Source organism: Lacerta agilis, chromosome 5 (assembly GCF_009819535.1).
Source record: "Lacerta agilis isolate rLacAgi1 chromosome 5, rLacAgi1.pri, whole genome shotgun sequence".
In the NCBI taxonomy this organism is placed as follows: domain Eukaryota; kingdom Metazoa; phylum Chordata; class Lepidosauria; order Squamata; family Lacertidae; genus Lacerta; species Lacerta agilis.
The window spans coordinates 73,028,818-73,317,175 of record NC_046316.1 but is presented as its reverse complement, the minus strand read 5'-3'; the positions used below and the strand labels follow the sequence as shown (position 1 = coordinate 73,317,175).

The 288,358-nt window shown below is 42.4% G+C and overlaps 8 protein-coding genes across 11 annotated transcripts in view; 6 read left to right on the top strand and 2 right to left on the bottom strand.

Moving 5' to 3' along the window:
- AADAC (arylacetamide deacetylase) overlaps nt 1–8,740 on the bottom strand; it is a 20,128-nt gene extending 11,388 nt beyond the window's left edge. Inside the window, exon 1 of the mRNA XM_033150452.1 lies at nt 8,407–8,740. Within this exon, the coding sequence (XP_033006343.1) occupies nt 8,407–8,544 (138 nt within the window). The 5' untranslated portion in view covers nt 8,545–8,740. The remainder of the gene's footprint in view (nt 1–8,406) is intronic.
- A 70,157-nt stretch (nt 8,741–78,897) lies between these two features.
- IGSF10 (immunoglobulin superfamily member 10) lies at nt 78,898–97,535 on the top strand. Of its 2 annotated transcripts, none has more exons than XM_033150450.1 (7): nt 78,898–78,920; nt 81,765–82,012; nt 83,674–83,803; nt 84,072–84,462; nt 86,965–91,308; nt 92,584–93,484; nt 95,406–97,535. In XM_033150450.1, exons 2-7 carry the CDS (start codon nt 81,819–81,821, stop codon nt 97,312–97,314), a joined length of 7,869 nt encoding a protein of 2,622 aa, XP_033006341.1. In that variant the 5' UTR covers nt 78,898–78,920; nt 81,765–81,818; the 3' UTR covers nt 97,315–97,535. The 2 variants fall into 2 exon arrangements, with proteins under 2 accessions (XP_033006341.1, XP_033006342.1); XM_033150451.1 differs by lacking the exon at nt 78,898–78,920 and adding an exon at nt 79,131–79,161.
- A 4,946-nt stretch (nt 97,536–102,481) lies between these two features.
- On the bottom strand, nt 102,482–279,743 carry MED12L (mediator complex subunit 12L). Its single transcript, XM_033150449.1, is given in 49 exon segments — nt 102,482–103,081; nt 104,490–104,571; nt 116,490–116,567; nt 117,660–117,816; nt 121,464–121,602; nt 121,605–121,680; nt 122,521–122,545; nt 122,547–122,608; nt 125,851–126,035; nt 126,038–126,079; nt 126,868–126,900; nt 126,903–127,023; nt 129,805–130,173; nt 131,760–131,921; nt 132,894–133,029; nt 133,433–133,542; nt 140,904–140,993; nt 143,764–143,875; nt 146,004–146,165; nt 146,739–146,929; nt 147,053–147,127; nt 148,064–148,252; nt 149,897–150,099; nt 151,162–151,275; nt 153,707–153,802; nt 156,578–156,698; nt 159,245–159,386; nt 159,818–160,045; nt 164,994–165,125; nt 166,794–166,957; nt 169,181–169,324; nt 171,171–171,289; nt 171,785–171,932; nt 234,175–234,357; nt 235,086–235,190; nt 237,496–237,710; nt 239,619–239,745; nt 240,212–240,343; nt 253,103–253,239; nt 253,675–253,774; nt 255,400–255,549; nt 257,422–257,691; nt 259,171–259,281; nt 259,944–260,113; nt 263,209–263,368; nt 264,544–264,735; nt 266,269–266,373; nt 279,620–279,710; nt 279,712–279,743. Coding segments are annotated over 49 exon segments (6,525 nt in total). The 5' UTR covers nt 279,729–279,743; the 3' UTR covers nt 102,482–103,028.
- P2RY12 (purinergic receptor P2Y12) lies at nt 158,429–179,684 on the top strand. Its single transcript, XM_033150447.1, has 3 exons — nt 158,429–158,509; nt 174,028–174,344; nt 178,029–179,684. The coding sequence occupies exon 3, from the start codon at nt 178,047–178,049 to the stop codon at nt 179,046–179,048; it is 1,002 nt and encodes a 333-aa protein (XP_033006338.1). The 5' UTR covers nt 158,429–158,509; nt 174,028–174,344; nt 178,029–178,046; the 3' UTR covers nt 179,049–179,684.
- On the top strand, nt 185,515–188,116 carry LOC117047378 (P2Y purinoceptor 13-like). The gene is made up of 2 exons (XM_033150445.1): nt 185,515–185,604; nt 187,010–188,116. Exon 2 carries the CDS (start codon nt 187,025–187,027, stop codon nt 188,033–188,035), a length of 1,011 nt encoding a protein of 336 aa, XP_033006336.1. The 5' UTR covers nt 185,515–185,604; nt 187,010–187,024; the 3' UTR covers nt 188,036–188,116.
- Nucleotides 193,049–211,264, top strand: GPR87 (G protein-coupled receptor 87). Of its 3 annotated transcripts, none has more exons than XM_033150442.1 (3): nt 193,049–193,310; nt 208,175–208,301; nt 210,156–211,264. In XM_033150442.1, the coding sequence occupies exons 2-3, from the start codon at nt 208,196–208,198 to the stop codon at nt 211,196–211,198; spliced, it is 1,149 nt and encodes a 382-aa protein (XP_033006333.1). In that variant the 5' UTR covers nt 193,049–193,310; nt 208,175–208,195; the 3' UTR covers nt 211,199–211,264. The 3 variants fall into 3 exon arrangements, with proteins under 3 accessions (XP_033006333.1, XP_033006334.1, XP_033006332.1); XM_033150443.1 differs by lacking the exon at nt 193,049–193,310 and adding an exon at nt 205,739–205,785; XM_033150441.1 differs by lacking the exon at nt 193,049–193,310 and having other exon boundaries at nt 207,881–208,301.
- P2RY14 (purinergic receptor P2Y14) lies at nt 220,291–221,406 on the top strand. The gene is given in 7 exon segments (XM_033150446.1): nt 220,291–220,534; nt 220,537–220,569; nt 220,572–220,678; nt 220,680–221,004; nt 221,007–221,125; nt 221,128–221,199; nt 221,201–221,406. Coding segments are annotated over 7 exon segments (1,002 nt in total). The 5' UTR covers nt 220,291–220,341; the 3' UTR covers nt 221,354–221,406.
- Nucleotides 232,100–233,156, top strand: GPR171 (G protein-coupled receptor 171). The gene has a single exon (XM_033150448.1). The coding sequence runs from the start codon at nt 232,151–232,153 to the stop codon at nt 233,114–233,116; it is 966 nt and encodes a 321-aa protein (XP_033006339.1). The 5' UTR covers nt 232,100–232,150; the 3' UTR covers nt 233,117–233,156.
- Nucleotides 279,744–288,358: the final 8,615 nt, after the last annotated feature.

Below are 288,358 nucleotides of genomic sequence, written 5' to 3'. Positions count from 1 at the left end.
CATTCATTCAGTGCTCTACCAGCTGCACTGGCTCCCGGTGGAGTACAGGGTCAGGTTTAAGGTGCTGGTTTTGACCTTTAAAGCCCTATGTGGCTTAGGACCCTCGTACCTAAGGGACCGCCTCTCCTGGTATGTCCCGTGTAGGACCTTAAGGTCCTCAAATAATAATCTTTTGGAGGTCCCGAGCAACAAAGATGCTAGGTTGGCCTCAACTAGGGCCAGGGCCTTCTCAGTATTGGCCCCGACTTGGTGGAACAGTCTATCACAAGAGACCAGGGCCCTGCGGGATTTGGCATCTTTCCGCAGGGCCTGCAAGACGGAGCTGCTCCACCTGGCCTTTGGGTTGGCTTCTGTTTGATATTTATGCTTCATTCTTTTATTGGTGGGTTATTTGAAAATGAGACTGCAGTTTTAATATTGAATTTTAAATTTGTATTTTAATCTGCTATTTTAAATTGATTGTGTTTATGTTTTTGCTGTGATTTTAATTAGTGTTAGCCGCCCTGAGCCCGGTTCTTGGCTGGGAAGGGTGGGGTATAAATAAAAATTTATTATTTATTATTTAAATTTCTTCTTCTTCACCAGTTTGGGTTAGCACCCCTATTCAATTCCAACTTTGGTCATGTGCAGGAACTACTGGTTCAGTGGAACATTTGAAAATGCAAATTCCCCTCACAGAGCCACAATTCCCAGAATTCCCTGGGAAGAAGGATTGATTGTTAAACCACCCTGAGAATTTTAACTCTGTGTGGTGAACCGGGGTCTCCTAACAACTCTCAGCACCCTTAACAAACCTCATTTTCCAGAATTCTGGGTAAGGAAAGCTATGACTGTTTAAAGCAGTAACATAGCACTTTAAATATGTTGTTTGAATGTGGCCCTAGTAGAAAAGAGGCTGTGGCTGCAATCCTATACCCACTTGCCTAGGTGAACACTGAATTCAACAGGGTTTATTTCTGGGTTGGCGCACATAGGATTGCGCCATAAGTATTTTATTTTCACCCATCTCCTTGAGGGAAAGAGAGGATTAACACTCCCATACCAATTGTATGACGGGTCTTTTGTAGCAAAATATATTTGCATATGTGATACCATCATTACATTAATTACGCCACTCACTTATTTCACTCACACCTGACAATGATTTATTGCCTAATGATGCTGGACATAATGCTGGATTGTTTCCAGTGATTATATGCAATCCCTGATGGCTAAGTATTTGTTCTTCTCAAGTAATTTTGGTGTGTAAGCCTTCGGGGCCCAGAGTGATTTACCAATCAATCCCATGCTTTAAAAACTACAGTTCCCACGATTTGTCCAGCAGAGGTATCCATGTCTTAAAGTGGCACAAGAGAGCTTTAAATGTACAGTACAAATGAGGCCCATGTCAACAACTTTAGGTTTCTTGCTAAGTGCAGTATTATATTTTAGATTCCAAGTTTTGCTGGAGGCCAGAGGTGGTCTGACCACACTCTTATGATTTCAGATTATGCCATCATTACCTGATCCCGAAATCCACAACAAACAATGGCCCCCACTCAGCAACAGCTGGACTACTCCAAACCACATGCAGGTTGAGAAATGTCAGCAGCCTATTCTTGTTTCCTTCCACAGCAAGTGAAGGTAGCCCACCTGGAAATGCTGACCTCCAGGCAGGTAATCAATCACTGGCATCCTTAATTCACAGTCTGCAGGAGAGGCCAGATGTGAGGAGTAAGTCATAGCAGCATAAACAAGCAACAGCAGGAGGCAATAACTGTTAAGGAGACAGGCAGTGGAGTCAAGCAGAGGCGCTGCGGGGATCGTATCTGTGCATGTTCCCAGACTAAAGCACAGATCAGAATACAGTTATCTTCAGACTACATGCTTCTCTAGGGCTGCCTTTGTAAAACAATATCATCATAATCATAGTCATAGCCGCCCCAAGTAATGCTACTACATGTTGTTTGAAAAACAACGAATAAAATCATTACTACTACTACTACTACTACTACTAATGTCTCACAAAATTGCAACAATAAGGAAGTGGGAGTCAGAGACTCCCTCTTTAAAACCTGCTGATAGCTCAGTAACATAATACCATAACTCTGTATCATGGAACAAGCTAGTACAAAATGTTTGTTCCAATATATATTCAAATAAAAATTTAGCGTTATTCGGGATTTAGCCAGTGACAAGCCCCTGTGGGCTCTGCCCCTCCGCCATCTACACTGAAGAGGGGAAACACTGTGACTCAGGCTATGGAACCCTGATCATGCCAGGTTCTAGGTAAAAGGTAAAGGACCCCTGGACGGTTAAGTCCAGTCCAAGGCGACTATGGGGTTGCGGCGCTCATCTCACTTCGGGCCAAGGGAGCCGGTGTTTGTCCACAGACAGCTTTCCGGGTCATATGGCCAACATGACTAAACTGCTTCCGGTGCAACGCAACACTGTGATGGAAACCAGAGCGCACGGAAACGCTGTTTACCTTCCCACCGCAGTGGTGCCTATTTATCTACTTGCACGTGCTCCCTCTGAAACAATGTCAAGTGCACGAAAGGGTAACACCAGAAAAGGGCTGTTGAAGTTCATTAAATGCCTCTTAATTCTTTAGTAAACTTTGGCTGAAATGACAGGATTAAGAAGAAACAAAATAAAAAAATAAAAAATCCTTCCAGTAGCACCTTAGAGACCAACTAAGTTTGTTCTTGGTATGAACTTTCGTGTACATGCACACTTCTTCAGATTTTCTTAATCCTTCTCTTTCTTTTAAACCTAGAGCAGCCTAGGGCAGGTTGCATCTGTGAAAAAAAGAACAGGGAAAGGAGGAGGCTCCTTAATCCTTTCTCTTCTGGTCCTTTGTTTGCTCAAATGTCCTCTCCTTATTTTGCTTTTTTTTCCTTCCCTACAGAGGAAGCAATACATTCCATGACCATAGTATGCCATGTCAGGCAGCATATAAATCTCACTTATAGTATCTGAAGGAAACTGCATAGCTGATATAGGTGCTATTTCAACATAGGAATGATTCCTGAATTTACTGTACTCCAGCATTTGTGGTTTTAAATGTCTCTTCCAGAACTATCTGCTGGTAAGCAGAGGAAATGTCCATGGATGAACCAATCTTATTTATTCTGAAGAATCATTGTCGTTGTCATCATCATCTAAAATTAGAATTGTTTAAGCTTACACAAAGAGCTGTTTTGCAACTCAAGATGTGGACAAACTGACCAGAAATCATTTGAGTCCAAAATCCATGGTTAGATACTGTATATGGTTAGATTTACAGTATAGTTAGACCCACACCCTCTCTGGCAACACTTCCTGATGTCAGCACTTCCTGATGTCAGATCCTTGGGTGTTAGACATGGTGCATGAAATGTTCTTGTGAAAACAGTGCAGTGCTGGGGAGGAACTGCACACAAACTGTCATAGAACACAGAAAGTTGCTTTATACCGAATCAGACTCCTTGGTCCATCTAGCTCAGTGGCTCTCCAGAGCTTCAGTTACGGTACATTCCCAGTCGTACCTGCAGATGCTTGAGACCTTTTGCTTGCAAGGCAGGTGCTCTGCCACTGCACTGTGGTCCTTCCAAGGCCGAGGTTCAAATCCCAGCATCTCCAGGTAGAACAGGGAAGGAGTCCTATGTGAAATCCTGGGAGAGCCCCTGCTAATCCATGAAGCCATACCAAGCTACCGGTAGATAGGATCAGTGATCTGACTTGGTGTATGGACGCTTCCCATGTTCCTATCTGCTTCTGGTGTTCTTTCTTACTGTATTTTGTTGTTGTTGTTGTTGTTTAGTCGTTTAGCCGTGTCCGACTCTTTGTGATCCCATGAACCAGAGCACGCCAGGCACTCCTGTCTTCCACTGCGTGCCAGATCAGTGTGCTGTCCAGCAGCTGATGGGCAACTTCAAGGTGCTTCCCCACTGTTCTCCTTCTGACCAGCTTAGACTGTACTCCTCCGTCAAACAGGGGGCTTGACCTCTGGAAAGTTGGGCACACAGCCACCTACACTGTTTTGGTTGCCATTCAAATTCATAGCCTAGTGTAGACAGTAGGGCACATTTTGCCGAAATCAATGCACTGTGGATAGAGAAATAGCTACACATGCATCCAATGTGCCCCATGATCCTTTAGGGTTGTCAGCTGAGCTCTCAGTTTAAAATATACTTTAGGGGTTGGAACTGGGCTTGGATAATGTGCATTATGTGAGGGTGCATATTCTCCAAGTACAATTTCCTGGCCAAGGCCCTGGGCAGTCTGCTTCCCTTCAGCCTAATTCTTAAAATGGGGAGGGCTTTCACCCATGCACTGGTTTCTCCCACTAATGGTAGTGTACATATGCAGGTTGTTTTGGGGTTTTTTTACATGATGGTGGTGATGATTAAATACTTTCATTAATAAATATTGTATTAATATTTATTTATATACTGCCCTTCATCTACAGATCTCAGGACGGTTTACAGTACAAAAGCACAAAATACACAACACAAAAAACCAACACAATAACCCCCACCCACCCACAGCCCAAGAAACATTTTGAAGGCCATAGATTCTTCAATATGCCAAAGGCCTGGGTTAAGAGGAATGTTTTTACCTAGCACCAAAATAGTAATAAGAATATCATCTGCAAAGGCAAATCCACATGTGAGCAGCTGAACCCACAACAAGGACCCCTGTGTGATCAGAAGTCCTGATGTGTAGGGTGCCTACATACATCCATGGGCACCCTTTTGCAGACATTGCACTGAACATGCGGGTATCAAGGAGGCAGGGTTAGCAGTGCGTGATTTGTGGGGGTGGACTAGTGGCACCTCTCCATACATTTACCATACACAGAAGAAGGTATGGATGCAGCTCAAGGCATCTGGAGTAGGAACATAAAGAAACTGCCTTATACCAAGTCAGAGAATTGGTCAATCTAGCTCAGTACTGCAGACACTAACTGGCAGTGGCTCCACAGGATTTCCCCCTGCCCTACCTGGAGATGCCAGGGGTTAAACCGGAGACCTTTTGCATGCTCTGCCTCTGAGCCACAGCCCCTCCCATTTATGTAGCAACACCACACATTGCCAAGAAAAACCCGCAGTATAACGACTAAAGTTTATCCAGGATCAATCTTTCGATCCATTAATATTGTGTTGTCCCACACACATGATACCTGAAGAACAAGCAGGACAAGCAACCTCACACTGTATGTAGATCTACCTACATATATAAAATATAAATGGGACAAGGTTTAGCGCTTGAGGTTTGTTACGAGAAACTGTCTGTTTTTTTGTTTTTCTCACCTTCATCTTGTGACTTTAAAAAGAAGCCTAGAAGTGAAGAGAGAAAGCTTGATATCTGACCGTTAAGCTGCTATTACAGGCAGAGGAGCAACATCAAAAATAAGTAAAAATAAAAGGTATGGCAACCCAACACTTGTTGGAGAGGTTTGCTATGAGCAAAGAAAACAAAAGTTGTGTTTTCTCTTATAGGCTATTACCAGCAGCTGCTGCAGCATTTGCAAGGACTTGCAATGCAATGTTGCAGTGTGCAGTGGTGGAGCTTCATGCTCCGGCATCGGGGGCGGGAAGCAGGCGGGGCTGGGGCTGGTGCGCGTTCTGGGGGCGGGGCGCGCCGAGATGGAACCCTATCCGGATCCTGCTGTCTGGGGTGCCCCACCCCCTACGCCCCGCCCTTCCTACGCCAGTGGCAGTGTGGAGCACTCCTGTTCATGAAGCCAAGCCAGCCAGCCATTCCCCCTTGCAGGATACTTCTTTCTGTTCTCACTAGTTTTTCCTTCCCTACTCGCAGCAATCAATGGCCACGATGTGTGCATAGCCTTGATCAAAGTGGCTCTTTTGGAGGGGAGGGAATTCCCACCCCCTTAGAGATTTTTTTCGTATGTCAGGGCTCCCCCTGCTCAGCCTGCTGATACCTCCCTCCTTCTGCGCAGATGGTGCCATTTTGGAGAACTCAGTTTGCTATTAGAGCTAGACATCCAATGAGGCAGTGGTTGAAGTGTCAGACTAGGACCTGTGATTTCAACAACACTGGCATGAAGCCATAATTTAGCAGGCACCACATAGATAAAGCCTCATGGGATGCAGAGCCATGATAGGAGAAGCTGAACTCATCAAAGCTCTCCCAGGCTAAAATAATAAAACTTTTCGGCCCTACTAGAACTGCATCATCTTCATCAAACTTAGAACCATGGAGAAACTTAGAACTTAGAACCATGGAGAAACTTAGAACTTCATCAAACTTAGAACCATGGAGAAACCTGGTCTGAACAAAGACATTGGATTCTTATCTCATTATACATAACAAAGCTATCTTTAGCCATCTCACCCCTTACCTTTCCCTGCAAGACTAATTGCAGCCGTTAAGAGTCGTCAACAGGTTTTCCACACCTATCAGCTGATCACCCATTCCCACCACCCTTCTGAGTAATACCCCTCCCCACTCCCTCACTATATTTAAGGATCTGGTGACTTCTGTTTCAGTGTATCTGAAGAAGTGTGCATGCACACGAAAGCTCATACCAAGAACAAACACAGTTGGTCTCTAAGGTGCTACTGAAAAGAATTTTCTATTTTGTTGCATCATCTTCTGTTCATGCTTTTTTTTTTTAACCAGAAATGGCTCTCATGTGGAATGGAAAATTCTAGCCCATGCTGCTTCTTCCATCATAGTGATGGGGAAATCACATACCAATATGCTCCCTGTAATGCAGGAACTCTCTAGTTTCATGCAGAATTCGGCAACCCTACCTGCCTCTCCCATGTTAGTCATACTGCACCTGTTTGCCTTGCCACACACCTCCCAACAATCAGATCCAGCCATGTGCTGTATGCCTCCCCCCCCCCCCTTGCTTTGCATGACACTTTTCTTCCTGGTGCTCTTTTCTGTTTGTTTTCCTTTATTTTCCTCCTTTCTAAGGCTGCGCTTTTATGACCTTTCCACCACCAGGCAATTCAAACACCCAGGGAGTGACATGAAAACTGATGCCACACCCCTAAATTCTGCACACCTCAGCAAGTGCTCAGAAAGCTACTCTTCTAGCACCATGCCAGCAATAAAACACACAAACCCTGAGCTGTGATCACAGTGTTGGCTGGAAACCAGCAGGCAAAGCCCTAGGGACCATGCCTCAGAAACAGGTCAGGTTCCCATATGTATCTGATGCCTTATAGTTGGTGAATAAACGCAGCTGTTGGGTGCTATTCGGCTTACCTTTTCCTTAAAAGTAGACTCATTGAAATTAAAGATAACGACTTACCACAGACTACATTCAGTCAATTAACTTCAGTGGGTCTACTCAAAGTAAAACTTAGTGACTACCGCCCATTGGGTCCTCTTTCTGCACATGCAAACAGATTTTTACACTTAGGGACAAAAATGTCCAGCAACTTAATAGAATCAGAGAATTGCACAATTGGAAGAGACCACAAAGGTTGTTGTTGTTCAGTCGTTCAGTCGTGTCCGACTCTTCGTGACCCCATGGACCAGAGCACGCCAGGCACGCCTATCCTTCACTGCCTCTCGAATCTATTCCAACTCCCTGTAATGCAGGATTTTTTTGCCCAATGTGGAGCTTGAACCCACAGCCACTTGCTACCCAGAAATGGGAAATAATTGTAACGAGTTCTGTAATTTTATGCGTAACTTTCTTTTTATGCAATCCACCCTGCAGCTCCTGCAGCTGACATAAGCAGGCAAGCTGGTGAAAGTCATGCATGTATGCATGTATGCAGTACAGCAAAACAGATACCTGAAAGAAAAGTAATTTCAGTCTATGCTCAATTGCTGCGGTGGCCACAATTCACCCGGAGATCATTAACAGTGCCTGGCATGGTAGATATATTAGCAGGGATGTTTCCCTCTCCCTTACACCAGATTTCAATTAGAAATTACATCAGTGGTGAGGAAAATTCTAAGAGCTTTCCCCTTGATTGATTGCTTCTAGCATTAAAACTGGTTATTTATAGCAACAGCCGTGCAGACTAAAGAGTGTGTATGAAATGTGAAGCGTGGTAATTATACCCGTTATCAAAGGGAGCTTTGCACTGCTTCTGACTCAAAAGTGGGGTGCTCATATTTCAACGGCAGCTAGAGAATAACAGAGAAAGCAGGATGCAGTGCCTTGTAAAGCTATTAAATGGTTTAAAAAGCTAACAGGTAAGCTTCCCTTCTATTTGTATTCATTTTCATATATAGGACATTTCCGTCCAGAGAGTCAAAGAAAAAAGAGACGAATGGATTCTGTTTCATGATGCCCCCACCACCTGCCAAATAATGCAACTAATAGCTGTTAGTTCTCATTTTGCACAATCCCAACCTTTTTCTATAAGCTGCCCCACCACCACCACCTTTTCGCATTCAAGCAATCTCACATGCACAAGACGCCTGGAATAAAGAAACGTCTAAGCTTACCACATGGTCTAAAGTTCTAAAGACAGCACCAATGAGCATCAGCTTCCAGCGGTCCTCGACGTTCTCTGGAAGGGGGCTGTATATGTAATAGGCAGTCAAAACTGTAGCAAGGAGAAGGCACAGTGATTTGATTCCCATCTTTTACTATCTACTTCAGTCAAGACTGATTCCCATTGACTAGTCCCGATGAGTTTTAACGGAGGCAAGTCAGCTGACAGCAACAAAGTTAGTCTGCTGTTACACAGTATGACTCACACAGACCCGGAGAGACCAGCTTTCCTTTGATCAACAGGAAACAGGTTCGGCTTCTAGAGTAAAGGCAAAACTTCACGCTAGCAAGCATTCAGCCACCTACAAAAAGGATTACTGGAGCTGTTTGTGCTGCTTGAGCCGAGGCTTCAATAACAAAAGCAACAAGGACAAGTTTGCACTTATTGGTTCTACAGATTCCACAGCTCTGGTGTTTGAAAGGCTTGAGAGGGAAAAAATTAAAGTGGAGGAAATGCAGCGTTCTCGTTATAACTAACAACGTAATCAGTCATAAGCAAGACCTCTGAGCCTCCGAGTGACTGATAAGCTAAAGACTTTGTCCCAGTAGGGAAAGACTAAGAAAAGATATGCATTTGCTCCAGTGATTCCATACTACAGCAGACCAGATTTTAGGTGCACCTAACTCTGGTCCATGGGGTCACAAAGAGTCGGACCCGACTAAACAACTAAACAACAACAAACTGAGGGTCTGTGCTCAGCTGCCACATACCAAGACTGCTCATAGAGACTGATTGGTTTTAGATTGAAATATCTAAGACATGCAAAATTTCTACACTTTTGAACTTGTACTAGAAAGACTGGAGGTGTGTTGGTTGCAAAGAGCGGGGGGGGAGGGAGAAAGAATAAAGTTTTGGATGGCTCTCACAGGAAGAACAGTTAGAAAAGTTTCATCACTCCAATTAAGTTTTATGTCCCCATTTTCGTCAGCTGCTATGTGAAAGGTGTCAAAACTTGACCTCAGGGTTAAAGCTTTGCCAACAGCTCCTCTGGCTGGGCTGATGTTGCGGTAACATACCGAACATTTTCTTCTCCCTCAGCAGTTGAGAGACTACAGAAGATGCAAGAAACAAATGCAGTCTGATATATAATGAACTGGGGAAAATGTTGAAATATAAATTTGTTTTTAAAAACCAGAAGCTTTCTTACTGGGAATTATAGGTACGGACATTAAAAAGCAAGATGCTAAACTTTTCCAATATGCAGTGACTGCGGCAAGGATTTTGTGGGCACAAAGGTGGAAACAAGAAGAAATACCGACAAAGGAAGAATGGACAGTAAAATTAATGGAATATGCAGAATTGGACAAATTGACGGGAAGAATCCGAGAACAGCGGGACCAGAAATTCATCAAAGACTGGTTTAAATTTACGAACTATTTGAGGGACAATGATTCTCAATTGAATACGTTTATAGGACTTCAAGAAGCTTTGTAGATAAATGTGGAAATATTATTGTAATTATGAATTTTATAGTGACTAATATGTATATGAATTTTAAGCAAAAGAAGTATAGAATTAAGATAGAAATTTGAAAGCCATTTGAAAGGACTGAGGGAAGTCACGGCTATGATAGCCAATGCAGATGAATGTATGTGAATTGATATTTGATTTTTTGTAGTAGCTATAGATTAAAACAATAAAAAACATTTATAAAGAGAGAGAGAGAGAGACTACAGAAGATGCAAGAAACGAATGCAGTCCGAAAGGCTTTGGGCCACCCATATCTGCAATCCTCTTGCCACTTTACATAGATCTGGTGGCCAGGCTACCAAGCCATTTCCCTTGTCTCTTAAGACGAGCCTTTTAGCCCCTCTCACCAGGTGTGAGGGGCCGAATCCCTGCAGCAGAGAGTCTGCTCTACTTGAGTGTGCTCGATTAAGAACCCTAGAAGAGCCACATCCGCACCATACGTTGAAAACACTATGACACCACTTTAAACAGCCACAACTTGCCCCAAAGAATTCTGGGAGCTGTAGGTTTCAAAGAATTGTCAGGAGACCGCTGTTTCCAGAGCTACAATCCCCAGAGTTCCCTGGGAAGAAGGACCGAATAGGAGAATAGGGGTCTCCTACCAAATCAACCTTATCAAACTACTTCTCCCATAATTATTTGGGGGAAGCTATGGCTATTTAAGAGTCCCATGGACTGCAAGAAGATCAAACATATCCATTCTCAAAGAAATCAGCCCTGAGTGCTCACTAGAAGGACAGATCCTGAAGTTGAGGCTCCAGTACTTTGGCCACCTCCTAAGAAGAGAAGACTCCCTGGAAAAGACCCTGATGTTGGGAAAGATGGAGGGCACAAGGAGAAGGGGACGACAGAGGATGAGATGGTTGGACAGTGTTCTCGAAGCTACTAACATGAGTTTGGCCAAACTGCGAGAGGCAGTGAAGGATAGGCGTGCCTGGCGTGCTCTGGTCCATGGGGTCACGAAGAGTCGAACACGACTGAACGACTGAACAACAACAACATGGCTATTTAAAGGGGTGCCATGGTGCTTTAAATATATGGTGTGCATGTGGCCTAGGGCTCTAACTTGCACAGGGAGCTTATGTACTATGTCATGGCACCGCAGCTCAACCCTGGGCCACGTACTGTAATAAGAAGGGAGATCTGGTCAAAGCTGAGTGCCCGCATCTGTTCTTGCTCTCTGCCCATGAACCTTTCACTGCCACCAGCTGAAAGGTTTTATATTTCCCAGGCTGCTTTTCACCAAACAGCACTAAACACTCCCTCTTGGCAGAGTGCTGTTGCCTCTTAAACAAGGTGTGGTTTAAAGCGAACAGAGACTACAAAAGTTTTGTTAACAAAGAGCCAAATCAGGCAGGCCTATGAAGCACCTCAGACTGAGGTGAGCCATTGATTTTGTGGTCAGTGCACACTTCTAATTTAAATGCTGTTTGCATTGGAATTTTCATGCAAAATTAAGAGAGAGAGAGAGAGAGGGAGGAGGAGGAGGAGGAGGAGGAGGAGGAGGAGGAGGAGGAGGAGGAAGAAACAGGAAGGACTACTCTGTCAATGAATACATGTGAAACTGACACAGAATAGAAATAGTCAGTACACTCAATCTCAGAAGAAATGGAGTTGCACAGGGGTACCAGGTATAATCAGTGTGTGACAGAAGCATCTTGGGGCTTGAATGAGGAAAGTGCCAGATTCTATTTATGAGCCAATGAGGGCTGGTCTGCCAAGTTGCTTTGGAATGAGAGCAGCACCCAGGCTTCATCCTTCTTCTGAAATCTCAAGGGGCAATAGTAGCACCTTTGCATAATGACATGAGACAAAGGAGAAATGCTCACCATTGCTACCAGAGAATGTCTGTCTGGCATCCTTTCTTAAAGACATGCTCTGAATAGTTTTGGAATGTGAAGATTCATCTCAAAGTAGCTTCTTTCCAGATCCTATATTTGGTACAACATTGTGGGAACCAGCATCCCCACCTTTTGTTGTTGTTGTTGTTGCCTGATCATCTCACAACTGTCACCGACAAGTCATGGAAGCAGAGGTGCAGCATTGGGGGGTGAACTGAAGAAGCAGGTGGGGCTAATCACCACAGTGGCTGCCCTCACCCACCCAAGGCTTTTTATTCCTGTACAAAATATTCTCTAATTGCATTGATAAAACCACAACACATGCACAACAGGGTTTCTCTGCCCGCTTCAAAATTTACCAAAACTCTGACGGTTGCTGGGGAAAGTGTGTTGTCTAAAACTCTAGTGCATGTGGTTGTTGTTATTGTTGTTTTCAAATCCAAGTCATTAGAGAATATTTGCTACACTACAACCAATACTGCTGTGGTAAATTTTAAAGTGAAGGAGACTACTCCTATTGCCACACTCCCAAGGGATGTTCAAAACATGCACAAAGATGTGTTGAACCAGATGATAAATGTAGATAGATGACAGATAGATAGATAGATAGATAGATAGATAGATAGATAGATAGATAGATGCAAACAGCAGCAATACATGGTACAATCGGCATACTACACAGTTTATTAGGATCAGCAGCAGTGAACTGGAAAAGGGTGGGAAAGTAGTTACCATGTTGAAATTTGGCTAAGCACCCTGTACACGGTTGTTCTGGGAACCACCCAAATCCGTGGTGTTTGCTTCTAGCTGCACAGATTAGAGCTTGTAAAACACACTGAGCTGTAACAAAGGATCTCCAGTCAGCTGAAATGCAACCTGTAGCTTTTAATCAGAAATGCAGACAGAAACGCAGTGTTATCATTGAAACTGCTACTACGAAGTTGGAATAGCATCAAAGGAAAGTTTCCAACCTCTGCTTAATTATGTTCACATTCCCCGACTTTCTCTGTGCTAATCTGTTGCAAACAGGAGTTAACACTTGAAAGTCCCATCACCATCTCATTTGCTCACCATAGCAAGGCAGTTTGGTCAGTGATTTTAGGCACTTAGGCAGATGGTGACATTGCTGGTGCTGTGGGCAGCTGCTCTGCCCTACTCCACCACTAGGAGGAACTCCTTGTGCTTCCTAAAAAGCCATTCCAGACTCGGGGAAGTCTCTAGAAAAGTGTGTGTGTAGCCTACAACATTGGAGGAATGGGCTGCAGCTGGGGGAACAGAAGCTTCCATCCCCCAACAACAATCAGATGAAACTCCAAGAGTGGTGTTTGTGTTAGTCTTTTGCAGCAAAACAAGAAGTCTTGTGGCACCTTAAAGACTTAACCCATTTCCCATGGTGTAAGCCTTTTGTGACCACAGGCCAAAACTTCCAGTAAGGGTGCAACACTTCAGCATCTGCTGAAAGATACAGTGGCCCACAAAAACTTAAGCTATAATAACATACCCTCCAACATTTCTCTGATGAAAATAGAAATAATAATAATAATAATAATAATAATAATAATAATAATAATAATAATATTTATACCCCGCTGATCTGACTGGGTTGCCCCAGCCACTCTGGGCAGCTTCCAACATATATACAGTGATACCTTAGGTTACTGACGCTTCAGGTTACAGACATTTCAGGTTACAGACTCCGCTAACCCAGAAATAGTACCTCAGGTTAAGAACCGTGCTTCAGGATGAGAACAGAAATAAAAACACAACAAAACATTAAACATTAAAAGACTTCCCTATACAGGGCTGCCTTCAGATGTCTTCTAAAGGTTTTATAGTTACTTATCTCCTTGGCTTGGTGGCCGCATGACTCCATACCCTCCAACATTGCTCTGATTAAAATAAGGATGCGGGTGGCGCTGTGGGATAAACAACAGAGCCTAGGGCTTGCCAATCAGAAGGTCGGCAGTTTGAATCCCCATCACTGGGTGAGCTCCCATTGCTCGGTCCGTGCTCCTGCCCACCTAGCAGTTCGAAAGCACGTCAAGTGCAAGTAGATAAATAGGTACCACTCCGGTGGAAAGGTAAACGGCGTTTCCGTGCGCTGCTCTGGTTTGCCAGAAGTGGCTTAGTCATGCTGGTCACATAACCCGGAAGTTGTCTGCGGACAAACGCCGGCTTCCTTAGCCTATAGAATGAGATGAGCGCCACAACCCCAGAGTCATCCACGACTGGACCTAATGGTCAGGGGTACCTTTACCTTTACCATAGCCTCCAACATTTCTCCAATGACGAAAGGGACGTCCTAAGGAAAAGCAGGACATTCCACGATCAAATCAGAAACCAGGATTGGCTTTTGTAAATCCAGAACTGTCCCTGGAAAATAGGGACAATTAGAGGGTCTGTAACAAATGAATTAGGCCACATTCACACGATACTATGATGCCACTTTAAACTGTCATGGCATCCTCCAAAGAATTCTGGGAGTTGCAGTTTGGTAAAGGTGCTGAGAGTTGTTAGGGGACCCCTGTTTCCTTCACAGAGCTACAATGTCAGAGTGGTTTAACAGCCAGTCCCTCTTCCCAGGAAAGTCTGTGAATTGCAACTCTGTTAGGAAAAAGGGGTCTCTTAACAACTCTCAGATCCCAGAATTCTTTGGGAGAAGACATCACTTTTTAAAGTACAGTACAGTGGTAACTCGGGTTAAGAACTTAATTCATTCTGGAGGTCTGTTCTTAACCTGAAACTGTTCTTAACCTGAGGTACCACTTTAGCTAATGGGGCCTCCTGTTGCCGTCGCGCCGCCACCCCACGATTTCTGTTCTCATCCTGAGGTAAAGTTCTTAACCCGAGGTACTATTTCTGGGTTAGCAGAGTCTGCAACCTGAAGCGTCTGTAAGCCGAGGTACCACTGTAGTCCTTTAAATGTATGGTGTGGATGTCTTTAAAGGTGCCACAAGACTCCTCATTATTGGTTGTTGTTGTTTTTTAAAATGCCAATACACATCTCCCTGAATATTTGCATTATTTTCATGGCTCCTGCTTCTTCACGACAGCAAAAAAGGGTGGGGGTGGGGTGGGGATACATGGCTCTGAAAAGCTACAGCAGCCACATAGAGAGAGGAATGCTGAATTTCACTTAAGCAGCATAAATATCATTCATGAGTGTTAAAAAATAATTAACCAAAGTGCTGTTTGATAGTCATGAAAACAAAATATGAAACTTGGTGAGATGCTTTGTCTCTACCCTAAAGTTGAGAAATAGTCACTCGCCGCCACCAAGAGGCAGCACAATACCAGAAATAATAGTCTCTCGTAACTGAAATAAATGCATTTTATTTTGCACCTATATAAACACCTTTAGAGTAGTGTATTTATAAAATTGTAGCACATAGTACACCCACAGCTCGTTCAGTATTTAAAGAAAATGAATATAAATGAAAACAATAGAATTAAACACTGTCTAATCATTTAAATAAAAAGGGTCACAAGTTTCTACTTGTGAAGGAATTGACAATACATCTTCCCTTAAGGCTTGAAGGTTTAAAGCATGTATAGCCAATGTGGAATTATCCAGAGGTTGTGGACAACTCCAACCAGCCCCAGCCATCATAGGGATGATGGGAGTTGTAGTCCAATTTGCCCAGAGTGGCTGGGGCAACCCAGCCAGTTGGGCAGGGGGTATAAAGAATAATAATATTATTAGTCCAAAACTTATGGAGAGCACATTGAACTTATGGAGAGCACATATATTCATTAATAGCCACATTGGCTATGGGTTTAAGGAAAAGTGATTAATTTCACTATAATGAATGATGAATTATGTAATATTTGAAGGGCATGATCCTAGGCTCCCTGGGAGGGTGCATGAGAGGACTATAGGAATATGGGTGGTGCTGTAGTCTAAACCACTGACCCTCTTGGGCTTGCCGATCGGAAGGTTGGTGGTTCGAATCCCCGGGATAGAGTGAGCTTCTGTTGCTCTGTCCCAGCTCCTACCAACCTAGCAGTTCGAAAGCATGCCAGTGCAAGTAGATAAATAGGTAGCACTGTGGCGGGAAGGTAAACGGTGTTTCTGTGCACTCTGGCTTCAGTCACGGTGTTCCATTGCGTCAGAAGCGGTTTAGTCATGCAGGACACATGACCCAGAAAGCTGTCTGTGGACAAACACCGGCTCCCTCACCTGAAAGCAAGATGAGCGCCGCAACCGCAGAGTCGCCTTTGACTGGACTGGGTCCTTTACCTTTTACCTTTTACCTTACCTAGGATGCTGCAGAACTTCTTCTCTGAGGTCAGAGCAGGGGGTGGTGGTTCACAGGTGCACAAGAAGTATAACTAAAAGGATAGCACATGGTTAATTAACTGTGTCTAAATATATAACACAGTAATCACTTTGACACACTCCACTAATGGGTTGACTGCTCATGGAATGGTTATTTTACTCTTTGTTAGTTTTGCTTAGCTATACAATTACCTTTAATCCCTACGCAAAAGGGGGTCCTTTGGAATTTCTCGCCGAATGTTCTTTGAACTGATGCTTATGAGGAGGAAGTAGTAGGGCTCTCTGTACTGCTTTATTTCTAATCAAATGAGGAGATGTGGCTTCCATGATCATTTCTGTAACAAAGCCGTTTTGGATTTCGTTTCCCCCGCATCTGCTTCTCATTACTGAATCATGAGCTATGTAAATGGAAACAAACGTCCTCCTCAATGCTGCATTCATATTCTGTCATCTGCGCAAGCAGAAATTCACTACAGTGCGAAAGAAAAACAAGCATTCATTCAGCACGTGACATTTCTGAATGTAAAGGCTATGGAGTTATGTAAGTTTTCCTGGGCATGCCAAAGTTATCCATCCCAAAGCAGTCTCCTTCGTAGGCTACATCACAGCGCCACAGAGACTTCACAGAACTAGGCTAAATAAACAAGACTGCAATGCAACCATCAAGGTTCTTTACTTATTTCACAGGGTTGCATCTTTTCTTTCTCTGTACGTTCTCTCCAATGTCCTTTAAAAAATATGAATGTTTGGGGCATTCTAGTGAGAAATTGAGGGACGCGGGTGGCGCTGTGGGTTAAACCACAGAGCCTAGGGCTTGCCGATCAGAAGGTCTGTGATTCGAATCCCTGTGACGGGATGAACTCCCATTGCACGGTCTCAGCTCCTGCCCACCTAGCAGTTCGAAAGCACGTCAAAGTGCAAGTAGATAAATTGGTACCGCTCCAGCGGGAAGGTAAACGGTGTTTCTGTGCACTGCTCTGGTTTGCCAGAAGCGGCTTAGTCATGGTGGCCACATGACCTGGAAGTTGTCTGTGGACAAACGCCGCCTTCCTTGGCCTATAGAGTGAGATGAGCGCCACAACCCCAGAGTTGTCTGCAACTGGACCTAACGGTCAGGGGTACCTTTACCTTTTAGTGAGAAATTATGGCTCTGCCATTTCCCCACTCAACTAAAACATCCGTTACATGAAACAACACTCATGCTTTCTGAACTTCACATTTCAAGATGTTTAAAGTATTACTGGCATCATCATCATCATTATTAGCGTAGCCTGGCAAAAAAGTATATAAAGCAAATTGTACAGATGCCATTCAAACATAGTGAAAGAAAATCTGGTGGCAGAAATTAGGTGCATAGTCGCACGTGATATTTTTTGGATATAAATCTGGGGGTGAGGGAGTGCATACCTGTGCACATAAACTGTGATGGCTAGTTCCAAAAAGCCATTTTGGCAGGATCTTCTAGATGTTCAGTGAGCTTGTTTTTGCACTTCATGTCTAGAAAACGTATATTCTGGCCCCAACCCATCTACTTCTAAGTCACAAGCAATTAGACTCAAGTGAATAATAACCAACTGGTTGCATTGATTTCAGTAAGATTTAAGAACAAACTACACATGACGCTAATTTTGCAAGAGCACTTAATGTGCCATTTTTAGCCTTTAAATGTTAGCTAGTATTTTGGAGGATCAGGAGGACCCTGAGATCAGAGATGGAAGGACAACCATCTCCCTGATTGTTGCCCAGATAAAGTTCCCAATCCAATCCAATTTACTGGAACGTGATTGAATCCCACTGAAAAATGTTAGCAGGCTGAAAGCACCCTGCGCCAGGGCCATTGTGTGCTCTTGCCAACTTAACATTTAGTGAAAATTTGCTACATGATAGTACCAAGAGACACAAGCATTTATCTAGATGGGGAGTAAATCAGAGTTGGTGGTGGGGTTAGAAGGTCTGAAGAGCTTCTAACATCATTTTAAAAAAATAAAATTGTAAACAATTTTTTGACAGTTTGTAGACAAGGTGGAGCTGATGCGTAGAACAGACATTACTACCATGAGATTATTTGTATAATAAGTTATGTTGTAAACCTCCCTGAGATCTATGGATGGAGGGTGGTATACAAATTGATTGATTGGTTGAATGAATGAATGAATGAATGAATGAATAAAATAGATGATTTGTGGTGAAATGTGAGGACCATGCTACCTGGTGATTTTGCATCATAATTTCAACGGTAGATGAGCTACAGTTGAACAAGGAGGTTCAACTCAAGATTTCATATTTACTTTTTTTGAAACATAGGCATTGTGGCCTACTTGGCAAATTCTGGAGCTTGTTTCCACAAGGGTGGCACACCTAGTAGAAACTTGGCAGTTTCATCTAGCAATCTCGAGGTCTAGTCAGTGTATTTTCTGTTTGTAGATCTAGCAAAAGAACAGGGTAAGGAGCAAATATGAGCTTGCAGATGACCTCCAGGCATCTCCATTAACTTCAACACTTCACCTAATGATGAAGAGAAGGTAAGAAACTGAAATAATATTATCTGCATTTTCTGAAATATAGGGTGGAGTGACATTATTGTGTGATTACAGGTGGGTAGCCGTGTTGGTCTGCCATAGTCGAAACAAAATAGGAAATTCTTTCCAGTAGCACCTTAGAGACCAACTGAGTTTGTTCTTGGTATGAGCTTTCGTGTGCATGCACACTTCTTCAGATTGTGTGATGTCCATGACACCTAGAAACCCTTCTCAAATCATTTGATTTTGATGGGATGAGTGGCTGAATTTCTCAGCACTTTCCAAAACCCAGAGTAAACCTAGAGTCCTTATGAACACCCACCCAAAACTATGGTTTGTTTCTTACTTTCAGATTACAGAGCTGCTCCTCATTGCACTTAGGCACATGACTGCATGGGGGAAAGGTCAGCACACAAATGGTCTGATAGCTGAATCACACGTTTCCTCTAAATTAAATTAGGTGCACTGCAGTCTTAGCCCTGAAAAGTTTTGCATTTGGATTATGTTAGCTGCTCTGAGCCCGGCTTTGGCTGGGGATGACGGGATACAATTATTATTATTATTATTATTATCATCATCATCATCACATAAGTGTTAAGAGCCATGAAGCCTCTCCAGGTTCCTGTGCTTCTGAGTGGATCTCTATTCTGGGCACAGCTCCACTGAGGACCAAATTATGTTAAGCTTGTGATGGGCAGCTTTACAACTGATTTTTCTTGCCTAAATATTGGCCATGGGGTGGTGGGTGGCGATCAGAATCAGAACTGTGTGGCATGATGACGGAATTTAATCCTCTGCCCCGTTTAGGGTCCCAATCAAGATATTCTTCCAGCATCTGAAATTTCTCCTGGGCTCACTTAGAACATTTTGTGCAGCCAAGGACTTCTCAGTTCATTTTACCACTGTTAATTTCTAGGGTGGGAACATCTGGATTGTCAGCCATGTAGACCAACGTATCTTGGAGACAGGTAGGTAGCCGTGTTGGTCTGCCGTAGTCAAAACAAAATAAAAAATAAAAAAATTCCTTTCAGTAGCACCTTAGAGACCAACTAAGTTTGTTCTTGGTATGATACACTGAAACAGAAGTCACCAGACCCTTATATATAGTGAAAGGGTGGGCAGGGGTATGACTCAGAAGGGTGGTGGGAATGGGTGATAGGCTGATAGCTGTGGTAAACCTGTTGATGACTGTTAACTACTGCAATTGGTCTTACAGGAAAAAGCAAGGGGTGAGAAGGTTAAAAAGTCATACCCCTCCCACCCTCTCACTATATATAAGGGTCCGGTGACTTCTGTTTCAGTGTATCTGAAAAAGTGTGCATGCACACAAAAGCTCATACCAAGAACAAACTTACCGGGTAGTTGGTCTCTAGGGTGCTACTGGAAGGATTTTTTATATATATCTTGGAGAAGCATTGGTTTTGTGTCTATCTAGGTGGTCACTCTATTCAGTGGTAGCTTGTGGTTCTTTATCTCTTTTGGTGGATATAATGGCACAGGGTATAACTTCATATATATGAAGGTAATGAAAATCAGGACAAATGTTTTGGTAGGTCTACAGTTGCTAGAACCATGTGTTTCCATTTGACTTATGGTAGAAACATCGCAATTAGCTATCAGATATCCCAAAACCATTCCAAGAACCTTGAATTTAGCTGGTTTTATTCTTAAAGAGATTTCAATGAGTAGCATGTGTTTTGAAGGAGCAGCCTGTTTATTATTAGTTGAAGCATTCTGCTGGACCACAACTTGGTTATAAACATTTAAAGAGCTATGAACTTCAAATTGCTCCATTTGAACTTTGGAATTGCCTTTCTGCATTGATTGGAAGTATGTGAGGATTTGGTAGATGGACTCTAGTCTGGCTAGAGTTAGTTGTAACTAAATCCTATTGACTGAAATTATTTGTGACCAACAGTGCACTCATATACATGACTACTCAGAAACAAGCCCCACTGATTTCAGTAACAGTGGGTTGCTGAAGTGGGTCTTATTCCCAGGTAAGAGTGTATAGAACCACAGCCCAACTTATCCCATTTCAATAGGATTCAATAACTTTAGCCGAAGTGAAGCTATTGTACTTGTGAGTATGACTCTTAATACAGACATGTTATATTTGAGATGTCAAATGTTTCCTGCCTGTGGTTTTTTTGCTGCTGCTGTTGCCCCTGGGGAAGTGGCTTTAATTAAGAACTATTTTTCCTTGTGAATAACCATGTATCTTAATAGACGCTCCTGTGTCATATTCCTATTCCAAGAAGAATCTCAGGATTCAATTTTCTTTCATACGAAGGGGATGTGAGTTGGACGTGATCAGTCAATCCAGTTACGAGTAATTAATGACTTCACTGCAAATGTGCTTGCATCAAAGCCAATAATAACAGTGAGGGCCAGAGTTTTGAAAGGAGCTCAGAGCCAGATTCACGAGAGTGCTCTCCCTCCCTCCCTCTACCCCAAAATAAATACCAGATTTTGAACAGGACTTAGCGCCTTCTTTGCACACAAAGGAAAGGGGCAGATTTTTTCAAAAGTGCCAGCCGACTAGAATCTGGGTCATGACATCAGGCTTAGCTATGTGGGTGAAGGCCTCAGACAACGGCCTTCCCACATGGATGCAAGAATCATGTGTAAAGCTTTCAAGTAGTGCCTGTATGGGTGGCTCCTCATCCATCTCCAGCTATACCAAGACTTTGCAAAATGAAGATCAGATGGGGAGGAGAGGCAGAGCAGGTTGTCACTGGCATACCAAAGATGCCTCTGATTTTATTTTATGATACGTGAGCAAAACCTGGCTTCTGGTATTCATGTGTATCACTACCGTGAAGTGGGAACTGACGGATGCATGCCTAGGTGTGTTTGTTCAGAAGTATGTCCCATTCTGCTCAATGGGACTTACTCCCAGGTAAATGTATAGAACTGCAGCCTTAGACAGGTTTCCACACAGATATGTGTATGTCGCTGATTCATAGATCCAGCATACCTCTATCCCCATAGAGTAAGATGTGGAAGTACCCCTTTCAGATATGTGTGAGTACAGGAAGTACAGGAAGTGCTATTCTGTCCAGTTTTCCATTTTGGCAGAGCAAGCAGATCAGAGGGGTCACGGACAGTGGCCCAGTTTGAAGAAGAAGAAGAAGAAGAGTTTGGATTTCATATCCCGCTTTTCACTACCCGAAGGAGTCTCAAAGCGGCTAACATTCTCCTTTCCCTTCCTCCCCCACAACAAACACTCTGTGAGGTGAGTGGAGCTGAAAGACTTCAAAGAAGTGTGACTAGCCCAAGCAGCTGCATGTGGAGGAGTGGAGATGCGAACCGTGTTCCCCAGATTACGAGACTACCGCTCTTAACCACTACACCACACTGGCTTGTGGTATTCCTGAATCACCCTTCCTTGAGCAGAACGCAGGGCAATGTACAACGAAGTATAAATGACAAAGTTACACTGATGATTAAATGAAATGCAAAATTAAAATATGAATAAAATTAGGTATGGGTAAAGCCATCAGTTTTGGTTTCTCTTTGTTTCTCATTCTTTTCATGCAGTTCTGAACATATTCACATCAGCCTGCATTTTTCTTTTTAATGTTGTCATGAAAATTCATCAGTGCGGATTTCTCCTAACATACACATTTTTAATGGGATTTTGCCTCCTATACACATCTTTCCAAAGCTGTTCCCTCTGAAATAACATATTTTTGTATGTTGTTTCACCAACATATGCATTTTTATGGGCACTTCATCTCATTCTGTGCACACATTCCCTGGCTGCAGAACTGCACCACAAAATTCAGATTCAAAGTGTGGATTTTGAAGAATGGCTGTATTTCAGTTTGCATATCATTTTAGAAAGTGCAGAAGGCTCATCTTTAAATGCAAACAGAATTGCTTGGCTTTATAGATTAGCTGGTGGGATCACATAGTAAGTCCTGCAGCCATATGGTTGGCATATAAAAAGCATTGTTGTTGTTGTTGTTGTTGTTGTTGTTGTTGTTACTCTTTCTTCTAATTTATGCGAGACAACACACCTGTGCCTTGCAGTCATTAATTTATTATTGTTGTTGTTCAGTCGTTCAGTCGTGTCCGACTCTTCGTGACCCCATGGACCAGAGCACGCCAGGCACCCCTATCTTTCACTGCCTCCCGCAGTTTGGCCAAACTCATGCTAGTCGCTTCGAGAACACTGTCCAACCATCTCATCCTCTGTCGTCCCCTTCTCCTTGTGCCCTCCATCTTTCCCAACATCAGGGTCTTTTCCAGGGAGTCTTCTCTTCTCATGAGGTGGCCAAAGTATTGGAGCCTCAACTTCAGGATCTGTCCTTCCAGTGAGCACTCAGGGCTGATTTCTTTAAGAATGGATAGGATATTATAAACTTCCACAAATGCATTTTAATTCTGCGTTTTCTTATAGGAAGATGCAGCAGCAGCTGATGGACCTTAGGAATAAAAAAATATCATGTGTGCTACTTCTTTCTTCCAAATTTGCCCATTTTACAGCTTGATTTTGACAAAGCTTGGATTCCATTGAACGAACAGACGTACATGCAAGTGCCTTGCAGGAGGAGCACCACGGAGAGCAATCACCTTTGTCCCAGTCTTAAGATCACATGTAATCATTCTTCAGAAACACTCATATTTGTGGCCAAGCCACTGGTCCAACCCGATGAATAATGCTTGCTATAATCAGTCCAGCTGGCTTATAAACTGGGTATGAATGCCAATGCCTATGCTCTCCTTCTATATATATATGGAAAAAAATCACAACAGCAGATACTGATAAAATACACTGCATGTTTTGCGATTTAACTTTGAAGGTATTGAAGAGCCTATTGGGAACTCTGGGTGGAGATGTCACCATGTAATGCTGGAACCCATTTGTTATTTTTGTTAACTGTTATGTAACTGTTTGGGGCTGTTTTATGGTATTTCGCACATTGCCTTGGGAGAGGTGATGATCATCATACTAATACACGCAAAGCTTGGCAAGGAGCTGAAAATAATCCCCCCTCCCCGTGAAAACCCATATCATAAGACCATAAGAATGGCTCTGATGAATCAGGCTGATGGCCCATCTAGTCCAGCATCCAATTCTCACAGTGGACAACCAGATGCCAAAGGGAAACCTGCAAGCCAGACATGAGTGCAACCGTACGCTGCCCACCTGTGACTCCTGGCAATTGGTATTAAGAGACATACCAGTAATAACTCTGAAAGCGGAAGCAGAACCTAGACATTGTGGCTACTAGTAGCCATTGGTAGCCTTCCTCTGCATGAATTTGTCTGTTTTTTTTAAGTCACATCACTGGGCAACGACAACAATGACCTGTGGCTGCTTAATCTTTTCCTTCGTTGGGAGATTTAAAGAAATGCAGCTGTTGGCCAGTTTGCAAGGAAGGAACCCCTACTGGTTTCGCTTAAAATGTGGTGTTCAACTTTATGGAACTTGCCGAGCTGACAGCGAGACTACGCAACCAGAGGGAGGAAACGGTGCGGGAAGATTGGAAGATATTTAAAATATATTTAAAGAAATATTGTAATGTTTGAAATTATTGAAACTCTAGGGAAGTATTTAGAGGTTTCTGGTAGAAAATAGGGTTATGAAAACAACAAAGGATTAAAGGAAATTATATTGGGTAATTAATTAATAGGTAATTAGATATGCCAAGGATTAAAGTTGAAATGATGAAACTGCATAAAGAAGAATTGCAATTAAACCCAGGAAGGGGGAAGTCCTACCAAGATGTGATAGGGAAAATGTGATGTTGATATAATATTTGTTTGTGTTTTGTTTGTATTTGTGTTTTATGCTTTATATCCTATAAAATGAATAAAAATAATTTATAAAATAAAATGTGTTGTTCAGGCCTGGCTGGCTTCAAGTGGGGGGGGGGGCAGTGCAGCCTAGTTCCCCAAGACACCAAGTGATTTACTTGGTGGTAGCATAATTACAGGACTGGTCATGTTTTGTGGATGCCAGATTATTGTCTTCCAAAGCAACTACTCTATTCTGAACTTAAAAATGGAAAGCATAATGCTGGTGGTCAACAAAAGAGGTTTAAAGACTGTCTCAAGGCAAATCTTTAAAAAATGTAGTATGAACACCGACAATTGGGAAACACTGGCCTGAGAGCGCTCCAATTGGAGAACAGCCTTTACCAAAGGTGTCATGGGCTTTGAAGACACTCGCACTCAGGACGCAAGGGAGAAACGTGCCAAGAGGAAGGCACACTTGGCAAATCCATACCGTGATCAACTCCCGCCCGGGAACCAATGTGTACCTTGGCTAAGAAGTTACAAGACAGAAGAGAGTGCGTATGCAAAGATTGCTTTGCACGATGATGATGTTTTAGAGCAATATTTCAGATTTAAAAACAAGCTCATGCAGTCGCCTTATGTACATTGAATCAGGCCATTGGTCAATCTAGCTCAGTATTGTCTTCATTCACTGACAAGCTGCTCTCCAGGTTTTCAGGCAGGGAGTCTCTCCAGCCCAACCTGGGATTGAACTTGGGACCTTCTGCAGGCAAAGAAGATGCTCTGCCACTGAACTACGGCGCTTCCCCAAATTTAAGTAATTCTCCATTTCACTGACATAGCACAGGGTTTGTCGCTGCTAGGTAATAAAGCTGCTGCCTGGAGCAGACATAAAGCAGACCAAGCAATAGCCAATATCTGTTCCCACAGATGTTGCTGCAAACTCTGTGTGAACTGGCTCCAGCCTGCCTCATAAATTATGCTAGCCAAAACCCAACCTATACTTATTTCATGTATATATATGTATGTTTGTGTGTTAAGTGTAATTGGGTAATTTATTTAGCACATCCTAGTGGATTGCAGATTTTGTATATGAACATAAGTCAGATGAAATGTGGCTTCTAAAAAATTCTGGAAATATATTTAGTATGTGAATGTGTGTGTTTAAAAGCAACATTATCTTCTAGGAGCAGAAAAATAGCTGTATATCTCCCTGACACCAAGCCCAGGTAAAGGTAAAGGGCCCCCTGACCATTAGGTCCAGTCGCGGACAACTCTGGGGTTGGGGTGCTCATCTCACTTTATTGGCTGAAGGAGCTGGCATGCAGCTTCCGGGTCATGTGGCCAGCATGACTAAGCCACTTCTGGCGAACCAGAGCAGCTCATGTAAACGCCATTTACCTTCCCGCCGGAGCGGTACCTATTTATCTACTTGCACTTTTGACGTGCTTTCAAATTGATAGGTGGGCAGGAGCTGGGACCGAACAACAGGAGCTCACCCCATCGCAGGGATTCAAACCGCTGACCTTCTGATCGGCAAGCCCTAGGCTCTGTGGTTTAACCCACAGCGCCACCCACGTCCCACCTAGGAGCAGAAAAATATTTGTTTATCTCCCTGACACCAAGCCTAGTTACAGTGAATTAACAGGATGAGGCTCACCTGCTCCACTTCTGAAGTGCACAGGTCCTGCCTGCTTCATTTATAGGATCTATTCCTACACAGAGCCCAACATATGTAGACACAATCGATGCTGCCATGGCATCTCAAAACTGGGGGTAAAGTTTGCATGGACTGGGCCCATAGACCACTGTACTATGTTACTCCCAATACATGTGACAGGATAGCAGATACAAATTCTGATTCCTCCCTCCAGAGAAACATAGAGCCACATAGTTGGAATCTATGTAATCTAATAATTGGATAGCTTTAGCATATCCCGGAATCTAAAGTTTTGTGTCTCTTTTATAGGAAGTGTATACTTTTTGTGCAATTTCCAGTTTTAATGGAATTAAATTTTGTTGCATTATTTAATGGAATGGTTCCCAAACCACCCAACTATGGACCATCTGAATTATTATTATTTTTTAAAAAATGTTTTTATTTACCGTATTTTCATGGTACAGAAGAGAAATTTTGAGAATTTTTTTGAGGATCTTAGCAAACCACAATGTTGTTGTTTTTTGCCTGTTGTAGCAATTGTAATGCCCTGTGAATGATGCTGTATCTTTTTAAATTGTGTTTTTATTGCTTCTTTTATTTCTTATAGATTGCATTTTACTGTATTACAATTTGATTACCACAGAATTAGCATGAATAAATATGAATATTTAATGCAACGGATGTGCCTGTTGTGTTCAAGTTATTAGATGTTCGGTGTAGTATCAGTCAACTTGAGTATTATGTAAGATACAGCATTAAACTTTTTAATTTCTAGCCTGCCATTAACTTTGCTGCTAATCCTCTCCACACCTTTCAAGTGCCTCCCCACCACTATAGATCTGCCCTGCTTACCATCTGTGTGGACTATGAGGTTCTATGAACAATGGAGCAGTTGCTGTGCCTTCGTTTCACAGCTGTAGCTCCCGATGTTCTTCACAAACATGTAGCAGACCACCTGGATGAAGCCTGGACCACAGTTTGAGAACTCCTGATCTAATCTAACCTGCTGCTCAGTGCAGGATCTGCCATGCAGGGTAAAGCTACAACATTCAGCCTCTGTTTAAAAGGAGAGCCTGCCGCTCTGGACATTACCAAATGGCTCTTGCTATTATAAAGTTTTATCCCAAATCTGCTTCCCTGCACTCTTCTATCAATAGGTTTTACACCTGTCTTCTGGTGCAACAGAGAACAGGTCTGCTCCATCTTCTGCCCAACAGCCATTAAGACATTTGGAGACCACTATCAGGTCTCACATTCACTTCTCCAGGCTAAACATATTGTTCCTCATAAGACTTGGGCTGGATCTAGACGCATTAAAAAAAAAGGTTTCAAGAAAACGTGTTGTAAATTCAAAGTGGGAAATCATGTTGGCGAAAGATGGGACTCCACAGCGCCATCTGGTGTCATGGCATTATAATGCATACAAAACACTTTTTCTTTACTAATGTAGCCGAGTCCTTGGTTTCCAAAATCCCACAGCAACCTGGCCACCCTCCTCTGGGCACAGTCTAGGACAGGGGAAATCATAGAATTGCAAAGTTGGAAGGGAACTCAAGGGTCATCTAGTCCAACCCCCTGCAATGCAGGAACCCTGCATGATTCAGAGGGCATTAAGGAAGCAAGGAGGGCAAAATAGGGGGCAATGGTTGTGTTCCAGGGGCACCCAGGGAGGCAGAGGAATTTGTGGTCAGTACCATACCCTCGCTTTAAGAAAGTCATTGCATAAACATCTTACCATCCAAGCTGCCCTCCTCTGGACACATTCCTTACAGCCACATGGAACTCAGTTAAGCATGGATAAGACTACAATCAACCTTATTCAAAAATCTTTGCAGAGTTCTGATGTGTGCATGGTATTATGTGCAAAAGGATGTTGCTCTGCTCTATTTAATGTCAAGGAGAGTTCCACACATGTGTTTTTCCACTGCGTCTGCAAAGCTGTTCCAGCATCAGCAAGAATGAGGCAACCCCTGGATCATGTCAAACACCCTCCTAAGTTTCCACTGGAGCGTTTTCATAGACTTCAAATCTGCGGCACTAGGAAGACTGACTGGATCCAAATGTTTAAATTTAATGCTATTTTTTAAAAACTCTGAAAGGTCACAAGAAGCTTCTACTTAACAAAGCAGCATTACATAACTCCAAAACAAACTATCTTCTGTATGCAAAAAAAAACAAAGAAAGCGACCGGAACAAAGAAAGCAACAGGAACAGGACATTGCTGGAATGATACATATGTTGGTAGAATCATATGATTTAAAAAGGACAGCTATTACATGCTGGCTCATTAAAGTTACTGCTGTTAAAATGCACCCTTCTTTATCTGGGGTAATGTGAAACTGCTGAGCTGACTAAACTGCTTGGGAAGTTTATCTAGGGAAGTGAAGCAGGCCACGGGGGGTGGGGGTGGGGGGTCAAGTAACCACTTCTCCAGAGTCAGGCACGTACTGTAGTAGCTGATGAATGTGCATTACGGAAAATGTTTTAATCAGAAACTGACTTGAATGGATGCCAGAAGGATATCTGTGCTAGTTTGTTGCAGCAAAAATAACAAAGAGTCTTTTGAGCCATTCAACAGATTTACTGTGGCATCGGCTTTCATGGTTCAGAGCCAGTTACTATCAAAAGTATCTAATGATACTTCTAGTCCATGATAGCCTACCACACAATAAATCTGTTAGTCTTTAAGGTGTCACACGACTCCTACAAAATAACTATCAAAGTAGATTTTCCACTTTCCATAGGCTATGGTGATGGAGAGGTCCCATCATGTGACCTGCTTTCCAAGGACAGCTCTCTATGCGAATGCATCAATTGTGAATGCATTTGAAGAGCTGTTCAGTTCACATCGCAATAAGAAGGGCGAGGAACAGCCTTGAGTGATCCCCTCAATGGAGGGAACTACAGCTCCCATGATTCTTTGGGGCATTCATGTGCTTTAAATGTGTGTTGGATTGCTTTAAATGTGTTCTGTGGGTCTGCCTCTAAGGAGGCAAGCGTGTCACCTAGACACAGGCTTCCCCACTGCAGGGAGATCCATTGCATTTCTTCTTACATTACAGTCATGATTTCTGCATTTGTATCTACACATGCAAAGGGACACACACAAAACCTCTGTGTCCTTTTTGGGAGCAATGCCTAAGTGGGCACTCTGATGTGGCCAATTTATTGGTGGACAGACAAATGGATCTGGGCTTCCTTTCAGGACACTGTTGTATCTTGGAAACTTCATATAAGAGAGAAGAATGGGGTAGAGAGTTCATATTGCAAGAACCTTTGTTCTTGTGGCTAGCTCTCAGGAAACGTTGAGGTTAGCTCTCAGGAAAGCAGCAGTGGAAATCTCAAAAGATCCAGGCCACAGAGGTTTGGGCAAAGAGAAAGAAACATGCAAAGCAAGACCACACATCCAAAGAAAAACCTCTGAGGTTTGTCCTTCTCTATCCATCCATATGTAAAAAAATATTATACCGTAGAAAGGATGTAACAATGCAGACCCCCATTTTCATAACGTTTTCCAAAGCCTGGCTTCTGTCCCTTCCCATCCCTGGCCAGCAATTTACCAGCTTCTGAAGGTTATTGAACAGGCCCCCAAAGTGTTCTGTAACCACTGTGTGGCCACAAGGCAAACTGATTTCATATTGGACCTTACTGCATGTTCATTCCTCTGGGGTGAGCTTGGTGTTGGGGAAAGAAAGGCTGTTTCCCAGGAGTGTGGGCTGGCGAAACTATGCAAACAAGTTTCAGTTCCGAGTGATTTGCAGTGCAGATATGCTCTTTGGGCTGATGCCAAACAACATCGTTCATAGTTCCTCCCGTGTTTTTGAAACTTACAAAAAAGTGAACGTATCCCTCCCCTTTGGGTGCCCCATTGCTGCCAGCTTGCCGGAAGGGAACAATAGGGTGGGGTTAACGAATCTCCACACACCCAGCAACTAAAATAGGCACATCATAATGCCCTCCCTAACAGAGCAACACAGAGGTTTCCCATGATCTTTATAAAGCTATACAAGGGACAGCTTGTATGTGACAGAAGATGGAAGCAGCTGGGATGCAGGCAGGAGGACTATTTGTGCTTTGAGGATGCTCTCACAGAGATGGACCCCACCCCCCAAAAAACCCATCCAGATATTGTAATTAAATCTTTGTTGCGCCATGCATTTTCACTTGAAGCAAAACTACAGTGGGCTCTAGAGCTGATGTGCCATCTATATCCTCTCCTTGCAATTTACAAACAAAAAACAAACTTAAGACTGCTAGATATGTATAATATTCAGCAGTACTGCATTCAACAGTAAGAGTAATGAAACTTCTAAATTGCTTCCAAGGTGAATGCTGATTCCCCCCCCCCCATCATCATAAATACCCCCAGGACAAGCTTTCCAGATGGATACCATTTACACACATAGTAGCATTTCATCCCTGTGGATTACCTTAACTAGTGAAGAAAGCTGTAATGAAATGTCATATGAAGTTCTGGAAAAGTTCAAGCGGGATTTACAGTAAGTAGTGAAGAACAAGTTGTGACCAAATCAAGTACTTAATGTTATGCTGCAGTGAGTATGTCAGAGCTTCAAATTAGATCTGCAGCTCTCCGAAGTGGATTAAAAAAAATGTTTCAGCAATCAGTTTGGATACTCTATTGAATCCTAAATTTAGGATTTATTTCAGCAAAACCTTCCTTAGAATTGACTCCCAGGATTTATAGTGAGCCAAACCTTTGACCAGATTGAAAAGCAATATTCTCGGGTTCTCTATTCCAAATATGTTTCTTATGAATGTGACACGCTTTTCACACTCTTTTCGTCCCAAGAAATTCAGTATGTTCACCTGCTTTCATAATATAATAAAAGGCCAATACAGATGCTTTAAAATTGCTCCCTATGGTAACTGTTCCCTGTAGCAGTGTGGATCTGGCAATTTTCTGTGCACAGCAAAAACTGCATGCATGCAAACATACCGTTGCATGCCACCCCAGTCTCTGAGCGGTGCAAGATTCAAGGGGTTCCAGGCACTTACCCAGGGTTTGCATTTCCTTTGGAATGCGGGACATCAGAGACTGTTGTGTCTTTATGATATACGGTTATTTACACATCTACGACCTGAGCCTATGTTGGAGGGGTTCACAGCCTCAACACATTAATGAGGTCTTGTTTCTCCCATAGCAACAGCCTTGGATTCCAACAGAAATCAGGTACAACTCTGTCTTCCAGCTGCCCAGTCTGCAGCCTGCCAGCTTTTAGCTTGCACACACAACTGCCAGTGCTGGCCTTTGTCTTTCTAAGTGCCAGCGAGTTGAGGGAAGTGGGGGACGGGGGACGGGGGACCATTTGCCAACTGACAAGGAGCCATTTTCTTTGTTACCTTAATGGTCTGTACTTAGAGGGCCATTACCTCACTGGGAAAATAGCCTGGCTATTCCAGGTATTGAACCTGTGCTGGAACTAAGAATTAGAAGGAACTCATAGACATACAGCCTAACACACACACACACACACACACACACACTCATAACAATATACTACCACAATCATGGCCGCTTATTCATGCACATAAGCACTGGGACCGGATTTCTTGTGTTTCATCTGGAGAAACAGGAAGAGAAATACAGCATATTTTAGTGAGAACCTTTGCCTCATCATTTTAAATAAACTGGAAGGGTCTGCCCCCCCCCCCAATATGTGATGTACAGGGCCGGTTCTACCATTAGGCAGAGTGAGGCAGATGCTTCATGTTGGGAGGCGAAAGGAACAACATTGGTGAGGTGTTGGAGGACAGAGCTTTGTGTGAGATACATCCTGTCCTGCACCTCCTAAGCTAGCTGGCTGCCCTCAGATGCATCGGAAGAAGCTGTCCAGCACTGGAAGTAAGATTCAGGAACTACCAGTCTTGTTAGCTTTCGTACAAAGGATGTGAAGTTATCTTTTCCAGGGTCAGCCCTAAGCAAAATCCATTGGGGAAAGGGATATGGCAGGTTATTTTGCTGCACTTCAAAAGGTGAAGCTCTCTCTACTTTTTCTATATGGAAGGCTGAGAAGGCTGGTCGCCGAAGAATTGATGCTTTTGAATTATGGTGCTGGAGGAGACTCTTGAGAGTCCCATGGACTGCAAGAAGATCAAACCTATCCATTCTCAAGGAAATCAGCCCTGAGTGCTCACTAGAAGGACAGATCCTGAAGTTGAGGCTCCAGTACTTTGGCCACCTCATGAGAAGAGACGACTCCCTAGAAAAGACCCTGATGTTGGGAAAGATGGAGGGCACAAGGAGAAGGGGACGACAGAGGATGAGATGGTTGGACAGTGTTCTCGAAGCTACTAACATGAGTTTGGCCAAACTGCGAGAGGCAGTGAAGGATAGGCGTGCCTGGCGTGCTCTGGTCCATGGGGTCACGAAGAGTTGGACACGACTGAATGACTGAACAACAACAATGGTTCACACACCTGCAATCTAATGCCATGCAGTCCAGAAACACTTTTACTATCTCACCTGCTGGTTTGTGTAGACCAGGCCACATAAGTTTTCATTCTTATTTTGCTCCGATATACACTTACTTGAAACCTGCTGACTGTTCTGTTCTCCAAACTGGGCAGACTACCAGCGTTTTATGATTTCCACTGCTTCCATTTCCAATGATGGAGAAAGCAGGCATCGTATTTTGAGCTCTGGGGGATGTTAAAGGCATCACTGAGAGCAGGGTAGGCACACACTCCTTCTACAATGAACTATTCTTGAGCTATTACACTACATCATGGGACCAGGAAGGCTCTGGCTTTTCTTTATAGGATGTAAGGCAGTTATTAGCTAGCCTAACTTGGTTACCATGCTAAAAACACCATACACATGTAAGAAGGCATGCAGGTGAGGAACTGGCTGAGGGCAGACTGAAGTTGCTGGGGCAGTGCCCCATTTCCCCTATGTACCAGCCTCTGTTGTGCATAATATGAGCCAAGCCACTGAGGGAGGGGTGACTCAGCTTTGTCTCAGGCACTGAGTCCTGGAATGTACCTGTGACATTATTCCTGGTGAAGCAGCACCAAGGAAAATCTATATTGCATACACCCCCGCCTAGCTTTGAGCTTATATTACGCACATTGATGACAAAGGTCATGAAAAGAGGGGGGAGGCATTTAATTTTCCTTGCTTGCTTGCTTGAGCTAAGCAAGATAAGGCTGCCTCAACAGGTGTTACTTGCAAGAAAAAGACTGCCATGTCTGCATGAGAAGGGAATACTAGTTACCCTTTAGCATTGGAAGGAATAGGGCAGGCAATCAGCAGCATCTAGCAGAATGGATGAAAATAATTAAATGAGGAGACAGAGGTGGACCAGGGTGAAGAAAGGATGGGAAGAGGGAGCAGCAGCAGTGGCTGTGGAATGACCGAGGGATGCTGTTAATGTGGGGTGAAGGAGGGTCCTACCCCTCCCCTACACACTTTTGCAAAGTGGGCCTCCAGCAAAACTATTTGCTGGCCAGGGTCTTGACATGTATTTGGAGGTGAAATGTGCTTCTTGGCAGGCACTGAATTAAAAGCACATTCAAGTAATGCACCTGCTGACACTGACCTGGTGTACAGCTTGAAAATGGCTAGCCTGGTTTCTCTCGAAGAAATGCAGTGTAACTGTAGGCCCCTGTTGGTGAATTTCAAAGTGAAAAAGTAGCATTAAGTCTTCCTAGGATGGAGCAATCAATGCCATGTCACAGACTGAAGTAGCACCATTTTAGCATTCCGGACAGAGACAGAATTGCTCCTGGCAATGTTTAGGTTTAGGCCAGGCCTAGGCAAACTCGGCCCTCCAGATGTTTTGGGACTACAATTCCCATCATCCTTGACCACTGGTCCTGTTAGCTAGGGATCATGGGAGTTGTAACCCCAAAACATCTGTAGGGCCGAGTTTGCCTATGCCTGGTTTAGGCTGTCAGGCTATGCTGAGTCACAAAAAAATCAGGACGCCAGTAGGACTGCAAAACTAGATAGGACTTTAAGCACGTGATTCAAGCCTACACTTAGAATGGCCATATTGTTTATTAAAAGCAGCCCAGGGAGGGGCTGTGATCCAGACTGGGAATACAGCACAGGGGAGGGTACTAACCTTTCCAACCACATCATTTTTCTACTGACACCCAACCCCATACACAAGCTGCTATTTGTCGCCATATAATTAAAGCCATGTCAAGTTTGACTCTTGAGGATGGCTCCAGACTAGCTTTCAAAATGGCAGAGCTAGTCATTGGGGTACAGTGCTGGACTTCAGCTCCCATCTTCCCTGACACATTCCACACCATTGTTTGCTATTGGGCAAATATGCCATGCCAAACTCAGTGATTTTCTGTATTGTGGAATCCTTTGCCAATGCCATGCAACAATGTATGCAGACATGCATAATCTATCATGCTAGCTAGCCCCAAACAAGCAGCTTTAATCTGCAATCCTATATCCAATTACCTGAAAGTAGGCCTCATTAATCTCGTTGAGAGTTGCTTCTGAGTTCATATAGCATCATGCTGCTAGTGTGTTGCGCTTATCATTCATTAAACCATCTTAACTCTGATAGCATCCAAGTATTTAATCTTAATTGATTTGTGGACTGAACTGTCAATGACTTCCACAAACCATTCCAAAAGCCACTTTTAAATGCCACCTGGGATTATGTAAGTTTATAACATCAAAGGAATGCGATGCAGTACATCCTCCAGATCATAAGCATCTGCTACCCCTGTTATTGTTGACCCCATCCAATGTAGCTCTTAATGATCAGAACAGAATGGGACATTTGTGAGTTGTAGAAAAACTATGGGCATTTATTACTACCATTCTTTCTCAAGTCAGTTTGATCTGCTCATAATTTCAGAAGGGCTCCTGCCCTTTTGCTTGGATCAGTTTGAAATAATAAACCTTTCAAGTTCGCTAACTTCCCTAATACAAGACAGATTGTGGTCAACAGGGTGGCAGTTTCATGGAAACCCAGGCCTGCAGGTGATGTGCTTATTGTGCCCTGGTCTCAGTTCAGTTTGTTGTTTTCCTGACTCCATGTGGAGTTGTGCAACTACCTATCCCAACAGCAATAGCTGTTTTCAATTGCCACATACTGAAAAAGCCAGGGTGGCTTGCAGAACAACGTGGAGCCGTGATGACTTTCATGCTGTTACGGATGAGCAGCAAGGGTTGCATTTTGAATGCTTCAGATGTTTTGTGGGAAGCAGGAGGGTTGCATGATGAGGTGCTTGGAGGAAGCCACACAAGCAGAAAACCACCATAGTATTTCCAATCTAATGAACAAACCAGACAGAAACTCAGTAAGCTTCTTGAAATAGAACCAATTTTTTAAAAACAACATGTTGAACTGATGAGTTTAGTGAATGTCTTTCAGTGGACAATGTATGTGCCTCATACCTTACCTGTGAATTCATTCATAGATCACAGAGAACAACATTGCAAATGGAAATGGAAACCAAACTGAACAGCCCTGAGAACTTGTGATGAAGGGTGGTAAATAAATTTTAATTTTAAAGAAGAAGAAGAAGAAGAAGAAGAAGAAGAAGAAGAAGAAGAAGAAGAAGAAGAAGAAGAAGAAGAAGAAGAAGACGTAGTAGTAGTTTTGTTGGTGATATGAAAAATTACTTTGGGTCCACATGCTACAGAATGCATGTGTGTTTATCCCACCTTTTCTCCAAGATGCTCAAGATGGCATGCTAAGTGTGTTTCCTCTTTACTCTCACAACAACCCTTGGGGGTAGGTTTGAACAAAACATAGTAACTGGCTAAAATCACCTGGTAAGTTAGGGATGGGGGACCTGAAGCCTGGGGCCAAATGTGTCCCTCTCTATCTGTGCCTTGAACTCTACACAGCCCATACCCGTTCCCCAGCCACATTCCTCACCAGCCTTGCTTTGTACCCTCCCTGAGTGTTTTTGGCCTGGCTGGAATGTGTACTTACACTCTGGTAATGCTTCCTGCTTGCCTGGATGAGGATAGAGTGAGTGTATAGGAGCTAACCTGCAGTACATAGGTAAATTCACATTGCTCTGCCCACTTTCACATCTGTCCTCACCCACCACTGACACATGGCACCCGGAAGGCTTCCCAAAAGGGGATATGGCCCTCAGGCTGGAAAGCAAATTTACTTATGATTGTGAATCAATAGCCATTTGAACCCAAGTCTCCTCAACTTATTTCCAACCCTCTACAGTGTCTTTCAAACTTGGGTCTCCAGCTGTTGTTGGACTACAACTCCCACCATCCCTAGCTAACAGGACGATCATCAGAGATGATGGGTGTTGTAGTCCAACAACAGTTTGAGGAAACACTGCCCTAGCCATTGGACCATGCTGGCTCTCAAAGCAGCTTTGTCTATTCTGGGGCACAAGAGTTTTTGAGTGCTGCTTTTGTGATATCAACAGGCAGAAGGGCTATATTTCAGAAGAGCAGCTTTGCTAGACCCAGTTGATGAGGCAGTTAAGAATAAAAGAGCATAAGAGTAAGTCTTCTGTGCCACCAGTGGACAACCAGATGCCTATGGAAAGCCCACAAGCAGGACATGTTCTTGTTCATGTTCTTCAGCAACTGCTATATAGAGGCACACCATCTCTGATCAGAGTAGCTATTTGCCCTATGCAAAAAGACTCTCTAGTCCAAGCCCAGCTTAAAGGTAAAGAACCATAAGAAGAGCAAATAGTTACCTGACAGAGATCTAGATCTAGAGATGTCTATTATCTAAAGTGCCTATTAGGACTGTTTTATAAGGACAGGCCTCTATTTGAATGTGTCCTTTGTTTGAAGAGCTATCCAACCCAAGTCAATTTCAAAGAACAGTAAGGAAGGGTGAGCAACAGCCTTGTAGCTGTCCTTCAACCATTAGAACCTGGATAGCAGATTACACAGACAGAGGTCACCTGAGAATCCTCCTCATTATGGATATTTCTATTTAACTAATAGCATTTCTTTCTAGATCTGCATCTATGCAATAAATTAACACATTACAGCAAATCTAAACGTTATCCAATCAGAGATCTCATGAAAATCCATGTCCACTGTTACCTTCAGTCTGGGTGATGTTCTTCCTCTGCTTTGGCGGTACCCACATAAGTGGTCCTACTGCTCAGGGGTGAAATGGTAAGGTGCCATCTCTTCAATCCCCAAAGCCTCACCAGTGGTGGTGATGGTGGTGGCTTCTGATGAGATCTTGCCAGAAGCCACAGCTGCATGGCCCTGGTGGCAGGGGCAGGCAGGGTGCCCGCAGAGATGCCACCCTACAGGATTCCACCTGAAGTGGGTCATGAGTGAGCCAGTCTTCCTACCGCTGATACTAGAGGGTATTCCCCCCCACCATTGGCAATGCAGTAACGATAAGGAACACCTGCTGGCTTGATCACACAGCTGTAAAAAAGGTACAGAGCTTCATGCCACATAAAAAAACAGTACAGCCCATTTGGGAGATGATCAGTTTTCAGGAGTACCACAGTGATGTAATGTGGTTTCCTTGCCATGTGTTGGCTTTCCTTTTACCAAAATGTGTGAACAAGTTATTGAGCCACCACAATAGCTTCCTCCACTCATAAAAGACCATCTGCCTTTATCAGCCCATCTGCAAGATATTAGCAGCACGGACAAATTAGCACGACAAGGAAGATCATCTCTGGCAATCTCTGTTTTCCTTTTATCAGTTAAATTCTTTAAACCGACCGGCTAGTACAAACTAGCTGGACTTTTGTGAAAACAGACGTACGTACAAATATATATAGCCATAATTTAAACAAAAACAATGAAATGGAAAATTGGGTTTTCTGATGATCTTTTTAAAACCCCAAATCGTATACGTACAATATTCTAACAGTTTGTACTAAGTGGAAACTAAGTTCATGAAAAATTGCATTGGTTCTGGGTGAGACTTTGTGTATGTGTGTTTCTGTTCCGCACTGTATGAAATGTCAACTGGTTTCTCCCCCGCAAAAAAGTTGGTTTTCGTTTTGGCCTGAAAAGGGGGAAAGTTTGCTGGCTTTTGTTACCCAGCAAGTTTATTTTAAAGATAATCTCGTAAAACCTAGGTCAAACGTACACACATCTATTTCTATAAAGCACAGTTTTCCAAACTGTGCGTCATGACACATTTGTGTGTCAGCTGCAGTGTGTTGGTGTGTCACACGAACGCTCCCCGGGGCTGGAAAGGGGTTAGTTTAACCTCTGGTTTGCTAGTGAAACTGAATTAGTGTGTCGCAAAATGATGCATGTCTAAAAAGTGTGTCACCAACATGAGAAGTTTGGAAAGCTCTGCTATAAAGTATTATGCTTATCAGCAAATGCATTCGGAAACAAATTAACCCCTTGACAGCCATGATCTTGTTTAAATTACCCAAGTTCCTCAAGCTAAAATGTTTCATGAAAGGAATAGGGAAGTGGGATACTAAGAAGCTGGAAGGCCCTTTGTTCTCTCTGTGTGTCTGGAAAGAGACCAGCACTAAGAAATCCAGAGGTTATGCAAGGTCCCCTGCTAGACGTGGCAGGGGAACAAAAATGGATCTAAAGGGCAGAGAGTGCTGAAAACAAGTAAAAGAAATGAGGCAGACATGCCTTGTTATAATACATTTTAACAGAAGACGCTTTATGAGGAGTGCAGTTGTTAAATGAAACCAAGTACATGGGAAATTGCACTGGTTCAAACATTACATCAGGCAACTCAATTGTTCTAATATAGCTTACACCAGGAATGAGAAACCCTTTTCACCCTGAGGGCCACATTTCCTCCAATGCAAACTTCCAGTGGCTGCTTGCCACGGGAGGGGGGGGTGCAGCACAGAGGCAACTATTAGCTTTTTACAATAGCCCTACCATTATGCAACATCACACTGCCCTGAAGCCGCATTTTACACCACAGTGACACCTGCACCCATATACAAGAACTGCACATTAAAATCTTTCATGCTATGTTCAACACAAAAGCAGTTTCAGTGAAGGAAGCTTGTAACAGGCAAAGTGTTTTCCATTGGCATACTGGTGCACAGGATTAAGTGGTCCTGAGTATGCACCATTAAGAGTAGAAACAGTGCTCTATAGCATGGGTAGGCAAACTAAGGCCCAGGGGCCAGATCCAGCCCAATCGCCTTCTAAATCCAGCCCGTGGACGGTTCAGGAATCAGCGTGTTTTTACATGAATGGAATGTGTCCTTTTATTTAAAATGCATCTCTGGGTTATTTGTGGGGCCTGCCTGGTGTTTTTACATGAGTAGAATGTGTGCTTTTACTTAAAATGCATCTCTGGATTATTTGTGGGGCACAGGAATTCGTTCATTACACCCCCCAAAAAATTTTTAGTCTGGCTCCCCACAAGGTCTGAGGGACAGTGGACTGGCCACCTGCTGAAAAAGTTTGCTGACCCCTGCTCTACAGAATCAGCATCCTCCTAGTTACCTATTCTCTTTCCAGCAATAGCTAGCCCCATGATTCCAGAGAATCTCCAAGCAGATCATGTAAGCCTCCCAGCTTCTTTCTTCTTTGGCGATCACTCGTAGCTGAGTAACATTGTCTTCCATAAACATGGTTTTAACAGTGAGTCCATAAGTGACTGTGTAGGCCAATTCTGGATCCACATGTCCTTCCACAGTGGGGACATAGGTTTCCAGGCAGGAGTTGACCATGGTGAGGTTTGCCAAATGTGCCTTCCTCTTAGCTCGTTTCTCCTTTTCGCCCTGAGTTCGTGCTTCTTCAAAGTCTTGCCTTGGTAAAGGCTGGTCTCCAACTGAAGCGCTTGCAGGCAAGTGTTTCCCAGTTATCAGTGCTTATACCACTTTTTAAAGATTTGCCTTGAGAGCGTCTTTGCTTCTTCCAGTACACTGATATTAGTTCGCCTGTCTTCCCAAGTGATGTGTAAATTTTTCCGGAGACACCATTGATAGAATCTTTTGAGGAGTTGGAGATGGCGTTTATAAGTGACCCATGTTTCACTAGCATACGGTAAATTTTGTAGTACAGTATCTTTGTACTGTAAACAAGCATTTTGGTTTCCCTGAGAATGTCCTCAAACACTCTGTGCTTCAATTGGGAGAGTGCTGCGCTCACAGAGTCGCAGAGCTCAAGCAATGCTGCATTTCAGCATCAATGTCAGCCCTTATAGAAAGATAACTGCCCAGGTAGGGAAAGTGATGGACATTTTCCAAAGTTACACCATTAAGTTGGATTTGTGGTGCTGTGGAGGAGTTGTTTTGTGCTTGTTGGTGCAGCACTTTGGTTTTTTTTTAAAAAAATTGAGCAATAAGTCAAGTTTTCCATAAGCTTCTGTGAATATATTTAGGATGGTTTGGAGGTCATCCTCTGAGTGTGCACACACTACATTGTCATCAGCATAGTTATGGTAACTGTAACCCCCCCAGCAGCTGGTATTCAGCAGCATTCTGCCATTAAACATGGAGGTTCTACTTAGCTATCATGGCTGTTGATGAATTTGTCTAACCCACATTGTCTGAAGAAATACTTTCTATTGCCTGTCCCAAATCTACTGTCAATTAGTTTTCTTAGGGGGCCCTGATCACAGGGAAGCAGGGAATTATAGGAAATGAATAAATAAATTTGGCAAATGAGTATTTAGTATTCTTTGGATATAATTGCCCCAACCTGCTATTGCTTCCCAATATTTTATTTCTGAAAGTTTACTGTTCTTTGGAGAATGTGGTATGTATAATCCGATCACACTTAATGAGCTTTAACCCAATGGTAAGTTGATTCTCACATTCTCCCTCTGCACAACGTCTGTTCAATAAATAGCAACACCTAGGGCAAATTTATTCATGTGTGTGTGTGTATGTTTAACATGGGACTATCCAGACAATTTTCCAAAGAACCTATCAACTTGGATCAGCATGGGCTCAACGCTTTCACAATGTCAGCACATTTTTCAACCAACTTTTTCTTTCTTTCTTTCCAAAAGGAGTCAGAAACAAGAACTGGATTGCACATTCTGCCATCGAAGCCAGGAAAACAATCTCTGTCTCCGGAAATGAGTTAACGTATCAGTAATGTCATTCAGCCCTCTTGGCTTGTGCGTCTAGTCCTGAAATAAATTCTGCTTAATCAGCTACAGCTGAAAACGCAACACAGACCCATTACTGTGCTTAGCTGTGCCAGGTGCCTCTAAGTAACACCAGTATAACCTGGGGATCTTCGCATGCCGTGCGATTGGTCTAACAAGAGCAGCCTAGATCCTATCTGGAAACGTGCGGCCCTTGATGTCTCTAAGGCAAATGAATGAAGGAATCAGATCTTTAAAAGTGTGCGATTATTCTGAAGAGGGGGTGGGGAAAGGAAATGAGATGGGGACCGTGTGGCTGTTCCAGGGGTGCTTCCGCCACACTAAGCATTTAGGGTAGAATTGCCACAACTGGTAGTAGCAGCTGGTGTGGTGAGGCAGAACAGCCTCTCCGCACCATTGTTGCCTGCAGCTTACCTGGATGATACTAGATGATACCTGGTTTCACATGCCTTTCTGCCCCATGCCAGTACCATCCAGGTAAGCTGCAGTGATGCTGGTGATGGAGGGCAGCTGCACCCCACCACATCAGCCACTGTGGCTAATTATTTGTTCACTCACATTTTATAGTGATCTACCGGTAGATAACTGGACGTTTGCGGTAGATCACTGGTAGATCATTGGGTCCCCCAAAGAAGCTCAACAACTGTGGCCCCCCTAAAAAAGCACATCATTATACCTCCTCCCTGGAAAAACTCAACAACTTTGACCCAAACCCCCCCAAAACGGGCCCTCTTCATTCCTAAAAAAAGCTCAACAACTTTGACCTGAACCACAGAAAAGGGGGTAGATCACTGCCAGTTTTTAACTCAGTGAGTAGATCACAGTCTCTTGGGAGTTGGCCACCCCTGTTATAGGGTGTCCACACTCCAATCGCTATCGACATGTATTTTCTCTGTCTTCTCTCGACCACAAAAAGCCTGACTTCTTTTCATGAGGATGGAACAGCACAATCTTCGCCGGTGCAGAGGCCCTTAATGCCATTCCGACATCTTTTTTAAAGGTTTTGCTTTGACGTATTAGGAGAGTGGACCTATCACACCTCGGCACAGGTTCATTATAGCATTTGTTCTATGCATCATTTTGTGACCACAGTTTTGTTTAATCAGTCTTTTAGCTATTGCTAATACGCTTTTTGGATAGACCATCATTTCCATCGCTATTGAACATTTTTGAAAATAAAAATTAAAAACGAAACGAAACAGATGCAAAGGGTATTAACACATCAGGCTTCAGGCAGCTCGGTAATTATGCATACTGATAATCTTAGCATTTTCTCCTTTAGATTTCCTTTACAGGGCTTCAATATAAAGAGAAAAACTCACTCAAAAGGTCCATAATCTAGAGTACATCAGGAATGGAGGGCAGGCATTTTCCTTTACACTTCAGCAATCAATAAATGCTTTCTGTATTTTCTCAAATGAGCCCTTTATCTTTTGTTCCCTGGTTACCCTTAGTTTTTGTATTAATTTCGCTAGAGAAAATAGCTTTAAAATCTTAGGTCGAACTTTCAGATTATTAAAAAGATTTACAAGAAACCAGTCTCTCTCCCCCCACTTCCCTTTCTCTCTCTCTCTCTCTCTCTCTCTCTCTCTCTCTCTCTCTCTCTCTCTCTCTCTCCATATATATATATATATATATATAAGCAAGTGAAAACAGTGTTTACAATAGCAACACAATCCACTATCTTTACCGCAGCTAGTTGATTGGGCAAGAACTGGGACATTAGCATCTGCAGATACAAGTTTCAAACAAAATGCAAAGGGCTGTACAATCAACAAAACTGAAACATTAAATATAAACATTAACATTTAATAGGTCCCAAAATAATATGCTGACATCTGCATAATACCTAAATCAACTTTACTGCAGCGTTGCCTATGGTAATGTATTAACAGAATATGACCCATGGGACATTTGTAAAGCTTTATTGAACATTGACAGCATCAATGTAAATCTGGGTGAAGAAACGTGGAAGCTGTCGTTTTATATAAAGCTGGTTAATGTCTTTTCATTCAGATATATTTCCATAATTAGCACTGCTAAAATACAAAGAGATTACAGCTGATGGTATATATGGTATTTAATATATTTTCAAGTTTATTTGTTCTCCATCACTATATCCAAGGCAATATCATTTGTATGGCTGCTTTGCATTCGGCTGTAGGACGACATGCCTCATATGTTGCGAACAGAATTTGTAAAAAATTCTCAGTGATTTATACAGAATGGCAGACTTTTTGGTTTTTGGTTTTTGTTTTTTAAAAAAGGCTGCCATTCTATATACAGTAAATCACACCATGGTATCTGTATGCACCACTTTTTATCACGAAAGTCCATGTCTGCTTTCAAAGCAATAATTTATTCTTCTTAACTTGCTTTCTTTTTCCTGATATATGTTTCTATAGGCTTTCCTGACAGGAGAGAAATGGGAATTCAACAAATCTATCACGAAGTGTTTTGATAAGCTCTCTTGTTTTATGATTTTAAATTAAATTAAATTTTAAAAATATATTTATACAAAACAGTGTGCATATACGGGGTGAGTCTTTTAAAAGAGGCCCCGTGGATACACACACACACAATAAATTAACAGCACAAGGCTATCTATGCCTCCTTGAGTGCAATGAGGTTTACTCCCACAACTTTGTCCAGACCCCAGAATCTAGCTTTGACCAAGACATCAAGTCAGAGGTTGCAGAGTCACTGACTAAGGAGTCAGGCTAGGTTCCTGTACCTGAGTCCAGTGCTGGTGACCAGGGCAACACTCAACCCAAAGCTTATAAGGAACAGTCCACTAGCCCAGAGCCAGAATCCTCAATGTTGCCTTCCCCTGACTACATTCCAACCTATCTTACCAGCCCATACCAGCGATGGGTATAGGGGGGCACTAGGAGCTCCAGCCCCCTGAATATATTGAGGGGGCTGGCATCCCCTGCCACTGGGTGCCCTCCATGCACCCCAGTCCCACCCGGGAGTCAGGAGGGGGCTGGGACAAGCAAGAGCGAAAATCATATTCCGCACGTCCTGCCCCTGCTGGGCACATGCTGCCGGGAGGAGGCAGACCATGGAGCCTAGCGCTGCGCTGCACCTCCTCTTCCCCACTTGATGCCACAGCGGCAGGATGCGTCACATGACATCACGTGCTGAGCCCCTCCAATGTGGGGGGCAAGTCTGTCTAACACTGGAAGGAGTGCACCACACGGGATGCCAGAGAACGTTTATCTGTTGGCCAAAGTGTTGGCCCTCTAAGGACTGTAGTTCTCACAAAGGGGGTGAAGCCTTGGTGGGGTAGACAAGAAGCAGAGGCTCAAAAGGAGCACATTGTTCACTCCACAGTGCTGCTGTTTTGGCCTATAAGCAGAACTAGAGCAGAACATACCTCTAGCAGCTAGCCTAGATGGGGTCAGTCCAGGGTCTGAGTATATTCAGGATGCTAAACTGCGTGGGCAGGGGCTGCAACATGCAGGTCAGTGGCTCACCATTCAGAACAAGCCACACACAAATCCCAATGTTCCTAGTTTGAGTCACCGTGCAGCTTCTGCCAGAAAACCATGGGTGCAATTCTGTAACTTTACTTTCACTGCTGAGTACAAGTTCTAGTGAAATAGGAACACCAGGAACTGGCTCAGTGCTGCCTAAATTGAATGACAGCAGCTCTCTACAGTCTTTCGCTACCTGGAGATGCTGGGGGTTGAACCAGGGAGCTTCTACATGCAAAGTATCTCCTCTGCCAGTAAGCAATGGCTCTTCCCTTCCATATAATATGGAATGGTTCCTATAAAAGTCAAATGGAGGAGGATTGTCCTACCTGCTCATGAATGGCCCTTTGGATGCTGAACAATATTCTGTCAAGTGGTCCGTTGACTATCCTTCCTTATAAACCTCAAAATTCCTTGCACAGTAGGCCTACTCCTGCACTGCAGAAATGCATTTCCCCAATAATGATGCATCAGCACCTATTTTGCTGGTAATGATACACCATCCAACATGGGCATTCTTCCAAACATGTCACACCCCTATTGCTGCGGGGAGCATGACACTGCATGCCAACATGTGTACTACTGGGTGCTGTGTACTACTGTGTACTACTGAAAGTAGCTTGGCATATTAAAAACCTAGAGGAAGAAATTGCATTTTTTTTTTTGCAAAAAAAAAAATGACTCATACTCCACAAACGCCTCCAGGGATGGTGCTTCATCTTTCTGACTCTGACTGCGGTTCACGGGAGACAGTATCTTGGAGACAGCAATCAGAAATGTATTTGTATGTAATTAAACATGACAACCGCCTAGAATTGGGGGGCAGGAGCATTGCGTTGTCAAGGACAACCGCTTCTGTCATACAAATGAACAAGAAGGGATCACATTGCCAGAAATCCCACAGGCTGTCAATGGGCTCCAGACTGGCTGTGTTCCCACAGGCCCCATAGAGAGTTGAAACCTTAAGAGTCTGGTGCTCTTAGAAAGGCTGTAAAGGGTATGATTTAGTATCCAAGCACAACATTACTAATGGTATCCAAAACTCAATGCTAAAATTCAATTTATAAACCCTATAACTTCTTAAGAAAGAACATTTCTAGGAAATGTAATGGGGAGAATATTGCCTGGAGTTGAGAAAAGATGATTGTCTGTCATTAGCCCAACTTTGTTTACTGCCCAGTTGAGGGAAGTGAATGGTTCAGATGGGCATCTAAAAAAGCTGACAAAGAGATGAGTGGCCATTCATAGATGAGTGGCCATTCAGGGGTAGCCAATGTGGTGTCTTCCTATATCTCTGACTATTGGCCACAGCAGCTGGGACAGAAGGGAACTGATACTCAAACATCTGGGGAGGGCAAAATGTTGGACACCCTGATCTAAAGTCCTCTAATGGGAGAAATACAGAATAATGGCGATGATTCAAGCAATATATTTATGAAGGCTCTTTTCTAAGTGCTCAGACACTTATCCTTTACATTTTACAGCAATCCTGTATGGCAAACGCCATGTCCAAAGATCAACTCCAGCAAAAAAAAAAGGTAGTAGAAAGGTGTCTTGATTGCAGTCAGCTCTTGTTTTAGTCCTTCTGGCTTGGTACATATGCACCATAGTGGCCATGTGATGACTAGGTTTATCGCCACTGTTGGGAGGCAATATGCCTCTGAATACCAATTGCTGGGTGGAAACAATGCTGTTGCACTCACACCCTGGTTGCAGGTTTTCCATTGGCATCTGGTTGGCCGCCATGAGAGCAGGCTGCTGGACTTGATGGGTCTTAGGCCTGAACCAGCAGGGCATTTCTTATGCTCTTATGCCAACTGGTTGGGCTTTCCTAGCATGCTCAAGACAGTGTGTGTGTGTGTGTGTGTGTGAGAGAGAGAGAGAGAGAGAGAGAGAGAGAGAGTCTGTGTGTGTGTAAAGGAATTCATCTGTGAACAGGCTAACACCATTACAGTTCATCCGTGTGGGCTCAGTTCCTGTGCTCTTGCAATTTTAACCATGCCTCAAAATGTGTTGGCATTCCTTGAGCCTTTTACAATATTGATTTGTTTAATATATTGCTACTCCCAGGGCTCTTAACAGCTAAGATAAATACATTAACAATGCAGTAACATGCCATTTACAAATGAAATTTTTTTAAAAAAATCCAAGAATGGAATGGGAAAAACCCATAAAATTCCAGCAGCTTAATAAAACCCACAAACTCTACCACCTATTATTTAAAGAATGGGAAATTAAAAATAAAAGTTTTTGCCTACATAAGACATGCATAGATTGAGTGTCATGTGACCTGCCTTCATGTGATCACCAGCCACTTCACCCTTTGATATGGGGTAGAGAGTACGCAGAGAAGGGCCTCCAATGTTTTTTGCATGATGAAATACTATTCCACAGTGGGCTATTTGCTAGTGTTGTTCATTATAGACTGGACTTCTACTTTGGACTGTGATTTTCTCAGTTTGATACTACCCTCCGGTCCCATTTGCATTAAAAATGTCACTGCAAGTCAAATCCAGAGGCAAAGGTTCCCCACCATTGTTCTAAGCGCACAGAAATGTACCCACATGAATAGCACAATCCTATATATAGGCACTACTCAGAAGTAAGTCTCACTGAGTTCCATGGGGCTCACTCCCAGGAAAATGAGCACAATCAGGATTGCACCTTAAGGCACCATGAAACACACAGGTATCACACACTTCAGACACTGAGGTGCTTTTTCAACAGTGAGAACTTATTATTATATCTTTAACCAAAAGACAACAACACCTTGGCTTTTAAGTCTGTGTAGGGTAGGCTGTTGCAAGGTAAATGAAAGACATAAAATTCTTTTTTTGGTATAAAGATGCTTCAAATCCTGTCCTATGAGCTCAGTGTCTTCTTAACTCTGTACAAAGAAAAGGCTATAGTCCAGGTATGATATGAGTGGATATTTAATATTACCACCTTCCAGTTTTGGACTGCAAAAAGAATTAAAGCCAAATGTTAGCATCCACATAAATAAGATACACATATGTGGTATGCAAATCACAGACCATACTGAGAAACTATAAAAAGAGCAATTGTTTTCAGGAAAATGTGTATTTCCCCCACCCCTCTCCAGAATTTCAACTTGGTAGGTATTGCTGTATATATTGGGTTAGTTGGACCAGGTCCATGGAAATGTATTTTCCATATGAGACTTCATGGTTTAAAGAGCAGGGGGGTTACATTTATTGTGTTTTGACTGGAAGTGTATTCATGTATATGGCTTTCGAGAGGGATGGGGCTGCCCGTTGTTAAAAAAAAAATGAAGGGCTAGCTTGTGTGCTTGAATATATGCATACAGTGCAGTTTGATTAATGGGTAATCTGGACATAATTCCTTTTTGATTAATTTTAAAATTATAATAAATCTAACCTGATGACATGCTGGGAGAACCAGTAATTTGGTAAATGACCTCCCATACTTTGTCAATGCTGCAGCAATGGAAGGAATCTGATCTGAACTTTTTCTTTACAAAAAGTAATGGACTCCTCTAAAAATAAAGTGACAACAAATATTATAAATAATTGGTTGGCTCCAACAGAGCCCTTCTGTTTGTAGAAGGGCCTCTTGATCTGGTGGAAGTTCCAGGGAATTGAAAGGGGGTTTTTAATTTTAATTTTTGCAGATTCCCAAATACCCTGATATTCTCCCAAATCTGCTCCACATGTTTGGGGGGCTGTGGTGGGTTGCATCACCAGATGTCAGGGATTGGCTGGATGAGGAAGAATGGTGTGTGCTGCCCACCTAAGAGCCCCCCAGGGAAGGAGACTTAGACTCAGGACAGTGGTGGTGGGACACAGGGCATCCATCTGCGGGAGGGACAAGCTGGGAGATACTAGAAGCAGGAGTTTGGAGTGAACATGGGGGAGGGGGGCAGAAGCCATTCCAGGACAGGGCTGGGTGCCAAGAGTCTCAGTGCGAGTGCAGACTCTGACAGAGAAGAGGCAGAAACTGCTTCTACCGTACTGCTCAGCATTTGGACAGTCCAACTGTCTCTCCTCTTCCACTGACACCCAGAATGTGAAGAGTCCTGCACGTTGCTGAGACAGACAGGTCCAGTGGGGAAGCCCTTCCCCTTGCTGCAGTCTATGGCTGCTTGGGAGGAGTTGAGACTGAGGAGGCTAGAAAGGGAAGGAGGGGTTCCAGCAATGTCTTCAGCTAGGGGAGACTAGCCCAGGTGAACTCTGTTGTGTTTTTACTTTTGTGAATGAAAGCTAATTGCATTTCATGTCTCAAGTCCTTTTCCCTGACTTATGGATGCCCTGCAGTCTCCTGACATCCCCTTGACACCACCCCCATGCCATTCAAGAAGGAGAAGGAGAAGAGTTTGGATTTGATATCCAGTTTTATCACTACCCTAAGGAGTCTCAAAGCGGCTAACATTCTCCTTTCCCTTCCTCCCCCACAACAAACACTCTGTGAGGTGAGTGAGGCTGAGAGATTTCAGAGAAGTGTGACTAGCCCAAGGTCACCCAGCAGCTGCATGTGGAGGAGCGGGGGAATCAAACCCGGTTCACCAGATTATGAGTCTACTGCTCTTAACCACTACACCACACTGGTTCAAGGAGCCTCTGCTACCTGAAGTTCCTTGCATTTGTGGAAGAATTATTCCAATGATGGAAAGACACCCTTGGGTCCAAAACCCCAAAATTCCACAAACAAGCTCCAAAGCTGCCAACTTGTTATTCTCTTGTTTAGACGTCAGGACAATCATTCACCCTCTTGTCTGAGAGTCGTGACAAAACACGTTCAGCATTCTCACCGGCATGCCTGCCTTTCTAGATACAAATGGCCTTTGTGGATGATTACTCCATCTGGATTATCTTACACTGAGTAGACATCATTACTGCCTAGTCTCTCGGTTTGGCAACAGGCGTACATACTGGAGTGCCTCCTCTTAATAAAAAATACCCCCTTCGCATGGGAAAATGGCATATTTCTGGCTCATGTTTTCCCCTTTTAAGCCTGCCAAGCATCTAGCACCACCCCCAAAGTCTTCCCTCCTTCTCAAATTAAAGCATCCTCTTAGCCACATTTCTGGACAGGCTGAGGTGCATGGAGCTCGAGACAGGCAATGGCACTGTCAAAAATGAAGCCACAAACACCTCCTCTCTCAGCCAGTATTTCCAAGGCAAATTCAATTATTAATGTTCTGGGAACATTAAAAGGCCCAAACTTTTGGAAACTTGGTTGGGGAGGGGGAACTGTGAAGAAGAGTAATACTGTTCAGTTAAAATTCGTGGCAAGAAATTATGTGTTTTAATCACTTCAGTAGCTTATTTGCATGCATTCCACTAAGTTGATCCGTTAAAACAGGGGGAAATTATTTAAATTAGAGAGACAGAAATTTAGCAATCTCAGGTGCTAAATATAAAATTTCAGGTACTTCTCAGTTGCTTCCTGCACTCATGACCTGTTTTCAAGGAGAATAGAGGACAATTACTACTGAAATGTAACATTCTTAAGGGGTCTTGTGTTGCCGTAAGAATTACGCTGTGAATCTTGTAACAGAATGAAAGTAGCATTGGGTATACGACACTCCCCCCCCCCCCCAATTCCTTATTAACTATGCTGTTGCTTCTGTGTAGCGTTTCAGCTCTAACCGCAGCTCAAATAATTTATGGAGAATATAAAAAAGCGAAAACAAATAAATGGAACAGCATGTACATCCAGAAAGGCAGCGGAAACTTTGCATTCATTTGTCAAAGCTATGCAGAAAAGAAAAAGAATAAAGGGTTCTGTCGGAGCATACGCCACGCTGCCTAATCAAAGCTCTGCAGAAGTCAAAATAGTTTTAGAGATGGATAGTATTTGCAGAAGCTTCAGTTCTGGATGAAAAGGCACTGTTGATTGAAACTACATCTCCGATGGGGTATGCAGGTTTGGGAGCCTCCCATGCAATTTAGAAATTAACTGCCAACATTTTCTCCAAAATCTAACACATGCTTAGAAACGATCCCCGCTTGTAAGGCCTAATGCATGGAGGACTGTGTCTCTTGCCCCCGCCCACAATGCTGCATGCTGCACTGACTCCACCCCCAACATCCATTCCTTAAACCTTGGTATCTGCATCGGAGCATTTTGCTTGCAATCAGGTTAACACACCTATGTGTCCCATGCCATTTCAGACCAGTTGGTGCCAACTTGGTTCATGCTGCCAAGGTATAGGAAATGAGGTTCCCAGACCTCCAGAGCCAGAATACTGTGTGCTGGCTCTCCTTGTAAACTGTTGGGGGATTTTGGCAGAGAAAAGCAAGTTCTTTTCACCCGGAGAGGGTCAAGTAAACTGGACACCATCTCAAAGTCCCTGCTTAAGTGTTTTCCTGAGAACCCCAGAATGCCCTCCTGTCTGAGGGCTGTAGGTGATAGCAGGAAGATGGTGGTAGCAGCAATTAATGGACAGCTTGAGGTGTGACTGGCCTACTTCTCAAGGCAGTTTGTGCAAGGAAGGGCATAAGCAGGCTCTCCTAGCCACCCTTTCCTTTACACTGTTCGGAACATGGTTGCCAGGGGACAGAAGAAAGGTCATCTCAGGAGTGGCAGGCAGAGTCCAGCTTCCTCCTCTCCGGAAGAGGATTGCAGTTTGTGCACATTGCAGCCTTTGCTAGTCTCTTAGGCTCCCCACTAAGTCATTGAGCTGTGAACACATGTCAAGATTTCTAGAAAAAGCTGCAAAAGCTCTTCCGCAGTTCTGCGGCTCTAATTGGTCAGCCCTCAGGAAAGAGGTTTTGCACCAAAATGGACATCTGAAACATCTCAGCAGTCTACTGTTTCAGATGGTTTGTCCTTCAACCCAACCTTGAGGTTCTATAATATTCATAAACTTAGGAGAGGTGATTCATCTATTTATATCTGCCCTAAATGGCACCAAGCCTGAGATCTGAAAACAGCTAAGAAACCAGCAGTCTTGAGTAGTATTGATTTAAAGTTCTCATTTCAACTCTCCACATTTTCCAATCAATCTATTTTTCTTTTCTTACTTTTAGTTACACATGGTAGGTAGCCTGTGTGTAATTTACAGCCTCATTACCCATTTCATAATGTGCCTACTGGGAGCGTGCTCTGCAGAGAATTTCTCCTCTGCTGCCCGTCGCCGCCACCTCTAACAAAGTTGGCTTTGAATTTGCAATGACTTCTTGACATTCTTCTTCCATATGTACCTGTTTAGCTTAGCCAATAAAATATGTCGAGTTTTTATGCTTTTTCATGCAGCTGTCATTTTTTTAAAAAAACGCACACAACTTTAAAATAAAATATAGGTGAATGCATGCTTTTTGTTTCACCTTTAAGCTTAATATTGGAGTGAAAAGCTGCAAATGTATGGAAACAGTAAGACCTTGAAGATGTGTTGCTAAGATGCTGGGCCTTTGAAACGGGGGCTTCTGGTTCAATCTGTTGCACAGTAGTAGCAATACTTACCAATGGTGGAAGAGCATAACTGCAGGTCGAAGTTAACAGCAGGAACCAGGTGACACCAGAAGCAAACAGAGCTAACAGAATTCTATCTGATTCTCTACCTACTCAGAAGGAAGTCCCAGTGAGTTTAATGGGGATTACTCCTGCTGAACGACATGCTCTAGGTCAGCCTTTCCCCACTTTGGGCTCCCAAATATAGTTGGATTACACCTCCCATTATCCCTTATCCTTGGCCATGTTTGCTTGGGCTGATGGAAGTTGCAGTCCAATAACGTCTGGAAACCCAAGGCTGGGAAACTGCTCTAGGTCAACAGTCCTGACCACTGCTGTTTATTCGTTTACCACTTTGAAGGTGCATATTAAAACAGAGTTAAAAAGATAAGATGCAATAAAGAACCGACCAAGCATCAGTTAAAAGCCCTAAACGGCCTCGGTCCTGTATACCTGAAGGAGCGTCTCCATCCCCATCATTCAGCCCGGATACTGAGATCCAGTGTCGAGGGCCCTCTCGGTAGTGGCGCCCGCACTGTGGAACGCCCTCCCATCAGAGGTCAAAGAGATAGACAACTACCAGACATTTAGAGGACATCTGAAGGCAGCCCTGTTTAGGGAAGCTTTTAATGTGTGATATTTTAATGTATTTGATTTTTTTTTTTTTGGAAGCCACCCAGAGTGGCTGGGTACAAATAATAAATATTATTATTATTATTATTATTATTATTATTATTATTATTATTATTATTATTATTATTATATATCAGACATCAGTCAGTATAAGGGAAGTTTTTAATGGTTGACGTTTTACTGTGCTTTTGTTCGGAGCTGCCCAGTGTGGCTGGGGCAACCCAGACAGATGGGTGGAATAATAATAATAATAATAATAATAATAATAATAATAATGATGATGATGATGACAGCAAACTCACAATACTGTGTGTACAAGAATAAAACAAAGCTTTCCCATATAAAGGGATTAAGAAATGATCTTATGAACCCAACATCCTTTGAGCTTTGCTTATTATGCTGCTGCTGCTGCTGCTGCTGCTGCTGTTTTAATCTGAGCCAGGCAGGGCTGACCTGATTCACATTCAACGATCAACTGGACTGGTGGTTTGATCATACTTCAACAGCGGCTACAAGGCAGTGTCCTCCACCATCCCTGAGATCAGCAGGCTGGTTTAAGGATCACTAGACATGCCACACTGCACACACAGCTCTGTCCTCAAACATCCCATGGCCACTCCCTACCACTCAAGTTTGAAGTCCAAAGTGGTCACCTTTACCTAATGGCAGGACTGGCTCTTTAGCCAGGGATGAATGTTTCAGATCATCAGCAAGTATGCCACAACACTGGGACTAGGGAAGGAAGGATCTTTCCATTTAGGTCCTCTCAGTTTCTAATTTTTCCAATCACAAATTCAGTTCTCTAAATTTTGCAGCAACTTGCGGTATTTTTGATAAATAGGAAAACCTGAAAATTCGCCAGTATTTTACTGTGAATGAAGCATTTTCTCGCAAAGAGAAAACATACTGATGGAAGCAGGGGAGGCAGCAGCAGGAGAGATGCAATATAAGCCAACCAATATTTTATCATGCCATCAGAAGAAAAGGACAGGAAAAGCATGAAGCTAAGCAAAACAAAATGGAATTAGTATTGGGGTTTCTGCAAGAACTCCCTCCCATGATATATGCTGTGGGTTAAAAATTGCCATTAACATTCTGAAAACAAATTTCCCTTTCATGCTTAGTCCAATAGTTTTCTCCAATGAAGCTTTACAGCCTACTGTTATGGAAAAACAAAACAGACTTTTTAAAAAATTACTAACCTTTAATAAAAGCCATTCTTCCAGTAATTATATAAGAATCCCCCTTCTCTGCAAAGAACACTTACAACAATAACATTTGTCAGCTAATTTGTTTGCAGACACAGAGTAGAAATCTAAAAATTCTTGATTTTGTTATGGACACACAAACACACACTGGTTTTGGGTTTTTCCTTTGAAAGGCACACGGTTTCATTGATACCTCCTGGGCATCCAATGTAATGAAAAAGTAAAACCTATAGAAGAAATAAACAGCAATATTTTTTTAAAAACCACCCTCAGCTGTTTTGGATGCTTCTAAATAAGATAAACAAAACCTGGAACATTTGGCTTATCCTTGAACTGGAAGGTTACAAAGCTTGAACATTGAGGCTATCCAGGTTTGGAAGAATGCACTCTATCATCCTGCCAAGAAAAGGAAGGTAATTCACAGAATGCAATTTTAAAGGATTAAATAAGTTTCCTTTGAGAAGCTTCACAACCATCACAAAACTTCACAGATATTACTGTACTGCTGTGGCAGCTACACTGTGCAGCGGCTACCTTTTTCGCTCTGCAAATGTAGGCTACATGCCAAATTCACTAAAGCCAAATTTGTTGGTGGTATTACTAAATCCTTGTCAGACAACTATTCTCTCATCGTTTTCTCTCTGTTCTCGTTCCAGTGCTTCGTGTTTTGGAGAAGTGGGGGGTCATTTTTCAGTAAGTCTTCTTCAAAGTTGCCATTGGCCTTTAGAAGAAGTCAGAGTCGTCAGTGGTTTGGATAATGGCTGATGTCTCTTCGTAGAGGAAGCAGGCCCTGGAACAGCTTTTAGGTTGGGTTGGGAGAGGATTATGATCTTCTCTATTACAGACAAAATGGAGCCAAGCTGAGCGACGTCTCTCTTTGGAAAAATCATCCAGATCATTGGCAAAATGTAATATTCCACAGCTACTGTGCATGTGTTCAGTTTTGCTAGGTTTCTCTTAATGATCTCCAAACCCAAGTGTTTTGTTCTTCCTCTCACTTTCTCATTTAATCCAATTTTCCCATACCAAAATCTCTGAAGCCTGTGCAGGGTCTATCCATGTTCTTGACATATGCACTACACAAAAAATTATACCTGGTCCCAAATAACAGTGAATCCTTTCAATACCAGAATTTCAGGTGAGAACTTATTCTAGGAAGAATTTAATTAGTAAATAAGAGGGCATTGATCAATGTGTCTTTCAGTGCAGTTTGCACTGCACATGTCACCATAATAATTTCTCAGTGTGATGCTTGCCTTGCGGAAAGTTATTAAGACAATGTCCCCTGGGTCAAGGGTATACAAGCATATGGCAACCCAAGGATGAAGATAGACCTTGGACAGAAAATTCACATTCTCTTTCATCTAAAGCAAGGAAATAGCTAGTGTAAATGAAGCCTTAGATGGCTAGATTCCACAATAAAATTTCAAGTGAAATATTTCATTGTTCCAAAATTTTAGTTTGCCACATGCTCATCTAATAAATCAAAGCTGAATTGGTTGGCAAGCTTATTGGGTTTTTGTAATCTTGGCAAAGGCTGAGCTATGGCCAATTGCTTGCTAATAGAGCACATTCATTGCCCACAGCTTAGATAAAAGGTTCCAACCTCATCACTTTTAGCTTACCAAAATGTGAAACCACCACCATTTATGAAAAACAAGTATATAGCCTTTTTAAAAAAAAAGAAAAAAGAGAAAACATCAACTTCACTATAGCTAAATAACATAGCATAGAGACCATTCCTCTTCCCACCCTACAATTAAAAGTTACGTTAAATACAGGTGAGAAGTTAGTTTTAAGTAGGGCTGCAACATTTAACTGAACAATCACTTAAGATTGTCTTAAATCGTTTTGATTGATTAAAAACATGTCTCTGATAAATCAGAACTTCAAGCTGTTTATTTCTAAATACATTTTCCAGTGCTTTTTTCTGGGGGGAGGCAGGGGCACGCATACACCAAAACATTTTGTGAATCTTTGTACTTTTGTCCATTTACTGTATTTATTTTTCCCGATTTGAAATATAAAATGGTGATTTTCTTGAGTCAAAATGAGATTACCCCTAAAAAAAAAATTTAGAAAAAAAACACTGCATTAAAAAAAGTGAGTGGAAGATGATTTGGAAATTATTCCTCTTTATCTTCCAGAGGAAGGAACACCTCTCTCAAGATGCAATATCATGTTGTCATTTTCTTCAGAAATATAGGGTGGTATCCTACTAACACATCATCAGTGCAAGGATTCTTGCTTGTGCAACAAAATTTCCTCCACTCTCTTCCTCCCTTGCCCCACCTACATCTGTTCCAGGGGTTTGCCCAACCCTCCAGTGCAGGGGTTTTTTTTGGTGGGGGAATCAAATGACTTTCAGCTAAGACTATCACCAAAAGTCCCATTGAATTTCTGGTGGGAGGCCTTAAATTTTAGACCCATTTTCTCACCCTGCTTACCATAGCTGCAGCCTAGGAATAAATCATACTTGGAAAAAACATGCTGAAGCTCTTGTAGGAACAATGAACACTAACACCTTACCCCAGCTGTCTACAATCTGAGGTACAAAATGTTTTGGACTATGAATCCCATCATCCCTGACCACTAGCCACACTGACTGGGGCTGCTGAGAGTTGTAGTCCAAAACATCTGGAGGGCACCAGGTTGGGAAAGGCTGCCTCACACAGAGGAGGCATAGGGAAAGAAACTAAAACAACCATTAGAGTAGGCCGGGTATTCACGGCAGAAGTCTGCCAGCAACAACAGGGCAAGGAGGAAACTTAAAAGGTGAGATATAAACAAACCTCATTTTTATTATATTTGGGTTCTCTGTTAAAACATCCTGGCTGTGATTTCTTTCCACTTACATTTTAATGGGGTAAACTATACCATGCTTTGGGTGCCATGGGTTTATGACCCAAACCCATGAAACTTGAAAATGGTTAGCAATGTTCCATGCATATATCATATGCCCATAGAGAAGAAAATGTATGAAAAAAAAATATTACATCGGACTGTGAAAAAGAAGAAGGTCGCAGGAATCTAGTTTTGTGTTTGTGGATCTTTCCTCCGATTCTGCATGGATTCTGGCATGACATTTTTCCACCACAGGTGTTATTCCTTGGAGGAAAAGCATCAATCAGAATTAACCCTAAGAATGTGTACAAAAAATAATAATAATGACTGCATCCAAACCACCAGGAATCTTGCATGTGAACAAAACAGAAGTACCGGTAGTTAGGAATCCATGGACAATAGCAGGTAATTACAGTATATCATGGTATATTGCTTTCTTTCTTGTAAAGCAAAGCTCACTCCCTTTTAAAACTTGACAATTTGTTGCATTTACACTATACAGTTTTACAGAGCTAACATAAAGAGAGCCAGTGTGGTGTGGTGGTTAAGAGTCGTAGACTTGTAATCTGGTGAACTGGGTACGTGCCTCCGCGCCTCCACATGCAGCTGCTGGGTGACCTTGGGCTAGTCACACTTCTTTGAAGCCTCTCAGCCCCACTCACCTCACAGAGTGTTTGTTGTGGGGGAGAAAGGGAAAGGAGAATGTTAGCCGTTTTTGAGACTTCTTCGGGTAGTGATAAAGCGGGATATCAAATCCAAACTCTTCTCTTCTTCTTCTTTTCAGAAAGCCAATGAAATGCACTTGGAAGGTCCCAAATGCACAGATACAAAAGAACAGTAGAAGCAGCTCATTTATCAATCAACCCGTCTGCCTTCCCTGGAAAAAAAATCACCTCTATAGAAAGTGATCTCCTGGATTTAATTTAAAGTGTAATTCTGGCTAAGCATTTGGTATGGGCAGGCAAAATAAATTAATAAATAAACCTGGCGGCTGAAGTGCTGGCAATGCTGCATTACTGGGGCAAATGCATGGCCAATATATAATATGAGAAAAAGCACCCGTATTTAGAGCTTCCCTGTTGGCTGCCTGTTGTTCCACTTACCCAACCTTTTGGCCTATCCACTTATCCACTCCTTTCTACTAAAAGAGCACATCAAGCTTATACTAATGCAGCGTCTCCACGTGGCAACTTAATGCATCAACATGCCAGCTCCCTTGTGTGAGGTGCATTGAAACCAGCTGGGAGCCATAAAGAACTCAAGGACAATGGTTTGGCAACCCATCAGATGAACTGAAGCAGCCAAGCAGCCGACAAATGCTACTGGACAAGGCTTCAGACACAAAACAAAGACATTTTAAAAACCCTAAATTATGCTACTCCTTTTCTAGACTTTTGTGGCCTATGTAGCAAAGCAGAACTTTTCCAAAGTCAGTTGCTCCTTTAACTAAAATGTAGTATTCCTTTTGTTCGGTGCAGCCAAAATAAGCCTTTCCACAGCGGACATCTATTTTTTGGTGTCTATGACTGCAATCCTAAGCATGCCAACTCAAACATAAGTCCCAATGATTTCAGCGGGGATTACTCCCAGGTAAACAGGGTTAGGATGGCAGCTTTATTCATGTTAGATTGGCCTTACAATCATGTTGGCTACAGAGGTCCCAATGGAGAAAGGTATGATCCATTTTTCACTTCAATGGTGCTTCAGCTGACAACCGTCTATGGCCAACGCAACCTCGTATAAAAACAAAACCCCTTTTTGATTTTTTTGCAAAACTCATCAGTAAATATATTTGCTTCATTTGAAATCATGCATCGTAATCTTTCGCAAAGCAGCATTTCCTACGCTCAGCACTCTCCCACATCCTGTTTTAAATTGGGAGAGACTTGACTATATTCCTCAATGGTTTGGGCACTGCGTTTTCATTAATGGGTGTCAGAGCACATGATGGTTAGACAAGGCACAGAAAGACACTTCCAGTGGCTCGTTCCAATTAAACAGCAGCAGCACAGTAAGAGACTTGCAGTCAGAATTTATAAAGAGCCAATTCCTGTGTTAGCCGAAACAAGTTCAAGTTCCCAAAACAGCCCAATGAGGACTAAGCGTGCTCAGTGGATGAAGAACACTGAGTGATTGGAGGGGTGTGTGTGGAAAACAACACAGAAGAGGATGGAGTGGAGGAAATAGAATCCTGAATAGAAGCTCTCTAGTCTCTGCACTGCAAAATCTTGTTGCAGTTCCTACTTGTCGCCACTTAAAACATCCTGGGTGATGACACTTCCGGGTGCTGTGTACAAAGGAGTTAAAAAAGAGAACACTTTGCTTTGTTTGGTACTTCTTATATGGCTTTATTACCACTAGTGTCAACTAGTGACATTAACTATAACTGCACTTGCTTTACAGTTCACCTCATATACAGTAGATCCACAACTTACATTTTGGGTAGCAATTTTAAAATGGAGACTGTACTGTATTTTGTTATTATCCTGGCCAACTAGAACCCCTTCAAGGCAGCTAACAGGCTACAATATGATGACACCAAAACAATATAGTTAACAAATTAAATTTAAAAAACAAACAAACCAAACTATGAAAATTAGAGCAGCATAAAAAGACCAGCAGCAAAGACGAAAGTGCGGGGGGGGGGGTGTTTGCAGCAAAATGAAGGAAATGACTCATTCTGTAAAGTAAAGGCACATGGAAACAAGATGGTCAATGCTACAGTACACGTCCAAACTTCAACAGAGGGCCAAGGAAGCCTCTTGGAATAAGGACTCCTATAACCATGAATGCTTAGTTCAGGAAAGGACTGTCACTCATTTAGTGACTGTCTGTATCCAGCTCTAACTTGAGAACAAGATCTCACTCTGGAAATGTGCAAATTTTGAGAGTGGGGCATGTGACAACAATTGATATATTTATGACAATATGAAAAAACCACACATTCTTTAAGCAGATTAAGATGATTGGGAGCCTCTTGCTACTGCTTAAAATGGATGGGGAAGTTATGGCTCCATAAATGTTGTTGGTCATCCCTGACCACTGGCCATGCTGGCTGGGACTGATGGGAGTTGGAGCCAAACAATGTCTGGAGGAACACAAGTCCATCCACCCCTGACTTAAAATTTCACCACATGATAGCAGAACAGCAATCTCCATCATCTCCAGGTAGTTTTGGGAAAGACCCCCCCCCATCTGACTCAGTATATGCTATCTTCCTATGTTCACAAGGTCCTGCCTTTCATATACACTAGCCATACATCTGATACAATGGGCCAAAGTTGGCAGAAGGATCTTGTTACTTACCGGTACATTAATAATTAGCAATTAATGTATCTTGACCATTTGGGGAACTTCATCTGGATTTGCAAGACTTGCAGCTGTAATTTGCAATCATGCTCATACAGGGTTAAGGAGGGAAAAACTGGTTTGAGGATTACAGTCCAACTCATTGGTACATCTGAATGAAATAACAACTTAAATGGGGTTGGCATGCGCACTGAAGCTGTGGTTAATGTGCTGCATGCCATTGCAATTGGTTTTATTTTTATTTTACTCTTTGGAAATCTGTTTGCCTGCTTCTGTGAAATGATCTTTTACAGCGCAGAAGCTGAAAAAGAAATTTCCATGAATTTCAGCAGGGTTATTTGTACAACAGCAGTTGTATTTGTTCAAGCTATAAATGGAATAGCCTAAGTAAAAGCCAAGGGCTTCCTGGAGCATTTCATTTAATGCACAGTCAATCGAACAAGAACCCCCCGAAAGGTTCGGCAACTTGTTTTTATACCTCTTATAAAAACATAAAACACAAGAAAATCCTTAGTTTTCTTCTCAAAGTTAATAACCGCAGGGGCTTAAGTATAAAAGAAACTAATTTTAAAAATAGCCTTAAAGTATCTGCTGTTGTTTTTCTTCAGAAAGGTTCCCACACTGTTATGTACTGAGTTGAATAGGATCCAAACTGCAGCAGGCTGATTGGTCCTAGAACAATAGGATTGAGATTGCAGCAGTCTGACTGGTCCCAGAACAATAGGATTGAGATTGCAGCAGTCTGACTGGTCCCAGAACAATAGGATTGAGATTGCAGCAGTCTGATTGGTCCCAGAACAATAGGATTGAGATTGCAGCAGTCTGATTGGTCCGCAGGAGCCACCCAATCCAGCTCCAGGTGGAAGTGAATCTGCACTCTGATTGGCATACAGGAGTATCCCGGAATTAGCCAATCACGTGGGGCCCATTGTGTAAATAGTGTATATAAAGCAAACGTTTTGGGGGAACTACAGTCCTCACTACTATGAGCTGAATAAAGAGCATGAAATTCACACTCGACTCCGAGTATCTTTCACACACCAAGCTAACTAACTTATTGCACTAACATATTGGTCTGCTGAGATACTTACTGTAAAGCTGACCTCTGATGTTCTACTGGTGTTGCTGTTTATCTAAATCAGGGATGGGGAACCTGAGTTGGCCATACTGACACAACAGACAGGAGACAGAATGGACTTGTAAGGGAACGTATGTGGAAGTGGCACAGGCTGCGAATTAGACTGGTTCGTTCATCCCTAATTTTAGTCACATCTGCACCATGCACTTAACGAACATGGCTTCTTCCAAAGAACCCCAGGAACTGTGGTTTGCTAAAGGTGCTTGGAACTGTGGCTCTGTGAGGAGCAAACAGCAGTTGCCAACATGATTTGATTGAAACCTGACTGTTATAGTGATATAAATATGCTTCAAATGTATGGCATGGGTGTGCTATGAGATCCAGCACATACAATTATCAGTCACTAGAATGGGAAAATGTTCTTTATGGGAAACTGCTTGTGCCAGGTATGCATCTCATTCCTTGTGATTAATTTTCCTAGAACTGCACTTATGATATGTTACATGGCAGTCAGAGAGAGAGAGAGAGAGATTGCCCAATATTGCTTAAATGCTAAAGCTTAATACAAGACATATGAGCTGCATTGAGAAATACAGAGATCACATAAAGTAATTTATGATTAACAACAGATGGGTTTTTTTAAACAGCTCTTTGCAGTAAAAGTCTGAGCTTGATAAGGTTCCTTAAAGCTGACAAACAAACTTCAACAGATGTATCTTGCAAACAGCAAGAGACAGAACTTAGAAAGCTCAGACCTAGCAAAAGTGCTTTCTAACTTTATTGTGAGACCAAGCTGTTCCTGGAAAATGCAAACACCCCCACCACATGACACTCCCTGAAATGATCTTGTAAAACGGTTGTTCCAAGAAGCCCAAGAAATGAAAACAGCTAGAATATAAGGAGATTGCATGGTGTGTGTGTGCGCGCGCATGCGCAAGAGCACCATCTTGTTCCTATGGAAAATCCACATTCCATTCAGGGCAACTTTGAGGGAGAGTTAAATGCTAGTGGTGGACATTCAAGTTGGCAAAAACATATTGCAGCTAGGTAAAAGGAGCAGAGTAGAGTTCTTCATTGGCACCACTCATCTCTCTTGGCCCTCTGGTCCCTATGTTAGTGGTACCAAGTGCAAATAAGGGAGTTTTGCATTAAAATGCAAACAAAATCAGATTCCTCCCCTATTCATGTTTATCACATACCATCAAGCAAGGCAACCTTTAACATTGACAAGAAATGCATTTTGCACTCAGGTTGTGTTCTCGAGAACAAAACATAGCAAGAAAACCCATTCTCAGACAAATGGGGTTTCTCCCACCTGCTTGTAAGTCACATCTAACCAAAGGGAGATTAGTTTTAAGCTACAGCCACAGGAGCTGCTCTTTGAAGTGCCACCTGCTCCACATCCATCGTTCTTATGTCTACCGACTACTGAAGCACAACTCTCCTTGTGACAAGAGGATGCTAACAGAAACCGCCATAAATTGGTGGCACCCAACAGGCGTAACAACTCACCCCCCCCCCCGCCACCGCTTTTTTTCTCTTTTTATGTTCATGGTTTGCCTGCATTATTTATTATATGCCTCACACACAAATTTAAGGCTGTGGGATTTCCTTTTTCCACCCTTACTTTGTTTGGGTATGCCCAACGATAAACAAATACTAGGATAAATTTGGTACTTGGTTTTAATGAAAAAAGGGGGGAAGCCACCATGCTTTTCAGGGCAGAATAGTAACTATCAAATAACAATTGTATAATATATAAATGCATTAATGTCAAACTGTTTACTAAATGATTTAGATTAAAAAAGAAAGAACCCAATTCAATGCATAATCAAGACAATATCTTGCAGGTTAAGTATGTGAACATAAGCCAAGAAATAATTATTATATACAGTTATGTGGGAAGAATAAAGCTCTTTATTTATGTGTTTTATCTATGACAGTGCTTTTGTGTGTGTGGTAACAATGAATGGGTGCCAATTGCAAATAAATATTAGGAAAGCTTGGCAGTTTCAAAGCCTTTAGCTTTGTTCACCAAAAAATAAATAAATGAGCTAAACTGGATCACTCGCTAGGAAAACCATCGGAACATATTCCTATGCAAATTACTCTAATTTTCCGATTCAAAAATTTTCAGGAATCTGATATCATTGATTATATGGAATATAAATAATAAAAGGTTGAATGGTGTGTCCTGACCACTTTGGCCACAGCACCAGTGGCATGCGGCCCCTGGAAGGCTCCTCATGAAAAACAGTGGCTCTTGGGTTGAAAAATGTTCCCCACCCCTCTTTCTGTAGTCTTGTTCCAAATCAGGAAATAAACTCATATCTCTATTGTAGCACTAGAGTCAGAGATGGAAAAACCAAAACGCTCATGGGAAGGGGAGCAATCCTAAACAATGCCTGAGGGTAGGGCACTCATGCCTTGAAGAATACAGGGTTTTGCTTCTGGCCTCGCCGCCCAACATTTTGTGCTTCCCTTCTAAGGCTGTGTGTATTGAGTATGGAATTCTGAAGAAGAACTCCTATGAGTGAGCAGCCTGGGTCTAGCACAGAAGCATGATGTTGGGGTGAAGCCAGCAGTGAAATCCCATTTCTCTACCATGCAAAAGCCATGTACGATGTTACAGCTGGGGAAAGGCCATAGCTCAGAGCCCTGCATGCAAAAGGTGCCAGGTTCAATCACTGGCACCTGCAGGAATCGTTGGGCACAACCCCAGTCTGAAATCCTGGACAGCTGCTGTCAATACTCAGCTAGACCAATCAAGGGTGTCACTCAGTATAAGGCATTCATGTTCACAACACATGAACAGAGAAAGCATATAAGGGAAAACTCTTCTCCCTGAACCTGTAGTGTTCTGTGCAGAGCAGGCTGGGGGACCTGGGGACCTCCAGAGGCCGCTGAGGCACAACTGTCACCTTCCCTGACCAATAACCCCTGGAGGGTGACAGGTTCTCCATCCCGGATGGGAGCCCCCACCTGCAACCCAGGCTCCAGGGGCAGGTTTGCTGCTGCCCAGGAACCTAAATAAATTCCCGAGTAAGATAGACACTGAAGCAACAGATATGATGCTAACCTGAGTAGTGTTGTTCTGTGTTCACTTTGAAATGGAAAATACAAAAGTTTCTGGGAATTTAATTATGATGCTACTGTTGCCGCTGAGATGAACCCTATCAAAATACTCGCCTGTGTTTACTCAAGATTACCATTCACAGTATACCCATTTATGCCATGTGGAATGACTTCAACAGAGACATCTGCAGTTTATGTTAGCCTCTTGAGCACATTTACAGGTTGACAACAAAGGCTTCCTGAAGCAGGATTGTCTATGAAGACAAGAGGCTGGAAAAGGCTCCATTTCATGAATGACATTCCTGTTGTTTCATGCCGGCTCTTCCAGAGGTGTTTCCTCTGAGTCCCCAGGTAATGACAGCACCAGACCGACTTTTTCTTGACTGTGAGAAATTTGCACACATGTTACCTCATCCATATGCTTTCACTTGGACATATTGTAAATATTATGGTGCATACTGAGGCACAGTTATACCTGGACAAAAATCCTCTCTCAATCAAAGGGTTATTTATTTATTTTTGCTTTTACTGTATCTCAGATATAATCCTTGTCCAGCTGGATTACCCATTAAGAACATAAAAAGAACAAATATTAGCTAGCCATTTAGCATAGGTAGAATAATTGCTCACCTGAGCACAAACAGAACAGCTGTTCCTGCCTTCCTAAAGTTTGGGGGTCAACCACTAAACCTGACAAGCAGTATGGTTAAGACATACCAAAGAAAGCAATTCTCCGTACAAAATATAATTTATTGAAACAGACTTTTGTGAGGGCTGGCAGCCTAAATAGCTTTAGAAATAACCTATACAATTAAAAAATAAATAAATGCATACTATTACAGTACTTTTAAGCAATGTCAAAGTGAATGTAAGCAGCTGGCCTTACACACTGTGAGGGCCGTGATAATTACCAGAGTTAAAAGGTTTCACATTCTCAACTTTCAACTCTATAACATTTCATGCAATAACCTGTTGAGGGGAAAGGGGGGGGGGACTCATTAGCTTCTTAGAAGTCATGAGATAATTTACTCTGGTGCTTGGAAGAGAGGGCAGGTTTTCTACTTACCAAGAAAAGCTGTGAGCTTTTCATCTTGCTACTGTAGAAGACCTGTGGCCTTTTCTTCTCAGTTCCACTTAATGCTTTGTTTACTTCAGTACATGACATGAGGTAGCTCAATGGTGAAGGCAAGCCACACAGAAAGCAAAAATCTGTACTGCCTAGAATGCCATTTCAGAAGGTTTCCCTGCTACTTAAAATTGAATAGTGTTAAGTTTATGAAAAGTACATAGCAAAGGATTGACTTGTGCAACATGGATGCAGCCACTTATTCTCTCTCATAAAATTGCAGAAAAGACTTAACTTTTCACCATACGTTCTCAAGCTGGTGACTTAATGTGTTCTCAATGTTTCTGCGTCCTTGGTGTTTTTAGTGAGCTCATGTGGATTCACAGGCCGAAAGGTTACACTAACAGCTTATCCTCTTTGTTATTTTTCCCCTCCAAATGTATTTTTGCCCCACATCCGCAAGGCTTTCTTCCACTTACGCATAAACCAGCTGATAGTTATTCCCTTGCGGCATGCAGAAATGCATATGTATTTTAAAAGGCATTTCAAATTATATCCATTTTAGTCAAAGCTTCAGAGCGCTATAGTAATTATTATTAGCATTGCTGGGGGGTGCATTTATAGTTGGAAAAGAACATAAGGAGAGCCTGCTTAAACAGCCAATGGCCCAGCATCCTGTTTTCACAATAATGCCTAGAGTTCAATTATGTGCTGTGTGAAGAAGTAATTACTTTTATCTGTCTTGAATCTTCCAAAGTTCAGCTTCATTGGATGTTGCGGTAAGGAAAGTAAAGGCAAAATGCACTGGGAAAGTGTGGTGCTGGGTAACGTTTCCCTGCAAGCAAACCAGAACGAATTCTCAATAAACCACCAAAGCCATAGAACCTCCCCACAAACTTGGGCAAACCAATCAGGATGAAAGCTCAATAAGCAGGTTGTCTAGAAGTTAATATCGTAGAGTCAAGCCAGGCTTCTTTGTGTCCGCTTTCCCTCACCTTGGGAGAAACTAGGCAATCAGTCTACTTGAAAATCTCAGTGTGTAAAGAAGTTTGAACTAGTTGCTCCAGCTAAACTGCGTGGCTCTCACAATCCACTCCTATACCGATAATTCAGGATAGTTCACCACTTTTACTGTGTGCACAGCTTTCATGTGCCTGTGCACATGAATCTGGCCTTTGAAGAGTTTGTAAGTAAACTGTTTTTAACTTACCTAACATGTGATCTTTTCCTATGGTTGGGGAAGAGGGAAACCTTGGAAGTGAATTTTTTAAAGGTTCAACAGCCTATATTTCTGCATATTTTGTGATTGAAAATCTCTGCTTGGCTTATCTTATATTGAAAGGGATATACCGGTACATATATACCACAGCATAGGCTTTCAAAGGATTGCACGCTGAGCAAAGGAATACTAGTGCAAAAGAGAAAAGGAAAAAAGGCAGCACCACATATTGACGGAATACAGCAAATGTATGAAGTAAGTCTTTGGATAATAAGAATCCACAAGGGAAAAGAAGAATGTCCATCTAAAATGCACCATATGCCTTCTGATTCTCAAGCATAAAAGGATGAATTTCTGAAGATAGCCAAGGTCACACTTCACTGTTGTATGGATCCAGAAGCATATGGTTTATGTCAGCTAAAGCTCTTGAGTTTGTTGTGGTGGTTTAACACTTTGAACCTAATCTTCGTAGTGGAGTCATTTTTTTATTATTATTTTTTTGCTTCCCTGGCATTCTTCACATAAAACAAGGCAAACAAATTGTCCTTTGACAGAACTCCTCTGTTATATTTCTTAATACAAAGTACCGCATAATAATACAAGAGATTCAAGTCAAGAATACAGGTACTCTAATATCTGTCTCTGCCTGTAGGCTGCAGCAAAATTGATACCAATGCAGTGGCTGTCAGCAATAGACATGTGAAGTTTAATAGGAAAATTCTGTGTTAATTCCAGAAAACTGTTTTTATTCATGGGAATAGCCCAACTGGATCAGGCCAATGGCAAATCTACTCCAGTATCCTCTTCTCATCATGGCCAATCGGGTGCCTATGGGAAGCCCAAAAGCAGGACTTGAGCACAACAGCTCTCTCCCCTCTTGTGATTCCAAGACACTGGCCTTCAGAGCATATTGAAGGTAGAACATCGTGGCTAGTAGATATAAATTTGTCTTTTAAACCCATCCATTTTTATATCACTGAATTTTGGTACAATTTTATAGGGAGTTCCATAAAATGCATCATCTCCTTAATACATGGTCTGATAATAATATTGTGATTGCAATTTGTTTTAAGCTGCTTCTAATCTTGCATTTTAAATTGACGCAGCCTGCCCTGGGATCTCAGCATGAAGGGAGGGTAATTAATAACAATGAAGACAACGATGTCAGAAGTTCATAGCTCAAGAATGAGGAAGAGGGGCCAAATAAGCAAAGGGGGGACAGGACAAGCTGGGTCAGAGATGAAGCTGACAAGACATCAGTACAATGCGAGAAAAGGACTGGCTAGTCCAAATCTGGGAATCATGCACCCAGTTTCTTAGTGACTGCACAAAAAGCCCATACCAGGAACAACATCAACAGCATCCTTTGGGGAACATGGTTCTTGATCAAATGTGGAATGCAGTGCAAAGAAGCTTGTAACCTGGCAGCACTGCATTAGGGTACTTGGCAATGAATGCTCCCACATAAATGTATATTACGCCCTTGAATTTTACCAATCATAAAATCAGATGTAGACATAGCTATAGATATATAGATGGAAAAACTTAACTGTATTGGACTTCTGCTCCTGGAGCTGATTTTTTTAAAATAAGTGACACAATGAAATGGCAAAATGTAGCAGAACAGTTGTTGTCCCATCAATGCCAAATGACTTATTCATTCTAGCTGAAGCTTTATATGCAAATGGTTTGTGAAATATAATTGATGTGGACATAGAAAAAAAATCTTTCTATCTTCTGCAGCTCGGACACAGTTAAAACATTTGTTTGTGCTATATGCACAGTTTATCAATTTAAAATATGACATAATATTTGGCTTCAAGAGAAAAAATGGCATATGAAACTAATAAAACTGCTTCTTTTTATTGCTTTTTACAGCCAATTGTTACACGTTATTCTTTGAATGCATGTTTTGCAAAATCCATACCATACCCTTTCAGTCTTTAACTTTTTTTCACTTCTGCTACATTTCCTTTAGAATAATTGCCATTTCCTGTAACAAACTGCTTATTGATATTGAAACGTTAACAAGGTGTTCCAAATTATTTACTAATTCAGTCATTTCCTTCTATGAATGTCTAATTTTAATTGTGTTCCTATGGGCTACGTGCAACAACTGATGAGTATTTTATTCAACAAGCCATGGGCTGACACTTTCTCTCCATTTCAGCTACTACAGAATGCAATTATATGAATCTAATTGCACAATCCAGTGCATGTTTACTCATTGGCTGCATCCAGCTATGTCAGACACAGAGCGGACCCATTAAAATTAATGGACATGACTAAGTTAGGTACATTAATTGCAAAGTGACAGATTCAATTTATTTGGCATGCAAGTAGAAGTCATCTCAAAGGTTCCCAATGGGGCTTTACCCCTCTTCTCTCCGACGCCTCCCCAAATCTGGTTTGGAATCCCAGTAACAGCATGCAGGGGGAGGAGGAAATCGTTCCTTCTAATGGAATTATCAGAAAAGTACAACACTGAATTGTTCCTTCCAGTGTTTCCTGTAACTTAGTTGGGTTCAATTGCCTGTGTTCAATGGGGATTACTTCCAGGTGAGCATACACAAGATTGCAAGCTAAGACTGCAAACCTTTAAGGTGACTGTACAACTACAACTAATCCAGAATGTGGCAGCTAGACTGGTGACTGGGAGTGGTTGCCAGGACCATATAACACCTGTCCTAAAGGATCTTCACTTGTTCTCAGTACGTTTCTGAGAACAATTCCAGGTGTTGGTGCTGACCTTTAAAGCCCTAAATGGCCTCGGCCCACTATACCTGAAGGGATGTCTCCACCCCCATCATTCAGCCCAGACATTGAGTTCCACCTCTGAGGGTCTTCTGGTGGTTCCCTCACTGCAGGAAGCAAAGTTACAGGGAACCAGGCAGAGGGCCTTCTCGACAGTGGTGCCCTTCCTTCGTAACAACCTCCCATCAGATGTCAAAGAGATAAAGAACTACACAACTTTTAGAAGACACCTGAATACAGCCCTGTATCTGGAAGGTTTTAATGTTTGACGTTTTATTATGTTTTTATATTTTGGTGAAAGCTACTTGTGGTATACTAAGACCGCTAGAACCTTCTCACACGTACTACTTGCAAGCCACGTGTCCGTCTGTCCCCCAGCTTATATTTGTGCAGCTGGTTATTGCTGAGTACAGAATCTTACATTTGTCCCTACTGAAATTCACTTTGTTAGTTTTGGCTCTGTTCTCCAATCTGTTAAGAATGGGGAACTACAATCCCTATTTCATTTCACTAGATCTATCTACACTTTTAAACTTGTTGTACAATCTCAACAGCAAGAGTCAAATCATATATCATGAATTGTCAGGCTTGGCCAGGGTCTTTTTGTCATTAATGAAATATTTAGCTAGATGCTCTAAAAATATGAACCACTGAGTGGCTTGCTAGCTTCTTATAGGTTTAGAGTTTTGTCATATTTTTGTGGCATTGCAGGGGGTTGGACTAGAGGACATAGATCTAAGATTCTATTACTCTATGATTCTCTCTAGCCAGCTAACCTATCAATTACCAGGTTTTGCTGACAAACTCCTCCAGTAAAGTTACCCCATGACCTGATATTAATGTTAGGTTGCACACTTAAACAAAAGCCTGATTGTTCATCAGTATGAACATTAAGTTTCAACCCAGCAGCCTGATCCGATTTTCTTACAAAGTTTTACCTAAATCTGCTTTCTAGTAAATTCAACTCACCTCTCTTCAATGGTTTCTAAATCATTCACCAAGCTTAAAATACACAACAAATCCCTGAACCTTCATGGTTATAATGGATGCAGAAAACAAATGTGGAGCTTGTTGTTTTCCTCAAGGGGTATTTAAAATGATTTATTTAAAATATGCTTCAAGTTCCACTTCAAGGGTGGGCTTATTATTATTATTATTATTATTATTATTATTATTATTATTAAATAGCAGGATATTTTCTGTTTGGGAAACATATACAGTACTTCTTAACTTATGTTCCTTCTGAGTTTACCAATAGCACAGGTAATCCAAATTACATGTAGAAAATTAGTGATGAGTTGTATAAAGAATTAATGTATTGAGGATTTCCTGCATAAAAACTCTGGCATGCCCATTTATTTGCTTTAGAATTTTGTTTCCACCTATTCGCACAGTATACTATGTGTGTCATTTATATACATTACACATATATAACCTCTGCCTTTCTCTTTCTTGCAGTGAGGGGCTTACCTTGAGCCAACCCACCTTGCCAAAACAGAGTTTAATTTCACATAGCATACTCCCTTGCTTCTCTTCAGTAATGAATCCCAACCAAAGCACCATTCCTCAATAACAAAAATGTGCCAGGATTTGTTGGCAGAGCAGTAAAATCAGCATGGGGTTATTTAACAGCACATGCATTTTCTAAAAGCACACATACACACACACACCAGCCAGACCCATGACATTACAGCTATGTTTTAAAAGCACATGTTTCTGCAACAGTTCTGTTAAGAATTATTTTTCATTTTCCTGTCATTTAATACTCTTAAGTGTCAGCATTGGCTTTGCGCGACACACAATGTATCTTAAGAGTCGAGGATAGGGAACACAGGAATGACAGAATCTGTCTTTTACCAAGTTGGACCACTGGCGCATCTTGTTCAGTACTGTCTACACACTGGCTAAAACTTTACCAAGGTATCAGACCCGGGACATTCCCAGCCCAACCTGGAGATTCAAGGGATCAAAGCAAGGGCCATCTGTACTACTGAGCTACAGCCCCACCACTGAGCTATGGACCTTCTCCAGAAAGGAACTAACACCTAACTCAACCCCAGGCCAGAGAGCTCTGCAGCCCATCCTCCACTAATGACCTAGGAGCATGATTGGGTGGTAGACCACCCACATGGTTTTCTGAGTTCCTCCACCTTCCTTTGAAACTTTTTCATTAGGATCAACCAATAGGGTGTGTTATCTACTGGGAGGCACTGCCAATGTATTACGTGAGCTGTTACCTTCATAAATTCAAGAGCTGCATGGGGCTGGAATGACACTGCTTAGATGTCATCTAGCTTGAGCCCCCCCCTTTTTGCTGTTTGTTTATACACAGTGGCGTACCAAGGGGGGTGATGGGGGTGGAGCGCCCCGGGTGACAGCCTGAGGGGAGGGTGACACTCGGCGCCACCCCCCCACTCCCAAGCCGCCGCCCTGCACGGTGGCGGCAACTTTTAAAGCTGCAGCGCGTGAGCAGCAGCACAGATGCCTTGCCGCTGCCACACGGAAGGGGTGCTGGCCGCTTGCGCCTGCCATCTTGGGTGGACTGCGCATGCATCATGACGTCAGGGTGTGTGTGTGTGCATGCACTAGGGAGCGGCTACCCGCCCCCGGGCGGTGCCCCCACGTTTGCCAATCCGGGTGGCAAAGTGGCTCCCTACGCCACTGTTTATACATATATATGTGTGTGTATATATGAGAAAGAATATATGGGAGAAGGCCCTTACAGGACCTCAGCCACAAACTATTAATGGCTTTAAAATTACGGACACTATTTGGCCGAGCCTACATGTGGCAGCTTACACTATTACCACAACTCTGCCTTTCACCAATGCTTCCAGGCATTTTTTTTTTAAATGTACAGTCTGAATTCAGCTAGGCTGGCAAAAAGGAAGCGTCTGAACTCAGCTCATGGGGTTGCCAAGCTGAGCTGAAGGGTTGCCAAGCTGAGCTAAGTGGTTGTGGGTTTTTTAAATGAAGTGTCTGCATTGAGCTAGGCTGGCAAAATGCAAGAGCCTGTAACCTTTTTTCTTTTGCAAGGTGCTACAGGCTGTCAGGGTGCTAATTACAAAAACGACCTTCCTTCCTTCAGCTTTAAAGTATGTTTCTGTTTCCATTTGAACTTGGATGTCTTTTGTGCTAGGTAAAAGCAGAAGACAGCTTTACTGCTTGATCCCAGGGCAAGGAGGAGAAGCAGAAGCAGGAGCAGGCAAGAATTTGTAGTTCAAGCATGCAATAATTCTTGCAAGTAGCACCCAACTTTTTACATACATGTATGCGTCCATGTAAGAGGCAGCAGCAGGGCCCACAACATCACACCTGCACATAACCCCTCTGGGTGGCCCTGCAAAGCTGACCACTGGGGCAGGGGCTGCCTCCTCATCTAGGGCACTATTTATCCTGTGGCTGGCAGAAGTAAAGGTAATTTAAGTATCAGGGATTGGACTGGAGCTGCACACCCAGCAGCAGAAAAGTGACACTCTTGAGTGATTCCCACTGAATCACCTGCCTACATTGATTGGGGGGGTAACCAGAGTGATGCTCTTGCATCCTTATTGGAACCAGCTCAGTTGGTAGAGCATGAGACTCTTAATCTGAAGGTGGTAGGTTCAAGTCCCATGTTGGGAGAAAAGATTCTTTTATTGCAGGGAGTTCGACCAGAAGACCCTCAGCCAGTGTGGCGTAGTGGTTAAGAGCGGTAGACTCATAATCTGGGGAACCGGGTTCGTGTCTCCACTCCTCCACATGCAGCTGCTGGGTGACTTTGGGCTAGTCACACTTCTTTGAAGTCTCTCAGCCCCACTCACCTCACAGAGTGTTTGTTGTGGGGGAGGAAGGGAAAGGAGAATGTTAGCCGCTTTGAGACTCCTTCGGGTAGTGAAAAGTGGGTTATCAAATCCAAACTCTTCTTCTTCTTCTTCTTCTTCATGGTCCCTGCCAACTCTACAATTCTATGATTCTATAATCCCTTAAACTGAGCCCAGAATTGCGTAGGTAGCCAATGAAACCAAACAGGGCTATCACCGTAGCCACATACTTCAGGCAGCCAGACCTAGACCACAATCTGGCAGAGGTATTTTGGATCAGTTGAAGCTAAACTGGATGCTCTTCAAAGGCAGCCACCACATAGACCATCTCATAGTAATCCAGCCTGGAGGTTGTTGAAGCATGAATAATTGTGGTCAGCCAGTCTTTTCCATGGGCTTCTCAACATCAGATCTCCAATTATTCACAGAAGATGTTCGTGTAAAAAGTGTGTGTGTGGGGGGGCCCTGGATGTTCACCAGCTATTCAGTGTTTTCTCCAAATGCAAATGATAAAACCAGAATGGAGTTGTATTAATTTAAACTTTAAGGGCATCAGTCGTGACATTTGCACCTTTGGACCCACTTGGAATCTCTCTACTTGCCTTTTAACTTGATAGAAAAGCTCAACAAAATATTCCTATTAAAATTACAGTACAGTGGTACCTCGGGTTACAAACACTTTGGGTGATAAACGCTTCAGGTTACAGACTCCGCTAACCCGGAAGTAGTACCTCGGGTTAAGAACTTTACCCCAGGATGAGAACAGAAATCGTGTGGCGGTCGTGGGAGGCTCCATTAGCTAAAGTGGTACCTCAGGTTAAGAACAGTTTCAGGTTAAGAACGGACCTCCAGAACGAATTAAGTTCGTAACCAGAGGTACCACTGTACTCCCCTTCCCCTTTGTAGCATGTCTGTGATCCTCAGCTGCTAGGACTCATTTGTTAAAAGTATGAAGAAGAATGCAATCTGATATAGCAGGCCTGTTGTAACGAATCGGACCTAAGTTAAGGGATTTTCAGAAACCCACGGTGTTTTATGAGTTAATGGGCACCCCAGTTTGAGTGGCAGGTATCTCATGGGAGGCGGGACATTCCGCTCTTTAAAAGGAGGGAGCAGCCGTTAGAGGAGAGTGGTGACTGGAAGAAGGAGGGCGTGGGTCCAGGATAGTGGTGGGTAGGTTAGGATAGGTTGAAGATGTGTATATGATGCTGAAAGAAAGAGTTTACACTGTTAGGAAACTAAGCTTATAAACGATTGCATTACTGAAACCGTTATGTTCTTAAAGGAATAAAGACTTGTTATTGTTGAGCTAAGAAAATATCGTCGTTCATTTGGTCCAGCAAGTTAAGTATGCTCATGAGGAGGTGAACTCAGGGAAAGGACAAAACTGACCTGCAGGGTGATAGTTTGTGTCTTGGAGTTCCCTCAGGAGGGGCTAGCGGGCGGAAACCTTGGTATTGCCACAGAGTTGCTAAGAGGGCTTAGCTATCTGATATAGTGAGGGATCTAATGAAAGAGAGACCAAACTGTAGGCACAGAAGAGTTTAACCCCTGAAGCCCAGAGCGGAGGATATAACCGGCCACGGCTGCTGGACAGGAAAACTCCCGTTACTAAGAGATCCCCAGATTATAAATAAAAGGGGATTGACATCACAGACGGACCTCAGAGGGACAGGTGGGGTGGATTGAAATTTGACCCAGAACACCTGATTAGAAATTCACTTAGTAACAAGGGGAGAGTGTGAAGTGGAGGTTCGTCGCTAACCCGGAAGTAGTACCTCGGGTTAAGAACTTTACCCCAGGATGAGAACAGAAATCGTGCGGCGGTCGTGGGAGGCTCCATTAGCTAAAGTGGTACCTCAGGTTAAGAACAGTTTCAGGTTAAGAACGGACCTCTGGAACGAATTAAGTTCATAACCAGAGGTACCACTGTAGCCTACTCCCCTTCCCCTTTGTAGCATGTCTGTGATCCTCAGCTGCTAGGACTCATTTGTTAAAAGTATGAAGAAGAATGCAATCTGATATAGCAGTCCTGTCCTGTCTCTTTTTCTGCTCTATTAGATGCAGCAGCCGTTTCGTGTTCTGCCGCCTCCTAATGGCAGCCATTTTGTGACTGCTGCTCATGGCACTTCCTCAAAATTCCAAACGTGCCCGTTGGCCCAAAAAAGTTTGGCAAGCTCTCTACTAGGCCAAAGAAAAGTTGACAGTGGGCTCTGTCACTCTGCCTTCTCTCTCTCTCTCTCTCTCTCTCTCTCTTCGGTGGAGCCTGTTGAAATTGGGGGCATGATTAAATTTGGAGTTACGGTTGCTACTGAGGATCTGTGGGAGCAATGCCGGATTTACGTATAAGCTAAACAAGCTATAGCTTAGGGCCCCACTCTCTTGGGGACCCCCCAAAAAATTTAAAGGGGAAAAAACTGGATGTACATTTCCAAAATATGATAAAAAAAACAAATAAAATTGCTATAGATACCTATTAGGTCCATAAATTACCATATAGTATATATTAAAACATAAAAACAGCAACAATTTGTTGTTGACATATAAAGGGCCCCATTACTTTCAGTAGCTTAGGGGCCCATCAAACCTAAATCTGGCCCTGTTGGGAGTCATCTCTACAGAAGTCTTTCTAAATTGGGCCAAGTGGAGTTTCTATAGCACACTGGGAACACACCAGCTTGAATGGGATGGTTGATGTTGTGGGGTCAACTGCCAAGTCTCAAATACCATAGTATTTGACTCCATGAAGAACCCACTATCTGACAGAAACTTGGGGGGTGTGGATGTGTAGAAAGGAAGGGTTTTTTCTACCCCATTCATTCCACTCCCTATGAATTACTGTGAATTTACATTTGTTTTTAAATGTTTATTCCAAAGAAATGAAATACTTGTTGTTGTTGTTGTTGTTGTTCAGTCGATTAGTCGTGTCCAACTCTTCGTGACCCCATGGACCAGAGCACGCCAGGCACCCCTATCCTCCACTGCCTCCCGCAGTTTGGCCGAACTCATGCCAGTTGCTTTGAGAACACTGTCCAACCATCTCATCCTCTGTCGTCCCCTTCTCCTTGTGCCCTCCATCTTTCCCAACATCAGGGTGTTTTCCAGGGAGTCTTCTCTTCTCATGAGGTGGCCAAAGTATTGGAGCCTCAACTTCAGGATCTGCCCTTCCAGTGAGCACTCAGGGCTGATTTCTTTAAGGATGGATATGTTTGATCTTTTTGCAGTCCATGGGACTCTCAAGAGTCTCCTCCAGCACCATAATTCAAAAGCATCAATTTTTCGGCGATCAGCCTTCTTTATGGAATGAAATACTACCACCCTTTTAAAATGCTGTACTGTGCATATGGATGTAAAAAGTTCCTAGAACTGCTAGCAAAACAAACTTTTGTTTAACATAATGCACATGAGCAACTATCTGCTTTTTTGGTGTAACAACAGTTTGAGACTCAAGCTTTGCTTGCATTGAAATTTGTACATGCAGTTCTTAAAAGTAAGGCTATAAAGCGATAAGAGTAATATCCAAAATGTTAACAAATACCGGAGATTAAGAGAAGAAAATAAATGGGTAAACATCTATAAGGTTCAACCAGAGGATACCAGAATCCTTAAAAAAAAAATTGCATCGGATGGACCATTACAAAACATGAACCCAAAAAGTAACCTGATTCTTCATTGATAAAATGTCCTTTCCATTGTTAAAACAAATATTGGCTAGAGTACTTAGAAAAGTAAATAAGCAAACAAATGGGGACCTCATAATAACATGTTCTCGTCAAGACAGAGTTTTAGTGCTATAGTGCAGGCAGGAAAGAAAGAAAAGATGGAAGAGAGCCAGCCAAATATATTTTGGCACATGAAGCAGAAAAGGCAAAATAGCATCATCCCAGCAGCAAACAAAAATAGGAGGACACAATTAAATTGGTGGAAGTTTGCTAAAATCATTGGCCTCTAAAATCTGTGACCCATGGCAACTGATTTAATCTGCCTAATGCTAAATGCCAGTCCTGGCTTGCCATAACAGAAAGTTTCAATATTTGCAGAGTGGGAAGAGATTGCTTTCTCAAAGACATTTAAATTTATTGGCACCCGAATAGTCGGATTATATAAAGGGGAGAATTTTGAACTGGGAAAACTAGCAGTGTGATGATGAGCTCAAGTATGTTTACTCAAAAGTAAGGCCCAATGATTCAAATGGGAAAACTTAATAAGGGAAATGGGAAAACTTAATCAGCACCGTATTTAGGGTGGTGCTGCGAGCGGTTCCCCCACACAGGGCACGGAGCCAAGTGGGCACAAAATTGAGAAGATCATTTTTGGGGGCACCAAATTATGAACTTCAAACAGGGTACCATATTACGAAAGATTACCAAAGTCTGCCCCCGGGGCAATCCTATAGCTTGTTTAGCTTATATGTAAATCTGGCACTGCCCCAGGCCACACCTGTTCTTCAACTACACCTCACGCCAACCCTACTTCACAAGTCCTGAGAGTGCTTGTCCTTGAACTCTGATAATGCCTTTTTGGCTGCCTGTATTATTAAAGATAGAAAAGGGTGTGCATGTGGAAACGAGCTCACTATTCCATGCATGACTTTGTCCAACATTGCCTCTGGCTCCACTCACCCCTGGCATGTGGCTCCCATAAGTTTTCCCATGATGGAATGTGGCCCTTGGTCATGGGCACAGCCGGGATTTTTTGTTGGGAGGAGGGGGGCAGACAAAGTTGTTGAGCTTCTCTTGGGAAATCACAGATAGAAATGTTCCATAAATTGGGACATTGCTGGGGGGGGGGGGAGCAGAACCTCAGATAATTGAGTACTTCCAAATTGCTTTTCAATAATATTTCTAGCCACACCCCTGGCTACGCCCATGCCTTTTCTCCCATATAGCTCCCCCATCTCTGAGGGAACCAGTTGAGAGGAGCGAAAATTAAAGGGTTGAGAGATGAGGAGGCTGAGATAACTGATCCATCAGAGGGGATAACCTTCTGATAATAGGTTGGCCGGGGTGTTCCCTACCACTCTTTAGATTTTCTGCATACAAAGTTATCTGAAGAAGTGTACATGCACACGAAAGCTCATACCAACAAACTTAGTTGGTCTCTAAGGTGCTACTGGAAGGAATTTTTTTATTTTGCATACAAAGGTGTTCGCAGAGACAAGTCTTGCCTTTCGCACTTGCTTTTTTTTCTTTTTACGTCCTCTCTCACACGCTGCCGCTTTTTGAATTCCTTTCTCAAAAGAGGAGCTCTGAAGGGCTTGGACTGACTGATGAGATGAACGGACCCGTGAGGAGGAGGAGGGCGTCCAAGCGGCGCTGACTGGGGCAGCGCCCGGGAAACAGCGGGAGAGTTTGAAGGAGAGTGTGGGGCAGCCCGGCGCGAACGGAAGACGACCCGAGCGGGAGGCCGCTCTCGGGAATGGGCTAGCGGGCGCAAAGGGGCAACAAAGCCCGCGGCGAGGAATGAGGGAAAGACCCAGAGGCCAGAGCCCGGCTTGGCGCCACGTGCGAAGTGTAAAGGCCGGTCGCTCTGGCGCCGAGGAGCCCCCCCCCCCAATTGCAGGCGACGCCTCCGCGCTACCTTCCACCCCCCGTCGCTGGGAGGATGTGAGCAAGGGGGCGTGTGAGCAAGGCCAGAAAGAGAGAGAGCGCGCATTTGGGAGAGCCGGCCAGTGGACACCCCACCCCTCAACATTTCTCTTTGAGGCGATTCGGGGAAGCCCAGACGCTTGGCGAGGCTCCGGCGGGTGGAGCGCGCCAAGGCTTTTCCGTTTTTCGCTTGGCGAGGCGGCCAAGCCCTCTCTCTCTCTCCCTCCCTCGCGCCGCAACAGGGCCGGGGGCGTGTTTCTGGTGTTCCTCGCAAACTTCCATCCTCTCACCTCTGCGGCGGCTTCTCCCTCCCTCGCAGCCTTAGGAAGCTCGTGAACTTTTTGCCTCTCCATTTATGAGAGCAGGCTCTCGGTGGGCGGCCGGAGAAGACGGAGGGCTATTGAGAAAGAAAGGAAGGAAGGAAGGGGGATACAGCGCAGGTAAGGGCGGTCCCTTCTACTCTCTTTCGGCTGGTTTTAGTTCAACCTCGTGGCTGTGGGCTCCATCCTTTTCCCCTCATAAAGAACTCTGCAAAAGGCCACCTGTCAACTGAGCACAACCCCTCCGTGCATCTTATCAAAGTGGACTTTAGTCCGAGAGAGTTTATGCCACAATAAACGTGTTTTTTTGTTTAAATGCGTCGGGAACTTTGGTTTGTTGCTGCTGTGCTGCAGCCTGCAAGTGAATAGAGATTATTTCTGAGGTGCTTTGGAGAACGGGGGCGGGGGGGCGGGGTTATTTGTTTATTTGTAATTTATTTGCTTCTTATCGCTGTGGTGCATTTCTTTAAAATGGTGTGGTGCTATGGATTTATTTCCAGAAGCCAGGCTTATCACTGAAAGAAGTTAGGTGGTAACTGCAAAAGGAAGGGTGCCATTGGTGTCATTCATTGTTTTCACAGGGTTTTACAGTACTTAGACTAGGACGCAATGAAATTAATGGACCTCAGTCGGCCGTGTCTATTATGCACACAATGGGTCTGCTCCAAGGAGGACTAACCTTGGTGACAACTTAAAGGCTGCCGGCTGGACTTTTTCTTGTTCCCTGGCCAAGCATCCTTTTGGTCAAGTTACGCAATCGCTATTTTGTTCATGCAACCGCCGGCTCCTTTCACGCAACAGACCACATGCACGAAGAGGGAGAATACAGGTAATTAAGAGCAGATCTCCCAACAATGTCTGTGCATAATGACGATCAGCAATCGTGTCTGCAAAAGGACAGCGACAAATTTCTCTTGTCTGTGAGGTGAATGTAGAAGAAGAAGAGAAAAAGAAGAGTTTGGATTTGATATCCTGCTTTATCACTACCCGAAGATGTCTCAAAGCGGCTAACATTCTCCTTTCCCTTCCTCCCCCACAACAAACACTCTGTGAGGTGAGTGGGGCTGAGAGACTTCAAAGAAGTGTGACTAGCCCAAGGTCACCCAGCAGCTGCATGTGAAGGAGCCCTGGTTCCCCAGATTATGAGTCTACCGCTCTTAACTACAGTACTACACCACACTGGCTCCCAAGTAGAGAAACTTGATCACCTTGCAAGAGCTACTGTAGCTGGAATCAGGAAGCCTCTGGGTCAGATCTCGGCGCTGCCATGAACTCACTATGCCTTATTAGAGATTTGGGGAGGAGTGGGGCTGGAACCAAAAACAGCAATCATTTCTATTATTTGTAGTATTAGTATTAGTATTCATATCACACCACCCTCTAAGCTAGGATAGAAATACCTTATTTCTCCTTCCCCCCAACAACAACCCTTTGAGGTTGGCAAGGCTGAGAGAGGGTGACTGGCCCACTGTCACCTAGAGGGCTGGCAAAGTAAGAGCTGTTCAGCAGTGGAATTTGTTGCCAAGGAGTGTGGTGGAATCTCCTTCTTTGGAGGTCTTTAAGCAGAGGCTTGACAGCCATCTGTCAGGAATGCTTTGATGGTGTTTCCTGCTTGGCAGGGGGTTGGACTGGATGGCCCTTGTGGTCTCTTCCAACTCTATGATTCTATGAAAGCGGAGTAGGGATTTGAAGCTGCCTGTCCCTGACATGGGTGGCACTGTAGTCTAAACCAGTGAGCCTAGGGCTTGCCAATTGGAAGGTCGGCGGTTTGAATCCCCGCGACCGGGTGAGCTCCTGTTGCTCGGTCCCTGCTCCTGCCAACCTAGCAGTTCAAAAGCATGTCAAAGTGCAAGTAGATAAATAGGTACCACTCCGGCGGGAGGGTAAACAGCATTTCCGTGTGCTGCTGTGGTTCGCCAGAAGCGGTTTAGTCATGCTGGCCACATGACCCGGAACCTGTATGTCGGCTCCCTCAGACAATAAAGTGAGATGAGCGCCACAACCCCAGAGTTGTCCCAACTGGACCTAATGGCCAGGGGTCCCTTTACCTTTACCTTTACTCCCTGAAACTCCCTAACCATTTGCAGCATGCTAGAGCAAGAGTCCACTATTCTAACCTTCTAGATTCTGCAATTATTATGCTAGCTTGTAAAATTAATTACTCATTATGTATTACTCTAAGGAGTGGAGTGCTTCGTACATTCAAAAGCACTATAGAATGCTCAGTATTGACTCAAGACTGTGTACTGGAAATCTAGCATTTACTTTCAAAATATTAATTTAAATTAATCTAAAATTAACCTAGCCAAATAGTAAATGCTCCTTTTTTCAAATATAACACTACTCAGTGCCACTTTAATCTACGGTTGAACTCTGCTCTGATTCTGCAGCATTAACAAAACAGGCGGAGGAGGAAGGGGGGCACTGCTTGTAAAATCTAAAAACCGTGGGGAAAGTGGGATAAAGTTTAACTGCTGTCAGTCCTGTCATAGCTTATTAGCTTTCTTAACCACCACAGTCGTCTTCTAAACTCCTTATTTTTTTCTTATTCTGAGGCCTAAATTACTTGGCAAAGAAGGACTCAACGTGTTTTTTGGCAAAGACAAACCACAAACAGATTTATGAACACTCTAAATAATGAAAGAGTGGGCTTATTTATTTGGAACAATAGACTCAGTAGCGTGTCAGATTTCAGTTTTTAATACCTGTCAACACAACCTCTCTCCCCTCCCCACATTCACTAAAAGAAAGAAGCTGCAAAGGAATGTTATTTTCTTAAAAAACAAACAAGAAACCCCTGCAGAGTTGTGTGCTTTTTTAATTTTTTTTAAAATAAAGATGAAGGACCTTTCCTGTACTGTTTCTAAGGCGGGCTTTATTCTAAACAAGTTCTGAGGTCAAAGATATGAATTTGTGACGTCTCATCTTGACACGATAACTTATGTTGTGTTCTGTTCCCTACAGTTTTGTTTGTCCACGCTTGCTAAGATTGCTGTTGCGTCAAGGTCTCCATGCAGGATGGAAGGAATAGGAAGACGCAACCCATGTTTTCTAGGATTTCTGCTTGGGTTCTGCTGGACCGCTTTTCCTCGCAGCAGTGCATGTCCTAAGCACTGCGCCTGCTATGTACCCACCGAAGTACATTGCACATTCCGGTATTTCACCACCATCCCAGCACAAATCTCCCCAAATGTGGAGCGCATCAACTTAGGGTAGGTTTGCAACAATATTGCTTGAATTTGTAATGTGCGGTAAGGAGACCCAATTGCCCCCGCCTGCTACAACTAGCATGCCATAAGAGACTTAACTGGGGCACACACTTATCCGTGAAGTCCCATTTCATTGACTTGGAAGAGATCAAAGACCACCTTGCTTCATTCCTTGCCAGTCCATGTATCAACTTTCACTTGAATTAAGCTGTGATTCATTTGATCAACTGAGACATTAACCAAGTTTGAACTTGCCTATGATGACAGGATGGACTGCCTATGTGTTTGTCATCACATGAGTTTTCTCCCTTTCCCGTTTTTTTGTTGTTTCATACTGGCAGCCTTGTACCTGTTTTGGATGTGATCCTAAACAATGCTTTAGCATTACATACAGAGGCAACAACAGGCCTGAGGCTCATGCATTTCTCCTCTTATGATGCAGCCACAAGATTATCAGAAGCAACTGTATCTAGGTTTAAATAATAATAATAATAATAATAATAATAATAATAATAGCTAGAGTACATCCCTGGCAGCTCAGTGTCATGGGTTATCCTATCCCAATACCATAGGTATGGTATGACTGAGGAAAGGTTTGGTGATGCTGTTACTTATTTAAAGATTTCCTCCCCTTGCATTTCAGCAAAAAAAAAAAGGCTCCCAAAGTGGCTTACAAATAATTTCTTTTAAAAAATGTTTCTGCCCTCAGATTTACGCTCTAAAAATGGGCAGCACAAAAGGAAAACAGATAGGGAGGGAGAAGGAAATAAGCTGATCTGAGTAAAAGTTCTTAGTTACAAGTGCCTCTAATGACCAGTGCGGGTGGAGACACCAAAAATGGTTGGTCTGCACTGATCATGTGCTGCTGTATCCTGTAGTGCAGGCCCTCCATAACTAACTCATGCAAACTCTCCTTACCTTGCATATACCTGTCTGCACTATAGGTAGCTTTAGGGACAGGCATAGAGTAAGATTGCAGGGAAAGGGAACCAGTGCCTGATTTGGATTCAGTAAATGATTTGTGTCAATGCAGGTTCAATACTCTGTTCACTGTGCAGGTTACGTTCAACAGCGCTTTGGTGAGGGGAGGCCCTTGCTCTGCCCAGTGGACCCTCTTACTACTTCCACTGAAACTTGCAAGCTAGCAAGGAGTCACTGTGACAGATAACTAGAGCTGGACATGAACCCTTATTGTGAATACAAAAGAGCGCTAAGGGGTTAGGCTTTAAGGCATAAAGCCCTGCCTAACTATTCCAGGGCCTTTGCTGATGACTTAGGAGGTATGCTTCATGGAAAGCTTGATAGCATTTTATTGTTTACACTGTGAATTCGTATCTACTATATAGTTTCGAAAGTTGTTGGTTTGCTGTGCTTTGGGAGCTCTAGCGGGGAAGTGGAATATATCTATTTTAAGTAAATAAAGTAACCTGTACTTTGGGAGGCATAATCACAAGTCACAGGCATTCATTCTAGAGGGTGTGCATACCTATGAATTTCCATCTGCCACTGTACTGATAAAGCTATTCTGAAATTGACATGGCAAGTATTAACTAAAATTTATTTGCTTATTTGCAAAAGAGAGACTCTGTTTTTGTTTGTTTGTTTTGCCTTTGAACTATAGCTGACTGACTAAACCCAGATCTGGAATGAAATGTTTGTTACAGTTACAACAGTTTGGTTAAACTGACTGAAACAGATTTTTCTGGCCTGGAGAAGCTGGAGTTGTTGATGTTGCACAGTAATCAGATACATACAGTTCAAGACAGGACATTCTCTGATTTGCGCCTGTTGCAGGTAAGAATGAACTGGGAATTATCCATCATTGGTTCTGTATAGAGCTGTGCCAAATTTTTACCTTCGGCCCTTTTAAAAAACGAATAGCATACATACTATGGGTGCAGGTTTACAGCCTATTTAACTTCAATTTTAAAAGTTGTTCTCACTTCTGAACCAACTCCCCCCTTGCTTTAATTTAACATTTGAATATGGTTGATTTTTTATTCTTCAGATGGTGTTCATATTTTGCTCGATTTTTTATTTTTTATTATTATTCTGTCAACAGGTCTTGAAGATGAGCTACAACAAAGTCAAAGTTATTCAAGCAGACATGTTTCAAGGTCTCGTGAGTTTGGTACGGTTGCACATGGATCATAACCAAATTGAATTTGTAAACCCCAAAGCTTTCTATGGCCTTACATCACTGAAGCTAGTCCACTTGGAAGGAAATTTGCTCAAGCAGCTTCACTCGGATACTTTCATCACCTTGTGCTACCTCCAGATGTTCAAAACATCCTCCATAAAGCATATCTACTTATCTGACAACTTGCTTTCTTCTCTGCCTCGAGACATTTTCGTATATATGTCTGAGTTAGAAAGCCTCTACCTTCAGGGGAACCCTTGGGCTTGTGACTGCGAAATGAAATGGTTTGGTGAGTGGGCGGAACGGCAGCCAGGTATCAAATATTCTCTTTTTATTTATATACTCAACTTGCATTTATTTCTGGAAGCATTTTTACCCTCCTCTAACAAGGATTCCAAAATGGTTCCCATAAAATAAAAATAGTAGGAGGTTCATATGGCTGTTAAATAGTGCATTTGAAGCCTTTGCGGTTACTCTGTGTATTATATTATGTGCCAATTATCCCATAATGTAATAGCATTAAAGCAATTTAAGAACATATTATACCATTACAGTGGTACCTTGGGTTACAGACACTTCAGGTTACAGACTCCACTAACCCAGAAATAGTACCTCAGATTAAGAACTTTGCTTCAGAATGAGAACAGAAATCGCGTGGCGGCGGTGCGGCGCGGCGGCAGCAGGAGGCCCCATTAGCTAAAGTGGTACCTCAGGTTAAGAACAGTTTCAGGTTAAGAACGGACCTCCAGAATGAATTAAGTTCTTAACCCGAGGACCACTGTAATATCAGAAATCACAAAAATGCAGAACCACCGACAAAGAATAAAACACCATGCTAGCCATAGTCCAATAGCCTAAGCACTATTATTATTGATCCTTTCTTTCTTTTCTTTTCTATTTCATTTCTTCTTTAGCACTATTATTAAGGGCTAAAAAAACAACCCGCCACCATAAAAGCAGAGACTGAAATATTGCTATCAATGTTTAAATGGTGTTAAAAGCAGATACAATTATGTTAAAAGGCTTGGGAGAACAACAAAAATGTATTTGCTGTTGAAAATGCATGAACCCAGATAGCTTTTCCTACAAGAAGGGGACCACCAATAAGGCTTCCTTTTCCCCAATAGCCACACTCTCTACTTCATATTGAGACGGTACTCTTCCTCAAAAGGGCCACTGGGTCTGTTGGCAGTGCTACTTAACCAGATATTTCCCCACAGAACATGTGTAAGAAAATACCTCAAACTGCTGTTGGTCTCCTTTAAGCTATTCTAATTTTTGCCAGCACTTCAATTTTCAGTGCCCAGGAATCTCAGCAGCGCAATAATTATTAGGATTTTCAGCATAGCATCACATACCTTAAAGAAAAGAAAAGAAAACCTGAGAGATCTTAAATACGGAATATTTTAATGTACTGTATATTCTGGCGTATAAGACTACTTTTTAATCCAGGAAAATCTTCTCAAAAGTCGGGGGTCATCTTATACGCCGGGTGGGAAATCTGTGGTCGAGTATATCTCAAACTCTATATTTTAACTGGAAAAGTTGGGGGTCGTCTTATACACCCAGTCATCTTATACGCCAGAAAATACGGTATTTCATTTTACACCAGGGCAGATTCAGTCACATTTTCTTTATTAATGGAACAGTAGAGTTTGCTAGATTTGAATCCATTGTTTTCATAACTAATTGTAAACAGATGGGATTTTTCCCCTGGACTACTTCACCAAAAGATGTGTTTGACAAATGATTCCATCGAGAGATAATACAGAAATGAGAATTTTCACCAAAATGGTCTAGAGATTTGACAGCTCTTGCACAGAACTTCCACAGGAATCTAGCCTTTGTTCCTCTCTTGTTTATATTATCCCATAGTTATAAGAGAAAAATGCAACTTCCTCCCCCTTCTCTGGTATGTGGCAAGAAGCTTGTGTTACAAACTTCACATTATGGAGCTACTAAAAACTTTAAATGAATAAAAATAGATCAATCTCAAATAAAACCGTGTCTGGCAAAATTCCTCCCCCAAATATGTATTTGCCGCCGTTTAAAGATATAGCCATAGATAGGTTACTGTTCTGATCCTACAGCATATGTTTTTATTGCAAAAACTTGTATAAATGAGTAACAGATAGAACAACAACGTGTTCTAATATATTTCCAATTACAATAGAAAAATGGAATACCTCTTTAAAATAATATCTTCAATCGTTTGAAATAATTTGAAACCCATGGTGGAAGCATTCCTAACTAGTGGAGTGGAAGAGTAGATATTTTCTATTGTTGGGAACTATTTTGTTGCTAGACCAGTGGTGGGCAAGGAACGAACACTTTTCGGAATGCAATTATGCATTCGCATGCCCATTAGAAAGTGGGGGGAAATCCAGGGCCAAGAACATGCGCATTGAAGCAAGATGGGGACTAGACATAACACAGGACCCAAGTTCAGATTCCAACATAAACTTTGGGCAATGGGCATTAAACTTGTGGCCTTACCCAAAACTGTCTTTTCTGTTCTTGTGTAATTTTTCTAATGTCTACATCTAGCATCCTCTTGCCCTTGTGCTCGTTCTGAGGGCTGAGTCCTAGGCCTTCATCCTTGTTCTGGTTCCTTACAGTTACATTCTGTAGTAACCATGGCTAATCATCAGTTAATGCCCTGGCTGGCTTCTAAACAGATCCAAATGATTGCTGACTGAGGTCTGTCATATTTCATGGACACCAGAAATATCTATCAGCAGAACAGGACCTGTTGCTTTTATACGTGAATAAGTCAAGCAAAAATGATTTTTTACTGTTTCTATTTCCTTTCCAGATGTTGTCAAGTGCAAAAAAGACAGAGGTGTTTCTGGTGTTCTGCAATGTCCATTGTGTGCCAACCCTGGAATTTTTAAAGGCAAGCAGTTAAGTGGCATGCAACCCTCAGATTTTAATTGTGTAAAGCCAACTATAGACCCAGCCTTGAAATTGAAGAACATCACTGCTCCTGATGATGGTGGCTTTACATCAGTTTCTCCAAGAGATTTTATGGCTCCCATAGGATCCATGGTATTCAACATGACGGACCAAGCTGGAACTCGAGCAAACCTGATCTGCAATGTGCAAAAGCCTGCAAATATGTCTCCAGTTACACTAAAAAAAATTGACAACACCAGAGTACTTGAAGTATCCTTGTCAACATTCCTTGTGTGTAGCATCGACCACGAGTATATTCAGCAGTTGTGGAGCATCCTGGCCCTTTACAGCGACTCTCCATTAAAACTGGAAAGGGAACTGTTATTGACAGAAGTGCCTTACATCAGTTATAAGTACAAGCAAACAGATTCCAAAAATGATGAGCTATTCACTGGTGTAGAAGCTGAACTGAGAGCTGAGCCTTACTGGTTGATGCAGGGACAAGTTTCATTGCAGCTGGACAGGACATCAACCACTCTCAACACTCTGCACATCCAGTATTTCACGAATGCTCAAATTGCCCTCCCGGTCAATCTCCCAAAATCAGAACGGCAAAACTGGGCCATGATCTTACGAGAAAACACCACAATAACAGAATACACTGTTTTAGTAGGGGGGTCTGTGGAACTGGACTGCCAAGCGCTAGGAGACCCTATCCCTGTAACTGAGTGGGTATTAGCAGATGGGAGCAAGATTAGAGCTCCATATATTAGTGAAGATAGGAGAATCACGATAAAAAAATCTGGAAAACTCATGTTGCATGCAGCAGATAATTTTGACAGTGGAGTTTATCACTGTATAGGAACCAATTATGTTGATGCTGATGTCCTGACTGTTAGGATTACTGTGTTAGATCCTTATATAGAACACAGCCATTTAAACGGCCCTCAGCTTTCCATATTTTTAGGTGACACACTTCACCTTCCCTGCCTGTCTACAGGTGCCCCAGATGCCCCTGTTACATGGATCTTACCTGAGCACACGGTTCTTCACTATTCTTCAAAAAACAAGCTTCTTTTTCACAACGGCACATTAAAAATACAACGAACAACAGACCGGGATGATGGTTACTTCATGTGTGTCGCTGCTAATAAGTATGGCATTGATATTTTGGTTTACCAAGTACTAGTTGAAAGGAACTTGAACAGGTCACAAAAACTCGATATTCAGCTAGAGGATGAAGCAGCAGAAGGATCTGGCAATGAGGAGTACAAAGTTACCACCAAACCTCAAAATCCTTCACCTGCCAGGCAAACCCAAGTAACCAGCAAGGAACTCACTAAAGATTCATATATAAATCAGCCCACACAGAACAAAGCCAGTGCCAATCGCAAAGAGATTTACAGGCGCAACAAGGACAAGATGAACAAACGGTTTAGAGGGCGCCTGAGGCAATTTGATCCTTCCACTAGGAGAATTGATCCATTGCGCTGGGCAGCATTTTTGGAAAAAACGAAGAAAAAGGCCACTTTTCCAAGAAAGCAAGAAAATGCCACAGCAAAACCAACAGTAAAGGTTCTGTTGTCCTCAAAGACTTCTGAAAATCTGGAAGAGACATCTGGAGATGATATATTTCCAGAGGAGGGATTTATTCTGCTAGCGACTAAAAGACCTGCGATGTCCACTCTAAGAGAAGCCTCTGGAAATGTAGTGACAGCAGAATTTGGAAGCATGTCAAATGATTTCCGTTCTTTGGCAACATCCAGCACAGTTACAGAAACCACAGCTCCGGTAACCAGCTCAGTGGTTATGCATTACAAGACACCCAAGAATCAGAAGTTACTTGCAGAACTTAAACTTGAAGAAACTTCTCTCAAAGCATCTCAAACACTATCTACCAACATGCAGCCATCAACAATACCATCTTATAGTCCACCAAGTACTTCTACAGAAGCTTTAAGTACTTTTCAGAGCTCAATATCATCTGGGAGAAATAATTTGCCTCTAAAAGCCACACCAACAATTACACCAGCAATGAACATTGCCAAGAGTACCCTGTCTGCAACTACCCACAAAAATACTGAAAAACCTGATTTATTTACAGAGGCAACTGAGAAAGTATCCAAGAAATCAAATCATCAGGTGTCTCTAGTGACAGCCAATGTTCCTGATGATGATGTATTTAGGCATATGTATGCATACAGTACACAAAAAATAGTGCCTTGGTTACCTTCAAGCTCAACCATTGTCACTCACCAGCAGATTAAGGTGGTTGGGGGTGCTACAACTCACAACCCACCAATCCCCCCCAGGCAGTATAGCAGACGAAGAAAAATCTCTAGTAGAAGACGAATAATTAGACCTGGCCGTATTTCCAACATTTCAGGTCGTAGATTTGCTTTCGGTAAATCACGCTTTGCTCAGGCAAGTACAATTCTACCTCCTCCTGTAGAAGTGAGCACACCTGCCTTATCTCCTCCCAACAAATCTCTTGAACAGACTGTCTCTCAAGCCCCTGTTTCCACTTCATTTAAAACTCATCACCCAGAAGCAACCACTGTAAATCAGTTTTGGGCATTCTCAAGAAACAAACTGGTTGCAGCTGAAGAGCATACAACTTCAACAACAATCCCCTTCTATCCTGAAAGCACGCAAGTTGCATCGCACAGAGAAGTAAAATCTGGTGCAGCATTACAAGGAATCACTGACGCAAACCCATCATTTAGTGTCAGACTCCCAACGGCAACTATTCATAGCCCCAGGACTGGCATGGAAACCACATCTGCCATGTCACCTTTGTTTTTGAAATCTACCCTTTCCGCTCTTGGAACTAAGGCCTCTTCCGTTGTTTCAAGAGGGGAAATTCCTTTGCATAATTTCTTTGGAAGCAATGATGCACAAAAGCAGCTACTGGAGAAGGAACCCAAGATGCAAACAAGCAGAGAACCCTCACCTAGAGTATCTGTCTTGCCTCTCCAGGCTACAGTTCTAGTACCAGCATACACAATATCACCCACATACAAAAGTGCTGTTTCAAAGACTGAGAACCAAACTGATGATCACCTAATTCAACCCACCAGTGACAACATGATGCTATCTTCAGCCTTTGCCTTCAATCTTACAACTGTTCTAGGAAAAGAAACAGATGCCACCAGTGTCCTACCAATTCTCATTCCAACTACTACTGTCCATGTTAAAACTAATGTTGTCAGATTCAAAGCATTAAGACCAGGCAGAAGGAGGGGTCAGAGGAGGAGAAAGCCTCTGAAAAATCCCATGTCTTCATACAGAAACATCATTCTCAGCCAAGGTTCTGCTACAGTGTCCAAAAAACCCACGGCTTCTCCTGCTTTAACAACAGCTGAAAGCACAAGGGAAGCTGCCAGCCCCCTAACAGATGAACTGTTTTCGAAATCCACTAGTATGGATGCAAATAGAACTACACCACGGACGCCCAGTCTTGACACAACTGACACAATTGCAGAGAATAAAACCACACCAGCCACTAAGGTATTAATAAGGAATACCCCTACGGAAAATACGGTCACTACTGAGCTAGCAGTGGATAATTTGTCTTCTGAAAAACCTGCAACTGTGATCCCGCTCACTGTATCGTTCTTGGGCACAGCCAGCACAATCACAGTGATACCAGGCACATCCTTGGTAACACGGGCACCAGAGTCCAGCAGACTAACTCAGGCTACTACAGTGGGGAATACTGATAAAGAATCAAATCAGACTGTGGGATGGGAAACTACCAAAAAAAGTCAAACAACAGAAGCAGCTTTTTCTCTTAAAATTGAGATAAGTACCCAAACTCCTACTAATGCAAGATACCCCAGCACACAGTCTCCTAGCCCATTAGCACCCCAAACAACACTCATGCCAGCTATCACACAAACCACTGCATCTCTCAGGCAGGGGGAATTGTCTTGGCAGGAGGCTGCAGAAAGTGGCAAAACTTTCACGGTCAGCACATTGGGCAGATTTAAGTCTCCACAGAGCTCCACTCAATATACTCCTTTGTGGAGGAAGAATAAGAACAATCATGTGAAGAATTGGGCTGAGAAGACCATAGACCAGGAAGTCACTACCACCAATCAGATAACCTTAGATTTGTTCCACCAACACAGGGAGGCAAGACCCAGGATAATTGGAGGAAAACTGGCAGCATTTACTGTCTTGGCTAATTCAGATGCTTTCATCCCTTGTGAAGCCAGTGGGAACCCTCGGCCAATAATACACTGGACCAAGGTATCATCAGGTATGTTTCTCAAGTTTACACGGAATATTTCTTTTTCTTTTTTATATATACACAAGATGCGAGCTAGGATGTAGTGTGGGCACTATTAATATCTTAAGAATGCTTATAGCCCTAGGGTTGGGTTTTGAGGGTGCAATGAGAGCCATTGTTTTATAGTGATTCATGTGTTGGGCTAGGACTGGGGGGGGGGGACTCTGGTTCAAAAGTGTGTGACCTTGGGGCAGCCATACTCTCTGCAATAGCCTTCTCCACCAGGCAATTGTGAGGACAAAACGGAGAGCGGGGGGAAAGAACCGCATGTATTGCCCTGAGCTGCTTAGAGGAAATGTGGTATTATAAATACAATCGTGCCTTTGAACACAGTTGTACAAATCCTTTCTTCTTCCATGGGACTTGAAAAGCAGTATTGGGGAGGGGTCATAACTCAGCAGTAGGTTTGGGCGATATATCAGTATATCACCCCAAACCAGTTTGAAGTCCGTATTGTGATAGTGGTTTCATAATTTTTGACCTGACAATATTTCACAAATCGTAATCTGTGTGTGTGTGCACACACACACGCTATGCAAAAATGATGGTGTGGGAGAAACTGTGAAGCCAGCCAGTGCCTCTACATAGCTCCATCCTTATTTCAGACTGATATATCATGATATTTTGCTGGGGATATATCACAACATTGAAAACCAGGTATCGCCCAGTCCTACTTAGCAGTAGGGTATGTGCCTTGCATGTGGAAGGTCCCAGGGTCAATCTCTGTGATCTCCAGATACCTCTGGGAGAGGCTGCTGCCTGGAGAGCCACTGCCAGTCACTGAGTTAGATGAGCCAATGGTCTGACTCTGTATAAGGCAGCTCCCAATGTTCTTATTATGATGCAGGGCTGCAACTCTGATGATTTACCTGCATTTTACTTCTATTTACTATATAACTCTACATACGAAAGGATAATTTGAGTTTACAGCTGATTTTTTCGGTTCCTTAATAAATATATTTGAAAATACTGTATTTTCTAACGTCTAATGTGCCATCGAATCTAACGTGCACCTTAATTTTCGCAATGCGATTTGGCCAATAAGGTGAGGATTAGATTCAAGTAAATACGGTAGTTTATTAAAGTGGGGGTTTTAGGATGAAAAGTTTAGAAAAGGGATGAAGCACAAAAGCAATAGAAATGCAGTAATAATAATAATAATAACATTTGACTTGCCAAGCAAATAAAAAAGTAAGATTTTAATACAGAGATTAGGCTAATTTTATTTCCATCTCATTCAACTAGGGGTTGATGCATCAAAACACAAGCGTGATAACAGTTTTGAGGTTCTTCCCAACGGGACTCTCTCCATCCAGAACGTCAACATCCAGGACCGCGGACAGTACCTCTGTGTGGCTGCCAATCAGCATGGCTCCGACAGGCTTCTTATTACATTGTCCGTGGTGACATATCCACCTCGAATCCTGGAGGGAAGGTCCAAAATTATTACTGTTCACTCTGACAAGCCAGTAGCCCTGAAATGCACAGCCGAAGGCCGTCCCATTCCTACCATATCATGGATCCTCGCAAACAAAACTTACATCTCAGAATCTTCTATGGGAAATGGGGCTGTTTCTGTGCAAGCAGACGGCACGCTGGTGATAAAGAAAGTCAGTGTTTACGATAGAGGGATTTACACATGCACAGCAAGCAATGCAGCTGGTTCAGATACAATGACGGTGAGGCTGCAAGTTATTGCTGCACCACCCATTATACTGGAAGAGAAGAAGCAACGTGTGTTGGAGAATATTGGGGGAAGCTTGAAGCTGCCCTGCACTGCCAAAGGAAACCCACAGCCCTACGTTCACTGGGTTCTCTTCGATGGAACAGAGGTGAAGCCTTTGCAGTATATAAATGGCAAGTTTTTCCTTTTCCCTAATGGAACCCTTTACATCAGGAATATCAGTCCTTCTGACAGTGGGAATTATGAATGCATAGCCACCAGCTCCACTGGCTCCGAGAGGAGAGTGGTCATCATCCAGGTAGAACATAGCGATACAGTCCCCAGAATCGCAGTTTCATCTCAAAGACTGACTCAGCTGAATTTTGGGGACAGGTTGCTTCTGAACTGCTCAGCTACAGGAGAGCCAAGACCCAGGATAATATGGAGATTACCTTCAAAATCTGTTGTTGATCAGTGGCACAGGTAGGTCTCATGAAAATCGCAGCATTACCTTTACTTATTTGCTTGATTGGCTACCGTATTTTTCTGTGTATAACACGCCTCCAAGAATAAGATGCCCCCTGTTTTGGGGGACTCCAAATTGAGAAAATGGGGGGAGGTTGTATCCATATATAAGATGACCCACAATTTTGAACATAATTTTTAAATTAAGAAAACCCTAGTCTTATACACAGGAAAGTATGGTATATTGGGACCATTGGATTTTGCATTGGATAGTGTTGTGCTGGAGGAGAAGGATAAAGCTTCTGGGACAAATGAACTGTTCTGCCTTTGTGTCAAAGAGGGCTGAATCAAACAAATGAATTTCTTGATGCCCTTTGCTGAGCCGCTCTGGTACTTTGATATGAGGGGTGTCTAGCTGTCATTTGCTGAGTGACTTGCAGAGCGATCCAAACCCTCCTTACACCAGGCTGTGGAGTGGTAGTGGTTGAATTTGGTGGAAGTGTTTCTCCAGCCAGCTCTGCTGGCTAAGCCAGCTCTATTGCCAGCCGCCAGCCATTGCCCTGACCTTTCTACCCAGATGCTGTGAGAGGCATGACTGCAGATGCAGTTGTGGTCTTGGCATCCTTTTAAACTCCATTAACAGGTGTGGAAGCTTTGAACTGCACCTTTAGATGCCAGAACAGTACAGTGCTACAGTATTTAAGAATGAGACTGATGCTATAAGGGTCAAAGCACATTTTCCCATACTGTTCTGGTCCAGTTAGGGTTGTCTTCACCACAGCCACTTCAGGGACAAGCATGGCTCCTGTGAGTTCTTGTTTGTAAATGTATTATTTCCATTAAAACCTCATTCCTAGGTTGGGTGGTTGCAGCTCCACAGCATCAATATCATAGTAATTTGTTTTCATTTGTTTTGTTTTATTTTATTTTGGACGAGTTTGCTTTAACTCATAGTACTGCAGTTATGCCCAGCATTTTGGCCACTAACCATCCATTGAATTCTTAAGTGAAGCCAGTGCTTTCCGTATTAGAGCTTGGCAGTAACAAATCTTGTGATCTCTAGACTGACCTAAACAAAGCATCTAAATCCAAAGACTGCAGATCCCTGGAGTTTGGTCCACATAATTAACATCTGCCAGCTCTCTGCAGGGCTTCCAAACAGAATGAGCCGAGGAATGATAAGTTTGCACTTTCCTGATCCAAACTAGTGCATGTCATATGAAGAACAAGTAGGCTTGCAGTTCGCTCTTACGTTTGACAAAGGAAATTTCCCACCAAGTCAAGCTGTACCTATAGATGGAGGGAAAGGGGCTTCCAAAGGCTTCCACACAACCTGGGATCTTGCACAATTCTGATATAAGCCAACATGGAAGCCTTTGCACATACATCTATGTGTGACACACACACACACACACACACACACACACCCCTTGCAGAAGTTCACACTATATGCACAAATGCCATGGGAGGAATTACTTAGTGCAGCCGTACTCTCCACTCATGACTCCTGAAGAGGACTCAAAGGAACTTCCAAATGCTTCTACTCAGTGCACTCATATCTTAGCTTGTCTTTAATTCTTAAGTTATCATGTCATTGAGAATCAGCGGTTTTACAGTTAGGGGTCCGTATTTTTTGGTATATAAGATTCTGGTTGTGGGCTTCCCATAGGCATGTGGTCGACCGCTATCAAAACAGAATTCTGGACCAGATGGGCCTTTGGCTTCTTACAGAAGGGCTCTTCTTATGTTCTTAAGCAGGCATAGGCAAACTCGGCCCTCCAGATGTTTTGAGACAATTCCCATAATCCCTGACCACTGGTCCTGTTAGCTAGGGATGATGGGAGTTGTAGCCCCAAAACATCTGGAGGGCCGAGTTTGCCTATGCCTGTTCTTAAGTATACCTGACTAAACACCTTTCCTTTCTTCCATTGCTTTTTAGAATGGGGAGTCGAATCCATGTGCATCCCAATGGATCATTGACTGTTGAAAGAGTCACAGAAAAGGATGCTGGTGACTATATATGTGTGGCTAGGAATAAAATGGGAGACGACTTGATCCTAATGAAAGTCAGTGTGACAATGAAGCCTGCAAAAATCGATCAAAAGCAGTATTTTAAGAAACTGGTGCCTTATGGGAAAGACTTCAAAGTGGACTGCAAAGCTTCTGGGTCCCCTGAACCAGAGATATCTTGGAGTTTGCCAGACGGCACAATGATCAACAATGTGATGCAAGCAGATGACAGTGGGCACAGGTCTCGTAGGTACACTCTGTTTGACAATGGGACACTATATTTTAACAAGGTGGGAATAGCTGAAGAGGGTGACTACACATGTTACGCTCAAAACACACTTGGGAAAGATGAAATGAAAGTGCACATAACAGTGCTAGCAGCGGCACCACGGATCAAGCCGAATTCCAAGACCTATGCAAAAGTCATAGCAGGAGACACTGCACTTTTCAACTGTGAAACCACTGGTCAACCTAAGCCAAACATTTTCTGGTTGTTGCCTTCCAACGACATGATTTCTGCTTCCAATCACAGGTATTTTCTTCATGTTAATGGATCCTTGTCCGTCACAAAGGTGAGGCTCATAGATGCTGGAGAATACATATGTGTTGCTCGCAACTCTGGTGGAGATGATACAAGGCTTTATAAACTTGAAGTAATCTCTAAACCGCCTCTCATCAATGGGTTGTATACAAACAAGACTGTCATTAAAACAACAGCCATAAAACACTCAAAGAAACAAATAGACTGCAGAGCTGAAGGAACGCCCATAACCCAAATCATGTGGATTATGCCTGACAATATTTTCCTAACAGCCCCATACTATGGGAGTAGAATAACAGTACACAAAAATGGGACTCTTGAAATTCGTAATGTAAGGTCTTCAGACACAGCAGAGTTTATCTGTGTGGCACGTAACGATGGCGGAGAAAGCATATTGGTGGTCCAGCTGGAAGTGTTAGAAATGCTAAGGAGACCAATGTTCAGAAATCCATTTAATGAGAAAATAATAGCAAAGGCTGGGAAAACTGCCTTTTTGAACTGCTCTGTAGATGGAAACCCGCCTCCCGAGATAATCTGGATGTTACCCAACGGCACAAGGATTTCCAATGGTTTTAGAACACTCCATTACTTCTTGGGGGACAATGGCACCCTTGTCATCTACAGTCCTTCTAAAGCAGATGCAGGAAAGTACCGGTGTGCAGCTAAAAATAAAGTTGGCTACATTGAAAAGTTGATCATATTAGAAGTTGGCCAGAAACCTACCATCCTTATCCACCCAAGAGGAACAGTAAAAAGCATAAGTGGGGAACCGTTATCCCTTCACTGTCTTGCTGGCGGAAACCCCAAGCCAAACATAATATGGACAGTCCCCAATGGACACGTCCTAGACTGGCCTCAGATTAATGGGAGATATACGTTACTGGAAAATGGCACCCTCATTATCAGAGAAACCACCATCCATGACAGAGGAAGTTACGCATGCAAAGCTCAGAACTACGCTGGCGATTCAACGGTAGTTGTTTTTGTAATGATTGTGGCACACCCGCCACGGATTACAAACAGACCACCAAGGAATATCCGCACAGTGGCTGGGGTACCAGTTCAGCTTCACTGCATGGCACTGGGAATACCAAATCCAGAAATTACATGGGAGCTGCCTGACCACTCGTTACTTTCCACAGGCAGCAAAGGCCGGCCATCTGGAAGCGAACTTCTCCATCCACAAGGAACATTAGTAATTCAGAATCCAAAGCTGTCAGATGCTGGCATATATAAGTGCATGGCTAAGAACCAGCTTGGCAGCGATTCCACAGTAACATACGTTCAAGTTATCTGAGACGAGAAATGCAGCCTGAGCAATTGATAACAAAAGCTAATCAGGACCCTAAGTTTGGCTTTCAAAGATGTTTAATCAAAAGCAGTCAGATTCGTTAAAATTGCCGTTCTCAGTTTACAGTTGACACAGTAACAGACAGAAAGATTTGGAGAAAAATTGTATCATGTTCCGATATGCATATTTTAAGAGGTATTTTTAAAATGACTTTGAAAACTTATGGCACATACATCTTGACTACAGTCAGTCAAATGCATTGCAATATAACTTGAAATACTTAGTGCAAGGGTGGGTTTGTTAAAAAGCTTCTTACTTCCCATTTGGTAGTAGTACAAGAAGTATGAAATATATAAGATAAGTAAAGAAAAAAGAAGAAATGGGATGGGTGTTTGTTACCTTGTGGACAAATATGAATATTTTGTATCTATCTTACCTTTTTTAAAAACAAAAAACAAAAAGGTGCTGCCAGTCTTGTAATACTGAAATTTAGTTCTTTCACACAGGAGTCCTTTTTTGTGGGGCAATGGAAGAACCAGTAGAAAACTGTTTGATAGGGTTGTGTGTGTGTTTTTAAAGACAATATGGATTATTTTTGTAAAATAAAAAAGCAATCAGATCTGCTTATAAAGAAGAGCAGATGTATAATTGCCATTCAGCTGCTAAACACTTTACATAAAAAAGAATAAAGTGCCTTTAAAGTTTAATAAGTATGCAGTGCATTAGCAGAGACTGAGGAGGAAGCAGTAGGACAGTGTACTTTTCTTCTTGCTTCTTCTGGGCACCTGGAGGCACTTTGGCTGAAAACATGATGCAAAGAACCTTTGGTCTACCCCAACAGAATACAGCTGTCTCCAAGAAATTGCACCTAGTACCTTATTTATTTATTGTAAATATTTTTATATTGCCTATCAATTATATTCTTAGGGCAGCCACAAAAGACATCTGTTTATATGTGCCACATAGGATAGAACCTTGACTCTATTGATACAAGGCTGTGTTGTCAGAGTAGGAGAACTCTGGATCACAGACCGCAGGCTGTGCCAAGACCCTTCAGGCACAAAACTCCCACTGCATCATAGACAGCTGACCATACATGATTCTCTTTCATCTAGCTTGTTGCAGAATGGACGCGGGTGGTGCTGTGGTCTAAACCACAGAGCCTAGGGCTTGCCAATCGGAAGGTCAGTGGTTCGAATCCCCGTGACGCTCTCGTTGCTCAGTCCCAGCTCCTGCCCACCTAGCAGTTTGAAAGCAAGTCAAAGTGCAAGTAGATAAATAGGTACCGTTCCGGCGGGAAGGTAAACGCCGTTTCCGTGCGCTGCTCTGGTTCGCCAGAAGCGGCTTAGTCATGCTGGCCACATGATCTGGAAGCTGTCTGCGGACGAACGCTGGCTCCCTCGGCATATAGAGCAAGATGAGCGTGCAACCTCAGAGTCATCCGCGACTGGACCTAACGGTCAGGGATACCTTTACCTTTAGCTTGTTGCAGAACAGGTGAATATGCAGGTAACATGGCACAAATCTTGATTCCACCAGCCTAAGCCCACAACTGTTGTGTGACGCTATCCCTCCAAGAGGGAAAGCAAGAATTAACCACCTTTTTCTACATGCTTAAGATGCTAGCTACTTTCTTGGGACCTCCATTCACCTGAATAAAATTCATACTTCAAGCCTCTTTTAAGAAATGTGCATTTAACTGAAAATGGCATACCTTTTCCTGGTATGTCTGAACTATAAGAAATTGTGGTTTATTCTAACTGGCTGGTTAAAAACATACACATAAGGATAAAAAAGTAGCAGCCCAGACCTAGATATAGTTTACCTGCTCCACTCCTGGATCTGAATGCATGTTTCACTTATCTTACCTTACCTTGCCTTTCTGCCAAGGCCAAGATTGTCAGAACCGTTGGCATTGGCAAGGGAGGATGGCAACTCCATCACACTGCCTCCTGCAAAGATTACAACCACTATCATGCCAGTTGACTATGGGCAAAACTATAGCAGGAACAGCCTTTCTCCTGATTTGAAATATGCTGTATTCCCAGATTTTGTCTCTGCTGGGTTGAGGCCATCCAGAACCTGAGCAGATAACAGGAACACCTTGACAGTATTTTTCTTTGTTCTGCAGTGGAGGATCTGTTTGGAGGCAAAACTTTCACAATATCCAAGAGAAAAAGAGTTCCACAATTGTGAGCAGCACAATGTAATAATATTACCCAATAATGTGAAAACAGAATGTTCTGGTGTGATGTTTTTTAAGGGTATAGAGCACTGGTAGGGAACCTATGGCCCTCCAGCTGTTGTTGAGCTCCTATCATCCCCAGCCACCATGGCCAGTGGTCAGGGTTGGTGAGACATGTAGTCCAACAAGAGCTGGACGGCTAACAGCTCTAGAGCAATCACAACCTGTCCTTGGCCTCTGCAGTCAAGTTCCCAATCTGTAAGAATGAAAGAGCTGCGTCAACTAAGGTCGAGAACCTGTGACTCTAGATGATGTTGGGCTCCAATCCCCATCAGCCCCAGCCAGCATCCATAATTTTTATATTGCTCTAATGGAAGGTTCATCTTTTGCCTGATCCACATAAAGAGAAAATTAGGCTTTGCTAGCCATGTGCGTACAGTAAGCCCGCAGCTTATGTGCATTACTAAGTTGATAAAGACTGTTCCAGATCCATTTGGATGTGGCTGTGTGGGAAACAGAATACTGATCTGACCCCAGGGCCGTCTTACCCATAGGCACTAGGGGTGCAGGGCACCGGGCTCTCAGGGGTACCAGGCCAAGAGTCCTGGGCCCAAGAGTTGAGTCCGGGGAAGAGCCCACCCATTGGTCGGAGCGCTGCGGCGGGCTCTTCTGCTGCGGCTGGCTCTGCGCCATGACTTCGGGGGCGACCAAGCCAGCGAGATGCTGAGGCAGCCGGCTGGCTTCGCCTTCCTGTGCACCTGGGACTGGGCAACCGGGGGGGGGGGCACCAGGCAGATCTTTGCACCCCAGCACCATATATGCTTAAGAGCCCTGTCTGACCCATTAAGATCATTCTTGTGTCCTTATTTAAACTCCATTTTAAAATTCATGTGCATGGGCAGGGTTCATGGAGAGAAAATGTCGCCATAGAATGAGTAAAATAGTTTCGACAACCATTAATTCAGGTGTGCTCTTTAAAACAATTTGGTGTAATGTTTAAACCAGGATAGTGAAATCCCAAGAAGATTATCAACACTTCCGAAAGAACCTATCCAAACATAGGGGACTGTTAGCAGAATGATAGATGAGCTTCCACATAACTGAAGGCCAAATGACACTGGGACAAAAAACCCGTAAGTTCACACAGGCTGAACAGGTGCAACAGAGCATGCAAGTGAGTGCTATTCTACCTTTGCCATATACACGGTGGCAGCAGAGGTCAACACGCACCTGCACCTTTTTGACACAAGATACATTAAAATATATTTTCAGCTCTTAATAGCTTAAGAAAACCTACAATATTAGGGGAAATAACAGTGCCTTCATATTTTGAGGAGTAACTCCCACTTTAATGAAATTTGGAACTAGCATAGCACAAGTCCACTCCTGAAACGGAGCCTCTTCCTCTCCCTCTTTCTGGCCCCTGGTGTCCTCAAAATCTGTTCCGGAGGAATTGGGGACCCTCTGGAGCAGACTTTGGGAACATAGGTGGAGGCAGAAGAGGAAGAGGGAAAAGGAAAAAATCAAAAGTCATATTGCACAGACATATTTTCCTTGCATAAGTAGGCAGATACTGGATGCAAGTGGATCATTGTGCAGACGTTTTCACAACAAACACAACAGTTCAAAAAGTATTTATTACACTAAAGATTCGGACATCCTGTGGGAAGGTAGAAATGCATCGGCTAGGTATAGCAATGCAGATTTCATTTTAAATAATCTGACTAATTTGCTCAGTAGAGATTGTTTATTCACAGTAAGCCTTATGATCGGCTTATCACAAGGCAAATGAAAAGTTCGTACAGAAAACATGGCCAAATAGTCTCAAGTATTTTTTTTTTTAAATGCCCTACATGAGTCACATTCAAAATCTGTGCATCTAATTCTAAAAGGTTATCACAGAATACTAAAAATTCACAAAACAGTAGTTTCTTTTGATTATTCTTTACTCAAATATGAGCAAATGCCACTTCCACAAGATTAAAATAGTTTCTGTTTTTATAGTAATAAATCTGATGATAATTTACTTGTGCTTTTGCAGCAAATTTATAAATACAGCTGAATTTATTTACACAACTAAAAACAAACCAAATTTTAAACTTTTGAACACCCACCGTACAAAATAATGAGTAACTATTTCTGTGACTAGAAAACTAAGGCCTAGTTCTCACAAACAGCAGGTGAGGTGGTAAACCTTTGTCTGAAATGTACCACTTTAGACTGCAGATGGGGTTTCATGACTGAATAAAGTCATACAAAAATAAAACTACCCGTCTTCCAGACATGACAGTTTGTGTAAAGGAACATTTTTTCACGGGGAGTGTAGACCCAGTTGAGTGGATGAAGTGATTTTATTTAATATATATGGAAAATCCAAAGGAAAGTAATAGCCCTACAGCATTTCGGAAAACAGCTATTTCCTTACATTTCAACTGTATTATGAAATCTTTTGGAAAACTGTTTAGAATACCTGGAAACATATGTGTAAAAAAGAAGAATTAGATGAAGATTAAACAACTTCCCTGAAATTATTCTGAAATACCCACACTGAGAAATAGAAAATGGTTATCTTAATTTCCGGTGCATGCTGTGGAAACCATGTTAGCATATCTCCAGTGGAATTACAGGAAACAAAATGAAAACCTATGCATTTAATTTATTCTAGTCTCAAACTGCAGTTATAGGCTGCAACCCTGAGCATGACTGAACACGCCAAAGTCCAAGTGACTTCGGTAGGGCTTGTGCACGGGTAACACTGCAAATGATTACAGGGTAAAACCAGTGTAATTATTTGGCAGCTCCTCAAGGAGCATCTAATGCTTCTCTGAGCAAAGTGAACAGTGGTTATTTAGGTTTTGGGTACTCATTTTGATCATTTGCAGGTAGGAGATCTTGCTACAGAGATTTGTACTGAAGCCTAGTAGGCTTCTTATTGTCCAAACTACTGCATTTTTTAAAATAGGTAGAAACTTCATGAATACATGTAAGGATCCTCCTTCAGGAACTTTATTACCACAATGAAAGCAACAGAAAAATCAGGAACTTTGCAAACAAATTCTTTTATAAAGTGCTTATGAAATCTACAAACATGATCAAAACTAATGTAAAAAAACCGAAATCAATACACATTCTACCAAAAAACAAAGGGGGGAGGAGCCACCCTTGTGCATTAAATAAAAAAAAATGGAAGTGCCTTTTTCATAAGTAGTTTGGTCCAGTGCAGTTCTTAAGAAAATCAAAACTTGTTTTCCACAAAAAGAAAGGAAGGATTTTTAATCCTGTAAAGGGGAGGAGTGTAAATACCCTAAAAGCACCAAATCCATATATTCTTCAGCAACAAATGTTCTTCATATAATCCCATATAATCCATACATTTATAATTAGTTAAGTGCAAAAACAAAAAAATCACCTATTTCTTATATATTCACATCAGTTGCAGCACAAAAAAATGCGGAGGGGGGAGATAATTAGTGCAACAAATTCTGTTTCCCCATTCTTCAGTGCAAACACTTTGTCTTATTTCCATCTTCCAGATTCAGAAGTTTGAAGGATGGCCATATGGATTCACACCTTGCTGTGGCTGGTTACCTAGGAAACGGGGTGGGGGGAGAGAACGTGCCCAAATGTTAAAATCCTGTGCCAAGTTATTGAAGTCAATGAGATTTAATGCCAGGTTAATGTGTGGAGGAGCCCCCCTGATTTCAAAAAGAACGTATTGGCAAGTACAGATAACTGGTGGCAAATGGTACCCAAACCAATACATTACAACTCTGCGTTTTTGGTTATTTAATGCGGAATAGACGTCACCTGACAACTCTCAGCACCCTTAAACTACTGTTCCCAGAAATCTTTGGGGGGAAGCCATGACTGTTAAAGTGGTATCGAGGAATTTTATACCTATGGCGTGAAAGTGCCTTAGCTTCAACAGCCATCTAGAATCACACCAAGTGGTGAGGCTGGTCCTACAAATGAACGTTTCAGTGGACCGTATCTCTCATGAATGTATGTGGCTTGGTGCTTGGGGTGTCTTATCTCTAACAAAAATCTTCATCAAGTGTAAGGTCTGATCATCAAAGCCCTGTTGCAATATGGCACCTGAGGATGCCGTGTCAGAGAGTTGCTGCGACAGAATTATGATAAACGTAAAGCAGGGCAGTTGAACATGTAGCCCACGACACTGGCCATCACCCATGTGTTGTGCTTTGTCATGTGCTTGACAACCTCACCCTGATTTGATTTTTTGCAGTGCCAAACAGGTAGCAAAACCAAGGACTGCTACATATGGCTGGTAGTGGGAAGCATTTGGCTTGATTTGTAGAAGTTGTGTGATTTAGAACCAAAAAATTAGCACATTTTTTGTGGCTTGCAAGTGTTTGGTTTCACTTCCCTGGCTTCCCTCCTTATCAAGTACAGGCAACTCCCAGTTTGGGCACATCCAAACAATGCACAATTGCACATACACGCATGGCACTGAATCTGGAAGTAACCCCATGCTGCCATGAAAAGGGGGGCAGCGGGAGCAGGGTAGAGGTGGAATGGGGCAGAGCTGAGCAGAGTGGGCTTTTGTGTGCTCCGCTGACACATATGGAAGTCCGGAACGGAAGCCCCCCCCCCAAAAAAAGTAGGATTGCCTGTACCAATTCCTCTCCTTGGGAACTGTAGCCCTGGAGAAGCGTAAGTTACTCAGTTGCTTCTCTCACAAACACTTGCCAGTTAAACCGGTTTAAAAGTTTGACCACTATTTTGAGTATTCTGGGTATGAGCTATACAACTTAGATGTACATCCATAGCAGATCATATCCAATAGCCAGACCTACCCCTACTGATCAACAGCATGAATGCATGTGGCAATTTCAGGCTATAGGCCTTATCACAAACTAAACCACTTTAACCAGAACTGACTACATCAATATTTATTACTTACGGAAAGTTAACTGGCAGAAATATACTTCCCAGCTGTAGAAACACAAAATACTTATCAGTGCTGCATACTTACTTGACAGCTGTTTTTGGAGTTGTCTGACGAGGGCAGCCGTCTGTTGTTGCTGTTGTGTCTGCTGCAAGCCTTGTCTTGGAAACTGCAGTATTCAACACAAGGGGGGGGGGGGGAATTAGCAACACACTAGCAGGTATACCTACAATGCCTGCAATGTATTCTTGCCAGCCTGAGAAGAAAGATGCCACTTATGAGAGTAATGAGAAATAACCCTTTCATTCTAGTCTAGCTTGCACATTAAACCTGTGACTGAAACCAAACTTCTCTTCTCTTCCCCTTGGAGGAATCCATGTGAAACAATCGGCTTGGCCTGGTAGACCAGGCTTCCAATCTCAGTTCAATTCAGGTTGATCAGTGCATTGGTGCAAGGCTACTGAGCCACACCTGTTTTGGTGAAGATATTACTTGGGTGTAAGAATCATGCGAGTGAAGAGGCAGCCCTCTTTTAGTCACACAGGAAGATGCAATATAAAAACATACCCTCCAACATTTCCCCCGATGAAATAGGGATGTCCTATTCCATAATGATGATTTTTACTATTTATACCCCACACATCTTACAGGGTTGCCCCAGCCACTCTGGGCAGCTTCCAGTATATATAAAAACATTAAACATTAATAAAACTTCTCTATACAGGATTGCCTTCAGGCAGCTTAGAGGTCGGAAAACTCCATATCCTCCAACATTTCTCCCATGAAAATAGGAACATCCTAAGGAAAAGTGGGACATTCGGGGATCAAATCAGAAACTGGAATGGCTTCTCTAAATTGGGGGTGTCCCAGGAAAATAGGGACACTTGGGGGGGTGTCTGTAAAACGTGGGCTCAAAACTCAGCCCCACCTTTACAACTATCTATCAGATTAAGGCATCAGCCAATCCAATGCTGTTCAAGTCTGCCATTGCTGGCTCCAGCCATGTACCTGAGAGAGAAGTGGTACAGTCTCTTGCCATCTCTGTCACACAACTGCAAAATGTCTCACATTCTCAGCTGGAAGCAGAAAGTGGTGGTCTTAAGTAAGGAGCCAGGCAGGTAGGGGCTGGCTGAGGGCAAACTGAGGTTGATGGGGTAGTGCCTCATTTGCCCTAAGGACAAGCCTACACTGGATTTAGAGACAGGTAGTTGCAAATAATTCTCTTGGACAGTGCATCACACACACACACACACACACACACAACACACACTTAGTTTTCTCCAAACAAGTCCAAGAACCTAGAAGGGGAGCCATGGATGGGGGAAAATTGGACTGGCAACTCAGGATGACCGGAGGAAAGAGAAAGATTATGCCAAGATGTTGTGATTCCATTGTGAATCAGAAAACCTTGGAAAACCCACGTGCTCCAGTTAACAGAGTACTGAGCTTGGGGAGCTGGCTCCAGCCCAGTTTATTCAGCATTGTACAGAGAATATGCTAAGTTAACAGTGATACACAGTGGATGCTTAAAAAGCACCACAGAGCTGTAAGGTAAGAAAACCTGCAGCTAGACTGGCGTTTAACCATCTGGGATGAACTGCCCTTCTCATCAACAGATGGTCATGATTCCTGACAAGGGATCATCTATTATACCATTAAATATGTTTCATGCTTACGCCTCCACATACTCCAAGGATGAACAATAAATGTACAACAAAATTCCTCTCCCCTCCATAGTAAGAATTCACAGATTTTTATGGACAAACCTTGGGTCCTCCAGACATCATATCCTATGGAAAGTATTATGGTGGTGGTGATAAACTTCACACATGCAATACCGATAACAATATAACATTTGGTGCTCTGTGCCTTAGATGTTTAGCCAACCATCTGAATGACCCTGGCATGAAACCACACATGTATTTTGGAGTGCTGGAACAAGGGATCACCTGGTACTCTTTTCTATTTGTTTTCTAGGAAAGAAAATTAGAAAGTTCAAGCTTTAGCATCTTTTTCCTATGTTCATTCAGAAGATAATGGATCCCTCTGGAATTGTTCTTTCAAGTTGTTGGAGCATTCAGCAACTGGAGCTGCGTTCCCAGTATTTTATTGGAAGTTTAGAAGCCTACATTCTCATCTAGCTAATAATATTTTCCATACGTTCAAATAATAAATTATACATTCATATTCCTTCAGTTATACAGAGGAAATGTTCAGCTGCCGGAGGCATGTGTACATATAATGAAGCTGATAATGAAAATAAAACCCACTATATATCAGGTATCGCACATGCAAATGAACTTTAAAGGGGAAATGCAAGCTGAGTTTGAAAAGAAAACTGAGATATTTCAGTAAAAATAAAGCTAATATAAGACAGTACAAAGGGTTCTCAGGTGGAAAGGTTGGCTAGTATACATACATACCTCTTTCATTAGAGCATGTATGATCCTTCTGCATGTCAATCTCTACCATGCAGCCCAACTGTGCATGAAATGTGTGCATGCATGAGAGTCAGCAGCCTTTATGATTAATGTTATGCAAACGGCTGATGCTCTCAAGCATTCTTCACTCACAGTCTCACTGAGCCATGGATGTTGTAGTCTTGTTGAGCAAAGCAAGCTAACCTGATTCTGAAGGGCCAGAAGTTCCCTTCCATAGAAATCTGTGCCCTTTGCGCTCAGAATATGAATTTCATGAAATTCTGATTGAAGGAACCATTTCTATGAAATGTACTTACTGTCCTATACCTCCTTATTTAACACAACATAGATGTGGATAAGAACACAAGTCCAATTGTCAGGGAAACACCCCTAATCCCAGTTACATTATTTCTGGGATATGTAATTCTTGCTGCATTATACCTTCCCTGAAACCCCAAAGTAAAACCTGATAGTGCATATTTTGGCTATACAATTGAAGATTTATTAAAATAACAGTTTAACAATAAAAGTATGACGGTGACATAAATTAGATTAGAAGCTTGTTCATTGCAAGTAACCTGCCAAATGCTTTAAAAAGAGTTCGGCTGCCCTGACAAATAAATGGAAACTCTGTCTAATGCATGTTTACCATATGTTATCCCCGTAAGTCTAATATACAGATTTGCTTTATAATTCTTGAGAATTACAGTTTTCTCTGGACATCTTCAGAATTGCATTTTTCATTATTGGGTGCAGATCAGTAGGGAGGCCGGCATGACAACTTAATGGAAAAAAGTATTTTTACTATTTTACAGCAGGCCAAAAATAAATAAAAAAAATGCAAAGAACATTTGTATCTTAAAACTAGAACATGTGCCTAATGTTCTCTTTTGGTTTGATTCACTGCCTATGTTTAGGCAGTTGCCATAAATGTGTTAAGTTTTCAGCATGAATAAATTCACGTCCTGAAATTTAAAGTCAGATATTTCATGGGCTTTGAACTGCCTCCACAAACTCTTTCGAGAGGCTTTTCAGGCAAGGGAGTGCCCCCCCCCAGTTTTAATGCTTGAACTAATGCTATAAATCGGAGTTGCCGGGGGGGGGGGGCTCTAGTTATTCCTGGACTACATTGCCCATCATGCCTGAACACTGGCCATGTTGGATGATACCAGTTGGAAACCAATCCTATATGTGGGATTAATAACAAAATATCCAACCCCATGTGTCATGTTTCTGCCCAGTTTTTGGGTGCAGCACTTCCTTGTCCCTGTCAACATGTTAAGTGGCTACTTTACCTAAGGGAACTCAGCTCCACTTGGTGGAACTCATATGAGACATTTCATCCCTGTGTCCCAGGTTTTCTTGTGATGCCGTACTGATATTGTCCGGTACCTGCATGCCCCCTTTCCCACCACAGATATGCCAGAGAGAACAAGGGCTCCTTTTCAAATGTAATGATAACAGCCCTGTTTAGGGAAGCTTTTAATGTTTATTATTATTGTATTTTAACATTCTGTTGAAAGCCGCCAGATGGGTGGGGTATAAATAATAAATTATTATTATTTTCACAGTATAAGCTCCTACAAACAATAGACACATATTTTACACAAGTAAAACTAAAAATAATGAATTAAGGATTACGAAACGGAACCCCCAAACCTTTCAATGTAAGCCTGAACCGTTCCCATAGACAAGCAGGGCAGGGAAACCCCTGCATTCCTTAAACTCCAATTTTATATTCAGTGGAAAGTTACCTTCTACACTAATCTATGTAAAGGTGGCAGCTCAGCTTTAAATAAAAAATAAAAAATGGAAGAGTCCAGAAGTGGGTTGGGTTGTTTAACAAACCTATGTGAGCTAGGTGGGATATTAGAGCAGGCCAGCCAAGACCTACTCCCAGGAGGAGAAGGCAGCAAATGGTATTCTATTTTTTTTTAAAAACAGAATTTATTAGCATTTTCATAATATAACACAAACCCAACCCCACACCTACAAATACAAAAACAAATACAAATACACATAATGTCAGGATTCTTCTTCTTATTTTATCTTACAAAAAAAAAATTTCTACTTCTGAATCTTGACGTTTGACTTCCCCCGCCTTTTCCCCTTCGGTTTTAAATCAGTATACTATTTCCTTAACAACTTTTCTCTATAAAAATTTTTAACTTTACTTAAAAATAACACAATTATCTTGATCTTTTTATTATAACCTAAATCTTAACCATATATTCTTATAACTAAACTTATTTCTTCTATCCTTTATCATGCTGCTTTTGACTTAAAATCAATATCTCCTTACTTATTTAAAATAAACTTATAATTAACAGACTTCACACTCCGATTTCGGATACCATGACAGACCATTTGGATTATACATTTAATACTTCAACCCACTCCCCCTGTCCATTGTCTTTTTCTGTCTTTCACCAGAACCAGATCTCCAATTATCTTCTTCTGAGTGTCCACAGATCCAGGCATTCACAACAAACCTGGCATCGAGCTTCAGGGTGTTCATCACTTCCTTTCTGGGCTCCTCCGTACCTTTGTGCCATACTTCTTCTTCTTGTAGAAATCTTAATTCCATGTCCCTTGCCCCCGAGCTGCCACCTCGGAGTCTGGATATTATAAATTTTCCCGTTCCAGGGCTGCCACCCCCAGAAATCGGTTCCTTTTCCCGGAGTTGCCCAGCCATTTCGAACCATCCTTCAAGCACCCCTCCTAGCTCTTTGCCAAGGTTTGATTCCATTGTATAAAACTTTTGAAAAGCCTCCTCTGTGGAAAGTGAGTCCTTTTTATTTATAATTCCACTCAAAACTTGCAGTTTCCGATTAAGCAGTTCCAGCTTCAAGACAGTGAGCATTTCCTCATCCTTTAAACCAGAGTTCAATACGAGTGCGAACACAAAGTCCAGCATTTTAGAAGGGAGGGTGAGTGTCAGATTTCAGTTCCTGTCTCTTCCTTCCTTTGTTTCAATTTTTTCCCACGACAGTCCAAGTCGTCGCCATTTCTCCGAAGCCGGAGTATAAAGACCAAAACTTCAAATGGAGATATTTTTTCCCCAGTTAACCCCCGAAGGGAAATCTCAGCAGTCTCAGTTTTCAAATTCCAGATACTTTCTATCAATTGTTGTAGCAGCAGTCACTTAAACGGTTAATTTCTTTCAACTCCCGAAGGGAGGGAGGCGGGCTGCCTTTCTTCTTTCCCCCAGATCGTTCCAAGAATACAAAGAGTCAATCAAATACTCACAGCCACTGGGTTCTTATCAGCTCGTTAAAGACAGGTAGAACTTAGACGCTCATCACAGGCTTTGTTGCCGCATTTACATCCCGGTTGGGGCATGTCCCCTATAGCCCGGCTCCGTCGTCCCTTCACCCCCCCCCCCTTTACAGGGGGAGCGGGGGAAGGGTTCGGAGCCACAACGGGCACAGCCGGGGAGCCCAGGGTGCGGGACGCTCTTCCCGCACCCCAACCGGAGCCCCGCTTTGCGGTAGCAGGGCTCCTAACCCCCGGGATGGACTGGGTGCTTCGCAGCCGAAGCAGCCCACGACCACCCGCAATGGCGTCGCCGCCGGAAGTCCAGCAAATGGTATTCTATATTTTATTTTTTAAACAGAATTTATTGGCATTTTCATAATATAACACAAACCCAACCCCACACCTACAAATACAAAAACAAATACAAATACACATAATGTCAGGATTCTTCTTCTTATTATATACCTTGCAAAAAAAAAATTCTAGTTCTAAATCTTGACGTTTGACTTCCCCCGCCTATTCACCTTCGGTTTTAAATCAATATACTATTTCCTTAACAACTTTTCTCTATAAAAAAAATTTAACTTTACTTAAAAAAAAAGAACACAATTGTCTTATTCTTTGCATTATAACCTAAATCATAACCAAATATTCTTATAGCTAAACTTATTTCTTCTATCCTTTATCATGCTGCTTTTAACTTAATATTCAATATCTCCTTACTTATTTAAAATAAACTTGTAATTAACAGACTTCACACTCCGATTTCGGATACCATGGCAGACCATTTGGATTATACATTTAATACTTCAACCCACTCCCCCTCTGTCCATTGTCTTTTCTGTCTTTCACCAGAACCAAATCTCCAATTGTCTTCCTCTGAGTGTCCACAGATCCAGGCAACATCCACAACAAACCCCGCATCGAGCCTCAGGGTGTTCATCACCTCCATTCTGGGCTCCTCCGTTTCTTTTCTTCTTCTTCTTGTAGAAATCTTAATTCCATGTCCCTTGCCCCCGAGCTGCCACCTCGGAGTCTGGATATTGTAAATTTCCCAGAAATCGGTTCCTTTCCCGGATTTGCCCAGCCATTTCAGACCATCCTTCAAGCGCCCCTCCCAGCTCTTTGCCAAGGTTTGATTCCATTGTGTAAAACTTTTGAAAAGCCTCCTCTGTGGAAAGTAAGTCCTTTTTATGTATAATTCCACTCAAAACTTGTAGTTTCCGATTAAGCAGCTCCAGCTTCAAGACAGTGAGCATTTCCTCATCCTCTAAACCAGAGTTCAATACCAGTGCGAGCACAAAGTCCAGCATTTTAGAAGGGAGGGTGAGTATCAAGTTTCAGTTCCTGTCTCTTCCTTCCTTTGTTTCAGTTTTTTCCCACGACAGTCCAAGTCGTCGCCATTTCTCCGAAGCCGGAGTATAAAGACCAAAACTTCAAATGGAGATATTTTTTCCCCAGTTAACCCCCGAAGGGAAATCTCAACAGTCTCAGTTTTCAAATTCCAGATACTTTCTATCGATTGTTGTAGCAGCAGTCACTTAAAGAGTTAATTTCTTTCAACTCCCGAAGGGAGGGAGGCGGGCTGCCTTTCTTCTTTCCCCCAGATCGTTCCAGGAATACAAAGAGTCAATCAAATACTCACAGCCTCTGGGTTCTTATCAGCTCGTTAAAGACAGATAGAACTTAGACGCTCATCACAGGCTTTGTCGCCGCATTTACATCCCGGTTGGGGCATGTCCCCTATAGCCCGGCTCCGTCGTCCCTTCACCCCCACTCCCCCTACAGGGGGAGTGGGGGAAGGGTTCGGAGCCACAACGGACACAGCCGGGGAGCCCAGGGTGCGGGACGCTCTTCCCACACCCCAACCGGAGCCCCGCTATGCGGCTGCAGGGCTCCTAACCCCCGGGATGGACTGGGTGCTTCGCAGCCGAAGCAACCCACGACCACCCGCAATGGCGTCAGCCGCCGGAAGCCCCGTCCAGCAAATGGTATTCTAAAGGGCTTCCGGTAGGACAACTAATACCAAAAAACCTTTAGATCAGAGAGGTCACTGTGCAATTTTGCTTATTTGCCTCACCTAGGCTATCATTACATTTGACCGACTGCAACTGATAAGGGCATTTTGGCATCAAAAATACTTTAACCATGTAAAAAATAATATAATCTAATGGTTAATAACTTGTTCCAAAATTATACATTAAAATATGTACACTTCTGTTGGGAAAGCAGGACTTACGAGGAGCAGATGAAATGATTACAGATGCCCAAACCACCTACTTACATTGGATTAGTGCTTTATAGCTTTGTAAAACAGACTGATAAAACAATCAAAACAAAGCTGTCAAATGTTTCCCGGAAAACACCTACAAGAAAGATGCCAATGAGAACATAATTTATCCTTTCAAGACAGATAAATAATGCAGTTTCTGAAATAGCGCAGTTACCATGGGCACGGGGGCAGAGAAGGGTGGGTCTCTAGTCTTAAATTCAGCAAAGGGTCTTCTCTACTATTTAATTTAAGCTCTGTTTGCACAAGCTTGTTCCTCAACTGGTGATGCAATTCTATGTGCTTGAAAGAATATATTATCCTCAGGAGGAAACTAAACCAATATAACAACTAATTGAAAAGTTCCAGTTGAACCTCCTTGCTCCTACTGTAGGTTTAGGAGCACAAAGCTGCAAAACTTTGAAGGTTCAAGGACTCTGGCCTCATAGAGGGATTTCATTCTATGCAGTATTTTCACATGGGATTATCCGAAGTTAGTTTAAATATTACTTTGAACTGGTCTAGTGATGGAAACGTGCAAGCAATTAGTGTTGGCAGGCATTTAGTGAGTCTGGACAAGGCAAAGAGCAAAATAATGCTGTGACAGCTGGCATTCACACTCGTAGGATGAGGATGATAGATGGTGTGCGTGCCTGAGCAGGATGAACTTTCCTTTGTGCACATGTGATATCTCATAACTCAATGTGAAATTTAGAAGCTCTCCGCTACTGATGAAATGGCATGGAAAATCTGCTACCCTGAATATATATTCAGTAGATGGAACATGTGAAAATTCAGAATTCAGGGGAGATTTGGGAGAGGACCGCTGATCAATGGGCCACTACAACCCCTCAGTTACTTGAGCATGTGCAATAATTGCTAGCATGCCCCACCACCTATAGGAATCCAGCAAGCTACCATGCAAAGCCTCCCAAAAGCATGAGACACTTCAGGCAATTGAAAGGGGGTGGCAGTTTCCCAACAAACCACTTATACTGTATTGGATATACTGCTTTTTGTTGTTTTTTTTTAAAAAAAAGTAGCTAGGGCCCAGAATTCTCCCTACTCCTCAACCTCTAGGATTTTCACCTCCAGTCAGACCAGAGAAAGCTGCTGATAACTGTTCTCCACTTGTTCCTTCCAGCTGCCTGTATTCCTGTTTTTTCTAATCACCTGTTGATGGGGTTTAGAACTTGCTAATGAACCATGTCAGTAATTTTCCAGACACTTGTTTTGAAGGTTTCCATCTCTCCCCCCCTGAGTTTGGTCCTGGGGGTTATCACTTCTTCCTGGATAGATCTGTGAGTGTCCTAGAGTGTCTAATTTATTCTAGCCAGCTCCTCCTCGTACTTTGTGAACGTTCAAGTTTGCATTATAGACAGTGCTTGGAATTTATTATGCTCTTTTTTTAATACACTGAATTCAGGGCTGTGGTAGTTATTTCGCTCTCCAGTCTAAACCATTAGAGATTTGCTTTTCTGTTGCTCCTCAGCGTTCACAACAGTTTACAGATGTGCACATACAGTAAAAGTCATTGAAAAATCTTACAGATGACATGTACATGCGACAGCTTGGGACTAGTTTACTTGAGGAATTGCCTTGTGCCCTTTGTGGCAGCTTGACCACTTCTTTAGATGCCTGTTTCAGCAAGCCAATCTGGACATGTAAACAAGTTATGCATATCTGTTTGTTTGTTTGTTTGTTTTAATGTAGAGTGATACTCATTTTAAATTGCTCTGTGTACATTGCTTAGAGATTCTTTGATTCAGTGGTTATAGTTTCTTCTAAATAAAAATTTAAGTTCTCCTGTTCACCAGATTCATTTTCCTTCTTCAGCATGTTCCACTTCAATCCACAGATCACTACGATTCAGTTTCGTGCAAGTTATTTTTTGTCGCAATACTAACTAGCTTTTCCATTACACTTGGGACTGTACACAGTCAGTATGCAACACAATGTTAATAAATAATGTACTCATAAAACTGTTTTGATAGTCTTGAAGGGCTGGAAGTTACCAAATACATCATATGCAATTGGACTGTTAAGTAATCTCTGTGTTATGCTAACGTTGGGAAATGTCCTGTGATTATACTGAGGCAGTACTTGCATATTTAAAAACTTGCAACATATCTTTTACTGAAGTGCCTATACCGACTGGTACTAATTAAGAAGAGAAACATGTTCAACAGATTGCAAATCTAATTTATTTTTACCATCGCAGGTAATCTGATTTTAAACAGCCTAGTTAAGCCAGGTAAAGCTGTAGCAGAGTTCACAGCTATACCATCCACCAGAGGGAGTCTTTATGCAAGTATTACACAAAACAGGCTAGTAGTATTAGAAAGCCTTCTCTTTGTACTGTAAGGCAGAGATTTTCAACATTTTTGAGTCCATGGTTCCCTTGACCAACTACATTCTTTCTGTGGCACCCCTGTGGGGCTCAGGAGCCCAATTATGTCACCCCCTGCCTGCAGAGCAGGCAGCCTCTCACTCTTTTGCAAACACCCTCCCTTGTGGAGGGGTCTCTCAGACTCCTCTTCTCTCCCCTCCTTGGGAGTCCTCCAGGCAGCTCCTGCTGCTGTCCCTGGTCTCTGAGCTGAACACGCCCCCCCCTCCCAAGAGAGGTGCCTCCCGGAGGCACTATTTGCCTGCGGAGCTTGTAGCCAGGGCTGCTGCAATATATAGCTGTGCAAGCCTTTGGGAGGCAGAGACTCAAGAGGGCACTAGATGAGGGAGGGAAGGAAAGAGGGACAGAGACCAGTGTTGCCCACAGCACCCCTGACCATCATTCAAGGCACCCCAGGGTGCCAGGGCACTGAATGAAAACCACAGCTGTAAGGAAATGTTGAAGAATCATGCACGCTAAAGCTAGGTCCATACTACTGAAAACAGCTATCTTGCTACTTATACTCATGCTATATTAATAAATATAAATTCAATAATTTCCACTAGGTGATTCACTCTGCCTTCCTGCAAACCAGAGATGGAAATACAAGGTCATCATACCTGATCATTTTGATACTTACTGAGCACAACCCTGCACTTGCTCTCCAAGAACCCAGAAATTGATGGCAGGGATAAGGAAAACTACTTAGCTACGTCACCCTGTTTTTCCATATTGTTCAACAGTACAGAGAAGCGGACATGGGGCAATGGATTCAAACTACAAGAAAGAAGATTCCACCTAAACATTAGGAAGAACTTCCTGACAGTAAGAGCTGTTCGACAGTGGAATTTGCTGCCAAGGAGTGTGGTGGAGTCTCCTTCTTCGGAGGTCTTTAAGTGGAGGCTTGACAGCCATCTGTCAAGAATGCTTTGATGGTGTTTCCTGCTTGGCAGGGGGTTGGACTGGATGGCCCTTGTGGTCTCTTCCAACTCTATGATTCTATGATTCTACAGAGCCCCCAGAACAATGCCTTATTATTATTATTATATTATTATTATTATTATATTATTATTATTATTAAAACAAAATCGAAAATTCTTTCTAGTAGCACCTTAGAGACCAACTGAGTTTGTTCCTGGTATGAGCTTTCGTGTGCATGCACACTTCTTCAGATACACTGAAACAGAAGTCACCAGATCCTTAAATATAGTGAGGAGTGGGGAGGGGTATTGCTCAGAAGGGTGGTGGGAATGGGTGATCAGCTGATAGGTGTGGAAAACCTATCTTTAGCCATCTCACCACTTGCCTTTCCCTGCAAGACTAATTACAGCCATTAAGAGTCGTCAACAGGTTTTCCACACCTATCAGCTGATCACCCATTCCCACCACCCTTCTGAGCAATACCCCCCCACTCCCTCACTATATTTAAGGATCTGGTGACTTCTGTTTCAGTGTATCTGAAGAAGTGTGCATGCACACGAAAGCTCATACCAGGAACAAACTCAGTTGGTCTCTAAGGTGCTACTAGAAAGAATTTTCGATTTTGTTTTGACTATGGCAGACCAACACGGCTACCCACTTGTAACTGGAACTATTATTATTATTATTATTATTTACCCCGCCCATCTGACTGGGCATCCCCAGCCACCCTGGGCAGCCTCCAACAAAATATTAAAATACAATAGTCTATCAAACATTAAAAGCTTCCCTAAACAGGCTGCCTTCAGATGTCTTCTATTCACACGTCCACTTACCAAAGGTTGCTGAGGGTGCATTGCTTGGAGACTAAGCACCTGTTGCTGTCCTTGCTGCTGCTGCTGCTGCTGCTGCAACTGCAAAAATATGGCCAATGTGACTATAATACTACATATGCTGTCATAGAAAGAGCCAGCAGCAATAACAAAGTTGCCTTTAAGAACAAAGGGATATTGCTTTCAATAAGCTGTGTTCATGAACGGTGATAAGATATTTTAAGGTTCCCTTCACCAACTGCATGTTATACTCTGAATTTCTAAAACCTAGTGCAGCTAGAGAAACTTTCAAAACCATTTTCTTTCTCCCAGCAGATAAATATTTAATGCTTCCTTAACTACAGCCCTTGTCCTGTTATTTTAATTCAACTACAGTATACATGTTTTCACAACACTCACTTTTATAGAAAACTGCTGGAGCCCTTTGGAAAAGATCAGCTACACATCTAGCAATTTAAACAAAATCCTTTTTGGGGAATAGGGGTGAGACTTGAGCTTACATATAATTTTGACCCTTCATTTCTATCTAAGGGCACACAAAAGGCGTATAAAATTAAGAGCAAAAAAACATAAATTTGAGAGAAGATGGACCCTAAGAAAGCAAAACAAAACAAATAATAAAAATAAAAAAATTCCTTCCAGTAGCACTTAGTTGGTCTCTAAGGTGCTATTGGAAGGAATTTTTTAATTTTTAATTTTGTTTTGACTATGGCACACCAACATGGCTACCTACCTGTAACTGAACCTAAGAAAGCAAGGCAGGCACACAAATATGAATAGGACTAATGCCGTGGTTACATTCACACATCACAGTAAACCATGGCTTATGGATTACCAGGAATGAGCAGAGCACTCTCATTTTGCTCCTTCCTTACTCGTGAGCAAACCTCGGCTTAGTGTTTTGTCTGAACTGGGCTTCACGGTTTCCTTCACTTAAGCTGCAGGAAGTCAGGAACAAAATGTGGCTTCAGGAGCAGTTTGTCTTGAGTGAAACAAACCGTGATTCCCGGTTCGGGCGTAACGCCTAGGAAAGTGATTTGTGTGTTCACAATAAGCTGTTAACTAGAGCATACTTTGATGTGTGAATACATCCAGTATCCTAGTGCTTAAAATTTCATGTAATAGTGCTGCCCGCATAAACACACAGTGACACAAAGGCACCAATTTTCAAACCTGAAGGAGTCTCTGTTGTCGAATTTGTTGTTGTCTTTGTCTCATCTGTTCCTGAGGCATCTGAACTGAGTTAAGGTTTGGGTGGGAAGCTGTGGTTGGCATAGCATCGAGTGGCCCTCCAACCAAGGGATTCTGCTGCAAAGGCTGATGACTCAATCTGAGCAAAAAGAATGGACCGCACATCAATTACAGTTGTGAAAATAAAATGAGAGGCTGCCAGTTTTAATTTTCTAGACTTGCACGTTAAATTGAAACTCCAGCAGGGTATCAGCAGCCAAATGAAATATGAGTGAAGGTTGCTGAAAGTAATAAAGATAGATAAAATGAAAAAAGAGCAAAATAAAGCTTCTCATCTAAGCCAAAATATATAAGCATCTTATTAACATTTTTATTTTATATTCTTATGCATTCTTTAATGATTTTTATATAGTTCTAATTATTGAAAAACTATACACTAGAAACAGCCGCAATGTGAACTTTCAGAAATCAAAAGAAATCCAAATAACGTTGCCCCCCACTTGTCTTTTATCTAAACTAAAATCAGAAAAGCCGCAGCCTTTCTTCATAGGTGAGCATTTGGTTGCCCTTTTCTGAACCTCTTCCAACTCTACAATATCCCTTTTAAGGTAAGGATTAGTACTCAATTTAACCTGCTGACACTCACCAAACTGGGAGGGTACCTAACGCAGCACAAGACAGAATCATGATTCAATAGGACTTTAACGAATCAGAGAACTGGGCCAAAACTAACAACATGAATTCCAATAGGGACAAATGTAAGGTTCTATATGTAGGCAGGAAGAACCAGCTGCACAAATATAAGTTGGGGTACATCTGGCTTGCCTGTAGAACACGCGAAAAGGATCTGTGGGTCTCAGCAAACCAGAAGTTTAACATGAGTCAACCGTGTGATGCTGCGGCAAACAAGGTGAATGCTATTCTAGGATGTATGGTGTCCAGAATGAGGGAAGTCACAGTACCACTCCATTCTGCATTAGTCAGACCACACCTGGAATAGTGTGTCCAGTTCTGGGCTCCACAATTTAAGAAGGATGCAGACAGGTTGGAGCGTGTGCAGAGGAGGGTGACAAGGATTATCGAGGGTCTGGAAACCAAGCCTTATGAGGAACAGTTGAAAGGGTTGGGTGCATTTAACATGGATAAGAGGAGACAGTTTAACTGTGGAACAGACTCCCCTCAGAAGGTGGTGGACTCTCCTTTATTGATGGTTTTTAAGCAGAGGTGGGGTGACCATTTGTCATGGATGCTTTAGTTGAGATTGTTGCATAGCTAGGGCTTGGGACTAGATGACTCCCAGGGTCCCTTCCAACTCTACAATTCTATGATTCTATATAGCAGGGGGATTACACAAAATCAGGAGACTGCATGAGACTTCATCAGTCTGCAATGACAAGGGTGTGCTATATTAAAAACTGATGCTTTTAATCTCCGGATTATATTGCTGTGTGAAGGACTGCTACACCTCCCACAAGATGTTGCGAAATGCTTTGATCATATACCTCTGTGGAAATGCAATCAGGGTTGAGCAAATGCAGAGAAACAAAATAGGCACATTAGGGATTTACTTTCAATTTAAATGCTATTATACTTAACTGCTATTATAAGCTTTGCAGGATAGAATTTGCGAGTGAAGATCTTTTCAAAATTGCATGTACATTTTGCAACTGCCTGGATAAATTAATATTTATTGCTTATGTGTAGAAGCAATTAGAGAACGGAATGCTAAGTCAAGGACGTGCAATTTTTGCTTTAGAGCTTGGATAAAAAGCAATGATTTGATTTGATAAAAGGGTTTTGGGTTTGTTTGTTTGTTTTTAAAAAAGGAATGCCAAGTTGATAATGGCAATGACATTACAAGATCTTACTGTTGTCTATCAATCAGAAGGTTGAAGTAATTTTTGAAGAAATCACAGAAAAAGAACTGGACAAAACTCTTATTTGCTGCAACTGAGATTATGATTAACTGTTAACAATACAGATCATCTTTTCTATAACATTCCGTCATCCCAATCATGTGGCTAAAGCTCTGGATGCAGTCTTCCCATCAGTAGCGGCCAGTAACATGCCATTGCTGTCCCAGCTTCCCAACACAGTGGGCCACTGGCATTCACTGAGAGGTAAAGGGGAGGGGCAGGGCAAGGCAAAGGAGCTGGGCCCAGTGCAGCACATCACAGCAAGAGTGGCAGTTTGGCTCCACTACCATGTCCCACACGGGGTCAAGCTCCCTGTACCTCGTGCCTACCCTCGCCCTCTGAGTCAGCACCGGCAATCTTCTGTGCTGGGCAGCCAGGAGAGTAATGTACTCCACCTGTGCCACCTCACCAGCCACTACTGCTCCTCCTACTGCTGAATTCTTCATGGTAAGAGAGTATTTTAGTGTTTTGAAAAAGGACTCCATGAATGCTTTGATAGAAGTCCACGTACGGGTGAACAACTGAAAGCGTTTGCAAGCTTTATGTATGTAGACTGAGGTCTAGTATTCAGCCACAATGGGAGTCTTGAACTGCGGCAATTAAAATGGCTAATCAAGATTGAAATCCATAGAATTTTTCAGTTCTTGAGTAATATCAACATCCAATTATATCACTTATCCATCTTCAGATTAATAATCAGAGGAGGAAAAGTCAACCATTATCCCACGATTTCCATCCTTGCAAGAATGCAGGGAATGATGTCATCGTCGTTCACTAGTAATCCATTGGCTTAGTCTTGGCATTTTATACTTTCCTAAGAAACAAGACTACTTTCTTCAACAACAACAACAAAATGAAACATCTGTAGCATAAAGAAAGCCAAAAGTGTCCCCAGCTGGCCCCATAGCCTCAGGGATGCTTTCAAGGAAGTACTGGAAGTTTGCACAAAGACTTTTAATAGCTATTACGGTTTTGGAAGAATGCTCTGTTGAGACCTGCATTTTGAAACATTTTATTACAAATGTCACTAATATGTATTCTAACTCTCTTTGTAGGAACCAAAGGGTAATTCTAAGGGATAATTCATTTAACCAATTTTATTAGCTAAAGTTCTGATATATAAAAGAACAACTGATCATCTCCAACATACCCACAAATGTGTTAGAAATTTCACCACAGAAGGTTTTAGTAAATTTATTCAAATCTACCTAAGTAGTAGTAGTAGTAATTATTATTTATTTATACCCCCAAATCTGGCTGGGTTTCCCCAGCCACTCTGGGCAGCTCCCAACAGCATATATAAAAAAGTGACACAACATCAAACATTAAAAGCTTCCCTAAACAGGGCTGCCTTCAGATGTCTTCTAAAAGTCAGATAGTTGTTTATTTCCTTGACATCTGATGGGAGGGTGTTCCAGAGGGCGGGCGCCACCCCCGAGAAGGCCCTCTGCCTGGTTCCCTGTAGCTTCACTTCTTGCAGTACAAATTTGAGGCCCGGGTTTTAAGGATTTGTAGGGATTTTCAGTGGGTGGGAATTTTCAAAGGCATTCATCAGAGACCTAATCCCATGCAGCATGAGAATGAAAGGTAAAGGAGCTACGCAACATGTTGCAAATAGTAAATGGGCAAGAGGCAAGAAGCAGCAAGATCTACTGAAATCTCAGCTGGGGCTATATATTATTATTTGGAACCAATCAGGCTCTGGGTGATTTGTCACCCAGCACCAGAGGATAGGCAAAATCCACAGCTTGTCTGCCCTTACAGATTGGTTCAACTGCGTATACCTTCTTCCAGCATTTCTCAGACCCATTTTCAAACTCTTTAAAGGTTATATACATCAAGGTATCAAAGGTCCTGATAAACATCTTACCGCTGATTGCCTGTTAGAGGCTGAGGATAGGCAGCCGCTTGCTGATGAATGTACCCACTTGGCTGTTGCTGCGTCTGCCTCAGCCTTTCCATCAGAGCAGGGTTCAAATGAGCTGCTTGATAGGCCCTGGAGTTGTAGGTGAAAGGACGATGCCCCCGGCCTGCTGTGATTGCAATGGCATCTGAGTGCTGTACATTGTGTAGCCATGAGGAATAGTCTGCACACACACAACACACACAACAGTCCAAGGCACAAGTTGCTTTGATTTCGATGCTTCTAAAGAAAGCTTGCAATTACACTGTTTATTTATTTTTTAAACAAACAAACAAGCAACACACCAGGATGAAAAGGAATGTATACTGTGCTGTTACTTGAGATAGCAATCAGACACTTTAAGAAAAAATTCCCATGCTTACTTTGAATTTGCTAGGCTCAAATGGCAGCCATACATGTTTGCGGGTTCGGTATTATTCTACCTTTCAGCACAGCAAAGGCTGGGCAATATACGATAAATGAAACCTCCAAGCTGCTGCTTTTACACAGGGCAGCTTCCACACAGAGGATGGACTGGCATGATTGTGGCAGCACCTTTCCAGCTGCTTCACTTCTGCATAAATCACAGCTCTCGTGTACAAGCATAAATTCACACAAATAATATATCCTGGCCACAAGCAGATGGGGGTAAGGGCACAAGGTTCCCATCTTCTTGCATGTGAAATGCCATCAGTTCTGACTAGCCCATATTTACTAATCTTATATGTATGTCGGATTTTAGAATTGTGAAAGCTTCTTTTATTCACGGTTATAAAGTAAGGGAGAGTCATGAAAGATCCCGGTCATTTTAGTACCCCCTCATAAAACCTGCAGGGTCATATACAACCAAGTTCTACTCAAGAGTTGACCCACACTGAAATTAGTAGACCTAGTTTAGTCATGCCCATAAATTTCAATGGGTCTATTCTGAGTAAAACGAACACTGAACACGACTGGATCTCAGTGTAAGGCATAGGCAAGGCCTTAGCACATCCTTTCCCTATACAGACCGATAATTATTTACCTGTGTCTGCTGTATCCCTGGATATTGGAAGCTGAGAAGTTGGCCGGATTTGTTGAGCAAAAACAGCAGCCTGGTCGATAGTCGGACCCTGCAAAAATTAAATAAATTTACAAATTAAAAAAAGATATTACTTATTGCAGATTTAATGATTGCATGTTTAGGGACACCGTTGCGAACAGTTCGGACATTCAAGGTATTTTAAAATACAACCTAACAACAGAAGTTGGTATGTTTCCAATATTTTTCTTTCTGAATACAAGTGATGCCGAGTTATGCATTACATACATAGCTGAATTTCTTAACTGCATTTTTTAAAAAGGAATTGGATGATCCCTTTGGCCTTTTCTTTTTTCAACCCAGTTACTGAGGTGCTTTCATGCTTTCCCTCTGGAACGTCCCTGGAGTGTTTAATTTCGGCAAAACTGCTATTCAGTGCACCAATGCGGAGCTGAAGATGGTTTGTTTACAGACACCGGCCTGGTTGAATGACATCGGGCAAGGCTGGTGTAGGGTGGGTCCCAACAGACTTGTGCAGTAGAAGAAGCCTGCAAGTCTTAGCCTTGCTGGCTCTTCCAAACATCTTCCATCAGGAAGCAGGCAGTCCTCAGAGGACGAGAGCAGCTCCTACAGAGCTCTGAGGGAATGACACAACTGAGATGCAACGCATAAACACACACCAGCAGTGCGAAGAGAAATGGATGAGGAAACACGCTGCTGAGTCTTCGGTAGTTTTTATTTTATTTGATCCTGGGGTTATCATTTGAAGCTGAGGTGGCGATTTTAGGAAAGTGTGTGTGAGAGAGAAAAATACTGAGGGGGCAAGTCAAAAAAGATCCCAAGAACAAATGAGGGCAATATTAAGGGAATCCCGCTCCACCTTGAAATCCTGAGTAACAAACCCTAAATAGTTTAGATTAAGAGGAGTATCTGGCAAGAATACTTGCCAGATACTCCTCCTGAGAGTCCCATGGACTGCAAAAAGATCAAACTTATCCATCCTTAAAGAAATCAGCCCTGAGTGCTCACTGGAAGGACAGATCCTGAAGTTGAGGCTCCAGTACTTTGGCCACCTCATGAGAAGAGACTCCCTAGAAAAGACCCTGATGTTGGGAGAGATGGAGGGCACAAGGAGAAGGGGGCGACAGAGGACGAGATGGTTGGACAGTGTTCTCGAAGCTACTAGCATGAGTTTGGCCAAACTGCAGGAGGCAGTGAAAGATAGGCGTGCTCTGGTCCATGGGGTCACGAAGAGTCGGACACGACTGAACAACAACAACATCTGGCAAGAAAAACTGCCACCAGCGGCAGGCGCATTTTAAACTGAAAACACTCAAGAGCCAGAGAGAACAGAGAAGCAATGCCATCTAGTGGCAGGAGGGGAAATAACTCCATGTGGGTTTGGATTTTATGTTCACATCTTCCCTCTATGGATTTGTGGGCCATGTACCATTAGTTGCAAGAGTCTGGCTTCTTTGCCATGGTATTATTTTTTTAAAAAATTACATCAACTTACTAACCTGGAACCAGAAGATTTGATGTTACCAGAATGGACTGTCCAAGAACACAGATGCAAGCAGGGTGTCCTCCAGGGAGAAGGAAGATCGCCTTAGTGCAGGACACAAACCTCTGGACACGAGTAGGAATGTCAGGAGCCATGCTGAGCCTCTGCAGCTTCAAGACTGATTCCATGCCCTCACCTTGGACACTGATTCTGAGCCAGAGGAGCAACTACAGCAGTTGCAGACCTCAGAACTCTCCGAGGTGGCGGTGGAAGGTACAGTGTAGAGAACGATTCCAGGGAGGGAAGAGACATGTGGTTGTGTAAAGTGACTTCCTACAGGGATGAACTGATCAATAAAGTGAGCGTACAGGGAGCCTTGGGCGGAACTGGTCATGGCCTCTTGGCTTTCATTATACCCAGGCAAGGGAAAGCTGATTGTAGTTGGGCATGCACTCTGGACTTGAAGTAGGTTGATTTACAAAAGCTTAAGGAACTACTGGGTGAAGGAAGACTCATGGTCAGAAATACTCAAAGAAAAAGGAGTTCAAGGTGGATGGGGATTTCTTAGAGGAGAAATATTGAAGGCACAGATGTAGGCAATTCCAGCAAGTGAGAAAAGTGGGAGGTATCTAAAGAAACCAGTGCGTCTGCAGATAACAGGTCAACTGAGATGTAAGAAGGGCATGTATAAGAAATGGAAGAAAAGGGGAAATCATGAAGGAAGAATATTCACAAGTTGCAAGGGGAAGGTCAGGTGGGCCAAAGCTCAGAATGAACTCGTGCTTGCAAGAGAAGTTAAAGATAGGTTTTGAAAAAAGGTTTCTTTGGCTATGTTCAAGCAAGAGGAAGAACAAGCGAGTGGTAGGTTCCTTGCATGGAGAAGACAGAGAAATGCTATTGGGTAACAGAGAGAAGGCAAAACAGCTCAACACCTACTGTGCCTTTGCCTTTACCTAAAAGGAAAGCAGTGCCCAACCTGGCGATAACACAATAAACAAAGCAATGGACCCGAATCAATGGATTTAAGTTACAAGGAAGGAGATTCTAATTAAACATCAGGAAGGAATTTCTGGCAGTAAGAGCTGCTGGACTCCCTTGGAAGGAGGTGGTCTCTTCTTCATTGGAGGTTTTTAAGCAGAGATTGGCTGGTCATCTGCCATCGATGTTTTAGTTGAAATGTCTATACAGCAGGGAACTGGACTACATGGCCCCTGGGGTCCCTTCCTACTCTAAAATTCTATAATTCTATAAAAATTAATCCACACATTTTATAAACAAACAAAAAAAGAAATGTGACACAGTGTCCAGCAGACAAATATGTGTGTCATTAGGAAAGGGGGCTTAGACATTGATGTACATGGTCTCCTAAGCAAACACAAAACCCACGGTCAGGCAAAAAGTATACAAATAAACAAATAAGACTACCTTAGCCAAAAAAACAGATTGCAGTAGTGTTTTCAAACATTTGGAATGAGAGTCCATTCTAAGGGGCTCTTAATCTACCTTCCAGCAAGCGGCAAACTTGCATAGCAGGCAGAACAGAAACTCCTTTCTAATATGCCAGTTTTTTGATGGGGGGCAGTTGCGGGGAGAATTGCAAGGAATGTATTGCTTGGGGAATGAAATAGGCACCCCAATCCACAGAGTGAACTGTTACAGCTCACACTACCACCTCAGGATGCTACCATTTTGTTGCATGTTGTACATGAAGCCTAACTTGGGTTCTGGGTATGGTTTTATGTGCCTACAATCCTAAATCAAGTAGAGGCTCGGCTGGATCAGCGCATTCCTAAAATGTAAGATAAAGAAAGCAGCTGTTGAGGCCTTGCCTGGGCTTGCTGCCTTAGAAGCCGCTGCTGCTGTTGTTGCTGCTGCTGCTGCTGAAGTAGCTTCATCTGGAGCAGTTGCTGCTGCTGCTGTTGCTGTTGCTGTTGTGAAGCAATTGCGTGAATTGATGGTGGCTGCATCATGGTGCCAGAACGCCTCTGCAGCATGTTGGACAGCACTTGTTTTTGTTGCTTGGGACAAAGGAGTTGGGAGGATCCAATCTGGAGCCACCTGTGAATGCAATGTGATAGATGATAGATAGATAGATAGATAGATAGATAGATAGATAGATAGAGGGTGGATCTACACACAGGAAGAAAATGCTATAAATAAGTCAGAAATTAAATTGTTATAACAAAAAGGGGAAAACACTATGTAAAAATCACATTAAAATTTCTTTGCTCTCTGGCGCCATCTGGTGTTACATGTTTATAATGAATTCAAAATGTTTTTGACTAATGTAGCTGAGATAGATAGATAGATAGATAGATAGATAGATAGATAGATAGATATGAGGTGGGGGGTTGTTTACAATCCTAATGACTATATGTTTTTTTCTTGTGTACTTTGCCAAAGTGCAGAAATACGTATCCTTTAAAACCTAGGTTTCACTTTGCTTCCCCTTTGAGTATGTGAAACAAGATTTGTAAACAACCACAACAAAAACTACTGTTTTATCCAAAAGACACACCAGAGGGTAAAATGACTTTTAACTACTAATTCTATAGCAACCAAATACTTAGAGATACATCATCCTACCAAGCCATTTAAACCTTGCTTGCAATGGAAGGTGAGCTTTTTGCAATAGCAAGTAAAAAAATAAATAAAATCTGAAGTTGAGCAGCTTCTAACAATAGTAAACAACAGTTAACTGTTGTTTTCCTGTTTCTTTCTGCCTTTTGCATAACTATGACTGCCTTCTGAAGATAGCAGAATGGAGCGGGGGGGAGAACTAAAAATAATATTGCTTCTGTATGATGCAGCAAACTTCTGGTGCCCGTTACAAAGCAGAGACCTACCTGGTGGAAGAGGCTGGTTCTGGACAAGAAAGCAGCTTGTTGGGGCTGCCCCATAACATTATAGCCCCACAAAGCAGACTGGGGGTGGTGCATCATTTGAGATGAAAGTGGTGAATAGTTGGGAGGGACTCTATATACATTGTTCTGAGGGTACTCCTTAAGTGAAAAAGGAAAAGTTAAAACGTTATTTGCACCCATACCCTACTAATTCATAAACAATGCCAATTTTCCTACTGAACTATTAAAGAATTTATGACAAGTCCTTTTGTGGTTTGCAGCACAAAACCGATTCAGTCATAGACCCGCAAAGGTAAACTAAATAAGACATCTTCTTGGCTGTCCGATAGTGCTTAATTCTATACCTTTTCTGCATGTTATACAATATGTCAGGTCATAATGTTATCAAAGCCCTGCTGTGCGGGCAACTTAACGACAAATTCACACTGTGCATTCAAGCTTCAGAGAAGTAAACTATGGTGAAGAAATTAAGTCAGGTGTCCTAAGGAATCTCTCTGCTAAGGATTATTCCACCATATATCTAAGTACATGAAGCGGTTTCAAAATTTTGTATCTTCTGGAAATATTTTTTTTGCTTTCACTTTTCTGCCATATGATCCCTCTATATCGCCAGGGGCATGCTCTAAGGTGGACTTAATCACGCAAAAGGTGGATATAATTAACTTCATCATTAACAGAAACATCCAACGTTCCTCTCCTGTTGCATGTTTTAGGGAAGAATCAGTGGCTAGCAAATTACCTTTTGGAAGAGTGGTTTACTATTCCTAACCTTCAGATTGTAGAGCACCCCATAAGCTTCCAAGGCACCCCTGAATAGTTCAACCCCTCAAATCAAGAGTTCTAATGCACTGCATCTATTGCAGAACTAGATCCATTACCTTCCCCCCCCCCATATCAGCTATTTGAAACCTGTGTTGAAATGCTGCACAACTGAACTGGCATAAATTTAGTGTTATTTCTGGGCAGGTTTGGTAAGAAGAAAGCCTAAGTGAAGCTTCCCTGATCGACTTCCCTGATCGAAGTGTCATTACCCCACTATTACTACTCCTTGGGGTAAAGGGAAAGGGAAAGGGAACCCTGACCGTTAGGTCCAGTCATGGACGACTCTGGGGTTGCAGCACTCATCTGGCTTTACTGGCCGAGGGAGCCGGCGTACAGCCTCCGGGTAATGTGGCCAGCATGACTAAGCCACTTCTGGCAAACCAGAGCAGCACATGGAAATGCCGTTTACCTTCCTATTTATCTACTTGCACTCTGGTGTGCTTTTGAACTGCTATGTTGGCAGGAGCAGGGACCGAGCAATGGGAGCTCACCCCGTCGCAGGGATTCAAACCGCCGACCTTTTGATCGGCAAGCCCTAGGCTCTGTGGTTTAGACCACAGCGCCACCTGCATCCCACTCCTTGGGGTACAAGGATGCTAACTGCTTTACCTGAAGGCACATCATGCGCCTCAGGAAGAGTCCTCTTCATATTCATCAGAGAAACAGTGTCCAAGCTGAGTCAACTGTTTGCCTTGCCTGGGAGTATGATGATGAGGCTTGGCTTGCCTTACCAAGCAATGCTTTCGGATACCCCGAAGGCTTTGCAGAGCTCTCATCAACTGCACTTTTAGGTAACCTCTGGTTGGGAGGAGCAGATGCTGAAGAGGCTCTGAGGAACACTGGGGCACTGTCCCAAGGCGCAGCATCACTGTAGAAACTCAGGAGATGGGGGCAAAGCTGAGGGGATCACTGTCTGACACTACAATAGCAAAGGCATAGCAAGAGGAAAGGGCACTGAGTGGCTGGGAGAGGAGACTGTGAAAGCAGGCAGTCACAGACATTGCCTGTGTTATCAAGGCACTTGAGTGCCCTCTTGTGAGTCTGCTGGTACAGTAAATTCAAGGTAAAGGACCCCTGGATGGTTAAGTCCGGCCAAAGGCGACTATGGGGTCATTTCGCTTTCAGGCCGAGGGAGCCGGCATTTGTCCATGGACAGCTTTCCGGGTCATGTGGCCAGCAGGACTAAACCACTTCTGGTGCAACAGAACACATTGACAGAAATCAGAGCACATGGAAACACCATTTACCTTCCTGCCACAGCGGTACCTATTTATCTACTGGTGCGCTTTCGAACTGCTAGGTTGGCAGGAGCTGGGACAGAGCAACAGGAGCTCACCCTGTCGCGCAGATCTGAACCGCCTGGTGAACTACAGCCGCTGCCAAAGCAGCTGAGAATGGTGCCATCTGCCCTCCTTTACAGAGGGGCCCTGATCGCAACAAGGCAGCTTGATCCTTGGAGGCAACAGCAGTTGCACTGCTAAGTAGCCTTTGCATTGGTGACTTCCCTGCTCCAGGGGGTGGGAGGGTTAATGAAGCTCAGGCCAATGCAGGTGACCTCACCTGAGGCCTCTTCTCCAGACATGTTTGTCACCCAGAGACAAACTGCCTTGGACATGTACTGTTGGGGACACTATGGCAGATGTTGAAGTCGTGGGCCCAGCTGTGCTTCCTGCAACATTTTTTCTGACAGTTGCTCACCATCCTGACTCAGTGTTCTTCACTCTTCTCTTATGGGTTGTTTCCCATAAGAGCCATGCTCAGCGCAGGGGGGAAAGGAGAATGGTTAGACAGAAGAAAATGGGGCTGAGAAGTTAGGGGACAGTAATGCTGAAAACAAAAACAGTTGGAGAGAGATCTAAACTAAGATATGACGGATGTTCCAAGCCAAAAAAAAAACCAAAAAACCTGTAGAAGGCTGAACATAGGAAAGGAACTGGCTGGGGCAGGGCCTCCTGTACTAACAAACACCTTCCATTGGGGGGCGCACCTGTTCCTGCCTCTCCTAAGTAGCAATAGGAGTCAAACCCAAGCCTGGATGCCCCCTTCCCACTCAAGAGGTAAAATTTCCATTTCATGCCACAAGTTTTAATCACTTACATCAGGTTTGGAAGTTGGTTTTGTCTTTCGCTTCTTGCCTTTTGCCTTCTTCTCTTCGTCTGCTGAAGGTTTGCCCTGATCTGACAGCTCTGCTGACTTCCTTTCCGGTTCCTGAGATGCAGGGGTAGCAGGCTCTTCCTCCTCCTCCTCTTCTTCAGGAGGGAGAGGTAAAGGCTCGAGGTAGTAACTTCGTGGCTTGGGTTTAGAGTGGGCGTGGTAGAGGAGGAGGTGCTGCTGCTCCTCGTATTTTATTACTTTCCTATCGATACGGACAGTTCCAAACCAGGCCCAGGATAGCGGAGCAGGATTTCTATTGCCTTCAAATAAATCCCACGGGGATACTTTCTGCTTCATTGAGACTTGAAGCCCCTGTTTATAAACGTAAAGGGATAGTTTTTTATTTGTCATTTCTTACCTAAACTTCATGTAGCCTAAAATAAAGTTGCAGCACACACGGTAATGTGAACTATTAAAAGTTATGCACAGGACAGTCAAAAGACAATTATGATTTATCAGTAATGTAAAACAAAGATGTCACTCATTTTGAATGTCAATCACACCTCAATATACTGTATGTTTTTATTGTTATAAATTGCTTTGATTTTTTTTAATGATATAATGTATACAATTTTTTTATAAATAAATAAAAACTCTCCAGAATTAAAACTAGGTAAAATTGATAGCTGTCAGAGTATTCAAAATAATAATCTATGCCATTCAGCAAAATCTTTCAGAAATAAAACTTATATATTGCATCTGACTTCCCCTTAGAATGTTTACAGTCAGTCTCCACCTAAATCATAAATGTTTTGTGTCCCTGGTTTAATCCTCTGTAAATATCACATAAGTAAAGAGTGAAATGTCTGCAGCAAACGTTAATTAGAAAGTTTAATCATATTTGGGTCCCCAGCCTTGTCAATCTCACAATCCACAACATATTCTAAATAAAATAAAAATTGTTGAATGTAATGGACTTCAAGTTAAGACTCAAACCTGATGCAGCAGCTGCTGTCTTGAGCTCTTGTGATGGGCAGCTTGACCATTGCAATTTGCCACTAGTTGGCAGTATTGTCTGCACTTAGTTTGTGGTTTTAGAATCTGTCGTTCAAAAGTGGCTTTAGATTATTTCAGACAACAGACATAGTGAGCTCCTCCTGCAGCCAAGCTGATGCCAAACATATTGCTCTGCTTTCCTTTGGACCATATCAGAGAGGCCAAGAGTGGGGTCTTGTGTCTGGGCAGCCCAGGACCTCCATATACAATGCCAGGCTTGTGCCCCAGGGAGGTCACCTCAGTGCTGCTAACACAGTGGTTTGATTTCACCCCGGGGTGTACTTCCTTATTTCTTGAGACAAACAGATGCCAACAACACTCTTAGACTGCATTCCTAACCCCTCTTATCTGGGAGCAACCCCCATTTAATTAAGTAGGCTTTCCATCCAAATAGAATTGGTTAAGATTTCCTTTGAGCATAGAAGATTCACCACGGGGGTACCAAAATCCACTCAGCTACAAATAAGTAAAGCCCCAGTCCAAATCTTGCCTCTATCATGGATTCACTTGGTGGCCTTCATAAGTCACTCAATCAGCTTCACTCTTCTCATCTATATTAGAGGGGCTGATAAAATTAATGCACGTTATAGAGTTCTTCTAAGAATTTCTAACTAGGTAATGCCTGCAGAGTTCTCTGAATATTTGGAAACACTATGCATTTTTACAAGTATTATTATTAAGTTGAATGTTGCCTAATAGAAAGGGCAAATAATGTTTCTTCGCTTTGCAAAATATGGCAGAAGCTGTAATAACAATACTGTAGTTTTTTACATAACAGAAAAACATTCACCGCCTTCTGTGAATAAATGAGTTGAATGGATCTGATTAAGGGCCACCAAGTTATCTTTTGACTGTCATAGCATTAGAAAGTTGGCACGCCTTAAAGTAAAGTTTATTCTTGCCTGTTTCTTATCGATGGAGTCAAATCCAGCAATTTTGTTTCCCTTGGTATCAATCAGTGACCCCATAGGCTCACAGGCAATAATGTCGCACATCTGCTTAGGCAAGGGAAGAAGCTGACGAACTTTGTCAATACTTTCTGAACACTTATCTCCCAGTTCTTTCTGCAAGGGGGTAAAAGGACAAATGTAAGGAAGCATTTCACAATTCCAGACCAGAAGTGTTTCATATGAGTCATTTCCCTGTACTTTTACTATTTTTATTCCGCAGTCTTCGCTGTGCCTTAAAATGTGCTTTATAAGCTATTTCCGCTCATCTGATGGGACCCCCTCCCAAAAAATCTAACTATAGAAATCTGCATTTAATGTTGATGTAGAAGCCTTAAGAACAGATGAGCAATGGTGTTGGGGGCGGTGAATCATCTGCAGTTTTAGCCTATCACATTGGGCCAAGCCACAGAACCATGGACAGAAAGCTATCCTGCATGCCAAGTCAAGACATTTGTCCAGCTAACCCAGAATTGCCTACTCTGACTTGCTGTGGTTCTACATATTCTTTGGGCATTGAACCTGGGACTATTTCCTTGCATGGCATGAGCTATTGTTGTCATACAAATACTGCATCTGTAATAAACAGTGCCTAACAGGCAAAGGGGCATACACTCCTATTTGGAGGAATCCCAATTACAAAATGTTTGTACACACACATCCCAGAGTAGACTTTTCCACAGCAGGCTTGGAAATGTTCTGCGGAAATGAACTGGAGTGATTTTTGTTTGTTGCAGTAATCCATTTGGAATTGGGTGTGTTAGTGACATCTATTAATTAGTCTAGATCCCTTGCCTAATATAGATGCAACACTGCAGATGTTAAGACTGGGAAATGGCTATAGGCTTGTGCAATTTCTCCTCCTGCCTCCTCTCTTGTATGCTTGCTCCTGATCTCTTAACAAGGCTAGCAGATGACTTGTGCAACAAGCCTTTCTGTCCTGTTTCTTAATTCTTATTCATTAGTACATGATCTTATTCCCTTATATCTACATACTCCTCCTTTACACAAACAAGTGGGGGGGGGGAACTTCTAGGAAAGAGATTTGTTTAACAAAAGCATATTTCAGAAGTCAGACGGGAGACTTACTTTCAACTTTTTCACCAAATTCATGTATGCTCTTTTGTTCTCTTCAGATCCCACCTGGGTTGCATTTGATAGGTCAGAAGCTAAGGTTCCATTGATCAACACACTCAGCATGTCAAGTACAGTTGTGAACAATTCACTAGGAGCATTAAGAAAAAAGCAGTGAATTACACCACAAATCTAAATTGGATTACATGAGTCTCTGAAAGGAGGTCCTATCCCATCTGCTATTTTGCTTCACTGTGGTACTTTCCACAATTTCTCAAGTCTGAATACCTGCATGGCCCTTTTCTCAAGATACGCTCTGGTTCCCCTCCAACTGTAGCAGGAGTAAGACACCACCAGCCAACAAACATTTGTTTTCTCGGCAGTGTCTGAGAAAGCCCTGGTATCTTTGAACTTGAACTCACCAAGTTAAAGTTCTGGAAGATTCCTCTTGAAAATAATATGGCGGGAGCTATTTCAGACCCTTTTAGCAACTTTGCTATTGCACGGGGGGGGGAGGGAATAATGTTGCGTTATTATTAATGGTGCAGACGTACTTGTTCGATTGCATGTCAACGGTTCCCGATGTTATTATTTGAAGGAGCAGAAGTGCCCAGTCTGTGGTCCACTGCGTACTTCTCTGCACCGTGTCAAACATTCCACCCACCTAAAATGTGAACCACATGAAAAGAATTGAAGATAAACATGATGGGACTAAATACACTGTGCTTTGCTTAATTTTTTTAATTATTATTAATTGCGAACACATAAATACATCAAATATACATAAATAAAACTAAAATGAAAATAGAGAATATAAAAAGAAACAAGAAACAGAACAAAGAATGAAAAGTAGAAAGATAGATAACAAATTTCAAAAAATAAAAATAAATATAAATGTTTCATATCAACTTCTACATAGGGAGTTCAAGCGTTTTTGTGCTCTGCTTTATTTATGCTTATGGCCTAATTACATTTATTCCTAGTATGTCCGTATAGGTAATGTCACGGCAACCTTGCCTTTGGTGTTGCGGTGAGATAACAGCCGGCTCGTTTCTCGCTTTTGAAAGCGTTTTATTATCCTTACTAATTACAGAGCTATAATTCACGTCTGCACTCCATTAAAACAAACATCCTAACTGCTATCTTCCGTTACGCGCCTTTTCCAGCACAATAACCCCTTGGTGCTCCGGAAGTGACGCGTGAATCTCTTCTTCCCGCCTTTGCTCCCCTCCTCCTGTTTATTACTGACATCAGCACTCCCCCTTTCTTCTGGCGATACCTCTAAGAGATTGCTGTCATCATCGTCGGACGTATCTGTTGAGATTAATGGGCCCGGTTCTCGATACCTCGCCCCCTCCCCCTGCCTGTCTGTTTTGCTGCTTTCCCTCACTGATCCTCCTCCCACGCTCCTCTCCCGATCCAGGCTTGTCTCCGTGACATCCACTCCCTCCTCCAAGCCCCCTTCCTCCCCGGAGTCGCTGGACTCAAGCGGATGGTGTATGATCGTGCTAACATTCTCCACTTCCCCGTTCCCATGCTGCCACTGTTCCGTGCGCGGTGGAGTGACAAACCCCAGGAAGTCTGTGTCCTCATTTTCATCCGACTCAAACACCGTCTTCCACTGTTCCGTCGTAAAGGGTGCGAATGACACTACCTCGTCCACCTCCTCCTCTGACCAGTCTGGATGGGGTTCCTCTGCCTCCTCCCCTCCTCTGGACCCTTGGTCCCCCATGCCCTCCTCCTGATGTCCCTGCCAACATTCATACCCCGGTGGGGCTGGCTTTTGTGGGTATAACGCATGGAATTCGGCCTTGAGGTATTCCTCCTGAATATTATCATGGCGCATCCATGTGTTGTTCTCGGGGTCCTCCCCTTCCCAGGCTACCAAGTATTCCACCTGCCCCTCCCTCCACCGGGAATCGAGGATCTCAGTGGCCTCATTGCCTGCCCCCACTTCCTCCACTGAAGGCCCTGTTGTCACCCCCCCTTCCCCTTGATAAGGGTGCCCTTCCCTGTATGGTGTTAACAGCGCTCTGTGAAACACGGGGTGAATTCTCATGTCCTCAGGCAACCTCAGCTTGAAGGCTACGGGATTGACCTGGCCCACTACCTCGAAGGGTCCCAAACGTCTGTGCTCTAACTTCCTGCACCTGCTTCTGGTGGGCAGCCCCCTGGAGGACAACCACACCCTGTCCCCCACCCTGATGGCCTCCCCCTCCCTCCGATGCTGATCCGAAGCCCTCTTATAGGCTTCTTTGGCCCTGTCCAGCGTGCTCTTGAGTTGCTCGTGCAGTTGGAGCATCTCCTCCGCAAAATTTTCTGCCGCTGGCACACTCGGGCCCCGGTCCTCTCCCCTCGGGAACGACTTCGGATGTCCTCCATAGTTCGCAAGAAAGGGTGTCATCCCTGTGGAAACATTAACTGAGTTATTATAGGCAAATTCCGCTAAAGCTAGGAACTTTGGCCAGTCCGTCTGTCGTCGGCTAACGTAGCAACGTAGGTACTGCTGCAGTATAGCATTGGCCCTCTCTGCCTGTCCATTCGTTTGTGGGTGCCTGGCCGTCGACAAGTTGAGTTCCACACCCAAGAGCTCCATGAGCTTGCGCCAGAACTGCGACGTAAATTGGCGGCCTCTGTCGCTCACGACCCTCGATGGTACTCCATGCAGCTTGAAAACGTTGTCTACAAACAACCTGGCTGTCTCCTCTGCCGACACTGCCCTGGGACAAGCCACAAAATGGCACATCTTGGTGAGCATGTCCACTACGATTAGCACTGCCGTCTTGCCCTTCGACGCCGGCAGATCTGTCAGGAAGTCAATGGACACCATCTCCCATGGCCTCCCCGGGGTGGGCATGGGCTGCAACAGTCCGGCAGGGGGTCTATTGTCACTTTTGACCCGTTGACACAAATCACAAGCTTGCACATAGCCTTTGACGTCCTCCTGCACCCCTGGCCACCAGAAATCCCTGGTGACCAACTGCAAGGTCTTTTGCTGTCCCGGGTGCCCTGCCGAAGGGCTATCGTGCAGTTGCTTGAGAACCTTAGCCCTCAAGTGATCCCCCGGAACATATAATGCTCCCTTGTAGAACAACAGTTCATCCTTGGCTACGAAGCCGTCTTCCACCCCTGTACCTTGTTGCAGGTCTTTGAATTTCTGCTGCGCAAACGCATCTTCCCTAGTTAGACGTCGTATGAGAGACTCTTGATCCCTGGCTCCAGCGCACTGCCATCGGCTGGGTGGCATCACATGTCTCTCCTCCGGCACTCCCTCGTCCTCTAGGTACTGCGGCTTGCGAGACAAGGCGTCCGCCCTCGCATTCTTGTCCCCCGGGACATAATGGATCCTGAAATCAAAGTCGGCAAAAAATTCCGCCCATCTGAGCTGTCTCTGGTTGAGCACTCTGGCTGCTCTCCAGTACTCCAGATTCTTGTGATCCGTGTAGATCTGGATCTGATGGCGGGCTCCGATAAGGAAATGCCTCCATTTTTTGAGCGCCGCTACAATGGCCAACAGCTCCTTATCCCAGATGGTGTAGTTGCGTTCCGATTTGCTGAGTTTTCTTGAGAAAAACGCACAAGGTCTCCAGTCGCCTGCTGCATCCTGTTGCAGCAGTACCGCTCCTACCGCCCTGTCCGACGCATCAGTTTCCATGCGTATGGGCCGCTCCGCATCGAGGTGCAGCAGCTGTTCCTCCGAGGCGAATACCTTGCGTAACTGCTCAAACGCCTCCTGCGCCTCTGGAGTCCACTGAAACTTCTTCTTAGTACTCAACGTGTCGGTTATTGGGCTAGTGAGCTGCGCAAAATTCCTGATGAACTTGCGGTAGAAATTGCTGAACCCAATGAAGCGTTGTACATCTTTTCTGGTATTGGGTGTTTTCCAATCCAACACTGCCTTTACCTTCTCCCCGTCCATTGCCAGACCTTTGTCCGACACCCTGTACCCCAGAAAGTCCACTTGCTGCACATGAAATTGGCATTTCTCCAGCTTCGCATACAGTTGATGCTGTTTCAACTTCTGCAACACCTGTCTCACATGCTGCTCATGCTGCTTCTCATTTTCCGAATAAATCAAGATATCGTCCAAAAAACATACACAGCTCCGGTACAACAAGGGACCCAGCACATGGTGCATAAAGGCTTGAAAGGTGTGTGAGCCCGCCTGGAGGCCAAAAGGCATCACTGTGTATTCGTAGGTGCCAAACGGGGTAAACATAGCTGTTTTCCACTCATCTCCTTCTCTGATCCTTATGAGGTTGTAAGCTCCTCGTAAGTCCAACTTCGTGAAAATCTTCCCTTTTCGCACTGCCGCCAACAAGTCGTCGATCCTGGGCATCGGAAAGGCGGTCGGTTTCGTTCGCGAGTTTAAGATCCTGTAGTCACAAATAAGGCGTTTTTGTGCCGTATTTTTCTTGTCCACGAAAAAAATCGGACTTCCTCCCCACCGCTTTGGATTCTCGAATGAATCCCCTTTCCAAGTTCAGTGTGAGGAATTCCTTCAGCTCCTGCAACTCCTGCTCCGACATAGAATACAACTTTCCTGCAGGCAACTTTGCCCCCGGCAGCAACTCAATTTGACAATCATACGGCCTATGGGGGGGCAGTATGTTGGCTTCCTTTTCACTGAACACTTCCTTGAAATCTTCATACTGTGGTGGAATTCCCCTGGAGTCTTCCAACCGTACCGTGGCGATCCTCCCCTCCGTCTCCGACGTTTCCACCTCCATCAGGCAATTCTCCGTGCAATGCGAAGATCCGAAGGTGAGCGACCTCTGGTGCCAGGCAACGACCGGATCGTGAAGATCTAACCAACTCATGCCCAATATGATTGGCGCTCCGGACAGGTGTGTGACATTGAAAGCAATCACTTCCTGATGCCTCGAGACGCTCATCCTCATGGGCGGTGTCTGATGCCTCACTTGGCCCCCCAGCAGCTCTCTCCCATCAATGGTGGTCACCACCAGGGGAAAATCCAAAGGCAGTAAATGGATTTGGTGGGCCTTGGCGAAGCTTTCGGACATGAAAGAGGCTGAGCTGCCCGAATCTAGTAGAGCTTCTACCTCTAGGGGGTACCCGTTTGGCAATTCCAGCCGTACCATCAGCACAATTCCCGGCCTGGGCTCCCTTGGAGTCACTACACTCTGCCGTTGTGTGGGGTTTACTTGCGTGCCGCCTGGTTGGTCTTCCCCTCTCCTTTTTCCAACCAGGCGTTGGCGTTTCCCTGCTCCTGTGCTTCCCCACTCGCCTCCTGCCCCGCAGCCGCTGCCATCCCTTGCCACACTCGCTTCTGCGAACAATTACGGGCTAGGTGTCCCGTCCTGTCACACACAAAGCATTTGCGCGTCTCCTTCTCCCCCTTGCTTAGCAGCTCCCTGCGAGGTTTCTCTTTGAGGCTTTCTCTTGTGTCCAAACGACCGATTTCCATTGGCTCTTCGGGGGGCAGATGCTGCCTGTTTCCCTGAACCGGCTGAACACCCTGGGAAGGCCTCCTGTAAGCATGGAATGTCTTACTGCCCGGTACATTTCGCCCTTCCCATTCCCTTAGTTCCTGCCGAACCCCCACTTGCAGAGCCAGTTTGATATAAGCATCCGTATCCTTGGGTTTCGCTCCCCTGCTTATTTCATCCAAAATTTCCGGGTTCAGCCCCTGCTGAAAGAGCGCTTCAGTTTGTGGGGCTAAAATTTCCCATCCCAGTTTATGGCAGAGAAGGGTAAATTTAGCCACATAATCTCTCACTGTCCCTTTCCCTTGTCTGAGACTCATGAGTTCCTGCTTGGTTATCTCTTGATCAATGTCACTTGTGTAATGAGCCGCCATGGCATCCAAGAAATCCTGGAGATTCCCAAGCGCTGGGTTGTTACTTGCCAAAAGTGGGCGTACCCATTCTCTCGCTGACCCCGTCATGTGTGAAATAATAAATGCCACCTTCTCAGCATCAGTCTCAAAGTCTTTCCCTCGCACCCTCAGGGCATAATCAACCTCAGTCCTGAACCCCAAATATCCCCTGGGGTCCCCATCAAACTTACTCACTGATGCCAGCTGTTGCCTCTGAGTCACCACTGCTGTGGCTCCTCCTCCACCGGTCTTGCGAGCCTCATCAAGCCTAATTTGAAGATCTCGTAAATCTTCCTCCAGTTTGGCAACTCGAAGCTCAGAACGCTTATTTCTCTCTTCCAAATCAGCAGCTCTGGCTTCTCCTTCCTGCCGAACTTTCAAAATTGCTTCCTTGGCTTGAATCTCCCAGCTGGCCCTCGCAGCTTTCATCTTCTCTTCGACCCCTTCCATGTCTCCTTTCCAACAGTCCCACAGCAACGCAGTAGAGTTAGGATGTGTTGTCACGGCAACCTTGCCTTTGGTGTTGCGGTGAGATAACAGCCGGCTCGTTTCTCGCTTTTGAAAGCGTTTTATTATCCTTACTAATTACAGAGCTATAATTCACGTCTGCACTCCATTAAAACAAACATCCTAACTGCTATCTTCCGTTACGCGCCTTTTCCAGCACAATAACCCCTTGGTGCTCCGGAAGTGACGCGTGAATCTCTTCTTCCCGCCTTTGCTCCCCTCCCCCTGTTTATTACTGACATCAGCACTCCCCCTTTCTTCTGGCGATACCTCTAAGAGATTGCTGTCATCATCGTCGGACGTATCTGTTGAGATTAATGGGCCCGGTTCTCGATACCTCGCCCCCTCCCCCTGCCTGTCTGTTTTGCTGCTTTCCCTCACTGATCCTCCTCCCACGCTCCTCTCCCGATCCAGGCTTGTCTCCGTGACATCCAAGTTCCTTGGAGATGCCAAACAGCTCTTGATACGTGGCTCTGGAGCAGCCATCCTTCCATTGACATGTCCCTCCTGTGTCATATGCTGCCATTAAGTGGCCAGTCCCTTGGAAGGTCTCTCACGCACTTCATCTTAAAAAACAACAACCCAGCAGCCCCTCCACCTACACAGATGTGGGAGTGGGTCTGCACAGAGGGCGTGGGCAAAATCAGGATGTAACATGAGATTCAAATGACTGTTGGGCTGCCAGGTTGCATTGAGTCTAGCACAGCAGTGTTTGTTACACAGTGCTATGCTAGACACATAGAACACACAGGGCCGGCGCGTCCATTTAGGCGAAATAGGCAATTGCCTAGGGCACCAAAATGGAGGGGGTGCTGGCCAGGCTTGCGTGGGACAGGCGAGCAGCAGCTTCTCTGCTACAGCGGAGAAACTGCTGCTTGCCTCTCCACCACCCCCACCTCCCGCTAAAGCAGGCTTTAGGGGGGGCGGGGGGGCACCAGAAGGTGGTTCGCCTATGGCGCAAGAAGCCCTAGCACCGGTCCTGAGAACACAGTGGGGTTCTATGAGGTGCCTTGCTGCAAACTAATCTCTCTGCCTGCATCAGTGCAAGACGATAGCCTCGGAGTTTCTCTCATATTAAGTGCTTGCCACATTACCTGCACACACAAATGTGTAATGGATTTACACGTTCTTCATTTTCCAGTTTCAAGATGCAGGTTTTTTATTTTATTTTACGGATATGAATATCACATTTGAGGAAAATAACTTTCAGGGTTTTGGACTAGATGACCCTTGCAGTATCTTCCAAATTCTGTGAGAACTTCTTCCATAGGGTTATTTTTTCAGATGAGGAAGCACAGGCAGCCAGGGAGGCTACAGAGCACTGAATAAATGTTTAACGGGAAGAAAATGTACATGCATACCACCCGTGTCTACCTGGCAACAATAAAAGTAAGCTCAATCCTGCAACGATGGAAACTGAAATTCTAAAGCAGTCTGCAAAAGAGGTAAAGAAATTGGAGGGCAGGTTTCAGCACAGAACCGTTAGGCTTGCCCTATGTCCTCTTTTTCCAGGACACGTCCTCTTTTTCATGGTTATGTAAAATGCGAGTCATAGTTAAAAGTAGAAGTCGGCAAATGAGTCCTCTTTTTTGCTCTTCAAAATATGGCAACCCTAGGAGCAGTTTTACTGAGGAATGACATAAAAATAGTCTAAATAAATAATTGTGCCTTTTTCTCACCAAATTAAGACGAAGTTGCAAAGCGTCGTGCATCATTTGTCTAGCTTTAACATCATTCTGGTATCTCTCTTCCCTCCAGTTGCTTAATATCTAGGAACAAAAGTCTGATTAACTTAAGCATGCTTACTTTAAACCTTAACGATACTCATTCCTGGTCAACATTTATATATATATATATATATATATATATATATATATATATATATATATATATATATATATATATATATATATATATATCTTTTCACCCACTTCTATGAAACACTTCTCACGAATTTTGGTTGTTGTTAAATGTCTGCTTGCTATAATTTATTACCCTGTATCTTCTCTTGCCCAATTTAACTGATACTTTCCATTATTTTTACTTATGAAGTCCCATCTGTGGAGCCGTTCAAAGAAAGAGTTGTCCTCTTATCTAGTCATGTAAAAGAAGAGCCACTTGCAAATGTGTTCTCCTCTGGGTGAAACTCCACACATGTATGGGCTCCCCAAAAGTTGCCTGTGAGAAGTCATCATTTTCCACTGAGCACACAAATTCCTTTCATTTGATAGGTGAGAAAGGGAAGCCTCCGAATCACACTCTACAAATAGCATCTCTCAGTGGCTGTTAATACTTTCTACAGATTGCAAGCAGAGTTGCAAGGATGGTAAAGTAAGAAATGTCTCAGATCCAGATTGAAGTACTGGGAGGTACCAGAAGTACTGGGAGGAAGGAGGAAGGATTGAAGGCAGCCGAAACAGAAATGGAGGAGGGAAGTGTCAGAAAATGGAATAGTTAGAAACTATATCTAAAATGAATTTTGTTACATGCTAACTGTGTGTTTTACAGTGGCCTGGGAGCTGCTCTTGTAGTACTGTAGTTACACACAGATGGAGGAGCGGGGCAAGCAATAAGGTATCTGTCCACAACAATAAAGAGTCCTTGCTTGGGAATGATTAAAAAATTGTCATATGCTCTGCGTACCTAGTCAGTACAGTCGTACCTTGGAAGTCGAACGGAGTCCGTTCTGGAAGGTCTGTTCGACTTCCAAAATGCCCAGAAACCAAATTGCGGCTTCTGATTGGCTCCTGCAGCCAACTGGAAGCCCTGTTGGATGTTCGTGTTCCAAAGAACGTATGCAAACTGGAGCACTCACGTCCGGGTTTGCGGCATTCGGGAGCCAAAATGTCCGAGTACCAAGGCATTCGGGATCTAAGATCCGACTGTACTAGGCTGGTTGTGGGGGCATACCAAAACTAAGTGGCTCACATGTCATGATAGCAGCATAGGAATCAAGCACTGAAATTAAGGGTTGAATGCTGGGTTCTGTCACCTTCTAATCTATTTTACAAACTACTGTATTAACAAATGAAGCGGCAACATGCCCCACATTAGGCCTAGTCTATTCATCCAGCAGAATGAGGTGGGAATGGGGTATTAGACTAAAATGTACCTATTTGGACCACACCCATGGGGACTGCAAGTTGCGGAAGCCTTTAAAAAAAATCTACACATACACAACACTCCCTGCAAGTAAAAAGTCAGTGCAAAGGGATCAGGCTGGGCTAGAGCCTTTCTCCCATTCTCACCTGCAGATAATTTATTTTTTACATGGGAGAGCAATCAAAATTGATGTCCCCCAACTTCAGTCTGAAATAGTACAATCCATTCTATCAGAATATGACCATCTCATTGACCTCCATGTGTAAGTCATCTAACTTTGATATACCAGTACACGTTGACTCTAAGACTATCTGCTGAAGAATTTTCAAAACAGGGCCCTGTCCTGGTGTATATACTTCATCTGACGTATAAACTTCTATAAATAAATCCATCTACAGAACAGATTTTTTGAAACAATCGTATCATTTGAACTACTATCCAGTATTATTTTACTTCTGTTGCCCGAGTTCTTGCCCTTCTACCATTTTGATGTGCTTTAGGCCAGGATCCAAAGAACCCTAGAACCTGTTTTGTGAGTCAGTGGGTTCTGGATTTCGGATTCTCAGAACTCCAAATTTGCAGTGCCATGCGGCAAATCATTACTGGAACTGTGGGAAGTTTCAAGAGCAAACCTATGCTAGTATATAGCATGATAGACTAGTGCTCCAAGAAATAGAACTAAAAGTCCCACACAAGTCACTGATCTCACTTAAAGTAGCATTAGGCTGGTATTAGGCTATGTGCACATTAGGGACCTTAAAATGCAGCAAGGTCATTTTTCCCTGCTGCATTTCAAGTCACATTTTTACATTGCTTTACACACCAGAGAGGGAGCTGGGATATCTTCACTCGATGCAAACTACCCAATTTGTTTCCCTGTGTCTGCATTTTCCCCACAGCTCCTATTCAGCGAAGACTGCAGATGCGCTGCAAATATGTGAAGTGTTCACTGCTTGTCTTTTCAGATCAAATTGAGCCTGATTTGAGGGAAAACACATCTAACAGCAGTGCTTCTCAAGAAACTATAGGATACATATAGAATGTGGGTAACTTGGCTTCAAACATCAGCAGTGGGAGAGCACTGGAGCCAGAGTAAACAGTAATGTGTGCATAGTCTTAGTACCTAAAGTGAAGATGTTGCAGATGCAGTACAGAACAACAAGGCAAGCTCAATGTAATGGGTCACTTTGGCAACAGCAATTACTTCTATCCCTGCTTAGGTACCTGAGAGAGTTTGCCATTATTATTTTTAATGCAGATGATTTTGTGTTGTTTTTTTAATAAAAAAATCAGCAAAACCTTCTGTCATTTCTCTCCATTTATGTTCCTGAAACTCACACAGATGGCCTTTCAAATTTGGTTTCCCGTGTGCCTGAGCCCATTAGTATAATTGATTTTCATCTGATGCAGAGCACAGAATTATCTGCTTATTTTTACCTGATTAACTTGATTTTGTAGAGATGTTAGAAGCCCTTCTCGCTGCTCATCCTGTCCCTTAAGGCAAGTAAGCACCAAAGAAAGGAAAGGTTGCTGACTCAAAAGAGACATGCTTTAAAAGAGGCAGAGACAAGATTCAATTAGTAGTGTTACTTTGATATTTCCTGTCTCCAATCCCTTCCTTCCCTTTTTCTACTCTTTCCCTAGCAGGGTTCTCTTCACGTGCTCTGTTATCGCTGTTTCAGCAAGCTAAAAAATACTCGCACGCTAAAAGCCAAACATTGGGACAGAGGTTCTTCAAACCATGGATTTCCCTGGGAGCTCTCAAGGAGTTCATCAGCGGGAATATTGGTAACAGCTGCCACAAGATGTGGTGAGATGTCATTAAAGGTGGGGGCTGGGCAAATCCATGGAGGGAAAGTCTATTATTTAGATTAGGCACCCCCAAACTTTGGCCCTCCAGATGTTTTGGACTACAATTCCCATCATCCCTGACCACTGGTCCTGTTGGCTAGGGATCATGGGAGTTGTAGGCCAAACCATCTGGAGGGCCGGTTTGGGGGTGCCTGATTTAGATCGTCAGGATAGCTACCTTCAAACTCTAGGTGTCAGAGTCAGTATGCCTCAATACCAGCTGCTGGGGAGCAACAGCAGGAGAATGAGTGCTGCTTCCATGTGCTGCTTGTGAGCTTCGCAGAGGTATCTGGTTGGTCACTATAGGAAACAGGATGCTGAATTAAATGGACCATGGGTCTGAAGCCACAGGGATCCTCCTTGTGGTTTTATGACAAGCAAGCGTCTCTTCAAAAGAACATGTATATATCATTACTGATATTCTTCCATAATATTCTTCCATAATATGAGGCCTCAGGGAACATTGCGAAAGTTGCATAGGTGCCCTAGCTAAACAAAAGTGCACCACAGGACACACCTAAGTCTCTTCTGCAATATGCAGGTGGTACGTGGTGTGCAGATCAGTGCAGAAAGTGTTCCCGAGAGTGTAGGGAATTTGAAAATCACTGCATTATGACCACGGTATAAATAGATGCCAACGCACTCGTGTAAAATGTGTAATGGTTTTTAAGCTGGCAGCTTCTTTTGGAGGAGGATGAATAAGTTCGTGGCTCACTTCCTGTCTCATCAGAAACAGAACTCTCACATCCCCTTATCCTTTGAGGAAAGCAAGCTGTCTCCACATCTTCCACGGCTATCTATAAAAAGAAGATGTGAAAGTTCTCCTTCGGACAATGCAGAAGAATATAATACACTGGCACTCTCTGCTCTCCCCATCGCCCTCCCTTTTTGTGTGCCACTTCCAAAGCAGCCTTTAATGAAAGCCAGAGGAATGTGCAGTGTTCCTACCCTATTCAGGTTTGCAGGAAGCCTAAGGCATTGCGCTTTTAATGGAGTACCACAATGCTTATCAGGAAGTATCGTTCAGTGATGCTAATTAAGCAAAGCAAAGGTATTTGGACAACTAAGAACTAGTATAAGGCAGATTAAGATAAAACACAGTTAAAAAGAAAGTATGATCTGAATTTTCAGCCATGAAGTGGGGAATGCAGGAAAAAAAGAAATGAAAGAAAGGGAAAATGCTGGTTTTTTATGTAGGCTTTTGAATATAGACAAGCAATTTCATGCAGAGAATTTGAATACGGTAGTTTATTGTGAAACATCTAATAACATATGTATTCATGCACACATCTGATCATGTCATTTCTTGACACCTAATCAGAATCCCATGTGAGAAGTAAACATCTATTTGTGGAAAGAGATATTTTTATTTGAGGGCTAGAAGTAAGTATCATTTTAAAAATAGGTATTTTCTTTTGGAAATGATGAGTAGGATCAATCCAGCTGTGGTGCCACTTTCAGTAAATTCTAACACATTATTGGTCCTTCTTTTTTTTTAACTGTGCTATTTCCAGAGCAACAATTGGGGCATTAAGAAGGAAAACATAGTCTTGCTTATGTGCTACATTTCTTCCTAAATGCAACCAAACTGCAACCTACCTTTCCCATAATAACTGTACTGGAGGGGGGAGAGAGAGAATGTTGCAGGCTTATTTCATAAAACAAACCTTGACTGAGTGCACAAACATGTCCGATTTACAATAGCAGGATTGGAATACAGTACTTGTAATAAAAGCACAAACTCTCCCTAGCCTGTCTCTGCATCAGATATTCCCAGTAAAAAGTAGCAGCATTCCCCCCCCCCCACTCTCCTGAATCATTTCTACCTCTTTTGCTTCTGCCTGTCTCTCTCCTTCTTTGAAGACGATCCCAAATGCTGGCCTTTCTCTAGTTCTTCTCCAGCTGCTTTCAAGACTCTGCCTTGAACAGAGGTAGGCAGCTTCGCGATCAATGGAGACACTAGCCAAGCGCCTCGCCTCTCAGAAGAACTAAAAGCATGAAACATACAAGACATTTCAAACAGAATATTACTCAGTATTCTCAGGGGTTTTTTTCCCCTTCAAAGCACCATATGCATGTGTGTGAGATACAGGTTTTGCAAACTACTTAAAACAAGGCAGGAAGGTAGATTTGAGCCAATACAGTTCAATATAATTTTACGCAAGTTGTGACCTGAAGTTCCACATCCCAGTCCCAAAGTTTTTGTGTGTGTGCTTTTTGGTGCGTACGTGGAGGACTTGAGCATGCAGAAATTCCCATTCACTGCAGCTGAAGAACTAATGTTTATACCTGCTGGTGTGCTTACAGTGCATGATCAACCAAACTGAGAAATTCTCACACGCAGAGAAACTCTGCCCATGCACTGGAACTTTTGAGCCCAGAACACATCACTGGACTGGGGAGACTTTTCTGGGCTTTGACTACTGGCTTTTGGATCCTTGAAATTAACACCATAATTATTATTAAATGCAACGCTCCAAGCTCACAACCCTCTCAAGTACTCATGTTAAAAAAAAAATGCAGATAATTTCATCTTTATCCATTCAGGCAGAGAACATTACCTTAGAAATGTCTTTTTACTGTTCTGCCTCGTAATATGTGTGTCAGCGTTTCCAACAGAGTTTGGACTGAAGAGGCCTATACCAGAGTTAGAAGAGTTATTGTTTAGGTCAGCGGATTGCTGAAACACCTCTATCGTCGCCTTTGCAATATTATCCAACAAGCTGTTCATTTCAGCCACAGACCCAGAACCCTACAGTGAAACATAAGTAAACTAGCACATTCATGATATCTTTGCTCACACACTAGGTTATTTTATTCTGTTTTTTAAAGGAAAACTTTATCGAATGAAACATTTATGTAAGGCGATACTCACAGGCTCCTTCATACACTGTTTGATCGTCAGCTGGAGCTCCAACCACGATTGGCGGAGAGTCCACTGATCTAAATTCTGTGCAAAGAATGACAAATAGTTGTGTCACCATTAAACATGGCATGTGATTTTGTTCTTGCCTGCGTATCATTGTCTTTTCTACATGCATATGGGACGCGGCTCATTTTGTTCATTCTTCCTGCCTACGGATGGGATCGGTGGGAAAGGGAAAGGGACCTTGCCTTGGGGATGTGCCTGTTCTTGATTTCACCCCCACCTTAAAACATAGCTTTTAGCTGATCTTAACTAAGGGCAGAACTACACGTTGTAGGTAAAGGTTTTAAAAAAAAAGGTAAAGGACCCCTGGACAGTTAAGTCCAGTCAAAGGCGACTATGGGATTGTGGCGCTTGTCTCGCTTTCAGGCCAAGGAAGCCGGTGTTTGTCCACAGACAGCTTTCTGGGTCACGTGGCCAGCATGACTAAACCGCTTCTGGTGCAAGGAACACCATGACGGAAACCAGAGTGCACAGAAACGCTGTTTACCTTCCCGCCGCAGCGGCACCTGTTTATTTACTCACACTGGTGTGCTATCGAACTGCTAAGTTGGAAGGAGCTGGGACAGAGCAACGAGAGCTCACTTCATCACGGGGATTTGAACCGCCGACCTTCTGATCGGCAAGCCCAAGAGGCTCAGTGGTTTAGACCACATCACCACCTGCATCCCTACATTCAGTGACCACGAGAAGAAGCCATACCAATGCAGGCAGGCAAAAATCTTGTATGGAGCCTCCCTCCATACACGAGCTGCACACATACAGAGTTTCTTCACATCTCTGGCTAGCGTATGCTTCAGTAGCAGAAGGGGTTGTGGCTGGCAGGAAAGACTTAATTCCCCTCTCCCTTAATTTTATCCCTTTACAAGGGATGGTATGTATACAGGGACAAAAGGGTCTAATGTGGTAGGAGCAAGAGGAAAGAACATCAAATACAAAGCCTTTATTCTGTCTGGTTACCTGAAGAATACGCTTGATGTGTTGTCTCTGAGGATTGTCACCCTCCGCACATTCTTTAACTCCATGAGGATAACAGATAAGCTGCAACAATTTTTGTGCTTGTTTGTTTGAAAGGACTGGGTCCAGGATAAGATCTTTGTCAGTACACAGTCTTTCGGGTTCTTTCAAGCAGTGTTCTCCCACCCACTCCTATCGACAAAAAGTTGAATTGAACATTAATCACAGCAAAGGCAATGTTTGTTTGTTTGTTTGTTTGTTTCGCTTGTAACGCATAACAAAAAATCAACATTGTTCATGATGAGTTAGACTCATGCTAGCACTGTAAAAAAAGCTATACTTTACATTAAATCCAAGTCCATTATGCAAAAGATTTAACAGGGAAGAATTTAGTTAAATATAAATGAAATATACTCAGAGTCAAGTGTGAATTTCATGCTCTTTATTCAGCTCATAGTAGTGAGGAATGCAGTTCCCCCAAAACGTCTGCTTTATATACACTATTTACACAATGGGCCCCACGTGATTGGCTAATTCCGGGATACTCCTGTATGCCAATCAGGTTGCGGATTCACTTCCACCTGGAGCTGGAGTGGGTGGCTCCTGTGGACCAATCAGACTGCTGCATTCTGGATCCTATTGTTCTAGGACCAATCAGACTGCTGCATTCTGGATCCTATTGTTCTAGGACCAATCAGACTGCTGCATTTTGGATCCAATTCAACTCAGTACATAACAATAAAGTTATTTTAATTTCTTTTAAGACAAACCATCTTTTTCTCTGGTTCAACTCTCAGGTATTCCGTCAAGAGCATTTACATGCCGCTGACTAAAATACTCAAGGAACCCTTTAAAAAGGAAATCACAATGTTCAGCTAAACTCTCAAATGAATTCCAACTGTAATCACAACTATACTCATTGTATGTTTGAGGAAAAACTTCATGACACAAGGAAGAAAAGAATGGTGGGATTACAACCACACCTGCGCAGCTTTCCTATCTGTTGAGAGTTCAAGCATGGGCACAAAGTTTACATGGGAGCCACAACCATAAAATCTAACATGCCTAGACCTGAATTGCACGGCTAATTCCTGAATATAGCATAGGCTATTAGCTGCACCGTTAGAGGCTTGTTCTTTCCATGTTTAATCAATGAGGCTGGGGGGCTGGGTAAACCTGTCACAGGTCGCAGCTTCCTTTACCCCTAAGAAAACATACATTTTGTTTTGTTTTTGTTTAACTAAGGTAACATTGTGCGGTCAAGTGTACCCCAAGAGGCTTCGCATGGCCGGAGTGTGGACTTGTTCTCACATGTGTGTACATGACTCAATCTTCATCCCTTGATTACTCAGCCAAAATATGGGAACCTTGGATAGATATCTGGCAATATCAAAGTCAGTCTGGACAGATCAATCTATGACAGCTCATTCACACATGAGTCATCACTTGATGCCATAGTTGCCAACAGTGTATACAAGTTTATGGGAGGAAATGACCTGGAAGCCCCGACAATCAAATCCGTATTACTTTTTTTTTTATTACATTCATGCTCCAACGTTTTCTCCAAGGAGCTCAAGGTGGCTTATTCATTCCCTCTCCCTTTTTTATACTCATGAAAACCCTGTGAAGATTAAGCTAAGGTGTTTTGGCAGACCCAGGTCATCTTCAGGGTTGAATGGCTTCCCCGGCTACCTTCCTCTACCCCCATCACCCACCTATATTTATGAAAGCATGTCACGACTGTCTTTGCATCCCTGGAATATGGCAACAATGATTACTCTTGAAAAATAAATTCATATATACAGATAAACAGAGAAAAACAAAGGGTTATGCTACCTGCTGGCATATACTTCTTAGCACATATCTAGCATATTCACTGAGACTAGCAGTTTCTATGGAGAAAGGTTTTCCGCATGATTTCAAAGAATGTGAGGTGGCATCCCATATCTCATCTTCATTAAAGTCACCTAGCAATCTTCGCACTGAGTAATCTGACTTCTTCAAGGAGGGCATGCTATTGCTTCCAATTTCCGCATCACCTATGGAGTAGAAGCAGCACAAAGATGAAGAGTATTCTTACTGTTTAACTATCAAAAACAACCTGGGCAAGCCACAATTTAAGAAGGATGTTGACAAGCTGGAATGTGTGCAGAGGAGAGCAACCAAGATGATCAAGGACTAAGCCTCATGAGGAGCGCTTGAAGGAGCTGGGTATGTTTAGCCTGGAAAGGAAGAGACTGAGAGGAGATATGATAGCCACCTTCAAATATCTTAAGGGCTGTCACATGGAAGAGGGAACAAGCTTGTTTTCTCCTGCTCTGGAGGGTAGGGCTCGAACCAATGACTTCAAGTTGCAAGAAAGGAGATTCCGACTACACATTCAGAAAAAAAACTTTCTGAAAGTCAGAGCTGTTCGGCAGTGGAACAGACTCCCACGAAAGGTAATGGACTCTCCTTCCTTGGAGGTTTTTAAGCAGAAGTTGGATGGCCACCTGTCATGGATGCTTTAGCTGAGATTCCTGCATTGCAGGGGGTTGGACTGGATGACCCCGGGGTCCATTCCAACTTTGATGATTCTATGACTCTAAGCAATCCTGCTGAAGCTGATTTTTTTACACCTACTGGGTAGCAGGAAATAGAAGAATTTCAATGAATAGAAGAAATACAAACGCCTCATCTCTTGTATGATTAATCCTTAAAACATCAGATTTTAAGATATAACTGTAGCTCAGGGATGGCGCACTTCTGGTCCCTTGTCTTCCCTGATCACTGGTCACGTTGGGTGGGGCTGATGCGAGTTCAACATCTGAGGGGAACGGACGGACCCATGCTCTAGTCTAGACAATGTTTTCAGTCAAAATCAAAATTTAGTAGGATCCTATGCCTGCCTATTCAAAAGTAAATCCCACTGAATTTGATGAAACTTACTCCCATGTAAGTGTGTGTGTGTGTGTGTGTGTGTGTGTGTGTGTGTAAGACTTCAGCCTCACAGGGCAAGCCTGAGCATGAGTCCCACAAATTCAATGGAACTTTCTCCTAGGAAACTTGGTATGGGGCTGCAGCCTTAACCATGAAATGAAGAACATTAAATGTGATCTTACCAAGCATCAGTATTGCTTTCAGCACAGCAAACACAGCACCCACTTCTATGCTGTTGTGAGCAGCAGTTAAGAGGTGACGATCACAAGATGATCGAATTCCTGGGAAAGATTTCCCTGTGGAAAAAGAACAAGCTTTTTTTATTACTGTCATTGTGTTTAGTGAACTTGGCCCCACCTAATTTTACTAGGCTTCTAAACACTGCGGTGGACAGACATACAGTGGTACTTCGGGTTACAGACGCTTCAGGTAACAGACGCTTCAGGTTACAGACTCCGCTAACCCAGAAATAGTACCTCGGGTTAAGAACTTTGCTTCAGGATGAGAACAGAAATTGCACGGCGGTGGCGCAGCCGCAGCGGGAGGCCCCATTAGTTAAAGTGGTACCTCAGGTTAAGAACAGTTTCAGGTTAAGAACGGACCTCCAGAACGAATTAAGTTCTTAACCTGAGGTACCACTGTATTTTGTGGTGCAAGTGCAAGGATGTCAATACTATCGATACTACAAGTCTTAAAACAAATGGCCCAATGTACGTGTGCCCAATGTACACACGTGCCTGCCCAAGGCCACATCGCACACTATAGAAGCAAGTGCATATTCAATACTCAAACACTGTCAATGGAAAGTATCGATTTAGTTTCAGTATACAGTCTGTGTGTGGTTCATGCAGCATGATTTTGTGATATAATGCAGTCAGTTAAGTGTGTGTGCGCACCCCACTCCCCCTTATCTTCTCTAGAGGGCAGTGGGACTCAGATTTAAACTGCAGTGCGAACATTTCAACCAGTTTCCCCCCGAATGGATGCAAGGGGGGAGGCAGTGGGCAACTTAATTGAATAGTACAAACTATTGGAGGAAGGAGAAGGGAAGGAAGGAAGAACAATTCAGCTAAGTATACTGTTCAAAATTAGTGTCTAAACAACAAATAGGACGGGATGAAATCAAATAAATTAGCTATCCTTGAGGTGATCAATTAGAGGCCTGGCTGCTGCCGCAGAGTCCTGGTCTGTCACTCACAGGCTGTGTGAGGGCTAAAAATACTGCTCTGCTGTTGTTTTCATTCGCAATCACTGTCATCTTTGCAGTCTCTTTTTCCTCTCTCAAATCTTTAAGGGCATGTACACACAGTGTAATAATGTGCATTCCATGTAGGATGTGGGCACATTTTTGGGGTGATGTACACACAACATGGCCGCCACTTCATCCCTGTCCCATACTGTGGGTTGATCTAAAGCACATTCTACAGGAACAGTTTTTTTATCTGTTTTGTGCTGCATTCATAGGTCCCCTCCTATTGGGGAGCACCTAGTGATGTTCTGCCAGTGCTTAGCGTGCGTGAATAGACTGACTGAGTGGAGTACATCAATGCATACTGCTTCATGAAACACAGCCACCTGTATGTAAAGACAACATGGATAGCAACTCTCCCTTTTGGCAATGCTATCGTGCGAAAGTACATATATTAAAAGCTATGTAAAATAGTGCTTTGTGAAGAAACGAGGCCTGATTGTTTCAAATCCTACGTGTGTAAACAGCCTAACACTCTTTTCTTGAATCTTTTCAACCAAAGCACCTCAGAACTCTCTCACCATCTTATCAGAAAGTCCCTATAAAAGGACTTAAGAGTTATAAAGAAAAAGCAGAACTATGCTTCCAAAACAACATACCAGGTGGTCCCTTGAACAAAATGGCTGTTTAAGGCTATAGGTCTGTGTCTCAGCAATGTCAATTTAAATAGGATTTTATCCAGTGCTATTCCAGCTCTCAGTAAACCCCCCGAAGTGAATAAACATGACTAGTTTGTTCTGTATACACACTACACATTTAAAACACATTCAAAGCACACACCCACACCCCAAAAAATGGATAAGCAACAGTGCCCAGAATTCTTTGATGGAAAGAATGAGCTTTAGGCGTGTTGTGTATACTCAGACTTAGGTTCATTAATTTCAGCAGCCCTACTCCAAATAGAATGTTGATGATGATGATGTCATTAAATTTGTAAAAAGGTAAAGGTAAGGGACCCCTTGGATGGTTAAGTCCAGTAAAAGGCAACTATGGGGTTGTGGTGTTCATCTCGCTTTCAGGCCGAGAAAGCCGACGTTTATCCACAGACAGTTTTCCAGGTCACGTGGCCAGCATGAATAAACTGCTTCTGGCCCATGGGAACACCATAACAGAAGCCAAAGCTCACGGAAATGCAATTTACCTTCCTACTGCAGCGGTACCTATTTATCTACTTGCACTGTTGTGCTTTCGAACTGCTGGGTTGGCAGGAGCTGGGACAGGGCAACGGGAGCTCACCCCGTAGCGGGGATTCAAACCGCCTACCTTCTGATCGGCAAGCCTAAGAGGCTCAGTGGTTTAGACCACAGCGCCACCTGCCCTTTACCCATAGATCTCAGGGCAGTTCACAGCACAGAATTACAAGAAAAAGAAACACAAAATACATAATCAAAACAAAAACAAAGACACAAAAATAGCCTCCCATTCTCCTTTGCCAAACGGCAAGACAGAAGGTCTGGAAATAGATTTGAAGTATTTACCAGTAGGCAGCAGGGAAACCTCAGGTGTTTGAAAGAGGTGGAACAGAAGCCTGCATGTCATCCTTGCCCCAGGCTCAGCATCTGGATCTCCACAAGCTGTGGGGAAAATGCGAACTAATCATTATACTACTGGAAACTAGCATTTGATTCCCAATATTTTATCTGAGCAGAAGTTTGAATCTAATTCATAACACTTTTATCAAGAAAGTAACAGCTTGAACAGCAATACTGAGAAAAATATTAATGCTCTGCAAAACAATGATCTAAACCATTTTTCATTTAAATGTTATTTTAGTCAATACCGCTTTGCTCTCTTACCTTTTTCTATCTAACAATTGTTTTATTTGAAACACACATACACACACAAATGTTGGATTTGTTTAGCAGGTGCGTATTGACAAGGCAGCTTGTAAAAGAAAATGAAAAATACGAGCATGAGATTTTTCTGCGGCTTAACTGGGTAAAAGAAGAGAATATTATCAAGGTTTACTTGTGGGAAAACAAAGAAGTGTCAGGGGGGAAGTAGAAACAGGCAAGAATCAGTGTGGATGATGAGCACAAATAATATCAAAGCTGAGAAAAAGCCAAAAATTCCAGAAACATAATAACGTAATGCTATCAGAGTGTGGGAAGATGACTACAGCTCATAACTTTGCAACATGCTGGCAGATAACCAAAACCAGCAGAAATAATTTACTTACTTGTTTTAAATATTTGTAAAACTGTCATAAAAATACAGTACAGTGTTCACCATGCAAAAATTTCAACAATCGTAAAAACTTAAAATAACACATTAGTAAAAACGTCCATAAATACTGTTTGGATAAAATAAAATCCAAATTTCAAAGGCCTGTCTAAACAACAGTGTTTATAGGCAATGTCTAAAAGGCGACTGGGATTGCCACAGTACAGGGACTGCCACACTCAAGCCTTGGTCCCTAACAAAGACTGGCCAAACCTCAGGGGCGTGGTGAAGCATCAGAAGTGCTCCATCAGACAATATAAATAATTGAGGTGGAGAATAAGAGATCAGAAGGTTCTTCAAGTACTTTGGGCCAAGTTGGTTAGGGCTTTGTGAATTAACACAAGAATCTTGTACCTGCCTGGTAGCAAACTGGCAAAAATTGCTTGATTACAGAAGGACAGCATTGACCCCATTCCCATGGACTTTGGAACAAACATCTGAGGTCCCAAAGCCCCTCACTCTCAGGCCCACCCAAATGAACTCTTGCTCTTCCCAAAACTGAACCCTGGGCTGTTTGTAAGTGTCAGGGAACTGTTCCCGGTTCAACGCAAGGTGGTGGAAGGGCTCTTGGGAGGCTACAGGGAGCCCCGGCCCCACTCAACTAGCAGCACCTCCTCCAGCGGGGGAAACAGTGACGTCTCCAGTGGGGAAGGGCAGGAAACCAGGGGTCATGAGCGTAGGGGCTCTGGGGGTGCTGTAGAGACCCTGCACTCCCCTCGCCCAGCAGGCGAGGCACACCATTTCCGTCGCCTAAACCGCGCAGAGGGGTGAAATGCAAAGAGGGGAGGCGGAGACTGAGGGTGCCGAAATTCTTATGTTGGGGTCGCAACCAGAAGGGGCCACTCCTGGATTCTGCGAGTGATTGATACAGACATGTAAACACAGCTCTGCACTGTACATAGCATGCACAATAAACCTGTTAAAAGACAGGCTGGACTCTTGCCTCGTTACTCGCGAGCAACCACCACACGGACCTTACAGTAAGGTATGCATCATCAAACGAATACCCAACATGTTTCCCCTTTAAGAGAAACTGTTAGAAACCTGGACAGCTGAGTCAGAGGTGTGCCCTGGCAGGAGGAGTCAGCTGCTGCTTTGTGTGGCTCCCAGGCCTCATCAAGAATGAAGTTGAATTTGCCTTCAACTCAGCTTGCAGCGCGTTCACAGAAGCAGCAGAAGACAACAACAGAAGTGCTTCCCACTGTTCCCCAAAACTGAGGCTTGGAGTCATAATGTGGATTTATAGTGCAAGCAAGCAATGGAAAAAAATAAAGTGCTTTAAAAACAAAATAGCCCCAAGCTATAAAGAGAGCAGGAAGTGGCTTACTGGCGTAGTTCCATTGCTTCCCATTTCCATTTCTGCCACCCCAGATGTTTCTGTCCTTCCACCCTCACCACACCGAGGAAGTTGTGGGGTCTTTTTGGTGGCTGCCTGCTTGGTTTTAATACCTTAAACCACCACTACTCCAGTACTGAACATAAGAAGAGCCTACTGGATCAAGTCAATGGCCCATTCAGTCTCACAATGGACAACCAGATGTCTATACAAAATCGTACTACTGGTGAGCTCTTCGACTGAAGAGTGAGTAAAAGAACTTTGCCTAATCTAGCAGGGCAAAGCAGCACCTTTCGATATCCAGGGAAAGGTGGTGGTTGTTGGCTTCACACTTGGCTTTCGATGCCTTGAGTGCAATCCTAGGCATGTCTACTCAGAAGTAAGTCCAGCAAAGTTGAAGAGGACTTGCTCCCCAGTAAATGTGTGTAGATTGCAGTCTAAGAAAGAAGGGAAGACAGAAATAAGGAAGGAGTATGTGAGGTGGGGAAAAGATGAAGACTGCAGAAATAGAGAAGAGTGGATAATCTAAGATGTGAAATAAGAAGATTAGCATGTACTGTACAGAGTCTTTTAGTCCTACATAACTGCAATTCAATCCCAGCAATGTAAATCCATGACCACCACACCAAACACATTTAGAGCACCCTGCTTATCTATGCTTTAAAAAAAAGAAAAATCCCTAGATTCCAGAAAATGGTTTTATATGATTTACCATCCATACAAGGAACCATTTTTTGTCTTCCAGTTTGAAGAGCAAAGTGTGGTTTTCAAGATGTCACTGACAACTCACCTGCTGTAAGTAAAGAAGGAAGTGCAACGTGCTGAACAACATCCTCTAGGAAAAAACACTGCCGGGCTATGAGGATTGCAACAAAGGTAGCCAATGAATCATGGAACGATAGGTCACTCACCTTAAAGGGGCAAAACAGGATAAAAATGTTGCTAATTAAGCAGTTCTAATTAATCAGTTTGTGTCTCTTCTATACTGAAAGGAGAAATCCACTCCCACGATCATATGACTCAGCTGGCAGCAAATGAGATGGTGACCTTCCACAAGCTCAAGAAAGATGGGAAGCTACCTGATATCTGGACCCTTCATACAGATCTGTTTGCTTGAATGTCTGCGCACCAGGTTATTCTGGAATCTGGACCATCAGCCACCCCACCCCCTTATTTTTTATTTTGGAAAATTAAACAAAGAAGACTATCTATAAAAGACAGTGTGTGTGTCTGTGGCAAAGGCTGGGGACTGGTTCAGACATAACAAGAGACCATGATTTAGGATTACGTGAGTGAGCCCTAGGGGTGTGGATATCTTCCTCTCACATAGAACACAGAAAGTTGCCTTATACTGAGTCAGACCGTTGCTCTATTTCAGGCATGTCCAACAGGTAGATTGTGATCTACTAGTAGATCACTGGATGTCTCTGGTAGATCACTGGCTACCCCAAAGAAACTCAGCAACTTTGGCTCCCCTAAAAAAAGCTCAACTTTTACCCGAACCCCCCCCCAAAAAAAGGATGACTTTCCTTCCTAAAAAAAAGCTCAACAACCTCGACCTGAAACCCCAAAAAGGGGGTAGATCACTGCCAGTTTTTAACTCTGTGAGTAGATCGCAGTCTCTTGGAAGTTGGCCACCCCTGCTCTATTTTCTCAGTTGTGACTAATGCAATTCCTGACAGGTACTCTCCAGGGTTTCAGACAAAGATCTTTACCAACCCTACCTGGAAACTGCACATATTGTATTTTCTTTCTTGCAGTGAGTTTCAGCAATTTCCGCACTTCCCCTTTCATACCAAACCATCATTTACAGTTAGCTGTGCATGTGCATGCTTTTACCTTTGCATGTTCTGTGTATTATATGTGCTTTATTGCACGGGCTTTAATTACGCTGTTTTTATTACCTTGACTTGTCTGTTAAAATCTTTTTGCTCTTTATTTCCTCGATTTATTATTATTATTATTATTATTATTATTATTATTATTATTATTATTAGCTATAACCTGAACTTGGTTGACCAATAAACTTTGGATTGGATATAGTTACTTCTGTCCAAGCAAACATGCCCTCCGAACCAGAATTGCAAAAAAAATCAACCCATAGTTTGTTGGCTGTAACAGATGGAAAACCAGATGGCATTAACTTATTCAAGGGAAACTCTAATTTACTATATATTTAAAGCACATGGCTCACCCCCAAAGGATTCAGGGAACAGCAGTTTTCCCTTTACTGAGCTACAACTCCAAGCACCCTTAACAAACTACGGTTCCCATGATTCTTTGGGGGTTTGTCATGTGCTTTAAAACTTTACGTATATGGTGTATACACATCCTGAGTTGTTTTTTTCTGTGCTATTTTTGTACTTTCTCCACTGTATGAACCCAGCTAGCCAAAGACGCAAGGCTGATGACATCGCTAGGTAGTGAAATCAGATTAGACAGCATGGTGATGGTCCTGAAAGAGTATCGTCCTTATCTAAGAAAAGGGAGGAAGGAAACAACATGTCCCAATAGTTAAGGCAACCACAGCACAGCATAGCGAGACAAAGAGAGTCCACGCAGTTGCTACTGCAGTGAGAAATGTTCCTTGCTTCGCTGCACTGAAACAGCTTGATCGGCGCATGTTGTAGCAAGACAGGGAACCATGGCCTACTGCCCCAGTTACCTTCGTGAAGGAGAAGGAGGACATCTGAGGAAGTCTCTCTCCAACAGAAGGTTGCAGGTAGGGGTGTTTTGGGGTTGGGAGGTGGGGGGTGGGGTGGGGAACAGGCTAGCCACCCCTGACCTGGGTTCTTAAACCACAGTTCTTAAACTAACCAAGATGAGATGCAATGAGAAATTGCATCAAAAGCAGACACAAGGGTATGCCTATTATAACAAGAAAGGTCCATTTTTATTATTTAAAGCTTCACTTTAGCATTGGCTGTCAGGGCTGCGTATGTTAGTGATGAGGCAAAACCATGGGGCCAAATATTATTTCTGAGCCTCCTTGGGGGTGACGTATGAGAGCAGAAAGTATCTTATGTATGTGGGTGTTAGTCACATAGAGGACAAAAGTGGCTGTCGTCCCCTTTATTTCAAATAGTAAAATTCCACTAGTCTGCATAATCTGACGCCTAGTTGCAGGTAGGTTGTAGGTAGCCAGCATACATTCTATTAGATCCATTCATGAATCTCTAATGAACATTAGTGGAAATGTCACAAAGGTGGAAATAAGAGAAAATACAATGAGTTGTTCATAACTAAGTTGTAAACTAAGTTTATAACTCTTCAAAATATTCCCCCCCCCTTTATTTCTTGGAATTGTTTCTACTTTGCTTTCAATATAAAATTACCAAAATATCTGCTATACAAAATTTTAAAAAAAACAAGGCTTGGTTATGTGATAATTCCAGATGGCCAGCCATAGCAAAAATATAGGTACTTATCTAATGATAGCAGCATTTTCTGCACTTACATCCACACTGCAGAGAAGGTCATTAAACCCCCAGACATGGTTTGACGAACAGCAAAGGGCTTTCAAGACCCCTAGCCATTCCGAGCTTAGCACTGTGCAGCAAGCGGTTAACTCTGCACACAAATTGGCAATGTCGTTGATTCTAGAAGAAAACAGAAAAGATAAATTAATGCTAATTGATTGACAACAAGGAATGTGTGTGTATGTGTGTGTGTGTGTGTGTGTGTGTGTGTGTGTCGCAGTAGCCATAGAATCATAGAATTGTAGAGTTGGAAGGGATCCTGAGGATTATCTAGTCCAACCCCCCTGCAAGGCAGGAATATGCAACTGTTGTATACAGGGATCAGACCTGCAATCTTGTCATTACATTAGCACACTTTAACCAACTGAGCTATTAAGACCACCAGTATGCTCCTTACCCCTAACTAGTCTGCAACTAGTGAGTCAAGACGACCCATAATGTGAGCAGCGCTCAACTTTTCTCCCTTTTCACTAAGATTTTTAAGAGAAGGGAGGGAGGGAGGGGAAATTCATGTTCACAGAGGCAGCTAGGTCTTTGCAATGTCACCTTACCTGCCTGTATCTTGGTGGCCCATGCATACATTCATCAGTGCATTACACACAAAACTATAGCGACTAGGTGCATTGTCACTCAAGATCTTGCCCAACATTGAATAATTGAGGCTGTGGATTGAGGGATTCTCAATAAAATCCAACATGAACTCTGGATCCCATAACAAGTTGGAGTTTGAGGGCTGAACATTGCTATAGATGGTTTGCTTCACTTTTGAGCAGGCACTACTAAAATAAAGGAAAAGCGAAGAGTTAGGGAGGAAAGTACAAATACTTCGCAGAATTCAGGTGTCCTTGGCCTATCAAATGTTTATTGAAATGTGAGTTAAATAGCTACCCAATTTTTTTGTATATTTCTCAGGTTACTAAGCACACTAGCTTTCAAATTTTAAGCTCCTGAATGGGCTGTCCAAAGAGGTCAGATATATACCTACATTGGGAGAAAAATTGATTAGCCTAATTCTGAAGTCAGCAGTGCAACTGCAAAATCTGGGCACCGCAGAATCTTTTGGCTTGGATTAGATGCTTGATATGCTTGGAAGTTCATCACTCACACAACTTCATAGTTCTCAAGCTGGATCTCAGTTTTAATCAGTGCAATAAATCATACAATTATGTCTAAATTAACCACAAAACTCTTCTAAAACACTTCTGTATTAGTAGTAACAGGAAAAACAACAACAGTGCTTAACCTTTAAGCTTTATATTTAATCAAATGTTTTATGTACTGCCTGTTGAGCAGCCATTTCAAGACAGTGTACAGTAATATAAAATATAATGCCAAAAATATGCAAATTAAAATTAAAACCTAATCAAACCATCAGTGAAAAATACTTAAAATTCTACAGTGGCTAGTATTAATAGCCAACAACGGCCATGCTGAACAAGGAAGTTTTTAACATGCTGACACTGTAACAAAGTTGGTCCTCTCAGGTGAGACCATTCTAGACTGTTGGTGCCACCACAGAAAAGGCCTTCTTCCTGGTTGTTGCCAGATGTATGCAGTGGCACAACTAGGAGAGCCTCTGAAAATGTTTTCAGTATGCAAGAAGATCTGGATGTGAGATGTTCTGCCAGAATTATATATATATAAAGAAATTTTTCCTTTTTGTTATTTTCTATTTAAAAATCCTATAAAAGGACAGGGGCAGGAATCTGATGGAGGATGTACCTCAAGGAAGGACCCCTAGAGAGGAGGCCATTCTTCTACTCAGTGTCAAGGGCAAAGGCAGTGCTGGAAGTCTACAGCCCTATTCTATGTGCAATGTCACTTCACATAATGTACAAAAGAAAGGTTTTGGCCAAGATTCAGATTCAGTAAAAAGAAAGAAAAAAACACACACACAGTGCCCACACACACATTTACAGACTTCCTTCCACCCCTTTGGGGGATGGGCATGGGGAAGAATAAGAAGAGAATGAATCAACGTCTCAAATTAATCTTCAGCCTCTGGGCCTCCCAGCCTTGAAAAATCCTGATCACTACCACCTGCCCCTGCAATAATTAACAGCTGACAAATCTACAAACATACTCTGTCAAGTGTTTATTCAAAAGGCTCTTTTCCCTCTTTAAGTTATGTGAAATGTTTTGTGAAATGGAAGCAGACAGATTAAAAATTACTGTGATGTACTGGTGGTACATTTGCAAAAATAATCCTCTGTACCAGCACCACCACCACCACCCCCCGCCCCCAAACCCCACAATGTACCAATACTGCCTAACAGCTCCAAAAGATGTGGGGAAGAGTAATACTAGGGCTGGATCTAAACACATCAAAGAAGTGTTTCAGTTTAAAGCATTGTAAATTTAAACAGGGAAAACAGGTGGAGAAAAATGGTATTCCACATCACCATCTGCTGGCACAAAGGTATATCGCACATACAGGCACATAAAACGCTTTTTCTTTACCAGTCTAGCTGAGTCCTTAAAAATATCTTATTTGTTAATAGGATCTAGGGCAGGCTTCCTTAAACTCGGCCCTCCAGATGTTTTTTGCCTACTACTCCCATGATCCCTAGCTAGCAGGACCAGTGGTCAGAGATCATGGGAATTGTAGTCTCAAAACATCTGGAGGGCCGAGTTTGAGGAAGCCTGATCTAGGGGGTTCTGGCATTACTGGTTTGGAGCAGGCTGCACTGAAACTGTCCCCATAAGGATGGAGGATTTTACAGAATTTCTGAGTGATTTGACTAACCACAGCAGCAGCTGGGTAACCATTAATATTCACAGACCAAACAACAATGCTCCCAGGTACATGATGCCCTTGTTGCTTTCTTCCATTGTCCAGAGGCTCGGACTGTTAGTCACACTTTGGACACAATGAAATAAATAAGAAATCATGGTTAACTTGTCCCATCTATTTCAACAGGAACTAGGTGCAAATAACTTGAGTTTTGCTCCAACCGTACACGCCAGTTCCACAGAGATTGGTCTCTCAGAGCAGCTTACATGCAGTTTCCTCTAAAATATCATTACAGATACACCATTGGTTCAAGCGAGTCCTGAAATCACGATGTGCTTTTAGACTGCTGCATGGACAGAATCAGGGCCAGCCTGCCCATGAGGCACAGTGAGGCAGTGTGCGGGGGCTTCCCCAGGCCGCCCCCAGACATCAGAGGGGGGGGCAAAGTGAGGGGGCAGAGGGGGTGCTGCTTCAAGTGGCAAAACATCCTGGGCCAACCCCCTGGAAAGAAGTGATATGTGCCACAGGTGCCAGCCCATGGCCAGAACATTGCAAAAGCAAGTTGTTCCGTGGATGGAAGAGATAAGATACAGTAACAAGCAGTAAAAGCCATGGTGATGGAAATTATAAGGGAAGAGGAAGATGAGATAGAGCCATGTCTGAAAGCAGTGTTTTCTCTGCATTGTGGGGCAGGGAAGAGAGGGGGTAGATGAAGGCGGGAATTGGTGTCTGTCTAAATCAGGAATGGAACCTATTTGTCATTGATTAAAATTTGATTGCCCCACACTGGTTTGTTATTAATATTGCTCTGTATGTTTTACTTTTATGTACCTTAAATTTGATGTAAAAACTTTAACAACAGCACTTTCTAAAAATCAGGACTAGAGAACCCCGTGACCTTCCAGATATTGGACTCCAAATTCCATCAGCCAAGTGTTATTCTTTCTTAAATCGGAATAGCAAATTTGTTAGCTTCTGCCTTGCAAAACAGCCCTCATGCTTTCTCAGTCACAGATTTTATGAAACATTCCTAATGCTCCTTTAAAGGCAACTTGTTTATACTGGAAAAGTTAGAGTGTTGCAACAGTACATAAAAAAAGCAAGCCACTAAACACTGCTGGATCACAATGGGCTTTTTCATGACAAGTTCTGGAAGATTTTGAAGATACAATTCATACAGAAAATGAGACAGTTGATTCTTTAAAAGGGGAAGTTTAGTTTAAATTGCAACGCTTAAATAGGAAGTCACAGGCTTTTTACATGTGAAATGCATGGAACATTTTGTACAGGGGAAAGGCTAAAAGCCTCGAGTAAGATATAGGTAAGATTCAAACTTCAAAATTATTTTATTAGGTTATAGCATGAGACACTTTAAAATGTTAAGATATTTAATGTTTTACTCTGTGTGGAAAGCCATGGGCTTATTAGAAAGCTGAGTATTTTAATATAGCAGGGAGAATGAAATTGGACACTTCTGCTTACCAATCTACTGCAATCGCTCATCAGAGATAAAATGAGAGTTTTCTAATGATTTGACTGGAAACTTAAAATGCACAGCTCCTCAAAGCAGCAAAGCCAAAATTCATACAATTAAGTCAAGTGAATTAACTCTTACGTGAGTTAAAATAGAGTAAGATTAAATGTCTTCAGTATAAAAACACTAGGTTTTTTGCTGTTTGAAGTGTAAAGATGGATTAAGCCTTATATTTCAAGTAGTGAATTGCAGTAGGCAATAGATATAGCACAACAAAAAATAAGACACTTCTCAAATTATTCTGTGCCTTTATATAACATAACAAGATATCTGATAAATTCTTCTGTTTGTGGAATATCACCATTTGGAGACCAGGACTTCTTCCTATTTAAGTATGGGAACACTTTCTCAAGACACCAACTCTATAAGTTAAATAGGCATAAAACACAGAAATCATTCAAGAGAATGAAAATTTGAGACTGAAATTCATTATAGTAATATACAAATTTGACCTTTAAAAGTGTAGCAATCCTGGTTTCTAGGAAGAGGTTGGGGCATTTTACAATCCTGGGTTCTGGAGAAAATCTGTCTAAATTATTAAATGATAATTTTCTAACATTGTAATAATTTAATAACACTGCATTATATAGTGTTTTGGTCTGGTTTGGATGCATACATCTAGGCTTATTAAGACAAGATAGGGATGAGTTGTGCCCAAACACTCAAATCAATCTCAAACTATGGTTTAAGGTGTGATCATGTTCTAATCCCAGTAATCGTAGGATGAAATGAGAAATGATGGTTAATCAATCCTGGAAGTCTTCAATTTCAGTGCTCCTGAAAGAGAAGGGGGGTGCAACTCCCTCCTTTATATGCACCTGCCAAATGAGGGAAGGTGGGCAGCTACCATGGAAAGGGTCTTTTCAGTGGTGGTGCCCCTGTTACAAAGCATGCTCCCCTGAGGTGCTCACCTGGCAACTACATTGTGGTCTTTAGGGGCAAAGACCTTTTTCATTTCCCCAAGGATCTTGCGTTCTAAAAATAAGTTCCAGTGTTTTTTTAAATGGGGAGTCTACCATTTCTCTTGTTGCCACCCTCCAATTTCTAATGGGGTTAGTAAGTGGAGAAAAAGCCTCAGATTTTCTCAGGACTGGGAGGGCTTGTATGAGGCAGTCCATGGGGCAGTGAGCAAGTTACTGCATTAAAACAAACACATTAATTTGCATCAATAGTGAAATGAATGGGAGGCTCGGGGACAAATGTTCTACCCAGATTGTAACACACAAACATGTCTACAAAAATAACTGCTTAGATGAGACCAGGGGTAGAACCGAGTTTTCAAGTTTTCAAACTAGCACCTGCTTTGTGGGAACAGAAATAAAAACAGGCGAAGGCAGAGAACGTATACAAGGCAGAGAATGAATACAAGGAGCAATTAATATACCAATGTGTATTAATGTATAAATGTGCACCAAGTTTTTAGATCAAATTTTGAAAAGAAGAGCTTGCGGCTACCAACCTGAAAAGATCTCCAAATTTGCTTCTGAGGTGGCTACAGGACATGTAGAGATCATAGAGATAGGCTAAAATACATCTTTCTGGGGAAGAGCATTCTGATGGATTAACGACGTGTTTGACAACACCACATAATCTGTAAAAAGAGAAGAAAATCATTCAGAATTGATGATGGAGAGTGTGTGTCCCTAAATCACCATTCTGAGCTTCCAAGTTAAAGGGGGATCTCATCCTATATAAAGAGCTTTCTTTCCATTTTATCTAACCATCATTTTTCCCCCCAATGCACTTGGGAGTCCTTCAGATTATTTAGTAAAGAGAAGAAAATGCACCATGGACATTCCTACGTATAAGCATGGGGATTCAATTAATTTGATCCTCTCTAGAGCCTAATAATTGTGGTACTTAAGTGGAAGGAGATGTGCATGCGTAACACACAATTCTCATCAACCGCATACAATGCAACAGTTCTCAAGATTCCTTCAGAGGAATCTATTAGCATTAAACCAGTTCCAAAAAAAAGTAGATGATGTGTAGTTTTAAGGGAAATAAACTGAAGCACCATTATCCAAATGCCAGTAATCAAAAATTTCCTAATTGCATGAATTCATCCCACAAATCCCAGTGTAAGTCCATTTACTAATTACATTTGAATTCCTGAAGGAGTTCAGAGCATTCACAGAAAGGAGTTCAGAGCAGGCACACGGCCAGTTCCTCAGGAAAGGTGAGGCTACATGCACACTAACCCATCTGAACCACAAAAATGGAGATTTTCTCAATCCGGAATCATCCATGCTTATCCTCGGCATGCTGTGTTCAATCTAGATTGATTCTAGATCCTGTCGTCCACAAGGATAGGTGTGGTTACTTGATACATGTTTGAAAACTTTCCCCTTGATTAGGCTATCTACTCCTTTTCCTCCCTGCACATGCCTCGGATGAATGAAGAAGGAAGCAGCAATAGCATACACACATTAGTCAGGTGGCCCACCCATTGCTGGGACTGCCAAATCTATTTTCACCTGAACACTGAGAGCCAGTGTGGTGTAGTGGTTAAGAGCGGTGGACTCATAATTTGGTGAACCGGGTTCGATTCCCCGCTCCTCCGCATGCAGCTGCTGGGTGACCTTGGGCTAGTCACATTTCTCTGAAGTCTCTCAGCCCCACTCACCTCACTGTGTGTTTGTTGTGGGGGAGGAAGGGAAAGGAGAATGTGAGCCGCTTTGAGACTCCTTTGGGTAGTGATAAAGCGGGATATCAAATCCAAACACACTGCAGGGTAATGCATATTCAATCTGCAATGCTCTTGTATTATTTTTTTTAATGAAATTAGATTTGCAAGAACAACCTAGATCTAGGTTGTGTTTTGACTATGTATAATAATAATAATAATAATAATAATAATAATAATAATAAAATTTATACCCCGCTCAAAAAGCAATTTCCCCAGTCTTCACTGATTCTATAACAAAATGTCATGTGTATACAGCCCATAGCTGTCAACTTTCCCCTTTTTTTGAGGGAAATTCCCTTATTCCGAATAGGGTTCCTCGCAAGAAAAGGGAAAAGTTGACAGCTATGATGCAGCCTGATAGATAAAGGTGCATCAGGTATATTCCTGTTCTTTGCCATAAGGGCAACAGCAATGTGCATCTGCATTCCTGGCTATGCAAAAGTTTTGTGTTTTCCACAGACTTTTCAAGCAATACTAAACACTGTTTGCAAACTGAGAAATACACCAATTCTAGCATGTAAGAAAGCTATTAACATTGTGAAGTCTTAGAAAAACATTACCACTACAAACCCTTCAAAAACCTGAGCAGTTTGGTCTGGATTCAGAATGAGGCAAGCATGGTAATGCCTCAGGACGGCAACGATGCAAACACAGAGTCCTGTTGTGTAACTTCCTGCCAAGCTGGAGGACTTCAAGAGAAGCTCAGCTTCCACCACACTCAGCTCATTCAGCAGCTAAAATTAAATATATACGTATATATGTATTGGTTACATAAATCTCCCAGGCCAAAAAAACATAAAGGAGAAAGTGTTACAGGCAGATATAATGATGCAATGCCTCCTTCCTGCTGTAGAAACATGGAAAGCAGATAGAAATGGCACAACACTGTTTTTCATCATGATAAAAAAAAACATTGGGTCTAGACCTGGGTTCAGGTTCCTAAACATAGGAAATGAAATGTAAGCAGCCTTCAAACAAGTTACTGCAGTTACTGCAGGAGATTTTGTTTTGTTGCCCTGGAAAAACCCTTGGCTTCTTCTATCTCCATGGAGGAAAAGCATAGCATCTGAAGCAGTTCTTTAAAAATGTAAATGAAAGCTGTTTGATATAGCAGCTTCTTCAAAAAGGGTTTTAGTGTGAAGTACCTTAAAGTGGTGGTACAACTTAGCTCAAGCACTGTAAGAACTGGTTTGGCTCTGCAATTGCTGTGCTGCTTGCTACTTGAGTCACGGGCAGAGCAATCCGAATCGCTGGTCCACCATGATGGACAGGGTTGGATAAGGCAGAAGTGTCCCAGCTTTTGACACTGGAGGAGCTCTCCCATCAACGAGCTGCTAGATCATGTGCCAACCATGTCACTATGCTGTGACAGCAACAAGACAGAGGGCTTGTCCTCACTTCCACTTGCCCAGGAAAACCTGCTCTTTACTGCTGAATCGGAGCAAACCTTGGGTTTTCCACGGATTTGATGTTTGCTCTGATTTAGCACCTAAGAGTGGGTTTTCCTAGGGAAAGCGGTAAAGCTTGACATTTCCGAACATATTTGACTATCGTACTTTTTGCATAAAAGGGGAAACCGATATCATGTTATGTTAGGCGCAGGGCCGGATTTAGGTTTGATGAGGCCCTAAGCTATTGAAGGTAATGGGGCCCTTTATATGTGCAGCTTTCCTTGTCAATAACAAATAGTCGCTGTTTTTTGTGTTGAATATATGCTATATGGTACTTTGTGGACCTAATAGGTATCTAAAGCAGGGGTTGGCAACCTAAGGCCCATGGGCCACAAGCGGCCCATGGGGGTCGTTTAACCGGCTCACCGCCTGCTTGGTCAGCTCCCATGCAACGTGCTAAACTGGGGCAGAGCAGAGCAGGGACCACCTTCCACGATGCTGGCCGGCTTCCCATTGGCTACAGTAAGCTCCTGCAGCCAATGGGAAGCTGCGCACGCCTCCTCCGCGCCAGAAGGAGCGCCGGAAATAGCCTTTTCACATGCTTGTGTGCACGTGCACACACACACTCCAGCCCACCGCGGCATCTGCAGGATCATGAACCGGCCCAAGCCACAAAAACTTTGCTGACCCCTGATCTAAAGCCATTTGCACATAACAAAATATGTATTTTATCAAAGTAATTGATATAGAAATGAGCAAACCAGTGATATTTTAGGGAGCAGGCTAGCAGGTGGGGCCCATTACTTACATCATAGAAGCCTATACAACACAAAACACTGTTGCTGTATGTAGGTTTTATTTTATTTGTTTTTTATCTTATATTTTGGAAATGTACATGCAGATTTTTTTTCCTTTAATTTTTTGGGGGGGACCCAAGTTATAGCTTGTTTAGCCTATACGTAAATCCGGCACTGGTTAGGTGCATTCACATTGGCTGTGTGCAGGTGAATTATTGCTGGGGCTACTGGGTTTATTCATATTGCTGTAGTGTTTAGTGCTTTTTTTCTAGGGGTACTCAAGAGTACACTGTGTGGGCAACTTTTTTTCTAGAAGAAAAGCGCTGGTAGTGTTTGAACCTGACCAAGAGAAGTTTGGTGTGAACTTTTCTTCTCTGCCTCAGACAGCATTAGTTCATTCCTGATATGTCAGTGTGGACCGTACAGAGTGATACTCTAATCTATTGCTGAAGTTTTTGCAAACCAAATTACTATGCTTTGAAAGTACTGGCGTGAACACACCCTAAAATTGAGCATGTTTACTTAGACCTAAGTTCAATGGACTTTTCTTCCCAGTAAGAGTGTTTAACACCACAGCCTTAGTTACATAATGCAAAGCACTTACTATTATTGGTGCCAATTGTGTGTGGGGGGGGCACCTATTAGGCTTTTGCGCTGACATTCTGAAGAACATTGCTGTATTTTTTATTGTTTTATTTGTGAACGAACTTCAAAGCTGCTCTTAAAGCTGGGATGGAAATAATTTAAATGAAGAAATAAGTCCCATTACCTGAACAGCAAAGTCAATAAGCCCATTGATATTTAAAGCAGGCTCCATTAGATCAAAGATAAGCTGTATGTGGTGAGCCAATGGAAGATGATATGATGTCCCTGAAGCAAAACTAGTAATCTGTTCCAGAACATTGTTGGAGATCTGTTTAAAAAAATAAATAAAAATGGAACTGCCAGTAAATTAAAGCATTGCACCAGCTGACATACCATCATGCCTACAATGACATTTATTTGATTTGTTGTTTCGGATCGTTTCCCTAAAGCCACAAACAAGCGCAACAAGAAGTCTTCTGTATCCTGTCCTCCCCCATGCGTCCCCAAAATCTGATCCAGAGGATCTCACCACCTCTCAGAGGGTAGAAGGAACAGGAAATGCGAGAGGAAACTCCATTGCATGCAGCTACAGCCACTGGATACGGACCTGAAATTTTACATACATTTGCCATCCATACACCTGCCAACTGAGGGTAGCAGCTCATGCATCTAGTCCACGAAAACCTATGCCATAACCAAATTCAAGGTGTCACAAGACTCTTCACTATTTTTGCCAAAACAGTCTAATGGGGCTACCCGGTGATGTAGTGAAGAGGGAATGCAGGTGAATGCTGCTCCAGGACTTTTTTCCCCCCACAGCAGGAGCAATAACAACATCTGCCAGGGTAATTGATGGACCCTGCTTGCTCTGACTAGTGAATGCAGTGTTAATGAAGCTTGCAAATTTGTGACAGATTAGCACAGAGGAAGTAAGAGAACGAGGAAATCAACCAAGAGGAGGCTGGATACTTCTTTCCTTTTTATCAATGGGGTTCCTACCTCATGCTACCTGCTTAAATGGGAACACTTCTTTGCATGACTGTTTGTATTTCTAATTTCTAATTAAAATCTAAAGGTCACTTTTGAGCTGGCTAAGGATAGTGCTAATGGTCTTCCTCATGAAATCCCAGAATTGTTCCAGTCTTCCTTGCCTCCACTTCAAAGTGCACATAAGGAAGTTATTAATGTGCAACGCATCCCAGAGAAAACCACTGCTCCAAGATAGACTAACACAGTTGATCCTGAAATAAAGATTGCCTGCCTAGATTTCTGATTTACACACTGATTGCCAAAACATATTGGAAGAACTACTGATAAAAGCTTGCAAATATGCAGCATCTCTTTACCAGTTCATTCAGCATGCAGGCAAGAACCTCCAGATTTTACTGTTTGCCTGCGAGAGCCTTTGGAATTTTAAAGTCTGGTTCCAGCTGTTTTTTTCACGTGGCCAACGTATATATCAACACATTCTTAAAAACATAGCAGCTGTGGCATCTTACTTAAAGAGACATGCGGTGGAGACCATTAGCCACAGTTTACATAGTGATTATATGAATTGTCATTAAAGGGCTCTATGAGGCATTCCTAGGGCAAAATAAACCATATGTGATTGCAGACTGAATTCTCTACAGATGTAGCAAGACACTAGTCAGGCTGCTCTGTAAGCCTGGAACTTCTTCCTCCCTCCCACCCACCCTTCCAAAGCCAGACTGAAGAATCTCTTTGCAACACATTCCTTTAGGAATGCATTTTCTGTAAGCACACAAAGGGCCCATTCATACTGTGTGTATACCAAGCTTCCTGTACCTCCATTAATTCTTGTCCATTTGACATTCTCCTCCAAATCACCACACACCTTCCCCTCCCTCGATCCAATTTTTCTCATACCGCAGACACTCCAACAACCATGAGAAAAATCTAGACTGAGGGAGAGCAAAATGTGGGAAAGTGATGAGTTGGAGGAGAACCTGATATGGACAATGGATAATTAATGCAGGTTGAGGAAACTTACCACCCACATTAAACAACAATATGGATGAGCCCCAAATCTCTACTCTTCCATCTTCCTCCTTCCCCCCCCCCCCCACTTTTCTCCAGTTCATGCACACTTTATATTATGACTGAAACTTCAACACAGAAATGGAAAAGATTGCAATTTCTACGGCGGAAAGTACCTGACATGTTACTTGATGTTGATCGAAGTATGAAAGCTGTTGCAGTTTCGTAAACACAGTCTCTAATGTCGGAAAGGTTTCCTGCTTGTTCTTTCTGACTTTCTGCCCTTCTTCTCCAGCTAAAACATTTTTTGCACAGTTTACGGCAAAGTCTAATCCAACGAAGATTTATTTGAGAATAAAAACATAAATTTTCACTGCATGCAACACTAGCATGGGAAAACTGCAAACACATTTTATATTTAGAACGTCATTGGGTTGTTGTTTTTTTAGAAGACTGGACTAAACTAAATATTATTATTATTATTTAAATAGCAAACAAATTAATTTGGTTCTAAAGCTTCAGCATGGGAGTGCAAGTTCTTATCAAGAAGGCTATTAACACCAATACATGCTTAAGTAGTTTAATGTGTCATGAAAGACAGCCATAAATATAGTTTAATTGGTTTATGTGTCATGCTACATGAAAAACAACAGAAAATATTTGGCTGCCTTGAACAGGATAATTCAGACATGATGATTCTGCAGAGTTCATAAGGGTGCTTCTCATAACTCCCTCTATCCTGGTTTTAAAAGGACAATGAAAGCTCAGCAATGGGCATTCGGGTAATTACCGCTTGTTTCTGTAGTGCTTTTCTTATTTAGGATTTTCAAGATATCTTTGGTAATCTTCTTTAATTGATGCCTTGCCTCTTCACGTTCTTTGCCAACACCGTAAAGAAGAATCATGCGCTGGTTACATTCATGACTTGAAGATTCATCCTTTTAATCAAAAGAGAAAATACAATAAATCAAGAGCAAGCTGGATAGGAAACAGAGAATAGTGCTATCTTAGTAAATAATTGTGAGAATAATGTAGTAGGACGAGGTAACATTTGATGAAAAACTATTGAAAAAACTAACTGGAGCTCTGCTTAACATGTTGAAAAGTATCTCTCAGAGATGTACATAAAGATAAAGCAAATCTTAACCAAGTGTAAATGTCATTTATTTGTTTATTACATTTATATCCTGCCTGTCCTCCCAAGGAGCTCAAGGTAGCAAATGGGTTGGCCTCCTCTCCATTTAATCCTCTCAACAAACCTGTGATGTAGGTTGGGATGAGAGACGGTGGTCTCCCAGTGAGACTCATGGCTGAGTAGGGATTTGAATCCTGGTCTCCGAGGTCCTAGACCATTACTCTAACCACTACACCACTGCTGCACACATACTTGTATATAAAAAAGAGGTGCATATACAAACAGAATGCACACATTACTTTCACATTTCCTTACTTTAACTGAATTCTATTCCTTTCATAAGTCACTTCTCTTTTTATCTATTCAATACATGAAATTAACCATGGGGAGGTGGCCATTTTGAATGGGGGTTCCATTCCTGACCCCCTTGCAGCGCTGTGCCTTTTTCAGGTCACTTCTGGTTCAGCAGCGATGAGCATGTGTGGTCACGTGTCAACGAGACACGCATAAAATGGTCGTGGCCTGCACTACTATTAAATTCCACCTATTTGTAACTGGAGGATTGCCAAGAAAGCCCAACTTGGTTACATCTCATGTCCAAAAGAGGACATTCTCAAAAATGAGTGGATTATTTGCAGAAAAGATAAAAGATAAAAGGCCGCTGTGAGAAAAGGATGCTGGAAATAGATGGGCCACTGGCCTGATCCAGTAGGCTTATCTTATGGTCTTATGTTCCTGGACAGATTACTGCTGTTCATGGGACTGCAGCTACTGCAGAATGCCACTGCCTGATCTCAAATCACAACCTCCGGGTTTCTTGCGAACTTCTGGGCCTAGTACATAAAGCTCTAAACAACATGGAACCCAAGTACCCCAGACATTGCCTTCTCCAGCTACTGCCCCATCTATTAAAATCTGCTGAGAAGGGTCTACTTGTTATTCTGACTGTAACTTCTGTTGGGCAGGCGATGACACAAGACAGGGCATTCTCGGTGGTGGCCCCTCGTCACAACTGTGGAACGCCCTCTCAAAGGACACTCGGTTCCCCCCCACCTCCATGTTAGCTTCATTTAAGCATTAACTGTAAACAAAAACAAAAACCACACACCCAGCCCCTTCGAACATGATTTACTTTCTTGATGTTACTGCCATTTTGTATATTTATTTTATTTATTTGTATATGTCTCCAACACTCTAACCACTCTGTGCCATACTGGTTTATGATGTTATGATGCTGTTAACATTTTCCTTTTTAAATTGCATTATTAGCCACTCTGTGCTCCTACTGGGAGGAAATGCAGGATTGTATGAGGAATAATGGTAGCCCTGGCTCTGAAGAGGTGTCCGGTTTTCTCCATTCCCATACTTCTGTTGTAAATTTCTCCTGAGGATTTTAAAGTGTTAAGGAGGTTAGTTTCTGCATAGTGCAGATCAATAGTAATCTTGTTCAGTTTGCACAGGTACGGATGAGTTCCACAGAAATACCATCTCTTTAAAGTAATAAAAATTGCCCTAGCAACTGTTGCCTAGGCAAACAATACTCATTTTTTAAAAAAAGTATGGCACTGCATCTATTCTGAAAGGGATGTAATCTTATCTTCCACAAATCAGAAGGACATTTATTATGTTAATGTGGTTAAGTTGCACAACCTAGTTCCTGCCAAAAAGCTTTTAAATTACATTATAGTGTGTGCTTTTTGTTTTGCAGAACTGTTACTTAGCTGATTTTCATTGGAGGACGAATGCCAGAATCTACTAAAGCTGATCTCAGGACTGTTCTAGGGGAGCATCATAGACTTCAGTGTGTCTACCCTGGAATAATGGGATTGTATTTTGAAACTTATATATATATTCTTTTCTTATCCTAAAAAAACAAAACAAAAAACCTTTCCTTTCAGGAGAAAGAAACTGAAGCTGTCACTCAGAATTTGAAACTGCCTCTATTCCAGCTGCTTAAAATCAGAGAGCATCCTAAGGACTTAAGCCCAGTACTTCCTCTTTGCCTGTTCTGATTCACTTGCTTGGGCTGCTTCTGTATGGGACGGATATTTTTTTGCTGATGAAGTCTACTAAATGAATATTGCCTCATGACAATCAGTCACACACCTAGACAAAAAGAGAAGACAATTGAGGACAGCAAACTTTCACTTCCAGCAAATGCAACCATCCAAAGCAAGAAAGCCAAGGTACTCTTTTTTTCCTGCGGCTGATCAAGGTAACTTTATAATTTCTACTGTAATTTTTATTTGCCCCTACATTCTGTACATAAGCCAGTTACTTATTTTCCTACTATGTTTAATGCAAACATTATTGTGCTGTGTGGGTTTTTTTTCCAGTCCTGCAATGTCTAAAAAGGCATGAAAGCTACAATGCTTGTGTGCCATGTTTTGGTGCAAAATGCGAGGCAACCATCAGCTGTAGAATTTATACAGGGCAAGTATGCAACTATCATTTATAGAGGTCAAATATATTTAATGTGACTATTACCTGCACTTATAGCTGAAAACAAACATGAAACGTTCCTGTTGCAAACAGTAATCTATTTAGGATATATAGATATGCAGAAAGGGGGGGGGGGGAACCACGAAGATAAAGCTATCTTTTACAAAGTTGTAGACATTCTAAAAACATGCATACTGCTACCTCTCTGCTCATTTGTTCTTGAAAAATTCCACTTAATATAAAAAGCTCGGTCACTTCTACAGTTTCTAATGTTTTCTGCTTGAAAATGTGTGCTGAGCAAATTTTGTAATAAAGCTACTGTGAGATGAGGAGTGAAGCTGCATGGAGCAAATCTCCTTATAAATATTTTGACAACTCCAGGTAAGTATCATTTTTTATTCACCCACTCCTAGCTACACATGCTGGTTGCTGCAAATTAGGTCTGCCCTTCTGCAGAAAAATGTTTTTTCTATGCTCTCCCTATACAATTCAGAAGCAAACGCTTCCCCCGATGGGAACCATTCTCTGAATACAGTACACATAAAAGCACAAATCAGAAAGCCTAGGACAAAACTCTTCTATGAGTACAGTAGACAATTATGAGTGGCCAAAAAGAGAGAGAGAGAAAGGAAATGCATCACCAAAAGAAAGGGCAAAAGGTGAAACAGATCCACGTGAAATTTGCATGCGCTGATTGATATGCATTAGATGCAAATTTAGAATGAAGTATGCTAACAAAAATACAATGGAGCTCATCACAGTGGAGAAGACTGCAACCAGACTGCTTGCACAATCCAGGTGGTAACAGTGGCTGGGCAACTTCAAGGCCCCTTCTCTTCCTTCTGTATCATTCATCACCTTGAAACTAGGCAGCCTTCAAATAGATGACACCTTCTCATAGATACCAGTACATGCCCGCTTTATCTCCTTTATGCTTAAGGTTCCTCCAAAACAACAACAAAAAACCCTATTCATTGATTTAAAATTCATTCTTATTTTCTTGTACTTTTTAGATTGTCCTTTTATTATTTGTTGTGAGGTGGTTGTAAGCCTATGAGCATCCATCTTGCATTTTGCCTGAGTTTGCTTACAGAGTGTTTATATATGTCGTCTTACTAATCATTCATCATTCCTACAGTTCCCAGTCAGTTTCCAAACAAAAAGAAGTCAGGGTTGGTGTGTGGTTGTTGTTGTTTTTTTTAATGGATCTGCTATGCTAGGACAATAGTGCTTTAATCCACTTTAACTGAGTGAACCTAAATTTACGGTATGATCTGGACCCCCACCCCGCAAAACACTTGACAGTCTGGAGGCACCCTTAGTCATTCAAAAATGTGTCCAGTGGATGTACATGGAAGACTCAGTTGAGTGGAGCCCTCTGTGCTCCCAACTCCATGAGCCATGAAGCATATCTAATAGTTTACAAAGAATACCTAGATAATTCCCATTTTGCTCCTATTTTGGTTCGAGTCGAGACAACAAACCATGCCATAATTATGTCCAAGCTAGAGGTTGTGGTTTGTTTCACTGCAAACAAAATATACAATGGCTGTACTCTGTCTCCACGGTTGGAGGCATTATGCTTCTGAATTCCAGTTCCTGGAAACTGAAAGAGGAGAAAGTGTTACTGTGCTCAGAACATGCTTAGAGGCTTTCCATAGGCATCTGCTGACCCCATAAGAAGAGGATGCTGAGCTAAATGAGTCATTTGCTTGAACCAGAAGTCTCTTCTACTGTTTCTATGTGAATTCCAGGTTTGTTCTTGGTTTACCAATTAGAACTTGGAATAAAAATAGCATTATGTCTGAACCGGAGACGGTGGCTTATTTTACTTCAAACTACATTTCTTTGTCTTGGCATTTTATTTTAGGTTAAAAACGAAGAGGAATGTCAGAGAATTCCTGTTCTATACCAATTATGCAAATCATTTTTTTTCAAATTAAAAAGTCAGTAGGAATATTAGTGTAAAATAATATAAACACTAAGACGTTCTGAAACCACTTAGTGTATTTAAGCCATAATTTTAGGAGTCTAATATAAGGTTTCCACTTCCTTATCCAAGTAACATGGTTCACTGGCAGCACAATTGACACATGCCTGCTCAGAAGCAGGTCACACCAAGTTCTATAAGAGTTACTCCCACAGACCTATGTAGAGAATTGACCAGGCCTTTAAAATTGTTTGTGACTTAAAATCTGAGCTTTTAAGTCTGATGAGTGACTGGTTTTACCTCTTTGTCTGCAGGTTAACAAGTTTCATGCTACCATTTGTTTACAAATTATTGTAGTTAAATGTTTTATTATTTTATTTCTTGTGAGTCACCCAAAGGACATATGTTGTGTGGCCTAGTAAAGAAATATTGCTCTCCTCCAATCCATTCAGTAGAAACTAAGTCCAATAATATAAAGCCAAGGAGGGGAATTCAAGAGTAAACCTTCATTTGGAAATAAATACATCAATGTGTGCACCAGATCTGTCATTCCAGTAAGATATACCAGTACGTGTGTTCTTATTTAGCATCAACCACAAGGTGGCCCTAGCAATATACAGAAAAGCTGGCCAGCGATAGCACAGTACTCTTGGAAATACAGTATACAGTACTTTCCACTAAGACTTACACAAGAAAAAGTGAAAGTCAGGGAGGGCGGGGGGGGGGGGCGTCTAGCTTAACATCACCTCGTGTGGCTTACATCACCACATGATCTTCATCCATTTCGGTTCTGACTCCTTAAAGATTTGCACCAGTTTTAGGCCAGTTCCTAAGACACATCAGGAACTAATGGCAAAGTCTGCACCTCATCCTGGACGGAGTTCCTACTTAAAGTCTACACTTCCACAGTTGAATGTGGGGAAGTCATCACCTTATTATAAAGTTAGCACATCTTGTATTGTTTAGATGCACATGAAAAGGTACACAGTCTCCCATGGCTTAAAACAGTGTGCTATTTGGAGTGGGGGATCCATCTGCAAGCAGGGGCTTAGCCCAGTCATCCCCAAACTCAGCCCTCCAGATGTTTTGGCACTACAACTCCCATCATCCCTAGCTAACAGGACCAGTGGTCAGGGATGATGGGAATTGTAGTCCCAAAACATCTGGAGGGCTGAGTTTGGAGGTGCCTGGCTTAGCCTGCTTTGATACAGTGGAAAGCTGGAGTGCACTTAGGCCAGCGAATCTTCTTGAAAGAATAGATTCCACCTTGCTGCTTGCATTGCTGAGACCAGTTTTGGAAACGTGAAAGCAAGTAATGTGAAAAAGCTAGTTGATACCTGCCATGTTTACACATAACAGATATGAAGTTTCTCTGTTGTGTTTACTTAAGCATGGGGGTTGTCTGTGTTCTCTACCTCATAACAGGGCTTTTTTATGCTTAAAAGGTTGTCCACATTATTAAGTTCCACTGAAGAAAATAACATTTGCTGAAATAATGTGACTTATCTGCTCCTTTTGCTTTGGTAGGGAGAAAATAAAGCCCAAATGAAACCCGAGTACAGTCCTCCTGGAAACTTCAGCAACTGCAGCACCACCAACAGGATGAATCAAGTTCTTTTTCCCTTGTTGTACACTTTTATCTTCCTTGTGGGCATCATTATGAACGGACTGGCCATGGGAGTCTTTTTCCAAATATCCAGCAAGTCAAATTTTATCATCTTTCTCAAGAACACAGTCATTTCCGACATCCTCATGATCCTAACATTTCCGTTCAAAATTCTCAGCGATGCAAACCTGGTGTCCTGGGAATTAAGAGGGTTTGTTTGCAAAGTGACTCAGGTAATATTTTACTTTACCATGTACATCAGCATTATTTTCTTGGGCCTTATAACCATTGATCGCTATTTGAAAACTGCCAGGCCCTTCAAGTCATCAAGCGCCAGGAATTTGTCAGGAGCTAAGATTCTCTCCGCGGTTATCTGGATATTTATGTTCTCTCTGTCGCTTCCAAACATGATTCTGACAGACAAGAAGCCAACGCGCGAGAACGTGAAGAAATGCGCTGACCTGAAGTCTGACTTTGGGCTACTGTGGCATGAAATTGTTAACTATGTCTGCCAGTTTATCTTCTGGGTTAATTTAGCCATCATTGTCGTATGCTACACGCTGATAACGAAAGAACTCTACAAATCCTATCAAAGGACGAGACGCACCGGGCAAGCAAACAAAAAGACTGTAAATATCAAAGTTTTCATCATAATTGGTGTGTTTTTCATTTGCTTTGTGCCGTTCCATTTTGCCAGGATTCCGTATACCTTAAGCCAAACAAGAGATGTTTTTCGGTGCTCCACCCAGAACACACTGTATTACCTAAAAGAGAGCACCTTATGGCTGACTTCCCTGAACGCATGCCTAGATCCATTCATATATTTTGCCCTCTGCAAATCTTTCAGAAAGTCTCTCCTCAATGTACTGTGGAAATGTGCAACCAAAACAAGACGAGATCAAAGTACAGAAACTACTGACGATGAAACGACACCAATGTAGACCAACAAGAATTCCATATAATACAGCCAAGGCTGTTTAGCACCCTCTTCAATGCACACATTAGCTTTAGAAGTGAATCTCGTGTTTGTGCTTCTACTGAAATCATGAATCACATGTAGTCCGTGATACTAACAACAAGCTGCTGAATGAGAACATCTGCCTTTTCCTGTTTAATATAGCTACGGGACACTGAAAAAGCTAGATGAGTGGGTAAAAGAAGCGTTTCTTATACTAAAAGTGCACAAAATAAACCGATATTCATAAAAACACAGTTGCGTACTCTCCAAAGTCTGGTAATGTCATTAGTAATTACACATTCCACGGGCTGCTTTAGATCCAGTTCCCAAAGTTTTACAGGGATTCGGCAGCCTGCAATGGCAAAGTGGGAAGGACAATTGCTGATTGCACCCTAAGTCACTAAAATTATATAAATAAGTAAAATTAAAGGGCCTTTTAGCTTAATACACATTTGGGCTTTTTAATGATAATATTCTGCTTCATGGTTTTGGAGCCTTACTTTGTGTAACCAACCCAAGTAGGTACACAGTCTCTTGGGTGCTTACTTCGAGACCATGTTGGCAGTTCCTTACCATGCACTGAATCCAGCAAAGTACTACTTAGAGTAGATCCACTGAAATTAATGGATCTAAGTTAGTCGTGCCCATTAATTTCAATGGGTCTACTCTTAAGTAGCATTGGATACAACCCTATATATCTTTCTGTCTCCTATGTTTGTTTGTTTGTTTGTTTGTTTTTAAAAAACCTAAACATTGTACTTCGGTTCTAGGATGCGGCTGTCACAATGATTTAACAATGGTGAATGTACAGAAGCTGTTTCCTTTTTCTGAATCATATCAGAGCCATCATTCTCTTGTTGCGTGCTTGCAAATTAACGAACAGCTTGTTGTGATCCAACTAGGATTTGCAAATGTGTCAAAAGTTCACTTAAAAATGAGTAATGCTTGAGCTTTATCAGACAGAGGCAATTAGAGAATAAAAGTTATTCTGTCAGGACTGCAGCCTGTTTCTGTTATAAAGAAGTTCGCTGCTGCTGCTGCTTCTTGAAGGACACTCACAAAAGTAAATGCAAAGTCTGTCGAGGAAAGAAGCCCTGCCTACCCATGGAACTTATTGACAAATGTATTATCTTTAGGCTGAACTAGTAACTAAGGTTGTGTAGTGGCCCTACCCACTTATTTCACTTTTGGTCCCACCTACCAGAAAGTTACCCAAGAAGGAATGCATCCCTTCAGCTGAAAAAAGAATGTTCCACTGTGATCTTAGCCTAGCTGCTAAGCATTCCTAGAAAGAATTGTCATTTCTCAACCACAAGGCAGTTTTAGGCTGATGTGAAGGCACTAACTAAAACCTCACCTTATTAAAATAAGAAAGCTGCACTGAAGATCCCGAAAATAGGAAGCAACACATTTTTTGCAGGAAATGTCACAATTTCAAAATTCCCCGGTTAATATTATTACCTAATACTGTATCATACTACTGTGAAAAAACTTCTCAGACAGTGCTGATGATTTTCACATAGAATTTTCCTTTATTTTCACAGTGCAAAGTTAAATATCCAGTTGTTGTTTAATTAAATTTGTATACCACCCTTCATCCAAAGATCACAGAGCAGTTCACAACATAAAAAATTAAAATGAATATAATGTATGGCTGAGAAATGAAAACACTTAACTGAAATCAAAATGAGTAATACAAAAGTGTGTGTGTTTGCACTAGAGAAACCTGGCAAGAATTCTCCAAAAGTGTATAGAAAGATCCAATGAATAGCAACAATTATTAAAATTTGTAATCCACCCACAAAATAAGAGGCTAAAGATCATGAGACTACCTTTTAAATATATATATATATTCTGACACTATACTGCATTTATACACGTGGGTAGAGCTGTGAGTTAAACCACAGAGCCTAGGGCTTGTTGATCAGAAGGTCGGCAGTTTGAATCCCTGCAATGGGGTGAGCTCCCATTGCTTGGTCCCAGCTCCTCCCTACCTAGCAGTTTGAAAGCACGTCAAAGTGCAAGTAGATAAATAGGTACCACTCCAGCAGGAAGGTAAACGGCGTTTCTGTGCGCTGCTCTGGTTTGCCAGAAGCGGCTTAGTCATGCTGGCCACATGATCCGGAAGCTGTACGCCGGCACCCTTGGCCAGTAAAGCGAGATGAGCACTGCAACCCAAGAGTCGTCCGCGACTGGACCTAATGGTCGGGGGTCCCTTTACCTTTACCTATACTGCATTGGATGGCTTAAAAAAAAAAATCAGGACTCATTTTTTCTTCCGGTGAAAGGTTTTGCAATGACAGTGTCCTTAAGTTAACAGAGAGGGGGGGGAGGGAGTATATTAGATAGATGATAGACAGACAGACAGACAGACAGACAGACAGACAGACCGATATAGATATACATACATTCTAATTTTCCATGATGTTTTTTCCAAACAAAACAAAATGAAATGTAAGCAGAGCCAGCAGAAACTATTAACCATAAACACAGATGACCAGCTTCACACTGATGGAAGAAGAGGGGAGTGGGGGGAGCGCACCGCCCCCACGATCCCAGCCGGGTGCCATCACAGCTGCCCCCCCCCCCCCGTGCTGGGTGCCACACCCCCAGGACGCACACCACGCCCCGGCAGGTGGCACGCCACACCCCAGGACGTGCACCACGCCCCTGCGGGCAGTGCGCCACACCCCCCAGATGCGCGCCAGCCATGCCCCCATCTGCTCTCCACCCCCGGTGCCAGAGCATGAAGCTCTGCCACTGCAGCTTCAGTCTACTGGTGTAGACCTCCCCCTTCTACCCACTGAACATGTGGGTAGAAGTACTACCAGTGTGATTCCCCATTAGCAGCCACAAGCAGAAAACCCCCAAATGCATCCTGAGCCTGCCGCAGTGCTGCTGCTGTGTGAAAGCATCTGACCCAATGCAGCCCAATTGCACCAGGCTGGTGCAGAGATCTTCTTGCCTGCCTCCTGCTGCCGCCCTGGCTCTCATACATGGCAGAGCTGCAGATGCAACAATGGCCTCGCCATGTTAGGATTGCTCCCTTAGCTTCTGGCAGCACAGCAGCAACAGGAGCATGGTAGGAGTCCCATGCGCCAGGACACAGCCCCATACACGTTTAAATGACAGCTAAGCTTAGCTATTAAAAAGACAAAAGTACCTCAAAGTATCACACCATGTTTATGCTATTAGAATTTAAGGTATCAACTTTAAAGCCCTAAACGGCCCAGTATTCCTGAAGGGGCATCTCCACCCCCATCGTTCTGCCCGGACACTGAGGTCCAGCGCCGAGGGCCTTCTGGCGGTTCCCTCACTGTGAGAAGCCAAGTTAAGGGGAACCAGGCAGAGGGCCTTCTCAGTAGTGGCACCCGCCCTGTGGAACGCCCTCCCACCATGTGTCAAAGAGAAAAACAACTACCAGACTTTTAGAAGACATCTGAAGGCAGCCCTGTTTAGGGACGCTTTTAATCTTTGATGGACTATTGTATTTTAATATTTTGTTGGAAGCTGCCCAGAGTGGCTGGGGAAACCCAGACAGATGGGCGGTGTATAAATAAAATAATTATTATTATTATTATTATTATTATTATTATTATTATTATTCTCCTATAATTACATTTTGAAGATGTTTCATATGATTAAACTTAAATAACACATTATCCCACACATGTTAACCCCGACTAAAATTTTATTCTCACTTCTACTTCTTTTTTTCCGTGCCAACCATTTCTCACACCAGAAGTTTGCAGATTGGCCAATGAAAGCAACAGTTTCCCTGATGTGCAACTCACTCCCCTCTGTGCTTCCTCAAGAGGGGACCACAAACAGGATTTCATGTGACCAAAGAAACAGAAATTAGCCACTGCCTATTCTTGTAAATACTGCAGCTGTAAGGGAAATTTGTTCTAGGAGACTTTGTGTCTTCATGCTAAAGTTAACTCAGACCGTGCACAAATGATAGCCTTAGGAGAAGTATGTGTGCCATAAAGGAAAAGCATTAAAAAGAGAACAGAGAAAGGCTGAAAGCATGAACTGCTATATGAAATAGGCAAGGCCACACATGTGCACTCCACCTGCTACAGAAGTCCCACATTCAGAGGCAGTATGTCAGTGCACCTTCAAAGGGGCTCCGCCTCGGTGCCCGTCAGCTGATTGGTGCTGGCAGAGAACTCTGCCAGCTGCAGTGCAGCCAATCTCAGCCATGTCAGGGATGATGTCATGTGTAGGGCAGGTGGCCACAGCATGGGTGAAAGGGTCTTGTGGCCTAACTGGAACACCCTGCTAGGACTATTTAAGGCCAAGGGATAGAGGTTCCCCACAAGGGCAGTGTGCCACTCAATATCTGGGTAACAACAGCAGGAAAGGGCTTTCATGCCTTGTTTGCTTGCCACCATGTGAAGCAAAATGTTGAACTGGGTGGGCCTTTGGCCTGATACAACCAGAATGGTATGTTCCTAATTATATTCCAAAGCATTTATTGCTTTGGTGATCAGAGAGCTTCATAATGAACTACAGTGGTATCTCGGGTTAAGAACTTAATTCATTCTGGAGGTCCGTTCTTAACTTGAAACTGTTCCTAACCTGAGGTACCACTTTAGCTAATGGGGCCTCCCGCTGCCGCCGTGCCCCCAGAGCATGATTTCTGTTCTCATCCTGAAGCAAAGTTCTTAACCCGAGGTACTACTTCTGGTTTAGGGGAGTCTGTAACCTGAAGCGCCTGTAACCCAATGTACCACTGTACTGAAATAAGGAAGGAAATAAGGATGCACAGCAAAGTATTTGCAATTCCAGCAAAATGCTACCACTTACTTTCACAGTGGGCTTCAATTGATCCGGACCTGAGACCCACCTCTGGCTTCCAACTCGTAACATAGGGCCCACTTTCACATATGCACTTTTGATTTAAAAATGGTGCTAATAATGCACATTATTAAACTCAAAATGGCAATTCACAGAGTAAGATACATAGTGTTTCCCTAGCATTACTGCTAAATGAAAACCAGTGAAGTACGCAAGTGGTCTGAAATGGGAGAAATTAGTATGTGATTCAGGGAGGACGGAAATGAAAGCAGGACCACTCAAGCAATTAAGAACCTGGCAATTGTACAGAGACATCTGCAACTGGATTACCCTCTATGTCCAGCAAAGAACTTTCCTCTCAACCAGCCCAGGTTGCAAGGAGTGGAGTGCAGATGATGTGGCATCCTTGTTCCTTCTAGATCTCACTTCCTGTAGCGAGACATCACTTCCTGGGCCCCCAGTGGTTGCCATCATGGCAACCGCTGGGCAGCCAAGCTACCCACCGCAACAGACACTTCTGCATTCTATCTACCACAGTGGACACTTCTGTGTTCTAGTGTCCAGCATAGTTAACATTCTGGGGAAAAATCTAGAAAGCCACAGAAACAGACTAGAAACGGAACGCAGTGTTCCTGTCCCATAGAGTGTTCCCTTGCTACAAGCATTATTGAAGAAGGCTCTTGACTTTCTCCTGGCACTTTGCAGCACTCCATGGAAATGGGTAAAACAAGTGTCTCGTTGGAAACATGTGTTTTAGCCCAGACAACATATGCAGTGCTTCTTTTGTTTGGTCAGCCTTACCTGGAGCCAAATACGGCAGCAAAAGCTTTGCTGCAACACCCCTGGGATGGTCTCATGACCCACCTGTGAATCCTGACCCATCGGCTGAAAACCTGTGCTCCACTGCTTAGGAAGCAAGCTTAGTTGGGAGAACACTCCCCCCACACACATTGAATTATCAGCCTAAGTAATACACTTAGATCAGATGTTTGGGCCTGTTCCATGAGCTGACTTGCCTTGAAGGCAATCATGGTTTGGAGAGCAAGCAAAGAGTATAGTTAGATGTAAAAACAAAACTATAGTTTGTTGTGAAACAGAAAAGGGTGGGAAGGGCAGTAAGCCAATGGTAGAGGCATCCAAAAGTTAGCAAATGCAAATTGCAAAACCACCTGAAGATAAGGCTGGGAAATACCCTTATCTGAAACCCAGGAGAACCTCTGCAAGTCAGTGTGGAAAATGGGCCACACAGGCTGTATAAAGGACTGCAACTCCCATCATTCCCAACCGTTGGCTTTGCTGAGTGAAGTTGATGGGAGTTGAGCCAAACAACCTCTGGAGCACACTACATTGACTATTCCTGCTCTAGGTGGTGCATATGCATGCACACTAAACATTGTATAATATTAGACTCGGCTTGATAAGACTGCTGATGAACTGAAATCGATCCCTGCAATGGCACTTAGCCTGCAAAAATATATTAATTAAAAGACATAGGCATTAAAAATGTTTCAGGAAACAAAAACACACTGAATAAGATGGGACCAGCCAACTGTTTGAAAACCTTCATTGAGGCTTGTGGCTGGGGGGGGGGGAGGGAAACCTGGGTGGTAAAAAAAAATGAGGAAGAACAAATGTAAGTATAAGAAGATGCAAGACTGCTTGTGAAACTAAATTTCTCTAACGTTAGTACACTTGCATAGACCTGGATTAGCTGCCACAACTTCCTACAAGAAGAGGTAAGCTATTTTAGCCATCTGCTTGTCTTAAAGATCTTTATTAACAAGCTACTTTTAGAAATGTTGATTCACTGAATTATTATTTTTTAAATAAAAATTTTTTTAAGTCTGCCTATATAGTCAATCCATTTTAATTACACTGGTAAGGATGAGATCTAATCTACTTTGTTGTCTAGAGTTACAAGGCTGTAGTTAGTTAGCACAATGAAATGGAACGCTTTACTACTGAACACAACAAGGTATCAAGAGAGGAAGCACTGTTTAGATTTAGCCCTGACTTGCTAAATCGGATACACATTTTCAGCTTATTGACACATTCCCTCTTGATGGACAACCTAACAGCAGCTGTATGCCAGAGATGGGTGTGACCACACACAGAGAGAGCACACACGTTCTCCTATACGTACGTATAGCATTCTTGCACAGATGCAGGCATACAAATACTCACTCTTCCACTCTTCCAGTGATTTGGCTTGAAAAAAAGAGTGTTTTAGCTTTTCTAAATGCTGGAGCAGGGTTGGAGAAGATCTTCCTGGAAACTGTAGTCGGCAAGAGAGGATTAGCCAAAAGAAGACCCTTCCCCCCACAAGTCTTAATGTGTTAGGGGGGCATTTTCAGCAAGGTGGGTGACAACTGTGAGCCCCTCTGAAAACACTCTTGCCCCACTGCAATCATGTTTAGAGTAAGCTTTCTATTCTACACAGTTCTGTTGGAGCCTATTTACAGCATGGCCGGGGGGGGGGGGGGGCACGTATTGTCCCAGCTGGGGATACAATACAGTCTCTTCTGAGTTATTTTCTGAATTCAGTGGCCGCGATCCAGAGGAAGAAATAACTAGCTCCAAACATGAGGTGGAGCCTTGGATAATTTTTATTTTTATTTTTTTGGGAACACAGCTACTTTTTAAAAACCATTAATAATGTAGTACAGACCCTCGCTACGTATGTTGGCCCTGCTAATCCTGTGGTTAAGTGATGCAAACTCCTTATGGTTTGAGGGAATCAGGTGCATTTAGCACCCAAAAACATACTTGTTCATAAATTCCTTATAAATTGTTTACAAATGTCCTTATTGCCTGAGGAACTATGCATGCAACTGGGGAGGGCGGCAATAAGTGTTAGCACTCACATGGGATCCTTACGATTACTAAGAGAAAAACCACTTTAGTGTGGAGCAGCAGCAGTGAAATGGGGGCATTTTACCACTTTCCTAACCTGGCTGCCACTTTTCCACCGCAACTTCCTCCATACACACACTTTAAGGTGTTTTATCTTTGCAAACATGTGTCTTGAACAATGCAGGGGAAGTGATAGCCGAAGGGAGTTAAGCCACAATTCCTCTTCTCCAAAACCTAGAAGTGTTCTATGTCGCTGTTCTAACCTTCTATTAAATCATTCTTCCTCAGTCTCTCTTTCAAACCATGAATGGAAGTCTCAGCATCTCCAATGGGACAACATCCTTGGCTGGACAATGCCACCGAGACACCAGGATAGCCCATGTGGTATTCCCAGTCCTTTACGGCATTCTTTTCCTTGCTGGATTTCTGCTGAACAGTTTGGCTCTGTTGGCTTTCTTCCAGATTCGGACCAAATCAAGTTTCCATGTGTACCTTAAGAATATATTGCTTTCTGATTTCATAATGACACTGATGCTGCCACTGAAGATTCTGACGGATTCAGAACTTGGGCTGTGGCAACTTAAAGCTTTCGTCTGCCGTTTCTCGGCTGTAGTATTCTACGAGACAATGTACATAAGCATAGTGCTCCTTGGACTTATTTCGCTAGACAGGTTTCTCAAGATTGTTCGGCCATTTGGGAAGTTTTGGTTGCATAATGTCACCTCAGCAAAAATTATTTCTGGCTCTGTGTGGTTCTTCTTTTTCGCCCTCTCCTTGCCAAACATGATTTTGTCAAACCGTGAAGCCACACGTCTCTCTGTAAGGAAGTGTGCTTCCCTGAAGAATCAGTTGGGACTGAAGTGGCATGAAGCTGTCAACTACATATGCCAGCTCATCTTCTGGACTGTGCTAATCTTAATGCTCCTGTTTTATATAATTATTGCTAAGAAGATCTATAGTTCTTATGTAAAAACCCAGACAACAGAGTGCAAGATCAAACAAAGGGCAAAGAGCAAGGTATTTATAATTGTAGTTGTTTTCTTCATCTGCTTTGGCCCTTTTCATTTCGCCCGAGTACCTTACACTCTTAGCCAGACTGGCAAAAATACTGACTGCAGTATGCAGAACCAACTATACATTGCTAAAGAAAGCACCCTCTGGTTAGCAACTGCAAATATATGTATGGACCCACTGATATACATATTCCTGTGCCGACAATTTGTTGAAAAGGCTTTTTGTATCAAATTACGAAAATCTAGGTATACAACTCAAGAAAATCAAACTATTGCAATGGACACTGGAATATCTACATAGACTTCTTGGTTGGTGGCAACTTCTTATTCTAACATTTGCACTACATTGCTGTCAAATTAAAATGCATTTTATTTTCAATTGGGTTGTTGTTTGATGTGATTCCATTCTGAATGACTGAAATTTGAGCCAGCAAAGGAGTGACTTTAGAGTGACTTTAGAGTGAATGGACACTAACAGCCATTCATTTTAATTGAACGTACTCTTCTGTGAAGAGGGCACAGCTATTCCTAATACCCAAACACTGAAACTAAATTAGACAGACAGACAGATATGCTAATGGGCATCATCACATACTTATGGGATAATGAGCTCTAGTGATTGCATCCTGTGGAAAGTAGTCTGTTATTGTCAGGGACTGGTAGGGCTCTGAGAAGCATGTAGAAGAGATGGTGAGGCCAGAGGCTGATCTACATGGCACTGCATGCTGTAGAGACCATATGTGGGTCCAATGGTCAAGAAGGCGGTTTCTGCACATGCTGCAGATGGAAGCGAGGGGCAGGTGGATCTCATCAACTTGGGAAGTTAGTCCATCTATGAAAAGGAAAACTCTGATCCCAAACATTGACTGCCTTGTGGAATATCTTCAAGAGAAGAAATGGCTAAGGAGTAAATCCTAAGACAGTCGGATGGCGCCTTGTACGCCTCCTTCCGGCAACTCCGGCAACTCCGGCAGCCAAGCTGAAGCCAAACATATGGCTCTGCTTTCCTTTGGACCACATCTGTGAGGCTGAGAGGGGAGGTCTTGTCATCTGGGCAGGCCGAGACCTTCATACGCACTGCTCAGGCCCGCACCTCAGGGAGGTCACTTCAGTGCTGCTAAAACAGCGGTCTGACTTCACCCCCGGAGGCTCACTCCACTGTGTCTTGAGACAGACAGATGCCAACAACTATTTTCTCCTTTACGTTATAGGCAATAGATAATTACCTACTTAATATAGTGGGTAAATATGTGCTGGCAGGACATGCTGCACAACAGTAAGGGGCCTAAACTTAACGATGGGTGTAACCATGATATAAAACAGAGTTGCTCCTTAAAACAAGGGTGCGCCAAAGGCATGTGAAATGCTTGAATCAGCTCCTTTTCAACTTCTTTCAACTTTCGGCAAGGGATGCCAAATATTATTTTTTTATAGTGAGGAAGGGCAAAATGAGAGGTTAAATTAAGTATATCAACTTCTAACTTTTTCTGGAAAAAAGAATTGTTTGCTTGCTTCTAGTTCCTACTGGAGTGGTGAAATGAGAAACATTACCCTTACAGTACGATGAAAAATATCCTCAAGCAAGGTTCGTTTTCTTACATTTCTTGGCCAGATTTACAGCCAAGAAGCCCTGAGTGGCCACCCTTGATAGAGAAAGTATTTGGAACAAAGTGAAGATAAAGCAGAATTCTGCTTATGCATTTCTGTATAGCCAATTCTAACCCAGCAGCTGGGGGTGGTTCAGAATGCAAATTCTTCCAGTTCAGAATGCCTCACTCCAACAGAAATTGAGTCTGGAGTTTTCTGAAAGTAGGGCCTGAGCTTGTATTGTTGTCTGTACCACCACCAGCAGCCTGAACCCTCTCCCATTTCAGACACTTTACTGGGAGTAGGAAGGGGTCAATAGCAATACTATGAGCAAATTATTTCTCTCCCTGCCTTACTTCCACTGAGGTGTCTGTTGTTCAGTCGTTCAGTCGTGTCCGACTCTTCGTGACCCCATGGACCAGAGCACGCCAGGTATGCCTATCCTTCACTACCTCTCGCAGTTTGGCCAAACTCATGTTAGTAGCTTCGAGAACACTGTCCAACCATCTCATCCTCTGTCGTCCCCTTCTCCTTGTGCCCTCCATCTTTCCCAACATCAGGGTCTTTTCTAGGGAGTCTTCTCTTCTCATGAGGTGGCCAAAGTACTGGAGTCTCAACTTCAGGATCTGTCCTTCTAGTGAGCATTCAGGGCTGATTTCTTTGAGAATGGATAGGTTTGATCTTCTTGAGGTGTCTAGAACACTGCAAAAGCAGCATCCCAGACACAGGAACCTTGGGAAATCATTGCAGAATTCTAGGCATTCCAAGAGAGAGAAGGGTGTCAGACAAAGGCATTGGGTGCTGTTGTCCACTGCCAGGAAAGTTTGGGAGAATGGAAGGGAAATAAGTAGAGAGTGTCAGTCAATCTATTCGCTTTTTTTGCAATATTTCCTTGCAAGTTCTTGAAAAGATTTAACAAAATAAAATAAAAAATTCCTTCCAGTAGCACCTTAGAGACCAACTTAGTACTTGGTATGAGCTTTCGTGTGTTTTGACTATGGCAGACCAACACAGCTCCCTACCTGTAATTGAAAAGACTTGAAAGTGTTTTTTAAAGAGCTTGCAAGAAGCAATTAAAAAAACGAGCTAAAAGTGAGACAAGATAAGGGGAGCCTACCCATTAACAGTCAGCAGTAGAAAGGTCTTCAGTTTCTGTAATGTTGGCAGTGAGGCAGAGAGAGAGGGAAGAAGATGCTTGCATCAAAAAGTCCATAATATAGCCAGCCAAAATAAAGCACAGCATACTTTTCTACTTGTCAGGTGTTTCTTGGGCGGGGGGGGGAGGGGCAGTAGCTTTTATGCCTATTAAAGCAAGTATAGTTTGTTCCCTACTTGAATCCATCATAAATATCTCACACAACAATTATTATGCAGGTGGGGAACTTCAAGGGAAACAAAACAGTTTGTTTACCACTTCAGTAGGAACTGTGCTTTACGTCTATGTGGGCTGTGCAACCCTCAGACTGCAGCTCGTGACTGAATAGGGCTCCATCTATACAATTAATTACCGGTAATTGTGCCATTGTTGTCATATTCTTTTGTTGCTTGATCTACAAAGGTTGCAAGGGCAACTTTCAACAAATGCAAAGAAGTAAAAAAATAAAATAAAATGATCATACATTAATTCCCAGCAACTGAACCACCTCCCTTTCCCAACTGCATCAACATGATGACCATTAAGAACAGCGTTCTTGCACAAGAAAAAATAAACTTCGCCATAAAAAATAAGCTAAGAATCAAATGCCTGGGAGTAGAATGGGGTGGGGAACCTCCAGGTCATGGGCCAAATTTGGCCTGCCAGGCCTCTGCATTTGACACACAAGCTCATTTTGACCAAACCATGACCACCTGCCTCATACCTGATACCCCATGTCCATCTATCAAAACCTAAAACACCACAGCTGCTGCTGTATTGCTGCTAAGAAGAAAACAATGCACCACACGGTCAACTTGAAAGTCATCAGAGGTTCTTTTGCAGGGTTCGCCCTCCTCTTCTCATTAACTTTGCACTTGGCAGCATGTATGTTACCAACCACATGGTGCGTTCCATTATATGCTGACTAGGCTTTAACAAGCCTCAGCTTGCGAGTCGGCAAACTATGCGCCCAGATTAGAAGCAACACAGGGCTCAATTTTAACTGTTTATAGACGACTATAAATTGCATTAGTACATTAACAGAACTGCCATAGCTACACCTATGGAAACACCTATTCAAGAATCCCCAGTGTGTCTGCCTATGTAGTTATGCATTCTATGGGGAGATCAGAAAAGTATGCAACTTAATCTATCCATTTCATTGAATATTAAGTATCCAGCCTTCTTAACAAAACATGGAAATGTAGAGGGGGGTTTGGGGGGCGGGGGGATTTGTCTTCATACCCATTTCTGGCCAGTAGTACAGGTTGTGTATGACCCGACTGCATCTGACCACCCAGAACAGTCTAGTTTTAAAGATTCCAAATTCTCCCATAACATAGTGGGTTGCCCATCAACAGATAGCACCCAGGCAGCAGCCCATCTAGTCACAGTGGTGAGATGTATTATAAATCTATTACAATTATTATACTCATCTATTACATATAACAGTGCAGTCCTGCGCATGTTTTCAAAGAAGTGGAGCTCACTGCGTTCCATGAGTGTCCACAAGACTGCAGTCTTAATTAACATATGCAGGTCTGTGTCCTCTTTTTCGGTGATGCATTGCCTCCATTTTTGGTGATGTATAAGTGTGTAGTAGTTCCACCTTGCAGTGATTGTGCTAGCAAAAATTTTTTTCCAAGGAAGAGTTGAAATGTTTTCAGAGATGAAGTGGAACGGGGGGGGGGGGGAAATACATGTGTCGTACAGTGTTACAACACACCTCATGCAGGAGCCCAGAATGAGAGGAGGATGAACCAGTCATATTAAGAGGACCAGCTGCAGAGGGGCTGAACCCAAGTCAGTAAGGAATTAGAGACACCCAGCAGCACAACTCCTGAGCCACATTCCCCTGCAGGATTATTCCTTTCTAAATAAGGGACCTCACATTTCCCCGTACCTGCTCACCAACACAGACAACAGACAGGGTGGGACTGGACATTTAAGATGTTACATGGGTTCCAGACCTTTTAGACTCTCCACTCTTTAGGAAGGAGACAAGACCCAGCAGGGGTTGTATGGCCCGAGAAAGGTTAAATTAAAAAAAATCAGTTTAGAGACACAACTAAATTGCCTACTTTTAGTTATCCAAGGTCCACAATTGATACTTTCAGCAACTGAGGGACTACACCACCTTTTTATGGAACAGTCATCTTGAATTCCCCCCCCCCACAAAGATTGTGGGGAGGTTAGTTGGTGATGGCTATTTATTGAGGATTCATTCCTATCTATTTGCAGGGAGGTTAGACCTCGTTCCATCAAGCAAATACTGTTCCACACTTCCCAGCGCAATTTCCCCATTGCTTTCAATATCACAAAACATCTGCTGTTGGGGGAAGCAGTTTTGTTATTATTGCTGGTTTTCAGAATTTTTATTATTTATCTAATTAAATAGTATGAAATATAACTTCCATAAGCATCCTGTAAAACATGTTTTCCAACCCTTTACAGTGCCACCACAACTGAATCACAGTCTGTCACTTTAATTTTACTCCAGAGCCAGGAAGTGAGCCCCAAGTTTTCAAATCTCACCTACGCTAGCTCATGAGTCATCTCTAAGACTGAAACAGCTTGTCACTCAAGTTCTTCCTGGCTCAGACCATTCAGACCAGGAGTAAAGAACTAGAAGCCAGCACGCATTAATTGTGAGCCTGATTTACCCCTACGTCTAACTTATAAATCCACCTTACTTAGAATCTTCGGGTACTTACGTATTTCAAAACGTGTGTTTTTTCTTATTCTGGAGAAAGCAAACAAGACTTTAATGTTTTGGAAGAATATAATGCACCCTGGAGACATTGCTACAAGCATTAACAACAAAAAGCCAAATGAAGAGCGACACAGATGACAGGTAATTTATTTTATATTTATCTCAAAAGAGTCCAAAATAGAAGGGTTGTACTTTAATGATACCTCAAATTTTCAAATCGTTCTTGGCGAAATGCGTGCAGTCAAAACAAGGTGTTTGTACGTTTAGGCTTCCATTGGTCTGTAACTCTAGTCTAGATTGATTTTATTTGTCTCGTTCCGAAAGTTGAAAAAAACATTTCTGTGCAGTACACAAAAAGTTACTAGGCTAAACTCTCATGTTGTATAACAGGCAATTATGAAATTAGGAACCTATAACTTTTTTTAAAATGACTTGAAAGGTTCTTCTTAGATCTGCTGGGTCTTGCTCGGCAAAAGTAGCATTGGGTTTATATTCTTTTTAATTGCTCTAATGAGGCATAAGAAGTTCATGCTAGAACACGCCAGGCAAGGAATCTCTGGAAAACACCAGAAACAAGGGCATTAAAAGCCCCTCAACTTAATACACCACGAACTAGAGTAATTGAATTGAGTGTTCAGCTAACTTTCTGATAAATGCAGAGCAGCCAACAGATTAAAGCTTTTCTACTTAGCTTATACACAACCTGTTTCCAGTCTTTCAGATATGTGAACGGATATCACTTTTATTATACATATTTTAAATCTTGAGAAGTTTCCAAGATTACACTGCGGTATATGCATTGCTTTGTTTTGAAAGAAACAAGGATACCTTACTGCTTTTACAAAATCCAGGTGTGCTTTTTTGGTACATCAGACAAGGTGTGGTTTTTCAACTGCCCCCATTTTCTACTCGTTCAAGAACATAACAAAAATGGTTTCATTTGTATGCTTGTTTTTTGGTCATTCATCTGTCTTCCACTGCTAATCCTGAAGTTCTCACTAGTCTTCATAGGCCTGGTTTTGCTCTTGTTGTGCAGCAGCTGCAGAGAAATAACTAGGGTGGAGAAATAACTCTGTGGTGGAGGAAAGAGAAGTGGGCATGCATGAAAGATGTCACTGGGTGCTTCCAGGCTGTCGTCGTTGGGATTCTGTCACATACTGACAGATTCAGTTTGTGCAATTGAAGTTTACATGGAGCTCTTGGGTCCACTTCTCCAAAAGATTGGATTTTTTTTTTTGTGTGATAAGGAAGGTGACAGGGAAATGCAGTGTGAAGTGTGGGATAACACTTGCTTTGAAGCAATACAAATTGGAATGAATGCTCATTAAATAGCCAACGTCTAATTTCCCTGCAAACATTTCAGGATGCACAGTGAACGGGTCACTTGAAAGTACCCATTTCTATCTCACAGTTTGTGGGAGGAGAACCAAACAGAGTATTAACAGGTTCTGCTTTCTGGGGGTTTCCCCCCCCCCTTCAACCTTTCCCTCTCTTTCCCACCTCATTTCAGCCTCTTTTTATCCTTTAGTTTAACCCTCTTGTTATACACGCACACCAGTCTTCGTTCCCTAACCACAAGTGCCTTTCTTCTACTCCCCACCCTAAAAGAACTCTAGGCAGAGTTAACTCACCAGCCACACAGTTCTCTGTACGTGTAGTAGCATGCAACACTGTCTGGGCTGCTCCAATTCCCGAGGAGCCCTGGCATTCTGAAATGCACCATGCAATGTTATGCTACTCAGTTCACAGAGGAACCCGTCTATCCAACATGATACTACAAACTGTTCTGGACTGGTGGAGTGCAGAGAACACTACAGAATGTCAGAATGGGATGAGGAGGCAAGTTTTTTTATTTGTTGTTTTTCTGAAATTCTAACTTGCTTCTATTTTTAGTATAATCAGCATCACAGGAAAGTAAGTATCTGATTCTAGTAGAGTAGAGTATTCAATCTGCAAAAACTCTTTTATGACAAAAATACAGAATGACAAGTACAGGAGATTCATTTCTTCGCTGTTTCAACTTTGAAGGTTATATGTTGCACGCACGCACGCACAGCTTGTCAGGTTAATGAAGTTTAAAGTTTACAACGGTAGCAGAATAGCAAAATGCCATTCTATAATCCAGGCCAGGTTTCTGGAAAGACCTTTTAGTAGCAAAGCAACTGCTAGATGTTATGATACAAAAAACTTCTAAATATTTAAATTAAAAAACTGTTTGTGTATTGCATTCTACCCTGCGCTACCTATACCTGCAATTTAAAAAAAAATAGTGTTAATTTTTTTTTAAAAGACCATCATTAGGGGTTCAAAGCTCCTCCCTGTCCAGAACCAAAACTAATCATAGCCAAAAAGGCTAAGAAAGTGTAGTCGCATGTGGTTTTATCCACACGGCTGCTTAGTTTGCGTGGGGGGTTTACTCTTTGCATGAAAAGGAGTGCCCATGGGATGGAAAAGAAGCCCATTTCTTGTCCCCTGTCTGGCTTTGCTGCATGCATCCCATTGCTTTAAGCAGCATTCTCCGCTAGCCTGACTCCAAGACTAAACATGAACTAAGAAAATGTCTTAATGCAGGAGAGCACAGTGACGTAAGTGAGGGTAGTGCATTGTTTCTCTCCCCTTCCTCATGCACCCATTTTCCTGTAAAGTTCCCCAGTATCCCTGCTTCATAAGGATGTGACCCCCCATCACATCTAGCTTGACTGAAATGGCATCAAGCAGAAAGCTGTCCCAGTGATAGCTTCCAATTCGCAGACATTTGAGGGTTACTGTTATGTAGCCCTAGAAGAACTGGCTCATCTCTTTTCCTCCCTTGCTGCTTTTTCAGCTTTAGACGCAGGAAGTTAATTCTCTTCCTCTTCCCGGCCACTGATGTCAGCTGCAAGTCAAAAGCAAAGCTGCAGAAGCCACTGATTAACAGAGCTACCCAGCCATGCTGCAATGCCGTCTTAATCTGGGGATCGTGGAGTCTCTGTCCAGTGGGAGACTTAAAACAAAGATTTCTGTTGCTCCTGCAGCTCGGCTATTTAAGCCTGAAAGCAAATGTCTAAGGGCAGATCACTTGGCAGCTTCCCAGATTCTCAGTGTGGCATTTCAGCTCCAGCATTCATCACTAGAGTGATTTGTTCATGTTTTAAAACCCGTGCTCATGTATATTGTGGGGGCATGGAAGCACTTAAATAGCACACCCAAGCAATCTATCCAAAGGACAGCTACTGGGTTGTACTCCAACCAGGTCAACTCTTCAGATTTATGTCTCAAATATGACCATATTTGGGAGGATTGGGGTGGGGAAGAAACATGAAGTGCCCTGAGCAACTTAGAGAAAGGGCAGTATAAAAATGTTAGGAAAGCAAAAGGCATGTGTTAAAACAAAATTAAAATGCAACAGGTTTCCATTTCTATGAGCATCCTGCATCTGGCGTGGGTGGCGCTGTGGTCTGAACCACCAAGCCTCTTGAACTTGCTGATCGTAAGGTTGGCAGTTCGAATCTGTGCGATGGGGTGAGCTCCTGTTGCTTTGTCCCAGCTCCTGCCAACCTAGCAGTTACTAGCAGTTTGAAAGCATACCAGTGCAAGTAGATAAATACCAGTAGGTACTACTGTGGCAGGAAGGTAAACGGTGTTTCCATGAACTCTGCCACTTGTCACGGTGTTCTGTGCACCAGAAGCCGTTTAGTCATGCTGGCCACATGAGGACAAACGCTGTCTCCCTCAGCCGAAAAGCGGAGATGTGCGCCGCACCCCACAGTCAAATTTGACTGGACTTAACCATCTATGGGTCTTTTTCCTTTACCTTTATTTAGTTAGCCAATTCATATACAGGATGCTCATAGAAATGGAAACCTATAGCATGTTTCTTTTGTGTTAACATATGCCTTTTGCTTTGCCTTTTTTTTTAGAATATGTTCTTAGTGGTTAGAAACTTTAAAAAAGACTAGTGTAGGTTGCAAGTTGCTGGTGAACCCTAAGAGAATTCCTTTAAAAGTTAAGCATATCATTTTACGCATAGGTGCTCTACTTTTGTGTACGGAAAAGAAGAACAAAGTTACTAAAATCTTCAACACACAATGGAGCAGTAGCGTGTGTTTCTGAATTATGTCAGGTTTGAGGGGAGTCAGTGAAATCAGTATTACAAGCTGAAACAACTACAGTATATGAAGCAGAATTGTTATGTAGGCCACTGGCAATCACCCTGTGCCGCTTGGGCAGAATCCTTTACACCTCTGAAAGTATGGTTACTCTAGACTTCCGGCGGCTGACGCCATTGCGGGTGGTCGTGGGCTGCTTCGGCTGCGAAGCACCCAGTCCATCCCGGGGGTTAGGAGCCCCGCTACCGCAAAGCGGGGCTCCGGTTGGGGTGCGGGAAGAGCGTCCCGCTCCCTGGGCTCCCCGGCTGTGCCCGTTGTGGCTCCGAACCCTTCCCCCGCTCCCCCTGTAAAGGGGGAGTGGGGGTGAAGGGACGACGGAGCCGGGCTATAGGGGACATGCCCCAACCGGGATGTAAATGCGGCGACAAAGCCTGTGATGAGCGTCTAAGTTCTACCTGTCTTTAGTGAGTGTAAAGAACCCAGAGGCGGTGAGTAATTGATTGACTCTTTGTATCTCTGGAACGATCTGGGGGAAAGAAGAAAGGCAGCCCACCTCCCTCCCTTCGGCGGATGAAAGGAATTAACCCTTTAAGTGACTGCTGCCACAATAATTGATAGAAAGTATCTGGAAATTGAAAACTGAGACTGTTGAGATTTCCCTTCGGGGGTTAACTGGGGAAAAAAATATCTCCATTTGAAGTTTTGGTCTTTATACTCCGGCATCGGAGAAATGGCGGCGACTTGGACTTTCGTGGGAAAAAGTTGAAACAAAGGAAGGAAGAGACAGGAACTGAAACTTGATACCCATCCTCCCCCCCAAGATGCTGGACTTTGCGCTCGCGCTGGCATTGAATTCTGATTTGGAGGATGAGGAAATGCTCACTGTCTTTCAACTGGAACTGCTTAATCGAAAACTACAAGCCTTGAGTGGAATTATAAATGGAAAGAACTTATTTTCCACAGAAGAGGCTTTTCAAAAGTTCTACACAATGGAAACAAACTTTTGCAAAGAGCTGGGAGAGGTGTTTGAAGGATGGTCTGAGATGGCTGGGCAACTCCGAATGGAAGGGGGGCCGGTTTCTGGGGGTGGCAGCCCTGGAACGGGAAGATTTACAATATCCAGACTCCGAGGTGGCAGCTCGGGGGCAAGGGACATAGAATTAAGATTTCTACAAGAAGAAGAAGTATGGCACAAAGAAACAGAGAAACCCAGAATAGAGGGGATGAATATCCTGAAGCTCGATGCAAGGTTTGTTGGGAATGCAGCCTGGTTCTGTGGACATCCAGAAGAAGATAATTGGAGATCCGGTCCTGGTGAAAGACAGAAAAAGACAATGGACAGAAGGGGAGTGGGTTGAAGTATTAAATGTATAATCTGAATGGTCTGCCACGGTATCCGAAATCGGAGTGTGAAGTCTGTTAATTACAAGTTTATTTTAAATAAGTAAGGAGATATTGAATTTTAAGTTAAAAGCAGCATGATAAAGGATAGAAGAATTAAGTTTAGCTATAAGAATATTTGGTCAAGATTTAGGTTATAATGCAAAGACTAAGACAATTGTGTTTTTTCTTTTTAAGTAAAGTTAAAATTTTTATAGAGAAAAGTTGTTAAGGAAATAGTATATTGATTTAAAACCGAAGGTGTATAGGCGGGGGAAGTCAAACGTCAAGATTCAGAACTAGAATTTTTTTTTTTTGTAAGGTATATAGATAAGAAGAAGAATCCTGACATTATGTGTATTTGTATTTGTTTTGGTATTTGTAGGTGTGGGGTTGGGTTTTTGTTATATTATGAAAATGTCAATAAATTCTGTTAAAAAAGAAAGAAAGTATGGTTACTCTAACAGATCTGCCACAATGGGAAAACCTATGGCTTCTACATCTCCGAGTGTGTGTTTCGGCAGGCAGTCATGCAGAATGGCTGGCAGCTTTGAACAGCTAGATTTGGCCAGCAGAGAATTCTTCAGCTTCCTAGTGGCTGAGTGGACATTCTGTCTGCTGGAGCTTAATTAAATTTGTGGTTTAGTTAATCCTGTTCATGTAACCTGGGGTGAAGAAACACTTTCAGCCCGAAAATGGTGGTGCCAAGGGCAAAAGTCAGCACAGCTGCAGCTGCAACTCTTACCTACAGTGGCTGATATTCCAGCCATCCAAAGGTCAAAGGTTTCTATGCCCCCCACTCCATCCAGGCTGCAAGAGACTTGGACAGTTCAAGGACACATTCCAGCTAGTCAAAAGCACTCAAAGAAGGCACAGCAGAACCAATGAGAGGTGTGGCCAAGTGCTATTTTTGCATTAAAATGGTACCTGTTCTGACATTGAGGCAGATGGAGTAGAGAGGGTTTTTTTAATAGAACAAGGAATGTGGTTGGGTAGTAAAGGAATAGAAAGTATCTCTCCAATATAACATAGAAACTTGCCTGGTAATTTACATAGTCTGTAGGAAGAATGGAGAAGCTGCTTCATTCCTCTGTTTAGAAATGGTAACATGCACATAAGGCACGCACTTAAGAACTCACATGCTAAACAACCTTGTGTTCATTGTACTATCAACAGAAAAATCACTAAAATTAAAAGACCATTTGGAACACTAGCTAGATGTGCATTAAAATAACAAGAAGTCTAGAATTCCTTCTCTTAACTGCAGAGTTAATTTTAGGAATCCATCACCCTTAGTCAGGTCTTGTGCTCCACCCCACAATGCAATGCTAGCAACGTCCACACCTATTTTAACAATACGTCCCTTTTCCTAACTTGGCAGACATGACCTACATCTGCAACCTCTCTTTCCCGTCTCCGGATTCACTATGCTCCTTCACAGTGGGCTCCTACCTAGGAACCTCAACTTTTTATTATTCAGAGACCTACACTCCTTCCCCTTGCATCTCCAATCTAACTTGACACTTGAGACCAACCCAATAATTCCATAGCCTCTAGCTGCTTGTCACACTGATGAAAGCAAAAGACATGCTTAGGACTCCCCTGTACTCTTACGAAGAACAGTCTTCACAATCTCTCCCGCCACTACTCTTGTACATTATTAAAGTACTATTTACCGAACAGCTGCATTTATTTATTCTCCACTACAATACGCTCTCTTCCACTCATTTAAAAGCCAAAGGGGTGGTGGCTCTTTCTGTTAAGGCTACCGATAGCAAAGATGTTGTATTGGACAGTTAGGTTTACCAGTTCAGAATATCCCACAGTAACTGCAGGCCATGAAATGGAAAGTCCCTTGTTGTATAAGGCAACCGGATGGGAAAATAGGAAGCTGACTTACACTGAGTCACACTGTTGGCCCATTCAGCTCAGTATTTTCACTGACTGACAATGGCTCTCCAGGGTTTCAGGCAAGGGACATTTCCAGCCCATTCTGGAGACGCTGGGGATTGAAAGTGGGGCCCTTCTGCATGCAAAGCAGATGCTCCAGAACTGAGCTACAGACATTCCCATGAAATAAGGGGGTATATGGGCTTCTTGCATCCTTGGAAGGCATTTGATCAAGTAGAGCAGGCATGTCCAACAGGTAGATCTTGATCTACCGGTAGATCACTGGACGTCTGCGGTAGATTACTGGTAGATCACTGGCTCCCCCAAAGAAGCTGAGCAACTGCAGTTCCCCTAAAAAAAAGCTCAACGTTTTACCTCCTCCCTGAAAAAACTCAACAACTTTGACCCGAACCCACCCAAAATGGGCCTTCCTCCTTCCTACCAGTTTTTAACTCTGTGAGTAGATCGCAGCTCTTGGGAGTTGGCCACCCCTGAAGTAGAGGAATCCCACTGGCAGAAGGTGGCAGCAAGACTTTTGCCAACTCCCCCTGTAGCCCCCAGCATCACCACTTACAATGTTCAGAACTCCAGGACAGATTTTCTTTTATAATCATTTAAATAATTTAGTATTTAAATTAGTAAATTTAATACAGTACATAGAATCCTAGAATTAGAAGGGACCCTGAGGATCATCTAGTACATTAATTAATGATAGCTTTAATATTTCTAAAAAATATTAATAATTATTAATATAATTTAATTATCCTGGCCTTTCTCTCATAAGAGGCCAGGGCATCAAGTAACAAACACGACACACAAATGAATATCAGAAAACCAAACTAGTACAGAGAGGTACAGGACATTGTTTAGAGGCTTGCAGATTGCTGGAGGGTGCAAGGGACTGTGGTGAGGACCTGTAAAAGTTGCTTTCTCTCCCTCTCTCTCCACCACCCTCCACCTTTCACTAGTGAAAGCATCCCCTGAGCAGACCTCTTCTCAGGCAACTTTCCTACTGTTATAGATCCAAGTCTATTTGGTATGCATCTAGATTCTTGGGCAATGTTGTTTCTGAATGATTCTAAAGGCAGCCTAAAAGCCACAGGTTTATTTAAAACAAAACAAATCTCAAAACCCATTGTAACACCCACAACACAATAGCCCTCAGTCCCCTGGCTGATGGACAGGGCCATCATACATTTCTATTTTCCTCTCCATTGCCTGGACAACTGAGGGTTGGAACAAAGAGTTCTTTCTCAAAATGAGGGGACAATGTAAACTCTCTGAAGGTGCTTCTTCTCTGGCTGATGGATGTGGCTAGGCTGTTCTTCACCTTGCCATGATGTTCTTCCTTAAAGATAATGCATCCACCCACTCAGAGTTTTAACTTTTAGAGACTTCGGAAACAGAGTTAAAACTGTGAGGAATGACAAAACTAGCAACAACAAAAATCATCAAGGCATCACAAACAGGCGGGACAGTGGCTAGGATTCTGAGTTTGGGACCACTGGAAGGAAGGGGGGGAGAACCCTGCCTGAAGGTCCAATCATCTGACACTCCAATCATGCAAGTGGAAGAGGGGACAGGTATTACTTTTGTTGGTTCCCTCTTCATCCTGAAGTCCTGTGTGCCCCCTAACAGTTGTGCTAGAGGGTTAGGGACCCTCCAGAGCCGCATGATGAGTGGGCTACAGGATGAAACAAAAATTGCAGCCTCCTCCACCCCCACCTTTGCTGGGGGAATTGTCTGCCAGATCTTGATTCCATCAATGAGACCTTCTATTCATGGATGCCTAATTAGTATCCAAGTCAATGGTTTTATGAGTAAGAACCAGAAAATAGAAACTGTTCTTGGTAAAGAGTGACTGTCAGGGTGTATGTCATTTTGCCTGAATGGGGTAGGCAGACTTTGCTGAGGAAGCAGGATCATGATACATACATCTCTTTACCTCACACCTGGCAAAATGGGTGGAACACAGGAAAGGTCCTTAGGACAGGCACAGGCAAACTCGGCCCTCCAGATGTTTTGGGACGACAACTCCCACCATCCCTCACCACTGGTCCTGTTAGCTAGGGATGGTGGGAGTTGTAGTCCCAAAACATCTGGAGGGCCGAGTTTGCCTATGCCTGCCTTAGGATATCCCAATGCCACTTTTTCAGCAGTCAAAAATGAAAGAAAGCTGAACTGCATTCATCTGTAGTGGTGAAATTTGTACCGAGGCTCAAGCATGGCAACATTTTAGCACCTTTTTAAAATAGTAAAACACAACCTAAATGTAGTCTGATGCTTGAAAACAAAGTCATACACAAACTGGGAAAGAGAAACCAAACTGGGCATTATATGGCTTCCATGCAGTGTTTTTCGTCACCTTGGTGGGTTTTTTATATAGGTCAAATAATCCAACACCATAAGCAATTCAGATACTATTAACTCATCATAATTTCAGTGTATCCTATAACCTATAATTTAGCTATGTCATTCACATACACAAACCAGTCCATCAGCATTAACAGCAACAAATTGCACCATATATGCAGCAGTGTGTACTTTACACATATTTATTGCAGAGGCTTTACTTTAATGATGCTAAATATGTAGCAACACAACCTATAAAACATACGAGGCTTAAAATATTCCTCTGCACTGAGGTTCTTACTGAATCAGCATTGCGGGCTTTCCCCCTCTTTCTCTCTAGTGTTAACAAATACCACGTTAAGCTTCTGTTGACATCCCTAATTGCAAGGAGGGAAACATTTACAATACTTTAAAAATATCCTGGTTGGGTTTTTTTTAAGGGTAGGTGTCTGTCCACACCTGTTCAGGATTACTTGGATTAGAAGAAGAAAGGATTAAAAGTCAATGCAAGATACTGCAATTATTTTCTTGAACTTGGAACTAGATTTTGGCAATCCACCTTCTACATCATATGTACTCTTTAGAGCAGTAGTTACCAAACATGGTTTCCCCTGGATCACTTGAAAATTGCTTCAGGTCTTGGCAGATCACTTAGCTCAGGACCTTCCCCTGTCTTGCCACCAGCCATGGATTTATTTCTCTAAGGCAGAGCCTCCTCCCCAATCACTTCTGTTCCATCCTGCTCACCTTCCAGGCAGACCACCAGATTCTAAGAATCATATAGTAGCCACTATGGCAGCTGTTCTTCACGCGCGCACAGCTGCTGTGCCCACCATTATTCTTCTCTCTCTCTCTCTCTCTCTCTCTCTCACACACACACACACACACACACACACTCTCTCTCTCTCTCTCTCACACACACACACACACACACACACACACACACACATAGATACAACACCGCTATGCAGAGTCACCACCATAGGCCTCCTGGTTGAAGTTCATGCACTATTGGTGGTCCACAGAGCACCTTAGAGGCCTGATGTGAAAATAGAATAGAATAGCTCCATGTCTGCCATGCTGAACTCCTTGGAGGAAAGGCAAGATTCAAACAAGATAAAACATACTCATACTTAAGGTATACACTGGCTGTCAGCTTTGGGAAGGCAACTAGTTTAGATGGGCCTTTGGTCCCTCTTTCCATATAAAATTCCATCTCAACCTGGATTATATTTTCTTGCCTCTCAAAAATAATTCTCACAAAATTAAATGAAAAACAAGCACATACATTTTGTGGGTTGTAGGGTTTAACTTCAATTTAATAGTTTACTAGTAGTAGTAGTAGTAGTAGTCGTCTAATAAAGAGGAGTACGGGAAGTCTTCGCAAAGACAATACCATGCTAGTGAAACTGACTTTGCTTCTGTTAAGAAATGCTTTGAAGTCCCCATCTGATAATATGCAGTAGACATGAATGCCTTTAAGGCTCACAGGAGTTCACTACAAGGGCATGAAGGGAAGCATTGTGCTGCTTGCATTACTGAAGAACCTATTGCCCAATTAGTGCCACGGATGCCATGAACGCTGGCAGTTAACAAAAAGACCAAATGAGAAAGCACAGCTTTAAGATGACAAAGCTCATTAGTGGAAGATCAATCCAAGGGCATGCTTGAACAACTGCCCAGTACTCCCAACAAGTTAAGGGCCTCACACAGGTCTCGTCATTGCGCAAGGTTATTGCTAGGAGTTGGCAGAGGTGGCTTAGAAACCTATAGATTACATAATGTCATTTCTGGGGAGAATTGCTTTTTTTAAGGGATGCTTTTAAAAAAAATGTTTTACATCTATCCAAGACACAATAGTCCTAGCTCATTGTATAGTACAGCAATGGGGAGCCGGGGAGCTTTCAGAAGTTTCCCGATTACAACCCCCACCAGCCCCAGCCAGCATGGCCAACAGTCAAGGATGATGAGAGTTGTAGCCCAACATCACCTTGGAAGGCATCATGTTGGGTACATCATTTAGTATCCTGTATTTTGTCTGTATCTATAAATAATCTAAAATGTCAAGCATTCGCACAGGAAGCCAAGCTTTACAATCCCTGTGCTCCTAGTAGGATTACACTTGGTGCAATGGGTGTGTACATAGCTTCAGATGACATTGTGGGGGTTTCCAGTTCAGATTCAGTTGCTGTTCCAACTTTTATATTCTTTGCTGTAACTTGAAGTCACTGCTACAAGTCCATTTTTCAGTGGCTTTGGTAAACCACTGTCTCCCGACTTCATACGCACACGCTGCTGGTAATACCAATATTGAAATTGTTCCAGGCATCTTGAAAGGAAGGGCAGAAAGGGGACGTGTTTGGAAAGAGAGGAAGCCGAAAACGTAGGAAGTTGCTACCTGTAAAAGCTGTGTCAGCAAGCTGAGATCATGGGACTTTCTCCTTGTTTAAAGTCATCACAGACCACAGCATATGAAGTCAAGTGTTTCCTACGGAAGTTCAACCAAGGTCCTCCACTTTCACAAGTGAAGCTTGAATTGCTGTATCTCATCGACAAGGTGCCTCACAAAGGCTCCCGAGTAAGCTTTACAGTCATGGAATGAGAGGCAAAGCCCTCTTATGGATCAGGAATTGGTTAAGTAGCAGGAAGCACACAGGAGTAGTCAATAGACAGTCCTCCAAGTGGAGAGATGCAGAAAGTAGAGTCAATTACACCAAGAAGAAACGTTACAGAGTTTGGGACTTTTTGGTTTACAAAAAAGTTAAAAGGTTGCATGATAAAATTCTGCAAAGCATAAAGGCACAAAGAAATCAGATAGAGAAACATTTTTGTCTCTTTCATAACACTAGAACTCGTGGACATTCAAAGAAGCAGAATGATGGAAGATTCTGGACCAATAAAAGAAAGTACTGTAATTATTCACACGGCACAAGGTTAAACTACAGAACTTGCTCCTACAAGATGCAATGATGGCCACCAACTTCAGGGGCTTAAAAGATTAGACAAATTCATGGGGGACAAAGCTATCAATGGCTACCAGCCAAGATGCGTATGTTTTGCCTCCCAGTTACAGGGAACCACAGGTGGGCAGCTTGCGTACTTCGACACAGGCATCTGGTTGGCCACTGGAATAGATGGGCCATTGGCCTGATCCAGCAGGCTTGTCCTATGTTCTTATGTACTACAGAGACAAATGGATAGGAAATGCATTTCCCACCCGACTGGTTGATGAGTAGATATTTCAGTGATGCCCACTGGTTGCTTGGACATATTTACTAGATTTTTTATTTAGACCTCTTAAATCAGTTGACAGAAGGAATTTTTCAAAGTGGTATGAGAAATCTGAGATGCTGTGCACTCTGGATCCACTCTAAGACAGTCAATGTGTGCCCCTGAAGAAAACAACATGGTTGAAACAAAACTGGCACCTGGAAGTGTTGTTTATCTGCAACAGGCATTTAAGTTTTTTGTGTTTTATCAATGGCATGTAAAGCACCTATTCAAATTAGGATGCGGAGCTGCATTTACTTGTGTTAACTGAATATAAATGTGTATCACATTTTATCACTGGAACTAGAAATGGTTATTTTCTGTTCATAATTACATATGGTGTAAAATTTACCATTTTATTGGCTCTGCTGACTTTTTATCATCTGCGATCTTAATTTATTATTTCCAGGAAACATATCAAACCCATGTACAAAATGAAATGCAATTTATTTGTAATGCTCCCAAAATATTTAAATAGTTATAAAACGGGACAAGGGCGGGCTAACCCACCATGGGACTCAAATGAGTGCAGTTCCCCACAATTTATGGCAATATCGCAGTTGCTAAATATCCCCGGAAAGGTAACAGCAAAATTAGATTTACTGAACTCTGGGTAGGCAGATAAACCATAGTTCCTGTACAGTATTTGGTTGGTAGGTCATAAATTGTACAGATTGACGGAACATCGGAAATAAGAAGGACAAAGACTGGGAATAATGCCCTATTTATAATTGGTTTACATGCTATCACAATCCTAAACTGTTATAGAACTTCTCAGGGTTTATAGTATAATAAGAAACACGGGTAATGGCCATAGAAAAAGCTTATTAGCATAGCCAGAATCCAGAGGTTAAGTTCTCAGGGATATTTTCCTGAATTTAACTATCTCTGGTGTTTTTGAATGACACTCCCTAGCCTAATTTTCTCACATTGCTCACTCTTCACTGTGTTTTGCATTAATCCATCCACCAGAGGTAACAACCCCAATATTATTTACATACTAATTTACTTTGGGATGAAGATTATGTGAGTCAAGATTAGTCATTCAGCTTGTCATTTGTTGCTGATTGTCTGCCTTGAAAGGGCAAAGCAATCAGAAGCTGAAGGGAATCCAGAGATTATTACCCAAGAAATCTAATCAAGTAAACTGGTCTTTGGTGGATCAAAGTGAGAAACTCAAGAATGGTAGGCATCACTTTTATTTAATAGAGAGCTAATTGTCTGCAACCAGGACACAGTTATAATGAATCCCATTGATGATGCTGAAGGATAAGCCCAGGCTTTTAGCTAAAGCATCAGTAAACTACCGGAAGCAGTACAAACGTACTGAAAATGGAAAAATATGTACTTGTGTTATCTTGGAATGAATTAAGTATTGGCCTTTGTTTCTCACATGTAACCACCTGCCCACAAGATACAGTCTGCCCTTGTTGCTGCATTCATTGTTGCTCACAATTTACCCATAGGAGTTATTTAAAATATTGTCTGCCTGTCTCCAGATAATTACTACTTTGGGAGTCCATGTTACAAGGCAACAGCTACTATAAACTAGTGGCAGAGTGAGCTGGTAATTAACGCATGGGCATGTAGAAGTTATACAGAGAGCTGAATTGCCCAAGAGAGCAATGATACTGTAGTAGCCTTTTCCAGAATTGGGGCTGATCCTAGCTTTTTCATTCATAGTGACACATCTCTGTGTGTATGAGGGAGGATCAACTCTTTTAGACTATCTTTTCCGTGTAGTGCATTTCCACAAGACAAATCAGGAAGCAAATGCACACACTTCATAGATGATGGTGCACACCTATCTCCTCTTTACCTGAAGTTGAACTCCATGGAAGAAAAGCCATGCCTGAGTTGTCTCTTAAGGGCCAAGATGCAGCTGAGTTCACCATTTTGTCCTATAAGCCGAGGCCTGTAGCACAGCTGCCATCATTCTGTGCTCAGCCAGAAACTAACAAGATGCTGCTGCTGACACCGAGGTATTTGCCTATTGTAAATATTTTCACTTCCTATATTTTTCAGACGTTAGAACTTGTACAACCCATGATGTGTCCCAGATCAATTGCCACCAGTGTGTCTCCTGAAAAGCATTTGACCTGCAAATCAACAATAATAATGGGGTCTAACATGTCATATGTGAAGCTTCCAGGTAAATAACTGAAAAAAATAAATAAATCGGGAATTCCCGATGCAATTGTTTTAGAGAGGAGTTAATAATTTATACAGTTGTACCTCCTTTTTAGCATCACGTTATTAGTTAAGTTTCACATAAGAGCAGTTCATTTAGAAGACTTCCCAAACACAACCATTGATTATTTCCGTTCCTGCTGAGCTTTCTAACCAAGCTCATGAGGTCATTGTCTTTAAACCTTGGGCCATCTAATAAACAGACTACCCCTGGTCCACACACACATCCCTTTTTTAATAATCAAAATTCACAAGTACCCCTAATGAAACCACTCATTATCAATATATTTAAAAAAGACAACCATACCTAGGCAGCCTAGGCACTGCAGTCATGTATGTATATACACCGCAATCTAGTGACGATAACCCTTGCTCACATGCCATTCACATTCAGAAAACCGCTCTGCATGCAGTTCCACTTTGCTACACAGCTGCAGCCAGCATCTGGAGCTCTCAACACAGTTCCTGCCTCTGGGTTTGGAATGCATGGGCAGTGCCAAAGAGTAGAGATTGCCTGTAGTGTCAGGTTTGGGGCAACCCTAGATTGAAGACTCCATATTCCGCCCCCCTTCTCTTAAAAAAGCAAACCAACAAATATAGCAGTGCTATCAATGCCGATAGCACAATGATCTGATTGGCAGGTATGTATGCAAGCAGGTACTCACCTACAGTCTCCTACTGCATTCATGAGTCTAGAGGCTGGCAATTAGGGATTTATTCAAGCACCTAGTGGTCCTCACTACATGATCAGCATACCACAAAAATACCATATGATTCACTTGACTTAGAAGCCTGATGCAGTCTAAACTGATGGGTAAAGAGTTCCTAAAGCAAGGGTGGCTCTCTTGCAGTGTTGCACCACAGAGTGGCTGGGGAAATCCAGCCAGATGGGCGGGGTACAAATAATAATAATAATAATAATGATAATAATTATTATTATTAGCAGGACCAAGGTTTGGCTAGACAGGAGCGGGATGATCTGTGGTTCTCGTGTTGTCACAGATTTAGCACTACCCTGCACAATCTCCGAACTCGACTTGCAGCCTCATTGCCTCCAAACCTTAAATAAATGGAGAATTTACAGTTTCCTTAGGCAGCTCATTCTGCTGCTGAACTGGTCTTAAGAGTTATGAACACAGTATATATTTATGTTCCAGTCTCCCCCCCCTCCCTTTCAATACCATTTTGTGTCCTTCAGTAAGACTCCGAGGGCTCATCCCAACAAGCCTTTGCATGCAGACAGGATCTTAGTCACTGGCATCACTAAGCATACTTGTGCAGCTGGCTGCTGTTGGAGTTTAAAACAATGCACGCCCTGCCACCTCCTTGCTGGAGCTGTGGTCTGAAGCCCTTTTCTGTAGCGTGCAAACATAGCAGTGTAATAAAAACATTTTCTTGAAAGAGGAGGGCAACTCCCCTGGCTATACCAGGTGTAGAACCTCACTCTGCTGACCTCCTATGAACCAGCCTGCTGAATCAGACCAAATATTTATGCATTCCAGCACTACATTTCCAGCAGAGCCCAACCAGGTGCTTCACAAGCAATAGCCACCTCTAGTTGTTAATCCCAAACAACTGCTATTCAGTAGCATAGTTGTACTTCATGTCTAATTGCACCATTTCTACATGCTCCACAGTTATTCAAATGTGAGTGTGCATCCAGAAACAGTTTCTGGATTCCTTCTGCTCACATAAATTATGGGGCTGTGACTCTTGCTTATGGGGCTAACTCTTGAGTTATTGTTGCTATAGTTCCGTATGAATAGCTACGATTGTTAAACCGACTTAAGACCATTTCTTTCCATCATTCCTATAGATCATCATCAACATCTGGGTCAAGGCAACAGTATTTTAGCCAACTGTTCACAAGATCTACCTGGGAATTCTACCAGTAATGAATTCACAACCATTGTCTTGCCTGTGCTTTACCTCGTCATATTCCTGGCTAGCATCTTACTGAACAGCTTGGCTGTATGGATTTTCTTCCACATCAGAAACAAGACCAGCTTCATCTTTTACCTCAAAAACATTGTGGTTGCAGACTTGATGATGACCCTGACATTTCCGTTTAAAATCATCCAGGACTCAAGGCTGGGGCCGTGGTACTTCCATTTTTTCCTGTGCCGGTATTCAACCGTTGTGTTCTACGCCAACATGTACACTACGATCGTGTTCCTTGGACTCATTAGCATTGATCGTTACCTGAAAGTGGTGAAACCCTTTGGGGATTCCAGGATGTACAGCATCACCTTCACCAAGATTCTGTCTGCGTGCGTTTGGATCGTCATGGCATTTTTAGCCTTGCCAAATGTGATCCTTACAAATGGCCATGCGACCAGGAAAAACATAGGCGACTGCTTAAAGCTGAAGAGTCCTCTGGGGGTCAAATGGCACAGAGCTGTCGTTTACATCAACAACGGCATGTTTGTCGTTGTACTGATAGTATTGATAGGGTGTTACATTGAAATATCAAAGTATATCTACAAATCAAGCAAACAATTTACCAGTCCTTCAAGTCGCAAACGGAAGCACAACCAAAGCATAAGGGTGGTCATAGCAGTGTTTTTCACGTGTTTCTTGCCGTATCATTTGTGCAGAATACCTTTTATTTTTGGCCACCTAGATAAACTTTTGGACGAATCGGCACACAAAATCCTGTACTACTGCAAGGAAGTAACGCTTTTCCTCTCTGCGTGCAACGTGTGCCTAGATCCAATCATCTACTTTTTCATGTGTAGATCATTTTCAAGAAGGATGTTTAGGAAATCAAACATGCGGACAAGGAGCGAAAGCATTAGATCGCTTCAGAGTGTCAGAAGATCGGAGGTGCGAATATATCATGAATACGTTGATCTGTGACGCTGAAGACAATGAGATGGACATTCAGTCCCATATTTGTATCCGTATATTTGTTATTTGTAAATAATAAAGTATTTTTGTTTGATTATAACAAATGTCCGCTGTTTTTCATGTTGTTCCACATACAAGGGAGCCATGCAGAATATAGCAGAGTAACCAGGCCTTTGACTTAATCTAGTCTAGACTATTACAGTGGTACCTCTGGTTACGTACTTAATTTGTTCTGGAGGTCCGTTCTTAACCTGAAACTGTTCTTAACCTGAAGCACCACTTTAGCTAATGGGACCTCCTGCTGCCGCTGCGCCACCAGAGCACGATTTCTGTTCTTAAGCGGAGTTCTTAACCTGAAGCGTTATTTCTGGGTTAGCGGAGTATGTAACCTGAAGCGTATGTAACCCGAGGTACCACTGTACAAGTTACTTATGTTCTTCTTTATGAAATAGACCAGCAACATAAACAACGGATTCATTGTTAAACAAATGGGAGTCAAAAACCATTGCCAATCTACTTCATATCACCCAGAGATATATTACCGGATCCTCTTCTATCTTCTGTCCACTCCTGTACTACAGTAAACATGTTTCTACAGTAGAGATGTAATTGTGATGCGTTTTTAATTGCCTCACTTTCTTTCTGAAGGGAAAACCTATAATTAAATTCATATAGTATTTGGATGACGCATTTCTCCTTAATCTTATTTATAGTATGCTTTGACTGGGGAGTATTAACAACTATCACAGTCTAATGTGATAGTATCTAATGCAGTAGATTAGCACATGAAATTCTGGGTGTTGCCAAACAAGATCAATTTAAAATTAAACCTTATGTACTGTAGTTATGCTGCACAACCAGAAGGTGGCAACAAACTATTGTTGATTCATGCCGATTCATTTCTTATACATTCCAATTATCTTTCCCCTTACCTGCCTTTCATTCTAATTATTTTGATGTAGCTTCTAGAACTGAAGACAGTGTTCCGAGTGGGATTGCAGCATAGATTTGTAAAAAGAAGCAAATGCCTGTTCTTAAAAATAAAATTAAAAAATCCTTTTCTGGTTATCCCTAACATGGTATGTGCGTGTTTCACAGCTGCTGCGCACTGGGTCATTGTGGTGTTCGAGAGTCTGTGGCTATGTACAGTTCTGTGTGTAACCATAGACTTCTCAGTTGATGTCCTTCCCCAATCTGGTGGCCCCCAGGTGTTGGTTGAACAGGTCTTTGAGGCAACCGATTTATTGAGCATTCATCCTGAATTGCTTATGCAGAGGTTAGACGGTGTCTGCTCCTTATATACAACATTCATTCTGATTTGACAGGGGGAGCAGAACAACTGCTGACAAAATCAGCCTCATATTCCTTTCCCCACCACAAAGTCTAGCGATGCAAAATTAATGTGACAACCCTGTACTGCTAGTTTTCCCACTGCACTTCATTGCGTGGCAGGTCAGGGAAACTCTGAGCACAGCCAGCGTCACATAATGCAATATGGGATTACTGGGCACTGCGGGAGAAGCAAGAGAGGCTGCAGGTTTTGCTAGCAGCTACGTGAGTCTTGTGTGTTCTAGTTCCAATACTATGTATATAAGAGGGAAACTGATCTCCCTGAAGAGCTTACATGCTTTTGACAGCATAGGGCTTTGTTGTTGTTGTTGTTCAGTCGTTCAGTCGTGTCCGACTCTTCGTGACCCCATGGACCAGAGCACGCCAGGCACGCCTATCCTTCACTGCCTCTCGCAGTTTGGCCAAACTCATGTTAGTAGCTTCGAGAACACTGTCCAACCATCTCATCCTCTGTCGTCCCCTTCTCCTTGTGCCCTCCATCTTTCCCAACATCAGGGTCTTTTCTAGGGAGTCTTCTCTTCTCATGAGGTGGCCAAAGTACTGGAGCCTCAACTTCAGGATCTGTCCTTCTAGTGAGCACTCAGGGCTGATTTCTTTGAGAATGGATAGGTTTGATCTTCTTGCAGTCCATGGGACTCTCAAGAGTCTCCTCCAGCACCAGAATTCAAAGCATCAATTCTTCGGCGATCAGCCTTCTTCATGGTCCAGCTCTCACTTCCGTACATTACTACTGGGAAAACCATAGCTTTAACTATACGGACCTTTGTCGGCAAGGTGATGTCTTTGCTTTTTAAGATGCTGTCTAAGTTTGTCATTGCTTTTCTCCCAAGAAGCAGGCGTCTTCTAATTTCGTGACTGCTGTCACCATCTGCAGTGATCATGGAACCCAAGAAAGTGAAATCTCTCACTGCCTCCATTTCTTCCCCTTCTATTTGCCAGGAGGTGATGGGACCAGTGGCCATGATCTTAGTTTTTTTGATGTTGAGCTTCAGACCATATTTTGCGCTCTCCTCTTTCACCCTCATTAAAAGGTTCTTTAATTCCTCCTCACTTTCTGCCATCAAGGTAGTATCATCAGCATACCTGAGGTTGTTGATATTTCTTGTGGCAATCTTAATTCCAGTTTGGGATTCATCCAGTGCAGCCTTTTGCATGATGAATTCTGCATATGTTAAATAAGCAGGGAGACAATATACAGCCTTGTCGTACTCCTTTCCCAATTTTGAACCAGTCAGTTGTTCCATATCCAGTTCTAACTGTAGCTTCTTGTCCCACATAGAGATTTCTCAGGAGACAAATGAGGTGATCCGGCACTCCCAGCATAGGGCAGCCTACCCTAAACCTGGTGCCCTCTGGACTGCAACACCCATAAGCTTCAGCCAGCAGAGTCATAAAAAGGGTGAATAAAAGCATAGCCACTAATGCTGACAAGGCCTTGTGTCAGTTGTGGATACAGATGTAAAATTTCCAGAAATTTTGAAGCTCGGGAAAAAAACCTGTTTTTTTTTCCAGGGGGTTTTCGGTAAAAAATGGAAATTTTCGGAAAAATTGAAAAAAAATGCTACATTAGCACTTATTTTTTCTTTTCCAGATTGAAAGTCATTGTGTTACTTTAGAAACATAAAATATAACTATGGACAATTTTAATGGGCATAAAATTATCACAACTGGCATATTAAAAATATAGTGTACCCAAACAATTATTACAAATAGAATTTACTTTTAAAATAATATTTATTTGTATTTGTAACAAATGGAGCAACAATCTCCTGAACTGTTTACTAGCTTATGTGGAACAACAACAACAACAAAACCCTCCACAAAACAATTTTTAAAAATCCAGAAGTAACAATTATTCATATTTCCTCTCCACAGTATTCAAAAAAACATTCTCATAAAAAGAACCGAAGCAGGAAGTGGGGCTAAATTTCAATGACTGGGCATGAAATTTAATCAGAATCATTTTCTAAGCTGTAATGATCATTATCAGTTTCAGGCTCTGCTTCTGCATCTACTCTGTTGTGTCTGTCATTATCAGAGTTATTATGGGCTTCTAAAAACTGAATGTTTGCTCGGATTGAAACTTTTTTTTTCAATTTTTTCAATTTTTTTTTTGGGGGGGGGGGACAGACAAAAAAAGGCTTCAGGAAAAAACCAGGGGGAAACCAGGTTTTTTCTGATTTTTTCCAGGCCTTCACATCTCTAGTTGTGGATAAAGGTGGGTTTTGCATAACAAGGTTATGTTTCAGTCACGGATAAGAATAATGGTTTCTTGGAAATTGTTGTTTATGCAGTGGCACCACACCTTGCATTTGGTTATGTGGGCTTCTTTGGAAAATATCATCACTAGTCTGCAGGGAACAATGGGTTCATGCAGCTGCCTTAAATTGGTTAGTCCACTGGACTTGAATTGCATGCCAAGGGTTGAGAAAGCTCTCTCTCCTCCTTCAGAGTTCTTGAGCCTTCTCCAGTACGCCTTATGAAATGCATTGTGTGTGGAGGGTAAAATCAACTGTATCAGGTCAGAAAAGTCCTGAGTTCAGTCCAGAGTCCAAATCTGATTGTGTACAGAAAAACTTTTTTTTAAAAAAAAAAAAAAGAAGAAGACTTTGATCCAATAGTTCCAGGTAAAAAGCTGACCAGAACAAAACAGCACAGGATCATAAGCCTCGTAAGTCTTAACAAAACAGGAAACATCTTCCTTTTCCCTAGGCACACTTAGAAAGCCCTTGCCTTGACACAATACAGGTACTCCCTCTTTTTTGCCATTCAAAGTTCGTTTGGGTCATAAGCCACCACGGCTTCCTCAAAGCTCACATGGGTAGATCAGCAGTGAAATACCCAAGCAACTTCCCTTTCGTAAACTTAAGAAATCACGTGTGTGTGTGTATGTGTGTGTGTGTGGAAGCAAGTGGCTATTTTGTGTCCCTAGAACATCTCTCAGAATCCAAAAGCAGAGCTGTGTAAATTATTCAAAGAAGCAAAGAATTATGATAATTGAATTTCTAATAGTTGCATTTATGCCCCCATGTCTGACAGTGTGTTTTTAAGCGCCCTAGAAAACTTTTTTTTTTAAGGTCATTATAAAGATGCCAGCAATCACAACTTAACAGAGGAATCAAACTGCTTTCCCTAAAAATTATCATTTGAAGGTTTACTATCTTGTGCCAATTGTGATCTCATTCTTGTCTTTAAAAAGAATGCCGGGTTACTTCCAATTTCATACGTAAGGAAAGCACTCTGTTATTAAGGTCATGATTTCTTCTCCAAGTACCGTATGAATGAGTCAGGAATTGAGCACAAGTTCCCTTGCATGGCTACAAAACCACCAGTCACTATAAAGAAGCTGGAGTGCAGCAAACCCAAAGCGTTTCTCCATGGCAGGGCCTTCTCAGAGGTGGTTCTGTTTGTGGAATGCCCTTCCTGGTTAGGGTGCCTGACGTCTCCCACACTACTGAATTCCAGGATAGATTTAGAAACATTCCTGTTTACCTAGGCAATTGATGGATGATAGAAACTGGCCGTGGCAAACACCGAATTAATAATTATGCAGGTATGTGACTGCTTTTAAATGTTTTCAGAAGCTGGGAGTATTTAAATGTTTTAGGTTGTTTTGAATTGTTTTGAAATGTTTAAATTATGTTTTACTGGACTTTGTTGTTGTTGTTGTTGTTGTTCAGTCATTCAGTCGTGTCCGACTCTTCATGACCCCATGGACCAGAGCACACCAGGCACGCCTATCCTTCACTGCCTCTCGCAGTTTGGCCAAACTCATGTTAGTAGCTTCGAGAACACTGTCCAACCATCTCATCCTCTGTCGTCCCCTTCTCCTTGTGCCCTCCATCTTTCCCAACATCAGGGTCTTTTCTAGGGATTCTTCTCTTCTCATGAGGGTGGCCAAGTACTGGAGCCTCAACTTCAGGATCTGTCCTTCTAGTGAGCGCTCAGGGCTGATTTCTTTAAGAATGGATAGGTTTGATCTTTTTGCAGTCCATGGGACCTCTCAGAGTCTCCTCCAGCACCATAATTCAAAAGCATCAATTCTTCGGTGATCAGCCTTGTTTATGGTCCAGCTCTCACTTCCGTACATTACTAACTTCCGTACATTTACTGGACTACTTTCACATTTTGATGTGTGCTGCGCTTGGTTCCTTCGAGAGGAAGGGTGGGATAGAAACCTAGTAAGAATAATCATCTGGGTGATGGCAGCCTGTGGGCCCTCCATATGTTGCCTGGACTCCAACTCTCATTAGCTCCAGCCAGCATAGCCAATGGTCAGGAATGATGGGAGTTGTAGTTCAGCAACCCAGAGTGGAACTGCACTGAACAGTTTCCAGAGATAAATGCACAGCATCTCCCAGAGCACTGAAGCCAACTGCAGCTGAACTCTAACTGTTCTATAGAATGCTTCTAAGAGAGAAGCAAAAAAGGCTATATGCTAGCAACTTTTACAACATTTCCTCTTTTTTTGCCAAGGTCTGCAGTTTGTCACTTAAATAGTTCAAAGCTGCCCCTCGTGGAAGTATAGGAGAGCTGGCCAGCTGCAGTATTTGACACTTTAACCCATACTTGGCACCAGCAAGAAACATTACTAACAATGGCTTTTTTCAAGTCCAATTTTGGAGTTCAAGAAGTTCCAGGCTTTTTTAACCAGGCAGGGCAGAAATAGCAAGGAGCATTATTCCTGCATGAATTCGGAAACATGTTTTTTTAGTTACTTAATAGCTTGAAAGGATACCGGACTCTCCAAATTGGTAAGTAAATGCAACTGAAGCATTCTAATAAGCATTAGTTTGTTTTTAAAGACCCCTTCATATGGGAAACGCTTAATCCTAATGCAAGTCATTTTCTCAGCATAAAAATTGGAAGCAGAAATCCAATAAAACTTTTTAAAAGTGTGCGGCTTCTAGTAATGAAATGTATTGTTCCATCACATCCTCCAATATTTCACAGATGAATAACAGGGTACTATTCAGTACTTATAACAGCTTACACAGGGCTGAAGACTCTTCTCTGCATGCTGTGTTAAATTCATCCTGTATTATCTAGCACCACATGAGCTTCAGAGGAAGTTATAAAAAAATCTTCTTTTATTATTATTTCAATTTATTTTGTGTTTCGGGGTTCTCAAAGGATTGAAAGTTTTTGAATTTAAGGATTTTTTTTAAAAAAAAGAATTTGAAATGTTAATCTGGTTGCATTTTGATACAGAACAGCTGTAGCTCCAACACATTCAGGATACTTTGCTGTTTGGGTAGGCAGTTATAATGTCAATGTACAAAAAAATCAATGTGTTTTTTTTTAAAAAAAAAAAATCTCTTCACAAAGAGAGACCAGGAAACAGTTACCATACCTTGTAAATAAGGGCAATGGCAGAATGTTTACAAATAAGAATGTGTTTCAGTTATACATGTTGCAAAAATAATAATCCTGTTCTGTTTCTTTTCTGAAAATCCATTATCAGTTCATTTCACATGAACTGAAAATAAGAATACAGCAATGGGTTGGATCCCACAGCCTGCTCCCACTATTTCTAGTTTTCCCTAAATTAAGTTATACTCAGGACATTACCTGCTGGCAGAAAGGGGGGGTAATTTTTGCTGATGTCCACTTCTCCCTGCAGCCCCTCGCACCCTTTCCCCATGCTGTTCTGGAGGGTGCTCCAACCCTCAGAAGCCCATTTTCAAGGGGTTGCAGGGACAGAGGGAATTGACAAAAAAATCTTCTCCTGAAGGAGTCCAAATAAAGGATATAATCATGGGTCCAACCCTATGTTTTACTAGGCTGAAAAGCAGAAAGGCAGACAAAAAAAGCAGCAAAAGGAACCTCAAGCAATAAACCCAGGGATTTTCGGTCTAGCTATAGCTCCTTTATGAAGGACAGGCACTTCACTTTGTACTGAGAACCATACTGGAAATGCTTCCTGTTGCGTTTTCAAATTAATTCTTACCACCTTGAGGGCTGTGTAATTGGCAATGTTTGATTTTGGCAGTTTTAAAATCAATGGACAGGATTATCAAGTTCTAGTAAGAGTCTAGCAATGTCCGCAGAAATAGAACAGAGGGCCCTGTGCAGCCAAACTCTGCCTTTCAAGTAAAAGCTGGAAATAGAGGTTATAAACAATTGCTAAAGTTAACCCCACTGAAGCACTTAATATACCCCATTTGAAACCAACAGGACCCAATAGGGCTTATTTTTGGAGAGCTGTACCAACAAACCAAAAAACTGTATAGTCAACCAGGGTTCCAAATTGGGGAGGTCGCATGGCACTTACAAGGGAGGGAGGGAAACATACATTTGCAGTAAAAGTCTTGATACTATAAATTTAGTGTATCTCAAGGTATTTTAACTTTCCCAGCCATGTCAAATAAGAGGAAATACTATCTTTTTCTCAAATTTAAGATTCCAGTTTTTACCTGACAGCTAAGTTTTCAACCCTCTTATACATACAGACCTACCCAAGAATGGCAGAGTCCATGTGTTCCTTAGAACGGAAAGCCTCCCCAGACCGTTAAACAGTCAAGTGAATATACAAGACAACATATAAGATCCAATAAATAAGGTAAGTAAGGCTATGCTGCCAATTTCAGCAATGCTGAAGATTTCACTCGGTAGCTCTAGGTTTGGTGGTCCCTCCAGCAACCAGCAAGAATTCCTTTTATAATCTCTTACACAAGGGGTAGTTAATGTGGTGCTCTCAAAGATGTTGGACTACAGCTCCCATAATCCCTGAACAATGGACATGTTAGCCAAAGCTGATGGAAGTTGTAACATCTGGGAGGTTGTCTCCTTAGCTAGCCCTCTCATGGTATCTTATTGCTCATTTCCGAGCACAATTCAAAGTGTTGGTGCTGACCTTTAAAGCCCTAAATGGCCTCGGCCCAGTAAACCTGAAGGAGCGTCTCTACCCCCATCGTTGAACCCGGACACTGAGGTCCAGCTCCGAGAGCCTTCTGGCGGTTCCCTCATGCGAGAACCAGGGAACCAGGCAAAGGGCCTTCTCAGTAGTGGTACCTGCCCTGTGGAACTCCCTGCCATCAGATGTCAAGGGAAATAAACAACTATCGGACCTTTAGAAGACAACCTGTTTAGGCAAGTTTTTAATGTTTGATGTTCATTGTGTTTTTAATATTGTTTGGAGCTGCCCAGAATGGCTGGGGGAAACCCAGCCAGATGGGAAGGGTATAAATAATAATAATCATCATCATCATCATTTACCATCTGCTGGTAGAAGAAGAGGTGATGGTTTGGTCTTGCATTGGACCCCATGGTCCAATTTAGTATGCCCATCAAACATTCGCCAACAGCTGCTCAGCGTCACTGGTTATGTTATTCTGTGGTTCTCTTAACCTTCCTGATACAGCAATTGTACTCAAACTTCTTCATAGTAGCAAATATGAAGACAATATTGGTGCTTAGGCTCCCCCCCAAAAAAACCCAGAGAGTTTGCACCTGTGGATGTGAAACCTACACTGGCTGCAAAGTACATTATATTTCAGCAAACTGAACAAGCATTGCTCTGTGCATTTTTGCCTCCAGTTGCACCTACAGCAGGCAAATGCCACCCCTGGAAAGTTCCCAAGAATGGCTGGAAAAGGCCCCTATTCCTGCTCCTGTGGAAACATATTTGATTTAGCTCCATGCAAAAATGTTCCAAAACACATAATTCCTGAATGTGGTCTTCATGTGCTATAAAGCAAGATACATTTTGGGGAGGGGGGGAATTCTGCTGGAGGAATTCTGATTCTTCTTGTGGATAACTCTTTCTTTCTCTGCTCACAGGAACGGAAAATGCACTAGAGATGCCTAATTCAAGCATTCCTCTAGGAAACTCCTGCAGCTTCAATGAGATAATAAGAAAACAAGTTCTTCCGGTTGCCTATGGTCTGATCTTTCTAGGAGGAATCCTGTTGAATGGGGTGGCAGCCTGGGTCTTTCTGTACATTCCCAGCAAGACAAGTTTCATCGTCTATCTCAAGAACATTGTCGTCGCTGACCTCTCATGAGCTTAACTTTCCCATTTAAAGTTTTGCCGATTCAGAGATTGGATCTTGGCAGCTCAGTGTTTTCGTCTGCCGTTTTTCGGCTGTCGTATTTTACCTAAATATGTATATCAGCATAACACTGTTTGGTCTCATAGGCTCTCGACCGATTGCAACAAAGTTGTGAAGCCTCAGTTCATCAATCTTTCCACACTGTTCGATGTAGCAGATGTATCTGTGTAGCCGTATGGGCACTCCATATAGTGATATCATTTCCCAATACAATTTTAACAGATCAACATCCTACCAAAATATTTCGAAGAACTGTGTGAACCTCCAAAAATGAACTTGGAGTCCAGTGGCACAAGGCTTCAAATTATATCTGCTTAGGAATTTTTTTGGACAGTCTTTTTACTCCTATAGCCTGTTACAGTTCTATAGCAAGGAAAATATATGTATCCCACCAAAAATTCAGGAAAAACTCCAAACGGTCAAGGAAAAAACCAATCGGAATATTTTCACCATCATGCCTTGTATTTATCATTGCTTTGTTCCATACCATGTTGTAAGAATCCCATACACATTAAGTCAAACTGCTCACATCGTTATAACTGCCCCAACAAAAGAGATCTGTTTTACCTAAAGGAACTTTCCCTGCTCCTGTGTGCTGCAAATGTTTTGCCTTGATCCTATTATTTATGTATTTCTTTGCCAACCCTTCAAGGAAAGGTTGTACCAAAAATTGCACCTCAAGTTGAAGGTGTCTGAGGAATTAGAAAACTCTAGATCTAAAAAGTCAAATGTGATTTGTGAAACAGTAGTTATTCCATAAATGTCAATCAAGCATCTGGAAACCAAGCCTTATGAGGAATGGTTGAAGGAGCTGGGTATGTTTAGTCTGAAAAAGAGGAGACTGAGAGGAGATATGATAGCCATCTTCAAATATCTCAAGGACTGTCAAGTGGAAGGGGGGGGACACTCGTTTTTCCTCCTGCTCGGGAGGGTAGGACTTGAAACAATGGCACCAAAGTTACAAGAAAGAAGATTCCGACTAAACATCAGAAAGAACTTTCTGACAGTAAGAGCAGTTTGATAGTGGAACAGACTCCCCTGGAAGGTGGTGGACTTTCCTTCATTGCAGGTTTTTAAGCAGAGGTTGAATGGCCATCTGTCATGGATACTTTAGTTGTCTGCATTGCAGAAGGTTGGACAAGTTGACCATCAGGATACATGCCAACTCTACAATTCTATGCTTCTATGAGAGCAGGCTATTTACAATATGCTAAGATGGACCCAACGGGAGGCTGGTCCTAGAGCACAAATGGGACACTGCCTCACCAAGCTGAGCCTGCCCTTAGCTAGACCTCACTTCACTGCCTTCTTTCTTGCAACCAGTAAGGAGGTGGCTCTGACTGTCTCACACCTTAACTGATTCTAAACAATATGAACAGCTGTAGCTAGCTTAGAGGACAACTGTATCACTGTTGTGAAGGAACTGATTGTTTCACATTGGCTTCTAGATTTTTATTAATATTTTGTATTCAAAACTCATACAAGAGATGAGCTATGTGCATTTTGTGCTTGAATTTATATCAAAATAAAATAATGTGGATTTCAGCAATGACTATTTAATATCTATCTATCTATCTAATTTTAGAAATGCTGCATTGCTAGAATCCCTTATCAGAAGAGTTATACAGTGGTACCTTGGTTCTCAAACTTAATCCGTTCTGAAAGTCCCGTTTCAAAAACCAAAGCGTTCCAAAACCAAGGCGCGCTTCCCATAGTAGGTAATGCAAAATGATTAATCCGTTCCAGACTTTTAAAACAACCCCTAAAACAGCAATTTACATGAATTTTACTATCTAACAAGACCACTGATCCATAAATGAAAGCAATAATCAATGTAAAAAGGTTAAAGGGACCCCTGACTGTTAGGTCAGTCGCCGACAACTATGGGGTTGCGGCGCTCATCTCGCTTTATTGGCCGAGGGAGCCGGCGTACAGCTTCCAGGTCAAGTGGCCAGCATGACTAAGCCGCTTCTGGCGAACCAGAGCAGTGCATGGAAACGCCATTACCTTTCCGCCGGAGTGGTACCTATTTATCTACTTGCACTTTGACATGCTTTTGAACTGCTAGGTTGGCAGGAGCTAGGACGAGCAACGGGAGCTCACCCCGTCGCGGGGATTCAAACCGCCGACCTTCCAATCAGCAAGCCCTTGGCTCAGTGGTTTAGACCACAGCGCCACCCGAGTCCTGAATAATGTACAGTACTATAAAATAATTAAGACAGTATTGTAGATGATAACATTAAAAGTATTTTTTCTTAGCTGCACTGATGATATTCATTGTTTGGATGGGGAGGGGGGCTTTTATCCATTTCCACAGTCGCACAATCAATCAATCAGTAGCTGAACTGGGTTCCACATACTCACAAAAACAAATTAATTGAAAAAGCCTCAAAAACAAAAATACAACATAAATAGCAAAAACAAAAGATCCAAACTTAATCAGTTCCAGAAGTCCATTTGACTTCCAAATGTTTGAAAACCAAGGCACAGTTTTCTGATTCATGCAGGTGCCCTGGAAACAATAGCCGACAGCTGCATTGGAGGCTCGGCTTCCGAAAATGTTTGAAAACTTGAACACTTACTTCTTGGTTTTCAGAGTTTGAGAACCAAAGCATTTATAACCAAGGCATTTGAGAACCAAGGTACAGTACCATTGTATTCCTGAATTTCTCCAGTGAAAATCTTCATCCCTTCTCTTTTGCAAACACAGCCTCTTCAACTAAAACAGTACTCTCGTAACTTTAACCCAACAGTAGCATCAGGCATCCCAGTGGCAATCTACATCAGGCACGTCCAACAGGTAGATCGTGATCTACCGGTAGATCACTGGATGTCTGTGGTAGATCACTGGTATATCACTGGCTCCCCCCCAACAAAGCTCAACAACTTTGGCTCTCCTAAAAAATGCTCAACATTTTAGCCCTTCACCCCCCCCCAAAAAAAATCAGGGCTTTCCTCCTGCCTCAGAAAATCTCAACAACTCTAACATGAACCCCTAAAAATGGGCCTTCCTCCTTCCTAAAAAAATCTCAACAACTTTGACCTGAACCCCTAAAATGGGCCTTCCTCCTTCTTAAAGAAAGCTTAACAACTTTGACCTGAACCCCCAAAAGGGGATAGATCACTACCAGTTTTTAACTCTGTGAGCAGTGTCTTCGGAGTTGGCCACCCCTGATCTACATAAATCAAGGGGTAGGGATAATTTCCTATCAACAGTTCCCAGGTATATTATATGAATATTAGTTCAGAGATCTGCTTTCCCTCACTGGTGCATGCTCTTGGCAATGGTGATATTTGCTCCCTTCTCATCAGAAGGAGGGAACAACAGGAAACAATGCCAATAGGAGTATATAGGCAGATCAGTGGGGGGGGGGGCGGACATGGCTTCTCAGACAAAAGCTGCAGGTATGGTTCAAGCCTGACTCAGCCCAGCAAAAGGTTGCAACTCTCTTGTCAGTTCCTCAACTGAGAGCTAGTCGGATGCTTTGAGGCCTTCTGTAATACACAACTCTGGTGCTCAGCGTTGAGTAGGCCATTAGAACAGTTCCCCCTTACAAGATGCCACAATACAGTGTTGGAAACTGTTCATTTTGAACTGGGGAAACCTCTGTAGCATTAGGGAGCTAGATTTGATGGAAATGAGATTATCTGGGAGGCGGAAGTCTTGTTCCTTCTAGCAAGATTTGAGATTTAGGGTCAGCATTTTTGGAAGCAGTCCCGATTTTCTTCTGCTTCTCAGTTCCTGTTTAATGTTTCATTGCTCCCAATCACATCAGATGCCTCCAAAAAGTCAGGGTGCCATGCTCAGCACTCATTTCCTCAGCTCCAATGAACCAAAGTTCCTCAAGTTTGCCCCACCACTACCCATGATTGCTAAATTGAACATCCATAGTCTCAGGCTGTATACCTGTAAATGCTAAATGACAGCAACAAGCATGAGAATGCTGTTGCCTCATGCCCTGTTCATAAGCTTCCCTCAGGATGCTGTTAGAAAGAATTACAAACTAGAGGAGTATGAGGGTGACACCCAAGGCTGAACAATAAGTACGAAAATAGAATATCAAGTTTTTCAGGGACTGTATGACTATCTGGAATGTCTAAGTTTAAAATTTATGTTGTTTGATATGATTTTGCTTATTGGGAGGGGTTAAAGTTTCTTTTCATTGGACCCAACGAAGAAAGCTGAGAATACCGGGGTCCTTTCACACAGAAAACATATTAATATGAGTTCCTTTTCATTCATTCGGTGGTTGTCTACTGCAGTGTTTTTCAACCTTTTTTGGGCAAAGGCACACTTGTTTCATGAAAAAAATCACGAGGCACACCACCATTAGAAAATGTTAAAAAATTTAACTCTGTGCCTATATTGACTATATATAAAGTAATTCACTTGAATTTTTCAATTTTTCCCACGGCACACCAGGCAACATCTCGCGGCACACTAGTGTGCCGCGGAACAGTGGTTGAAAAACACTGGTCTACTGAACACAGGACACAAACCTGCTTCTGGATTTATGAACACGGGGAGGGAAATGAATTTAAGAAGCCAGTTAGACCACAGTCTTTTTAATAATACATTTTTATCAGGAGTTTTTATAAAACTGCAACAACAACACAAACATAGTCTGTAGTTATTGCAAACAATTGCCATGAATGTTTCTCAGATGGCACTATTATTAATGTATGTAATTGTATCACTCCAAATTAAGTTCCGAGAAACAGATAGGTGCATCTCTCTGTTGCAACAATTAACATAAGCAGCAACAACAACAAAACGGCAGACACACTGTAGCTGGTACTAAAGGTATTCCTTAACACAGACACACAGGAACTTTATGAAATGATCCAGATATAGTTCAAGTTCCAATGCTTTCAATGGAAGAATTCAACCTATGCTAAAAACTCTGAGATTAGCAAAAGTCAATTCAATGTCTTGTTTTGTTTTTGCCTGTTTGTCTAAATTATGCTCTTATAACGATGTTTTATTTATTTTAGTCATAACACTGTAATTCCGTTGCGCCAGAAGCTGTTTACTCAGGTTGGCCACATGACCCGGAAAACTGTCTGTGGGCAAACGCCAGCTCCCTCGGCCTAAAAGTGAAATGAGTGCCACACCCCATAGCTCTCTTTGACTGGACTTAACCATCCAGGGGTCCTTTACCTTTACCTTTAATACCAGTTAATTTAATTACAGGTAGGTAGCCGTGTTGGTCTGCCATAGTCAAAACGAAATAAAAAATAAAAAAATCATTCCAGTAGCACCTTAGAGACCAACTAAGTTTGTTGTTGGAAGTGTGCATGCACACGAAAGCTCATACCAAGAGCAAACTTAGTTGGTCTCTAAGGTGCTACTGGAAGGATATTTTTTTAGTTAATTTAATGTAAAACTTGCTGCAATTAATTTTGCTGGACTGTGCACCACCTAGATACTATCAGTGAAGGACTGTTTTAATTAAAAACTTTTAAAATTACATACATATTTATGCTCTGTTGAACCCCACACTCCAGTTTGCTCCCTGGGAAAGCAAGGTGCATTGTTCTGCTACTATCTCAACTGTTCTGGCATTCCACTAGCAAAAATTAAAAGGATAATGGTCTCAAATCATTACAGCAACTTTGCTTTCCCACCCAATCACAAGAGGAGGTTGAAGTATTATTTCGCAACACTGAATAATTTTGAACTCTTAAGAGTGTGCGTACACGCACACACCTTCAGGTGGCTTTTGGTTTCACAGACGTCAACTGATGTGTTTGAAAGCCACAGGAAAATCTCTTTTAAGATACCAACTATATAAAGAGCAAAAGGGAAAGTAGCATGTCACAAGGCAAAAGGCAGGTCGCCTGACAATACTAAACAGGACATTTAACCAACTTCTTCAATGCTTTTTGGACTACGAAACAGGTATGTACCTTTTAAAATACTGTACCCAGCCATTATTATCATTGATGCAAATACAAAACGCAGGCTATGTAAACTATCACTGTTTGCAATTAGGGATAAACTCAGTATAGACACTCCATGTTGAAGCTTTGTGGTCACAAAAACAGCAACAACTTTAGTTTTTTTTGTTGAAGGAGTTGATAGAATCAAGCATTTGCTATCTCGGGACCACAGTGCAATTTCCTTTGTAATTGATTCAAAGTGACTGCCATTTTCTCAGAAGGGAGATTGTGATTTTTAAGCTCAGTGGAAGAGCATCTATGTTTTGTATGCAGAAGGTCCCTGGTTCAATCCTCGGCATCTCCAGGAAGGGCTGGGAGAGAACCCGGCCTTAAACCCTTGAGATCTGCTGCTAGTCAGTATAGACTATACTGAGCTAGAAGGAAAAGTGGTTTGACTCTGTATAAGGCAGCTTCCTGCATTCCTATGCGTTTCATCCCTTTATAGTGGTTGCTCCCAAACTCTCTCAGATCTTTCTAGCACTGTGTTCTGGTTAAATTCTTTAGACTCCAAGATTTAAAAGGAATCGTCTGTGTAAGCTACTAATAAAATGGATGTAGGATGTACCAAAGTTGACCGATGGCATACTTGCACATGGTGTGGATAGTATGCAGAGACCCAGACCTGCTTAGCTTCAGCAATGTGCCTTCAGACCTTGGGAAAATAACCGACTTTCCACATTTATCAACCCTCAGGCACCACATATTCCTTGCCGACTGGGAACTTGGCAGATTAGCAGTCTGATCCACATGGTCAGTTAACTGCACACATTATAGGTGTATTTTAACACTTGCCACACCACTGTCATAACACACAACACCAGCCTAAGAGTGCAATGCTGAATTGTACTCAGCCTGGCCAAGCCCCCTTGCAGACTATTAGTAAATAGCTGCTAACATGCACCTAATGACCTGAAGAGAAGCCTACCAGATTTCAACATTTCAGGCATTCTGTAAGCAAACAAAAGCTGCCTTATTCCAACAAGCCCTTGGTTACTTGGATGTGGCTGATAACAGATTTTGTTTTACTAGTGCTATAGTTACTTGCTGCTGCTGCTTGGCTTGATTCTGAGGTTTTAATTCTGCCACTGATGTCTGTTTGATTTTTGCCTAGTTTATATTGTTAGCTACCCTGTGCTCCTGTGGTTGGAGGAAAGGCAAGGTATAAAAACAAGATGTGAAATAGTTAGGTGGCTACAGATGTCTCTGAGTTGTGAGAAATGAGGTAGCAATGGACTATAGCCCTGTGGTCACAGAAACCCCTTGACAAAATACATCCCCATAGCTATTACACACTCGAATAAGCAAACCATCTGCAAATCTTTAGTTTACATAGTTGTAGCAGAAGTGAAACCCACCAAAAGGTGGGGATACATCTAACAGATGCCTTGCCAAGTTGATTAGAGCAGATGTTACTTTAGAGTAATCAAGTCATTACAAAGGTTTGGATAAATGGACAATTTCATTGTCTGTCGAGAGGTACATATAAATTGGGCCATGATCCTCATTTATTTTTATTTATAAAAATATTTATATACCACTACTTCATTTAAAAAAAATCAGTTCAGAACAATAGATAAACCATAAAATCAAAACAAAACAAAAGAGAATAGAAATCAGAAAACTATTGTGGAAAGATAATTTCCTGACAGAACGAACAGTTTTCAAAAGTCATTTAAAAGCTGACTTACTGCCACAGAGTTGTCTGACGATTGGCTAAATGAGAATGTTTATAATTTGATTTCCATTTTTTGACTTTTATAACCAACAAGAGTGTATTATACAAACATCCAATGACTCACGCCTCATCCTCTCTGATGGATTCTCCTTTTGCCTGGCTTTGACGTGTTTCAGGCTATCCCATTGCCCAACCAACTGATTTGATTTCATTCTGGTGTAAATTCTGACCCATTGCTCCATATTTATTTATTTCTTAATATTGAAAATGAAGAAAATTGTGTAAACAATCTCTGTACTTCACTCGGTCACAGCCACGGTTACATTTATGTTTTGTTTCCTTTGACGTATTCTCAAAAATCAATAAATAAACACACACACACACACACACACACACACATATGGAAGACAAAATGCCAGCTGAATCTCTATTGACAGGACTGGGCCTATGACACTAAAGGCTTAGCTCTTTGTTGTCAAATTAACTTTGCCAACTCAGGGAAAAACCAACAACACCCTAGCAAATGAGCTCAGTGATACCAGGATTCAGGCCCATGCAGAGCTTCTTAGAATAAAGTTATAAACTCAAACAAAAAAGCAGCCAGTCCCTGAAGGCCTGGGACAACTGTACCTGGGTGCCCCACTCTCTACACAGGCCTGGTCCAGGCAGTCCTTGAGGTCCCTAGGATTTAAGTTGTCCAAGGATTTGTATAATATACAAAGGCCTTGAATCTGGCTTGGTAGTAGATGGATAGCCAGGGCAGGTGCTTTAACAATGGTGTCACATGCTGTCATCCAGCTGCCCCCATCAACAATTTGGCCGCTGCATTCTGCACCAGCTGGAGCTTCCGAAACAGGCCTGAGGGTAGCCCCACATAGAGCACATTTTAGTAATCGAGCCTCGAGGTTGCCAATGCAAGGTATACAATGGTCAACCTATCTATGTCCAGGAACAGCTGTGGCTGGGGAGCCAGACAAAGCTGATGAATGGCAGTTCTAGCCATAGAGGACACTTGGGTCTCTAATGACAAAGATGCATCAAAATTCAAATCCCATTCAAAACAGGCAACTTATCTATCTCCTGGAAATGGGAACCATCCATTCAAAGAGACTCCATATTCCAAGGATTCAAGCAGAGTTTATTGGCCCTCATCTTCTTGCCATTGATATATGATGTTCAATGCATCAATGCAGGTTTGAGAACCAAAATACATTTCACCTGGAAGATCCATCCAATTAAATCCATGTTAGTATTGCAAGGCTGGTGTTTTGTTTCTGTTTTTACTTACTCTCCAAATTTTATCACAGCAGTGGTGTTGAGGGACAGACGGTCAATCCTGGCTACCAGTGCCATGTCTTTAATCTAAACAACACTCACCCCAATACCTGAAACTTCTATTAACCAAAAAAAAAATATGCAATCCTATCTAGATGTGGTTTTTTTTTTAATCAGTGGTTTTTATCAGAGAGCCACAACTTTTTACCTGCGTCACTACTTAAATGAAATTTAGTGCTCCCCTGCATTTGCTTTTTTTTAAAAAAAATCTGACTTAAAAGGATCTGAAGATCCAGCTACAGATCTCTCACATTATATGTGGTTTGGTCCTGAAATTCCCAGCCTTTAAGAATGAGAGCAAAAACCGTATGTTCAAAAAATTCTACCCACTATTTATTGCCAGATAAACTATGTCATAATTACTCGCTAAAAGAAGCTGCCATCCCTGAATGGAATCACATTTACAGGGGCCTAACGGAAGAGCTGGGGCAAGAGGATAGGCCTCGATCCTCTCTGCAAGGCCTTCCACCTACCATCACCAAAAGTGGTATAACCATGAAATGAAGGAAAGGGATTATCCTTTATTCTCATAAGAGCTTCTTAAACCTGATAGCCACTCAGACAGGCTATAAAGGGATGAAAAGAGAGTGGGACACTAATATTTTTCACTTCTTCTGGGATGTTCCTTCTTCTGGGTGGGGCGTGTACATTAATTGATGTACAGTTGTACCTTGGAAGCCAAATGCCTTACGAGTCGAACGTTTTGGCTCCCGAACGCCGCAAACCAGGAAGTGAGTGTTCCGGTTTGCAAACGTTCTTCGGAAGCCGAACATCCGACGGGGCTTCCATGGCTTCCGATTGCGTGCAGGAAGCTCCTGCAGCCAGTTGGAAGCTGTGCCTTGGTTGTTGAGTGTTTTCAGAAGTCAAACGGACTTCCGGAACGAATTCCATTTGACAACCAAGGTACAACTGTATTTGTTTCCATTGCCTTTGGTTGTTAATGATTTTTCATCATGACTTTTGCAGAAGGACCAGCACAGACCTGGAAAAACACTGAGTGCAAAAGAAGTTTGAACAGTTAACTAGAAGGCAGAAGTAGTTCACAAAGGAGGGCGGCTGCTTCTGGCAGTGCAGGTATGGTAGCACTTAGAGGTATTACAAGTTGTTCCACTGGGGAACCTATATCATACCCCTCTGCCTGCATAAGGTGAGTGAGTTGAGTTTGGCATTTATGCTCCAGGCAATCTAAATTGTGCTGGGAGCTTCTGAGCAGGTTGGCCACGCTAGTCCCCCACTGTGCAGTCACACTACCCTCTGCATTACAGCGGTACCTCGGTTTATGAACTTAATCGGTTCCGGAAGTCCGTTCTTAAACCAAAGCCATTCTTAAACCGGGGCACGCTTTCCCTAATGAGGCCTCCCGCCACCAGTGCCCTTCCACCGTTCGGCTTCCGTTCGTAGACTGAGGTAAAGTTCACTAACCAGAACACTAATTCCAGTTTTGCTGAGTTCATATACTAAATAGTTCGTGAACAGGGCTGTTCTTAAACCGAGGTACCACTGTAGTTTTGTTGGCTAGTTATATAAACTAGGTTCCTTGACTAACTATCTCTGGAAATGATGGCATACCTGTGGTATAATATTTGTGCACTTCAAAAAACTGCACTAAAAATGACTTCTACTTACAGCCAAAGCTCTTGAAAAAGAATGTAGATTGACACACACACATTTTGTTGCTGTAAAACTGCCAACATTAACGATTCCAGCATTTAACCTATAGTTCTGTTTGTACACCAACAGCTCCACAACAACTGGAGAGTGCAAACATCTATGAGATGCATCAAATGGAAGCTGAAGGTTCACTGTTCTTCATCTGGAAATCATTACTGCATTTCATTTCTTAGAAATGTTAAAAATAACCACTTCCTCTTCAGTGTGCATGGCTCTAGCAATGGTTTCTACCAGTACATCTACAAAACAGATCTTACTGCAAAAAAATCAGACCATCAAACTATGGAAATGTTATTGGCAAATACAGTTTTCTTCCATCTTAATTAAAACCTCCTATGCCTAGGGATGTCTGAGAATACCAAATAAAACAAAAAGAGAAGCAGTGTTCACACTTATTTGTCCCATTTCTGGGACGATTAAGTCTGCAATCAGCCCTGCTAACTAAAAAGGAAATGCTTTGGAGTAAATGCATTTCTCCTATGAATGCAGCAGCACACTGAACAGATTTGTCAAAAAGTTGCTTTAAACATTTTTAAAAAAGATATGTGTACCATTGGCCGGGCCCAATGGAAGCTATAGCCCAAAACATCTGGCAGGCACCCGAATGGGGAAAGTTGCTCCTGAGCTTCTTAAGCAGGCACCCCTCAAACTCGGCGCTCCAGATGTTTTGGGACTACAACTCCCATCACCCCTAGCTAACAGGACCAGTGGTCAGGGATGATGGGAATTGTAGTCCCAAAACATCTGGAGGGCCGGGTTTGGGGACACCTGTTCTTAAGAATAGTCACAGATTTGGTTAGCTACTGTATGACACTATTGCTTACAGAAAGTCAGTTTGTTTGTTTGCTTGTTTGTTTCTCTCTCTCTTCCAACTACAGGTTTTGTCTCTCAGAGAAAGTGCAGTTACTTTGCCTCTCCTGTGAAGCATTTAAGATGCGCATAACAAATTCCTCAGGTTGCAATGTTTATTCTGCAATGGAGCCATTTCCTTATTTTTATTACTTGATATTTCTTATTGGGTTCATTGGGAGCTGCTTTGCCCTGTGGACCTTCCTGAAGGCAGAGCAGCATCGCAAATGCATGAGCGTCTACTTAATTAACCTGCTAACAGCAGATTTTTTGCTAACTCTTGCCTTGCCGGTGAAAATCGCTGTTGATTTAGGAGTTGCTCCCTGGAAACTGAAAATATTCCACTGCCAAGTCACAGCTTGCCTCATCTATATCAACATGTACTTGTCCATCATATTCTTGGGATTTGTAAGCATGGACCGTTGCCTTCAGTTGATACACAGCTGCAAGATCTATCGCATCCAAGAGCCTGGCTTTGCTAAGATGATATCAGCAGTAGTCTGGGCAATGGTTCTATTTATCATGGTGCCAAACATGGCAATTCCAATCAAAGAAATCAAAGAAACGGCCAATGTGGGCTGTATTGATTTCAAAACGACGGTGGGAAGAGATTGGCATGTTTTCACTAATTTCATTTGTTCTGCAATATTTCTAAATTTTTCCGCCATAGTGCTTATTTCTAACTTCCTTGTGATCAGATTACTCTATCGAAACAGATACAACGTGAGCTACGACAATGTGAAGAAAGCTCTGGTGAACATACTCTTAGTCACTGCAAGCTACATAATATGCTTTGTTCCTTACCATATTGTCCGGATCCCGTATACTCTGAGTCAAAGCAAAGCTATAACCACAGACTGCTCTGTCAGGCGAACGCTCTTCAAAGCAAAAGAATCCACCCTGCTACTTGGTGTGTCAAATCTCTGTTTTGACCCAGTTTTGTATTTTTACCTTTCAAAGACATTTAGGCTGAACGTGACAAAGACTTTTGGGTCGCGTAAAGAAAATAATACTCTCCGAGAAAATGCATTAACAGAGACAGAACTTTGATGTTCAGTTGAGACTGCAAACCTTTCTAGACAATTTATTGCACATTTAAAAATGCATTGCGCCCCCCCTACCCCAACTAGAGCACACAATCTCTCCATCTTTCCCTCCAGGTAGAGCTTCAGTTGCGAGAGCACTGCATTTTTCTGAGAAATTGCTAAGGGAAAGAAGCAATATCCCCACCCCAAGATGCAATATTCATTACTATGTAGAATTTGGTTACACATGTGTCACAAGCAGTTGTCACTTTTTGTTTCTGAAGGGTGATATGCAATGATAATCATACTCAGATTAGTCATTGATTTCAATAGTCTACCCTGTGTATGACTCAGCTGGGTATTACTCAAAGTGCCCAATGGCAAATGATTGAGTTGAGATTCCTGCATTGCAGAGGGATGAACGAGATGACCCTCAGGATCCCTTCCAACTCAACAATTCTATGAATTCTCCCCCTGCATACCTGTAATTTGACATTCAGATATCTTGAAGTGGCATGACTGAATACTTTGTGAGCCTTTTTGAACTTTCGTAACACTGACATTTAGAGTTACTGTATGTATATAAGAAGCATGTAATTCATCTAAGGGAGTACACACAGTGGGGTTGGTTCAGATGTAACAATAAAAATGGTGTCACAGGAACAAGCCCCATGCTTATGAATGGGATATGATTATATTTTCATGTTAATCTGCTTGAAGACCATGATATGCTTGACAGACAATGTACAGTTTTCAAAATGTATTTGGATAAAATATTCATATATGAACCCAAATCCAGGTAAAACTAGTCATGACTAAGTCCAACTGGATATAAGGAAATGAGTTGAGTCAACTAATTTAACACTCACCTGTTTCAGTGACACTTTGTATGGTGAGTACAACAAAACAACGAGCCACAACCCGGCTAAATCAATTGTCATTAGCTTGAAGTAAGCCAGTAAGCTTACTTTATTTATTTACTTAACAGAATTTGCATCCCACTTAATTGTAAATAAAACCTCTAAGCAGTTTTGCTTGCATGTGTATAGACTTCCTCTTCAAAGACAGAAAGAAGTTACTTACCAGAGGTATAGGAAAATGTGTTGCATATTGCAAATGGCGAAGGAGGTTGTAGTTCGATGGAAAAATCAGCTCCCTCAGTTTTTCCCTCTTCATAGACTTTTCACTCATTGTTGAAATTCTTCTGTCTATCATTGATACAGAATTCAGACTCTCACAAGACTCCCCAGGCATTGGAGAAAATATCTAAGACATGTAAACAAACATTTAATACTGTAAACAGAAATATCCATTGAATTTATGCTATGGCCAAAAAACGCAGCTTCTTTTTACCTCAGAATAGGTAACTTATGATGTATGTCTGAGACAGCCAATGTGGCAACTCCCAGATGTTGATCCACAACTATCATCAGTCACAGCCAGCATGGGCAATGGTCAAGGATGATGGGAATTGTAGTCTGACAACATCTGGAGGGCACCACGTTGGCTACTGCTGATGCATGCCAATGAAATCAACATTCAATTGCATTGAAATATGCAGTAACTAAAACCATTTTGATTCAGTTTTCAAACAGTAGCTGATAAGGGGGCCAATGTTAGCACTCAATATTGTGAGTGAAGAATGGCAAAATGTTTTTTTTTTTTAATGGCTTCAGTAAGTATAAATGATTTGAGTTAATGTTTCACTGCTCGTGACATGTTCATGATGGTGGCAGTTTAAACACAGTGGAAGTGGTATCAAGGTTACCACAGTGGAAATAGGTGAGGCATCTTTTGTAAACCTAAGACCATTATGCTGTTTAAAAGAAGGAAAGGATGGGTATGGGGGAAAGGGGCAAGATATTTTGAGAATACCAGAAGAAATGCAGAAAATGATGGTAAGAGTGTGTGTTCCATGTCTCAGATCATGCTGGCACACGTAGCAAAGTGAAGAATGGGTTTTTTTAATTGAAAAAATCCGAAGTTAGACCTACTGGAAATTCCGAACCAAAGTCTGTCTTAAAGTCATTCTTGTCTATGTCATCAAAAATATTAGCAGTTCCCGAGTCAATGTACATATGTTCCATAATACTATGGTCCTAATGATCACCGAAGAGAAAAAGAAACACCAGAGCATGATGTAAAGCATGGGTGACTGGCCACATAAGATTTAAAAAAATCACTCAGTTTAAAAAAAAACAAAATACTAAAATTCTTAGATTAAACGAGATGGAAGACATTTCTGCCCCCAACATATATAACACTCAAAGTGGTCCCTTTTTGAAGTCATACTTAAAAAATAATAATAACAATAACAAACTGAGGGAAACTGCACCCAGGGGTGACAGCCTGCATGTTTTGTTTACAATGAATGAGTAATCTCCTGGGAAACGTCTGCTTTGCTATGGGATCAGTTACTTCAGATTTGAGAAAGGCTACAGCTAAACCATTAATACTTCTCTAGAGAGATGCGTATTCCCCAAGTACAGTGCAATTTGTATAAAGGACCACTGTTCACAAGAGATTGTGCTGCTGCTGAGATGAAACCTTGCAGAAATAAAAGTCTGAAATCATGATTCTTGCAGGTCCAAATAATAATAGATTGGTTTTGAGGAAAGAACCACTAAAGTTAAAAATAAAATTTGGGCTCAAACCTTAGAAGGACACCCTTTCCTTCCAATTCCAATCATGGACATATAAAGCAATGCAAAAGTAACTAATGCTATCAGCACCTTTAATATATAAAGAGACCTTGATCCATCAGAGCCCAATGGGTGCAAAATATCACATTTCATTTATGCAACAGGCATTTCGTCATCATGGCTGCTCTAGACTGTGTTTTGCCACACACTACCTTTAAGTATAACGTGTCAAAGCTATTATCTCATTCATCTGCATAATATATTTTTTTTTAATTTAATAAATATTTCTAAACCACTGAGGGTTATATCTCCTTCCTCCCCTCTCCCCTCGTGCCCCCAAATTCCGGTCCAGAGGGTTGCCCAACTCTCCAGAGCAGATTTTGAGGTTGCGCAAGGAGAGGAGAGGGAGGTTTCATTGTGCAAGCAAAACTTTCATTGTGCAAGCAGAATGGCATCAACGAACAGAACCCTTCATGTATTAAAAATGTCTACGTAACATAGAAACAATACAAATCAACAGTAAAAACAGTAAAATAATATCACAGAAGCAAACACAGAAAATCAGTGGTGCAGGTTCCAACCTTACGGGTTAGGGAAAGCCTGCACATTTTCATAAAGACATCTGAAGCATATAATTGATGGTGGTTCACATCATAAGGCAGAGGTAAGGGCATTCCAGAGTGAAGGGGAAAAGGAGGGAATTGCCTGTTTTAACTTCACCACCCTGTGATATTCTGTAGAGTGAGCTGCCATGAGCAAAATTTTCCCAGATGATCAAAGTGATCTTGCAGGTCTACACAGGGGCAAGCAGTCCTTCAGGTAACCCAGTCCTGAATTGTTACAGTAGTCCAATCCCGAGGTTACCAGTACATGGAATCATGGTGGCCAAGACATCCCTATACAGGAATGGGTATCATCGACACACCAACTCAAGATGGCAGAGAAGCAACCAGGACCTCCACTGACAGATGGATCTAGGAGCACCCCCAAACTACATTTCTGTTCCTTCAGAGGGAATGAAACTTCTATAATCTCATATACTGTCTTCCATTCCAATCCCAAGGCAGTATAAAATTTTGAGGCAGTATAAAATTTTGGAAGACACTCCTCTAAACAAAACCAGTAAAAAAAAAAAAAAGCAAAAACATTACAACCAGTATAAATTACAATATAATAATAAATTCAGCATCCTGTAAAGTTCTCCAGTTCGGGTATCAATAACCCCCAGAGGAAAACTCAGCAAGGTTGGCACCTGCTTTATTTCAAGCAAGAAACTGTTCCATAAACTTGTTAACCAGGCAGGTCTACAGGCTATGGCACAGCCAATAGGGCCTCATCCTGAGAGCAGGGCAATGCTGAGATCTCGAGATCTCAAGATTGAACTGTTGCCAAGGAAGCTTCTGCACAGTGCAACTCTCGTCCTACATCATCAGGATAAAACACATGCACACTCATGCAAAATCCCAGGTCACATGAGAAGACCATAAACTGCTATTCTTTTCCAAGCCAAGAGAATCCTTCTAAAAACTAGGGAGTAGCAGCAGCAGTGTGGACTGCTCACATTATACTGGCTAAAAGGGGCTACATTAAAGGTTGGCACTGAGAATCTGATGAACAACACCCATAAAGCTTTCTAGGCAGCATAATTATTATTTTTTTAAAATGCTCTTAGGATAAAGTGGGGTAGGGAGAAAACAGCACCAGGTTGTCTTTTTTGACCTAGTGAAGCTGAGAAGCAAACTACAATGCACTTCATACATACCTCCAGTTTCACATCTTGTTCCCTAGAATACTGTTCATCCATATTTTCCCCAGTTGGCGAGCGAGATCTAGGGGTTGCAGTGATGGATAAATCTCCACGTGATATTAAAGTGCACATGTAAGCATCGTGGGAGAAAACATCATGCCGTATGAATTCACAGAAAAGCAGCACCAGGTTCACAAATTCCATCTTCTCATGTTCACTGTTTGGGTCAGCTACCAATAGAGAAAAGGTTACATTTTATTAGTTACCATTACGCTCAAGCAGCTTATGTTTAAAAAGAAAAAGAAAAAAAGTAAGTCTACCTTAAAATTAAGGTTGAAGAAGAGGAGGAGGAGGAGGAGGAGGAGGAGGAGGAGGAGGAGGAGGAGGAGGATTTGGATTTGATATCCTGCTTTATCACTACCTGAAGGAGTCTCAAAGCAGCTAACATTCTCCTTTCCCTTCCTCCCCCACAACAAACACTCTGTGAGGTGAGTGGGGCTGAGAGACTTCAGAGAAGTGTGACTAGCCCAAGGTCACACAGCAGCTGCATGTGGAGGAGCAGGGACACGAACCTGGTTCCCCAGATTACAAGTCTACCACTCTTAACCACTACACAAAGGGTAGAATTCAACACAGCCCTAAGGAGATAAGTTACATCAGCTTGTTTGTCCAACAGATTGGTATCCCCTCTGCTCCCACAAATTGTTCTTCCATCCCTCCAGAGATTTAGGGGAAGGCCCACTGTGCTAGTAGGAGTCCGCACACAGGCTGCTGCTAGCAGGACAGGTTAGTTAACCCCACTCCTTATAGCTCAATCAGCAGAGCATGAGATGCTTAATCTCAGGATCATCGGTTCAAGTCCCACATTGGGCAAAAGATTCCTGCATTGCAAGGCGTTGGACCAGCTGACCCTCATGGTCCCTTCCAACTCTCTATGAATGCAGCCCAAACCATCCTTCTCATGTGGTTAATCCAGACTTCAAAAAGTCAGCCCATATAAGGTCCTATAACACTTCTGAAAAATACTCAGATTGGTGTATGTGTATGCAGCTTAACAAATTTATTTGATCACATTGAGGCTTTTTGGAAGTTGCAAGAATAATGGACCATGAACTAGACAGCTTCAAGACAATATATTTGCACTATTGAACCAATATAGGTTAAATGACATGGAGAAAACCTGGTTATTAGAACCCGCAGTATATGGGACCTGAATGCACCAACATTCCCAGTCCTTAAAGCCTTACGGAGTTTCGCTCTCTTTTTCAAACAACTACAAACACACACACAAAAGTGTCAGAAAGCAACATATACAGGTTCAGCTTATGGTTAAGCATATCAGAAGTTTATCCTTCAGGTTCCAAAGATATCAGAAGCCCGCTCCACGGTAACTCAGAGCAGGGCTTTCAGTGCAACTGCCCCAGTTCTGAGAACAACATTGCTGTCACAATATGGCAGGTGCAGACTATCAGCTCAACCTTTGTGTACACGCGACAAGGGGGTGTGGGACCACTATGAGGAGAAACCAGGAACAAATTGCAAAGGGAGGTATTAAAAAAAGTCTAAACTACTCTGATAAGCACTGCAGGACAACTGTGTTTCATCTGGTAATAAAACTGATTAGCTGGTGCCTTGATGCTCAGATCTGACACATTTGTGCTACAATCCTGTGCATATTTAATAGGAGCAAATCCCACTATAAACTGCGAGTCTTACTTCTGAATAAGCATGTACAGAATGACATTGTCAGAGTTTTAGTTTATGTTTTCCCTAGTGCCAAATGTTAGATTGTACAGTCTAAGTTTAGATTGCAAAGCAACCGGTCCAAGGTAAGGCAAACTTGGAGTGGGGCAAGCAGGACATCTCCCCCCCCGCCCCCCCTCCGCCAAGCTCTAAAACAAAAAGCTCCATTAATTGCCTCAAGGCAAAAACAAAGCTGAGAAATACTTTAGTTCCCAAAACACAATGTTTTGGAAAGTTAAAGCCTTCTAGAAAAAAAAATGTCTGTAGGTCAGGCAGAAATGAGGGAGGGGGGGGAAATGATACAGTCACCAATAATAATAGTGAATATCCAGTAGCTGGACAAAAGGTCACAGAGTTTCATCCTGCTCTGGAACAGAGAGGATTTTGATGCTTACATAATGAGGGGGCCTGGGTGTCTAAAAACCTAAGAAGGACATTCTGGAAAACAGGGAGGCTGGATCCAGCAAGTGATGCCGAAGAAATTGATTCCTTTTCGTCCAAGACTTCTGCCTCTCCACATCGCTGCGAAAATAAGACAGGATAAAAGCAATCAGTGTAGAACTGCAACACGACAGCTGTCAATGCAACTGCATTTGCCCTCCCCTATTACTTAGAAACCGCATAGCACACCAGCAAAAAGGGGAGGGGGAAGAGAACCTGTTGTTCAACTTGTTGGTCTCTGCTTGTGTGCGAGGAATAACAAACAAGTTAATCTAATCAAATCAAATTAATCTAATTTAGAATCATCTGAGATGGAGCCAGATGACACATAAGAATGGAATAAAGACCGGCATTCTCAGCATCCTATGTTCCAATGCATGAGAGATTAAAGACTTTCAATAATTGTTACAACTATGAACCAAGATGGATAAACTGTGTTAACCTTGCTTATAAAGCTGTAGTTCATTGTCAAAGCTAGTTCTCACTTAAATATGAACTGCATTTTTCTCTCCTTGCACACAGCTGTCATACTGCAAAGACAACTTACTTCCACTTCAATTTCAGCTTGCCTCTTCTCCAATAATTTAGCCACAGCCATCGCCCTATGCTTGCCAGCTCTTTTGCTGCTCACAGCCCATTCACAAAGCAACGTTACGACAGCTTCATCATTAGTTGCGACCTGTTAAATAAAAACAAAACAAATGGACAGTCTCTTGTTTAAGTAGATTAAAATGCTGGCTACAAAGACAGGCATACAATGCCGACCAATGGCAAGACTAAGTTTCCTGTTCAATTTCCTACCCCTTTTATCCCTAGGATGTAAGTTTGCCTAAAAGTTCAAAAGAGAGTTTCTCTTTTAGGAGGTATATGTGACTAGATGCAGAATGAATGCATGTAACAGAAGAAGAAGAAGAAGAAGAAGAAGAAGAAGAAGAAGAAGAAGAAGAGGAGGAGGAGGAGTTTGGATTTGATATCCCGCTTTTCACTACCCGAAGGAGTCTCAAAGCGGCTAACATTCTCCTTTCCCTTCCTCCCCCACAACAAACACTCTGTGAGGTGAGTGGGGCTGAGAGACTTCAGAGAAGTGTGACTAGCTCAAGGTCACCCAGCAGCTGCGTGTGGAGGAGCAGAGACACGAACCCGGTTTCCCAGATTACGAGTCTACCGCTACCGCTCTTAACCACTACACCAGACTAGTAGATGTGTGTTGAAGAGCATGATGAGCTAGTTTGAAACTGTTCTCAAAATGCAATGCATGTATACTAAAACAGGCTTCTGCTATCACCCTTAGGTTTTAGTCTTATTTACATTTACTACACTTATGGCTACATTTATCAGTTCAAAAGCTTAACAGCCACCATCATTTTAGAGGTGATACACCGCTTTTTATTAAAAAGAAAAGAAAAGCTATCCTAAGCAATTCTTATAATTCAGAAATGTGAATCCTCAGCTAACAGTAAAATCCAACATTCATCTTCAATCATCCAATCAATTGTTTTAACTGGCTTCTGCATGTGAACATCAAAAAACAAACTTTCTGTATCATTATTACTACTCACTACTGCTATTCATTATAATTTATACATAAGGCAATCCATGTGCATAGGCACTTCAGCACTTTACAGAATGCAATAGTACAGTTCCCTGCCCAAAGGAGCTTATAATCTAAAACTCAACATGGGGAGAACAGAAGAAAAGGAGCAGGAAAGGAAGAAGACACCTAGCTAAACATGGGGAGGATTATGTGATTATTCCGATTCCACATTATTAGGCTTAGTTACAACAGGGCAAGGAAACTAGGTGGTAAAGCCAACCATTTCATTTTTTAAAAGTTGGTGTAGAAAATGGATTTGAGGAGAGGTATTCTGGGACACACTTCCAAGCAAACCAACGAAGGAGAATAGTGGAGACTGTTGAAAGAGCAGGAGACTTGTGGTAGCTGGTAGAGCCTGAGAAACTAAGATTGCAGACATATTTGTGATCAGAATGTAATGACAGAAAGAAGGGGGAGGAGGCAACGCCATTTAAGGCTTTCCTCTTAGAAATTAGATGCCTATTTTTAAATATACAGTATCTGGAAAGGTCCTAAGCACATCCTTTTCTATTAGCAACAGCAAACATAAGCAGTGGAACAGCCTCCCACATCCTCCTGTTGCAACTTTATCTTGTACAAAACATTTGCTTAGATACACAAGAAGATATATAGGTGATGATTATCTGCTGCTTCTTTCCATCACACTATTAATAACAGCTTTGCTAGATTTCACCAGAAGCTTGCCTAGCCTAGCACACCATGTCCAGTAATGGGAGCCTGGATCAGGCCCATGCAGAGGCAAGGGCAGCCGGGTACACTTGCCCCGGGGCCTCGGAGGGCTAAGCCAGCCAGGGCGGTAGGCCTGCCAGAGACCAGCTGCTTTTTTTGTTTTTAGAAGCGTTATTCTAACAAGGCACACTCCGCAGACAAGCTCTACACGGGCCTGGCCTTAATTCATCTGCAACCACAAAATGTTAAGGAAGCCACACACTTTTCCATTCAAAAAAAGAAACCTAGAGGGAAGGGAGATCACTAAAAGTTTACAAAGTCGCGGATGTTGAGAAAACAAAGAAGGAAAATTATTAACGTATGTAGCACACATAGGATTGGGGGAGGGGGGACACCTGACCCTCCATAAACGTAGATTGTGAAGAATAGGGCAGTCATGTGTCCAACTTTGCAGAAGACATTCTTCTATTTCCATTGCAAAGCAGAGCGAAGTGTGCCACCCAGACAGAACTATCTCCATCTCCTAAACTACGCTCATGCCTGCAGGTGCAGTGGAGAAAACCATCCCACTGACAATGTTGAAGGTACGGTAGATTCAGTAGTTAATGCAGCCAACTTTTATACGTGCGATGGGGAGGTACCAAATTTCCCTTTGCCTCAAACAACAAATTGCCGCCGGCCTAACCCTGAATATGTTGTAGAAAAACAAAAGCAACATTCATAATCTCATTCCCCCTTTCCACAAACAAGGTCTCAGGCCAAAAGCATTGGGTGACCAAGCAATGCTTTTGCCCCTTGCAGAACAGGGTCTTGGGAAGTCCCATCCCGAAAAGGCTGTATTGGGCTCAGTTCTCATACCACAAGGCCCAGCCTTTCTGCTTCTTCCCCTCATCCACATGCAGTAAAGATCCCTGCCTTGTTTGTGAAAGGGCTGGGAAATTAACTTTGGGCAACAGCACAAACAAAACAAAGCCAGATGGCCCTTCTTTATGAAAGCTAAAAAATTTGAAGCTACTCTTAACAGCAGCTGTGACTTTTTTGCATTGGATATGTGAATGTTTATAGAAATTGAATTATTTTATTCAAAAAAGAAACACAAGTTAGCACTGGAATTCTCGGCATTAAATTAATAGTGATACATTTCTCAGAACAACACATCACTTTATTTTCCAATGCAATGACGACTGAAGTGAAGCCATTTGACACTTTTAGCTTGATTTTTTTAAACGGAGCAATTGCTCAGTTGTCTTTAGAAGCATCCAATTCCTCCATATACAGAAGTTTTTTCAATACCTCCCTTCTGACCTTTCCTTGTGCAACATTAATCAGGAACAGAATATATGCTGTGTGAAACTGAAAAAGGACAAACAGCTGGTTCTGTTTCTAAATGAGTCAGACTTGTTTTAAGGTTGTGCAGCTGCCAGTTTGACTACAACACTCAATCCCAATCATACATATAAACAGGAGAGAGTGAAGCAAACTTCAGACCTCTGAACTGCCAGCAGAAAATACACTACTAAGTCCATAAGCCTAGGATGCTATAAGCACTGGGGGCAGGGGGAGAACAACACTGAGCCAGTACTTCCCCCCCCAAAAAAAAAAGTTTGCACTTTGAAAAGTTTGCAGCCACAGTAACCCAGCTGAACACACAAGCCAATTTTAAATGGAAGAGTGGATTGACTTCCCAAAAGACTTCCCAAAGCACATTTCTCCCTCAAGGTTGTCTAGGGTGGGAGGCTGCATTTATGATTTATACAAGTCCCTGTCATCTTTCGACCAAATACTCCATGGCGACTTAGAAACACAGCAATACAAACACAGCAATTTAACGCCAAATCAAAACTAGAAGCACAAAAAAGCAAATTAATAGGAGCAGCAATAAAAAATAATTCAAAAGCAAACAGGAATTTTAAAATACAAGTCAACCTCCAAATGCTTCAAATATATAGGGGGGAGGTCATATTTATATAACCATTGAACTAATGTCAATGCATTCCATTAACTTGGAAACAAAATTTGCATTTAAAACGAAGCCGAAAAGTTTCATGTTTTTAACTTTCAACTAGTATATAATCATGCCCGAAGAATGATGTACACTTTTTACATAAACAAAATAATAAAGTATCCACTTATTAAGAGTTAGAACCTGGGAAGAACAGTGCAAGGCTCTACATCTGTCATGAAGGCATCAAGTAACTTAGAAGAGACCGTTATGAAGGTGTATCGACATTCAACATCATATGGTACCCTTGTTGCCATTCTGCTGCCTCCCAGTAACAACATGGAGCCTTTCTTCACCTCCCTTGCAATAGTATCAACCTAATATGAGCTGCCATTAGTTTGTTGTAAACACAAGTGCTAGGGACCGGGCATAAATGCTATTTTACACCTTGATCAATGCATGCAACATCTTCTCAATGAAATTATTTATATATTCCACTGGTCTCAAACCTCAAATTTGATTCAAAGATTGAGAGTGTTCATCCAAGGCAAATTGGCTCCAAAAGGCCTCCTTATGATTAAACAAAAATCTATAATAAAATTAAGCAGATAACTAGCTGCTTTTTCTGTTGTTGTTCAGTCATTCAGTCGTGTCTGACTCTTCGTGACCCCATGGACCAGAGCACGCCAGGCACCCCTATCCTCCACTGCCTCCTGCTAATTTGATGCCCCTCAAAAGTCTGATGGATAAGACCAGTCAAGAAGAATCTTATCTAAGTGGCTGTAACCTAAACAGACAAGCAATATGGTCATAAAATGGAGAGGGGGGGGCTGTTTGAACAGCCTAAATGTTATTGGGTAAAATCAAGTCACTATTCCAAGAGAATGTTCTCTATAAACAATTTCCTCCGCAATTATGACTTTCAGATTTTGCACTCTAGCACAAAACAGGTCACCCAAACAGTATGATACGAGTCATTGTTTGAACTTCAAATCTGTCTAGTTTGGGTGTTTGTTTTATTCTGTTCCCCAGACTCCAGTGTCCTCCAACATCAGAGTTTTCAATATGCTTCTAATGCCTCTTCATACTGTTTGTAAACCTCCCTGCGATGATAATGTTTCCACTGTATCTTCAACTTCCTAATAGCTAATTATTGCTATATTAATTATGACAATCAGAATATATCACCCTCTAAAATTGAACTGCAGATATAGTTGATGATGGCTGCAGAATTCCACTCGACCTTTTTTATTTAATACCTTTCCTTATTTGCAAAGGGGAAAGGCACTCCCAACCCTTCAGCAGCTTCAGCTCCAGATAGGTAAAGGGACCCCTGACCATTAGGTCCAGTCATGTCCAACTCTGGGGTTGCAGTGCTCATCTCGTGTTACTGGCCGAGGGAGCCGGCGTACAGCTTCTGGGTCATGTGGCCTGCATGACAAAGCCGCTTCTGGTGAAACGCCATTTACCTTCCCGCCGGAGCAGTACCTATTTATCTACTTGCACTCTGACGTGCTTTCAAACTGCTAGGTGGGCAGGAGCTGGGACCGAGCAACGGGAGCTCACCCCATCGCGGGGATTCGAAACGCCGACCTTCTGATCAGCAAGCCCTAGGCTCTGTGGTTTAACCCACAGCTCCAGATACAGGAATTCAAAAAACCCTGCTGAAAATCCCTCTTTTGCCCAGTTACTAAAGGCTCAGGGGCACTGCATCCATCCCTTGCATATGGCCACCCTAACTTTGCTTGTGATCTTTTGCATTCCATAACTCCAGACAAAATTCTCCTGCATACATTTAACAGAATCAGAATGGAGAATCCTAGGAACCAGTTATGGGATTTCCCCCAATTCCATTTAAATGTAGACATTTCCATTGTTAGCACGTTGGGCTTGCAGTCACATCTTCCTTATCTTGAGCGAAACAGAGTCAAAAACACAACTTCTCCCTGTTCTAACCAAGTCTGCATCATCAAACCACCTCCTGTAACAGGAAGAGGTTTGGGTAGTTCCAACAAAAAGCAGATGCAAGCAACACCTACTATAAAAAAACACCAGCGCATTATAGCTGAAAAGTGTATCAATCAGCTAATAATCTCATCTGTTGAATCCTTCATTAAGAATATGGAGCAGGATCCATCCTTATGTGCATGCAGCTATATATTGAAGCCATTGGTTCGTGTCCTACCCTCCAGAGCAGGAGAAAACAAGCTTGTTCCCTCTTCCATGTGACATCCCTTTAGATATTTGAATATGTCTATAATATCTCCTCTTTTCCAGACTAAACATAACCCAGCTCCTTCAACTGTTCCTCATAAGGCTTAGTTTCCAGACCCTTCATCATCTTGATTGCCCTTCTCTGCACATGTTGCAGCTTGTCAACATATTTCCTAAACTGTGGTGCCCAGAACTGGACACAGTACTCCAGGTGTGGTCCCTGTGACCCCATGGACCAGAGCACGCCAGGCACGCCTATCCTCCACTGCCTCCCACAGTTTGGCCAAACTCATGCCAGTCGCTTCGAGAACACTATCCAACCATCTCATCCTCTGTCATCCCCTTCTCCTTGTGCCCTCCATCTTTCCCAACATCAGGGTCTTTTCCAGGGAGTCTTCTCTTCTCATGAGGTGGCCAAAGTATTGGAGCCTCAGCTTCAGGATCTGTCCTTCCAGTGAGCACTCAGGGCTGATTTATTTAAGAATGGATAGGTTTGATCTTCTTGCAGTCCATGGGACTCTCAAGAGTCTCCTCCAGCACCATAATTCAAAAGCATCGATTCTTCGGCGATCAGCCTTCTTTATGGTCCAGCTCTCGCTTCCATACATCGCTACTGGGAAAACCATAGCTTTAACTATACGGACCTTTGTCGGCAAGGTGATGTCTCTGCTTTTTAAGATGCTGTCTAGGTTTGTCATCGCTTTTCTCCCAAGAAGCAGACGTCTTTTAATTTCGAATAGGTATTAAGAAACACAAATAAGGCAACTTCAAGAAAAGCTGCAGCAAGCCATTATCAAGTAACCATATATAGGTATATATTATCAGCTGCTTCCCAACAAACGGAAACAGATAGAAACAGTTTACAGAGCCACATTTTTATTGACTGGTAGTTTCCAAAGAAGTAAAACTCCCCCACTGTCTGAGTAGTCTCTATGGGAACGGCTTTGCACAAATCGAATACTTCTCTCAATACTGGACTTACTCACGGGGAAATTATGCAACCTTCTATGAACAAAATTGAAAATTCTTTCTAGTAGCACCTTAGAGACCAACTGAGTTTGTTCCTGGTATGAGCTTTCGTGTGCATGCACACTTCTTCAGATACACGGTGTATCTGAAGAAGTGTGCATGCACACGAAAGCTCATACCAGGAACAAACTCAGTTGGTCTCTAAGGTGCTACTAGAAAGAATTTTCGATTTTGTTTTGACTATGGCAGACCAACACGGCTACCCACCTGTAACTTCTATGAACAGCAACTGATCAACAAATTTAAAATGGCAGCGCTGAAGGTGAAGGGCAGAATACAGGAGAATTGTGGTGAAGAAAATATGGTGGCTTTTTGGGGCTACGTGAAATTGAAAAATTGACTCATTCCTGAGTAGTGACATGTTCTGTACAGTCAATGCAGTACAGGATATTTTTAACCAAGGACTAAACTGGAAAACTTCAAAAGCTTGTTCTAGTAAATACACAGCAGGATAAGGGGAAAGGTTGATGATATGAATAACTTGGGTTTTTTTACCCAAGAGACTAAAAAAAGCTAATGATTAAAACTTTCAAAACCTACTCTCCCACAATATTAAATAGCTTAACATGAGCTAAGGATGCACGTCACAAACTGTATCTGATGTTTAGTTTGAATGCATACACGTTACTGTAAAACAGTTTGGCTATTCCTCTGATATGTCCTTGAGAATTCAAGGGGGCATGAAGGAAAGCATCACTCTGAGAAAGAGGGAAATGATCCCTTAGAAGGGACCTATTCTGCGGGAGATGAGCCCTTATCCTGTAATGCCAACAATAATCTTCTTGGGGGGATCCTGTTAGGGAGTCATTTGATCATTAGGAACATGGGCAACTGGGTGTATGACAGGTGTGTGGCTGCACGGTGACCTGCCTGCCTCAAAGGTTGCAGACGTTGCACGTCATCCAGGTAGACAGTGCTGTGTGAGGAGTCAGATATAGTAGTGCATGTTGGCCCTGGAAGCAAACTTTAGTGTGCTAAGCACTAGGCAAAAATGTTCCTCTTTAACCAAGCCTTTGGCTGACTGACATCCAATGCCCTTTAAAAATGTATTAGGTTGTTTTGGTATTTATTATGTATGGTGTATTTTTATATTGTGAGTTTATGTTGTAACTGCCCTGAGACCTGCAGGTTTAGGGTGGGATACTATTATTATTATTATTATTATTATTATTATTATTATTATTATTATTATTATTATTTACAAGCTGCAGGCCATCTTGGATCAGCAGATGGGGCCTCTTGACAGTTGCATTGCCCTCTTAAGTTTTGGTGTGTGTGTGCGTTTGTGTGTTTGTGACTGAATGAGAGAGAGAGAGAGGAAGAAAGGAAGAAAGGAAGAAAGACCTGGTAGAGGACATTCTCTGTGGCAGCCCCTACACTGTGGAAATCCTTCCTCAAAGAGTTGCATCTAGCACCTTCATTTTACAGTTTTTGTTGTATGCTGAAGACACATCTCTTTTGACACTTGAAATGCGTACTTTTTAAGACCACTCTAGCTATTATAGCATTCTGTTTTGAACAGTTTTAGTGCTGTATTTTACCTGCCAGGACCTTGTGGTAAAGGATGGGTAATGATTGTAACACTGATGAAAGCAAGAACCTTCAAAGTGGCTTTCTCTGATATACTACTGGTCCCATGCATGGGGTCAGCTAGGCAGGCACAGCCATATGGTCTCAATGAGTGGATGGGTCAGTAGCATCAGGAGGAGGGTTTTGGATTTTGGATTTGTTGGGCCTGAGGAATATTTTAGAACACAGCTGGCCTGTACAAAAGTGACAGGCTCCACTTGAACTAGGAGGGAACCAGATGGTTGGCACTTAAATCAAAAAGATGGCAGAACTGCTTTTAAACTAACAACAAGGGAGAAAGCCGACACAGATCAAGGAGCATTCAGCAGTTTGGAACAAATCATCTCCCAGGGATGCAGGGTAAAATGATGGTGATCGTTCAAGTGAGGAAGGCGTAGAACTAGGCATTGAGAGTTCAGAAACACATGATAGGAATTAAAAGAGGCCAAAATATCGTAGCACAAAACAAGTGCCAAAGACATCTGGAGAGAGAACACTGTATATAAGTATCTTTACACTAATGCTCAAAACTTCTGAGTTAGGATGGTGAAGCTGGAGTTCTTGTTCTTAAGATATAGAGTGGGCATAATGGAAACCTGGTAGAATGGAGAGAACGAGTGGGACATGGTTATCTTTGGAAAGGAACTCTATATGGGAAGGACAGGGAGGGGTGTTCTAGAGGTGGCATCACTGTACATCAAAGAGGAAATAAATCCAACAAGCTAAAAATCCCCAGAGGGGCAGACTTCTTCACAGAAATATTGTGGGTAGTAATACCAAGCCACAAGATTCATTTCATGCTATAGTTCCAACCAAAATGCTCAGCTTGAGGTGGAGAATGAAATCAAAGAGGCATACAAAAGAGGTAATGCTACAACAATACATTAGATGTCTTTCTAGAAGACATCTAAAGGCAGCCCTGTGTAGGGAATTTTTTAATGTTTGACATTTCTATCAATGGCTACTACCCATAATGGCTATGTACAGCTTGCACATGAAACCATATTCAAGTTTTTATAGGATAACACTATTCCAGATATGACACTGCAGCTTTTCTTTATTTTTTCTTTTAGTTTTAAAAAAGCTGCCATCTAGTGGCTCAGATATTTTTTTTTTTCAAATATTAGATATATTCAAAATAGTAGCAAAGTGAGTATTTGGCCCACCATCAATGCATATTTGCATGCATAAAACATGCAGCTACTCCCCAGGCTGTACAGCAAAAGACTGTAGGTGACATGCAGTGATACCTGTGCAATTGGTCAACAGATTTCCACTTGTACAACACAACTTCTTTTTCCTCATCTCCCACCTATAGCTCACATACAACCCTCAGATATGCTCTGATTATCCCACATCCTCCATAAAAGATTTTTGGGGGTTGCAGGAGCAGATAGGACAAGAGGAAGGAGAGAGCCATTCACATGACATGGGATGTCACCCCGCAAAGGCAGGTGTGGTACCAGCCTTTTACATCTAACAAGATTGAAAGAACTAAAACTAGATGATTATATGTTAAGACTGCAGTGCTGTGCACACTTACACTGGAAATACACTGAACTCCATAGGCATTGCACTGCAAGTCTTTTTGGCTTTTTGAAATGGAAAGTTTTGCACTGTGTTCTTATACTGTACAAGGCTACACTTATTCCTAAAAACGCAGCACTTCACAGTTTTGTAATGTGTCGTACAAGGCTTCGTTCCCACAAGATGTAGCGATGGAAACCAACCTGGGAGGCCTTAAAAGAGGATTTGATTTCATGTAAGATAAGGCTCCCCTTCATGGGAGAAAAGCAATGACAAACCTAGACAGCATCTTAAAAAGCAAAGACATCACCTTGCCGACAAAGGTCCGTATAGTTAAAACTATAGTTTTCCCAGTAGTAATGTACGGAAGTGAGAGCTGGACCATCAAGAAGGCTGATCGCCGAAGAATTGATGCTTTTGAATTATGGTGCTGGAGGAGACTCTTGAGAGTCCCATGGACTGCAAGAAGATCAAACCTATCCATTCTCAAGGAAATTGGCCCTGAGTGCTCACTAGAAGGACAGATCCTGAAGTTGAGGCTCCAGTACTTTGGCCACCTCATGAGAAGAGAAGACTCCCTGGAAAAGACACTGATGTTGGGAAAGATGGAGGGCACAAGGAGAAGGGGACGACAGAGGATGTGATGGTTGGACAGTGTTCTCAAAGCTACTAACATGAGTTTGGCCAAACTGCAGGAGGCAGTGAAGGATAGGCGTGCCTGGCGTGCTCTGGTCCATGGGGTCACGAAGAGTTGGACACGACTGAACGACTGAACAACAAGAAGAAGAAGAAGATAAGGCTACCAATGGCTCCTGGCCATGATGGCTATGCTCTGCAATGTCACGAGGCAATGCGCCTCTGAATACAAGTAGGTGGGAACCACAAGTGAGGAGAATGTGTTAGGCTCATGTCTTGCTTGTGGGGTTTCCAATAGGCATGTGGTTGGTCGCTGTACTACAGGACAATACATGGGCTTTTGGGCCTGATTTAGTGGGGATTTTCCTATGTTCTTATAAATGAACGATTACAAAATCTCATTTAGAGTTAGTCACTAGGAAGTTCACGACTTTCCTCCTGACCATTTCCCATTTAATGCTTTGAGAGAGCTGTCATTTTCCCCTCTTCCCCATATACCCATACACACACACACACACACACACACAAACACACCAAAGCCAATAATGGTTCAGTTTTCAGACAATCAGCTGTGGCATAGTTCCTTTGAAACGTTCTAAAATTGTTACTTCCTCTGCAGCTGAGTAGATCTGACAGCACAGTAGATTGTGGTCACCGGAGCCAACATAAGCAGATCTACAAATACAGCATTTGTTCTGTCAGCTGCAAGCCAAACACATTAAATTAATGCACAGTTTTTCAGCAACCTTCACAGATCAGGCAAGTAAAGATAGCATTTGCTGTGACAGATGCAAGTCAGCGAACATGGAAAACCAGCAGCTGCAGAGAACATGGAACAGAAACCAATCACTTCCTATCTTTCTCAGCATATAAGCACACTGTAATGGTGGAGAGTAACCCTAAAACCCTGAAGCAAGTAAACAAGAATACGGGGACTTAAAGGGCACTATAAGAAAGGGAGTGGAAAAGCAGACTGGACCACAGCACTTTTCACAATTAACGCTTTTGGGAAGTTTTGGGAAGGCACATGAAAGACACACACACCCATAGAAAGAGAGAAAGGAGAAAAGTATGAGAAAGGAGTTTGTTTAAACTTCCTACAGGTACTGTAGTGGGAAGCAAGCAGAAATTTCCATGAACTGTTGGTTGTAAAAGCAGAACTTAATATACAACTTAATATTTACTTAGATTTACTTGTCAATAACAATCTCTGGTTTAGTAGTACCTTAGAGACCAACTAAGTTTGTATATCCAGAACAAACTTAGTTGGTCTCTTAGGTGCTACTGGACAATTTTTTAATTTATTTCGACTGTGTCAGACCAACACGGCTACCTACCTGAATCTCTGGCTTGTTAGTTATTTTGTACCAGTGCACCCATTCAAATTTTGCTTTGGTAATATTAGCTTTCTTGATCAGCTATACCACATTATAAAATTAAAAGCAATGCCATAGTATGTCAACTGGCTGATCAAATGATTCTGAATGGATTTTTACACATTGTGCTGATATTAGTGTTGGTGGATTTAAAAAAAATATAGATGTTTAGCTGTGAATACATAAAGGAACTTATAAATCCTTGCATTTATCTCAAAAGAAACTCTCTTCCTCTCTCCTGCACCTATATAAATACGTGTGTGCGTGTGTATAATTGCACCTTTCTAAATACCTGTTAATGTAAAATAGTTATTGCGGCAACAGTTCTAGAAACATAATTAAACTAGAGCATTGTGTAAAACAATGCCAAATTACTGAAAAGATGGGAATTTATATGCAGTAGAACATGCAGCATTTCCTATTAACCAAAGTGCATAAACTATTTAACTCTCTTTGACCTTCTGGCCCTTCTGGGATAACCTCTTTCCTGGTTTTGGCTCAGCCCTAAGATTTACTGTAAGAATGCAATGTAAGAAAGAGCAGCTAAGAAACACTGCTAGGAATTTGCAGGCACACATTTCTCACAACCATTGAGCCACAGCCACACATCTGGGATTTGGGAACAGAACTGTCTCATCAAAGATACGACTTCTGGGCAATCTTGTGTCACAGCACATGTTAGAAACAGAGTAGTGTGCCACTCAAGAGAATGATCAGAACAGGAAGGAGCATTAAAGCTACTGGCCAGTAGAAAGGATGCAAATATTTTGAATACACACATTATTATGATGCTTCAAATGTCAATCAATCATGTTGGTGAAGAAGAGAATGAGAAAATGAGTCTTTAACCATTTATAAACTTAGGAGGGAAAATGCAGTTACCTCCTGGCTATCCTTGTTCTGGTTTGGCCAGAAAATCTTGTGATAAAGACTTTCCATTGAATTGCTAGAATCTGATCGATCAAAGCAGTGTCTATCCAAAACCTCCAATGTGTGCAAAACGCGGCTGATAGTCACCCCTAGTAGACAGAGAAACAGAAAAGAGTATATTTACATTGTGAAATCCAAAGAATTATTTATATAGTATTGACTGTCTTCTTATAAAACAAAAAACAAATAAATAGAACAAATAAAAGTTTCTACAACAGCACGGTCTTGTTTTGATTCTCACTTTAAAGAATGGTAGGAACTTGTCTAAAGTATTTGATAAAACCATCCGCCCTTTTCAGTGTTTTTCTTCAAGTCTCTACTGCTTTCCTTGTGGCTTTAACCTGCCTAGTCACATCTTTCAAAATAGATGATTGCAAAAATCTAGGATGGATCAATCATCAAAACTGGAGGCATCTTAGCCTCCTTCTAATGTATCACACTGAAATCCAAGAGGAATATAGGCCAGTAAGGGCTTACTGTATCCAATATATATCTTTAAACTTGATTTTTTTTTCACTTTTTACCTGCAGCTGTTTCTTGGCATTTGTCAAAAGACCATCGCACTTCCACAGCACGGCCTCTTTGCTTTATCTGCTGTTCTACTTCATAAATCTTTCCCCGTACCTGAAAAAGAGTAATTGGCTAGTGTTTGCGAAAATCAAATCTCAAACACGTGTCAGATTTCTCCTAGGCTTATCCAGTTTCCTGAGGGCAGATAACAACTACTGAACAGACATAAAGTAATAGCAGCTTTGGATAAACCACGTTGGACAAAGAAGCAGTATGGTATCTCCCGTTTACTATCTTACAGACTAAATGGGACCACTTTTCAAGAATGGCTTGCTTCAGAAAACATTCCAAAATCTTAAACTAAATAAATAAATAAAACTCCACAGTAGCAGCACAAAGGGCTGCTCTCATCCCCCTGAACTTTTCGGTTGTCGTTTTCTGAATCTTTCCAACTCAACAATATCCATTTTCAGGTAAGGCAAGCAGACCAACTCCACCCTGCTCACCCAGCCATTTCTCAGTGATAAGGAAAAGCCTTCCTTATCCTTAAACAAATCATGGATGAGGGAGGTCAGAGCCGACCTGGCATTCAGCAACAACCATAATTTCCCGGGTTGCAGGAGGGGCTGGCACACAGCACAGTCACTAACTACCTGTGTCGTGTGCCCCTCACCTGGCCTGCCCCACCCCTCCACACCCTATACCCCTCTCCGTGTCCAGAACCACTATGATTGGGGCCACCACTGCTCTCCCCAGCTCCTCTCTTGCGAGGCACATCTTTTTTCCAGTAATTTAAAAACAACAACAACAACCCAAAATTTAAAAACACACAAGTTAGAAAGCAGTTTAAAACAATTTAAACAATGAGTACAATAATAACAAAACAAATCAAAAACCCAAGAGTACCCCAGCCCAAGTGTCTGTTCAGCAGCCTCAGCTTTCGTAGCTGGAGTCAGTCAGGGTCCTGCCCTCCTAGGCCAGGTTGTGATGCCACCACTAGGGGCTGCCCAGTTGGCATAAGCCAGGGGTGTCCAAAGTCTGTTTTGGGGGTGTAATCCAGCTTGCCGGTCGGTTTAATCCGGCCCCTGTGGCAGTTTATTTCCTGGGGTAAAATCCTTTTAAAAAGCTCAACAACTTCAATCTTTATAAAAGCTCAACAACTTTGGTCTGCCCTCACACATGTTCACTTCATCAAATCTGCCAGGGCTTTCTCAAAGGCAGTTCCCTGTGTGCAGAATGTCTTTCCTGACAAGGTGCATCTGTGTCCCAAATCCATGACTTTCAGGAGGAACTGATAAAACATACCCATTTACCCAGGCACTTGATAGTGAAATATACTGTTCCTGGCAGTTCTGAAATCATTGGGTGAAAAAATGTTTTTGAACTGTTTTTAGAAAGTTTTAATTATATTATTATTATTATTATTATTATTATTATTAGGAGCTAGGCTGGGGGGGGAATGAATCAAACCATAAATAATGGCTAGCAGATTCTCAGAAAGTCGAATCCAATGACAAAACCCTATTCTTGCTCTCCCCGCCCCCATTCTGCTAAGGAATCACAGTGATACACACTCCTACGTAAAGATAGCTCCCTCCAAAGGAGAAATGAGGAAAGTCTCCCACATGAACACACTTTATAAACACAGTCATCTAAAGGAGTCTAGCCTAGGATACGTAATTTCTCAGCAGATTACATGCATTGTGTACATTTTAAAATGGATAAATATATATATATACCTGCTGATTAAACACAGAATTTCCTCCAGGCATAGGTAAACTAGATGGAGCAACTTGAAGTAAATCCAAAGGTGAACCAGGATTGATGTTTTTACTTTCATTTGTGGAATAATTCCACACCAAGGCACTTGGGCAACAGAGAGTTATTGTCTGCAATGGGAAAAATATAGAAATATTTCCATTTAATAAGATAATTCAATTAAATTAAGATTATGCAGGTAGATGGCCAAAACATACCAGTACAAAACTGCAATGAAAGTAGTATCACAAATTGTTTACTTTTTTTAAAAAAATGATCCAATTAAAATGTCCTTTAACATATTTAATTAGAAGTTGCATTTTAATATGGATCGGCTCAATTTACATTTGTATCTCTTTCATGCCAATCTCAATCTGATCACAGAGAAGATACACCAGTACATGCGTAGAGACAGGGGGAGGGGAAACCCCACTGAGTATATGTGTGCTATTTTGGGGCTCAATTTACAAAGGATTCAAAGCTTCTTTCTAAAAAAAACGAACAGAATGAAATCTAAACAATCCAAATCCATCAAAATGCATCATGAAGCTATTGCAATTTGGAAGACAGCTGTACAGTGGTATCTCGGTTTATGAACTTAATCCGTTCCGTAAGTCCGTTCTTAAACCGAAACTGCTCTTAAACCGAGGCACGCTTTCCCTAATGAGGCCTCCCGCCGCCAGTGCCCTTCCACCGTTCAGCTTCCGTTCGTGGACTGAGGTAAAGTTCTCAAACCAGGACACTATTTCCGGTTTTGAGGAGTTTGTACACCAAATCGTTCTTAAACCAGACTGTTCTTAAACTGAGGTTACCACTGTATTATTAAAACACAGAACCCTAAAACCATTTTCTCAGACTTTCAGATCAAGTTCTGCCTATAGGACTGGAATGGAGCTGAAGTCCAAAACAAAATTTTTAAAAAACTACTTGCTGGCCTGGTTAATTACTACCTTGGTGCTCAAAGAAAGAATCCTTTATAATATAAGCACAAGTAGAAGCATTGCTGTTTATGATAAAAAAAATATCAGCGCTTCTTTGAAGATTTGAAGTGTGTCATATAGGTAGGACAGTCAGTCTAACAGAGCAGTCATACACATATCGAATAGAAATTAAGCCAAATTCAGTGGGGCCTTCTCCCTGATATATATATGATTGATGGCCTATTGCTCTTGGCCAACTATGAGAACACACACAGGAAGGATACACACACACACACACACACACACACACACACACACACTGATATTATGTACCGTATTTACTCAAATTACATTGCAAAAATTAAGGTGTGCATTAGGTTGAATGGTGCATTAGATGAGTAAATACAATATATTTCATAGGTACTTTTAAAAAAAAACTCAAGGCCACTCACACAAAAATATAAAATATGCAAAATTTAAAACAATAGACAACCAAACAATTTACCCATATAATACAAAAAGAACCCCACCCAGTCCCATGAAAGCGACAGAGTCAAAATTAGCACACTTCACCATCAAGAGCAGTACTGATCTCATAGTACAAAGAACAAAATTTAAGGTTTTTTTTGGGGGGGGGGTTGCATTCTAGCCACCGTGGCTGTTCTTAGAGAACTCTGCATGCCTGGAGAGAGAACTGAACCAAACCAAGACCTCTTCAGGAAGATTGTGTATCTGATTCAGATCTGATTCTGTTCTCCCACTGATTGCCATCAGCATCAAGTATGAATTTTAATCTCTTCTAGCATAGCTGAACTAACATGAGTTTGGCCAAACTGCGAGAGGCAGTGAAGGATAGGCGTGCCTGGTGTGCTCTGGTCCATGGGGTCACGAAGAGTCGGACACGACTGAACGACTAAACAACAACAGGCATAGCTGAAACATTTAACAGTTAAAAAAAAACCAGAGAGAGACAGAGGGCACTATTACTAAAACTTTAAAACAACCAGTACCAAATGTTGTTTCTTCTGAAACCCAGCTGTTCCCTGGTGTAGAAGAGCATTAGGAGAAGAAGAAATCCCTCACCTGCAGCATACAACTGAGTCCATAAACCAGTGGACGATGTTGTGGGCAAGAAAGGAAATCCGAACATGCTAGCTGTGCAGGGTTGACCACAGGCCCGGCTGTAGTAGGGCTTGGAACCGCTAGAGGTGGGTTATTTGGTCCAATCATCATATGAGGTGAGTGGGCAGCTATGAGGTTAGGACTGTCACTTATTAACAAAGAGAGGCGTCTGGCACAGAAGAAAGCAAGTCGGCGTGACAGGTAGGCCGACTGAACGAACTCTTCTGAATACTGAAAAACATTTTTAGAAATAAAAATCATTCATCCTAAGCCATACAATTCCAACCAACATTTCTAAAACTTTTGTACCAAGGCAGGCAAAGTGGTCCATCCAGGTTAGGATTGTCTACTCCAGCCTTCTGCAACCCAATGCCCTCCAGATGTTTAGGACTACAACTGCCATCAGCACCAGCCAGCATGGCAGCAGGGCGCCAGGTTGGGGAATGCTAGTCTACTCTGGGTGGCAGCAGCTCTCCAGCTTATAAGGCAGAGGAAGGTTTTCTGCTACATGTAACCCTTTCAGCATGTGATGCTGGGGAGGGACTGAACCTGGGACGTTACAAATATGAACATAATCAAATCAAAGGAACAAGCAGTCTGAGATTTGTTTTATGCGGTGAGAGTTTCATAGTCACATCTTAAACCTACTTCCATTAATCATACTAATAAAGATCTTGCATTTTATTTTTAAACACATAGCCCACACATGCTGGTACGGATGTAACTCAACGGATTAATCAATAGCGCATTAGATCCAAACATGTACCACAATATGCCACCATTGCAATAACTCCTATTATGAACACTGCAGAACAGGACCAACTCACAAAATGTTTAGCTGAAGTACAGTGTTCGAAACTCCCATTGTTATAGGCGCATTTTGCGACAGGGAATTCCATTAGTGCGAGCAGTTTCTGAGCTCTGGGGTGCAGTACTGCGCCTAAGATTTCAAATTAAAACTGCAGAGTGGAAGCAAAGGAGGACCTTTTAATGCCTCCCCACTTCCAGCTACTCTCTGAAGGCTGGAGAAGAAACCCTCTTAAGAATATTAGTGGGGTGAGCAAGGGAGGGACTAGATTGTATGAAAAATGCCTAGACATTCCATTGTTGTGTCCATAACCTAGATTTCACATCTCTGTTTCTAATACTGCTGAAGTATATGGTGATATCCAACATGGATGTTCACTCACACAATTGAGTGAGTGAACCCAATTCCCTCTGCGTGCACCTTCTGGAACAAATTTTGGGAGTGCCAGGGGAGGCTGGAAAACAGAAACTGGAAGTCCTGCACTGCAAGTGGGCTGCTGCCATTGGATCTCACCCTTCATGTTCTACTACTCCGTGTCTAGAAGCTGGTTTTTGAATTATGGCAAAAGTATATTGCCAACACACCCAAAAAGACTCAAAACAATACATATGGGTTATGGTTATCACAATACAGCAACTATGGGATCTGCCAATCAGAATTATTCAACCAAATTAACCAAAACTAATGATGTCTGGGGTGGTGAGGTGGATTGATGAGGATCTCAACTCTCCCATGTCCTAAGCCAGCTGCATGCTGTGATCGTGCAGGAAGGCCTGAGAAAACTTCTCCCTTCTCGCTGCGCGCTCCTTGGGTATGTGAACCAATCACACCTTTAATGCTGTACTACTGCATGTCTGGAAGCTGGTTTTTGAACTGTGGCAAAATTGTATCATGCTCTGTACCTGCAATATTAGCGGTAGTAGGAGTTTTAGAAGTTCATCATCAGTAGGCCTTATTTTTTCCAAGACATCCAATATCCATGTTAAATATTCGTGTCTTTCAAACAGTCCTTCCTTCAATGAAGTTTAGAAAGATCACAGGTAAAAAGATATTTTTTAATTAATAAATAAATAAACTAGTAAAGAGTGCAATTGGTACTATGCTCCAGTGTTCCATTACTCAAGTTACCAATTAAAACTAAACAAAAAACAAACCAACAAATTTAAATTAGCATCCCAATCATTCAAACCATTTTAGGCAAACAATAATGATTTGAAGCAATCATTTTTTAAAAAAAGAAGTCTGATACATAAGCCAGTCATTCAAGTTTCTAAAAATATTCTACAAGGGACTGAACACCCTAAATATACTTGATTTCTATGGCAAAGATTAAGACTGAAATATAAAGACTGTCTCCTGAATATTCCTAAACATGGTCTTCTCTTCTGTATCTCTTTTTGGGAGAAAGGGAGACAAACTTAGACAAGAAGATTATTGGATAAGTCAACACGTTTTCCTTCTTCCTAGGTTTCAAGTTTCCTCATTCAACATTCCTAGCTTCCATGGCTTTGAAATGCATCCATTGTTGTCCCCTTCCATCCAGCAGATAAGAAATCATATTGTTGTTGTTTGATGGTACAGTGGACATGGAGCAGAAGCGATTTAAAAACAAATCAGCTGCGTTGTTATTTTGCCCCGGAGAACAACATCTTAGCACATTATTGGAAAAGGTTACCTGGAACATATAGAAAGCTAGCTTTTCATTATATTCCCACTGCTTCAGGGCTTGTTCCACCTCAGGAGACACAGCTGCAGAGCTGCTGCCTTGGCTTGAGGTCATGTGATAAAATTCTGCAATCTTTGCCAGCTGTTCTCGGAGGTATCTGGTTGAAATCTGAGTCCATTCTATGAAGACAGAAGTTAGATGAGTTCTCTCCTCCCCCTCCCCCATCAGCTGACAAGATGAGGAGATACACAACATGAACAATTAACATGATAATTAGCTAGACTATCAAAGTACATTTTCAAGACAATAAACAGCAGGTCTTTAACACAGAGCCTGTTCAAATGGCCCCTAGCATGACATTCTGTCCTCTGCAGTATCTTCAAAGCATTTTTGCTAAATGATTGCATGCTCTGCATTATGTTCTTATAAATCTTGCTTCTTTGAAGAATACAACTATTATTGGTGAACCTAACTGCGTTCTGTGAGTTTCAACACCTCACAGAGATTTCTGTTCTTGTGAAACATTTATGACTGAGCTAGGAAGGTTTACTAATTCAGGCCTGTGTAGTAAACTGCTGCAAAAATTGTTAGATTGTGACAGTTTCTATTTTGTATTTGTGTGTGTGTGTACGCGCGTGTGAGAGAGAGAGAGAGAAATGCACAAGACATATAGCAGTATTTACAAGCAGTGTAATTATATGGCTTCCGGGTCATGCTGGCCACATGACCCAGAGGCTGTATGCCGACTCCCTCGGCCAATAAAGCAAGATGAGCGCCGCAACCCCAGAGTCGTCCACAACTGGATCTAATGGTCAGGGGTCCCTTTACCTTTACCTTAACTATATGGCTATGAACGGCTATCTTTGGTGGGAAATAAAACAGATACACAAGAGGTGTTACCTCAAGTTTTAATGGATTTTTCTCATATCCTATTATCAGAGCTGTTGAATTTTCCAACACTATACAGTACAGTCTATAAGCATATGTGTTTGTGTTAGGAGTGGGGAACTTTGGTCTTCAAGATGTTGCTTAACTACAACGCTCATCAGCCCTTGATGGCCATGTGCTGGTGGGGGTTGTTGTTCGGTGACACTGGAGGATTATGGGTTCTTGCTGAAGCTGGTGGGAGTTGCAATCCAAAACATTTGGAAGTTGGGGGAAATTGATTTAGCTTCTGAGGCCCTGCTCTGTGTTTCATCACCTCCAGAAGATACAAACGGGAAAGCAAAGTTAATTTATCACATCAACTGTTGGAAGTTAGTTAACACACAAACGTTTCATTTCTCATGTCAGTGGTCTGAATCAGTACACGCACATTATGTAGCTCCTTTATGTATCTTGAAGGATTATTTCTGGCAAAGGTTATCAACATAAAACGAGCTGGGATAACCTGTTCCCCCCTTTTCAAAGAAGTACAATCTCCATCCTTTAATAGGAATATAACTTCTATATGATAATCTCCAGTTCAGCTTGTACAATGGGGAAGCATCAGAAGAACCAGCCAACTGAGTTTTCTCTTTCAGTCTCTGCTGGTTCCATTATAATTGGAGCATAGGAAAAGGGCAGAAGAACTGGAACAAGCCACAGTAATGTGAGTCCAGAAGAGAACTGTCATCTCCCAGTACTATAGTCCAGCTTTACTATTCCTCAATGAACCTCTGAAAATGCGCATCATTCTGTGGTTAAAGGCCACCTGAAGCTCCCATCATGTGCATCTTAATATGCAACAAACTGTGCTGTTAGACCATAATTGAAAATTAATAACATAACTCTCTTGAACTTCAAGTACAAATGGTTTAAAGAAATGAATGCCCAGTGTACATGAATGTATTTAGGTTACTGTCATGAAGTCTCCAGCAAAGTAACAGCTACTACCATTCTTGTGAATATTATGTTGGATGGCATCAAAAATAATATTAATGCAAGAAGTTAAGACAGCTGACATTGCTATGCAAGCAGTAGCATAAGTGGAAACGCACAAGCATAGCTGTCACTGAGGAGGATAATAGTAATAATAGTAACAACAACAAACAACAACAACAACAGCGACAACAGGTGCCCTAAAAATTGTGCAACATCTTCCACAAGCAGAAGGCGTACATTTATTTTGGCTGTTACGCTACCCTAAGAATGAGGCTCCTATTAGCAGAATGGCTGTGGCACAAATAGGATGCCCCACTTGGATATTGCCACAAAGAATTATTATAAAAATATACAGATATATATATACACACACATACAGCATCACACACAACAAATAATGTCTAACAATACTAAACCAAATGGCAACAGGAAAGTTCAAATAAAAACCTTCCATGTCAATAAAACCAGCAAATGTACACATCCAACCCAAGAAGAAAAATTCAGGTTTCCCAACTCCCTCAATCTTAAGAATAGCATAAGACATCATTAATGAACATGCCACTGAGAATGGATGGGTCTTCATGGCCTTTCTGCAGACCTGAAGTGTGGCAACTTTACAGAGATCAGCTGGTAATGAATTCCAGAGTCACAGACCCACATTGTTTAAATGTAAATAAATTGTGAAGAGCATTTTGCAATGTCAATCTACCTTTCTCATTTTCCTTTTTTAAAAAATCAATTAAAAATATTAATAAAAGATGTAGTTATAGCAGCAGGCAGCCATATCACCCATTGCGAAGAATGCACACAGCAATTTTTCAGCTATTATGTAATGGAGTGCAAGAAAACAAATTCATATACAGTATACTGTATTCACACAGATATATATTCACATATATCTTGCGCAGGCCATCCAAAAAGTTTATATTCTTCTTTAATGCTGCTGCTGTAGTGAGTGTTTAACACCTTTTGGTTGGCAAAAATGGAAGCTTGCATGTATAATTTTTTTAAAAAAATGCAACAGGAGAATTGTTTCTAAACTGCAAAGACGTAGCTATAGAGCTGCATTCAACATAGCGCTAAGGAGGTGACCGTTTCATCAGCACATGGATTTTTCCTTGCACAATAGAACACACACACCAATATATAACACAAATCGGTTCCCCCAGTGCAGCAGCAGATATGGGTACAGGGTAAAGTAGGGGGAGGAGAAAGGGGAAATCCCCCCGTGCTAGCACTAAACTTTGCACTAGTGTGAAAGGTTCATTGAATACCAACCACAGAATTTGCCCAAAATAACTGAAATATATCTATGGAACACGCATTGATAGCATCATGCTCACTACAAGAACATGCCACAACAATTTATGGTACAAATCCATTACAATTTCCAATGAATTTATATATTTACCAAGATTTGGATCAGCAGCCTGGCGTTTTTTGATTTTAGCTTCACAAATGGCAGAATAGTATGCGCATGTCATCTTGATCAGCCATGCTGCTCGCAGCAACGGCACAGAATATTTTGCTAAGTAAGCGAAAACATCTTCCTTTTTACTGAGAATTGGGACCTGGGTTGACAAGAGGTTAAAAAAAAAGAGCAGTGTAATTGAGACAAAGATGAAAAATTAGAAAACTTCACACTAAAAGACGGACCTCCAGAAACAGCTGAATGATACATTAAAAGGTCACATCTTTTAGATATTACAAAATCACATCCTTTTGGCTTAGCGGCCACACTGCACTGAGCTAAAAGAACCAGGGAGAAACAGATATATTGTGAGCTCCATTTGTGCAGTCCCAGTAAACCAGTTTGTCTTATCATGTCAAGCCATAGTTTGGCTTATCATGTACTGTATTGCAAGCAGGCCAGCAACAAGCCAATAAAGGAGAGGTGAAACATGAAGCTTCATAACTAATATATTTGCTTCAGCAACTTCAAAGTTTCAAAAGCACCCTTTTCTAGGTGGTGATACAGGAAGCATAGCATTATACTTGCAGGCCTGTCTGCCATGTCATTTCTTTCACCAAAAAAAAACTAGTCTCATGTTCTACTCAACAGCTGAGTAGATTTTATCATGGTGTTTCAAACATGAAAAAGAGAATGGCTCCCCCTGTTCCGCTTCCAAAAACTGCCATTATTCTCTCCCTTGTAATTTTGCCTGGAAGTCCTCACACACAATACAAAACGCATTCTCTCTACACTGCTAGAAAAAAGGATTCCTTTATATGAACCCATGCAAACAAGTCAACAGGCTGGTTCAGAGGTAACGCTAAATTGTTCGGTGTTATGAGACTGAGCCTAGAAAAGCCTAATGCTAAACTACGATGAAAAGATTTAAAATACACAGAGGGGGGAAAAACCTAATTCCAAGGCACCAATTTAATATAATAATTACTAGATGTATCTCACACCACCCCAACCACCCACCCACCCCAAAAAAAAATCAATACCCCTTCGCTGATCAACATTTCCTTGATGTTCCAACACAGTGATGTGAGATTTTTTGAGATGCACCAGAATTCTGCATCCATGACAGTGTTGTGAGAGCTGCAGCCACTGAGCAACTCCTAACAGAGTAAAGGAAAACAGAGGGAATTCCCACTTCTCCCAACCACTTTTTCCCCCAAAAAATCTATGCAATATGACCTGTTCCCAATATGGTTGGCACAGTCTTAAGTCACTTTTAATTTAATTGCCTACCCTGTCTCAAATTTATGAAGCCCTCAAAATACTAATATGTACCTTTTTTGCCAGAATAGTCAGTGGTTTGTTTCCTGCTAAATCTGCAAACCAACTGTGAATTGCACTCTGGGAACGAGCAGTAACTAGCCAGTAATTGTCTTTGGCATTTACTTGTGGTTTCTTCTTTCCTGTATCCTGGAAAGTATTAAGTTTTAACTTCTCTTCTAATATGCTGCTAAAATAAGCTCCAATCTGATAGAGAGGGAAGGAATAAAAGAAACATACACAGTTAAGTATCTATTAAACACTGCCACACACAATATCCCCATCTGAAGAGATCTAGAATCAATGTTGTTTAAGCTATCAGCTTCGTAAGAGTGTATTCTAAATTCCCTGGTGCTGCAAGTCAGTTTTCATACTGCAAAGGGCTAAAGTGATAGCCCATTATCTTTTAAAGGTAAATGCTCTGTGCCTATAAAACAAAAAGCTATTAACTAAGAATGTGTGAAGTCTCTATCAAGGTAGACCCCAATACATAAAAACAGATACATAAAAAGGAAGAAAGTCCTGTTGAATCATAAGCAAAATGCAAAATTCACAGTTTGGCAATATGTTTATTAGGACTATTATTTCCTCGCAGCTGTGCCAATGTGACTTCCTTTGATTTTTCTGCACTTTGCAGAATACCACCTTTAGCCATTCAAAAGCCAGATCTACAAATAGAGGGACAGGATTCTCTACCAGCTGAAGAAGGGACTTTTCAGGAGTTATTGATCTCCAGCCACTAGATATTCCAACCTAGTGGAGAATTCTGGGGAACTTGAAAGCTTACTCAGTATTGTGTGATTCTGGCTTACTCAGTATTGTGTGATTTTGGCTAGCCCTAATGAAAGTATTGTCCAACTTTTGAAACATACTAGAGACACACTTGAGCACCAGTGTCTCTCTGTGGGTACGTTATCTCCTGGTTAGGCTCCAGTCCAGCAAAAGACTTAAAGATTTAACGTGACTGCTTAACTTGAAGCATATGACATCTGGCTTCACTTGAATGCTTTACATATTTAAATTCACTGCTAAATTGGAGTCATAATTAGCACATAGGGTGAGCTGCACAATGAAATGAAGTCCCATCAGCATACCCAGAAACCTCAACCTTGCAGTTACCACTATGTTAACTCCAAAGAAAATTAAGAGATACAAAATCAAGAGGAAAGGTAGTTTCTTTTGCTGGAATAGCACATATTTACTTAAAATCTGTAAACTTACACAGAACATCTGTCTACTGAAATAATGAATCCCCACATCTACCTAATTAAGAATAATATTATTACTACTACTATTAATTCAATTTATGAATCACCTTATATGAAGACATCTCAAGGGAAAACCCAGCCAGATGGGTGGGGTATAAATAAATTATTGTTATTATTATCATCATCATCATCATTATCAAGGCTATTAGCAGTGTATATATTAGCACATAATACAAAAATCACATAAAATGCCTCAAATGTCCAATCTGGTAAACACATGAATGAAAGCATACCCTAATCTACAAATATTTTTTCGCACAACCATGGCATGATAACCAGAAATAAATCTACGCAATGAAGCCATTCTTAAGAGCAATAATGTTCACATTCAAATGCCTGGCAATGCAAAACAAAAGTTTTTGCCTTGTGTATGAATGTGATCATAGGGAGCGACTGTGAAGGAAAACACAAGAAATCACTGCACTGTCATAAAGGAAAGTACTTTTGCAACAAACCTCAATCCCGACCTTACCTTTGAAGGGTTAATGACAATATTCCTAGCAGAGCCATGCTCATCTCCAGAGAAGGCTGGCTGGTTACTGAAACCTTGCTTTACATTCACAGCCGTAAGTTCATCCTACAAAGAGAGAGTTTTTGTTAAGTTATTCGAGCTGTAGGTTTAAGTTTTAATTACTTTGCTCAATGCCTTTTTTGAAGGAATTAAAATTCCTGATGCATTTTATATACCACAAATTTGTCATGCTGAAACAGTAACGTGTTCCCTCTATACGCCATAGTCTTTCACATTGGGATAACACTTGTCTTTTATCTGCAGGAAGTTGCTTACCAGGCAGAATGTTATCAAGGCTTAATCTCCTACACATTCACTTTCATCATCAAATGATAGCATTTTCCAGGATACACAGAGACAAACACTGACTTTTTAATGTTCTGCCACCATCTTACACACATCTATGTATGTCAGCCAATAGAATTTGGATACCTTAAAGGCTTTCGGGGTTGGAAGTGGAATGGGTTTAACGGCTGTTTCCTAAATTAGATACAAAATGCTAGTTCCTCTCTCTCTACCTCACACACAAACACAAAGGCACAACAGCATCACTAAGTGCCGGATTAGCTACGATGCCCCCTGTATACACATGGCCGCTGTAACATTTAAAATTCATCTTATCCCAGGCCGCTAGACCACTAGACATAGCTGCCACCTAAACCATACACTGTAGACATGCAGCACTTGCAAACACTCTGACCTAAAGCTAGAGAATCTTTCAACTAGTAGTTCTTACTTCTTAAACCCAGTCCTCTTCACTTGTTAGCCCCTGAGTGGCTAACAACATATAGTATCAAATATAGTAATAAAGTGTTGTTAAACACAGCATTCACGGTACAGGGAAGTTTTTAATACTTGACGCTTTACTGTGATTTATGTTTTAATTTGTTGGAAGCAGCCCACAGAGCGGCTGGGGCAACCCAGTCAGATGGTTGGCAAGTAAATAAATTATGTTGCTGTTGTAGCTGCTGCTGCTATCATCCTCGTCCCCAAAATAACAACCATTAAGTACAATTAAACAACATAAAACAGCCAGCCCTGTATAAACCTAGGTTACAGTTCATGCTTGAACCGCAGGAGGGGAAAGGGGCTCTTGTGCTCAGGTGTTGCTTGGGGGCTTCCTATGTGCATCTCTCTTGCCACTGTAAGAACAGGATGCTGGACTAGATGCCTCCCTTGTTCTCTTATAAAGGCAACGGAGTTGCCAGAACTGAGTTCTGGTGAGTTCTGGCTGAAAAAAAGCCATGGTTGTTATGGAGGAAGACAAACCATGAGCCTGTGTTCAGGTGCAATGCTAAGCCAAACCATGGTTTAGCTACTGTCAGTGCAGCAGCAGCAGCAGGGGAAGACGAGTCAAGCAGCTATTATTTCCTCACAGGGAACCAGCATGATTCCTGATTCACATTAAGTCATAGTTTGGCTGAGTGTTACGTGCAAACCAGGTCAATGTGTACTTTCAAAAAAGCTTTTGATAACGTCTGTCTCAAACACAGGGGCAGCCCATCCCATTTTGCCACCTGAGGCCAAATGGGCATGTGCTGCTGCCTTACCCCCCCCCCCGGCACACCCCACCCCTCTTTCCTAAATTGACACTCATTCACCCTCCCTCAGGAGTGAGCCAGGGCACTCCTCAAGCCATTGCTACTTTGCTTCGCTGCCCCCAGGGGGAAGAAGATGAGTGGCAATGCCACATGCCAGAACACCTCCCTCTCGCCAGCAAGAGCAGGGTATTCTGGTGGAGCACTTCTGCTGTCTGAGGCAAGTGCTTCACCCTGCCTCATCAGTGGGTGGGCCAACTCTGTTCAAACATTTCTGAGTAAGCTTTGCAGTTTTGAGATAAGGGGACAGGTTCTCTTATGGATTAGAAACTGGTTAAAGAACAAGGAGCAAAGAGTTGGAATGAATGGGCAGTCCTTCCATGGATCATATAGCATATGAAATTGTGGCTAATCAGTGAGGTGGTCAAGTCTGCAATTGTTCAAGGCGGTAAAAACAAAAAGGGTTGTGAGGATCTCGAAAGGGATCTCTGAAATCTAGCTGAATGAGCATAAAAATGGAAAATGTGATTCAGTGTAAACAAATGCAATGTGAAGCTTGTTGTTGTTGTTGTTCAGTCGTTCAGTCATGTCCGACTCTTCGTGACCCCATGGACCAGAGCACGCCAGGCACGCCTATCCTTCACTGCCTCTCGCAGTTTGGCCAAACTCATGTTAGTAGCTTCGAGAACACTGTCCAACCATCTCATCCTCTGTCGTCCCCTTCTCCTTGTGCCCTCCATTTTTCCCAACATCAGGGTCTTTTCTAGGGAGTCTTCTTTTCTCATGAGGTGGCCAAAGTACTGGAGCCTCAACTTCAGGATCTGTCCTTCTAGTGAGCACTCAGGGCTGATTTCTTTAAGAATGGATAGGTTTGATCTTCTTGCAGTCCATGGGACTCTCAAGAGTCTCCTCCAGCACCATAATTCAAAAGCATCAATTCTTCGGCGATCAGCCTTCTTGATGGTCCAGCTCTCACTTCCGTACATTACTACTGGAAAAACCATAGCTTTAACTATACGGACCTTTGTCGGCAAGGTGATGTCTTTGCTTTTTAAGATGCTGTCTAGGTTTGTCATTGCTTTTCTCCCAAGAAGCAGGCGTCTTCTAATTTCGTGACTGCTGTCACCATCTGCAGTGATCATGGAACCCAAGAAAGTGAAATCTCTCACTGCCTCCATTTCTTCCCCTTCTATTTGCCAGGAGGTGATGGGACCAGTGGCCATGATCTTAGTTTTTTTGATGTTGAGCTTCAGACCATATTTTGCGCTTTCCTCTTTCACCCTCATTAAAAGGTTCTTCAATTCCTCCTCACTTTCTGCCATCAAGGTTGTATCATCAGCATATCTGAGGTTGTTGATATTTTTTCCGGCAATCTTAATTCCGGTTTGGGATTCATCCAGCCCAGCCTTTCGCATGATGAATTCTGCATATAAGTTAAATAAACAGGGAGACAATATACAGCCTTGTCGTACTCCTTTCCCAATTTTGAACCAATCAGTTGTTCCATATCCAGTTCTAACTGTAGTCCCACATAGAGATTTCTCAGGAGACGGATGAGGTGATCAGGCACTCCCATTTCTTTAAGCACTTGCCATAGTTTGCTGTGGTCGACACAGTCAAATGCTTTTGCGTAGTCAATGAAGCAGAAGTAAATGTTTTTCTGGAACTCTCTAGCTTTTTCCATAATCCAGCGCATGTGAAGCACATGGGGACAAAAATAATCTCATTTCAGATGTATGCTAATGGACTGAACTGGCAGCAACTGCCCAGGAATAAGACATTGGGGTTGTAGTGGATATCTTGGTGAATATGTCTATTCCGTGCACAGCAGATTTTTTTAAAAAAAAGTGAATTCCATGTTAAGAATCATTAGGAAAGGGATTGAAAAGAAAATTGCCAGCATCATAATGCCATCATACAAATCTATACTGTGACTGCACTTGGAAAACTGTACAGACTTCTGGTTGCCAAACCAGGGCAAGGATTCTGAAGAGATGGGGAAATATTCACAAAATGGCAACCAAAAAATGATCAAGGGGCTAGAGCAGCTCACCTATGAGGAAAGGTTGCAACCTTGGGAGCTTTTTAGTTTGGAAAAATGGTGAGTAAGTGGGAGGGGATATGATAGGGGTGTATAAAATTACACACTTGTATTTGCACAACTGCAGTGCAGTGCTTAAGCAATTAAGAATAACTTGGTCCCACTTGTATGTGACCCAGCCAACTACAAGTGTGACAGACAGCCACCTTAACATCAACTCTCTCTCCAAAAAGACAAAAAAAGTGAGTGACAGCACAGCAGAGGATGGGATCAGCCTGCAACGTACTGGAGTTAGATAAAGAGATATCTGTAACCCATGGGCAACCTAGCAAGAATCTTTGGAATATTGAGATGTAACTGCGAAGCCTGCATCAGTGGTGAAACGCTCCTATTTTTATTTCAAATGGTTTAAGCTGCCCCTCACCCCCATCCCAATTTCTACAGCATGACTTGGATTCTAACAAGCACCCTACCATGGAAACTGACAGGCAAGGAGTTTACATAATGTCAAGCTCAGTTAAATGAAATATAAAGGTTGAGCACGCTGTCATTTGACTTAACTTGACTTCCAAGCACTCTCCTACTGAAGACGCACAGGGCGACTGAATGGAATTGTCACTTTCAAAGTAATGCACTCCATGTGACATATTACACTGGGTTTTGCCGGGTTATCAGGTTAGCTTTTCAAAGTGTCAACTGGGGCCACTAAAGCCTAATCACGTTGTAGATTTGTGTAAGTGTGCGTGCTTTATGACAGCACTTCAGCACCTGCATATTGGGTTTTTAAACATGTAGCTAGTAATAGTCAACAAATAACACAAGTAGTAGTAAAGATAGATGCTTGTTGTGACTTTATAATTTGCTTGGAAAACTAAAGGGACTGCATAACAATATTGACACTTTCAAACTGAAGTGCTCACAACGTTGCAACTTTATATGCCTACACTTCTTTTAAACTACACACACTGATGAATGCTTATTTAGTCTATTGAGAGAACCACTGATATTTCCCAGCTTTGGGAAACAAATTTAATCCGAAGTGTCAACCTGGGAACCACATTTTATTTAAGACAGGGATGGAGAAACTCAAAGCAGCTTACGACAGGAATAGAACAATACACGATGATAAAAACAAACAGTATCTTAAGGAACAGAAGAGTAAAAAGGCAATGGGCACATAAAACTAATCCCAAGGTACGGATTTCTTCCCTAGAAAAGAAAATGTGGTTCCTTTCTGAAAGTGAGCAGCAAAGGGGCCAGGCAGACTTCCCTTTGGAGTCTGCACCGGATCTCAGGATCCACATTTCTGATGGCTGGGGAGAGCTGGACCAGGGTCTCAGAAGATGAACCAAGTTGTTGGGCATGCTCACATAAAATTAATTATGTTATTGAAACCAATGTTAGAAACTGATATATGAAAGCTCGGAGCTAAATGGCACCTTAAACCTAGGTTATGGGCACAATGACGGAATGTCCAGGCATGCTTTTTTATAACAAGAATACAAAGTTGAAAATGAATGAACTGCAGTTAAAATACTATGTTCATTTTTCACATGGTCTAGTCCTTTCTCTGCCCACCCCCCTAATAGTCTTAAGAGGGTCTCTTCTCCAGTCTTCAGAGAGTAGCTGGAAGTGGGGAGGCAGAAAAAGATCCTCCTTTCCTCCCACTCTGCAGTTTTAATCTGTGATCTTAGGTGCCCAGATATCAGAAACTGCTTGCACTAATGGAATTCCCTGTCGCAAAATGCGCCTAGAACAATGGGAGTTTCAAACACTGAGACACAATGCAAAAGGGATTTGTTTGGTTTCTTCAGACTCAAAACCTACTCCTTTTGCATTTTTACTGCTGGGTAATATTCTGTATTAACAACTCCTTGAAAAATACTTCCATTTACATTATTACACCAAATTAGGAACCTGGAACAAAAGAAGTATTTCTTCACTTGCTGCAGAATATTTTCAACTCTATAATGTATATCTGGGTGGGGAACCTTTTCCAGTCTAAGGGCTGTATTCATTAATGGACAATTTAAATAAGCATTTGTCTTTCCCTATAGATCCAACAACAGGACTCCAGTGACTCCTAAACCTGCACCACACAAGCCAGCTTTTTTAGACTACATAGTGCCGTCATATCATGCCAATACAAAAGCCACTTTGTACCATCTCAGTTTATTTGCTTAAAACCATGGGTCATCACAAAGCATCTCTCATGGAAACAAGAAGATCATTTAAAATGCCAAACATTACGGAATATTGCCGCATGCTAGATAAAGGCACAGATCTATTTCAATCTTGTATCAAATTATGGCCTAGATATGGTCAAGCAGCTATGCTTGCCTTATTTTCTGGGTGCAAGTCCCTGTTGCAAATAATGCTATCGTAAGTAACATACTGTAGTGGAAACTCGCGGAAGATCTTTGTAATCACGAGGAGTCAGGTTGCATGTCCTATTCCCTTTTCCTCCTCTAATTAGCAAAGTAAAGTTGCTTGTGAGGAAGATACAATTAGTTGAGAACACCTTCAGCTGCCAATGACCTTAGCCAAGCCACACTCAGGTGCCTGATTCCCTGACCATTCGGGAATGGTACCTGATAGCCAGGTGAAAACAATCAAACTTAAGTCAGCTATATAAACGAAGGAATGGAAGGGACTGATTGGGCTTCGCCACAGACCAGGTACCGGGTGCTGTGGGTTTCCTGGTGTGAGGGATCTCTCCCGCTGCTCTCTTGGGGCCCCGGGCGGCAGAAGAGGAGATTTGTGCTTGGGCTTTTGTCAGGTACGCTACGTTTGTCTGATTGTATCTAGAAAATTAAAGCATATTTTTTTGTTCTTCCATCTGTGTGTTTCATTGGATCCAGATTCCAAAAAAAGAACCCTGCCCCTTGGCAGAACACATACTTATCTTGGTTTGAAAGAAAAATCATTTTAGAATTGAAAATAATAAGTTTCACCTCTTAAAGTGTACCTGAATTTCATTCCAAAGGATGCTGGTGAAACCAAGGCTTTGTGGTTTTGGATATGAATCCTACTGCTGCAAATTAGGATAAAATACATGATTTTTTTTTAAAAAAAAAAATGCACCCAAAGGCCAGATCCACAAAGGAAGGGGGATATCCCCATACACAACCATTTTGGGTCATGCCTTTGTCTGTAGCAGAGAAGAAGGTAGCGCTTGCCTGAGGTCAACAGGCAGGGAGTTCCAAAGTTTAGGTGCTGCCACACTATAACTAATTTGACATTTTCACATATTAAAGAGAATAAAAACAGTTTGCCAGGCCTGAATAATAATAAGAAAAAAATCTCTCAGCAAATGCTGTTTGCTATTTTAAACTTAAACTTGAGAACTAAGCCCTCTTTAGGCACTGTAACCCAGATCTGTGTCTTCCACCCAGATCTGTGAGACCCTCCAGACACTGCACATGTTGCCAGAAAACGTCTGCAGCCAGGAGCCATGTGTGCATATGGAGGCTCCCTGCATAGCCAGGAATCCTAATCTTCCGAATCAGAAGACAGGGTGGAAAATAAATAAGGCTTTGTGGTTCTTCAGAAATGCTCTCTATATACGAATAGAAATAAATGGGTGCCAGCAAACATCCCTGTCTTAACCTCTGAGAATATGGAGTTTCCATTTGTCAAATAAAAAGCATTAACTTACCCTAACTCGAAACTGCATTTGTTTTTTTCCCCAGATTCAAAGGTCAAATACTGACGTTAGCGAATGTAGCAAATTTCCCCCCCACAGAAATCTATCCACTAGGGAAAGGTTGATGAGGCATCTGTTTTCTAGTTTAACATATTTTGATATCAAATGGTATAGCAGAGAACACTGGCCAAGGCTGTTTTCCCCTTTTCGAAATGTTGATGATTCTTCTATGTCAACATAAGAAGCTTCCTTATACTGAGTCAGGCCATAGTTCCATTTAGCTCATTACTATCTACCCTAAGTAGCAGTGTCTGTCCTGGGGGAGTCCCAGGCCTAAACTGGGGATTGAACCAGGGACCATCTACGAACAGGGCAGAATCTCCACAACCTACTTTTGGTCTGCCCAATTTTCCCATTCAAGAAGAAAGCAGATATAGATTTTAAGAACAGACACCCAAAATACTAACTGATGTGTAATTTTTAGGATCTTTGCTGCAGCCTATTTGAAGGGGATTTATATCCGATTCCCAGCCTCTGGGAAATTTACTTCTATATGGCAGAACAATTTAGCCAGCACTGTATGCCATCAGCGACCATGACATTGTGTCCTTTGGGAGGCAATTGGAGACAATGCGATCCATCAAAGAAATTATAACAGGTATCCCTGAATCTGTAGAGAGGTGAAGAGAGACTGACAAGGCTACACTGGTACTCAGGAAAAGATACCGTACAGCAATACCGCATCCAGCAGGGAAGATGAAAGATAACCTCCAAGCTAAAATCCCTCCAGTGTATTTTTAAATGTCCTAAAACCAATTGTAGGAAACGCTTATCCACTCAAGCAGGCCCTGGGAATATCTTATAGAGACTTAAGAGAAAAATTCAATAGGTAACAAAAGTTGACTGATTAGGGGGCACACTGAGGATTCAAGCCGTGCAACAAACTCTAGCAAGAATTCATTGTAGTGTATTCCAACACTAAGAACAAAATAATGTAAGAAGAGCCGGCTGGATCAGGCCAATGGCCCCATCTTCTCCAGTATCCTGTTCTTACAGTGGCCAACCAGATGTTGGTGGGGAACCTGCAAACAGGATTCAAGCACAAAAGCACCCCTCGCCTCCTGTGGTTTTCAGCAGCTGGTAGTCAGAGGCATTGCTGCCTCTCATTGCTGAGGCAGAACATAGCCATCAGGGTTAACTTTGTAGCCATGGATAGCCTTGTCCTCCATGAATAATGTGTCTAATCCTCTTTTAAAACCACCTAGCTTGATGGCCATCACTGTCCCCTGTGTAAGCGAGTTCCATAGCTTAACTATTCACTACATGAAGAAACACTTTTTCTTTTAGCTGTTTGCAATCTTCCAATGTCCAGCTTCATTGGATGCCCATGAGTTCTTATGTTATGAGAGAGAGAGAAGAAACTTTTCTCTTCCCACTTTCTGACTCAACCACCATCAATAATCAAGGACCTCTTCCTCAATATAAAGCTGTCACGTACCAACAACACCCATTGCCAATTTACATCAGCCAAACAGAACATTCCGCATTTAAGTCAGATATTTGAAACTTAGGAAGCAATTCCGTCTTTTAAGTTTTGAATGCAATGGTTTTAAAGGATAATTGCACAGAGACAGTGGAACACTGGGATTCATTACCGGACTAAATTTTCCAGGGGTTTACTAAAAAGAAGACATTGTCTTCTGAGTGGTAACATAGTCCCAACCCTGACACTTTACTGCTTCAGTATTTGGATGTTCTGTATTCCCATTATTTTGAGCACCTACCTTGTTGACTGGGTTAATGCTCCAAAGTACTTCTCCTAAAGTGCATAAATGCCCACCACATACAGAAAACCAAAGGTCTTCATAGAAATGAAACACTACCAACTGCTTAGCTACTGTTAAGTAACTGGGAGTGGGCAGCAATGTTGCAGACTCCCTTCGTCTAACCATGGCACCAGTGGTGATGTGAGCTGTTCTTAGGACTATCCAGGGCTCTCACTTAGCCTAGCATCTGAATCCACACTGGTGTCTTTTGCTAGCTCACAATTTACAAGAGGCTTAAAAAATGTTTTTTCACTGTTGCTTCAGTGATGTCTTGAGTGACATAGCGCAGCAAAGCGTCTGGATAGCAACACTTCCTCGAAGCACTGTTGCATGGAAGAGGACTGACATGGCATAGTCTGAGCCATGTCAGTTTATAGAGATAGAGGTGCTAGGGAGTTTTTCCTCCCTCCTACAGGGTTTCACATTAAACAACCTATTTAATTTAGCACAGAAGTATTGGCAGACAACTAGAGCAGGTCTGAATTCAATATTCCACATATGTAGCCCAATCCAAGGTGTATTTACTCACAGTAAGCACTACTGAATTCAAAGGGACTTACTCATTGGTAAGAGATTTGGAACTGCAGCCAGTTTTCTAAGGAGGTGGTTATTTTATAGTTGCAAATCTTGACTTTGTAGTGATTTATTCCATCACATGGGAAAATACTGAGCAGAGATATTCTAAGATCCAAAGGGGGCAGCTCTACGTTTGAACCCTGTGGGGGATGACCTCATGCGTTGGAGCAGCAGCTTCCTCAGCAGACGCCCATGATTCTTCAAATTAGTTTCACACATGCTACCATAACCCCTCCATCGGCAGTGACTGTCCACAAATTGAATACATTTTTACATTCAGGAGATGCTTCAGTTGCTATAATGCTTTTTTAACTAGTATGTACTTTATAACAATGATGTTTTAACAAAAGCTATGTATAGAATGTCAGGTCATTAGCATTATTTGTCTGATTTCAGTAGCAAGTAACAGAAGTTCTGTTTGCTTCACAAGTTATGCACACCCGAACCAGTTCCATTTCTATTAGCAGTAGAACATTTAAATATTCGTAACCACAACATTGATTAAATCATGTTATAAGCATATACTGTACCATTCTATGTGGTTCAATGTATATAGGAAATGGAATATCTTTGAAACACATTTTAATTATTAACCATATGGGCCCTTGTTGTTTGGGAAGTTGCTGCTACTGCAAACAGAAATTGAAATTGAAATTAAAGTCACTAATTATATTGCATTCCAAAGATGACACGGTCTTGCACAGGTGATCAGGTGTGATTGATCTGGTGTTGTTGTTTTTTAATCTTGTCAAGATGATCATGGAAAAATGAATGTAAGCATCCCACTTATCTACCCACTTTAAATTTGTTTTGATTGAAAAGCAGGCTAAAACACACATAAATACCCCAAGAAGTCACAGAAACCTATGAAAGAAATGTTTTTCAAAATAATAATAATAATAATAATAATAAACCTGGTTCACAAAACATTTTTCTTTACAGCAAGCCTCCACAAGGTGAGAAACAAACTTATTTGAATTTACCAGCTCTTCCATATACCGAATCATCTAGAATACTGTACTTTGGAGACTCTGGCTGTGGCCACATGTCTTCAACTCTTGGAAAGAAGATCGAGCAAGAGCCAAGAGACTATGAACCCACAGCTGGCTTTGATATGGGTGCAGGGATGAGATAAAAAATAATTAAGAGATTACTATCTCAGGCATCACCCAGTTTTTGATTATCAAGCCAAGGAATATGGTAGAACAGTATAGATGACCTAAGTGACAAGATTGAGAGTCCAAGCTAGAATCCAGCTTTCAGTTCTGTCATGCTAATATGAAGACCATTAAACTGCATTCTATATGCCTGGGATCGCCAATGTGGCGCCTTCCAGATGTTGCTGGACTACAACTCCCATCATCCCTTGCCACAGCCTATGTTGGCTAGGGCTAATGGGAGCTTGAGTCCAATATCTGGGCATTGGCTACCCCTGCTATGCACTCATATCAGCTCTCAAATTTGGTCACAGTGTAACAAAATGGTAGCAAACAATAGGCCAATATGTTTATACCTGTATTATACTGTTGTGCAACAGGCCAATGTGTTTGTATTATACTGTTGTTCAAATATGTAATATTTAACTATTCTGTAAGCTAAGCAGCATTATTAATAGTCAGCATTCTTCCCAAATAAAGCATGGCAGTTAACGTTTATTATTAACATTTGAAGAATATGCTCAACCTTTTTTTTTTAGCATTCCATATGGTTACTCTAAATAGAAACTTTTGAGTAGAGAAATAAAAACCTTCCATCAAGTATGTACAAGGCATTTTAGAAAATCTGAAGTACAAAAAGGAATTAAAATTTCTTCAACTGCTCCAGACACTTCCCAACCTGACTTTGGCAAGTGTAAGAAATGAAGACGAAATTTGGTTCCCTAGTCCAATACACGTGTATCAAAGTCTTCTGACATTTTGCACTAACAAACCAAAACTGTGAATTATCAGAAAGTGGCAACATTCACCTGGGTATTACATTTACTGTTGTGGTATAAAGCAACTCGAAACACTCTATCAAGTTGAAAGTTTTGGTTGGATAAGAAACAATTCCTCCTTTTTTAACACGTGGTGAAACTTCCCCGTCCAATGTACAATGCATATTATAAGAACCAGAACATAATTTGAATAAGTCCACAGTAAAAAATAGATCTAAAGGCCAGCTATCAGGCATGCTTACTATAAAACACCATAATGTACAGAGATGGCACAATAATTTTATATCGAGGTAGTGGCTTTGGGGGCGGGATATTATTTGCAAGCCACTTACCATGTGGGCTTGTCCAGGTCCATATAGAGATACCATATAAGCACCATACCTTCCCAACAACACTTTTCTCCCTGGATTGGAGGATAGGGCCTACCCACATAGAAAGAGGCTTGGAAACATTGTAGTAAGATCGCGTTACTCCTGCAGCCACACAAAGGCAGTAGTAACACCTGGAAATTAGCCATCTAGAAATAGTTTGCAGGTGACTTGTGGTCTTGAACCTTTAGAAGGGAACAGGTTAGTTACAGCTGGGTAGCAGGTGAGTAAAGGAAACAAGCAAATCCCTCAGCAACTTGCAGGTAGCCATTACTGTATAATAAGCCTTTCCTCCCCACCTTGAAATAATTACACCTTAATTGCAGAGCAGCATATCTAGATAGCATCACAAGTTACTATTCAGTGCCACTGGCTCTTGCAATTAATTGTTAAAAGCAGGTGCCTTAAAGTCATATGATTGTGGCTGTGTGTGTTTTGAAAGTGGAGGAGGAGGAGCTTTATTGACTCCTGAATCAGGTGCACAAGCCCATGGGAAATACCTGTCTACTACCATGCCTAGCACAGGAGCCAACTCCCAGGAGCTGAAGGGTCTTTGCCCCCTCCCCAAAATAAAATATTTGAGGGGGGTCACACACACCCTGCAGTTGATGGGCATTAACATTCAAATGATGTGTGTGCACCATGTCATGTGATCAATTATGCGGGGCGGGGCTTACACACACGCACAATATTTTATTCAAGTTGGCACCCCTGATGCCTAGGCACCTTTTTCCAGTGGGAAAACACATTTGACTAGTTCAGAATGGCCCTCCATCCCCTCACACAAGAAGTCAGGTTGGGGGGGGGAGGGGCGTTAAGCAGAAATCAATTCTCCACATGTTGGTGTCCTTAACTACACACACATACCTGAGACAGCCCTTTGCGAGGTGCAAGGGGCTCTTGCTCAGGTGTACCAAACGCGAGTCAGGGTCTGTGTGCGCGGGGCAGGGGGGGGGTGGTAGGGGAAAGGGCGGCTTCCCTTTCGGGAGCCGACATTTTTCAAAAGTTTAGGGAGGTGCACTGAAGGGACAAGCGAGCCAGGAACACGGGGAAAGAGGGGGCGGGGAGCCGCCACAGCCTCCGGGAGCCCGGAGTGCGTCAGGCCCAGGCAGACAGGCGCACGGAGACCCGGTGCGCCCCCTCCGCCGAAGCCGAGTCCTACGACGGAATCCCTCAGAATGGGGCCGCAACCCAGACTGCTGCATGCATGTCCTCTTCCCTCAGAGCCGCCCCCCCCCTCGCCCGCCTTTCTCCCCTCCCCCCCCTCCACCACCTCCTTCCTTCTCAAGTAGCCGCCGGTCAAACTTCTCCCCCTCGCCAAGCGCGCGATGGCGGGGAACGGGCGAAAGCGCGGGCTTTCTTTTACCCCCCCCCCCGTTACCTCCTTCTGCTTGGGGTCTTGCGGGTAGACGTCGGGCGGCCCCAAGCGGGAGCGCTTGAGAGGTCTCTGCTCATAGCTGAGGAGCCCGAAGGCGGCCATGATCTCTCATGTTAGCCGGCGAAATGAATGAGACGGAGAGAGAGAGCGCGCGCGAGGGAGTGAGTTGGAGATGGAGCAGCCTCTGAGCGCCAGGGAGCAGCACTTGGCTGGCAGACGGGCTCCCCCTCTGGGCCTGGCTCTTCTCCGACAGGGGAGAGAGAGGCGGCGAGGAGGCTGCTGCTGCTGCTGTTGCTGCACAAATTGCGAGCCCAAGGCACAGAGGCGAGAGAAAGGGGCCACCCCCTCAGTCACCCAAGGGCCCGGTAACTACGGGAGGGAGGCAGCGAGCAACTCGGGAATGAGATCGACTCGGTGGTGCCCAGAGACACAAAAGAAACAGCCTCCCCTGCTGAGCTTAACGCGATGCTGTTTCTTCCCTGGCTGCTGCTGCTGCAAAGTCTCAGGCTAGAACAAATGTCACCGGAAGATTTTTCGCCAGGGATGTAGTTCCATTGGCAACGCGCTTCGTTTTTCTCTCTCCCTACCACCCCCTTCTCCTCCTCCCAATAGGTCAGGTTATTGAGGATTTTCAGTCGCCACTGAGAAGGTCAACAGGGGCGGGAGGGATGTTCTCCACATACACATGATCAGAGCGAATCAATCAATCAATCAATCTGAAGTCGGAACTGACCCACCCATTTCCACACCCATCATTGCTAGCTTGGCCTAGAATGAATCCAAGGAGCGTTGGAAGACCGTGAAAATGCACCTGATCCTGAATGTAATAATGTGGTTAAGGGATAACTAAGTCACATCCATTACTGACCTTAATTAAGTGCCTATAGTACTATGGGAATTGTTCTGTGGGGGTGGTTTCAAAGCACACAGTCATATTCCTGTGCTACACTTCCTTGACATCCATGTCAGTTCAGAAAAACTGTGCCACCTATGTCTAGAACCACTCTATTTTTTGTGATTGCATTTTTTTCTGTAATTTTAAGGTTTTTTTCAACTGTTTTTAATGGTGTGTTTGAAATTGTTATAACCTGCCTTGGGACTTTAATAGTGGTGTGCTTACAACAACACAGGAGCAGATGGGATTCATCAACCTGGGAAGGTAGCTCACCTAGGAGAAAGAAAACTGATCCTAAACTTCTGCTGCCTTGCAGGACGTCTTTGGGAGAAGAAAAGGCTAAGAAGTAAGCCCTACACAAATCCAGAGTGGAGTCCCTAAGATGGTTCGATGGTGCTTTGAACACCTCCTTCCAGTAGCTTCTGCAGCCAAACTGGTGCCAAACGCATTGCTCTGCTTACCTTTGGATCACATCAGAGAGGCCAAGAATAGGGTCTTGTCATCTGGGCAGCCCAGGACCTCCATACACACTGTCCAGGCTTGCACACCAAGGAAGTCACTTTGGCACTGTTAATGCAACGTTTGCCTTCATGGCTTCACCCTTAAAGGCACACTCCATTGTCTCTCAAGGCAGGTGCATGCCAACAATATAATACAACACAGATTAGAATCATCGGAAGATTTATTTTTGCAAGAGTGAGGTGACATCTCTGCAGCTACTTCTGGTGTTGTTTGCTCTTGGGTATGTATTCCTGCAGTGCAGTCCTGTGCATAAGTACTTGAAGTCCCAGGCCATAGTCCTGTGTATACTTGGGGAAAGGCCCCATTGACCTCTTTACTTTTGAGCAGAAATTTATAAGAGTGCAATAACAAAGAGTTAAATGGAGCTTACTTCTAAGTAAGTGTGCACAGGCAGCAGTGCCGTTGGGGCAGAACTTAGGAGCAATGACCCTGTTCAGCAGAATGAACAGGAGGGCTCCCAAATACAACAGGGCTGACCCACCACATAAAGTATTACACATTACTTCTACCCCCACCCTGCAAGCTACCTCAGTTATGACCATTAAGAAGTGAGACCATGCCAGCAGTCTCCATTGGTTGCTGCTTGCTGCCAGGCCAAGTTCATGTGTCCAACTTTAATAAGAATTAACTGACACCAAATGTTAGCATTTCAGCTTTGGGGAATAAACTGTCAGAGGCTTTTTTCCTTTGGGCATTATTTACTTAAAGTACCTATTGGCTCTCTCTCAACAAGAAGGAAAAACAATGTTGAATTCGGTAACATTTTTTTTAAAAAAAGCTGTATAAAATACACATAGGTGCCACTTTATGAACATTTCAGAGGTCCATAAAATCTGTAAACGTTTCTCACATTGCCCAATATATAAATGCAGCTTGTCTGAGGTGAAAATAAAAGTCACCGAAATACAGGAGAAAGGATCGGCTTTTATTTCCACTAAAAATGTCTACCCAAAATGTAATATTTAATTATTTCCATTCTGTCGTTTGCTGATATGAATGATAGCAGTCTCAACAAAGATGTGTGTCAACATTAATTATTCTGCAGGCAAATACAGTTTGTTCTAACCAGAGACTGTTGGGGGGTGAGAAGTGGAGATTATAAAGTATAACAAGCATGTGCACTTGATTAAAACATACAGTCTGATTTATTCTATTGAGGAAGTTGTCCCTGAGCTAAATGTTAAGTATTCGGTGACCTTGTACTTCTTGTTCTCATCCCTATTGTGTGGCATCACCACCAGGTCCTAGCAGTGCAGGAACAGTGTTTGTATAAATGAAGTGTATCTAAAAAGTGGAACTACGCTAAGACAGCCTCAAACCACACAACTTGGGAAGCAGATTCTGTACTTCTCAGCTCAGGTGTATTATCCCCAAAATCTCTGTGCAGGTACCAGGAAAGAACCCAGCAGCTATTTCTTTATTTGGCAGCCAATACAGAAACATAAAAACTTGTATGCCTTTATAGAGACTATCTTAAATGTATTGTAATCTTTGCAGAATATCATGTATGTGTAGGATTTGTATTCATAGCTACATGGTTGTTGTACAACAAATATAGATACATAGTTGTTATATGCAATACGTTGTTTTTAAGGACATATAGAAACTTTATTCCAGTAGTTCCAGTTACAGGTGGGTAGCCGTGTTGGTCTGCCATAGTCGAAACAAAATAGAAAATTCTTTCCAGTAGCACCTTAGAGACCAACTGAGTTTGTTCTTGGTATGAGCTTTCGTGTGCCAACATGCATGCACACGAAAGCTCATACCAAGAACAAACTCAGTTGGTCTCTAAGGTGCTACTGGAAAGAATTTTCTATTTTATTCCAGTAGTTCCATTGTACATGTGAAGGCTTCAAATGCCACATAAATTATTGTGGCACTCCATGTACACATCAGGGCTACATACACCTCTGGCTCTCAGCAAATATATCTGTAGGCCCTCAGTGCAGCTTCCGTAGAGTATGTGGACCTGCAACAAAATGGTGCTCAGAGTTGCTGAGTCTGCAGATGCAAGGCAACGTGTCCCGATGGAGCCAACATGCATGTACAAATGGCAGGAGCCCTCATGGACAGCACTGCAAAAAACAGTACATTAACAGCCGGATGTCCCCTCCCCTGTTTTATAGAATGCAGCAGCTACACAGCTTCTCCCAGCACCTGTGGTGGAGGTTGATAGCAATGTTGTCTCCATGGTACCAAAGGCAAAGCATTAATTAACTCAACCAGCACCTGGTGTCTGATATTCCGAGACCTGTTGAAGTCGTGGGAGTTCTGAATGCATGTGGAACAGGTAATGAAGAATCTGGTGAGGTATATTTGAAGAAATGAATATGGCACTACAAGAAGATATGATGATGGGATTTTATGTGCATTCGCACATGCCATTCCCCCGTCCCACGCTGCCCCATCGATTTATTTCATTTCCTTGCATGCCACTAACCACAAGGTTAACTAACTAGTTGCAGCTATAAAACAAGTGCATTTTTTTAAATAAAAAAATCAGAAACAATTTCACATATTGAAAACAATACAAACGTTTTTTAAAAAACAATATCACATATAAAAAAAGTTTAATAATAATAATAATAATTTATACCCCACCCATCTGGCTGAGTTTCCCCAGCCACTCTGGGTGACTCCCAATCCAGTGTTAAAAACAATACAGCATTAAATATTAAAAACTTCCCTAAACAGGGCTGCTTTCAGATGTCTTTTAATAATAGGATAGCTGCTTATTTCCTTGACATCTGATGGGAGGGCGTTCCACAGGGCGGGCGCCACTACCGAGAAGGCCCTCTGTCTGGTTCCCTGTAACCCAGTGCTGTCAAGTATCCCATTTCCCCCGGGATTCTCCCTTATTTCAAGCAGTTTCCCGCTGCTCTCCCTTATTTTTTACTTCCCTTAAATTTCCCATTTTTAATGGAAGCAGCTCCTCCCCTGCTGGCCAGGGACTGGGTGGGAAGACCTTGCCTACTTGGAGAGAAAAGCCTCAGCCCTCAAAGCAAGTGGGAGCCATTTCCCGTGCTTACAGGGGGGTGTATTCCTCCCCCTGCATCAGCCCCTATCCATTGCTGCTGAGCCCCTCAGCTGGCCAATAGGGTTAGCTGGCGGGCGGAGCCTGGCTGCCTTTGAGCAGCTGCTGCTTCATGTCCTGTTTCGATGGGATCAGACAAGAAGACGATGGGGCTCCATTGCGCGGAGCACATGGCTGCCCTCCTCTATGCTCCGCTCCGAGCACGAGCCCACTTGGAGTTTACATTGCTGCTCCGCCCACTTTTGCTTCTGGCTCCACCCACCACTGACATGTGACTGTCCCCGGCATAGGTGAGACTGCTGATCCCTTATTTTCAAATCCGAAACTTGACAGCTATGCTGTAACCTCACTTCTCGCAATGAGGGAACCGCCAGAAGGCCCTCAGCACTGGACCTCAGTGTCCGGGCAGAACGATGGGGTTGGAGACGCTCCTTCAGGTATACAGGACCGAGGTTGTTTAGGGCTTTAAAGGTCAGCACCAACACTTTGAATTGTACTCGGAAATGTACTGAGAGCCAATGCAGATCTCTGAGGACCAGTGTTATGTGGTCCCGGCAGCCACTCCCAGTCACCAGTCTAGCTGCCGCATTCTGGATTAATTGCAGTTTCCGGGTCACCTTCAAAGGTAGCCCCACATAGAGCGCATTGCAGTAGTCCAAGCGGGAGATAACTAGAGCATGCACCACTCTGGCGAGACAGTCTGCGGGCAGGTAGGGTCTCAGCCTGCGTACCAGGTTGAGCTGGTACGGTAGACAGCCACCCTGGACATAGAATTAACCTGCGCCTCCATGGAAAGCTGTGAGTCGAAAAAGTAGTTCCAATACAGATGCAGGTGAGAATAAAGATCTCCACTTGAAAGACTTGTTGAAAGAGAGAGGTCTTCATTAGGTACCTATAATGCAACAGAGACTGTGACTTTCTAAGAGGGAATACCAAAGGGTAGTTGCTACCACATTAAAGGGCCAATTCGTGTGTGTGTGTGTGTGCGTGCGTGCAAGGAGGGAATAATCTGCACACATCCCTGCTTACTAAATTCAGTCCTCTCTCTCTCTGTGTGTGTGTGTGTGTGTGTGTGTGTGTGAGAGAGAGAGAGAGAGAGAGAGAGAGAGAGAGAGAGAAGAGAAGAGAGTACCCTTTCAAGCATATAGGGGCTAATCCAGAAACCATATCCATGCATGTATCACTCTTGTTGGATCAGGGTAAAAATGTATCTAGAACATACGCATGAGAACATATTAATGGGACCCTGACATTTACAAATGCTTTTGTTAGCATTCTGAAGCATTTCCACTCCTACCAGAATCAGAAAAGTAGCATTACTTATTATGCTGAAGCACACCCCTCAATCCTTGCCTGGCTTCTTTGCTATAAATCCCTATGCTCATCTAATAACATCCTTCAGCCAATCAGTGCACAGAGATTTGTATACTGTACGGCTGAGCAATAACCCATTTAGTCTTCATGCAAATCAAACACCGAGCCAAAAAAATGGAAAAGCAAAATCACAGGGGGATGAGTTTGCAGTTTCTGGGTCAGTAAGTGCCCAATATTCCCACACATCTTGAGTGCCTGAGACAATTCCATGCCAGAATATATGTCAAGAAACACTGCAAGTAATATAATTTGCCCCCAAATTTACCCTTGCCAGTTACTAGGGGCTAGACCTTGAAAATATTGCTCACTTTTACTATGGGAACTCACAGTGATAATGCAGCAAACCAAACAGAAACAATACAGCGTGATTTGTAAGTTTCTGGATATCATTGATGCAAGGTCTCATCAGAAGTTCAGCAACCCCAAAACACATCTTGGTGATTTCACACACACACTTTACTTACTTACTTACTTACTTACTTACTTACTTACTTACTTACTTTATTTCCACGCTGCTTTTCAGCCAAGGTATTAACATACAAAAGGGGCTAACATTTTATTCTATTCAGTAATCTGTGCTGATGTGCCATTGGAGCTAGTCTCTATCCCCTTTTCATCATAGGGTTAGACTGAGATGAATAGAGAACTGTTCCTTAATAATAAAAAAAATTAGGCTAGACTGGAGAAGCACACCAGAAAGACTGTTTGTAATCTATTAATATACTGGTGATCAGTTTGCTCTGATCAAGCAGCGGAAAGGCCTACTTGAATGCCAGTTTCCAGGACTCGAGCTAAGAGACGTGTGTGGTTTTGTGTTGTGGTGAACCAGCAAACTGCATGTTTCCCTAAGTGATTTTTAGATGGCATCCCATTCATGTAGAGCAGGGGTGTCCAACAGGTTCCTGACACACACACCCAAAAAAGGCTTCCTAAAAAAAGCTCCACAACTTTGGTAGATCACTGCTAGGTTTTTTTATACTGTAGTGGGAGTAGATAGCAGTCTCTTGAAAGTTGGACATGCCTGATATAGAGAAATGCTAGGGCATCTTTTGACCCAGGCACTTGTTAGAAATTTTCTCTGGCCATACTTATTTCATAAATCGTTCAATGGAAAGCATCTAATTGGAAAGACCTAATATGCTTTCAATGAGGCCTGATAATGTGGCAAAATGAATGTTGTGTATGATCTAAAACCTTAAATACAGATGGTCACAGAACAATAATCACGTCATTTGGGTACCAGCGGATATAGGCATCTGCTTGGGCATCATGAGAACTGGGCTACAGGTAGATGTCCCTTTGGTCTGATCCAGCAGAGATTTCCTATGTTCTCAATATTATTTTATATATACAAACCTTGAAGACTCAGGCTGTGTTCCCCTTTCGGCCATGCACTGCATGGATTGCAGGTAATGTGATTTCCTTTTCAAAATGATTTCCAAAACCTTCATAATGAAGGGCAATACATCAGAGTGAAAATTGTTATATAAGCTTAAAGGCTGCCCTTGACCATGGATTTTATTTCTGAATAACACAGAAAAGTAACGTCACTTGTTCGAGTTTCCTGTCAAACCCTGAGCAACGCTGCAATGCAGAAACCTAATTTAGGAGAGCCACTATTGTTCGTAAAATTGTAGCTTTTGGATTTAGAGCGCCGTGAAATCTCAGCACCTGACAGATTACATAAATATTAATTTAGCTTTTTAATTAGCACATTAAAGGCCTGAATAGGCTGCCTACTGTGCCTGTACAAAGTTTCAGTCACATGGATGCTGGGTGGAATAATTCTGTAATGGGGGCTGCAGACAGTTGATGTTTCAATAGAAGAACCCAGTTTAAGGCAATTAAATAATCCCATTATCTTTAGCTAACTCTTATTTTGTTAGTTCCATTTGTCCTCCATGGTAAAAAACCAAGCGGGACATGATAGAAGCGTATAACAGTTTACGTGCATGGTGTGAAAAAAATGAATAGGAAGAAGTTTTTCTTCCTTTCGCATGACACTAGAACTGAGGGCTGAATGACGACTCGGAACCAACAACATCCATTGCTTCTTTGTGTGGTGCCAAAGTCCTCTGGGCATTTAACACAGAATTCAAACAATTACAATAATGAAATGTTAGAGAAAATGATGATGATGATGGTAACAGTAGCATTTCAAACGTTACAAATGAATCAGTTCAGTTTGTTGCCTACAAACAAGCAGCGTAACAGTATTTAAAACACAGCAGAAACAAACTGTAGCAAGGTCTGGGAGATTTTTTAAAAAACTAATAACTGGTGCCAAAAGTATCTTAATGTAGATAAAACAAAATAAAATAAAAAATTCCTTCCAGTAGCACCTTAGAGACCAACTAAGTTTGTTCTTGGTGTGAGCTTTCGTGTGCATGCACACTTCTTCAGATACCAAACTGTAATGTAGATAATTCATGTAAGCCTCATTGGGGATCAGGTGGGCACTGACAGTTGAATGCTTCCAATGGTAATTAAAAGCATAATGAAAACAAAATAAAAAAATAAATAAAATCCTTCCAGTAGCACCTTAGAGACCAACTAAGTTTGTTCTTGGTATGAGCTTTCATGTGCATGCACACTTCTTCATAGCACACTGCTATATAGAGGCCCCACACCATACTTTGGTATGATACATTTCACACCTGTCAAGGACATTCACACCTGCACACATATGCAATGCAACATGCCTCCATATCTGAAGATGAATCTGATATATTTGTTCACATATAGTGTAAATTTGGTGCTTTTCTGGTTCGCTGTTATACCGTGCTCAAATATTAAATACGCTACACATGGACACCAATGTGTATTATCACATATCTCCATATGCATAAATTAATAGTGTCATTGTTGATTATGGATTTATTGAGGGGAAGCCCCACCACCAATAACAACCACCACC

Bases quoted from the DNA above. Each gene is read 5' to 3' on its own strand.
- LOC117047378 (XM_033150445.1), top strand. From the start codon at position 187,025: ATGAATGGAAGTCTCAGCATCTCCAATGGGACAACATCCTTGGCTGGA.
- GPR171 (XM_033150448.1), top strand. From the start codon at position 232,151: ATGCGCATAACAAATTCCTCAGGTTGCAATGTTTATTCTGCAATGGAG.
- GPR87 (XM_033150441.1), top strand. From the start codon at position 207,998: ATGCCTGAGTTGTCTCTTAAGGGCCAAGATGCAGCTGAGTTCACCATT. The intron at 208,302-210,155 runs GTAAATAACTGA...TCATTCCTATAG, and splicing joins GTCATATGTGAAGCTTCCAG to ATCATCATCAACATCTGGGT.
- IGSF10 (XM_033150450.1), top strand. From the start codon at position 81,819: ATGGAAGGAATAGGAAGACGCAACCCATGTTTTCTAGGATTTCTGCTT. The intron at 83,804-84,071 runs GTAAGAATGAAC...TTCTGTCAACAG, and splicing joins CTGATTTGCGCCTGTTGCAG to GTCTTGAAGATGAGCTACAA. The intron at 84,463-86,964 runs GTATCAAATATT...TTTCCTTTCCAG, and splicing joins GTGGGCGGAACGGCAGCCAG to ATGTTGTCAAGTGCAAAAAA.
- P2RY12 (XM_033150447.1), top strand. From the start codon at position 178,047: ATGAAACCCGAGTACAGTCCTCCTGGAAACTTCAGCAACTGCAGCACC.